The 239,002-nt window shown below is 54.3% G+C and overlaps 2 protein-coding genes across 4 annotated transcripts; one reads left to right on the forward strand and one right to left on the reverse strand.

The window, feature by feature from the left end:
* The first annotated feature begins 11,183 nt into the window (after nt 1–11,183).
* On the forward strand, nt 11,184–118,979 carry PAX7 (paired box 7). 3 transcript variants are annotated; one of them, XM_043908965.1, is made up of 9 exons: nt 11,184–11,887; nt 14,447–14,682; nt 15,293–15,422; nt 16,593–16,727; nt 67,582–67,781; nt 75,547–75,712; nt 76,892–77,094; nt 108,019–108,265; nt 115,052–118,979. In XM_043908965.1, exons 1-9 carry the CDS (start codon nt 11,803–11,805, stop codon nt 115,165–115,167), a joined length of 1,518 nt encoding a protein of 505 aa, XP_043764900.1. In that variant the 5' UTR covers nt 11,184–11,802; the 3' UTR covers nt 115,168–118,979. The 3 variants fall into 3 exon arrangements, with proteins under 3 accessions (XP_043764900.1, XP_043764902.1, XP_043764901.1); XM_043908967.1 differs by having other exon boundaries at nt 11,294–11,887; nt 16,599–16,727; XM_043908966.1 differs by having other exon boundaries at nt 11,294–11,887; nt 15,296–15,422.
* A 93,615-nt stretch (nt 118,980–212,594) lies between these two features.
* TAS1R2 (taste 1 receptor member 2) lies at nt 212,595–227,941 on the reverse strand. Its single transcript, XM_043910638.1, has 6 exons — nt 227,760–227,941; nt 225,413–225,713; nt 223,172–223,945; nt 220,550–220,759; nt 214,700–214,823; nt 212,595–213,945 (listed from the first exon to the last, which is right to left on the reverse strand). Exons 1-6 carry the CDS (start codon nt 227,939–227,941, stop codon nt 213,017–213,019), a joined length of 2,520 nt encoding a protein of 839 aa, XP_043766573.1. The 3' UTR covers nt 212,595–213,016.
* Between the last annotated feature and the right edge of the window lie 11,061 nt (nt 227,942–239,002).

The following is a 239,002-nucleotide window of genomic DNA, read 5'->3' on the forward strand; positions in this document are numbered from 1 at the left end:
ATGCCGAGAGCATTTTCTTCAGCTTGTCACTTACTTCTCAGCTTTATTTTTGGTGGGTTTTCCCCACCTTGTGTGTTACTTTTCTCTCCTCGGATCCATTTGGCAGCAAGCCAGGGGAGCCATAGCTTCCTCCTCATCCGCATCCGCATCTTCCCTGCCCAGTTCCGTCAGCCTAGGGCCCTTTTAAGTTTGTAGCCTGGGGCAGGCCCTTTGATTTACTGCCCCCTACATAATGAAAAAACCGAGATTGGAAAGTGGTCTCTCAGATCTTTCCAGAAGTCCTAGATGACCCCAAATCTCCTGGGCTCCCACCCCTGCTGGCTGCATAGGTCACAGGTCATCACGCCCCAGTGACCCCCAAAAAAGGGATAACTCAGGCCCCTTGGTGATAGCAGTTGATGCCAGCCAACTGGTTTGGCGGCTTGTGTCTCTAAATTTCCCTGATAATTTTTGGTGGAATGTAGGTTATAGCCCAGGACTGAAAGAGGGAAAGCACTATTCAATTGGGGAAAGCAATGAGAGCTGGCCCTTCCTGAGCCCTGCTGAGTGCCTTCTCTCCCCAGCAATCCCCACAAGTTAAGTGTTTCTGTGCTCATTTTTAAAATGAAGAAACAGAAGTTCAGAAAGGTTATGTCATTTGCCCCAGGAAACACAGCTCCCGAGGACCAAAACCAAGATGAAAAGGGAGCTCATCAAGATGTAAAACCTATGTCCTCTTGCACAGCCCCACTCACGGGACCTACTTGGATTCTGCAAACTGGCTTCCCTCATAGCTCAGCTGGTAAAGAATCTGCCTGCGATGCAGGAGACCCCTGTTCAATTCCTGAGTCAGGAAGATCTGCTAGAGAAGGGATAGGCTACCCATTCCAGTATTCTTGGGCTTCCCTTGTGACTCAGCTGGTAAAGAATCCACCTGTAGTGTGGGAGACCTGGGTTTGATCCCTGGGTTGGGAAGAGCCCCTGGAGAAGGGAAAGGCTACCCACTCCAGTATTCTGGCCTGGAGAATCCCACGGACTATACAGTCCACGGGGTCACAAAGAGTTGGACATGCCTGAGTGACTTTCACTTTCACTTCACTTTCACTTTGCCACCTGCTTGCTCTATGACACCAGGAAAGTTGCTTCATGCCTTCACCCTCAGCTTTCCTTCATCTCGGAAGAATAATTGCATGCCTCTATATCACGCCACATTAGGAGAGAACCAAGATTTTTTTCTTTTTTTGGGTGGCTTCCAGTGTCTTCCCATCGATGGTTGTTCAACAGCTAGCTGTGATTTTGGTACTCTGGCCGGAGAAGGTGAGCACACGTCCTTCTACTCTGCCATCTTGAACCAATCTCCTGGTTTTCTTATTCGCGGGTATTTGGCGTGGATCCCAAGCTCCTGAGAAGCCTGGGGTGGGCAGGAAGCTGCTCCATCCTACCCGGTTCACCCGCTGGCAGTGGTTCTCAGCAGAGAATCAAGTTTTTAAAACATGGTCATGAAAACTCCATAAATTGTAAAAGTGTTCAAATGAGGTGCAAATCCTAGGTGAATTTCACAGAAGCGCTTACTCACAACCTTACAATTTATACCAACGTGTATCAACCTGAATCCATCATACATACTATAAAGGTACAGGACAGATCTCCAACCGATTCCTACCCTCACAATCACACTCATTCATCTGCTCAACAAACAACCACTGTTTCCTAGGTCCTGGTAGGGTGGGGGGTGGAGGCAGACTGTATCTGTGACCTCAAGGAGCTCACACCAAGACACGCACATGCACACGTGCACACACATTCTTGTCTCCACTTGGGGGTTCCTTTTGAGAGTCTTGCTCTTCATGTCTGGGAACATTGCCTCTTCTGAGGTCTCAGAGACATGGAATCCTTAAGTTCACTTGAAATCAGGTTCCCATAGCCTCTGCCTGCTGCAACGATCCCAGCCTTCCCAACACATGGCAAATCTGTGTTCGTCTGGGTCCCCACACCTGGGGGTACAGGGAGGGCAAGTGTGGGCCTGCCCTTACAGAACACGGCAGCAGAGACATCTCAGCTTCTACCCAGCAGAACATTTCACGGAGGCGAGAATCAGGCCACTCGAGATCCAAGTGTACTTGCCCAGCATATTAGATACTTCTCTGTCTTTGAACTAACACTATTTGGAACTTCTTTGGTGGTGCAGGAGACAAGAATCCGCCTGCCAATGCAGGAGAAACAGGTTCGGTCCCTGGTCTGGGAAGATTCCACGTGCCTCGGAGCAACTAAGCACACGCATCCCAGAGCCCTCGGGTCCTAGAACCTGTGCTCGGCAACAAGAGAAGGCACCGCAGGAGACGCGCATGCACTGCAGAGAGGGGCAGACCGCTCACCGCAGCTCACCGCACGCAAAGCAATGAGGAGCCAGCACAGCCCCCCAAAAGCCAAAAAACTGACAGCTACTTACGTCAATGACGATGAATTTCAAAAACATTGTGTTGGGAAATAAAAGCAAGTTTCAAGATTAAACCTCCTGCAGCATACCATTATACAAACTGTAAAAACTACATCGTTCAATGTTAAAGGTAGTAAGCTTTTAAAAGGATGTATTTTACTTTCCTGTGATTGTGGTAACAGATTTCTACAGATTTGGTGGCGTAAGTCGACAGGAATCTATCCTCTCACGGTTCTGGGGATCACACTGTCACCAGGCCGAAACCAAGGTGTCATAAAGGACGTTCTCCCTGGGAGCTTTGTGGGAGAATCTCTCCCTTACTCCTTCTGGCTTCCGGTGGCTGCCAGCATTCCTTGGTTTACGGCCGTATCGCCCCAGCCTCTGTCCCCACAGTCACAGCAATCCATCCTCCCTGTCTGTGTCAAATCTCTTCTTTCCCCTCTCTTCGAAGGACACGTGGCATGTCATTTAGGGCCCTCCTAGATAATCCTGGATAATCTCCCCATTTCAAGATCCTTAGCTTAGTCTCATCTGCAAAGATCCTTTTTTATTTTAAGGTAACATTTACAGGTTCCAGGAATTAGGATCTGATATCCCTTGGACTGCAAGGAGATCAAACCAGTCAATCCTAAAGAAAATCAACCCTGAGTATTCATTGGAAGGGCTGATGCTGAAGCTGGAGCTCCAATGCTTTGGCTCCTGGTGAGAAGAGCCAACTCATTGGGAAAGACCCTGATGCTGGGAAAGATTGAGGGCAGGAGGAGAAGGGGATGACAGAGGGTGAGATGGTTGGATGGCATCACTGACTCAGGGGACATGAGTTTGAGCAAACTCCAGGAGATGGTGAAAGACAGGGAAGCCTGGCGTGCTGCAGTCAATGGGCAATGAAGAGTCAGAAACAACAATCTTTGGGGCTATGATTCAGCCTCCTTCAGCGTGTACAGAAATAACAGCAAATTCATGACTGTGTTTCTTCTGAAGGAAAAGAAAGGGAATAATTTGGTAGAGGAGAGCATGAGGAAGTTGTCTATAGGTGCCCCTCTATTATATCTGCGTGAAATACTTGATAATTTTTTTAAAAATTTAAAACCCTGCCACCTCCGAGCAGTGTGACCCTGGGCAATTTATTTCCCATTTCTGGACTTTCATCTCCTCCTCTGTAATATGAAGATACCAATCCCTCCTTCGTGAGAGTGGAGGAGCTTTCGAAAGTACCGTGTTTATGAAGCGCCTAGCAGGTGTCTGATTCATCGTAAGCCATCATTATTATTACTGCTGTTGTTACCTTTCTGAAACTGAGCAGCATTTTCTACTTCACACTCTCGGGCGCATGCAGACACGCACACACACACACTTATCGAGTGAGAGAAATAAGTTTTTCTGCTCCAAGCTCTGGTTTCTGAAACCCAGCATTGGTGGGGGTGGGGTGAGCAGAACAGCTGAAACCACAGTGGTAGAGGGGGGTGCGGGGGTGGGGGGGGCCCTGTGCAAAGGCCCTTTTTGATCTCCTCTAACTGCCACTATAGAGAATTAGATGGAATTCATTTCTATGATGAAGGAATTAATGGTTATGGAGAGAATTGGGTTCAGGTGGAAGACTTGAATCCAAAGAAGGGAATAAAGCCTTGAAATTCAAATGAAAAATTATTATATAAGCATAAAGGAAACCTATTTTACACCTGTAAGACTAAATGTATAAATATGAACCAACTGCTCCCTCTGGGAAATGGGGATTGTGCTTTTAATTCACCTAGACAAATATGCAGTGCTCGCTCCCTTCCATCTATACATTCCAATGAAGACCGGCATTTGCCGGGGCTGCAGAGTAACCCCCACCCCAAGACTGGCCACCTCCTCCCATGGTCTAAGCATCTTCTGGGTTCCCAAGGGCCCCCAGGAGGGGGCTGGGCTCCTGAACCTGCGAATTGCGTGGACAAGGTCATCTCAAAGACTCCCTCCCAGCTCTGGCATGCTCTGGTCTGGTCCTGCCATCCCCTCCCCACCCCTCCTCACCCCCAGGGACCCTCGCACAGGACATAATGCCCTACGGTCATTAGGCTGTTTCAATTTCACTCATTTATTCATTCAGTAGCATCTGTGAGCACCTGCCACATACCAGTCTCTGTGCTCAGTGCTGGCGATCACCCAGTTTACCAAGAGAAGAGATGGGAGCAAGAAAGAGAGCAGCCTTTAGAGTCACGGAGACTAAGGTGAAATCCTTCCCTATCCCCTGGTGGCTCCGTGACCTGGGACCAGCCTCAGTTTGACCTTTGGTGTTCAGTCGCTAAGTCATGTCCGACTGTTTGAGACCCCACGCACTGCAGCACACTAGGCCTCCCTGTCCTTCACCGTCTCCCGGAGCTTACTCAGACTCATGTCCAGTGAGTCGGTGATGCCATCCAGCCGTCTCATCCTCTGTCACCCCCTTCTCCTCCTGCCCTCAGTCTTTCCCAGCATCAGGGTCTTTTCCAATGAGTCGGCTCTTCACAGCTAGTGACCAAAGTATTGGAGCTTCAACTTCAGCATCAGTCCTTCCAGTGAATATCCAGGGTTGATTTCCTTTAGGACGGACCGGTTTGAAAAGGCAAAAAAGATATGACACCAGAGGAGCCCCTCCGGGTCGGCAGGTGTCCGATATGCCATTGGGGAAGAGAGGAAAAATAGCTCCAGAAAGAATTTGACCTTGGACCCCCCTGAAGCTCAGCTTCCCCTCTGTACAATACAGATGCTGGTATCTACCACGAGGAGTGGCTCTCAGATTAAGCAGGCTTTCCTGAGTGCCTGGCGTGGGGCTACCGTTCCAAACTACTACTCACCCCGGGGCTCAGGGTCAAAGAGTAACGTGGTCACTCGGTTTAGCCCTTTCTTGAGCGCCCTGTGTTCTAGCTCAGCCCCAGAACTGAAGGGAAAAATGCTGCCAACTGGAGGCCGCGGGAGGGAGTGGGGCCAGCACCCGCTGAGGGCCGAGTGCAGATCAAACACTAGCCTAGGTGTTTGCATCCAACTCACCGCTGCTGCTGAAGACGGCACAGAGCAGCCACGCTCGGAGCTCCATCTGAGCGTCTTTCTCTCTGCCTGTGTGTCTAATCGCCCTTCTCAGGCTCCAAGAGGCTGAGACAGTCTTGGCACACAGAAGCCACGCCAAAGGTTCAATATCCCTACAAATCACTCACCTCACAAGATTCAAGACCCCGTCTCCCAGCCTTTTCTCAAGTCCAGACATCCTGCTTGTGCCAGATTCATTCATTCACCCACCCATTTATCCAATGAGTATTTCCTGAACATCTACTAGGGAACTTAGCTGACAGCAGGAAATACACAGAGGAAGTGCTCCTGCATCCAGGAGAAGAAAGACCCCTCCCCACATGACGGAGGAGGGGCCTTCTCCAGGAGAGGACACCTTGGGGACCCGAGGAGCTCAATTCCACCAGCTTCCCCTTAGCAACAAGCCCATCTGAGGTGGGAACCCAGCAGGGTTTGACCTTTGCATCCTCAATCCGGTCCCACCCCAGCCCTCCAAAGCCTGGGGGCCCAGAGGGAAAGTTTGACCGGGCTTGCGGGCGTCCCTGGAACGTGTGCAGAGCCACAAGCTCCAGGCTGGCTGGAGCAGACCGCCGCCACCCCTTTTGGATTTGTTTAATGAAAACGCTTTGCCGTTTCCATAGATGCTCAGCTGTGATAAGGTAACCGTGTGAGCACGGTAGACAACCCGTTAGCGCTGGACTCAGGGCAAGTTGAACTTGGAGAAATGAACTTAAGGGGCCAGTGACGGCAGCCCATCTTCATCCAACACGTGGTCTTTTGTTCAGGCGGCCGGGGGCTTGGGAGGAGACAGACGCCCCTCTGCAGGTGCCTCCGTGGGTCCAGCACACAGGGCTTTCTGCGGCACACTCACTTCCACCTCCTCGGTCTGTGTGTGTGCACGCACACACAGGCACACACGCCCACATACAGACGTCCCCGCGCGCTCTCACACACTCGTCTGGGTACCCAGGCGCGCTGAGCTCACTTGTCCTCACGCACACTCTGACACGCAGTCACCTGCATCCCACTCCACGCCCCTTAGGCCACTGGGGCCCGATCGAAGGGACACTCTCGTCTTCCTGGGCAGGTCCTTTGCCCACCCCAGAAATGGCAAGGGAAGAGACAGTCACGGGCAGAGGGAAGGTGTGTACAGATGTGGGGGGGCACACTGTGAAGGCAGCCTTGACGGCATTTCTGAAAGTCACCGGAAAAGCAGTTACGAGAGAGGGAAGTCCAGGGGAGGAAGAGGAGGACGGGGGCGGTCCCAGCGGTCCAGTCACCACGGCAGTGAGAGACCCAGGCGCCTCGGCACCTCTGAGCTCCGACCTCACTGTCCCTCCTTCCAAATTTCCAGGAGGTTCTCAGGACAGGAGAAAGAAGAGCGGGAGGAGAGGGAGGAGGACAGAGCCCCAGGAAGAAGGAAGGAAGGAGGAGGCTGCCTGAAGCCTGAGGAACAGCGGGCCTGGGAGAAGCCTCGTTAGGAGTGCGCTGTTGTTGTTTACCTTGGGAACTGGAATCCAAGGCACCCCATTCTGTTTTTCTGGGGGAAATTAAAACGTCAAGCCCAGCAACACCCCCGTTTTCTTCTTCCTCCTCGGGTTTGGGCAAATATTTCAAGGTCACTCTGAGAAGAGTGTTCCTTCGTAAGAGGAAAAAAATAATAAAAGATGCTGGGGAGTGGGGGGAAAGGTGTTTTTTCTCAAGGCTGCCTCTTCGAATACAGCCCTGAGGAATTCTGGCCTCCGGAACCTGGAGAGAGCCCGAGCCGCCACTGGAGGGGCCTTTGTTCCCAGATATTCCATTTCTCTCCCCGCCCCCACCTCCCTCATTATCAAACATTTGAAGACTGAATAATTCCGTTTGTCGACGTCTTCGGCTGGAGCCTCTGAAAATGCAAAAGTCTCTGCCAAAATCAAAACCCTTGGTTTTCAAGGTGGATTTATCACCCTTTAAAGGAAGGTTTATTGGGTAATCGCCTTCAAAAGGTGCTCACTGCATAGGGATCTGAAAGAGTGTCCTCTCCCTTGGGCTGAGGGAGAGACTCCTGGCCCCCTGGGGGCCGGGAAAGGAGTGCCACTGGCGGCCATGACTGATCTCACACGTCTCATCAATCCACAGCCAGAGAAAGACCAACTTCCGCAGCTGAAGTCAACCTGCGGTCTTGCCCATAACCCTTGGGGCTTTGTCTTTCCCATTTTAACTGGGGTTGGAGGGTTCCATTTGGGAACGTGGGGGGTGGGAGATTCCTTATTTTAGCATTGTTGTGGCCCTTCAAAGAGAGGTGGAGGAGACCTTAGACCAGACAAGGTGGCGGTAGAGAACCACTGTTCAAGCCTTTAGGGCGTCTAGGAGAGAGTAGTTTCTGCAGGGAGCGGGGTGCTCAGCCACACTGGGCCGGGCCTGGACAACCTCCTTTCGAGAGTTTACGGTAGCTGCCAAACAGAGGAGGGTGTCTTCCCAAAGGTCTTGTCCAAACCCATCTAACCAAAGCCCGCCCCCGCCACCCGCACCCGGGACTCAGGCTCAGAGAGCCAAGGAGGACCGCACATACTTCCGGAAACCGTGGCGATGGGGGACGCGGTGGACAAAGTGGGCAGAGGAGGAGAGGAGATGGCCGGGGAGAAGTCAGGAAGGCCGAGAGGAAGAGAGAGGGGCCTGGGAAAAAAGACAGAGGAGCCCGTGACACAGACTGTGGGGGGCAGGGAGGGACCGAAAAGTGTGTGCGAGAGGCCGACAGCGAAAGAGGAGGGGAATAAACAGGGAAAGCAAGAGACTGGGGTGAGGGGCTGGAGGGAACGCTTCCCGGCCACCTTCTGCCCAACAGACGCCCTCTGGCCTACAGCAGCAAGTGGGGCTCTTGGGAGGAGGTTAACCCTGTGTTGGGGAGCAAAGCGGGGCCAGGGGGTCAGCACGGGAACCGAGAGGAGGGGGAGTGTTCCCTCCCCTTCCAGCGGTGGCTGCCCCAGCGCCCAGGTGAACCACCCCTCCTTTCCCCTGCTGGATGTGAAATCGCCATTTCACCCCGCCACACTTCTTAATTGTTGCAAAACTCATTTGTGAAATTGGTCTCCAACAGGCGAGAACGGCCACGCTCATTCCGACAGACACCCCCCTCTTTCTCCCCCTCCGCCCACCCCGCGGGAGCCCACGGGATCCCCCAGCCACGGAAACCCAGCGTTGGCGCCGCCAGCCTGGGTTTAGGGGCTCCGACTGGGGGGACAGGGGTGGGAATCTCCCTCGCGACTGACTGAACCCGCCCCGCTGAATCTTCTGCAGCAGCGGAGGGCAGGGACCAGGCCAATAGTTAGATGGCCCCCGAATGGGCCGCCCGAGTTCCAACGTCCTTGGCAGCCGCCGGTCGGGGGCCTGAACCGAGAGGTCTGGCTGCTTGCTCGCCCCACTGGGTCCGGAGACGAGCCCGAGCCCACGCCCACACCCGCGGCCAAGTGCGCCGGGAGACGGAGCTCAGAGCGCCCCAGAGGGCTTCTCTCACCCCGGGGACTGACCAAATCCTGACTCACACCTCCCTGGTGGGCGCTTAGAGCTACGCTAGGACAAGGAAGAGACGGCAGAGCCTAAACGCGGGCACCGACCCTCACTCAGAAGCACACACGCCCACCGCGACCTACACGCAGACGCACCTTCCCCAGTGCTCACACAGACGTGGGCACAAGCCTGTATTCACACACAGACACGCTGGCCCACTCCACCCACACACACACAGAGGCAAGGAGGCTTAAATTCTTCATCACCGTGATGGAAGTGACTGATGGACGCATGAATGCATGAACAACATGTATGTGTGTATGTGTGTGTGTGTTACATAGGTATGTGTGTGTGTTACATACAGCCACCCAAGGAGGTCAAGGCAGGCCAGACCCGCCAGTGAGATGAGATGGAAAAGGGGCTGACTCAAGGCTGACTCACCGTCCCCAGACCCACACATTGCCGTGTAAAATGCCGCCTTCTCATCTCTCTTGGGGGCAAGTGGATTCAGTGGGGTAGCATCTCCAGAAAGGAAAGGGTCACAGAAAACCTGGCAGGGCCCCTGTAACTCGGGCAGCCTGGCACCCTGGTTTCCTAAAGGCACTGGTGGGGGGGGGGCATTCCAATTTTAAAGCTCCTTGGCCTTCCCCCCTCAATTCTGGGGCCCCTAGGGGGCATGAGTGTAACAGCTTTGCAGCGGGCCCCCATTTCTAGAAGGTCTCCCCCACCCCCGCCCCACCTCCTGCGGGAGCAGCCCCCAGTACTGGAATAGAGGGGAGAGGAAGGAGATTGTCACATGCTGAGGGGGCAAAGGTCACAGGTGAGGAAAGGGGGAGGGGAGGGGGTGCCCGGGGCCAGCCTGAGGAGGCTCCCAGGCCAGGCCAGGAGGGGGCTGACCCCAGCACGGGGAGAGGGCGGGCAGGGGGCAGGCTGGGGGTGGGGGCGAGTTTGGGGGATGGGTTTATTTTATTGTATCTGGCCTCCAGCGCTGGGCCGGAGACACTCTTTCTCGGGGGAGACAAAAGACCCGCAGTCGTGGCGTCCTGCCCCGCTGGGAGGGCGTTTCGCCCCTAGGACTCGGCATCCCCCTGGCAGAAGGGTCCAGTCATTCCAGCCCTGGGGAAGGTGGCGAGAGCGCAGAAAGGCAGGACCTCCCACCCACACTCAGTGATTAACTGGGGCTCCCTCCCCCCACCAGCAGAGGACTTCTGAACTGGGGTGCTCAGGGGGTACCCCCATTCCCAATTGCCAGCCCTTTGGACCCCCAGATCCTGGGCACCAACTTGCGGGTCCACTCAAGGCAGCGAAGTACCTGCTGGAGAGGGCTTCTGGGCATGAGCTGAAGAGGGGCAGGAGTTTAATCCTGGCTGGAGATGGGTGAGGGCTGGGGCCCCGGGACGGGAGGGGAGGAGGGAGTGGGTCCCTAACACTGAGCAGAGGGCTTTCTGAGCCCCATACCCCGCCATCCTTCTGGGCTTCCCAGAGCTGCAGGAGGCCAGGCAAGAATAGGACACCAGGGCTCAGAGGCAGCTTCGCCAAGAAAGTCATACCCCCACCCCCAGGTCACCTAGGCCAATTCCAGGTGGACCCCAATGGCAGAAATGTCAGAGTGTGTGAGTGAGACCAGGGAGAAGATGTGAGATCCAGCTGGGCTCCGACTCTGGGAGGCTAGAGCTGAGGCGAGAATTCCAGGCAACCACCGACGGGAGGCAGGCATTCCCATGCAGCCGGACTGCAGAGCCAGGCTGTGGGCGACCGGGGGACTGGGGGCTCGGCCGACCCGGCCCATCAGTCAGGGGAAGACACCGGGACTGGGGGGGGGGCCTCCCCTTCTCCCTCGCCCCCCCAGCCCCCAACACGCCCCCGCCTTTTGCACCGTTTTAACGGGCGGTTCAGATGCTCCCCCCAAAGCAAGGTGAGTCGAGGCTTAAAAAACAGAGGGGGGAAAAAATAAATTCGTAGAAAATTTCTTCGTTATTGGTCCTCGGCTGCCTTCCGCCCTGGCCCCCTGCCCTCCTCATGAATAAAAGAAAAGTCCGAACCCATCACGTCTCATTCGCCGCCGCCTCCTCCCGCGCGCGCTCCAGCCAGCACTTGTGCGCAACTTACCCAGCGGATCGCTCGCCCCTCGCCTCCCCTCGTCTCCCCCCCGACCCCGCCACCCCCTCGTTGCCCCCCGACTCCGGCCCACGAAACCCGAGAGGTTCCTTCTTCCCTCCCCAGATCTTCGGGGTGGGGGGGGCGGGAGTGTGAAAGCTGGCGTGTCCGCGAGGAGCGAGTGTGGTCGGAGAAAGAAGGCGTGGAGAAGAGCCGGAGAGGAGAGGGCGGGGGAGCGAGAGGATAAATATATAAATAAATACGGAAACAGGAATCCAGTCCGCAGCCGCTCGGCTCAGAAACTTTGGCCCGCAGCGCGGGAGCGCGGCCCTCGCCAGTCCGAGGCTGGGGGCCCGGACTCCGGCCGCGATCCCCCCGCCACCCCCGCCAGCCTCGCTCGGCGTCCGGTCCACGGCCCCCGCTGCTGCCCCGCGCATCCGCCCGCACAACTTCTGGCCGAGCGGGGCGGGCAGAGGAGGCCTCGGGGTGGCTGTGTTCGTTTGTTTGAACTTCCTCGTCGCCACCTCCCCTCTCTCCCCAGCCTCCCGACCTCCGCCCCCCAACCTCACCCCCACCCCGCCCTCCCCAGCTTCTGGACGCGAGCGGCTGCTGCCGGGGGTGGGGGGTGGGGAGTGTTTGCCGAGGGGAGGGGGAGGAGGTTTAAAAAAAAAAGGAGGCGAAGAAGAAGAAGAGGAAAGAAAGAGATCGCGGCAGGGGGAAGGGGAGCTGACGGAAGCGATTTTTGCGGACTCGGGACCCGCCGCCGGCGTGCGCGAAGAATGGCGGCCCTTCCCGGCACGGTACCCAGGATGGTGCGGCCGGCTCCGGGGCAGAACTACCCGCGCACGGGGTTTCCCCTGGAAGGTAAGAGCGCCCGGGGTGGCCTCCCTCCTCCGCCAGGGCCTCCGCGTCCTCGGAGAGGTGGCAGTCTTCGCGGGGCGGCGGTGGCGCCAGCACGGGGGGAGCCGGGGGGTTCCCTTCCCTTTTGGGTCCGAGTCCCGGCGCCCGACCCAGGAAGTTTCTGGGGACCCACACTTGTCCGTTTTCGCGTGGGTTTCACCGACCGGCGGCCCCAGCGTCGCAGGTCCTAGGTTCCGGCCTTTCCCCGCCAGGCTGAACTCCGAGGCGATCTCGAGTCCTAGTCAATTTCAAGTCCTAGTGATCTCAACTCATTCCACTATTTTCTGATACTTTCCACCTAATACTCTCTCTGCTCTCCCGCGTTCTGCCAGCTACGGGGCTTTCTACTCTTGTTTTGAATTGTTCTTTTCACCCCGGGAAGGTTTAACAATCCCTTTTATTTCGAAATATCAACAGTGTGTGATGTTTTATCCGTCTTAACTAGGACCTCGCCTTCGAGGCTGGAAACAAACAAAAAAATTACTTCGAGGCTGAAGTAATGAACAGTAACGATTTCCGCCCCCCAGAAACTTTGCACTCGGGCTTCCGAACTCTAGAAATCCCTCGGGAGAGACCTCAAGACGGCGAGAGGGCACGGAAATGTCCAGACAAGGGGAAAATGTTAGTTTTCTAAGGTGTCCTCCCTAAACACCCAGCACCGGGGATGAGCCGGAGGGACTGGCGGGGTGAACCGGTTCTCGGCTCCAGCAAGGGCTGGAGCGCACCAAGACCATTTCCTGGGTTTTTGTTTTGTTTTCTTTTTAAACTAATATTAGGCCTTCGACCTGTCAACTGAGGGATCCCTTGGCTTCTGGGGGTAGGTAGCCCAGGATGTCAGACGTGGTTAGAGATAGGTGAGACTTTTTTTTTTAATTAGTCTTATAATTGTGTGAGCCACTTGTGCGCAAGGAAGGGAAACAAGGCAAGGAGGGGAAGGACGGGCAGGCAGCCTGCGATCTGTGGAGGGGGGTGTCCCTCCGGCAGCTAGACGGCGCGGGTCCCGGAATTAGACCGCGGCGAGGAGAGCGGCTCCGTGATCAAGTGCGCGCGAGCAGCCACGCAGGCGGGAGAGCGCGCCGGCCCGGGGATTTGTCGCAGCGCTCTCTTGTAGCGAATGCAAGTAAAACAGGCGGCCGTGGCCGCGCAGCGGATTAGGACAATATTTGCCCAACATGACGGAGAATACTGAAGAGAGCCGAGAGCCGGTCGCTAAAGAGGCTCTTGAATATAAAGTTGGGCGCTCGAGAGCTCTCCAGCACTAATGGCACATCCCGCCACGGAGACCGAGTCACTCTGACTTGGCGACGCACGATTTCTGATTAAATCCGAGGGTGGCTTCAGGCACCCACTTTTCCATGGTGGGGGGGACCGGCAGAGCGAGGGGAGGAGGCGGTAAGAACAGCTCAGCCACCGAGCCTCTGCTCGCCTCCTTTCTTCCAATTATACTGCCAGCTCCCTCCACTCCCGGGGGCTGTGAAATCGTTCTAATCTACCAGATCTCCGCAACCGCGAGTCCCCAAATTGGGGGGATCGAAGCTGGATTAGTGCACCGGGTGTCCCCCTCCACCCCCAACCTTCTGGGAAGAAATTGTGTGGACTCTGCATTAAAGCCTCCTCTGCGTGCTGCCCTCCCCGGCTCACACGGAGGAACCGCGTCTGTCTTCCTGGTTCCCAGAAGGGACTCTGGCCCATCTGTGCACCGGCCTCTCCAAACCTGCAGAGACAGTTCATGGGTGTCTGAGGCCAAATGAGTATTTGATTTAGGAGCTTGCTGCCAGTGGAGCAGTTCACCCCCAAATTATCCCCAAACGAAATCTGAACTGCGAGAGGGGTTGGAAGGAAGTGGAGTCCCTCGGGGGCAGCCAGGAGCCCCCGGGGACAGCAGCCAGAGGCTTTCTGTCGCAGGCCCCTCTGCCGGCCCCTCTGCTGCACCTCGGCCATCCAGTTATGGGTAGGACAGTTCTGCTGCAGAAGCCGGGGCTGTAAATACTAGTAATCCACCAGCCTTTCCGGGCCGATACCCAATGGATCAGACTTGACCACTTAGAGCATGGAACCGACCGGATGGGCCCCATTGCACCCGTTATCAGCCTCTCTAGGAAGCAAGCAGACCCTCTGTCCAAGCTGCCGGCCCAGGGAGGCATCGGTTCCAGAGTCCCCAGGCTCCGCGGTCTCTGGGCTCTCCCCTCTCCCCTCTGTGCCTCTCCCCCCCTTCTCAGACACAGACCCCCAGGTGTGTCCTCATCCCCCTCGAGCAGCAGGACTGGGGACAGGGAGCATCTCGGAGGACTCTGGCAGCCGGCCGTGACCACTATCCCCATCCCTGCCGGGCCTTCCCTTGGCTTCATGGCAGCTTCTCCCTGACATCTGAACTGCCACAGCTCCAAATGTGGGGGACAGAGATCTGCTTACAGGGGTCTCGGGGCTCAAACAAAACTGAAATCCAAAGGGCGGAACTCAGTGTCTTATCCTCATCCTCACCCTGGGTCTCTCTTTTTCCTCATCTCCCCCTTCCCTCTCCAGTGTCAACTCCGCTTGGCCAAGGCCGGGTCAATCAGCTGGGTGGGGTCTTCATCAACGGGCGACCCCTGCCAAACCACATCCGCCACAAGATTGTCGAGATGGCCCACCACGGCATCCGGCCCTGTGTCATCTCCCGCCAGCTGCGTGTCTCCCACGGCTGCGTCTCCAAGATTCTCTGCCGCTACCAGGAGACCGGGTCCATCCGGCCTGGGGCCATCGGCGGCAGCAAGCCCAGAGTGAGTGTCTTTGCCGCAGAGCTGACAGCCAGCCTTCCCGTGGCTGGGGGTCCTGGCTGGAGCCCTGCTCTCTACCCTGTGTCATCCAGTAGCAGTGGGGAGTCTACATGCTACCTATGGGCAGTACAGTGGAAGAGGGTCCTCAAGCCCAGGCCTCCACCATTATTTGAATTTCTCAGGGATGGGGATAACTGGGGTCCAGATTGCCCAACAGGCCATTGAGTCATTCCCGTGTTGTCCCTACATCTGCCCAGAACCCCGTTGCCATCCCAGATAAGGGAAATCTTCCTTCAGTCTTGCCTGGAATAGTTGGGGCGGGGGCGGGGGCGGGGGCGGGGGGGGGGGGGCGGGGGCGGGGGCGGGGGGCGGAATCCTAATTAGGTTTCTAGTTTATTACCTATCACTATCCTGTTGCACATTCCCCAGCCCCAGCTGCCTTCCTGGGAGCCAGGAACAGGTTTCTGTAAAGGATGAAACCAGTCTCAGAATGGAGGCAGGGTGACCAGAGCCATCAGCCTGGCCCCGGGGCTCCTGGGAGGTTGATATTAAAAGTGTCTCCCTCCCCCCACCCCATCTTTCCACTCCGACTCTCCCACCTCCACCTCTGAAGCAGGTGGCGACTCCGGACGTGGAGAAAAAGATCGAAGAGTACAAGAGGGAAAACCCAGGCATGTTTAGCTGGGAGATCCGAGACCGGCTGCTGAAGGACGGGCACTGTGACCGCAGCACCGTGCCCTCAGGTGAGAAGGCAGCTGAGCCAGCAGAGCTGCCCGGAGTCCTCAGCCTGCGTCTTCTGTTTCCAAGTCACCAGGGCCAGGGCTTGGGTCGTGTGGGGCTGGAGCTGGGAGCCGAGAGGAGAGGATGGATGACGAGGAACTTGGAGAAAAAGTTGGGAGAAAAAGCACCAGAGTGCAAAGGAGGCGAGGGCACAGGAGGGAATTAAAACTGTAAGGAAGATGGGAGCAGGGAGGAAGGGAGGAAAAGAAGTTAGGAAAGGAGAGAGGAGGAGAAGGAAGGAAGGGAGGGAGGAAAGAGGGAGAAAGGAAGGGAGGCCGGGAGGGAGAGACGGAGGGGGGAGGAAGGAGTTGAGCAGAAAGTTACAGAGCTGGGTGACAAGGGAAGTTCGGCCTACAGAGATGAGTCCAGCCTAGAAGGGTAGGTCACAAGCTCCCTGGACTTTGCTCCAAGTCACCATTTCTGTGCTGTTGCTGCCACCGGCCCCCAGTGGGTCCCGAACGTGGAGGCCCTGGATCTTGCTGCCGGCGGGTGGGAAAGTGCCCCCGGTGTATACGTGTGTGTACCTGAGCATTCAGGCTGTGGGGCTGGGAGTGTGGGGAGCAGCCAGCGGCTGGAGGGGCTCCGGGGAGGTTCTGGGGGTGGGGTGGGTATGAGTGCATCTAGGAGAGGGGGCAGGCCACCCACTCCGGTATTCTTGGGCTTCCCTGGTGGCTCAGCTGCTAAAGAATCTGCCCGCGAACACGTGAGACCTGGGTTCGATCCCTGGGTTGGGAAGATCCCCTGGAGAAAGCAATGGCTACCCACTCCAGTATTCTGGCCTGGAGAATTCCATGGACTGTATAGTCCACGGGGCCGCGAAGAGTCGTACACGACTGAGTGACTTTCACTGACTGATGGAGGGTATGTGATCGTGCAAAGTCCAAGTGTGCAGAGACGTGATAGGGAGGCTCTAGGTGGGAGCCTCTGCCACGGCCTTGGGGAGTCCTGCCCCCGGGGAGTCTCCGTGTGAGTGACAGTACCTGCGCCTCCCAATAAGCCTAGGTGTTTACCTGCGATAGGGGTGGGGTGGGTGTGAGTCCCCCTGAGTGTGTGTTTAGAGGGGAAACGCGCTTCCTGACTTCTCCCAGGGCCCCAACGACTTATACCCGCTCTTTTGCCTTTGCATTTCTGAGGTTTAGTGAGTTCGATTAGCCGAGTGCTCAGAATCAAGTTCGGGAAGAAGGAGGAGGAGGACGAAGCGGATAAGAAGGAGGAGGACGGCGAGAAGAAAGCCAAGCACAGCATCGACGGCATCCTGGGCGACAAAGGTAGGGGGCCGCCCCGCGCCGGGGACGCCGAGCCCGCGGGGCTGCTCGTGCGCCTGCGTGCGGGCCGGTGGCGGCTCTGTCCCACCGGACCGGCTGGCGGAACGAGAGCCTGTCGGGGTGTGTGGGGAGCGCCCCCTCGGTGCGCCCCCCGGCCGGGCTGGGAGCGGCTCCCGCGACGCCGGTGCAGCGCGTGGGGGCTCCGGGGGCCTCGAACCGCGCACCCTGGCGCGCCCGCTCCAGCCGAGGGCTCCGGGTCGTGCGTCCTCCGGGGCCGGCGTTTTGGCTGCCAGTCCCGGTGTCGATCTATTATTTATAGGAAACTTGGGCAAAGGGGCGGGGGGCGAAGAAGGAGGAGCAGGCCCGCGGCTCCCTAAATGAATTTGTTAACCAGACCCGCACACGCTCTTTAAACGGTCCCTTGAAACCCCGCCTGACAGTTGACTGACCGCTGCAATCAATAAAAATTAGCGCGGGCCGCGTGGGCCGCCGCCTCACTCTCCGACCCGCGACGCCAGGGCCGCACAGACAGCGCGGAGGCAGAAGCGTACATTTTTAAGGCGCTTTCCTCTTGGGCACGCGCCAGTGGGCCCAGGGGTGGAGGCCAAGCTCCCAGATGCCCGGGGTGGGGGTGGGGTCTCCGTGGGAAGGAGAGTTTCGGGCTCCACCACGCCCTCTCCCCGCTTTTAGCGGGCTGGAGTCTGAGCCCTGCCGTTTTAGAGAGGAGCTAGGGAAGGCATTTCTCTTTCAAGCGCCTGCACGTCCAGGAAAGGGGGGGGGGTGCTTTTGTTTACTGACGGGTTAGTTTCAGGAGAAAGGAAAGTCCTTCCCCATCACCACTGCCTCCACAGGTCTCTTTGAGACTTGGTCAGTGTGTTTGGGGGCGGGGGGGGGGGGTTGGTCGTGGAAAAAGAAATAGAAACGCAAGACCCAAAGTCACAAAGATGGACCAGGGAAAGAAGCTAAACCCCCAGACACAGCGCAGGGAGGGAGCAGGCAAACAGGAAAGGCAATGGCCATTATAACCTCCAAAAAAAAAAAAAGTGGCTTTGGAAAAAATGGGGGAGGAGTGTCTTGAACCCCGAAACTTGTTCAAGCGCACAGTTATGTTTGAGTTTCCTTCCAGGGGGTTATTGAGGTCCTCCTCTCCTCGCCTCCCTGGAACTTCTCCCCGGGTCTCCCTCCGGTTTTCAGTAGTCTCTCCCAACCTTGAAGATGAACTTCACAGACAAAGCTGCTTCCAAAGACAAGTCCCAGCGAGGCCCAGCCCCCACAGGCCTGGTCTAAGGGGGAGGGGGGGAGCAGGGGCAGCCCAGTGTGAGAGCAGGCTGGGGCTGGGGAAGGGGCGGGCTATTGACATTCAGGGCCCCTAGTAGAGCCCAGTCCCACCGGGACAAAAGGGCAGGAAAGAAAGGGAGCGGGCTGTGCCCGGCACCCCGCTGTGCAGAGCCTGCGGAGGGCTTGGGGTCTGCAGGGGGCGGGGGGACCTGCATGCCAAGGAGCCCCTGGCTGGGCAGAGGCAGTCTGGGATCCCTGCGTGGGGAGCCACTCCATGTTTCAGTTTGGACTAGAAAGGGACTTAGTTGGACTTCCTTTGTGGGGGGCTGGGAGGGGACAGAGAACTCGAATAATCTTTCCTGGTCAAATACAGCACTGCAGACGCATCTTCTGAGAGGTACCCTGGGAGGAAAGAAGAGGTTTGGTTTTGTTGGGAGAGACTTTTAAGTGTGTGTGTGTGTGTGTGTGTGTGTGGCACGGGTATGTCCAATTCAGTCTGTGAGGAAGCACAACAGATGCATTTCTCCTGAGACGGAAGAGAAAGAAAGAAAGAGGGTAGCAAGTCTGGTCTGACGATGCCTTTGGCTCAAAGGAATCCAGGGGTTTCTAGTGCTGACCTGGGCTTACAGAACCAGCAGACAAGCAGTTTCGTTGGACAGAGGTTTTCCCTGAGTGGAACCGGGAAGCTCCAGGTCCCCAAGGGTTTCAGTATGAGGCTGGCGGTTGCAGAGCACTGGCGCTTCTAGGAGTCTAGGAGCGGAGTTGCAGAAATGAAATGAAAGCGGTGGGCCGGGTGTCCAGAAAGCCGTGTGGCTTGGGGTGTGTGGAGCCCTGTGGCTAGGAGCTGGATGGCCGTGTAAGTGCATGTGTCTCTCAGTGTGGCTGTCTGCTCACCAGACTTTGGAACGGAATCGTGGGGGTCTGCCTGGATGTGTGGTGTGATCGCAGACTGGTGGAATGGATGATGTGAGAGTTGGGAAGAGAGAGGGGCTGTCTTTCCATCTGGGGACAAATGGTATCTATCAGCTCTGGATGTGAGTACCTTGGCCAGTGACTGGCATCCTGGTGAACCACCCACTTGGAAACTCTCATCTCTTTCCCAGGCCTCAGGTGTCAGTTTCATGGCCAAGTTAAAGGTGAAAAGACCTCCCAGCCTCCACCCGCCTGGGCCAGGTGGGAGAGGCAGAGATCCCCTTGGGCAGAGCAGGGGGAGGGGTGCACACCCACAAACTTTGTTTTGGCTTCTTGCTCTTGACAAATCCTTTCTCCGGGGGTTGCCCCTCTCATGGCGGGGAGTCGCCCAAGAAGGGGTTTAAGAGCTCTCCTCTTTAAGCGCTAAAGAGAGATCCCTCCCTGAGTCCGTTTTTTCCTATCGTCCGCTTGGCATTTAATAATGTTAAGACTTATTAGAGCTGGTAATGAAAACTGGGACTGCTGAATAGGAAACTGTGTTGGAGAGGGGTGTAATAGCTTCCAGGCATGGTAAGAAACTATTTATCCGCAATCAGTCCTCACTCTCAGAGTTTGAAGCACAAACGTTAAGTTGAAGGGTTTTAAAGCAGATTAAATTGAGCTTTTATTTCTGTGCACTTTCATCTCTGAACAGCTCACTCCTGCTCCCCTTGGGCTGATATTCATGAGGCTGTTCATATTTTTTTTTTTTTTTGCTCTTATCCTTGTTAAGACTGAGTTATTAGGATTGTTAGTTGTGAGAATTCTCAGACCACTGTGGATAGGAGCTCCGGCCACACTCAGCACACCTGGAAAGGTTCATTGCCCTCAGCCACTTGGCCTCTGTCCTCTTCACCCCTTCTCCGAGGAGAATCAGGGCAGACCCAGGCAGGAACCAGCCTGGGAAAGGCTTTGAGGAGGGATGGGGAAAGAAAAAGATTTTCCCAACCTGAGTCCAGGGAGATGCTTGTGGGAAATTTGATAGGGGTTTGCAGAGTCAAATTGGTCTTCTGTGAGAGCTGAGGGAGTGAGTGTGAAGAAATAATTTAGAAAAAGAGTAACAACAGTAATAATCAGTAAGAGGCCTCTTGCATTTGACAAGTTTAGGCTGAAACTGACCAGATCAGACCGCAGTTGGTCTCTAGGGTAGAAAGCCCATCTGGGTCACAATTAATATGAAATAAGGGGGAAAGTCACAAGATTAAAAAGAAAAGTGTGCATTCTCCCAGGGAGAGGGGGCGAAGTCCATCTGAGAATCTGTTGACATCTGAAGTGGGGGCCAAGGGTGTGTGTGAGAGGCAGATTTGTATTTCTTCGCGTTTTTCCTTAATTCATTTTTAAAGCAGCGAACTTACAGGTGTGGGGTGAGAAATGACGGAGAAGGCGGGAAGGAGGGGAGAGCCCGAAGTCTCGGTTTTAGACACTTGTAAAAGGAGGTGGGAAACAATTTAATTTGGCAGCAGCGATAGCTGCTAATGCGGTTTTCGGTCGTTTGCTACACCGGAGGAAGCTGTTTTGATTGTGTGTACAAGGACCTGCCAAATTTAATTAGGCTCCGGGGGAGCGAATGAATAGGGGGAGGGGGGCAGGGCTCCCCTCAGCCCACACGGTTTTTTCGGCTTCACACCTGGAAGGGGCATTGTTTACTGGATAGGCGAGAAGGGGAAAGGGGAGGGGAGGGGCCCCTAGGGAGAGGGGCCCTTGGAAGAGCGAGCGAGGGAGGGGTCGAAGAGAGTCCATTTATCAAGAAACAATCTGCATTGATTTAAACCAACAAGTTCCCTCCTCTGTAAATGTGTGTTTAGAGAAAGGTAATTGACACTCCACCAAATCAAAGGATTACCCCGGGTTGGCAATCTAATCAAACAGAGTCCAGGCGGGATTTGAGGCTGTTCAGAGTGGGATCAGCTTCGCATAATGGGGGCTCGGAGGAAGATGGGAGGGTGTCAGGCAATTCCCCGGCTTTAGGCAGCGCTCGGCGGTGGATATTCAGTGAGACCGGAGGGGGAGAGGGAGGGGGCGAGGGCTGCGCCGCGCCGGGGCGGTGGGGGGATGGCGGGAGCGGAGAGGGGGCGCGCGGGGTAAGGGGGGATCTACCCCGGCGGAGGGGGCCCTGGGCGAGGGGCGAACCCACACTGGGCTGACAAGACTCCCCCTGTCTTTCCTCTACTCCCCCCAACCGAAGACGAGAGAGGGGCGGAGGGAGCTGGGACTAACGAAGAACAACAATGAGATAACTATTACAAAGGCGAACCCTGGCGCGCGCGCGCTCGCAGCCCCAGAACCCACGGTAAATAAACAGAGTCGGCAAACTGTTTGCCAGATAAACTCGTGCCTAAATCGAGTGTGACGGGCAAAGAGAGAAGAGACAGAAGGAGATAAGGTTGGAGGGGGAATGAACGAACATAATCTAATAGAAGACATTTAGAAAACAAACTTGAAACAAGCGAGAACAGGCGAGCGGAGGGTAATTACCCGCCCCAGAGAGCGAGGGACGCCTTCGGAGGGCTGCGGGTGGGGTCTCGGAGACGCGAGGCGCCGAGAGCCGCGCGCTGCGGAGGAGGGAGGCCTCTGGGACTCCGCAGGGAACCGGGAGAGGGTCCCCGGGGCGCGCCAAGGAAGGGGCTCGGATCCCAGACTGAGGCTCCCGCGCGGCCCCCCGTCTCCGAACGCGTTTCGGAGCAGTGTGGGGTCCCCCGCTGCGAGGGCACGCGGGTTTTCTGTTCACCCCCGGGCGCGCACCGCCACGCACCGGCTGTTACCAGGCGTTTGTACCTAAAAGACTTGGTGTGCACGGCACAGCCGTTAAAGGAATTAGATATTTACCAGTTTGAAATAAGCCTGGCTAAGAAGAGAGAAGAGAGAGAGACATTGAAAAGATGAGGCTGGGGGAAGACTTCAAACGAATTCATCATTTGGAATGGTGGAGAGGAGATTTACCAGACAGTATTGGGAAGTTATTTAGATATTAATAACACATTTTCCTGAGGCGCGACCACGGCGGCCATCTGCGCTGTTCTCCGAGCTATTTGGCTGGGTGAAATATGGGCGTCTCAAATGTTGGGAAGAGATAACGCAATCAGGCTAACCCTGGTCCTAAGACGGCATCTCAGCGTTAAACCCGGATTAACCTCCCCCCTCCCACCCCCGCGGCCCCCTCCCCTTTCACAGCTTTCCAAATTTTTCAGTGGAATTTACATGGAAGGATTTAAAAGCACATATAACAGTAGCCTTAAAGCAGTAAGGTGATTATTTGGGCTTTTTTTTTTTTTTTAAAGGACGTCTTTCTGAAAATGATAGTTGTCACACAGTACATTTTATATAAATAATATTATATACATATATTTTTTATACAGAGAGAGCACTGAGCAAATGAGATTTCCTTTTAGGTTGCCTGTTTGGCGTTTCTAGTTACCATCATCAGCAAAGTTGATGAGGCTTCATTCCTAATGGGGACTAAGGACATAAACATGATATGTACAGGATCCTGGGCTCTGGCTCTGGCCCTGGGACAAGCAGAGTCCAAAGCCAGAGAGAACTCACACCACATAATAGACGGTCCCTGGTGCGGGGAAGCCTTCCTGCTATAAAGTGGGATGTACAAGAGACACCCCAAAGGGGACGTTCTCAAGGGGCTTTGGGGCCTTGAAGGCCATGACTAAGGGGGGCACATTCCGGGAATTCCATAAAAATAGTTCCTCTCTGTCTTCCACTCAAGACTAACGAGGTAATTAGGAAACCCAGTTGGGGTTGGGGGTAAGAGGGGTTGGAAGGTTGGGACAATCCCCCCCCCCCCCGCCCCCAGTTTTTGCTGTCGCGGGCCTTTCTGCTTCTCCGCTCCCCACCCTCCTTGCCCCAGCTCTGGCTGAAAGAGGAAAGGTGGAAATGGGGTCAGCGCTTTCTGACCCGCTCTGGAGCGATTGGCCCCGGCTGGGGTCGGGTAGGGGGAGGGAGGGAACGCGCCTTCCCAAATCGAATCAAGGCAGAACGGTGACCTAAGGGGGAAACTTCCCCGTTAGTAGATAGATCTCTCCAGAACTTCAAACAAAGTGGGGGGAAGGGAGAGGCTAGGCAGGGGGGGAGTCCGGAGAGCGCGCAGGGGGAACTAGGAGCTAGCCAAGGGGAGGGGCCTGCAAGAGGAAGAGATGGGGTCGAGGGCAAAGGGGAGGTGGGGGCCAAAGGAAGGGGTGTAGGGAAGGGGGTGCGGGGGGGGGGGGGAGTTGCACTTGAAACTTCAGCCCCCCCGGAGCGGTGAGGTGTCTCCGACCACAGCAGCGAGGGAGCGATGAGGGGAAGTTGCGTACACCCCAAGTCTTGCTCCCCAGAGGCCTCGAGGGCATTCCAGGGCGCCTTGGGCTGCTCTCTTGGGCAGCTGAGTGACCGTGGGTTGCCAGGGGCTGGGGATGAATTGGTTCAACTTCCCTGGGGCTGCGGGTCAGCCCTTGGACGTTTCCAAGATGCGGTCGGCCGGGGCTTCGGGGTGTGCTGGGCCCGAGCCCGGGTCGAGAGGAAAGGAGGGATGAGTAGAGACCCGGAGCCACGGAGGCGGGGGGGTGGGGGTGGTCGGGGGACGAAAGACAGCCAGGAAGAGGGTGGAGAGCGTCGGAACAGAGAGCGCGCGCGAGAAAATTAAGAGAAAGACCAGCGCGGGAGGAGAGAACCTTGCATAGAGCGTTCGCGCAGGGCGAGGGAGGCGCGCAGCAGCAGGAAGAAAGACAAAGAGGCGCAGAGGCACCGAAAGGCCGGCCTGGGCCGGGCAGATCAGGAGGGACCGCGGGGCCCGGAGACAGCCCGCGGGAGAGCGCGGGCGGAGAGGGCTAGCGCGCAGGGCCGGGCGGCGGCGGGAGGCGGGCGAGCCGCTGCCGTCCTTTTGATCCTCTGCGGCTTGCCCTTATCAGAAGAGCTTTCGGTGACACTGGCACAAAGGCAGTTCATCATATTACAGCGCGGCCCGGCGGCTCGCTGAGATCCCGCCGCTTAATTAGAGGCGAGAAAGTCGGGCCGGCGGGGCGGGCGGGAGGCCGACCCGGGTGCTGGAAAGAGGCCGGCCCGCGCGCCTGGCCCCTCTGGGACTAGCCGCGAGCGAGAGGGGGCGGAGAACCCTTTCTCGGAGCGTCGCTAAAGAAACGTCCCAGTCCGGGTTGCGCAGCGCGGAGACGGAGGCTCACCGCCTTCCGGATTTTAGCAGCCGCCCCTTCGAAATGCCCAGCTTGGGGAGGAGATGGCGCCCAGGCCATCATCCCCACTCGTAGCTTCGGACGCGGAGACTGGAGGGTGAGCAGAGTGAGTTACAGGACTGGACGAGCTGCCGGCTTCGCGCTGTTCTGGATCCAGTTCTCACCCACCCGCTCCCGGCAGCTGAGAGTTGGATTCCCGCCTCCGAGGGCCTGCTCTCCCAATCTCCGCCTGAACCCAGCAGGGCGAATCCGGGAGGGGCCAGGAGCGCTGCGGGGACCAAGGGAGTCAGGGTTCTGCCACCCCCACCCCCCAACTCACTAGCAATGAAATCCTGAATAACTGTCTTAGTCCCCTGTGGGTCTTTTTTTGTTTTCATGAAAAACCAGAAAATTGCACCAAGCCAAAGATTCTCATCCTCTGGGGGGCCCTGGACCCCTTTGAGAATCGGATAGCACCTGAGAAATTGGCTATTCACAGAGGTTCCTACAGGAGGCATTTTACAGACAGAATATAAAGGATCTCTCTCTGGGCTGCTAGAGGCCACACCCCACCAAGAACTTCACAGACACATGTTTTCTGGTGACTCCGGGATTCTTGAGGGAGCCTCGGATTCCAGGAGCAGGCGTCCAGGAGGAGGAAATGGATGGTGGATGGGGTGGGGTGGGGCAAGAGATGAGGCTGATCGCCTGCCGGCCTCTGGCCGTTGCTGCTTCCTCCTCTTTCCAAAGCCATCCCCATTTGGTGGTTGGAAGGGTCCTTTAGGAGGCTGTTACCTGCAGAAATAATCCCAGGCTGTGCTCCTCTTTTGTCCCTGGGAAAGAGAGAGAGAAGGAAAGGGAGAGAAAAAAAGAGGGGGGGAAAGACAGCTTCTGCGGGGGGGAGGGCTGGTGCAAGTCTTCATTCATTCTATTAAAAATTGTTGAGCATCTAGTATGTGCCAGGCATCGTGTTAAGTGCCCAGGGAACCTGAGACATCAGGAATGCCCCCTGCCTTGGCGGAGTTCTGAGCCAGGTGGTAGAGAGACAAAATAAAAGGTTGGTGATAAACAGACGTGCTTCAGTGCGTGTGTTTGTGTGAGTGTTTAGCTACCTGCCTGGCTACCTGGGTACGTCTGGGTGTTCGTGGATGCTGACGGAGGTGGGGATGAAGTGTGTGTGTGGGTAGCTGGAGGGGCGGGCACAACAGCAGGATGTGTTTGGGGGCCGTGGCTGAATTTGGCACGCAGCCTCCAAGCTCATCTGGGCAGCCGCAGGCAGCCGCCGGGTGCCTCCAAGCGCGCCAGTATGTTCGAGCGGGAGGAGGACCGGGCCGGCCGCGGGCCGGAGCCGCCGGCCTTCCCTGTGCTCTTTGTCTGACCGGAGATCAAAGAGGCCCCTGGGCCGGGCCGAAAAGGGGGTGGGGCGCCGGCACAGAGAAGTAGCTTGGAAACTCCCCCTGAACCCCTCTGGGGTCCTTTCCGGGGGACTCGGACCCAACAGAGCCCCAGTCGAGTGGGTGGCCATCCTTCCGCGGGGCCCTCGCCACTCAGGTCACCCGGGGTGACAGGTGGAGAGGATGTGATGGCTTTGGGGCTGGAATTCAGACCGCCGGACTCTGGGCAGCTGGGGAAAGTGGAGAGACGGCAAGAGTGGGTGTTCGTGGGTTTGGGTGCAGTGTTGTCTCTACTTGTGCGTGGAGATGGGGCCAGATCTCCTGTTGCCTGGAAACTGATCCTGGAAGCCCGCGCCGAATCTTCTGCGTCGTCTAGACAAGAACCTGGGATTCACGCTAGAGTTTTCTTTCTAGAGCGACAGTTTCGGCGTTGGGAGGGGTCGGGGGCGTCTTAACGAACCTTCTGGGAGTCTTAAGGAAGCTTCTGGAACTCTCTGGTTCCCAGTGAAAACCTATAAAAAGCCTGTATCCCCGGATCTCTCTTGTATCCATGGGTACAACTGACCCACGGCTGGTCCAGCTGCCGGACTAGAACCTGACCCCAGAATTTGCACTCCCCCTCCCTTCCCCCTCTCTCGACCCTCATCCTTATATTTTCCTCCTAGTCCGGACTTTTTGAGCGCGGGTTCACCTTTCGGAGGGTCAAAAAGTCCGGCAGAAATAAAGAAATCCCAGTGTCTGCACTTGGGAGAAGGGGACAGCTAGTCTCGTTTTCTTCTGCCGCCCCTCACCCCACCCCCATATGTACCCCTTCTCTGTTCCTCCTTCAGCTGCCGGCAAAAGTCAAAGTGCAAAATCTCTGCCACCCCTCCCATCTTCGGCGATGGAGAAAGATTCTGAATTATTGCGCCCCCATTTCTGGGGTTTATCCGAAGTGTGGAGAGTGAATCCCAAGACAGGAGGTCCTGGAACTTTCTTGATAGGTGTGACAGAACTTCCCTCCCTCGGGGCCGCCTCGTGTTTGGGTCGGGACTTTCTTTTTGGTGGCCTGTACAGGCAGGCGACAGCAAGAGATTTAGCTGGTGCTCTCGGAGCTGAGAGCCCTAGGCGTCTCCCCGCACCAAAAAACAAAACAAAAAGCCACACAAACCCCCCTTTCCGCCCCTGGTTGCTCGGTGGGTTTGAATCCCGGGAACGCATCTTCTAGCGGGAGCCTCGGTTTCCCGATCTGATTAGTGGGGCTAAGACCCCTCCCCACCTCGCGAGGCGGGCGGGAAGCAGGGCCGGGAAAGGCTCTTTAGAAACCCGTCCTCGGGTCCGAGGAAGGGGAGAGGGAGGAGGGGGAGAGGGGGGAGAGGGAGCAGGGGGAGAGGGAGCAGGGGGAGAAGGACGAGGGGGAGAGGGAGGAGGGGGAGAGGGAGGAGGGAGTTCCTCCCCGCCCCGGCCGCCCCCTCCTCCCAGCGCCCTGTCGCCCCGTCCCGCTCGCGCCTCAATGGCCACTTTAGAAATACAAACAACTTTAGAAATAAAGTAACCAAACCCCCGAAAGGGGCTTTGAAGGGGCGAATGCCTGGTGGCGCTTTACTATGGTGTGGGCCGAGGCCCCGGCCTAATCCCGCTTTCATTTTCACCGACGGCCGCGGGGGAAGCGCTCCCGGCCTCCCGGCCCCTCAGGAGGCTGATTAGGCCACAAAGAGCCCCCATTATCCCGAGAAGAAAACCGGGGGGCGGCGCGGGGCGGCGGCGCGGGGGGAGCGGCCCGCCCGCGCCCGGGCTATTGACTTAGTGGATGAAGTCAAGAACCAGCGCGCTGGGACCCCGGGAGGGGGGGCTGGGGGCCGAACAAAACAGGACGCGCAAAACCCCACCGCAAGCCCGAGCCCCGGGCCGGGTCGCGCCAGGCTCCGGTGGGCTGGAGGCTTCTGCTGGGTCAGCGGCCCCCGGGGCTGGGGCTGGGGATGTCGCACAGGAGCCTGGCGTCGCCGGCTCTCTTGGGAGGGGGCTCGGGAGAAGGGAGAAAGGTGTCTGGGGTGAAGCACTGCTGGCCAGCGACGCGGCCCTGACTCTCAGGCCTTGCCTTCCTCCTCCTGAACCGAGGGGCTTGGGTCCAGAGGCCTCGGAAAGTCAGCCCCGCGGGCCCACCTGCAGCCTGTGATGAGTGACGTCTGGTGGGCGGAGGCCACTCCTCGGAGGGGCCCTGGAGGAGGGGCCTGAGTGAGAGGTGGGGAGGGAGGAGATGAAAGGAGAAGTCCTGGACTTCTGCACGGTCTGCGTAACTTTGAGTGAGTTCCCTTGAGAGCCTCACTGTCCCCATCTGTAAAATGGACCCATGGATGACACCTGCGAAGTGCGCTGAAAAGAGTCAACAATATAATGACAAATTACAGGACCGATTGAGGGACTGAATTGATATTTTTCTCCAATCCCTTCCACCTCTCCTTCTCCAAGGCCTCTTTCAATCTACAGGTCACTGTCCTTTGGCTTCAGAAATAATGTGGGCTAGAAATCTGCAAGTGATCACCGTATTTGGACTGGGGTGTGTGGGGGTGATGGCAGGTACTCATTGCCAGGTGCCAATGAATAGAGTTCTTAACTAAAAGAAATCAGCGGTCAGTGGGCTGCTCCTCATTCAACAGAGGCCAAAGAAGGCAAAAATAGAACTCCACAGCATTGTCGGATGTGCGGACAGACTTTCCTTCCTAAGGAGCTCTGCCCTACTCCCACTCCCAGAGAAAGGCAGCTTTGGCAGGTAAGGGAGGAAGGTTGGCACCACGCGGTGACGGGGGAGATGGCGGAAGCACCCTCCAGGGGTAAGGGAAGCAGGCCCCCAAACACCTCCCCTCCTCAATCCCAGTTCCTCTCTTCCGAAATGGAGTAGGTCCAGACCCTAACCCAAATGACACGGAAGAGCTTTGAGGCTGTCTGTCCTTCATTCCACAAGTGTTTGTGAAGCCCTCCTTCCTGCAAGCTGTGCTGGGGGTAATCCCACCAGAGCCCCGACTGTAGATTCCTCGAGGCAGAGTGAAGGAGTTAGGCCTTACTCCGGGAGCAGTAGGGAGCCAGGGGCAGAGATGGACTAAGCAGAGTGTGTCCCGGAGGGTGTGCAGAGGCCAGCCAGGAGGTTAATGCGAGACAGGCACAGAGGATGAGTGGAGGGAGTTTAGGAGAGGGGAGCCCCAGCCTTGGTGGAGAGGCAGGGAGAGAAGATTCTTCCCACCTGATGCCCGTGTATGCTGAGCCCATGCCTGGCTGGGTGAATTCAAGGGACCTTGGAATTCCTCTCTAGACTGAGATCCCAAAGGGTAAGATGGTTGAGCCTGTACATCTAAAACGGCCTTCAGGTCATTTCACAGATGGGAAAGCTGAGGTCCAGAGAGGACGTAGCCAGAGAGAGCCCAAAGGAGGAAGAAATAACCCTGGTCCTCTGGCAGTTGCTTTGGTCAAGGGTCAAAATGAGCTGGTGGAAATCTCATTTCCGGGAATTGAAGGCTTCGGGGAAGGGCGTGGAAATACAGCCCTTTCCCATCCGCACAGCACATCATGCTTTCAAGTTCTATTTCAGAGGGGGAAACTGAGGCACAGAGAGATGTGCCCAAGGAAGAAGGCCGTGGGGGCTTCTTCCCTAGTAGGGTCTGCAGGACTTTGACGCCTTTTCCCCCAAGAAGCCTGAAGGGCACAACCCCCGCTGTGCTTCCTGCCCCTTCTGAACAATGCAGCCCCCAGCAGCCTCCCCTAGATCCTCAGGCATCGGAGAGACTCTGGCTTAAGCTGGTCCCTCCCGCCCCCCTGCTTCCCATGAGCACATACTGGGGTCTTGAGACTTGAGGGAGGCCACCGATTTGGCCTTCCGAGGGTCTGGGAAGAGTCCTTTTAGCAGCAAGAGAAAATAAAGCCCCAAGGGAAAGTAAGCACAGTGTCCTGGCCAGGGCTGGGATTCAGATCCTCCCATGAAGAGGCCCTGGCTTCAGCACTAACTGCATGTAACTCTGGACACAATTTCTCTGGTCCCTGCTCCTGTCTGGGCAATGGCAAGGTGCAACCAGCCTAGCGGTTCTCTAACGGTGTTCTGTGGAGCCTTGGGGTTCCATGCAGGAGCTTCAGGGGTGACGCAGTCTGTGAAGATCCTCCAAGCGCTGGTGCTCTGAGCGAGTCTGCACGGGGCGGAGGTGGGGGTCGGGGAGGAAGTCAGAATTATTGATAGAGGAAACTCTGGTGAGACGGGGCTTTGTCCTGGAGAGGAGCCGTGACTACTGTCCTGGCTGCTCTGGAGGGGAGGAGGAAGGGGCTCTGTTTACGCCTGGAATCGGAGCCCCAGGCTGTGGTCGTTGGTCTTCAGAGATAAGCTGATATTGCTTATCGGGTGACAAATGGTTCCCCCTCCTCTTCTATTGCCCTGATTAGGGAACTTTCTCTCCTGGCTGGGAGGTCTCTCTGGGAGAGCAGGCAGAGCTGGGCTGGACTCCAGACCGTGGGGTCCCTGCCCCGTCTGCTGTGACCACGGGGAGGCGGTTGCCCTCTCTGTGGGACGCTGGTGGCGGGGCTGGGTTGCAGCGCCGTCTTGGCTTGGTCCTGGAAGGAGGATTCAACACAGGGCAGGGGAGATGGAAGGGCAGAAGGCTGTGCCCGAGTCACCCAGGCGTTTTTGCTGAGCCTGCATACCTGGTGCTGTCTCGACTTGGGACTTCTGAGGGGAGTGGGGCGCAGGTCATTCTGATGGCCACCCCAGTTGAGAGCCGTTGGTCTAGTGCAACGCCCTGCTTATAGATGGAGAAACTGAGGCCACAGAGGGAAAGAGACTTGTTTCCTGTTGCACAGCAGATTGAGAAGAGAGTCAGAACAGAGACCGACCTCCAGACTGGGGGGCCAGACCCCTCGCAGGGAACATTCCTCCCAAGCCTCGGGGTGCCTCACCTTTTATTCCTGTCACCTGCCCCCATGGAAGGGGTGTTCTGCCAAGGCACCATGCCGAGAACCGTGGGGCTGAGGGCACTCCCTGCCTGCCCTGTGCCCGGCTCTGCCCACACCGCGGGAATGGCCTCCAGACACTCACCTTCATCTCAGCTCCGGGCGCCCAGCCCTCACATCCTGAGGCAGCCACTGCTGGGCCGTGAAAGGAACCAGTGAGACCCGGCCCCAGCACCCTGCCCCGTGTCCCCTGAGAGGGTCACCTCCCTGAGGCTTGGTTTTCCCATCCAGCCAGTGGACAGCAAGAATTACAACAGGAGTGAATGAGTGAAAACAGAGAAAAGAGGGCTGGCACCCAGGGAGTGTGCAATTAAAATGAGATAACAGGCCTGAAAGTAATTTGTGTGGCATAGGGGATCCGTAAAAGTGGCTGAGAAGAGAGTTTCCCGAGCCAAACACAGGGGCTGGAAAATAGGTATGCATATGTTTTTTCATATGAATTTTAAAATATATTACAAAAGCCATATAATGCTTGTAATATTTCAAAGCAGGAAAAAAGTATATGAGATAAAAATTGAGAATCCTCTACTTCCCTAGAGATAATGTTGAGACTGGGGGTAGATATAGCTGTCTCAGTGTATATATATATATCTAGATTATATCGATATTCATCGATCCATCCATCTAGATACAAATGTATATTTAAAGGAAAGTGAAGTGAAGTCGCTCAGTCATATCTGACTCTTTGTGAGTCCATGGACTGTAGCCCACCAGGCTCCTCGGTCCTTGGGATTTTCCAGGCATGAATACTGGAGTGGGTTGCCGTTTCCTTCTCCAGGGGATCTTCTCGACCCAGGGATTGAACCCGGGTCTCCCGCATGGTAGGCAGACACTTTACCGTCTGAGCCACCAGGGAAACCCAAAGGGAAATGACATCATGTCAGCTTAACCCAGGACTACAGAGGCTTCAGAGGGGACCCTGGCGCCCCTGCACTGAATCTTCACTCATGGGTACGTGTCTGTGTGTGTGCGTTTCCTCGAGGGAGAAACCCTAAGGTTTCCTGGGTCTGCTAGCGCTCAGGAGCCTCAGAAGGTTGAGCATTCCGAGGCGGGGCTTTGCAGGTGTCTGTCCTCTCTGGTGAGGGGCAGACCGAGGTGCCCCCTCCCCCCCAGGCCCCTCAGTGCTCCCCCCTCCCCTTCTTGCACCTGCCTGGGCTTCCGGCCTCCTCGGCTTCAAAGCGGCAGGCTGGGCTTTACCTGCCTCGCCTTGGAGAAAAGTGGCCTGGTTTGAAAGGGGAAGTGGCATTTCAGGCACTTAATTAGACCCAGGACAAGAATGGAGGCTGGCTCTCGGGTCAGGCCAGGGGGGATTGTTGGGGGATTAACACCCAGGTAAAGCCATCAAGGCTCACTGGGCCCCTTGGCAGCAGGCAGCGGAAAGGCTGGGCCGGCAGGCAGCCGGGAATCACATTCCCCAGTCGGGAAGGGGGGCGGCGGGGTGCAAGGGGGGCGGAGGATGGGAGGAGAAGGAAGGGCCTGCAACCTCCACCATCCTCCTTCCCCTCCCTCACCACCGGTGCCCCAGGGGGTGGAGCTAGAGCTACCACTTTATTCCCACAATGATGTGCTGAGCACCTACTGTGTGCTGGGCACCGTGCCAGGGGCCGGGACAACAGCCCGGAGCCACACAAGGCCCTGGCTTCCTGGACCTTGCACCTTGCACCTTGGGGGAAGGGAGGCAACACGCACATGCTCAGGTAAGGAGATACTTTCAGAAGGTGGACAGAGGTTTGAAGAGGATAAAGCAGAGTCCTAATAGAAAGTGACTGATGGGGTGGCGTGGTGTGGGGTGGGGTGGGAGAGTGATTATCAGGGCGGCCTGCCTGGAGGAGGTGATATTTGACCTGAGACCTGGATGACAGGAGAGAGACAGCCATTTATTGAACATCTACTTGGGAGAATAGCCCATTGGGAGCCGACTATGGGTCAAGCACTCTGGGTTAAGCCCTTTACAGGAATGAATGCATGAAATCCTCCCAAGAGCACCTTGAAGGAAGGATTATTGCGATGCTCGTTTATAGATTCAAAACGTGAGGCACAAGGAAGTATTCAGCCTTTGGGGCACAAATAGGTAGGGATGTCTCATTGGAAAACTGTGCTGTCGTCCTGTCCACCTCGCGATGCTCTACCGGGTGCCTCATCTCACTTAACCCCTCAACCCTGCCCTGTGGGTGTTTATTATCCCAACTCTGAAGACGAAAGCAGAGCTCAGAGAGGTTTGCTGGATTCCCCAGAGACACACAGCCAGCAAATGGCAGAGCCAGAAATAGAGCCCGGGCGCCATGAACGCTTCCTGCTCTGACGCACCAGCTTTTGGCGGGCATCTGACTTTGGAATGCCTTGCACTGATTCACAGGGTCCTATGTCCCTGGGGAGTGGCTTTCCCATCTCTAGAGCCAGGGGCTTGTCAGTAACAGAAGATTCAGCAAGAAGACGGCTTGATGATCTGTTTTTTAATGGGGTACCCTGCCACATTTCTGATTTGCATTTGGCATTCTGAAGGTGGCCTTGGGAGTGTGTTAGAAGGTAGATGCTGGGGTCTCTGTTAAGGGAGTGTTTTTTGTGTGTGTGCATTTTGTTGTTGGAACTGTCCTGTGTATACATGGTCGCTGATGGATCATATTTAGGAGTCAGGGTGAGGTAGAGTTGGTTCTGGTTAGATTGGGTGAGTTTTTTGTTTTTTTTCTTTTTAATCAATTTATTTTTGGCCACACTGCTCGGTATGTGGATTCTTAGTTCCCTAGCCAGGGATCAAACCCAGGCGCCTACATTGGAAGCATGGAGTCTTAGCCACTAGACCTCCAGGAAGGTCAGGGCAGGGGCTTTGTCTTGGGATGTTGGTATGTGTGAGTATGTCCTTGTGATGTGAGGTGTGAGAACGGCGTGTGAGTGTGTTCAGGGGTGTGTGGGTGTGTAGACATGGGTGTGCATCTGTTGGAGATGTCGGGGAGACGGCCCTGGGTATGTATGTACTCTTGGGGATACGTCCTTTCCGCTGTGCGTGGGAGAGGTCAGTGCGTTTCTCTGGAGTCTAAATACACCTGCCCCCATTTTACAGACAGCAGCTGAGACTCAGAGAGCTCAAGTCTGCCGGAAGCCGCCTAGCTAGTTAGTGGCTGAGCCGAGAAAGAAAACCAGGGCTGCCCTGAGTTCCAGCCTCTCTCCTCCGGTCTTCAGGAAGGGTTTAAGGAACAACAAAAGGTTCAGATGCCAGCGTGCATGGCGGCAGCCTCTGTCCCTGGGCCTGGCCGGTGGACGTGTGTGCGGTCACATGCCTGTCCCCCTCCTCACCCTGGCGTCTCAGCCTCTGCCCACTCCCTGGGCCCCCGGCCCAGCCCTGTTGCACACGGGGCCTTTCTTTCTTGGGATTGCAAATATGCCGAAGATTAACGCCCGCAGCTGGCTACAGCCCTGAACAATGGCAAGACCTAGGAAGTGAAGAAATCACCAGAGAGGCACTGCAGTCCTGTCCAGAGAGGCGGTCCGTAGGGTCTGCCCACTTGACTCGGAGTGACCCATCCCCCAGCCCTCCCCCCGCGCCCCGCCCCCTCCTCCTCCCAGCTGGAAAGGGAAAACAGCCTGTAAAGAAATTCTCACTCCAGAGAACACCGCTCACAAGTTCACCGCCTTAGACCAGAGATTAGGGGAAAGTTAAAGAAAGGGAGGGGGGCCCCCTTCCAGGGGGAAATACCCAATAAATAATCACGTGTGGGAGAGAGGAGAGAGCTGGGCGGGGGCGGGGGGGGGGCTTGGTCCCAGCTGGATGCTGTGACCCAGCCTGAGATGTATCAGCTCCGGCTCTGTTCTCCTTAGTGGATGACCAAACACAGCAGAATAAAGTGAAACCAGCTCGCCAGGATGCAGAGCCTTTCTCCTTCGTGAATCTCAGCTCACCCACTCCTTCCCTGCGAGTGGGGAGGTGGCCAGGTGCCCCCAGAGAACTTCACGGGTGGCAGGGGCTGGTGGAGAGAAAACAACAAGGTTAGGTGGGCTGGGAGGTAGCAGGACTAGATTGCGAGGCTGTGATAATCCCAGGTGGACAGTTCGGGCTCTTTTCCAGCTAAGATAAAGTAAAGGGTTAGTCGCTCAGTCATGTCTGACTCTTTGTGACCCCACAAAGAGACTGTAGCCTGTTGGGCTCTTCTGTCCTTGGGATTCTCTAGGCAAGAATACTGGGGTGGGTTGCCATTCCCTCCTCCAGGGGATCTTCCCAACCCAGGGATCAAACCCCGATGCAGCTCTGGAAAACAACCTCAGCAGGGTGGAGGACTCACCTGTATGCTGGTCAATCGCCCTCCTTAAGGCGCCCACAACCCTGGAGTGATTTAATAAAATCACAGGTTTTATTAAACCCGTTTTACAGATGAGAGAACTGAGGCCCAGAGAGGTTGAAGTCACTTGCATAAGATCAGATCTAGAAAAAGAAGCGGAAGGAGTTTGATCCCAGCCTCTCTGGCTTTCAGGTCAGCCCCCGACCACCTCCCCACAACCATGGCTCAAGAGGGGCCAGTCAAAGGGAGAACTGAGCTCGCTTTGCACATGCTTACCGTGACACAGTCACATCAGAAGCGCATGTGTATTCCTTTCTTTTTGGCATAATTATTATGATTTAATTTTAACTCTGCTCTTTCATCTGGAGCTGGTCAGGTTTGTGCAAGCTCCTTCCCAATTCATCTCAACAGCACAAAAAAGAAAGAAGGAAAGAAAAAATACTGTTTTAAAGGAGGATGACTTAAGTCCCTGCTAGCAGCCAGACGCTGGTCTCCCTGGACTCCGGTTTGCACGGTCAGAAGCAAGGGCTACCGCCCTGTCCCAGCCCTTGACTGGGAAGCTTAGAAATGCAGGTGGCGCGTCCCCTCCTCAGATGAAGCCACTTAATTACCACGCAATCAATATGCAAACAAGTGCCAAACTGGGTTTGAATCAAATTTCTCACTGGGGACTCAGTGGGGGAGGAGAGTCCTGCAGAAGGGGGGCCCTCTGGGGTGGGCTGGCAGGGAGGGTGCTGTGGAAAGGGGGGCTTTGACTGGGACCCAGGCACCCGAGGGCCGCCGAGGCCCCCCGAGCCCCCAGTGTCTGACTGGTGTGGGGCCCTGCTCCCATTGAGGGAGCCAGGGTCCGTGGCTCAAGGCTGAGGGCTGCGGGAGGGTTTCCAGGCCTGTCAGCTGAAGTCTGGCGGCCTCCGCTAATTCATTTGACTCGGAAATCTCAGTTTGACCAGGTCCCCCCTCCCCTCTTTAAAACAAACTCATTAAACTTGTCAACACTCATTAGACCTGTAAAACATTGAACTAGAGCCACTGGGGAGACTTCGAGGAGGGGTGTGTGCGTGTGTGTGTGTGTGTGTGTGTGTGTGTGTGTGTGTGTGAGCCCGCACTGCAAAACTGAACCAGGACCTAGGGGACCACTTCCAGGCTTGTCGGAGTAGAAGTCAGGTTCGTCTGTTCATCTGCTTCCATCTTTCTGCATCTGCTTTTCATCGTACTCACAGCAGCGTGGGGATCCAGGTGGAGCCCCAGAGTCAGGACAGTCTTGAGTTCAGATCTGACTTTGCCCGTTGGGCTGTCTGCCAGCTCTTTCTCCTCTGTACCTCAGTCACCATTTCTGTATTATGGGTGTTATAATAAAAGGACCCATCTCCCTGGAATCTTGGGAAGATAATGTCCATAAAGTCTTATGACACAATGCCCAGTACCTTTCAAAGTGTGACTTCTGTAACTATTATGACTATAAATAACACCTTAAAATGTAAGAGGCAGCTTTGTTTAAAACTTAAAAATGTGGATTAGAGAAGACTTGCGTTTGGACCTTGGATCAGGGATCACTTCTCTGAGCCTTGGTTTCCCCAAGTAAAATGAGAAAAAAAAAAAAGTGTTAGAAAGTAGCACAGTGGTGAGAAGTGAGTTAACACATACAGAGTCAAAATTAGTATAGCGTCCAGCACGGCAGAAATGTTGGAATAGCCTTTCTTCTCCCCAATTCAACCCACTCTCCTTACCTCACCATGCATCATGGAAATGGGGGCAGGGTGGGATTTCAAGGTCTTACTCCTTTGGGGAGGAGTAGGGAGAGCATTTTCTGGGCTTCCCAGGTGGCGCTAGTGGTAAAGAACCCGCCTGCCAATGCAGGAGACGTAAGAGACGCAGGTTTGATCCCTGGGTCGGGAAGATCCCCTGGAGGAGGGCAACCCACTCCAGTATTCTTGCCTGGAGAATTTCATGGACAGAGGAGCCTGGCAGGCAACAGTCCACGGGGTCACAAAGAGTCGGCCACCACGAAAGCGACTTAGCCGCACGCACGCATGGGGGCACTTCCTACAACCTCAGCAGAGCTTTAGAGGGAAATGGGGCTGGAGATTGAAACCGCAGAAGGAAACAGTGCTCAGAAGAGAAAAAACTGCCCCCCACCTCGTCCCATCACTCTCTTGATTAACAAAACAAACAAACAAACACACACACACACACCTCCTCCCACTTTTAAAAACCAGCTAATGGGGAGGAGACCAAGGGACCCCAGATCTCACACAGAAGCTGGGCAGAAGGCGCCTGCCTGTTGTCCTTTCTGAGCCACACGTTCCTTCTAAGAAATGTCTCCTCTCACCCCGACTCCCTGCAGCGGCGACCTCAGCCTTTCCAGCCAAGGGACCCAGCGCCAGTGGCCCAGAGACGCTCAGATGCAGGCAGGCCTGGGGCCCCTGTGAATAGCGGTTTTGTCTGGGCTCCCATCTAGGATTTGTGGCTGTAGTTGTGATGTGTTCTTTTTCCCTTTAAAGTGGGGTGTCCGCCGGCTTTCTCCTTTTCTCTCTCTTTTCCATTCCCCTTCTCGTTGAGAATGCCTCCTTAAAAAAAAAAAAAAAAAAGCCACGCCAGCCTTCTGCTATTTTTCTTCCCTCTCTGAAAATGAGAACATCAGCTATTGAGGCGGATTGATGAACTCTTCCCAAAAGTTTATTAAGGGAGGTTAGACAAAGGCCCCGAGGCCCGCGGGCAACTGAGCAGTCAGTGCGTGTACCGGCCCCTTTTGTCCCCCAGGGCCGACGCATGAATACCTCTCAATGGCCCTCTTCAGAGTGACAAGATCAAGCCAGACAACGGCTTGTTAAAAGGAGCTGTTTCTCTTCCCCCAGCCTGGAGCTCCGTCCCGCTCCTCCTGCATTAATGTGCATCTGCAGCGGGAGAAATAATCGGCTGGAATTCGCCGGTTTTGTGTGGGTTTTTCTTTTTTCCTAAGTGCAGCCTTCCTCCTCCTCCTCCCTGTCCCCACCTGCCTTCCCGCCCCTCCCCCCGCCATATGTTGCCTAGCACAGCCTCCTGGGGTCTTCCAGGGACCCCAGGGTGGGTATTTCTGGAGACAGGCGAGGGACTGGGGTCTCCTTCCATCTCGCCGCCTCCTCATAACCGCTTTTATTGAGCACTTACTGCATCCCGAGGACTGGAGGGGGTGCAGATGTGTGTTATTTTTCATATCGAGGATGGGGTTACTCACCCTGAGTCGTGGGTGGGAAGTGAGACAAGAGAGAAGGAAGACGCCGCTAGGGTATACTCCGAGCCTGGCTAATGCTTGAGGCCTCGCCCTGTTTTCCAGGGTCTGCATTCAGGATGCAGTTTGAAGCCAAAGGCGAATCTTAGTCCCAGTGATAAGCAGGCTTCTGAGCCGGCTGGCTGTGACTCAGATCAGAGAGAATCAGTGGTGTTTGGGGGGAGCAGTCGTCTGGAAGAGGCCTGAATTTTGGGGCACCGGGCTGTGGGAGAAGAGCTGGCAAGGGCGCTGGACTGGAAGTGGGACCAGCATCCCTTCCTGTCACTCAGATCAGACACCAGAAGGAGAAAAACTCCAGGTTCCCTCGAACTAGGATGGGGAGTGTGTATGTGTTTGTGTATGGGTCTGGATGTGTGTGCATAGTACACGTGGGCAATAGTGTGTGCACTTGTGTGTATGTATCTGTGATTTGTATGTGTACATGTGTGTGCATATGCGAGTACATGTGGGCAATAGTGAGTGCACTTGTGTGTATGTGTGTTATGTGTGTGTACACATGTGCATGTGTGTGCATATGCAAGTAGATGTGGGCCATAATGTGGGCAATAATGTGTGTGCACTTGTGTGTGTTGTGTATGTGTACATATGTGTGCATATGCGAGTACTCATGGGCAATAGTGTGTGTGTGTGTTGTGTATGTGTACATGTGTGGGCATGTGTGTGCATATGTGAGTACACATGGGTGATAGTGTGTGCACTTGTGTGTGCGTATGCAAGTACATGTGTGCAATTGTGTGGTATATGTGTACATGCACATGTGTGTGCATGTGTGCGTATGTGAGCACACATGGGCAATAGTGTATGCACTTGTTTGTGTTGTGTATGTGTATGTGTGTGCATATGCAAGAACACATGGGCAATAGTGTGTGTGCACTTGTGTACATGTGTGTCCATATGCAAGTATACGTGGACAATAGTGTGTGCACTTGTGTGTATGTGTGTTGTGTACGTGTACACATATGTGAATGTGTGTGCATATGCGAGTACACATGGGCAATAGTGTGTGCTCTTGTGTGTGTTGTGTATGTGTACATGTGTGCATGTGTGTGCATATGTGAGTACACATGGGCAGTAGTGTGTGTGCACTTGTGTGTGTGTTGTGTATGTGTACATGTGTGTGCATATGCGAGTACACATGGGCAATAGTGTGTGCTCTTGTGTGTTGTATATGTGTACATATGTGTGCATGTGTGTGCATATGTAAGTACACGTGGGCAATAGTGTGTGCTCTTGTGTGTTGTATATGTGTACATATGTGTGCATGTGTGTGCATATGTAAGTACATGTGGGCAATAGTGTGTGTACTGTGTATGTGTGCATGTGGATGCATGTGTGGGCACATGCAAGTACATGTGGGCAATAGTGTGTGCTGTGTATGTGTACATGTGCATGCATGTGCGTACTTATGTGAGCACACATGGGCAATAGTGTGTGCTCTTGTGTGTGTTGTGTATGTGTACGTGTGTGCATGTGTGTGCATATGTGAGTACACGTGGGCAGTAGTGTGTGTGTACTTGTGTGTGTGTGTGTTGTGTATTGTATGTGTAAATGTACATGCGTGTGTCCTGCAGATTTCACTGTCCTAGTGGGTTTAGTTCTGTGCTTCCATTTCCTGTGCCAGATTAGAACTTTTCTGGAGGGCAAGGACTAGTTAACTGCATTCTATTTTGTTTTGACGCCCTCTGCTTGGTTCAATACCATAGGCAGAGTGGGTGCTCAAGACCTGCCCCCTAAATCCGGAACTTTCCTGAGACAGGTGGGCAGTGGGGGGGGCACCAGACATATGCTGGGAGTGCGGCCCGTCCCTCCCGCCCTGCCTTCCCCTCCCCCTCCCGCTCGCTCCCTCCCACACCTGTCCTAGCCTGAGTGCTGAGGGGGCCCGAAAAGGGAGCCTCATGATCGCGGGCTAGAGAACCAGACCCGGATGCCTTGCCTCCACCTGCTGAGTAACTTCCCTCGTGGCAGCACCAGGAGGGGTGTTGGTAGTCCTCCTCCTCCGTGGTAGTGGCCCCTGGAGAAAGGGAGGGATGGGGAAGAGAGGGAAGCTGAGGCAGGTGGCAGGTGGCAGGTGGCAGGAAAACGCTGCTGCCTGGGAGCCAGGAGCCTGGCCTCTGCTTCGGGCCTCCCCTCCCTGGGGGCCCAGGCTGCCCTGGTTTGCATGGCGCTGTCCTGGGTCAGCACTGGGGCTCTCACATTCCCAGGGAAGGTTCACCCCTGGGCAGACTGGGGTGGCTGGTCACCCTCCTCCCTGGGGTGCAGGGGCAGCTCTCTGAGGCTCAGCTATGTCACTGTCGAGTAGGGTCATCTCAGCCTCGTCATGGCTTTGTGAAGGGGCAGGGTGGGTAGGGAGGAGGGCTTTTCTCTCTGGAAAAGCATGGAGGGCTCTGTTTCGAGGCAGCATCTGGGGAGGCCTCTTGGGTGTGGGTACTTGTGCTTGCTGGCTGAGGAGGCTTCTAGGTGCTCCTGGAAGTGGAGCTTGGGGCTAGGGCCTCGGGGCAGGGGAGTTTCCATCAGTGGAGGGGTCGCCAAGGTGGGCCCGATTCTGACTTGGGGGTTCGGTCCTGACTTCATTTTGCCACACTGCGTGGCTTGTGGGGCCTTAGTTCCCCGACTAGCAGTGGAAGCCATGCCCCCCTGCAGTGGAAGCGTGGAGTCTTAACCAAGCGGCCCGCCCTGGGAGTCCCGACACTTAGCTTCAGACTGAGCTCCAGTCCCCCGGCCCTGCCACTTGCCAACGGGTGATTTCCGCCGAGTCACCCGGCCTGTGAAAGGGAGGTGAGACCCCGTCAAACCCCAGTCTCCCCAGAGCAAAGCAGGCCTCCAACGAATATCCCCTCCTTCCTTCACTTCTGCTCTGCTGGTCCTCCAGACCCCATATTCCTGTCTTGCTGAAAGGCAGCATTAGAGGGAAGTAAACGGGAAATCCAGATGCTGAATCTACCCAGAGAGACCAAAGCGGGGTGGGGATGAGTGAGGCCTGCATGGGGGACAGGGGGGGTGGCGAGATGGGGAGGTGGTTGAAGCATCATCATAATTTAAGAAATCTGCCTCTCCTCCCCACAGCCCGCCCCCCGAGATAACAGTTGCTATTTCATGGATGGTTCAAGTCAAACGTCCCCCAAGGAAGGGCTGTGACCTTCTGACCCCTATAACCTGTATTTAGCATGTTCAAAAGTCCCTCCTAGCCCCAGAGAGCTGACCTGAGCTGGGACCTAGGCAACAGGGCAGGCAGGGCTATAAACAAGCCCGGCTCCTTGGACTTAGGAATCCTGAGCGAAAAAACAGAAGGGCGCTCAGAGGTGGGGCAGATCCGGGCTGGAAGCACGCGGCCGAGGAGGGGCTGGGTGAGGGTGGAGGGGCGGGAGGGTAATCAGGAGGTAGGAAGGATTAGGGGAGAAGCAGTGGTCAGCCAGCTCCCCCCAGAGAAGAAAGTGTTTCTTCCCTCTGACCCTCAGTTTTCGCACCTGTGAAATGGAGCTAAGAATTCTGTTCTCTTGGGGGGTTTTAATAAGGATTCTGTGAAATAGTGTGGGTGAAAGCAGCCCGCATGAGCGTGGGGCATATTAGGGGCTCAGGAGTGCTGCAGGGGAAAGATCAAAAGAAAAATGTGGTAAAGAATGGGGGGTGATGGAGAATGGAAATCGTCGCTGCCCTGTTGTCAGTCCATCAGTTCGTCTCTGCTGAGCTCTGACTAGATGCCAAGTGCTGGGCTGAAGCAGAGAGCCACCTGGGGGCCCTTGTTTGGTGTGGGGGACAGACAGACAGACAGGATATGCCCCTCCCCTGGTGTGAGCGGTGCCTGAGGTGGGGCACGCAGGCTGAGAGGGGAGGGCGATGCGTTTGTCTTTCTTTTCTTCGAGCTCACGTTTCCTGTGCATCTTTCCAGAATCTTTCCTGTGTGTCTTCCTAAGCCTCGGTCTTCTCATCTGTAAGACAGGATGAATGACACCCAGTGGACAGGGTTAGAAAAAGCCAACAGCCTGGGGCCGACCTGGCACACAGTGGGTCCTCAGGGCCAGGCGCAGAGGCCGGCCCGGGGCCCACGCTGCCTTCCGGCGGCACGCAGGCGCCAGGCTCCCCAGCCGGCCGGGCTTTGAAGCGGAGGGCAGCCCCTTATTACTGCAATTAATTACCCAGGACAATGGCGCGCAGCCCTGCCCTCTGCCCGCGCCTTCGAGTGGCAGGGGGCGAGCGGAGGGCGCTGGGAGGAGGGGGCTAAGCGGCTGCCTGTTTGTTTACGGGCACAGGACACGTCATTGGTTTTACACTCCAGCCCATTTTGAAGTCAAAGGATGTTTCCAGGGAGCGGGTGGAAGCCAGCTTCTCAGAGCTCAGGGTGGCGTTCTTCTGTTTCTGGTCCCTGGTCAAGCACAGCCTGATCTTGGCGAGCACCAGTGTCCCAGGGGCTGCCCTGGGGCTGGATGACAGGGAGGGGTGCTTTGCCAGGGAGGACAGGGTGGGCACTCAAGGGCCAGGGAGGCGGTCTTTCTTCATGAGCTCCCTGAGTTGGGGGCTGGGGGCGGGGTTGACCTCCCGGAGCCTGAAGTGAGCACTTCTGAAGTAGGGGGCCCTGGCCAAGCCTCTCATTCTCTCCGAGCGTTGGTGACCTTGTCCTCAAAACAGACCCAAAGATGATGGCCGCGTCCCAGCAGCCTTGTAGGATGCCCTAAGTGATGCTCCGTAATGATGCGAAAAATTTAGGTAACCGTCGTCAGGTTGTGGAGTTTGTATTCACTTCTTTGTTCTTGCTTTGGCTTGCATGTTCTCTTACCCTGTAAGAGAGGTGACGGCCGCAGGTCAGACTTTTGCTTGGAATGAGCAAAAAGAAAGCTGGTTTCTAACGTCCTATTAGTTCTTTCTTGTTTTTTTTAGCAAAGATGTATTTATTTTTTGACCGCGCTGGGTCTTTCTGCTGCTCTCGGACTTCCTCTGGTCGTGGCGAGCAGGGGCTGCTCTTCGCTGTGGGGTGCGGGCTCCTCACTGCAGTGGCTTCCCCTGCTGCAGAGCCTCGGCTCCGGGGCCCGCAGGCGTCAGGAATGGTGGCACGGGGCCTTGGTGGCTCCGTGGCATGTGGGGTCTTCCTGGAGCGGGAGTCAAACCTGTGTCCCCTGCATTGACAGGTGGATTCTCAACCTCTGGACCGCCAGGGAAGCACCTGTTAGTTCCTCATTATAAAAAATTACCTGCTTCATGTGAAAACAGAAGTCAAACATAGGAAGGATGTAGAAAGTTAAGTTGTCATCTCCTACTTTCTATCTCCCAGAGTTAAATATTGTGACTAATTTGGGAGTCTGATCTTCCAGGTACTCCTCTGCAGGGAAATGTGCACATCCATACATGTATTTATTTTCACAAAGTGGGCAGCGTGCACTGTTCTAGGCTCAAACAGTTCGTGCGTCAAGGACATCATTTTCTGGAGGCTGGTACCAGAAGCTGCTTCCTTCATGATGCCTCACAAGCCGTGGGCTTTGTCAGTTGCTCGGGCCCTGTTGATCTGACAGGTGAGAGCTGATGTGCCCAGCTCTGGGCCTGTGTCTCTCACCTGCTAACTCCAGGAGCCCCTGCTGCCCCTGTTTTACAGATGGTGAGACTGAGGACCTGAGAAGTAGAATGTTCCATCAAGCCTCTTGATAGAAAGTAGCTGAGCTGGAATTTGAATTTTCTAAGTCCTCTGGAATATTCTGGGGTATGCAGAGGAATTGACCCCATCCTAAAATACAACTGCTGAGTTCAGAGGACAGACTCCAGATGAGAATTTTCTGGCCCCATTGGAAAGATAAGCAGTGCTGACATCCTCCCGACAGGCCAGGAAGTGTTGCAAGACTTCAATGTGGCCTTGACGTTAGGGCCGGCTGCTCCCAGCCCATCCTCAGTGGCTCGTACATGGTACCACGGCCTTTCCTTCTCCCTCCACTAGAGAGAGAGCGCAGAGAGAGAGATGTCCACCTGCACCTCACCCATCGTGAAGAATGTGGGGTCCCGGGGCTCTGATTCTCTTTCCCATCCAGGATGGGGAAATGCCCAGCTTCCCCAGGTCGTTGCAATGGGATTGCGGTTTGGATCTGAAAGGAACTTGCCCAGCATCAGACCCATCTCATGTGTCAGCTCGGGAGGCGTCTAGTCTGACCCTCTCACTTTCACAGATGGAGGGGCAAAGGCCCCAGAAAGGTTAAGTGACTTGCTCAAGGTCACACAGCTAATTAGTGGCAGGGCCAGGACTGATTCCATCTTGCTGGAAAGATGATCTCGTTCCTCTGAGGCAGTGCTGACCCCTCTCCTGGCCCCCCGGACGGCCTACAGCCACATCTGGGTTTCTCCTTCCCAACTGTTGAGAGTCCTCCAAACCCGGAGGAGAGCGGGAGGCATGACAAATGGGGAGCCAGTGACCTGGAAAAGGGAAGACAAAGCTTGGTGGCGGGGGGAGGGGGAGAGGAGGTACTCCCAGGGCCAAGGGTGAGCTAGCCCTGCCCGGAGTCCATTTATGGAGTAACCACCGGCTTCCCCTTTGGCCTGCACTTCCCCTGTGGCTCAGCTGGTAAAGACTCTGCCTGCAGTGTGGGAGACCTGGGTTCGCTCCCTGGGTTGGGAAGATCCCCTGGGGAAGGGAAAAGCTACCCACTCCAGTGTTCTGACTTGGAGAACTCCATGGACTGTATAGTTCATGGCGCCGCAAAGAGTCAGACACGACTGAGCGACTTTCACCTTCACTTTACAGTTTACAAAGGTCTTCCAAGGCTGTGACCCTCACTACCCTCTGTGGGTCGGCACCCTGTTTTATGTAAGGGGAAATTGAGGCCGGAAGGGTGACATCAGTAACTCAGAGCCTCAGAGTAACTGATCGAGTGTCAGACCCGGGCTGGGGCAGGGAGCTTTGGGGTCAGCTAGCTCTCTGCCCCCATTATACAGATGAAAAGTGTAAGGCCCAGAGGAGGGCAGGCCAGGAGCTCCTATTCTGGGACCTGCTCCCCTGGACACATACTGTTCCCCTGAACATATGACAGGTGAACCCCAAATTCTGAGGACAGAGCATTGCCTTACCCAGCGACCACGCCAGGCTCTTGACCACACCCAGGCTGAGATACCACCTCTTGCTTCCAGGGACTCTAACGTGGCAGCGTAGGGTGGTATCTGAGGTCCCAGGCTCCAGAGTCAGCTGGACCTGAATTCCAGTCCTGACTGCTGTGTGTCCTTGGGAAAGTGACCTCATCTCTCTGGGCCTGCGTTCCCTCATGTCCCCTCACTCCTTCCTGTGATGGAGTTCCATCACAGACAGGGGCTGAGCAGGTTGGATGGCATGACGCGCACACAGAGCAGGCGGCCTGGATGCAGCTCTCGATAAATGTGGCGGCTGACTATTTTTACTTCCGGGGGAGGCTGAGAGCGGTTGAAATTGGAGCTCTTGGAGCCCAGTAGCCTTGACAACACACCTATGGCGCGTGTCCTTCCCAGGACTCCAGCCAACACGGAAGGCTGAGGGACCAGGTGTCTTGTGTCTGGAGCTAGACAGACGTGGGCATGGGCAGGCTCGGGGAGCGGGGCGTTTCAGCTGCAGAAATGATGGCGTTTCCTGCAGGAGAAAGCAAGCAGTGGTTATTTGCACCCGAAGTGAAAGTCGCTCAGTCGTGTCCGACTCTTTGTGACCCCATGGACTATGAAGTCCAGCCAGAATACTGGAGTGGGTAGCCTTTCCCTTCTCCAGGGGATCTTCCCAACCCAGGGATCGAACCCAGGTCTCCCCCATTGCAGGTGGATTCTTTACCAGCTGAACCACCAGAGAAGCCCAAGAATACTGGAGTGGGTAACCTATCCCTTCTCCAGCGAATCTTCCCGACCCAGGAATCGAACTGGGGTCTCCAGCATTGCAGGCTGATTCTTTACCAACAGAACTATCAGGGAAGGCCCAATAGGTGCAGAAAACTTGCACCTATTTTCTGCCAGTTCAAAATAATGATTCTGTTTTGAAATGATGCTTTAATCTGGAGGAGAAGAGCCCCCAGCTTTGCAGCTCCAAACCTCAGGCCTGTCCCCTGCCCCATCCTGTCCACACACAGGGGGTCTGGTTTCAGTCCAGGGGGACCTGAGCACTCTGGCCTGTGGGGACCACAGGGCCTGCAGAGGAGAGGCTGTTGGGTGTGGGGACGTGTACTCTCTGCCTTGAGGCCCAGGAGGGCAAACAGCACGGGTGAACACACCTGCTAATGACGCGTTCCCTCTAATAGCTGCCGGGTAGGATCCTCCAGGGTGTGAGTGGCCTCCAGCCTGCTCTGCCCATCTCGGGCCCCCAGTCGGAGTCAGCTCCACGGCAGCCAGTGACCGTGGTGAGGCTTCGGGTGGGGGAAGGGCACGGTGGGGCCCTGCGCTGACTCTGGGAGGCCCCCACCCAATCTCGGAGCTAGGATACCTCCCATTCATTCCCTGGCAAAGTCCTCCGGGTTCAACCTTTCGCCCAGGTGGTGCGTGGCAGCGTTCCACCTGAAGACAGGCTGTGAAAGTCAATTATTTGAAACCAGGGAAGCCAAGGCCTCACGGGCCTCTCAGAGCAAACAAGCTCTTGGCAAGTTCAGAGAAAAGGAAACAGGATTGAATTTCCTCTCCGGCTCACCTGGGGGGAGATTCAGACTGCTTGGTGGTGGGGGTATCTGGAAGCCTGGCTCCAGTGGTAGGCTTCGGGGGCAGGCGTGCTTTGGGTTGAAGATCATTCGGAAGAGCCCCCTGAGACATCCTACCACTCCCTCTGAACAGCTGGTTCTAGGGCTTGGGACGTCTAAGGTTGGGCAGTCCTTCTTTTGGTCTGACTCTCCCGCTGCAGATCGGAAGATGACAGTTTCCCGACTGTTTGCCCTTGAATTAGTGGCTGAGTTGAGGAGCTGGTTTCAGGTCCTGACCCTGCCACAGCTAGCCAGGTGTGAGGTGGGGCAAACCGCTGGACTTCACTGTGCCTGCTCCCCGTTGGTACAGTGGGGGGCAGCAGCAACACACCCGCCCTCAGGTGCCTGGTCAAGTGTTAAATCTTACAGAGAGGGAAGGGCTGGGGAGAAGTTTGTTCTGTGACTCATCTTCATTTCTGTCCTCTGTTAGAGACTTGGAAGGGAAGGAAAGATTCTCTGGACTAAACACGTCCTTCAATTTGCAGCAGCCCCGTAAAGGCAAACCCTTTTCCCAAGAGGCGTAGCTACATTCCCCCACCATGGTGGAGCCCAGGGAGGACAGGTTCAAGAGGTAGATTCTGGAGGGTGCAGCTGGAAGGATTGAGGTCAGATTTAAGGAAATGCCCACCCACTAGTCTCTACAAGTCATGAGGCCTGGGGGGTGGGGGGCGGGGGGAGGAAGATTAGCTAGGGACCAGGGTGGGATTTACTCTGAGAATGTGGTGCAGGCAGGAGGACGGTGTGAAGGACCTCCCCAGGCCAGTCCCAGGAGCTCTGCCCACCTGTGACCTTCGGCTGGGGCCCCTGAGCCAACCCAGCCAGCACCAGGGTTAGCTGGGGAGAGTCCGAAACTTTGCTCCTTTCTTCCCCCAGCCAAGGTCGCTGGCACACATGCTCCCACTCCTCATGCCGGCCCTCTGAACTCTCTTAACCATCCATCTCTTCCACTCCAGAGCTAACTAGGAGATGGGAAATTCTGGAGCAACGCCCAGGAGACCTAGAGCAGCACTTCTCAGCCCTGGCTGCACAGAAGAGTCACATGGGGGAGCTTTACAAACCTCAGTGTCCACCCCAGACCATTACATCAGAAGGGAGCAGTATTTTTTTTTTAAAAAAAGCTCCTCAGAGGATTCTAGTGAGTGGCCCAGGTTGAGAGCCCAGAAACAGAGCTGTGGGTGTTCCATCACACGGATGCCCGAGCCACACCCTCCCAGCTTCAGCCTCTTCACCTGCAAAGCCAGGAACCATGAGCACTCTCTCAGACGGATGGCAGCTTTGGCGGGAGAGCCCGTGAGAAGGTGCCTGGTACTGAGTAGGTGCGCGTTAAATGCTCGTGAAAGGAATCGCAGCTCCCATCATGGAGCACGTGCGTGGCGCCGGGTGGGCACGTCTTTCTCCACGGGGAGGGTGGCCTTTGTCCTGGTTTTGGAACCAGCAGGTGTGTCTGGAGGCCCTGGAGGAGGACCTTGCCTGGTTCTTGTTTGGGCACATCTTAGGTAAGCGTCCGCAAACAGTGACTCAGCCATTGTGGAGTCCCTTCCCCGGCCAGGCCCATCTTCCTCAAGTTTCTTCCTGCAGCATGTCGGGGCCCACGAGGAGGTAGCCAGCGCCTGTGTCTGTTTTCCTCGGGGACCCTCGGGATAGATGGGGGTGAGGGGCAGCGAGTGTCTCCCTTGCCTTCCTGTCCTCAGACACTTGCGTCACTTGGGCACCCCCCTGCCTCCCAGATGGTGGAGCTCAGAGAGGCCAAGGGGCCGGTGTCGGGTCGCCCAGGACTCGGACTCCCGGCTCACTGGTCTCCGAAGCCGTGTCTCGCTGGCCACCTCTGGTTCCACGTGGGGAACACAAGAAGGATGCTCCAGTCCCCGGCCTGGCTGACAACACTCAGTTCCTGGCACTTGGCCTCCCTCTCTCTTTTTTCTTCCTTCCCAGCTCCCAGGTCTGCAGCATCCTCAGCCAGGCGGTGGCAGCCAATAGTATTGCTTCCAGGTTTGCAGTGGAGGGCTGGGAGGAGCTCAGGGCATCATTAGGGCTCAGAGCATCCGTCCTGGGTCAGTGACCCCTGGGCTTAACTAAACAGCAGCCATATGGGCAGCACCCTTTGCAGAGACCTGTCCAGGAGGCCCGCTGCTGGCCACCCTCCCCCACATTGCCCACGTACCTGAACGTGTCTAGGGGTCTCTAGAGGAGGGCCAGTCCAGCTCTCCCACTGACTTGCTGTGTGACCTCAGGCAAGTCACACCCCCTCTCTGGTCTCAGGTTTTGGCAACTGTAAGTTGAATCCTAATGAGTTGGGACTCTCAGGTCTCTTAGCTTGAACTAACAGACTCTCTCGACAAAAGGATTTCAAACATCAAAGACCGAGTTCGTCTGGGAAAGCCTCCCATCCACAAACAGAAAGGTTGGTGCCTGCAACGGGACCTGGGATCAACTCAGGCGTTGCCTCTCTGAGCCTTGGGTTCTTCTTCTGTAAATGGAATAATGGTCGTTACAACATGTTGCAGTGGTTAGGGAACATTCACATTAAATGTTCACTTATTCACATTTAAACAGTGCCAGGCGCATAGGGAGGGCTTCCTGGTTACTCCCAGCAGTAACCGCTGGGAATGGTGTTTCCGCTTTCCAGAGCGCTCCTCTATACGCTGGGGGTAACAGTGCCCACCTGGTGGGGATAGTGCCAGGACTCAACGAGACCGCCATGAGTGCCTGGACCTGGCTGCCTGGCAAATGGTCCCCGTTACTGTCAGATGAATTATGTGCGCGGGTGTAGCTGAGTCGTTTTCCCATTTCCAGCCCCCACTGTGGGAGCAGGGGCGGTTGGAGCTGGGAGGTGGTGGGGGGTGTAGGAGGAGTCGCCCTGCTTATGATGCCAGAGAGGTTCTGCCCCACGAGTCCTGCGCGCCTGGCCCCAAGGTCCCGCCGCGCCCATCACCCTCGCAGCCCCCGCCGTGGTCACGCCAGCTACACCCTCGGCCCAGCCCCAGCCGGGCCTTGTTCTGCACTCAGCCTCCCCTCCACCCTCCTGCCTCCCCTTGGGCAAGAGCTCTCAAACGCTAATTTATGAAACCTGTCCACTCAGAGCCCCAGATCCGCCATTCCCCAGGGGCATCCGTCTGTCTGCCCGTCTGTCCGTCCGCCACACGTGGCCGCAGGTCTGGCTGACGACTGGGTGCCCGCCGGCCGCCGAGGTGACACCATCCACCTGGCTTCTCGTCCCATCAGGCACCACTTAAAGGGATGTACCCTTCAATGTGGAGGGCCAAGGCAGGGCTGGGATGCTTTCAGAAATGGAAATGGGACCCATTTGTTTATGATTTATTCCCTGACACTTAACGGGAACCCGATGGGACCAATAAAGGGCCTGCCTCACCCAGCTCCCACCTCAAAAGTGGCTGGAGCCGGTCCAGTTCTCCGGAGGCAAAAAGTATCTCAAAGTAGAGCGGACCGCTGCACCCCTCAGCCCCCCGCCCGCTCTCTCAGCTTTGAAAGGCTCCTCGCTGTTCCCGAGATGAGCGGGGCTGCCAGGCTTTCCAGGCTGTGGGGCAGGAAGGCAGGGGGGCCCTTGCTTTTGAGGTCGAGAAGGTTCCAAGGAGGGTTTGAGGAAGGGACGTGCATATTCTGGGCTCAAGATCGGCCAGGAGCAGGGGCCAGCGGTGGAGGAGAAATCCAGTTTTCAATTTTCCTCAAGAGAAAAACGAGTGCATGAGAGACAGAATAATTTTCCAGCGTGCAGGCCCTAAGTAAAACCTTCTTGAGACATTGCGAGTTATTAAAGAGGAGGAAAGAAAAGAAATTGTAAAATCCGTTTGCCTTCAGCAGAACGGTACAATGCAGTCTTATTTCCAGGGGAATCTAATTAGAGGGCAGGCGGCCCGGCCTGTGAGGGGCGGGGTGGGGGGCCAGCGGGCCCCGTGGCCGCGTGCGAGCAGGGCTGTGAGGGTAACAGTCAGACTCTGGGGGAGGCCTCCCCCTTCCCAGCGGCACCGGGGCTCGGCGGCTGGGATTCGAACCTTGCACCGGGCTCCGCCTTGTCTCTGAGTTATAGCCTTCGTGTGACCGTCTGTCCCCTCATTTCAATGTTCACTTATTCACATTTAAAATGGGAACGATACAGTTCCTTTCTGCTCAAGTTGTCAGGATGGGAGGAGGGAATGTATTTAATACCATCCAAGCTGGACACGGGGCCTCCCTGGTGGTTCAGTGGGTGAAGAATCTGCCTGCCATGCCCGACCCCTGGAAGGGGAACATCCCCCAAGGGCTTCCCAGGCGGCGCTGGTGATTAAGAACCTGCCTGACAACGCAGGAGATGTGAGACGTGGGTTCGATCCCTGGGTCGGGAACATCCCATGGGGGAGGGCCTGGCAACCCACTCCAGTATTCTTGCCTAGGAAATCCCGTGGACAGAGGAGCCTGGCGGGCTACAGTCCAGTCCAGTTCAGTTCAGTTCTGTGGCCCAGTCATGTCCGACTCTTTGCGACCCCACAGACTGCAGCACGCCAGGCCTCTCTGTCCATCACCATCTCCCAGAGTTTACTCAAAGTCGTCCATTGAGTCTGTGATGCCATCCAACCATCTCATCCTCTGTCGTCCCCTTCTCCTCCTGCCTTCAGTCTTGCCCAGCATCAGGGTCTTTTCCAGTGAGTCAGTTCTTCACATCAGGTGGCCAAAGTATTGGAGTTTCAGCTTCGGCATCAGTGCTTCCAAAGAACATTCAGGCTACAGTCCACACGCTGCACAGAGTCGGAAGTGACTGAAGCAGCTTAGCACACAGCTCGCGAGCTGGACACACGCTGGCCCCGGGACTGTGTATTTCTGTCCCTCACCTGCCGCCAGCGCCCATCTCCACACCGTGCTCCCTGACACCTTCCGACTCTCCAGGCACCTTGTCAAGCCCCTCACTCTCAGAATCCCTGGGCCATCTCCCTCTCTTTCACCGCTGACCCTCGGAAGGTGCCTTAGGCTCCTGGTGTTACCTGTCTAGTTCAGCCTTTGAGGTCGCCAAGCCATCCCCGCTCCTTCAGTACACCCGCCCCGACCTCTTGCAGGATACGTCAGGTTCTTTCAGTAAAAGATCAGCTCTTTTGTTCAGAAATATCTAACAGGAAGTAAAGGTCCCAGGAGTTGGAAGCACATGTGCTTACATATCCAGCGGGACCGTGGCTAGCAGTGGATGTGGGTCCTTCCACGGGACCCACGTTGCACGGGATCGAGACCTTCCCACCGTGTTCCCCGCTATGGCAAGGGCTGCGGCCCTCCCAGCGCCGCCGCAGGCCAGACGGAGAGCGCTGGTCTGTTCAGCAGCCCCGTATCAGGGCGATTTGGAGCGAGCCCAGGGTGGCGTTGCGGGGAGAGGGGGAGAAGGCCAGCGTGCAGAGAAGGAGGCCCCGGCCTGCGCTCGTTCCACGGTTTCCCGGGCCTTGTCACTGCCCTCCCCCAGTGAAAGGGAGATGGGGGCAAAGGGGTCCGACCGTGCGCTCAGGCTCCTGGTGGCCCCAGGTTCAAGTCCGGGCCAGCTGTGTGACCTTGGGTAAGTCACTGCCCCTCTCTGAGTCTTGTCCTTAGAGTCAGTTCCGGATCAGTGCCTGCCCGCTTTGAGTCTCCTGGGAGGATGTCGGTTATGTGTGCCGAGCACAGCTCTTGGCACCAGGTAAAAGCATCATGAGTTTCTGTTATCGATGCTTCACCCTCATGGAGCTTTATCCCCACTTGCTCCCCAGAGCTGGGAAGCTGGGAAGCCCAATCCCTCACCATCTCGAAGCACGGTTTTGCCCTCTGAGAACCAGTGTCTTTTCAGATTCCACTCCCTCCCTTCTGGTTTAACAGACCTGACCTATGGCTGGCCACGTTTGGGGAAAATAACATTATTTATTCTATCAAGACTCAGCAAACTGAGCCCAGAGCAATAATTGTCCCAGGGTGAGAGTAACAGATTTTATTTTTATTGATCAAAAAAATTTTTTTATCAAAAACACATCAAACTAGAAAAGGCGTAAGCAGCAGGATCAAATTGGATTTTAACTCCTTTAAAAACAGGCTCCTCCAGCCACCCATTTCCAAAGGTGTCTGATAATTCGCAGGGAGACTCGCAGTCCAGGGTGGCCGAGGGGTTCCGTGGCAGCCGCGGAGGCTGTTTTGCGAGCATCGTTCAGACAGCGCGTTAGTATCTGGGCCGCCTCTGAGTGGACCAGACATCTGGATGTGGATAAAGGGATTCAGTGGAGTACCTGTGTGTTGGTTTACGGAGCAGCGATCCTCCAGACCTCTTGGAACTGTTCAGCTGGCTAGCCGGGGCTTTCAGCGTGGTGCCAGGTGCCTGACGATGCATAAATACATTTCTAATGAGATCATTGTGCGGGATGATTCTAACCTAGTCACCAACGAGCACGTTGGCCTGAAGAACAAGCCTTCGTTGGCATCTGTCGGAGCGTTCCAAGTTATGACAGAGATCTGAGCATATTGGAGGGGGCTGTGCATTCATTCCATAAATGTGCATTTATTCACTCACTCACTCATTCATTCAACAAATCTGTGGTGAGCTTTTTGAATGGGCCAGGCCCTCTTCTGCACATTGGGATTTAAAGCAGTGAACAAAACAGAGAAAGATCCTTGTCCTTCTGGAGCAGAAATAACGACTCTCCAAATAATTCAAGCTTGGAGGCTGGAAGGCGGGCCAGGGAGGAGGCAGGTGTGGGGCAGGGTCCCTGACTTTTAAAACCTTTCAAAGTCACTGTTTGATGGGCGGCAGGTCTTTCCCCTGCTGGTAACAGTGCCCATCCGATCGCTGATGGCGAAGGGAGAGATGGTGGGAGAAGGAGGGGAGCTTAGGAAGGGAGCCAGGGTAGAGAGAAGGAGTGGGAAGAGGCTGGGGTGGAGCAGGGACGGGCAGGGCCCTGTGTAGGGTTCCAGGCATCCCCATGGTCTGTCCAGGGTCTGATGACCCAGCCACTATGGCAGGTTGCAGGACCACAGAGAAGAAAGTTCACCTGCTGATCTGACCGCCTGGCTGGTCCTCTCTGGGCTGACCGTCTTCTCCCTCATCATTCTGAGAAAGATCTAGGGATTTGGTGCCATGAGGCTCTGCAGTCTCGTTCAGCCTGCCTCCTTCCATTCTGGTAAGAGGAAGAAGACTGGTATGTTTTCCATCTCCCTGGAGCAGCGTGGTTTTTGTTTGTTAGCTGTTGCTATTTTTCTCTGAATTCCTGTGGAGGAATGGTTCTCAAAGCGTGGCTCCCAGCAGCAGAGGTGGCGTCCCCAGGGAACTTGTTGGAAATGCAGCTTCTTAGGCTCCATCTACTGAACAGAAACTTCCCTGGGTGACCCAGAAATCTCTGTTTCATATCTGAGTCCCCAATAGTTCAGTTGGTAAAGAATCTGCCTGCCATGCAGGAGACCCCAGTTCAATTCCTGGGTGGGGAAGATCCCCTGGAGAAGGGAAAGGCTACCCACTCCAGTATTCTGGTCTGGAGAATTCCATGGACTGTATAGTCCATGGGGTCGCAAAGAGTCGGACATGACTGAGCGATTTTTACTTTCCCGAGGATTCCGATGCCCTAAAGCTTGAGATGCCCTAAACCCTTGTAGGAGCTGCTTGTGAGGCAGTTTGGTTTACTTAAAATGCATTCATTGACTTTGGCATGGGACCCACCTGGGCTGAAGGGAGGCTTTGCCACTTAGTATCCAAGCAGGTCTCCGCCCTTTTCTGAGTGTTCACCAAGGAGCACCGGCTCCAAGAGATGACTGAGAATTTCGTGCAAGGCCACAACGCGTGTTGAGTTCTTGGCACAGAGCAGACCCTGAATAAACCGTAGCTCCCCTGCTCCTTCTGTTACTATGTCACGTGACAGACGCGAACCATCAAGAGAAGACGAGAGTGTTTCACAGGACAGATGCTGTTCACCTTTGAAAAAAACCAACCCCACCAACTCTAAAAATAATGGAATCACAGCATCCCAGAATCTCAGAACTGTGTGATGTTAGAGCCAAACGGAGGGAAATTCGTCCTGCCCCCTCTTTTCTCAGGGGAAGAGACAGGCTCACAGAGGTACCTGGCCCAGGCAAAGCCATCGCTCTTCCCCTCTACCGCCTTCCAGCGCCCCCGCCTGCCTCCTCCCCTCCGCTGGCCTGCCTGCTGACTCATTTTGCGGGAGGAGCCCCAGATGAGCCCTGGCCGCTTTTTGCTGATTTCTTCTGTAACTGGACATCTCGTCCGTTCCATCCTCTGCTGTATCACCCAGAGCTGGTTCAGAACCTACACGTGTTCAGCCCCTGTGTGTGGAGCGGACGCTTTACTGTCTGGGTGCAAGAGCCTGGAGAGAGAGAGGGCATCGGGTCCTGGGAAGCCCCTTGCCTTTGATGGGGGCCAGTGATGTCCTCCCACGGACCCGGCAGCATCCCAACCCCGGGACCCGGCTCCAAGCTGGTGTCTGCTTCAAGACCAAGTTTTCCCGGGCTGGGGCGTCCGCCTGACATAATACGTAACAGTAATTAAGAAATAAGCCGCCTTGCCCAGCTTCACAGCGATCATTTGGCTAAGTAACTACCATGGTCTAGTGCCTCAAAAATCACCATTAGAGTACGCTCCTTATGGCCATAAAATTTCTCGTTTTCTGCCTTTCATCAGCCTCCCCCTGCAATCTTCGCCTTGCTTTATTTATACATTCGTCCTCAAACAATGGCAATAAACTCTTTCCCAGAGTGTTGCAAATCAGAAATTTGTCCACATTTTTCCACCACCTTCCACTGTGGGCCTGCTCTGCCTGGGAACGGCCCAGCCGGGCCAGCTGGAGGGGCCGGGCTGCCATAGATTGATGGGGGTACAACAGGATGAGGTTGCCGGGGAGCAAGGCTGGGGAGGGGGCAGCGGGAGAATGAAAGGCCCGCTGCCCAGCGACCAGCCAGAGACACAGGGGATGGGGAGGGGACGAGGCAGGGAGAGGAGGGCAGGGATGGGAAGGGGGAGGCAGGGGCGAGCCGGCCCCACCCCCTCCCTTAAGAGAGGAAGAAGGGTCGGGGACCACTGGCCAGCAGGGCTGGCCCCAGGCAGACTGTGGTGTGCACCCCAGGGTCATGAAGTCCATCCTTCCCCACCCCTACAAGAATCAGATGATCTTGGGGCGTCCTGTAGCCGACCCTGCACCCCCTCCTTAGCAGCCCAGTCCCCCTGGAGCTCCTTGCTACCCTCGACCACCAGCATTCTCTCATCTCGGCACAGATGCATGTCCCGAGCCCTCCTGTATGCCAGGAATCATACTGGAGTGGGAAGTGATGCATAAAGCAGATACCGTCCAGCCCCTCTTCTCAGGTTCATTCCGAGAGACCCAGGACGACCTCTGGTTTTCAGGGATGGGCAAAAGGAGGCCCAGAGAGGGATTGGGACTTGCCAGGGTCACACAGCAAGTTGGAGGCGAAGTGAGCCACACAGGTCAGGATTCCAATCTGGAAGGCCCCCTTCTTTCCAAACAGCTCACAGGCTCCCTGGGGACCCTGCTCTCGGTAAAGTAATAACCCCCCTCCGGCCGTGGTCTCAGCTGCCTGTGGCAGGGGTGAGGGGGCACGTCTGTAGGGACCCTCTTTATTTTAATCTGGAGTTCCCAGAGGCAGCGAGACAGGGAGACGGGACTCGGGTTGGCCTTTGGTGCTGGTCCGTGGAGGGGAAGTCTGTCCTGCTGGGTGGGCTCCCCAGGTAAAGCTTTCTGTCTCCAGGGAGGGAGGCCGGCCTCCATTAAGCAACGTTAAAGGTGCAGCTTGTTTTCCCAGCGATCCTGGTTCACTTTCAGACCTGCGTCCTAGAATCAGCTCACAGCCCTGTCTGCCTCTCAGAGAGTGGTTCTCTTCCAAAGGGGCAGGATTCTCAGAAATCCGCTCGTTTCCATGGCAGTGGACTTGAATTGCCCTGGCTTTTGTCTGTGGGGGTCTGTGGGGCACCCTGTGAGTGCCCCTTAAGGTTCCACATGATGTTAGAGTTTTCTGGAAGGCCCATTCAAAGAAAGATGAGGGTGGGGTCAGATGGACATTGGCTGGCCAGAAATGACTCCCGAGGGGAAAGGGATCAGTCCAGGGTCCTGAGAGAGAACCTGTGATTCGGGGGAAACTTGAGTTGTTTCTCCTTGTTTTGCCTGCGATGGGAAGGTCCATGGTGTCTTTGTTTAACTGATGGCTGCAGTTTGTATTGGTTACTGTTATTAAGAACACTCTAGAGTGATGGGAACACAGAGGTGTGCCCAGTCACCCCGCCCTGGGGTCATGCCCAGTTATAATAGAAGAAATATGTTAATAGATTAGAACTTAAGGAAACCCCCAGTCTGATCGTGGAGGCATAACCTCTACTCTCCCCCAGCTTGATGGAGGAGACCTAGTCCCCATTCTCAAGCAGTTCAAATAAACCTCTTACAAACTGGATGATAAGGCGTATTGGGAAACAGAACACAGGCCTTAAAACTTCATTGTCTGTCCTCAGCAGGGGTCAGGGCCATGCTGACAGGGTGCCACGGGGGGCAAATGGCACAGGGGTTTCAGGAGGTGCTCAGGGCGTGGCAGTCATGGAGGGCTTCCTGGACTAGGTGGACTTTAAGTCCAGACTTGAAGGATGGGGGAAGTGAGACAGTAGGAAGTAGTGGGAGGGCAGCATCCCAAGCCACCGCAGGGTACGAAGGCCTGGCCCTAGCCTGCAGGGGAGGCATGTTTGGGCTGGGACAGGGAGGACCCTGAATGCCAGGCTCACCTTGATGGTGAAGACAGGGCCTTGGGTGCAAGCTGCCCAGGTTTCACCGTTGCTGTGCTCTAAGGCTCCCGAGCCTTCTCTCTGGAACAGGGGACGCGTGGACATGCCCATCTCAGGGTTATTCTGGGACCACGTGACTCCCACAGAGCTCAGAACGCACGAGCAGCTCTTTCATGTCTGTTCTCCTGTGGCCTTCATGCAATAACAATAATAACTAACATATATTGAGCACTTACTGTATACTCCTGCTGTAGGAGGCTTTGTGTGGTCACAGAGCCCTGTCTTTGGGGTTCCATGAAACCCTGGTTTAAGCCCTTTCTCAGGGCTGAGCCTGGAGGCAGGAGGCTTGGTGGATGGAACCAGGCTCTGAAACTGTTTTCCACCCCACTTTCTGTGATGGCTTTCTAGCGGCGGCAGCTTTGAGGAGGGGGCGAGGGGACCCGGGAGGTGGGGGAAGGAAGGCCGCAGGCTTCGCTCCGCAGGCATACGGCCCTTTCACAGCGGCTTTGTGGGGCGCGGACGGGTGGCCAGGCTGCCTTTCCCTCCTGCCACGCGGGGTGGCTGCATCTGGCTCACCGGGGCCCCAGCTGCTGCCGTTTCCCCTTGACTGGTTTTGAGGCCTCACCCCGGCCTCCCCGGGCCAGCTTCCTGGGGGCCTGCCGCCCTCCTTGGCCCCTTCGGCCCTGCCAGTGTTGGTGCCCCAGCTGGACGGCTCACCCGAGACCTTTGCACCCACTCCTTTCCGTGGGCCCCCCCACCTGCGGATGGGATGTGGGGTCTGTGGGTGTGACTGTGGTTGTGCAAAGCCCCCACCATAGGAGAATAAGGAAGAAATGACAGAGAGGCATTCATTCATTCACTTGTTCGTTCGCTCATTCATTGGTTCATTCATTCATTCATGCATTCTTTGCCTTTGTGCTTGGTTCCGGGCAAATGTGTTGCCTCCAGGGGCTACCGAGACAGATGAAGCTCTCCTTGTGTCCAGGCACCGATAGCAATAGCAATAACAATAATAACTAGCATATACCGATCACTCACTGTATGCATGGCAGTGTTGTAAGACTTGTCTTGCAGTGATTCAGCTAATTTTCGTGTGTGACGACTCTGTGAGGTCCATGCTGTGATTTCCCTCATTTTGCAGAAGAGGAAACTGTGGCCCAGAGGAGTGAAGTAACTTTGCTGAGTTAGTGGGGGAGCAGGCTGTGATCATTGCATCAAGGGTGCCCCGTGGTATTTCTCCAAGTTCCCATCTGTGCAGCTGCCTCCGCGCCCTGAGGGGCAGGTGGGTGGCAGTTCTCCCAGTGGGTGGATGGGGAGATGGAGATTCCAAGGGTGTGAGTGACATGTTCAAGGTCACACAGCACATTGAGTGCTGAGCCCAGAGGGCCGGCTGCCCACCTGCCAGGCTTCTGGCTGAATGAGAGGAGAGATGGGTCAGCTCAGCTCAGCTCAGTCACCCACACTCCCGGAGCTCAGCCTCCAGACGGCTTTCTGTCTTCCCTTCTTCCCTGACTCACATCACTGCCCCTGTTTCAGAAAGGATGAAAATGCGGCTAGAAGGTCAGTCACACATTCAGCATCGATAGTGGTGGGAGACAGATCCAGAATTCAAACCCAGGTCCATCTGACCCCACAGCTTTTGTTCTGCCCACCTCCCCTCAGGGTCTGCAGCCTCGGCCACACTCTGTGAGAAGAGGCCCCATTGGCAATCCCCCCTAGTTAGAGCAAGCTCTGTTGTCTGCCCAGCACCTGCCTTCAGCTCAACCTCTTGCCTTAAGCAGGTGAACCTGCTTTTAGACTGTGTCCCCAGGAAGTTTTCCCTGACAGAGTGACCTTGGCTCAGACAGTTCCAGCCCTTTACCAACTGTGTTCTCCTCCAAACATGATTTGTGCTTCACAATGTGTGATTCACAATTCAGGGCAGCAGGATCTCTGGATCCATCTTGAGAAAAAACATGGCTCTGAATCCTGGAACTACAACAACACAGTACTATTTCTAGCAGTACTACTTCCTTCTTCCTAGATATGCCCCTTCCTGGCAGGAACGTAGGAAGAGCGCCCTCTAGTGCCCAGGGACCGGAGTATACTGTGAGCACAGAAGCCACAATCAGAGAATACCCCAAAGGACACAACTGTTTGTAATGCAAATCATCTACCAAAGGATCGGTTTTGTTTGTTTTTGTTTGTTTTTTTAAGGTAGTCTTCTGGGGTTAGATGGACACTTCCCAAAGAAGGAAAAGTTTTGTCACGTTTTCCTCCCCTCCCTCCCCTCCTTGAGTTGGCAGAGTGACGCTGGGCGTCAGTCAGTCGCTGAGAAATAGCTTAAGATCTGGAGTCAGATAGAACCTATTTGGATCCCCACGTCACCAGCGCCTCCAGCCCCCTCGGGAGGCCTCTGGGAGAGCAGGACTGAAGTGAATCCATGTGGACGGTTTGGCTGCGCCCCAGCCACGCGGGCACAGAAGCAAGCACTCCAGACTCAGATGGAGAGGTTGTGTCTGGAAGGCTTCCTGGAGGAGTGGTCAAAAACTGATGGCAGCTCCCACATACTGAGCACTCACTTGTCCCTGGCACTGTCTCATGGCCTCAACAGACTCACTCGCTTACTCGTTCAGTCATTCAGCGAGTATTCGGGTGTCCACTTTATGCCAAGCCCTGGGGATTCAGCAGAGAAAATGCCCGCCTGCTTGGAACTTGGGCTCGAGTGGTGGCCAGGATGATGGAGGGGGTGGGGACAGGCAAGGAAAAGGAACATTTAGCACAGCTGACTGTGATGTGCGCTGTGGAAAAACCACAAAGCAAGGAAAGTGGGTCTTGGAGCAGCGGGAGGGAATTCCCATTATTGTCCATATTTACACACATGAAATCTACAGAATCCAGGCAAACTGTGTCAGGGGCCTGTGCTTTCCAATGCCCCTCTTTGGTGGCCTGCTGCAAAGGGCGGGCCAGAAGGGGGATGAGGGGGTGCTCCAGGCGGAGGGCACAGCCTGTGCAAAGCTGGCAGTTTCTGGAGCAGGAGACAGCCGTGGGATCCAGGGAGAGATGGACAGACTCTGGGCCCGGACCGGGGTGGGCTGGGGGCGGGCTTGCAGATGAGAAGGGTGCTGAATCTCCCGATTTGGGTGCTGGGCTGGCTGCCTGGGAGGCGTGATGGGAGAGCGAAGGGGTCATTAAGGACCCCGACGGTCTGCAATCTGGATGCCTGGGTGCTGCTGAGACGGGTACCCCGGAGCAGTTTGGGCCGAGGAGGCGGACAGGAGGGGTCGCTTCCAGGGAGGTGTAACTTGGGGTCCGATCCCCGCCTCTCCATCCCTCCCCGGTCCCCCGGCCCCTTGTGAGCAGTCTGGTCCGGACCCTGCAGAGGGACCCTAGGAGCCACACACACCACGTGCTGGTCACAGCTGAGCAGTTCGTACGGAGGGGCCGGGAGGACGCCCGCCGCGGCCCCTGCTCGCCGGCCCCCAGCTGAGCTGTAAATGACTTTTCCATTTTCCGAGACCTGCGCCCAGGCCTGCTTGGTATTCAGGGACACCCAGCCCGCACTCGCCGGCTCTCGGCTCTGCCCGAATTACTTGATTAAAACGCATATCAACTATTATGTGATTCATTTCTCTGCCGCGGCTCCGGGCCGGCCTATGTTAAACTGTAATAAAGGTTGGGCTGGGAGGCTGCGGGGGTGGGGGTGGGGGGCTCAGGAGTGGGATGGGAAGGCGTCTCTGAGTTGGGGGCAGCTGAGATGAGGACCCCAAGTCTCAGGGTCTCACTGCTGCCTTCTGCAGATCTGGGATGAAAAATATTTGGCTTGGAGGTGGTCAGTTCCCTCCTGCCTTCTGAGAGAGAGGTGGGTAGGTCCCAAAATTGCGACCATCCTATTTCCAGACTTTTCCTTTGGCAAATGGGGAACAGAGGAAGTTGGAGGGTCGGGGGTAGAATGGAGCAGAAGCTGCCTTAGCTTTCATGATCCAAAATGGAATTCTCCATCACCTGGGAATTATAGCAAAGTTGGCTTCCACTGGGCTGAGAGTCCTGAATCCTGGGTGGGCTTCCCAGCTTCAGTGACCTAGATTCCACCCACCATCTGTAAAGTGGGGCTAATCCCGCCTGCTTGACCCTCCGTTGGGAGAGATCGTGTTGGAACATTGGAAGGGCCTGTAAACTGTAGAGTGCGTGTACAAGGGGAGAGTGGTGACTAAAGTGTCTGAAAGGAACGCTGTGACCATTCTGCTAACCCTTATCCATTTAAGAAGGTTTACGGAGCCCCTGCTGGCTGCCAGGCCCAGGCTCTGCTGCACTCCGCCATCTCCTGGTCCAGCGGGACCAAGAGACCCAGCAACAGGCCAGCTTGCTGTCTCCGGAGGAGCTCTGAGAGCTCCAAGGATGAGAAGCGAATGAAACCAGCCTGGCCTGGATGGACCCAGAAGGACTTGCGGGGGCGGGGGGACGGGGCACCCGCCAGGTGGGTTCTGCTGGATGGGCAGGAGTGCGCCAACGAAGGCTGAGGCATTGTGAGCAGAGGGGGCTGGAATTCAAAGGCAGGGAGGCGTGAGGCAGCCTGGCTGGGTCGTTTAGGAAGCAGAGAGCTGGACAGGGAGCGGGGGGATGAATCTGGATGTGTGGGCAGGCCTGAGGGTGGTGGGGCCTCACTGGCATAACTGAGGCCTTCACGGTCAACGGCTGCGAAAGCCAGGAAGCTTCGGAGGAGGGGCAGAGGCTGGGGTCGAGAACCAGAGAGCCGCCCCCCAGGGGTTTTCTGGCCACTTCCGTCAGCCCGGCCTGGGCTGGACTCTGGCCAGAGCAGACCTGTTGAAGCCTCTCCTCTCTTTTTCTGTCCTCATGCTCTCTAAAATCACACGGAGCTGTCTCCCTGTTTTACAACAGTCTTGGCCCCAGCTCATCTGGAAGTAGTGTTCCTTCCATCAGACTGGGAAGTTCCCAGTGCAGGGGTGACGCCTCCTCCATCAGATCAGGAGTTTCCTAAGAAAAAGGCTGTTTCACCCTCCTAAGATTGGGAGGGCTCCAAGCGAGGGACTGTATTGGACTCCCCACCTCCCCAAGTGAGACAGGATCTGGGAACCCAGAGAGAGGGTCCCTCATCGTACTCCTCGCCTGGGGTCACCTCCAGACCGGTCCCAGGCTCTGTCCCGCCCGCTGTGGGGCCTTTCCATCCACAGCTGCTTCAGGGCCAGACAGGAGCCGCAGCTGCCTGGGAGACCGCTCCCCTGCGGCCCGCCCCCACGTCCAGCCTCTGTAATGGATGCAAGCCCATGCCCACGCTTCCCACGTGTCCCCTTCCCCGTGCTGGCGGCCCAGGCGGCACCCAGAGGCTCTCGGTGCGTGGAGGACTCAGCTTCGGCCAGCAGGGCCTCTCTGTGGCCAAGTCCACCTAATCTTTCTGATTAATTTAACTCAGAGGCTCAAGGGTTCCCAGGGGTGGGGATGGCGCGGGGCAGCACGGGGGAAACCAAGGCGAAGTGGCAGCATCTGAGTTCTCTGTGTCCCTCCTCTCGGGCCAGTGGGACCTGGAGCACCAGACACAGGCCAGCCTGCTGTCTCCCGAGGAGCTTTGAGGGCTCCGAGGGTGAGCGGAGAAACCAGCCTGGCCTGGATGGGCCCAGGAAGGCTCGCCAGGGTAGGACTTCACCCTGTGGGCTCTGCTGGATGAGCAGCAGAGCCCTGCGGCCCCTGATTCTCTATCATCATCGTCATGCCATCATCATCAATAATTAGCAATAATAATGGTAATCCTTCCTGTGCCCTTTACAGGTTCCAGATTCCCCTGAAAGTCATTATTTCATTCTGTTCTCAGTGCAGTCCAGTGAGGAATGCAAGGATGTATCACTATCCTCATTTTTCCCTCTGAGATAGTGGAGGTCCAGAGAGGGGAGGCAGCGTGTCCAAAGCCACGCAGCAAGGGCGGAGACAGACCTCAGAATCCAGATGTCAGGCCCCCCAGGGAAGGACTCTGGACCAGACCAGAGCTGCCCCGGGGGCCCTGCAGACCCCCTCCCGGTGTGTCCTCCCTCCCCACCCCTCTCCAGGAGTGAGCGAGGCTCACGCGTCGTGTGGCCTCTTTAGAGTTACTGAGCCTCTGGTCTCCACGTCCCTGTCTGTAAAAGAGCCAGCAGTGCCCGCTTCATAGGTCTGCATGAGGCTGGCACGCCGACGAAGGAGACAGACCTAACAGGGGAGGGGGCTTCTTCCCCTGGGATGGGCCAAGAGGGGGTGGGAGGTCCCTCCCAGGGCCTGAAGTCACAGGCCCCAGCCCCGCTCTCTAGAGCTCTCTCTGCATCTCCCGGCCTTGCTCTCCCCACTCAGCATCCGGAAGGTTGTTATGACAACCACCAGCATCCGGTGCTATCCCTCCATGCTTTCCTCATTTTTAAAGTGGCTGTGTTTTTGTTTCTTTCTTTTATTTTTATTTACTTATTTTGGCCATGTGGGATCTTAGTTCCCTGGCCAGGGATTGAACCCTCACCCCCTGCAGGGGAAGCATGGAGTCCTCGCCCCTGGACCTCCAGGGAAGCCCCCAGATCTTCTCAGTCAACAGAGGCCTGCAGGGGCCTGCTCTGCCTTTCACGGTCCAGGTCTCCACCCGGGTGTCTCTGGGCCCGTGGAGTTCCCAGATCTGTGCTGCATAAGGGGCAGGGAGGACAGGGAGATGAAGGGAAATAAACACAGAATTCCACAAGGTGCCTAGAAAGCCTGAAGTCATTTGGATGGCAAGGCTCTGAGGCTGGGCAAGGTCTGGTATCAGAAGCACTTTGAACTTATCCCCGGTCGGTCATTTGCTGATTGCAAGCATGACTTTGATTCCAGCCTGCCCTATTATTAAGGAATATTCTACTTGGTACAAAAGTATCTTTAAAAGCCGAATTCAAGGAAACTGATCTTCTTCTAAAGGGAATACACATATCACGTCCTATAAATAAGTGCACGCACGCAAAGTCGCTTCAATCCTGTCCGACTCTCTGTGACCCCATGGACTGTAGCCCACCAGGCTCCTCCGTCCATGGGATTCTCCAGGCAAGAATACTGGGGCGGGTCGCCATGCCCTCCTCCAGGGGATCTTCCCGACCCAGGGATGGAACCTGCATCTTTTGTGTCTCCTGCAGTGGCAGGCGGGTTCTTTACCACTAGTGCCCCCTGGGAAGCCCATAAACAGCTGGGACCCATACAAACAAATATCCTAAAAACAAACGAGGTCATTAAATTCTACCGGAGACTAGTGTGGGCAGAACGAGCTTGAATTCTGTCCTCTCCTTGTTAAAAAGAGAGACCGATGGAGCTAAAGACATGCTGTCGCTTTGGGTGGCCACCAGCCCCGTGTGGTGACGTAAGTTTGCAGGAAAAGGAGACAACATGAAAAACTCAGATCTCCAGTTGCGCTAGACACATTTCAAGCGCTCAGAACCACAGGTGGCCAATACAACCACATGGAACAGTGCAGACCTGGAACATTTCCATCATCACAGCGAAGTTGTGTTGGACAGCACTGCTCTAAATTGCACTGAGACTTAGTCAGGCCCGGGGTTCTCCCAGGACCGGGCTGTGCCTCCTCCATCAGGCTGGGGCCCTCATCTCCTCCCCAGTCTGACCTCGCAGCTCTGAGTTCAATCTCCGCCAGTAGGCGTTGCCCCGGGCAACCCTGCTCCTCATCTCAGCTCCAAGCCCAAGGTCCCCACTGGAGGACAGAGCTGGTTGTCCCATTCCCTGTCTGTGGGCAGGCCTCCCTTCCTGCCAGCCTCTGCTTCCTCCTTCTGAGGCCCCAAGGGCCCTCTCTCCTTGTCAATGTCAGAAAACTGAAGCTATGCAGTGAGTTTCAGGAAATGAATCCTTGGGATTAGTTGTATTTGGCTCTGAGCCCCAGCCGTGCTGGGGAAAGCACCCCAGATGCCAGCCGTGCCCGTCGTGACGCCCTCTCGGTGACGGGGAGCTGGGCCGCTGGGAGAGGGGGGCTGGACCCACCCCAGGTCCCTGCCGTTAGCGGTGAGACAGGCAGCGGTGAAGGCAGGTCCCCCTTGCCGTTGGTTCCCTGCTGTGTGGCATCATCATCGGTGGCCAGTGAAAAGCAGGGATGACTTCCCAGTGGCCATGTTAGCTAAGTCCCTTCAGACCTGTCCGACTCTTCGAGACTCCCTGGACTCTAGCCCACCAGGCTCCTCAGTCCATGGGTTCTCCAGGCAAGAATACTGGAGTGGGGAGCCATTTCCTCCTCCAGGGGATCTTCCCGACCCAGGGATCGAACCCAAGTCTCTCATGCCTCCTGCATTGGCAGGCGGGTTCTTTACCACTAGCTCCCCCTGGGAAGTTGGCCGTGTCAGCAGGATGGAGGAGAGGTGGTCTGGGGAAAAGGGGCTTTGCCCGAGACCTGCCAGCCGTGGGCGCTGCCCCACGATAGCATCGCCCACCGTGCGCTATGACGTGCCAGACCTTTGCACACACTCCTCCCCCGGCCTGGAAGGCCTGTTCCTTCACCCTCACTTGGCATCTGAGAGGCTACCTTAGGTGTGTTGTTGTTTTCAGGGTTGGGAGAAGGTTGTCCCTTGCGGGAGGGGCCTCGACCTATTCATGTCACCAACCTTTGAAGCCACTGGGCAGGGACAGGACGGGAACAGGAGAGCAGGGGCTGAGTGTGGCCGTGGACCCTCATGGAGACTGGCGCTTCAGTTACTTCTCCGTGACTCGGTTCCTCCCGTCTGTGGTGCAGGCACATAAACCCTGAGGCTCTGAGGCTTGGCTCCGGTGAGCTCCCCGCACACGGCTGGCGTGCGCAGTCCATGCGTCAGTGCTCCGCAGAGCGAAGGAGGAAACAGAACGCTTCCAGGAACACCGAAGGCGGCCGTGGAAAGGGAGGGGAGAGGAAAGTGACGCAAGGCGTGGCGAGGAGGGCGCTGGTCTCTGCCTGCCTTCTCTCTTCCCGTCCTTGGTCTCCTCTTCTCACCAGCCCCCTTCTCCCCGCTCCCTCTAGGTCCCCCAGGATCCCCGAGGGTGCGGTTTCAGAGCCCCAGCGAGCCCCTCGCTAGCATTCCTCCTGCCAGATCAGGGATGGGCAAGAGGCCCAAGCTTTGTGGGCAGAGAGTCAGTTCAGTCCCCAAGGTGTGTTCAGCCCTGCCTGTTGAGCTTGATCTAGCCCTTCCTGCAGCCTTCCTCACCCAGACGGAGAACAGGAGTAGGTGCCTGGCCTGACAGCCCATTCAGAGTCAGGAAGTGAGCTGGCCCCAGACTCCCGAGCTCTTTCTGCAAAGGACGCAAAGGCCTTCCCCCACCCCGAGGCTCCAGGGTGGAAATTACTGGGGATGATGGGGTGGGAGTCATGGTCATGGCCAAGATCATCAGGTGAGGTCGCCCCCTCCAACCTGGAAGATCACTCAGTGATTCTGGAACTTCCCAGGAAGGGCGTGGGTGTGGAAGTCACACAGTCTAAACCTTTCATAGAGAAAAGTGGGGAAACCGAGACCCAAGGTCAGAGTTCAGGGCATTTGGGAGAGAACCAAGCTGGAAACAGAGCTTCCTGACTTCCAGCCCTGGGCACAAGCGTTTGCCCCCTTTCTCAGTCCTTCCCTTTCTTCCGGCTTCTTTTTGTACTTAGTTTCTGCACTGTTTTCCCAAGATGCAATAGTGTCATTGTCTAAATGATCATCATTTTAAAAATATTAAACTGTAAACAAATTTCAAAAAGAAAACAAAAGTTCTGTCACCCTGAAGATTCGCATTTGTTTATCTGTTGAGTGTAGTGTTCCATAACGTGTGACGCATGCTTTCTCCAAAAGTGGGTTTCGTCTCTGCACACGGGTTTGTTCCTTGCCTTCTTCTTAAAGTCACGTTGATTGAGGTATGGTGAATATATGGGGAAAATTCTCCCCCTTTTGGAGAATTTGGTTCTAGGAATTTTGAGAAATGTGCTTCATCTTGAAACCACGCCCTGAGTCCTATGTCATGGGCATCCTTTCGTGTCAGTGGTAATAACCTAAATGCCCAACTACAGGGTTTTGTTTTTATGTGGCTGGACCACAAAGTGCTTACCCAGTCCCGTGGGGGGCAGGGAGGTCGCGCCCCGGCCTCCCTCTGATACACAGCGCGTGAGGGACGTCCCTCCAGTGCTCAGAGGGCTCTGACCCTCAGTGCCGTGGGGGCCCGAAGGTGGGCACGCAGCTCCCGTCCGTCTCACTGGCCCCCGCCCTCTCCTGCCCTCTCACCTGGCCGTAGGGAACCGTCTGGACGAGGGCTCCGACGTGGAGTCAGAACCCGACCTCCCTCTGAAGCGTAAGCAGCGCCGCAGTCGGACCACGTTCACGGCCGAGCAGCTGGAGGAGCTGGAGAAGGCCTTTGAGAGGACCCACTACCCAGACATCTACACCCGAGAGGAGCTGGCGCAGCGGACCAAGCTGACCGAGGCGCGCGTGCAGGTGAGCGGGCGTCCTTTGGAGGGGCCTCCCCGGCGGCTCTGTGGGAAAGAAGCCGCCTGCAGCCAGGAGCGGCAGGAGACGCGGGTTCATCCCTGGCTGGGGGAGACCCCCTGGAGGAGGCCATGGCAGCCCACTCCAGTATTCTTGCCTGGAGAGTCCCCTGGACAGAGGAGGCTTGCAGGCTACAGTCTATGAGGTCGCAAAAAGTCAGACACGACTCAAGCGACTAAGCACGCACCATGGCACACACGTCATCTGGGGAGCAGGATTGGGAGAGGGGGTGGCCAGGGTCTGGGGGGCTAGGGGGTCCCCCTGGAGTGGGAGTGGGGATTTTTCAGCAAGTGGTCCAGGGGCTGTGTAGACACGTAATGCCCCCAGGACTTGGTACAGAGTAAATGGGCAGCAAACGTGAGTTGATTGACTAACCAATCCTCGGACAGCCCCAGAGATGCCAGGAGGGGCCGTGAGGACTTGGACTGTCTCCCTCCTCCTGCCAACAAGAACTTCAGGAAGATGACGGAAGGAGGGATGGAGGGAGAGACAGAAAGGGAGAGGAGGAAAGGCAAGGGACGGAGGGAAGAAGGACAGTAGTTCAGCCACAAGAGAAGGAGCTCAGGAAATAGGAAAACTTCCCAGTCTCTGAGGAGGGGAGGAAAGATTGAGGGCAAAAACTGTCCAAAACAGACCTAGCTTCCTAGGATGGGTAATGAGTTTCCTGTTATGGGAAGCATGCAAGCTGCCTGGGCACATATTCCTGGCCGGTTAGAAGCATCCAGGGAAGGGTGAGCAGACTTTGAACACCCTCTGGACATCCACAGCCGCAAAGTGCGTGGTGCCTGATCGGTGGGCCTGGGGAAGGTGAGGCACAGAAAGAGCCGTGTCTGTCTGGGGTTCGAGGCCTGCCGTGGGGATGGGGGAAGGACCCGCCTCCTCTCCCGGAGCTGAGTTCTCAGATTGCACAATGTCTGTAGTTCTCTAAGTCAGAGTCTCTGGGGGCCTGGCTGGGTCGGGGCGGGGGGCGGGAGGGGCGGAGGAGGAAGGGGGGCTGATGAGCAGCTCCTGTGGGAGCCCGTCTTGGCCTGGCCCCTCCATGAATGGGGCGTTGAGTCTGCCGAGGGGCTGCCCGCAGCTGCTCACTGGGCGCTCTTTTATCCTGAGAGGGATCAGCTTCTTTTGGGCATCTCTGCTGGGGGGCTTCTCCCACGTGACCCCAGGCAACCTCCGACCCCCTTGTCAGGCCAGGATGGTCACTCATCACAGGCACAGAGTCTGAGAAGTGATACGGCATTGGGGATGTGTGTACAGAGCTTGATGGAGGCTGAGCTGCGCCTGGCGCTCAGCCTGTGGATGCCAAGCCCAGGTTCTTTCCATCTGGAAAGGAGAAAAGCACTCAGAGCCGAGCCTGGCATTTGAAAGCAGTAAAGTGCTAGAAGCCAACGGGCATTTGAGTGCTCCGGGGACCAGCGTACCTCCCTCTGCCCACCCCACCCCTCCTGGAGTGGGGGGCCCTGGGCTGCACGCAGGGATACCCGGGGAGGCGCGGATGGGCGGCTGCAGCCAGCTCAGCCCGTCCCAGCCCCCTCCCCTCCGGGTGACACCCGAGCTGCCCGGCCCAGGCCTCCCTCCTCCGCCTCTGATCCCCCTGCAGCTGTTCTCCTGGGCACATTCCTGGGCGCTTTCTCATTCCCACGTCTGGCGGCCACGGCTGCTTCCCACCACCTTGAGGCCTGACCGCTCCTTGTAAAACGTCCTGGCTGTCAGGGCTGTGCTTTTATTGGCCCAGGGGACTCAGAAACAGGTGTCACTCAAGGTCCAAGGGTGAGGGGGCGCTGAGAACAGGCGGGAGCAGCCAGAGCCCAGGCACATCCCCGGCGAGGGGGCCCAGGCAGCCATCCTCCCGGCGAGGGGGCCCAGGCAGCCATCCTCCCGGCGAGGGGGCCCAGGCAGCCATCCTCCCGGCGAGGGGGCCCAGGCAGCCATCCTCCCGGCGAGGGGGCCCAGGCAGCCATCCTCCCGGCGAGGGGGCCCAGGCAGCCATCCTCCCGGCGAGGGGGCCCAGGCAGCCATCCTCCCGGCGAGGGGGCCCAGGCAGCCATCCTCCACGTGCTGCTCCCCTCGCAGACCCTCAGTGCTTCCAGGGCGGGGCTAGCCCTCCCCCGACTCCTGGCCTGAGAACTTGGCCTGATCCCAGCAAAGAAGGGATCGATACATTTTGAGTTTTAAAGAATGAACAAAGGCTGACTGCCCCCACCCCCCAAATCAAGACAGGAATAATAGAGCATTTGGCCTGGAGAAGAGAAAGCTTGGAGGACACGGCTGCTCTGAGAGGCCCTGGAGCGAGGCTGGGGAGGGGGGACCAGGACCAACCGGAAAATGTCCCAAGTCCCACAGGAAGGGACAGAAACACACGACCAGGGGCCACAGGCTGGGTTCCCATTGGTTTCTGCCTCTGATCAGCTGTATCACCCTCAACAGATTCGGTTTCCTTTCCTGAGACTTAATCTCTCATCTATAAATAAAGGGACCAAACTAAATGAGCATGAAGCCTCCTTAAAGTTCTAGGATCCTGACTTACTGACAGTCAGAGCCGCCTTGGGAGGTGATGAGATCCCCGTCGGCAGAAGTGTTCGAGCCAAAGTGCGATGTCCGGGCGATGGAGAGCCCAGTGAGAGGGTCCCTGCCGTGGACGGGGCGGCAGGGGCCGTGAAGCCCCCTGAGCGCTGCGTGGATTTTAGGGCCGGATGCTGTTGAGGTCTTGGCCTCTGATTCTGAGAGCCTGTAGTTCAAGGATCTGACAATCCTGTGTCGTCTCGTCTCAGTGGCACTGGGAGGTGCCAGAGTGGTTCAGATGCCCCGGCGCGAATCCCAGCTCCACCACTTACCCCCTCAGCCCTTGGCTTCCTTCTCTGCAAAACGGAGACGATGATAACAGGGTCCACTTCGTCCCGAGGACTAAATGGCAACGTGTAAACAGACCCACACACAGACTCAGGAAGTGCCCGGAGCAGCGGCTGTGATTGCTAACGTTCACCTGTTCTCAGCGGCTCCATTTCTGGCCACCCTCGAAACCCCAGGCTTATTCATCTAGCAGTCATATTGGGCACCTCCTCTGTGCCAGGCACTGTTCTAGGCACCAGGGACTCGGCAGACAGAAATCCCTGCTGAATACAGGGCTGGCGTCCAAATCAGCTCAGAAGCCGGTAGGCACAGGTCGGGGCTCCGTCACGCGGGTGGCACCCTTCTGCCTCCCCTCCAGCCCTGCCCCCCAGCAGAGGGTCAGGAGCCTCCCTCGGAAGCCTGCGGGGCATTATGTGGGGTTGCATGGTACACCCAATGTCTGGTGGAGATGCCCATCTCCATCCGCAGGAAGCCCTGCCACCGTGAAGGGTGGGAAAGGAGCGTGAGGCAGGAGGACACGTGGCTGGGGACCAGTGTCTCCTTTCCCCGGAGGAGTCTTCATTTCTAAACAGCTGGGGGCCCGACCCCCAGCTCGCAGACATCTTCCTTGCAGGTAAACAAGTCTGTTTCTTCCTGAGCTCCAAGATCCCGAAGTCTGCGTGTTTTTTCTAGAAACAGAGGCTGAGAGCTGATAGGCCCCAAGGCCAGCCCAGGTGTCTCCCACAAGGCCTGGGAGAACATCCCGTCCTCCAGATGAATGGCATCCAGGGACCAGGGCCGCATGCAACTCATCTGGTCCCAGTTTGGAGCCCTGCTATTTGCTTGGGGACAGGCGGGAGCTCTGAATAGAATCCCATTTTGGAGGCACTAGCGGGACTCGCTAATGAATAACTTAAACTGAATCTTTTTGTTACACTGGATGACATTCATGATGCCTTTCTCGTGTGCCGGGCACACCACTCAACGCCCGACATGTGTTATCTTCATCATCCTTACCGTGATCCTAAGAGGCAGGGACAGTCAGTCTCTCCATTTTACGGATGAGAAACCTGACCTTTCCCTAGCAGAAGCAACTTCCTAAAGACAGAGGTAGTAAGTGGCTGTCCTGGGACCCAAGCCTGAGTCTGTCTGTCATGCTCTTTTCCTCGGGGCTGCATTGGAAGAAGGGCCGGATGAAACGTTCAACTCAGTCATCAGACACTTCCTATAGTGTCCTGCTCTCAGGGCAAGATGTGGAGAGAAGGACCAAAAATAAGTAATAAAACTCAGGCTCTGTTTTCAAAGGACTCAACCCTGATCAGAGATTCTGGGTGGATCTGGGTCCACCACCGTCCCTCCGGGAGCCTCCGTTTCTCCATCTGTAAATAGGAAACTTGCAGTCCGTACTGGCTAAGAGCTCTTCCAGTTCAGACGTCGGAGGCTTTCCAGCAAAATAAGCGTTGGAGATGCTGTTCTAAATAGGCACGTGGCCTGTGTTAACCCCTTTGAGGTCCAGAACCACCAAGAAGGTAGGGGCTGCCATTTGTGCATGTCCTCGGTCCTCAGTCGTGTCCGACTCTGACCCCATGGACTGTAGCCCGCCAGGCTCCTCTGTCCACAGGGATTCTCCAGGCAAGAATACTGGAGTGGGTTGTTGTGCCTTCCTCCAGGGGATCTTCCCAACCCAGGGATCAAACCCAGGTCTCCTGCGGCTCCTGCATTGGCAGGAGGATTCTTTAAAACTGAGCCTATTAGCAGCAAAGAAAGTGAGGCTCAGAGGAATAACAGAATTTGCCCATCTTAGCTAAGAGTCAGAGGTAGGATTCAAATTCAGGCAACTGATCAGACTCCAGAGCCCCTACTCTTGTGTCCTGTTACACTTTGTGAAGATGGAGATGCCTGCTGGGTTGGGGGCAACCCCGTGGAAATAGGGCAGTGAGGAAGAAGAAGAGAGAGAGAGAAAGCAAAAGGCATGTCCTCTCCTCCAGGAAGTCCTCCTAGATTCTGGGAGGAGTTGGAAGCCCCTCCTCAGACCTCATGGCACCTCGCACGCCAGCCCGCCTAAGCTGACTGTACTGAAGAGCAGCTGTCCTTTGACTTGTCTGTCACGTGGCCAGGCCAAGGGCAGCTTGAGACTAGGACCGTGTCCTGCTCACCCTCTGTCCTTGCTGTCCTGCTCACCCTCTGTCCTTGCTGTCCTGCCTGATGCAGAGCAGAGTCCTGGGAGCTGCCAGAGATGGGAAGGAGGGAAGTAAGGAAAGCAGGTGCAAGGCGGCCAAGGAGAGAAGGCGGCAGAACGTTTCCGCCTTAGCTGAGTCCTCTTTATCTGCAGATGACCCTCGCTGAACAAACGAAACCAGAGCAGTGTCCCAAACATAAATCATTCTCCACCATCTTCAGGATTTGGGCCACTTTTGCATATCCATATCTTCATTTACTTTAAAAAAAGATAAAATAAAATCAGTGTATTTTAAAACAAACATGCATATTACTCTCAGGGGCCTCCCAGGTGGCACAGTGGTAAAGAATCCACTTGCCAAGGCAGGAGATGTGGGTTCGATCCCTGGGTCAGGAAGATCCCCTGGAGAAGGGCATGGCAACCCCACTTCAGTATTCTTGCTTGGAGAATCCTGTGGACAGAGGAGCCTGGCGGGCTACAGTCCATGGGTCACAAAGAGCCAGACAGGACTGAGCAACTGAGCACGCACGCATGCACACACGCACGCATCGCTCTCATGGAAGGACGGCAGCTGGAAACACACACACACAGGGAACATGAGGCGACGTGGGAAGGGTTTTCAGGAAAGCGTCACCGGCCAGGGCGTCCTCCCTGGGCTTTAGAAAGGGAGGTTGATGAATGTTGTGTGTGCAAGTCGCTCAGTCGTGCCTGACTCTTTGCGACTCCAAGGACTATACAGTCCATGCAATTCTGCAGGCCAGAATACTGGAGTGGTAGCCTTTCCCTTCTCCAGGGGATCTTCTCAACTCAGGAATCGACCTGGGGTCTCCTGCGTTGCAGGCGGGTTCTTTACCAGCTGAGCCACCAGGAAGGCCCTGATGAGTGTTAGGAAGGCGTGAAGGACATTGAGCCCCCAGTTGAGAAGGTCTCTTCCACACACCCCAGGCCCGGAAGAGATGGGAGTGGTTCGAGGTTATCTAACGTCCATGTCACTTGCCTCCAGGGAGGTCTCTCCACCTCGGAGTGCAGGAGCCCCCGCCTTTGAAAAGTGCTGACTTAAAAGAAAACAGCTCACAGGCAGCCTTAGGCAGACACGTTCATCCACCCTGGACACTCCTGGGGAAGCCCTCGCTGCCCTGGGGAGGTGGGAGCAGCCAGTTTTATGTGGAAGCCAGTTTTTTATCTTTATTTGGCCACCGAATCTCCCTTCTCTGTGAACCCTGAACAGGTCAGAGCCAGCAGCTCTGTACATCCAGCTCGGAAAACTGAATTCCGTTTCTCCCATCAGAGAAAAGACATGTTATGAGGGGACACAAACACCCCTCCACCCCTGTTCAGACTCCCCCTCCCGCAGGTCAGCAGACATGGACCAGAGGTTTGGGGGTCTCGAGTGATCTGTGCCAGGGGAGGCCTAGGTCTTCACCCGTGAAGGGGACGACTCCCCACTGGGCCTTGGGGGGTGGGCAGCACCAGCAAAGACACACCAGAGTCACCTCTGCCTTCCATTCATTCATTCCTTCAACAAGGATTCCTACAGAGGTGTGAGCAGGGGGCCAGGATTGCTTGGCCTCTGCCTGCGGGGCTTAGGGTCAGAGGGGAGACAAAAAAACAGATACAGACAATAATTGTTTGAGTAAGGGAGCTCACAGCTGGAGGCCTCCTGAGAAAAGAGGATGGAGATTGGCCTAAAGTAATTTTGAGGCAGGCAGTCCTCGCGGGAACAGGAGGAGGCATTTCTGCAAGCCCTGCAGGCCAAGGAGCCAGCGCTGGGAAGAGTGTTTGAGTTGGAGGGAACAGCATGTGCAAAGTCCAAAAGTGGAGAAGCACCTTCTCTCAGGAGCCCTGTTTTGCACACTCATTCTCGTATTTCTCTGGCCCATTTCAGGGAACTTGCTGCAAATCCAGACAAGAGGGTTCTAGAAAGTCAGACTGACTGAACTTTGAACCTCACATCCATTACAGACTAGCCATGTGGCCATGGGCAAGTGATTTCACCTCTGTGAGCCTCAGTTTCCCCCTTGGTCAGTGGGACTAGGAGGGCAGGCCAGGCCTGTGTATGGACAGACATAGGAAGCACTAGCACAGGGTTCGGAGGAAAGGGAGACTCAGAGATGTTAGGTTATCGATCCGTCCCTGTGTTTGGGGTGGGGGTCGGGGGGTGGGCTTTCCTAAATCAGGGGGCCTGTGCAGTGTAAGCCAAGCAGGGCCTCAGACCCCAAACACAGAGCTAGCTTTCGCATCTGAGTCTGGCAGGTGGGTCTCATTCAGGTGGGTTCTGGATGTGTGGCCTCCTCCTTGGGGGCTTCCTGGAGGAGATGAGGCGTGTGCAACGTGGGTGAACAAGGATGGTCACCCCCTGACTTCCTTCTGGGCAGGAGCAGCTGCAGGGAAAGAGCACTGGGCTGAGAGTCACTCGGGGCCACCCTGTCACGCGGGCAAGCCCCCACCCTCTCTGGGGCTCAGTTTACCCATCTGTAAAATGGGGATCATAACAATGACTTCCTCCCTGGGTGGTCATGAGGATAGAATGGGATCCTGCCCATGAAAGTGTTTGCAAACTGTCCTGAGCTGCAGGAAGGTGAGGCTGTCCTCCCTCGGAGGACACTGGCTGGACCCAGGGTGATGGCGCAGGGGCTGGGTTCTAGCTGTGCCTCAGCGCCCTGCCGGAAACCAGGCTGGGGGCTCCACGCTCCGCTCTCTGTCCCCCAGGTCTGGTTCAGCAACCGCCGTGCCCGCTGGCGTAAGCAGGCAGGAGCCAACCAGCTGGCAGCGTTCAACCACCTCCTGCCAGGTGGCTTCCCGCCCACTGGCATGCCCACGCTGCCCCCCTACCAGCTGCCGGACTCCACCTACCCCACTACCACCATCTCCCAAGGTGAGTGACAGCTGCATCCCGCTTCTCGGCCCCGCCCCTGCGCCCGCCCCTCTTATCTCCCCTCTCCCCCAACCCCCACCCTCTCCCCTCCTCAACAAAGAAGGGATAAAAATCGTTTTCTTTGGCGGGAGGAGGGGAGAGAGGTTATTTGTTTTTCTTGCTTTTTAACGACCGTTTGTCTGCTTTGATGTGGACAGTCAAGATAAAAGAGCCTCTTCCTTCTGCATTCAGGTGAAGATAAGCAAGGTCACCTCCATGCACACATTTAACAGAGTTTCTCAAACTTTAAAGTCACATGAATCTCTTAGGTCTTATAAATTTCAGAAGAGACGGTGGTGGGCCCTGTAGGTAGAGAAGGGTAGCCCCCCGCCCCGCCTCCCTGGTCCCTGCCCCCGGGTCTGCCCTCCCTGCTCCCTCCGCTCCACCCCCCAGCACACAGCAGGAACCCCACTGCTTGACTTCTGTCCCATGGCTTCCTCTTAAAGGACGGGCAGGCTGGAGTTCTAGAAGCTGGGGAGAGAGGCCTCTTTGTGATTCTAGATGAGAAACGGAACCATCGCCCCCGGTGGCGGTCCCATCTGCTGGAAGACCACGTGGGAGGCTGTGACAGAGAAGAGCAGCCCAGCGGCTGGGAGCAGAGTGGCCATTCAAACCCTGGCCCCCTGCTCCCTAGCCGCATCACCTTGCTCAAGGGCAGGCCCTGACCCCGTTGAGCCTCAGTTTCTTCATCTGTAAAATGGGAATCATTCTGGCTTCATACCCTTAGCTGGGATTTGTGAAAGCACTGGTGATTTGGGTGCTCACCAGATGTTACCCAAGAGCCCCGAGCAGACTGACGGAGTCCTCGCTGAGGTCTGACTTTTAGCCCAGATAAGGTTTATCGAGCACCTACTATGTGGCAATCACTGAGAACAGGGCCGGTGCGCAGTAGGTGCCTAGAAGTTGTCTGGAATGTTGACTGGTTATCAGTCGAGGCCTGCCAGTTGCTTATGTCCTCCTGCTCAGAAGCCGGGTGTCCCATCACCAGTAGTGAGAGGAGGCAGCCCCCTGCACCCACTCTGCCGGATGGAGGTCGGGAGAAGCGGGCTGGGGCCCTGCCTTCCAGATGGGAGGTGCCTGCCCCGCTTGCCCTCTGGGGCCAGGCCACTGGCTGAGACCCTCTGCTGGCTCTCTCTGCAGACGGGGGCAGCACCGTGCACCGACCCCAGCCGCTCCCGCCGTCCACCATGCACCAGGGGGGCCTGGCCGCAGCGGCCGCAGCCGCGGACACCAGCTCTGCCTACGGAGCCCGCCACGGCTTCTCCAGCTATTCCGACAGCTTCATGAGCCCAGCGGCCGCCTCCAACCACATGAACCCTGTCAGCAACGGCCTGTCGCCTCAGGTAGGGGGCCCCGCCTCTCTGTCCACGGTCCCAGGGGCCAGAGGCTTGCCAGCCCATCCAGCGAGGGTTCTGGGGGGACACAGGTGGCTCTCCCTTGGGGAAGAAGTCTCTGGTTTCCGCCACGTCGCTCGCTGTTGGTCAACTCAAAAGGGTTTATGTGGGAGGCGGGGTGGGGGGTGCGCTCCCACCGTCACTTGCCATTGTTCTGTGAGCCTTTCACCCTGGGTTTGTCATCTGCAAGTCGCAGACATCGGTGACCCAGTGAGCAGTTGCAGAGAAAGGGTTTCCATCACAGGTTTCCATACTTCTCACCACCCAGAGCTTATTAAACTGGCCCATCACCTGCTTCATGACTGTGCAGACCATAAAAGTCAGGCATTTTCAGTGCACGGATGGAAGCCTTGCACTATTTCCTAGGGGATGTGAACTGCGGTTGGGGCTTTGTTCTAGAAGCAGTAGTCCTTCTTAGATCTCATCCTGGGCTCCATCTCCCACCTTTGGTCACCAAGAGTGACCAGAGGGTGAAAGGCAAGACCACGTCCTACTGGTGGAGAGAATCAATTGGGCGGGGATGTGGGGGGAGGGATGGTTCTAAGCCCAGGAACTCTGCTCCCATTGGGTCTTGGAACTCTGTTCCCTCACGTGTGATTGGCTGCTGATTAAGTCACTCCATGCCTGATGGAGCTGTTAGAAGTGGTGGGACCATCTTTAGATGAAGCCGGAAAGACAAGCTAGAGCTGATGCGGTTATTGGTAAGCCCAGGGGGCAGGACTCAGTGATGCTTGAAATCAGAGCGAACTGGAAGAAGTGTTGAGTTCATTTTTGTTGCCATAACAGGCTCTCAGATATCCACAGGGAAAGAATTAAATCCAAGGCTCATTTTGCCCTGCCTCCCACCTTCTGAGGCACCTGTCTCATGTCTGTGGTGAGAATACGTGTGATGCAAACTTATCTGAACAGATGTAAGGACAGGTGAGGCTTGGGGGGGGTGGACCCCAGCCCCACTGTTCAGGGAGTCGGGCTAGTGAGCATCTTTGTGCCTTGGTGTATCCCCCATTAAACAAGAGTGATTAAATAAAGAGTTGCTAACCTCCTAAGAAGGGCCTTCTCTGCCTTCAGCATGCTAAGAGGTCAAAGCACTCAGCATAGAGCTGGCAGAAAATAGGGGTCAAATAGACATTAGTTCTCTCCGTCCTTCGCCCCACATCCATCGCCAGGACAATATAGTAATATGAGAAATCGGTTACCTAAAGACAAAGAGGGACCAAAGAGAAGGCCAGCTGCATCCCCACCAGTCACTTCCATCCAGCTACCTGATTTTGTAAATAAAGTTTTATTGGAACACAGCCATGTCCACTCATTTACATATTTATGGCTGCTTTTGTGCTCTGATGATGGCAGAGTTGAGTGGTTTCCAAAGAGATCACATGACCTGGCAAAGCCTAAAACATTTACTATCTGGCCAGAATAGAAAAAACAAGCCCCGTTGGCCTAAAATATTTCCCCTGCTTAATACCCTTTAATTTTCTGCATGTTTGAGGGACGTTTCTATTTGCCTCAGCTAATGTGTGTCATTGAGGACTTACTGGGGCTTCCCAGGTGACTCAGTCGTAAAGCTTCCACCAGCCGATGTCAGAGCCGCTGGAGACATGGGTTCAGTCCCTGAGTCAGGAGGATCCCCTGCCGGAGGAAGTGGCAACTCCAGTATTCTTGCTGGGATAATCCCACGGACAGAGGAGCCTGGCGAACTACCGGCCATGAAGTCGCCAAGAGTCAGAAGCGACTGAGCATGCCTGAGGGCTGACTGTATTTCAGCTCCACCCTTTGAGTGTGGTGCGAGCTAGCGTCATCCCCATTTCATGGATGGGGAAACGGACGTGTAGAGAGCACGCACGCAAGGTCCCTTCCCCTCTCCACAGGTCAGTTTTCTCATCCACGAAATGGGGGTGTTGCTAGCTCATACATCATAGGGTTGAGAAGACTGACTGAGATGACCGACGTAAAGCTCTTAGCCCAGGTCTAGCGCAGAGTCATGAGTGCCCAGTGAATGGAAGCAGCTGAAGGCAGAGCTCCCCGTGGTGAAGCTCCAAGCCCTCTTGGGCCCCCCTTTGGTGGAGGTGATGCAGTCTGCCACCAGAATGTTTTCCCAGTGGAGCCTCAGTGGCCTCTTTGGGGTTCAAGGCCACCACCTCCATCTCATTGGTGCCGAGGGCTGACTGGCCAAGCTAACCTTCCAGAGCCAGGTTTAGACATGATGGGGTCCGGAGCCAGCTGGGTAGGGATAACTGCAGAGACCCAGGACATCTGTACCTGAGAATGGGGCCCGGGCCCAGCCTCATGATACAAGACAAATCGGAGGAAATCTGAAGAGGGTGCTGAGTCTGAGCGGGCCCTCCAGCGCCCTTCACAGAGCGGGCACGGGACATGTTGGCCGGGCCGGACCCGTGTGTCCAGGGCACCTGGCTCCCCTCTGCTGCTCTTCCCAGGGCCCCCCGCCCCCCGTCTCAGTATGGGCTGAGCTTTAGCCCCGAAAGCAGCACTTTCATCACAGGGCAGAGGAGAAACTAGCAAAGTAAGGGGCCCCTAGCTTGGGGAGCGCGGCTCAGCACTGGGATTAAAGGATAAGGAGGTTCTGGGTGCTGTCTGGGCCCAGAAACGTCGGCGGGGAGGAGGGGAGGAAGGGGAGAGCCTGAGCCGCTGCTGTGGGCAGCCAGACCAAAGCTGGCCGTGTCCCTGCCCTCCTCTGAGAGGTCCCCGGCTTCCGCCCCGTCCCTCAGGGCGGACAGTCATGTGGGGCGTGATGGATCGAGGCAACTTTGGAGACCCGTCCGGAGGTTCCCACCAAAGGTGTGAAGACAGCTGGGGGGTCTGACAGGGGCAGAGGGGACCGGGAGGTGGGCAGCTGCTGGAGGGCGGGGCAGGCTGGGTGCGCTTCCGGGTGTGGACGCCGCCGGGGTCACGCTGCAAACGCTTCCTGAAGGTGCGAGGGGCTGTCTCGGGATCTTAGGTGGACGTTCTGGCTTTTCTGAGCTCTGATTCTCTGTGCACGTCCTCTGCTGTCTGAGCGTCTTCACACTTCCAGCCCATCTGTGTGGTCCTGGGAGCGGGAGGCCGGGGGTTCTCCACCAAGACCGGCGCATCGTGCTGTCTCGTGTTCCCATCAGGAGGGGTTTCTCTGTAGCTGCCCCCAGGCGACGGGGAGAGGACGGAGCCCACCTGGGCCGTGGGGGCATGCTCCCCCATCCGGGACCACAGGTCCGCCGTCCCCCAAGAGAGCCTCGGCTCTTGTGCTTACAAAAGCCCGAAGGGATGAGGCTCGGGCTCTGCTGGGGCCCTGCTGCGCGCCTGCTCGTCACGCCAGCTGGCTGCCTGGGGAGGACCTGCCTCCTCCCCGGGGCAGGCACTGGGTGCTGGTCCCGGACCCAGCCTGGGCAGTGGGTACCTCAAGCCTCAGAGATCCCACGGAGAGTCTTCCCAGCGGAATCTCATGGCAGAAGTCATGTACCCACCTCAGCTCTATGCCTGTCCTTGGCTCTGATATAACACCTGGTCACAGAGTGCCTGCCACACGCCAGGCACTGTTCTCAGCACTTGGGGTAACTCAGTGAACGTAAGGGATGGACCTCTCTACTCTAGCGGGGCTGGCGGTGCAACCGGACAGACAGGCAAGAAGCCTCGGCAAACAGCACGGCAGGCAGCGTGTCTAATGCCAACACGTTGAATACATTCAGCGGGGACAGCTAAACTTCCTGAGGCCCTGTGGCGTTCCCTCGGTACTGATCTTCTCCAGGGACAGAGCCTGGGTTCAACCCTCACTTCTAGAGCCTGAGATCGACCCACCCACGTGCCCTCCTGCCTCGCAGAAATGCACACCCTTGCTCTCTTTTTGAAACTGATGGGCAGTGAGGGGAAACCATCTCAGTCCATCCAGCTCAGCGGAGAGAAAAGCTCCTTCAGCCCATGTCGTGGATGAGAACACTGAGGCTGGGACCTCAGGCTAGGGGCCAGCAGGCGGGGCTGAGTCATATGGGCAAGAGCCTGCTGAGAGGCGTAGATGACCCTGAGGCCTGGTTCCCTCGGGGCCCAGGCCCTCACCCACCCGCAGAGCCCAGCCTGGCGGCATTAGGGAGTCAGCGGGTTAAAGCCCTGGCTTTGCTTGGAAGCAGCTCTTAGAAACCAGCTGCGGATAGCTTAAGACCAAAGGACCCTCGGTGACACCCCTTCGGGTGACGCCATTCCTGCGGCTGGAGCGGTTTGTACCAGGCCTTGCTTCGGAGTTGTGAGCGGCACACACTTTCAAGGGTGACAGGCAGAGAGAGAGAGGCCACTCGGGTCCTTGGATCCCCCAGTGCGATGAGGGAGACACAGCCCCCGCCCTGAGGAGCAACTCGGGGGCTCTGTGCTCAGATCCCAGAGTCTGACGGAAGAGAGGCCCCTTGTCTGTAGACGCCCCAGTCTGGGGCTGGAAATACCCACAGCTGTGTCTTGGAGAGCTCCCAGTGTGATGGGGTAGACAGGCCACGGAATCATAATCAGTGCTGATCTATCCAAGCTTCTGAGCAAAGAATCAGGAGCAAGGATCTGCTAGTTTGAGGGTCACGAGGACCGGAGGCCACGGGCAGGCCGCCCTGTCCTGGGGCTTCTGCGGGGTCTGTGCTGCCATGTCCTGGGGGAGCAGACCGCAGCTGGGGCTGCCTTCTTCTCCAGGCTTTCTTAGAGGCAGCTTCTCATCTGAGTTGGAAGTGGAAACTGAGGCCCAGAGAGCGGGAGAAAATCACCCAGATCGCAGCGTTGGGGTCGCGGCCGAGCGGGGACCCCGGGCCCATGGCCCCTGCAGTGGGCGCCCTCCCGGGAAGCAGGCGCCTCCTGCTCCATCACACCGCCCCGGCGTCATCGCCTTTGGCTCCTCTCTGGAGCTTAATGTGGAGGAACCTGTAAAGGGATTTACATATTTACAATCTCCCCCCTACGGAACTAACGAAGAGTGAAAAGTAGTCTCTAAGTGTGAAGTTAATCACATGGCAGTGATCACTGCATCTCCCGTAAGAGAGACGCTGACGGCTTCCACAGAGCAAGTGCTGACCGTGGGCCAGCCGTGCGTGAGCTAAAGGTTGCACCAGCTCTCATCCAGCCAGGCTTGGTGACCTCGGTTTACAGATGAGGAAAAGGAGATATGCAGCAGCATCCGGGTGGCTCAGACAGTAAAGAATCCGCCTGCAATGCGGGAGACCTGGGTTCCATCCCTGGGTCGGGAAGATCCCCTGGAGAAGGGAACGGCAACCCACTCCAGTATTCCGGCCTGGGAGATCCCATGGACAGAGGAGACTGGCGGGCTATAGTCCATGGGGTCACAAAGAGTCAGACAGGACTGAGCAAGTACCTTTGAACTTTCATCCATCCATCCACCCATCTAACAGATACTAATTAAGCCCCTCCCACCTGCCAGGCCCCTTGGTAGGTTCTGGAAAGGTGGCTGAGCTGGGATTCAACTGGTCTGGCTCCAGAGCCCGCTATGCTGTTCTCTCGTGTCTGCCCCGGAAGGCTGGTCCTGTGATCCATATGGGGAAACTGCGTTTTGAGGCCACAGTGGCAATTAATGGCTTGGCCAGGCTCATGGTCTGCGTCTTCAAAAAGCCCAGCTTCCCCCTCCCTAGATCAGCGGGGACAGGGCTTAGAGCCTTCCAGTTCTTTATTGGTGGAGTCTCCTGAATGCCTCTCCACAGTAGAATCCCACTGCTACCCTCCTGGCATCCGTTGAGGCCTCCAGGGGACCTGATCCAGCAAAGGAAAGACACTCCATGAGCTGATCATCGACGGGTGCCATGTCCCTTATCAGCCCGTTGGCTTCTGGGAAGTGACTCCAGCCCCCTGGAACTTGGGAAGACAGGCTCAGAGAGGTTGAGTGACTTGCTGAAGGCCACAGAGGTGAGTGATGGCGATGGGAGTCTCAGGCACGTGGGCCTGACCCACGCATGTCACCGTCCCCTCACCCTTGGCGGGATAAGATCAAGGTGGTCCTTTGGCGCTGGGGAACTGAGCCCAGGCCCCTCACGCGGTGGCTACTGGAAACTCCCTTTTGCCTTTTTCTCCCCCTCACTTCCTCTCTCTGTGTGTTTTTTTTCCCCCTTTATTGGCGACGCTGCGTCTATAATAAGCATTTAAAATGAGTCTTGCTGGACCAGGGACGGGGAAGGAGGAGGGGGTAGGAGATTTGTAGGCAGGAAGACGGGGAGGGGAATCGTGGGGTGTTAAATAGCCCAGAATTTTTAAAAAACTGATGCAAATCACTGGTAGGAGAGAAAATTATGTGCAATTACGTCCTGATATTGGAAGGTTTTGCCTAGCCCAGGCAACAAGATCTCATTAACAAGCAGAAAATAAGATTGAAATGGTGTGTAAAAGAGCTGAAAAATGAATTTGAATGCTGCGTTTGTCCACAATTACCCCCTCCTTCACACATATTTTATTGCAATTTTTTTATTATTCTTAATCTCTCCATTCCTCAAAGCAGATTGGGGACATCCTGGCATTACCGGGGCGTCGGGAGGAGGTGTGAAGGATTTCCCGCTCCCCTGAAAGGAGACCCTTCTCTCGCACATTTTCCAAGGTTGGGTTTTGGAGGGATCAGAATTCATTTCTCCGGCTTAGCGGGTTGTAGGAACATGGGGCTTTAACCCCAGCCGAGTGAGCGTTCCTCTGGGCCCTGCCCCGCCCTTCCCTCCCCTCCCTTCCCAACGGCTCCTCTGCCTCCAGCTTCCTTCCCTTCGCCTTCTCAGGGTCTCTCCCAGGCTCTCCCTGTCCCTGGAGGTCTCTCCCGGGAAGCCTGGGGCAAGAGAAACTTCACGGCCTCCGCCAGGGAGCAGCCAGGTTGGAGTTCTGGTTCTGCCTCTTTCCAAGTTGCTGTGTGGGCCTGGGTCACTGGCTTAACCTCTCTGGGCCTCCTTTCATCATCTGAAAATGCGAGTGATGACGCTTACCTTTCCAGGGGTGCTGTGAAGACTAAAGGAGAATCTGAGTATAGTGCCTGGCATGTGGTGGTGGCTTAGTTGCTAAGTTGTGTCTGATTCTTGCAACACCATGGACTGTAGCCCACCAGGCTCCTCTGTCCACGGGATTTCCCAGGCAAGGATACTGGAGTGGGTTGCCTTGTAGCAGGTGCCTAATGAATTCTCCACCCACCTCCCAACTCTGTTGTCCTGGCCCCCATCTCTTCTTTCTCCCCCTCCCCCTCAGTACTGGAAAATGCCCGAGTTGGTTTCCAGTCTTGGGAAGAGAGGACGCTAGGGTGCAGGGAGTGGAAAGCACAGGAAAGGCCATCTGTCCCCTTCCGCCCCCGGGCCCCGGGGAAGGATGAGCTGGGGAGGAAGGAGTGACCAACCCCGGTTGGAAGGACACTGGTTTTTCCCAGGATTAGGGGAAAGCCATCTGAGTCACCCCACCACCTATTTCTCACGATGACCAGTGGTGATGGTGTAGGGTCAGCGGTCAGCTTGTGGAAATGACCGAGAGTCTGTGGCCAGATTTTCCTGGACCTAAAGCCAAATGCCCTTTTGCAGTATCTGCCCTCCCCAACTGGCTTTCACTGCATCAGTAACAGCCCAGCTCCCAGACCCCCCGCCCCCAACCAGTCACAGATCTGCCAACCCTGGTCACAGCCCTGTTCGGGGTACCAACTGGGGGCCGTGGGGAGTGTCCACTCCGCTAATCAGGCCTCCCCGCAGCCCAGCGCCCCTTCCGCTTGACTCCAGCCAGGCCCACTGCAGGGCAAGGATGAGCACGTGCTCAGAGCGTCAGCCTTGGGGTCCTGGGCATCCTCAGCCCTCCCAGCCCCCAGGGGGACAGACCCTGCCAAGATCCTGCTCTCACATCCAGCTTCCCTTTGTCCACGGTTAACCTACCTCAGTGGGAAAGGCTCAGTTATTTCCCCCCTGGAGGCTGCTCGCCAAACACAGCCACCTGCTCACGTCAGTCAGAGCCCAGCCCCAGCCCACAGGGAGGGGCCCTCGTCTCCTGTGAAAACAGACCCGTGTTCATGTCTCTGCTTTTCTCACCCCTTCTTCCTGGGTGGAGGGGACTGGGAGGGGAGGAGAGTCGGCGGGCGGACAGACAGGCTCGACCGGGATCGGGAACTTTCCTGAAGGCTAGTGATGGGAGCAGGTCATGCCTATGGGCAGGTCCTGCTAGGAACTGGAGGGCCTGGCTTCTGGGTCACTTTGGGGCCTTTTTATCATTGAGGGCACCCCTTGGGCTTCCCCTGTGGCTCAGCAGTAAAGAATCTGCCCGCAGTGCAGGAGCTACAGGAGACAGAGGTTCGATCCCTGGGTCAGGAAGATCCCCTGGAGGAGGGCATGCCAACCCGCCCCAGCATTCTTGCCTGGAGAATCCCATGGACAGAGGAGCCTGGCAGGCTCCAGTCCATGGGGTTGCAAAGAGTCGGACAAGACTGAAGTGATTTAGCATGCATGCACTCGGCCTTATCCATTCTTAGAGGACTGAACGGTGTTCTGGGGAGACAGGATCTTGAACCCGCCTCCCTGAGTCTGGATGAGAGCCGCAGGTTGAGGGCTGCCCTCCACAGACACCGTGGTCCTCTTTTTTTTTTGGTCCACCGTGATGCATCTGTAGCGATCAAGACCCCTCTCCTTGAGAAGGCATAGGTGGGAGCTGACCTCTGCCCCTCCCCCGGGCGTGGTGCAATCAGGCAGGGAAGGGGAGATCTAGATGTTTCCATGCACCACTGGATGGAGGGACCGAGGTCTTCATACTGTGTGCGTGTGATGATTCATCCTGGTGACACACAGAATCCGGCGTCTGGTCCGCAGTGGGCCTCCGACAAATGTTGGTGAGCCCCTAGGCGTACTGCAGGCCGTGCTACACGCAGCTTGGTCTGTACCCAAGGTTTCTAAGGCAGCTGGTGAGTTAGTCTGAATGTCATTACGTGCAATTCCCTTCAGATTCATTTGTTTACCACCTGTTATTAACACAAAGTATGCATGCATGCGCGAAGTCACTTCTGTCGTGTCTGAGTCTTTGTGCCCCTATGGACTGTATCCCACCAGGCTCCTCTGTCCACGGGATTCTCCAGGCGAGAATACTGGAGTGGGTTGCCATGCCCTCCTCCAGGGGAGCTTCCTGACCCAGGGATGGAACCCATGTCTCTTACGTCTCCTGCATTGGCAGGCAGGTTCTTCACCACTGACACCACCCGGGAAGCCCGACACGCAGTATAGGGAGGCGCAAAAAAGAAATACACACGATTGTCTCTGCTCTTCCCAAATCTGTTCTGGGCGAGACTCACCAAAGAACAAGAGAATCAGTTATTGACAGTTGAGCGGGATTTCTGGTCAGACAGGATGGCAAGAGCAGAGGAGTTCAGAAAAGGGAGGGCGTGGTCAAAGAAGGCTTCTTGGAGGAGGCTTCCCAAAGGGGTAGCTGTAGCATTTGCTCAGAGGAAAATCAGTGAAGGAGCAGAAGGCTGGTGCAGACTGGATCGTTCAGTTCAGTTGCTCAGTCGTGTCCGACTCTTTGCGGCCCCATGGACTGCAGCACGCCAGGCCTCCCTGTCCATCACCAACTCCCGGAGCTTACTCAAACTCATGTCCATTGAGTCAGTGATGCCATCCAACCATCTCATCCTCTGTCGTCCCCTTCTCCTCCTGCCTTCAATCTTTCCCAACATCACGGTCTTTTCCAATATGCAGCAACTAATATGGCAAATGCTGAAACGGTGTCTAATTCAGACACATCTTGGGCTCAGTGAAGTGATCATAAGACCAGGGTTTGGACCCCAGGTTGTCTGTACTTACTTGCTGTGTGACCACAGGCAAGTTACATGAGCTCTCTGAGTCTCAGTTTCCTCCTCCGGAAGATGGGGCCAATACCAGTCACCTTGTAGGATTATTCCGAGAAATAAACGAGATGGTTCGTGTGACACACCTCACACTGCCTGGCACAGAGGAGGAACTCACCGAGTGACATTTTTCCCTCTCTGCCTCTCCCGGCCCTAGTTAGAAATTGAGTGCGGGGTGGGGGTGGATTGGGAGTTTGGGATTAGCAAACTATTATATATAGAACAGATAAACAGCGTGGTCCCATGTAGAGCACAGGGAACTGTATTCAATATCCGGTCGTAAACCATAATGGAAAAGGAAAAAAAAAAAAGAAATTGAATTAGCCATTCTTTTCTGGGACTGGAGGCCTGGCTCAGCCCAGCCCAGGCCTGGTCACTGGCTGGAAAGTCGGCCAATCTGAGTTCCCTCCGGACTTTACTTCTGACTCACTGTGTGACCTTGATAGATGCCTCGCCCCTCTGGGCCTCAGTTTCCCCATCTGCGCGGTGAACGCGGTGGGCCACCTGCTAGTTAGGAACCATCCTTCCTGCGCAGAGTCCATGATTCCCGGGAGTTCTTTGTAAACAGAGCTACGAGTCCCGGCCTCTTGGTCTCCGGGTGGGGGCCAGCCCTTCTCTCCAGCCTGTACGCCCTCCCCGCCCTCCCCAACCTTCCGGGGCCCCAGCCTGAGCCTGGCGGGCTTCCCACCAAGCCGGGGGTTCAGCCAACCAGACCTGCCTGGCATGGTGGGAAAGAATGCGAAGAGACGGATCTGTCGTCCTTTCTGATTAGCACGGGGAGTGCGCTGAACCAGACCGTCCCAGCCGATAGCGGGAAGAAAATAAGAGAGATTAGCAATGAATACAGCAGGCAGACTCAGAGCTGCTCAGGTCCATCCCTGGGGTCCCGGTGGTAGAACTCCGAGATGGCAGGACAGCCGGACCTCGGAGGATAGGCAAGTCCCCAGAAGGGAGAGGCAGGGGTGACTTTGAGGGTCCCCAGAGGGCCAGGCTTCTCCTGCTTCCAAGCCTTTGTACCTGCTGCACCCCTGCCCAGGTCTCCTCCACAACCCTGTCATCATCTCAAACCCACTCCTACTTACTTTTTAGGACTTGGCCCCTTCCGGGAAGCCTTCCCTCAGCCCCTCATGCTGGGTTGTTTGTGCTTTCCTTGTGCATTTATCACACTTTATCAGTGTATTAAAAGTACCTGGATTACTAGACAAATATTGTTGTTGTTCAGTCGCTGCTGTGTCCAACTCTTTGCGACCCCACGGACTGTAGCACACCAGGCTTCCCTGTCCTTCACTCTCTCCCAGAGTTTGCTCAGATTCATGTCCATTGAGTTGGTGATGCCATCCAACCATCTCATCCTCTGTCGTCCCCTTCTCCTCCTGCCTTCAATCTTTCCCAGAAACAGGGTCTTTTCCAGTGAGTCAGCTCTTCACATCAGGTGGCCAAAGTACCGGAGCTTCAGCATCAGTCCTTACAATAAATATTCAGGGTTGATTTCCTTTAGGATGGACTGGTTGGAGACCCAACCAGGGACTCTCAAGAGTCTTCTCCAGCACAATTCAAAAGCATCAATTCTTCAGCATTCAGCCTTCTTTACAGTCCAACTGTCACATCTGTACATGACTAATGGAAAAAAACACAGCTTTGACTGACTATATAGACCCTTGTCAGCCAAGTGTCACTAGACAAATATTCAGTAATAATAACAATAGTTCAACTTTGGGGGCACTTACACCACAGGCTAGATACTGTCCTAAGCCCATTATACGGATTATCCCATTTAATGGTCGTAACATCTACTTTGGAAGGGGAGGATCTGGAATTATTTCTGTCTTACAGACAAGATGGGGGATAGTGGCAAACAGACAAGATGGGGGATAGTGGCACCAAGCAGTTTAGTGACTTTGTCCAAGGTCAGTTGCTGACAAGTGTTGGGGCCTGGACTTGAACCTGGCCCCAGAGACCATCCTGTTGGCCAGTACATGTCACAAAAATGGTCCGTCTTCCACTCGCTGGTGAGATCTCTGAGGTCCTGAAACCCTTTGATTTCAGCTTTTCCCAGGGCCCTAAGAGGTAGGAGGGCAGAGCCGTCAGGACAGCAGCTCCGGGATCCCTGGGCCTGGGCCCGCCCCCCCCAGCACCGTCACTTTTCTACCTGGGCGATTCCAAACAGGTTTTTCTCTGCCTCAGTTTCCCCCTCTGTGAGGTGGGACTCATAAATAGTTCCCATCTCAGAGCTAGTCCGAGGAATAAGTGTGCGGATAGACACAGCGAGTCGGCATCTGGTACCCTGTGGCCTAGCTATTTGCAGATGGGGGCTCCCGAGGCCATACAGGGGAGCTGGTGTAGGGCCCCAGACATTCTTCCTGGCACCTTTGAGTTTCCCTGCTCCTTCCTGCCTCTGGGTCTAGGCTCCTGACCTGCCCCAACCTCAGCCCCAGGGTTCCCCCTCCCTCCAGACTCTGCCTGCTGGCCCTTTCTCCCTCCCCTGGGCGTCTCCCCAGCTGGGAACCTTTCTCCAGCACCTTCGGGGGTTGGGGCAGGTGTTCTGAGCTGCTCGAGGGGTATTTTCTGTGGGGTCGGGGTTGATGGGGAGGAACGGGGAGGGGGCCCCCTCTTCTGGGGCTTCTGGGAGTATCCGAGACCTGGGCCAGGGTCCCCCAGGAGGTCCGAGTGTGGCCCCCACCTCCCGTAGGCGATTCAGCCAGAGACGGCTGCTCTGTGCTTCAGTCTCCTTGTGAGGCAGGAGGGCCAGCCTGGTCTCCGGAAGGAGGGCGGCCCGACCCCACCCTCAGCCCGTTCAGGCCGCCTCCCACTGCCTTCCTCCAGGTCCCGGCTCAGCCGAGAACTTCCCCTTGGGCCCAGGGGATGGGGATTGGCTGCTGCTTTCCTTTCTGCCTCGCTTGTCTCCCCTCCAGCCGCCAGCTCTCTGGCTCCATCGCCCATTTTGGCCCCGTCTGCGTCCCACTCTCCTTTTCCCCATCTCTCCTTCTCTCAAATCCAGACCCTGCCCGGGCTCGGTCCCCTAATCTCAGGCCTCTCCCGGTTTCCCCCGCAAACACCTCCTTTTCCTCCCTCCCCGCCCCTCCCCCCATGCTCCGTCCCCTAATCTCTCACGCCTCTCCCGGCCCCCCGCCCGCAAACACCTTTTTCCCCTCACTCCCCTCCCCTCCCCCCTCCCGCCCCCTCCCCCCTCTCCCCTCCCCCCCTTCCCTCCCCCGACGACTCCTCTCCCTCCCCTCCCCCTCTGCCTCTCCTACAGTCTCCCCCCTCCCCGCCCGCCCCCGTTTCTGTCCGCCACCCCCCATCTCTCTGTACCCAGCTCCCCGATGGCGGGCTCCAGGCAGGGGCTGCGCACACGGTTCGGGGTGCGGTCCCCGGGCCCAGCGGACCTGGGGCGCGGCGGGGGCGGGGGTGGTGTGGAGCGGGGCGCGGGCTGGGAAGGGGGGACCGGCCGGATCCGCGCGGCTGCCCCGCCCGCGCCCCGCCGTCGCCGCGGCGCCTTTGATCTATGGCCCGAGGCCGCCTGACAGTGGAAAATGCGGGGAGACAAAACCACTCAGTCAAAGTGATTCCCAACAACTGTCTCCCCGAGATAAGGACGCGCGCGGGCTCGGCGGCCCGCTTAACTCCTGCGGCCGGGGCCGGGATCGGGGAGCAGCAGCGGGCCGGGCCGCCCCCAGAACGCCCGGCCGGCGCGGGGCGGCGGCCAGTGGGGCCCGGTGCGGAGGCCGGCGGTCCGGGGGCCGGGCAGCGAGCGCTTCCCCTCGCCCCCACCCTGCTTTCTTTTGGTCCTCGGGTAGCCAGTGAGGCACTTGCTAGAACATTCTCACCTCGCCCCCCTTCACTTACCAACCCCTCTTCACTTTGTCCGAGAGAGAGAAACGTCCGTCCTCCAGGCTGAGTGACCAGCAGTCCCTCCCAGAGTAGCACTTTTGCCTCTGGATGCTAACTTTCTGGATTCTGCCCTCTCCCCCTAAAGCAAGAACCAGGATTTTCTGGGGGCCCGTGTCCTCAGCACAAAGCCTGGCACATAGTGTGGTCCGGTAAACATTGGGGAGCCTGCACTGGACACTGGGCATCCGGGTTTGCAGACCCCTGCCTTCAGAGGCTTTCCAGTTTGTTTGGCAAGAGTCAAGCGGGCAAACCAGGAGCCAGAAGCCCCCAGAGAGAAAGGGCTGCCCCAGACGAGGGGGTGTGGTGGCAGGAAAGCATCTATGCCCCCCCTCAACCCCGTACCCACCGGACAAGCATGCCTTCCTCAGGGCCAGCAGGATCGGCTGGACAGACCACCTGGAGGTCCAGCTCTGCCCTCCCACCGCCTTCCTTGGCTTGTCGGGGTCCACCGGGGAAATCCAGGAGGTGACCAGATTATGCAACCTGAGCACAAAAGGGAACCTTCACAATCCCGTCCTCAGCCCCCAGGGCTGTCTGGTCTGTTTGGGACAGGGAGAGCCCGCAGGGTCCAGGTGATGCGGGCGGGGGAGGGGGCAGAGTCGAGGGGAGGCAAACCCTCATCTTGGGGTTACAGGCAGGATCTGGTTTTGTCAAGACTGCTGGAGAGTGGGTTCTTGGAAGGTTAGTGGTTCCCAAAGCTGTGCATCAGAATGATCGGGAATGCCTGTTAAAAATAGACATTCCCAGGCTCCACCAGACAGATTAGTTGTTGCTGTTCCGTCGTAGTGTGCGACTCTCCGCGACCCCATGGATGCAGCACGCCAGGCCTCCCTGTCCTTCACCATCTCCTGGAGCCTTGCTCAAACTCATGTCCATTGAGTCGGTGATGCCATCCAACCATCTCATCCTCTGTCGTCCCCTTCTCCTCCTGCCCTCAATCTTTGCCAGTATCAGGGTCTTTTCCAGTGAGTCAGCTCTTTGCATCATGTGGTCAAAGTATTGGAGCTTCAGCTTTAGCATCAGTCCTTCCAGAGACTACTCAGGGCTGATTTCCTTTAGGATGGACTGGTTGGATCTCCTTGCAGTCCACGGGACCCTGTTGCGGGACAGGAGTCTATGTTTTAAAGAAGGCACCATCCGAGGCAGCTGTTTTGAAGTTTGGCACATCCTGAGCAGCGGATTAGGGAGCCTTCACCTTGTCAACCTCTCGTCAGCACCTTGACCCCCAAACCCCCTTCTTTAGGAAGTGACTCAGGGGCAGGGCTGTTTGAATTGAACTGAGACCCCTTTCAGCAATCTCCAGGATTGACGACTCCCTGGAAGTAGTTAATCGTCTGGTTCCTTTTACGATAGACACCTGCTATAGCGCTACACATTTCTCACTGCCTAGGAAGACTCAGGAATTAGCCGGGCTTTTCCTAGGGCATCTAGGCCATGCCCAGATCCTTTCAGAAGGTCAATGGACCGGTGTATGCAGCCAAGTTGCATGGGCAACCCCCAGTTTGACACAAAACTCTGGGAAGCCTTTTGGAGCGCACTGAACAGGGCGACCCATCGCTTCCCCAGCTCCTGTCCCTCCCCTGCTGGGCTGTTGGGGGCCAGCAGACAGCAGGAGAGCTCAGCGTGAGGCCAGCGCTCGTACTAGACCGGGGTCTGACCTGCGGCACCAGAGGATTAAGGTCCCCTGAGAACACCAGCGAGCGTCTTACACAGAGTGTGCATCTGGGCTGAAATTGAGACGTGATGCCCTGGGGCAGAAGTTCCTGAGCCTCCCCCGGGGGCTGCCTTCGCCTCCCCATCACACATAGCACCCATCCCCACCCCTAACCCCCCGGGCGTCCTTCCCTGAACGCCCTGGACGCTGACTCCACCCTCAGTCAACTCCAGGCTACCTCTCTAAGCCTCTGGGGGAAGTGGCTGTCCCAGCTGAGGTCCCACTCTGCTTTGACCCCCAAAGAAATGGGGTTATCCTCCAGCACCTTTATACTGTCCTCAGTGGTGACAAGAAATCCCCCATCTGTTCAGAACCAGAGGGGTCAATGATGTGCTTCCACCCCCATTAACTATTTGGTCCTCACTGAGTTCTGAGGGCCTGGAATCGTCATGCCCATTTTGCAGACTTGGAGAGGCAAAGCTCAAGGTCAGCAGCAAGGAACAGTGTCAGAATTCAAAAGCCCAGTCTGCCCGATGTCAGAGATTAAATTCTTCCCTCCATGCCGGGCTTTCAGAACAGAGCTCTCTCCTCTCCAGGTCTGCTCTGCACCTTGACAAGCTCCCAGGGGATTCCCACGTGCAGGAAAGTTTGAGAAGCACTGACCGAAATGACCTCATTGTTTCTTCCAAGCTCTCAGATGCCTCCTGGGCTTCTGGGGTGACTCACAATGGTCCACCCTGGGTGGCAGAGGATGGGGACAGGAAGGGGCTTTGGCGGAAAGCTGCCAAAACCCCTCAGGGGAAGAAGCAGGGGAGGCTGGCTGAGGATTCCTCCAGCCTGGGCTGACAACCAGCTGGATCAGGGTTCAAGCCTCGCCTTCTGACCTGGTGACCTTGACTCTGGCACCCGAGCTCCAGGGCTGATTCAAGGGGCACTGCCTGCTGGAGGCGTGTGGGCACAGGGGCGAGGAACTGGACAGACCCTTAGAGAGGATCAGGGTGTGAGATGCTGATGGAGGGAAGGACGGTGGGTTCGGCTAGGCAGGCAGGATAGTCAGGAAGCGGGAGGAGGGGAGGCCGAGGGAGGGAGGTGGGAAGATGGTGAGGAAATCTGAGGGAGAAGCGTACAGAGGAATAGAGACAGGAAGAGAGACGCCTGGAGACAGAGAGAGAGAAAGAAAAGGAGAAAGGACAGCACGTACAGATCTGGGCAGAGGGGCGAGGACAGGAAGCAAAGGCAGAAGCCAGGAGAGGCGGAGATGACGGGGAGCCGGGAGTGATGGCGTCAGAGACACGGCTGCAGGGAGATGAGCTCATGGAAGTGGGATGGGGCCCCAGAGCCCAGACAGGAGCGGGGACCCCAGAGTTGGAGGTGCAGAGGGCTTGCGGGAGACACAGACCCAGCCCTGCAGCCAGACTCAGGTTTGATTCCCAGTCCCGCTGCGTAGGGGACTGCTGCGTAGCTTTGGGGAGGGAAGGAGCTGCACCTTGGGTTCCCGCATCGGGGGTGTGGGAACCTGCCGGAGCCCAGCTACCGTCCAGGCTCCGTCTCCCCCTCACATGGACACCTACAGGCCAGGTGTCCATAGCAGGGACCTCACCCCAAGCCCCGGCCTGAGCCCCCGATGCCCCGCTTCCAGCCCTGGCCTCCTGGCGTGGCGGTGGTTGGTCTCCCAGCCCCCGGAACCAGGGGTGAAAAGTCTTGGCCTCTGATGAGTGTTTCTCTTTAGTTCCAGATGCCACCCTGACAGGGGCCCCCCTGTGATTGATGTCCCCCCTCCCGAGGCTGGGACCTGCTCCCGCTCCCCACCCCAGAGTTGGTGGGTGTGTGGGCAGTACAGAGCCTGAGCCTTCCAGAGTCCTCGCCTGGGCCTCCCTCCTCCTGGACCCGAGAGCAGGGAAGACCCTCCCTCAAAGCCACCCTCGGAGGAGCCACTTAAATTCAGACAAGCTGACTTTTCATCCAAGCTCGTGTTCTCCTGTCTCTGTGACATCCTTAACCCTGCAACCACGGTCAGGAGGTCATGTCAGCAAAGCACCCAGAGCCCCTTGGGGCAAAGCAGAGACCTCCGAGGGCCTGCAGGGAGGTCCCTACAGCCCCAGTGACAGAGGCGCTAAAGGTGCACCTGGGCGCGGAAGAACAAGTCTGGCTCTGGCAGTTACCCCAGGGCGTAACTGGACAGTCGTCGGACCATGTCGGGGCATACGGCCTTCAGTCACTTGAAGGCTCTTATAAGAGTGGCCGAGGAGGGGACTGTGTTCAGTTGGGGATACTGCCAGGTGGTTTGGGGACTGCTGTCAGAGTCGGGGACCATTCTTGGAGATGCAGGTGGAGCTCCGATTGGTCATGGTTGAATGGTAGTGCCTTAGATGATAACTCTACAGGTGGGAGCAGAGGTTACAGTTTGGGCAAGTGACTTGACCTCTCTGGGTCTGCGTCAGTTTCCTCATCTATTACACGTGGATGACAGCGGTCCCTGTTTCACAGGGATGTTGTGAGCAGTAGATAGGTTGACACAGGAAACGCTTAGAATGTTGCTCGGCATGGAGTCAGCATTGAAGCCGCGTTAGCTGGGATGGTTACCTTTGGAAGTGCAGTCAGTACGGAGTCGTGGAGTTGGATTGTATTGGGAGCTAGGAAACCCACTGCATTGGGGTGCATGCCTTAGAGGACGGGGTGGGCGCTCCATTCTGATTCCTTCCCCCACCCCCTTCTCAAACAACCCAGGGCATCGCCTTCCCAGCCCCAAGCGCCAGCCGAAAAGCTCCTATCTCATCCGGCATCTCTCCCAGCCTGGGGCCGGCAAAGAGACAACATCTCTCCATGGCCGTCCCCAGCCTCTTGTTTGTTTGGTACATCGGAGCCGTGGGCACATTTCTGCTAATTTTGTGGCTGCCTTTATCAAATGGGGATTCACAGGCGCTTTATCCTCGATAAGTGGATTAGTCGGTGAGCTAAACAAGATGGTGCGGGACGCGGGGGCTGCTCCGGAGAAGATATTTGTTTCGCAAAGAATGGAGCTTGCTTCCCTGCCCCATGAGGCGAGGCAGGCAGGGCGGAGGAGTAGCTGGCGGGCTGGCCCTCTGAGCTCCTTCTCCCAGGGCAGGGGAGAGCTGACTCGTGGGAACCCGCTACAGCACAAGCAGGAAGTGGGAGGGAGATTGGGTCCCCCTTTAGAAGCAGCCTCTGGGTCCTCTGGGAAGGAGAGGGTGGACCCCCGAGTTCCATCCCGCTACCTGTCATCCCAGGCCCATCGGGACTGTCACCTCCCTGGGCACCAGCTTCCTCACCATCTTCCACCTTCTGATGCCTTTCTCTTCCCTCCTCCCTTTCCTCCTAGCCTTGTACTTCCTTTTTGTTTCTTTTCTTTTCTTCCCTCAAACGCCTCTAAAGGCCTTTTGCTAAGTGTTGTGAATCTAGACATAGATGAGACATAGTCCTTGCTTTTACAGACAACAGACCAAACCAAACCCAGAGGTCCCCAAACATGGCAACAAGAAGCAACTCTGGGTGCACACTGGACGTCTGGAGGTTCACTCCAAAGTCCAAAATGTGACCCCCTCCCCGAAGGCCCTGGGAGTGGTGTGTAACATGTCACAGACTGCTCACGTATTGTCTGTAAAATGCACGCTCATTTTGCCTGCTTTGCCACTGTGGAGCCATATTTGTTGGCCATCATAATAAAGTTAATTAGCACCAGGGCAAGTCGGTGCTCCAGGAAGTTGTGCCATGCCCTCTTGTGACTTGGCATGGTACGTGATGCCACGCGACATCGTGGATGTCGAGACTGGGAGAGAGAGGCAAAGAGGACTGGATGTGTGGCGTCTGGGTGACCAAGAGGCTGACGTAATCCCAGCAGATACAGGGCGTGCAGAAGGAACACTTGGGTCCGCGTGGAGGTCAAGGCTGGGGGGTGGAGGAGGCGGGCAGTGCCCAGGAGACAGGTTGGAGCGAGATGTGGATTTCAGCGGCGTCTCTCTAGAGAGACCAGGAGACAGAATGTATGTTCAGAGGGCGAGGAGATAAAGAGGCTGGGAGGACGCTTGGCCCAGCTGTCCACCTAGGTGGATGAGAACGTGGGGGGACGCAAATGTTTTCTTTTCCCTTCCGTTTTTAGCATGGCGGTGGCCAGGATCTTGCGGTCTCTGCTCCGTGCTGCAGTGCAGTCTGGTTGGAGGGGGGCGGGGAGCAGAGACTCTTCTCGGAAGGGAAGAAAAGGATGGAGCAGAGCGACCAGGGTCCCCAGCTGGTCCTTTGCAGCGCCCGTCCTCCCCAAGCTGCCTCCAGCTGAGTGTGATTTTGCTATTTATTTACATGTAATTATTGCTATGAGGTGCAGATATTAACGCTGTCAAGAGCAATTTGCTCTGACATTTTTCACTCGCTCAGTGCCCCCGCCACTCTCGACGGAGCCCAGGGCTCTCCCCGCTCGGGCCGCTGCGCGCTCGGTGGCCCGGCCGGGAACCACCCAGCCGGCAAGGAGTGGCGGCCGTGAGCTCACCCGGCTCCTCTGCAAACTCATTAAGCTTCGAAATTGAATTTGGTCCGGGAGAGGGCTGGCTGGGCCCTGCTCCACCCAGACGTGGCTGACTCAAGGCCTCGCTGCCCTGCCCTCCTCCAAGAAAACTGGGCAGGGGCTGGTGGCAGAGGCTGGCAGAGGGCAGCTGGTGAAGCGGGTGGAGAGTCGTTGTCAGAGAGGTGGGCACACACAGCCACCGAGGGTCAGTCAGGGCCACTGACACCCTCTCCACCCCATCAGCTGCTCCCCCGACAAGAAAACCAGGCAGCTGTAACTTTGGGGGACATTGCTGCAATTGACTGCTGTACCCCTCTAACAAAGAGGCTTCCCGTGGGACCAGGCAAGCATCTTAGGCAGCCTGCAAAGGGTGGGTACCATGGGAGAGATACTGAGCTGGCCCTGCAGGAGGAAAATGCTAGAAAGAATTCCGAGTTCAAATCCCAGCCCACCGCTTCCTGACTGTACAGACTTGGATGAGATTTTTAGTTTCCACGAGCCTCAGTTTCCTGATCTGTAACATGGAAGAGCCAATAGCTACCCTTCACTGAACCTAAGATGATTTGATCGGGTGTCCTTGGTGGCTTAGTGCTAAAAAAATCTGCCTGCTAACGCAAGAGACATGTTCGGTCCCTGGGTCCAGAAGATCCCCTGGAGGAGGAAATGGCAACCCATTCCAATATTTTTGCCTGGGAAATCCCATGGACAGAGGAGCCTGGCAGGCTACACAGTCCACGGGGTCGCAAAGAGTCGAATATGACTTAGCGACTCAGCAACAACAAGACGATTTGAGGCTGGCCCTTCCTTTTTCTTCTCAGAAGGCCTCAACAAGCGCTTCGCGTGAAGCCAGCATCCTGGCTGCCTCAGGCATAGCACGGTGCCGTGGATGATGAAATGCATTCCAGTTCTGCAAAGACTAAAATCACATCATTCGGACAGCTGTGCCAAGGAGTGAATGGCGGTGCTGCCCAAACCCATAGTAGGTGCTCAGCGCATAGTAGGTGCTTAAGAGTGGAAGGGTTGGATCAGGTTTCCTTGTGAGCCTCTGGATCAGAGGGGCTGCTTTATATAGAAGAGAAAGTTGAGGTTGGCTCCTCTTTTCATTCCCTCCACGGAAGGGGCGTTGCTCCTCCGAGGGCCAGCAGGGCCTGAGCCATCAGGGCGGTGAGTCCCTAACGCATTGTGATACGTGCCGGCTTGTCCGCCCAGGTTCTAACGAGGCCTCCCTGCCACCACTCACTCCCTGCCATGGCCAATCTGCGTCCAGTCTCGGGTAATTACTGAGAGGGAGCTCCCCCACGCCGCCGGGGCGCAGAGAGCCCAAGCCACCCTGTCCCCCACCTCCTCTCCCCTCCCCCTCGGCCCTCCCGGCTGCCCCCCGCCCCCCAGCTCAGCCAATTAGGCCCCGACACCTGGAGCCGCTGACAAACTGCTTCTGTCACTTGCTCTCTGTCTTTCATTAGGGCCGCGGAGGAGGGGAGCGGGAGGGGAGGGGGAGGAGATGGCATCTTTCATGCTTAGTAAGGCCAGATACATTAATTACAAAACGGCCATTTGCCGCGTGAAAGTGTGCTAATTAAATTTATGCAATCATTATCTTTAAATAGTCATATCTTTCCCGGCGATCGGCCCCTTCCTTCTCCAGCCCTGCCGCTGCTCCGAGCGGACTTGCGCTAATCCCGGCCCCCCATTATCGCGCCATCGGAGACAGTGTCTGAACCCTCCGTACCCGCTTGCCTCCAGCACCCGCCAGGGCCCGGGAACCACAGCCCGGGGCCCGCGTACCCATCCTAGCACCGAGCGCCTTCAGGCTGGGGTCAACCCGGGGTCCACCAAAGGAGGGGGAAGCCCAAGCCGGCCCCCGCCCCACCGGTATTTCTAGATGTTTCCAGAGATACAGAGTTTGACATCTTATTGACCAGACATTGGAAATGTGTGTGTGAGAGAGAGAGTGAGTACCTTAGCTTCTTGGACAATGAGTGGGAAGGCATTCTGTGCACCCCAACCATTTTCTGTGTGCACCCCATTTTCTGTGTGCACCCCCATTTTCTATACGCACCCCATTTCTATGTGTACCCCCACTTTCAATGTGTGCCCCCATTTTCTATGTGCACCCCCATTCTCTATGCAGCCCCCATTTTCTAGACAGCCTTTAGCTAAGCCTGCAGGACCCCTGAGGTGAAAAGGGGGCTCTTACACCCACAGAGCTGAGGGGAGGGGAGGGACCTTCCCTTTCTTTTCATCCATTCAGTCTCTGCCAGGCCCTGTGCTGGGGATAAACAGATACGTCACTCACACATTCACGGGTGTGAATTCATGCTCACACACATTTGCACACATAGGACTCCCACACGGCACTCACGCGAGCTCGCAAGCACACACACAGAACTCACACGCGCACGTACTCTCGTGGGTACACGTGTGCACACACACGGCACTCACACACACTCACAGAATACCCACACTCTACGTGCCCACGGACTCACAGACACACATGCATGAGTACTGGCTGGACACCCCCTGTGTGATGGGCAGTGGGAACAGGACAGTCATTGTGCCTCTAGAAGCTCTTGGTCAGACCCAGGGCCAAGGGCGCTCTGCGGCCAGGGCAGGAAGGGGGGCCCCAGTCGGGCTGAAAGTCCTTTCTCAGAGAGGCCCTTGTTTGGCTTCCCCTGTCTGTGTGTCCCGCTCCACACACCAGGAGGCTGTTACAGGAGGTCTTGGCTGAGTCCTCCCTCTGCAGAAATTACCCTCCCTGCTTTCCTCTCCAATCAAACAGAACCTGATTCCTGAAGTCTTTTCGGGTCCCCTGTGTTGACCTGGGCTTCCCTGATAGCTCAGTTGGTAAAGAATCCACCTGCAATGCAGGACACCCCAGTTCTACCCCTGGGTCGGGAAGATCCCCTGGAGAAGGGATAGACTCCCCACTCCAGTATTTTGGCCTGGAGACGCCCATGGACAGTCCATGGGGTCGCAAAGGGTCGGACAGGACTGAGCGACTTTGAGTTATGTTGAGCTACCCCACGGAGGGGAGAGAGAAGCCGGTGGGCTTTGGGAGCGGGGCCAGAAGTGGCAGTCCATGGCCCGGAGTCCTCCTGAGCGTGCTGTGAACCTCTGAGGCCTCCAGGCCCCAGCGTGCGCCCTCGGAGAGGTCACCTACGGGGGCAGGCTGGATACATGCTCAGACATGCGGGCAGTGTCCACAGCAACACTCACACGTGAGACTCACTCATGGTGCTCACACACGTGCACGCACAGTACTCTCACACGACACTCACATGAGCTCACAAACACACACAGAACTCCTATCTGCACGGGACATGTGTGTGCATGCACAACACTCACACATGCACACTAAACACCCACACATATGTGCCCATGGACTCACAGACACACATACAAAATTCAAATACACATACACACAGTACTTTCACGTGAGCATGCGTATGTGCACTCCCACACTAGTCTCAAACATGCAGTATCCCCTTATGGGCCCGTATAATACACACACACACACACACACACACACACACACTCTCTGAGTTAAGAATGACCCAGAATCGTCTATGGGAAGTGCCAACCCACACACACACACACACACACACACCCACACACACCCACACACACACACACACACACACACACACACACACACACACACACACACACACACACACTCTCTCTCTGAGTTAAGAATGACCCAGAATCGTCTATGGGAAGTGCCAACCACAGCCGGTGCAGGGCTAGAGCACTGGACTAGAAGTCAGGGGTCAAGCGTTCTTGCCCCTGTGCGGCCACTCGTCCCCCAGGTCAGTCTGGTTGAGACCCTCCTGAGCCTCAGCTTCCTCATCTGAGAATGGGGGCTCACCGTTTCATAGAATAGTTACGAGGCTTAAAGGGAGGTGGCTTTGGGAACTGAAGCGTTCTGTGCTTGGGCAAGAGAAGGGCCTCCCTGGAGGCTGGGTGGGGACAGTGAGAGGGGAACCAGCGTCGGGGCAGGGGAGAGGCACTTGCGGGGTGCCAGCTCTCCTGGTTGGGGGGAACTGCTGGTGTGAGAGTTGTGGCTGGTGGAGGGGGGCGGGCTCAGGCCATAAAGCAGAGAGATGGAAGGAAACGAAAGGCGGGTGGGGACAGGGAGACCTGCAGGAAATCTTGTTTGGAAGCTCAAAGTCAGCACCCGAAGCCCATTACCGCTGTCCACAGGGGGCAGGGAGCGGGGAGGGGCCCGATCCTCTTAGCTGAGAACTGAGCGGGGAGAGCGGGCAGCGGCGGGGGGCGGCTGCCTGGATGGGTGATTTCTCGCTTGCACTAATCCCAGCATGGAGCTGGGGACAGGCGGCCGGACAGGCGGGCGCATCTGTGTGATGTGTGTCTGGGCGTCCGTCGGGGGTGACGGGGGCGGGGCGGGTGGCGGGGGTGGATGTAGGCACGGAAGCTCGCGTCAGTGAGCTGGCGGTTCCGGAGCTGAGAGGCTGCATCTGTGTGCCCGTGCGCATCTGTGCAGTGTGTGGACGGCGTGGGGGCCGGCAGGTGTTCACGTGTGTCCGTGTGGGTCCATCCGTGTAATGCTCTGTGTATCTCAGTGTGAGTGTCTGTGTGTGTTCTGTGTGCAAGCCCGTGATTTCACTCACGTGAGTGTGGATGTGTAGTCATATTGTGTGTGTAGCAGTAATAGTGACGATCTGAGAGCGGTGATTCTCAAACTTGGCAGCATTAGAATCACCTGGGGAATGAGCTTTTAAAAATCTTGATTCCCAGATCCTCGGGTCAACTATTCAGCATCTCTGAGGCAGGGGTCCCCAATCTCTGGGCTGCAGACCGCTACCTCCTGTCAGATCAGTGGAGGCATTGGATTAGGAATAAAGTGCACAGTAAATGTAAACGTGCTTGAATCATCCTGAAGCCACCCCCGCTTCCTGGCGTGTGGGAAAATTGTCTCCCATGGAACTGGTCCCGGGTGCCAAAGAGGTTGGGGGCCATGGCTCTAAGGGACGGGGTGCTGGCATCGTCGTTTTAGAAGACTCTGCAGGCGTTGGCACCGGGCGGCCAAGTGGAGAAGCAGCTATCTCAGCAGACAAGCCCTTGTGGGGCCACCCTGTGCCTGCTCCACGGTGTGTAGTCTGCCCCTGTGGGGTTTAGCGGGACACGGGGATGGACTTGGGGCCCTGCGGGACCAGGGCAAGTCGTGAGCTGGGCTTCACCACCTCAGCCCCAGCCTGGGTTGGTTTGGGGCCCCAAGAGACAGCCTTCATGTCATACAGACAGAAATTGCATTGCGTCCCTGGCAAGCTGTGCCCTTACCTTCTCTCCTCGACCAGAGGAAGAGGCTGCCCCCAAACACGCCCCTCCCAGCCCTTGCGGAAGTCAGAGGGATGAGTTAGTGAGAGGGTGGGCCAGGCAGAGGTGTAGTCGGCTCTGGGACTTGGAGACAAACTTGTTCAGTGCGCCAAGACAGCTGGTCATTTTGGGGCCAAACGGAGCCTGGGGTGACTGTCATGGGTCCTGGGGCCGGCTACACTGGGACCGGCTACACTGCCGCCCATTGGAGGTGACGCTCTGCCTGAGTGCAAGCCACTGAGCCTGTGTGAGCCTCAGTTTCCCCACCTCTGAAGCTGTGGTCAATTTCCAGGGTGCCACCCAGCTTTCCTGTATGTATTTGGGTGCATCTACATGCGTGTGTGTGTGTACAAGTGCATTGGTGAGTTTAAGAAAGGTGGAAGGGCGTACGTGAGGTTTATCCTGGCGGTTTACTGGGGTTTTGATGAACGGCTTTTTGGCAGTCTGGAGAAGAGGCACCTTGAGCTGCCCCGCCTTCTGGGACTCAGGTGTGTGTCCCTGTGAACTGTGTGTGTGTGTGTGCAGGTACGCGAGTTCTGACCTTGCTGGTTCTCCACCAGGACTTTGAGAATCGCTGCCACTCTCTACAAGTGAGAAGGTCCAAGGACCCTCGGGGACCAAGGCAGGCCATGAACTGCCCCTCCAGACCATCCCCCGGAGCAGGTGTGGCCTTTCCTTGTGGCCCATCTTGCTCCTTTCCAGAGTGCAAGCAGAGTGACGCTTCTTTCAGAAAGCACCCACTGTCTGCCGTGTGCCATGAGGCAGAAGAGAGGGAAAAGACAGGGTCCCTGACAGTGAGGAGTTCCTGGATCTGCCCTCTCTCAAGCCATGGCACAAGTAATCCAGTTGGAAGTTGTGGAGAGAGGGAGAGGTGGGGAACAGCTTGCATTTACCAAGAATCAGTAATGTGCCAGGCACTGACTGAAGCATCCTATGTGCGTTTACCCATTTAATCCTCCCAATAACCCGTTAGGTAGTGACAGTTATTATCATTCCCATTATACAGATGAGAAAACTGAGGTACGGAAGGTTACAGAAATTGCCCAGGGTCAGAACTAGTTAGCAGTAGAGCGTGGATGCTCATGCAGACATCCTGGCCTCCCGGTGCTGCAGGGAGACCCCTCAGAGCCCTGCATGGCCAAGTGTCCTCGATGAAACTGCTGTCTGTCGGGGCCTCGGGCCTCAGGGTCTCCTGGCGTGGACAAGGTGGGGCTCTCGACCTACCGCCTGGTTGCTGGTCCTGTGGTCCTTGGCGTCATTCCAGCCCCAGTTTCACCTCCAGGTCCGCCGTCCTCCCCACACACACCTCGGCTCCTGCCCCTCCCTGCCCGCCTGCGTCTTGCCACAGCCCCCACTGGCCCACCCCGAGCCGGGCCATGGAGCGCCCACGATGGCGATCGCCCTTCTAATTGCAGCCTCGCTCCCCAAGCCACGTTCGGTTATCACAGAGGGTGCAGATCTCACAGCTCAGCCTCCCCGGTCCCAGGCCCTCCGGGCCAGCTCAGGAACGGAGGGAATTAATTACATTTTCCCATCCCCTTCTTTTAAAGTAGGGGAGTGCCGGCAGGTCCCCGGGGAGGGGGCGGTGAGCAGAGGATGTGGAAGGGGGGCTGCTGCTGGGTTCCCGTGGCCCCCACCCCCCAAAACCTACAAGCCTCTCCCCAGCGGGCGGAAGGTGGGGGGGCGGGGAGGTGAGGCCGGCCCCTCATTGATTCAGTCCGGTGGAGGCTGGGACTGATTTAGAGCAGGGGGAGCCGAAGGGGGGGGGTCGGGGGGGTGGGAGGAAGGGACGGCTGTCACTCAGCCTGACGGACAGCCCAGAGATCTGCCTTCAGATAAAACCTTACAGATGTGGAGGTCGGTATTGATTTTGAGTTAGTAACGGTAAGGTACCAAGAAGTAATATATTAGTGAAAGCAAGGTCATTGGGAAAAAAGTAAAACCCACTGGGGGAGAGGCCTTAGCATTCTTGAGGGGGGCAATTACCGCATCAGATCAGGACTTCCTCAAGTTCAAAAGTTTGCAGGCCCCAGACCTCTGGCTGGGCCCCTAACTGTGGGCCAACGCTTCCTGCTTCCCGGGGCAAAGGGGCACCCGCGGAGGTCCATGGGCCTTCCCGAGGCTGGCGGGGGCCATGTGGGCCTGCAGGGCTGCCACGGGCCTCTCTCCCCATGCTCTCTGGCTCAGCTTGCCATGGGGAGGGATCACAGCGAGGGGTGGGGAGACACAGGTTCAAGTCCCAGCTCTGCCACTGCCTGGCGGTGCGATCTTGGGCACTCCTTTTCACATTCCCTGTGCCTTGATTTCCCCATCTGCAGAATGAGGGTAAAACAGCTCATTTGCCGGAGAAGTCATTCCATGCTCTTCCTCTCTTTGGAGGGGTCTGACCCCATCATCTTGGAAGCAGTCATGCCTTGAGACAGGAGGCTGGATGCAGGCGAAGCCCTCTGATCCCCAGACTTCCGGGCACCCTGGGAGAGAGCAAGCAGATGCTCCACACCCGCCCTTGACACCCAGCCCAGATGTGGACCTGATTTGATGTTGCAGGGCAAATCCCACTGAACAAATCCCATTACAGGGCAAGCTCGCTGGGCCTGAGCGGATTCTGAGCTGTCTGTTAATGGCTCAGGGTCCAAGCCCCCCAAGCCACTGGGCACCACACGAACCCCTTCTCACAAAGCATTCCAGGAAGGTTAGCATTGACCTTCTTGCTGTGTCTCAGACCTGCTAGGCATGTTCCAGCCTTTGCACTTGCTGGCTCTTCTGCCTGGACAACACTCTATTCTGTCTTCCCCTGCCTGATTTTTTCTGGTCTTGCTAGCGACGTCTTCCCTGACTACTCCACATTCTTTGTCTTTCTTCCTTAGCACTGATCAGTATTGGAAATTATATTGTTTGTTTTCATCTTCCTGCATTTGACTGGCAGCTCCTGGAGGTCATGGAGCTTTACTCTTCATTACTGTATTTCGATGCCTGGTGCAGCATCTTGCACATATTAGGTGCTCAATAAATATTTGTTAAGTGAACATGCATGTATTTGACAGGATTTTCTGAGCTTATAGTTTGTAGGAGGTACAGCGTAGACACGGGAGCTGCAATGACGGACGAAACACAGTTCCATTCTGCCCTCAAAGAGCTCACAGCTGAGCCCTGTGTCTAGCTTGGCATATAGTAACACTCTGTGAAGTGTCTTATGAATGAATAAGTGAATGAATGAAGGAAGGATGTCTTCAGGAAACACTCTCTGGTTTGGGACAGCCGGGACATAAAGTGCAAGGTAGGAAGGAGTGCGGGGAATTGGGACATGGAGGTGGAGGTCCAGTCACATGAAGCTTTGCCCTGTTCATCTGGGAGGTACCAAAGAGCCACGGATAATTCTTGAGCAATGTAGTCAGATTTGTTGGGGCGGTTGTCTGCAGATCTCTGCCTTGCAGGGTGAGTATGGATCTATGCACACCTCCCAGCCTGTCCTCCAAAGCATCCTTCTTCTCTCCCCAAATACCTCCCCACTTGTCTCCTCCATCCCATCCTTGCTGGGCCTGGCATCTTGGTGATATGTAAAGAGAAGGATTATACCAGAGGCTCATCAGAACTGACAAACCCTCAGAAGAGGCTTCCCACCCCACAACGATCCTTTCAAGGAAAGGGAAATGGGAACCTGTGTGTTTTCCCTGAGACTCTAAGTTTGTTCTTGGGGCCAGGGCCCCTTGAAGGAGGAGCAGTGTTTGTGCTTATACGGGGTAGGCAATGGGAGGGAGGGTGATTTTCTTAATTTAGATGGAAGCGAGATCTAGATTGGGAAACTGACAGGCAACCTGGAAGAGAATCGGGTCTCCTCACCCCAGGGCAGTGTTAGATTCCTGAGTGTGTCCCAAGACCGCCCAACACACACACCCAGCAAATTCCTCAGGCCCAGGACCCCAGTGCAACAGTCAGGAAACAACAGACCCAGATCCACCTGTGTTTTTGCATCTCATTGGGTTGATAACCTGCAAAATCCCACCCAAACCTCACCAACTGTGGTGGAGACAAAGTCCAGCCACAGAAGACCTTGTGTCCTTGACTTTGGCTCTGGGGGTGGGGTGAGGAAAGAAAGGACAGAGGAGGGGTGACCCCCAAGGCTGAGAGGCGCATGCTGGGTGCATTGCGGGGAGAGTCAGGGGAGGCTGTGCTCATGGCATTCTTGAGGAGCCAGGCCCCCCCGGGGGTCTGGGATCCCACCCCACACCTCCAGGGAGCCCACATCTGGAGTGAGAACCTCTACCGTGGTCACATGTCTAAAACCCATCCTCGAGAGTCAGACTTGACATCATCAGGCTAGAGGGGTCAGGCCCTGGCACACCCGCTGTGAGATCTGGGGAAGACGCAGCTCTGGGTGGGCCTCGGTTTCCACATCTGAGAAATGGGTGTCATGACTCCGCCCCACACGTCTCTGGGGGGCTCTACACTGGAGAGTCACACTGCGTCCGTTGCTAAGAGGAGGGAAAAATAAGGAGGATTAGAGGATCTGGGGCCGCTGATGGCTGAGCACGTCCCACGTGCAGAGCCTGTCTCGGCCTCTCAGCCACGCTCTGAGGATAGAGGTGGTCGTAGGGGCTAAAGGTTAGCACGTGGAGGAGCTCAGGATCTGGCCCTGGCCTGAGGATTCCACATCGGTGCCCTCTGTCTGGGTGATGCCTCGCCCCTGGAGCAGGTTTGAGTCAGACCTGGGAAGGTCAAAGTTTTCACCAGGTGTCCCGTCGGCCAAAAGTTCACCGTTCCAATGCGCAGAGTCCGCTTTCTCCCCAGGGGGCGGGTGGGGTCATCAGAGAGCCCACCGTGTGCCCAGCCTGGGCGGCAGCGAGGCCCTTCAGCTCAGTGCAGAGCAGGCTGTCAGCAGGGTGGGCCTTGCCTGGGCCCGGGGTCTCCCTCCCATAAAAGGTGGCATTACCAGGAGGTCACTGGGGGTGACCCAGCAGGTCAGGTCCAGAAGGACTGCTTCTCCCTCCGCTCCCCCTGCTCACCTCTGGATTGGCCAGGTCACCCCGGGCCCCTGCCCTCCCCTCCCCGGCCACCTTTACTCCCCTGTCTCCAAGAGCTGGACCCCCGAGCCACCCAAGTGCCCTCTGTCATGCCCATGTCACAGACATCTGTGAAAGCACTTGGAACCACTGGCCGTGTAGGCGCAGACGTTCAAAGCTGAGAGTGTAGTAGGCCTAGCACAGGACTGCGGGGTGATGCTGGACAGATCCAGAGTCTCTAACCTTTGTGTCGGAAGATGGGGGCATCCCAGTCTGACGGGGAGACGCAGTTCCTAGGGGAGCTCCCTGTCTGACGGAAGAGACATAATGAGCTGGTCCATTCATTCATTCATATATGCATTCATTCATTCAGCAGACAAGCGCAGGGTGCCCCTCGGGCTGGGAACAGAGAGGGGAGCGGGGCCTGCCCTGCCCCCAGAGCTCTCAATGCAGGGATGCTCCCTGGGCCGGCATTTAGCCGGACACACCCCTGACCGTCTTCCCCACAAAGGCAAGTAAGCCAGGTACACCGAGGATCTCAAGGCTGCAGGGACCTCAAGGGAGAGACTCCAGCGAAAGTCTGTGCAAGGCCAGCCCGGCACCGCCCCTGCACCCTGCTAGCCTCGCAGGGTCCGCCCTGGGGCCCGCCCGCCCTGCCCTGACGCTCTCCCCGCAGGTGATGAGCATCCTCAGCAACCCCAGCGCGGTGCCGCCGCAGCCGCAGGCCGACTTCTCCATCTCGCCGCTGCACGGCGGCCTGGACTCCGCCACCTCCATCTCGGCCAGCTGCAGCCAGCGGGCGGACTCCATCAAGCCGGGAGACAGCCTGCCCACCTCCCAGTCCTACTGCCCGCCCACCTACAGCACCACCGGCTACAGCGTGGACCCCGTGGCCGGCTACCAGTACGGCCAATACGGCCAGAGTGAGTGCCTGCCGCCCCGGGCCCCCCTCCCCTCCCTGTCCCGACCCTCCCCCCCCCGACAAGGGCCTCCCACTTTCTTGTAGAGAACTGTGAGGTGGTGTTGGGTGGGGGCGCCCATTTCACAGGTGAGGAAACTGAGGCTCAGAAAGGCAGAACTGCCATCCTGAGATGATACAGCCCCGGACCCCGGCACTCACGCTCCTCTTGGCTCGGAGCCTTGCTGTCCCGTAGGAACATCATACGAGCCTCCAGTATCATTTAAAATTTCCTCCTGGCCACCTTTTACAAGTGGAATGATTTCTACTAACATTTCTTATGTAACCCAGTATATCTAAAAGATGATCGTTTCGATACGTAATCCACATGACATGATGAGTAAGACTTTTTTACATTCTTTTCTTCAGAGACTGTTTTTGAAATCCAGACCGTTTTCCTTCAGTTACTAAGTTTTCACTGGAAAAACTCGGTCTGCCTTTGTTTCGTGAAATTTACAACTGGAGGAAGAAGGTTTACACACTCAAGTTGTTCCAAATACTTTGAAAAATTTCTCAGTCACTGTGAATGTGATCGTGATAGTCGCTCAGTCGTGTCCGAGTCTTTGAGACTCAGGGACGGTGGCCCGCCAGGCTCATCTGTCTGTGGAATTCTCCAGGCAGGAATGCTGGAGTGGGTAGCCATTGCCTCCTCCAAGGGATCGTCCCAACCACTAAATTAAAGCAAATTACAGGCTTAAATCTAAGAGAAAATCAGATCGGAAGGTGACATGCAGCTCCCCGACTGCACCGGGCACATTCCGAGTGCTGGGGAGCCAGGGCACAGACCCTGCCCCTTTCTCCTTCTCCCCCCCCCACAACAGGGCGGAGCTGTGTCTTAAGTTCTCTCCCCCACCCCCCACCCCAGCTTTGGTTTCCCCAGACTGTGAGCCGGTCTCTGGTGCCCGCCCGGAGCGCCACGCTCTTGGCCTCTGGTCTGGAGCAGAGACGGCGGGCCTCAGACTGGGCCGGCGCCCCCAGCTGCCAGGTGGACCGGGCGGCCGCCGAGCCCGTCCCGCCGGCCGGGGTGGGGATGAGGTCCCGCGGCCCCCTGCCCGGCCCCCGGCCAAGGCGTCACCTGCTGGTGTCAAGCTAATCAGAAGGGCGTGTGGCAACAGGGTGTGACCTCCCAGCCCAGGGCCCTCGCTGCCCCTCCGCAGCCCCGGCCTGGCCCCCGACCTCGGCCTGCTGACCCCACCCCTCACACAGCCGTGCCTCCACGGCTAAATGCGGGCCAGCTGTGCGGGCCTCCACCTCCCAGCGGTGTTCGTGGCCTCCTCCCTGTGGACGCGTGTGTTCACGTACGTGTATCTAGGTGAGCGCGAATGCACACGTCAGGAGTACATGGCAGTGTGTGTGTGTGATGTGTGTTTTGGCACACCCGTGTTAGTGCACACGTTTTGTGTCCCAGTGAGTACGCATATATGTGCATACGTGAATGTGTGAGTGACACAGTGTATGTGTTCCCATGATGATTAAATGTGTGAGCGTGAGTGAGCATATTGTGTGCGTGTGGTTTGTATGTGAACACATGTACACGTTTGGTCATGTGAGTATATGTGCCCATAGCATATATGCATGTGTGTGTGGAAATGTGCTTTCAGACGTGTTCATGTGGCTCAGTGTGGGGGGGGGCGCCTGTGTGTTTGACCTGCGCTGTGGAGTGTATGTGTGCCTGTGTGTAAATACAGAATGTGTGTGGCTGTGTGTACATGTGTACACGTGTGTTTGCTGTGTACGTATGCTGGAGCGAGTGTATTTGGAGTCCATGTATGTGCAGTGTACAAACAGGTATGGATATGCTTGAGTGTTTGTACTGGGATCCAGGTGTGCCTCTGGGTGTGAACTCGTGATGTGTGTATGACTGTGTCCGTGTGAGTGTGTGTGTGTGTGTGTGTGTGTGTGCCTGCATGTCTGAGAGCTGGGTGCGCACGCGGGCACGGCGGTGTCTGCAGAGGGGCCAGCATGACCCCGTGGCCCAGCCTGCGTTCCCGGGCGTGGAGCGGGGCACACATGCTCTTGATAAAGAGTTCAGCGTGGCTCCAGAGGCAGCCGCGGCCCCGGCCCGGGGCGGGCGTTAGTCACACCCGGAGCCCGTGCCCGACTCCAGGGGCGCCTGCCCAACTCGGAAATAAAATTAACCCCAAAGTCAGCATGGGGGCCATGAGGGAGGGGGGATCAAAAGCGAAAGGGCCCGGGAGGCGAGAAGGGAGCTCTGTTCCCCGTCGCTGGGGAAGAGCTGCCCGGGTTTCCTCCCTGCCTGCTCCTCACCCCCACCCCTCACCCTTCCAACCTCCAGCTCCCCCCGAATCATCCCCCTCCAGCCCCACCCTGCCTCCCTTGGCTTCGCCAGGGGCTGCTCAGAGCTCCTTCTGGGCCACCTCCTCCAGCCCTTCCCCAGGGGAACCTGACTCAGACCCCACTCTCCTCCACCCAGCCCACAGAGGCTCCACTAGGGGAGGACTGAGGGAGAGCCTGCCCCTCCACCAACCTGTTGTGGGCAAGTCACCCGTGTCTCTGAGCCTCAGTTTTGCCATCTGTGAAATGGGGGCCCAGGGATTCGGTTCCATTGTCTTGATGTTTTCCCACGGTACCATCCCCCTCAGCTGTGACACCCTGGGACAGCCCAGGGACACGTGGGATTCCCACTGCCCGCCTCCCCACGTCCACGGGCGGCTGAATTCACCAAAGTCCATGTGTGACAGCCTCATGCTCTAAGCCATGCTGTATATGCCCAGGGCCAGCTGCCATCTGCCCACACCTGTTCTGCGCGTGAGTTAGCCCACTGGGCACTGGGTGAAATGCATGTTCTTCGTTTCGTGTAATCCTCAAAACCCCCAGGTTATTTGTCCTCAGGTTACAGACGCCAAAGCTAAGGCTCAGAGGGACTGGGAACGTTCCCCGTGGTCACACAGAAAGTGAGGTCTCCTAACGTCAAACCTAGTTCTCTTTGAGTCAAACCACAAACTTGTGCAAGATGTTGAGGAGTGATGCACACTAGCCCTGGGTGTGGAGTCCTATTCACAAGTTCACATGTGTCTGTGCATGGACAGAGGTTTATTTCTGTGTGTATTCACTATTCTCTGTCTATAATGGCTTCAGGGTATGACTTTACAACATGTGCGTGTGTCAAGAACGGAGATGTGATCGTTCCTTGAGCATCTACTGTGGGTCTGGCTCTCCATCCTCACCACCACGCGGTGCAGGGTGTGGGTTATTCCCTCTGGGCAGGTGAGGAAAGGGGATCCCAGAGAGGTTGGCTGGGACCACCAAACAGTACCTCTCCCGGCGCACAGGGCCGCCCCTTTGACCGTGGAGAGCATCACTGTCAGGCGTGCCTGGGGTCAGGTGGACCAAACCCTAAAGCAGGAGAGTCCACCTCCTCTCCTTGGTCCTCTCCTCTTCCCAGGGACACTTCACACCCTCCTGCCCTGCTCCCTGCCGTCATCCGTCCATCTGTCTGTCTCTTCCTGTCCCTAAAGGGAGTGGGGGCAGGGGGGCAGGGACAGGGCGCACGGCAGATTAATATGGCCCTGGTGTTCCCAGAGGCCAGGGCCGTACTAATGATGGGGCTGATAGAACGCAGAAGTGTGAAAAGAATTTTAATAGATCTGACAAGTCTAATAAGAATTTGTGTCTAGAAGGGTCCTCCTCTGGGGCCGCCGGCTGACGAGATGCTGACGGCTGAGGCTTGTTTACTGGTTGGCATCGCCACCACCTCTCCTGCCAACTCCTGATTAATCTAATTTGAGACGTTGAGAGCCCAGACTCGGGCACGAGGCAGAGGAGGGGAGGCTCGGAGAGACAGAGGGACAGGAAGGGCCGCTGACAGGCTGTGATGGGAAGTGTCACAGCCCTGCCCTCGCGGGACCCCGGCCCCACCCTGGGCAGAGGCCGCCTCTGCGGGATGACGGGTGCCCTTGAAGCTAGCTGAGCCCTCCGTAAAGTTTGGTGTTTCTTGCTGTTTCCTTGTTTGTCTTGACAACAGGGCCTGGGGAAGTACCTGCAGCGTGCAGGGCCATGGCTGGTGAAAGGGAGAGGCCAGAGAGGAAGAGACAGAGTGGCCAGAGGAACAAGCAGAGTGAACTCAGACTCCTCCAGCTCATGTGCCTCTGGGCCAGTGGCTCTCCCTGAGCCTCAGTCTCCACATCTGTAAAATGGGAACAGCTGCAACCTAAAGCATGGAGCTGTTGAAAGAATTAGATGAGATATGCCTGGCACTTAGCAGTTCCCATCATCGTTATTCACAGCCAGACCTTTCTGCCACGCCTGCAGGAAGAGCTAGCCCTTAGACAAGTCCCTCACCTTGCCTGGAGTAGAGAACAGGGCCATTCCAGGCTTCGGGTTGTAGAGTGTTCCATACATTCTGAAGGCTGTGTGGGGACCAGGGATGATTCTGCAGGAGGTCGCTGCGTGGAGCTGGCAGGGGTGGTTTGCAGCTAGCATCAGACTGCCTGCATTTGAATTATGGCTCCACAATTTAGGAACCCTGGGATCTTTCAAGTTATGCAACCTCTCAGGGCAGGGCCTCGGTTTTGTCATCCGTGAAATGGGGATGGTAATAATCCCAGCCTCACAGAGGTATTGGGGGAATTAAGTGAGATGATGCATGTAAAGTGCTTACAGTGGGACTGGCATAGAGCCAGCTCTGGGGAAATGTTAACTCTTCCCTGCCCCCCACTTCCTGTTACCACTCTGACAACATGGCCTCCTCTTGGGCGAGACCTGGGACCCAGATAAGGCAGACCCCAAGTAGTAGAGATGGTGTGGTCATAGCTGCCGGGTTCCCGTGAGACCAGAGATGGGAGGCTTTCTCACCCTCACCCACAGTAAGGGCCAGACCCGAGGCAAGGGTGAGGTGGGCCACCACCACTCTGCCCCACCAACTAGGAGTCTGGAGGGTGAGTAAGTTTAGAGGCAACACCTGGGGGCTCAGCGTGGGAAGCTGAGGGACGTGGAAGCCAGGCCTCCAGTAAGGCCCCAGGGCATGCGTATATCCTATGGGAATCCAGGGAGCGGAGCCCGGATCCCCCTGTGCCAGGCATCTTAAAGCACGTTGTCTCATTTGGTCCTTAAAACAGCCCTTGAGGAAGCTGGAATTTGTTCTCCCCATTTTACAGACAAGGAAGCAGGGCTGGAGAGACAGTGTTTTGCCCAAAGCCAGGTGAGCCGGAGGTCGTCGGGAGCCTGAGTGGCCTGGTTCACTGTCCCTGTCCTTCCTTCTCCCATCACAGGGCATGCCCGCTCACTGCGCCCCAGCCCCAGGAACCCTCATCCATCCAGCCAGCACCAGGCGTGGTGCTGACTGACCACTGTGTACACATTTTCTCATCTAATCACAGTAACCCGCAGCCCAGGTGCTGTTATTATCCTACAAGGGAACTGAGGCTTGGGAAGGTGAGATGGCGTTTCCCCGGTCACACACCGGGCACTGACAGGTGCAGAGTTCGGATGTTGGGCATTTGAGCCCCGGGCGGTAGGGCCCCCTGGAGCTCAGTCACTGACACAGCCCATCTCAGCCCCCTGTTCACCCTCCAGCCATGCCGTCACCTGCCAGCTCCACCCACCCACCCCAGACAGGGGCCCCGCAACTTTGGGAAGGCATGGAGAGTGTTACTGGGCCCCTCAGTGGGCAGGGGACGGTGAGGGGAGCCCTCTCTCCAGCTTCCTCTCGCCGCCAGATCGGAGGGGTCCTCAAAGGTAGGATCGGCCAGAGCTGCAAATTCTGGCTTAGGAGGCAGCCTGTCTGTGCCTCAAGGGGCCTCGGTCACATGCCAGGCAAACTGTCTGGTCCAGGGTGGTTTCTGCTGCAGCCCCAGGCAGGCACGGTGAGGAGAGTCGGCGCAGAACACAAGTGGGCATGCCTGCACACGCCCGATGCGTGAACCTGGCTGAGGTGGGCTCACCTGTGCAGTTACGTGTGTTCCCACTGTTCACCTCACGCGGGTGCACACACCTCTCCCGTGTCCGTGCACACGGACAAGTGCAAGTATTGTTCGTGTCCCTCACTCCAAGGAGATGCTTGTTTCCATGGTTCACACTCGCGTGAATATACGCCCACAGACTCTCATCTCTCTCCTCTGGGTGACAGACCTGGCAAGGCTGCAGGTCTCGTTTCCCTGCATTACAGGCTCCTGGCCCTTCCTCCTGCATGGACCCCTCAGCTCCCTGGCAGAAGCTGCCTTCATTTTTGAGTAAGAGGTCTTGCTCTGCCTCAGCCGTGAGCTGGGCTTAGGGTCCAGAAAAGGCAGAAGGACCTTGCCCTCACTACTACCTGGACACCAGGGGACTCGCTGGACATGCCTCAGAACAGGGATGGGTAGAGGCGTGTTGGGGAAAGGGACAGTTCTTCACTAGACGATGGGATACCCTAGGTACTTTCCTACAGAGCCCAGAGGGGAGCTGGGCAAACAGTGTGGGAAGCACATATTTGCTGAATGATTGGAAGGGAAGTGAGAGAAAGAGTCTTATGAAGAAATTGATGGATAGGCGGGTGGGTGGGTGAACAGGTGGACAGACAGATAAAAAGTGGACGGGCAGCTTGACGAATGGATGGACAACAGATAGATGGATAAAGATATGGTTGAGGATGGATGGATGGAAGAAGAGATGGGTAGATGCAGAGAAGGACGGATGGGTGAATTGATAAATGGACGGATGGATGGATATATGGATGGATGAATAGATGTGGGACAGATTGAATTAACAGGCAAAAAGAACCTCAATTTCTAGGAGTCTCTCTTTTTTTCCCCAGCTGCTGTTGATTACCTGGCCAAAAACGTGAGCCTGTCCACACAGCGTCGCATGAAGCTCGGGGAGCACTCGGCCGTGCTGGGACTGCTGCCTGTGGAAACCGGCCAGGCTTACTAGGGCCCCTGGGGCGACTTGCCCCAGCCCAAGTCCCCAGCCTAACCCTCACTGGCCCCTGACCTCCCATCCTCAGTCCCTTCATCACCCTGGGGTCCCCGGAGGCCAGGGAAGGAAGGAGTCCATTCCCTTCCTGTGGCCAGCCCTCTGGAGACAGGCATCCTGCCCACCATTCACCTGTGGTCAGGGACCTGGAGTGACCCCCTTGGAGTCTGCCCCTTCTGTCTCCCCACTGGAGGGTCTACTGATCAACCCGCTGTCTTGCCCCAACCAAACTCTGTCATGGGCTCTGTCATCTCAGACCCAAAGATCAAAGCTCACCCTGAGCAGAGCACCTTGGGCAGCCAAAGGAGGATGCTGCCTGGGATGAGGTCCAGCAGCCCTTTGACCCCAGCGCCAGCAGGTGCCCTGGACAGAGGTGGAGCCCATGGGGCTGATCTCGGCAGAAGTGCTGGGAGCCAGCCCTCCCGGGTGGGTCTCTGGCTCAGGGCCTGAACCACAGCGCGTCCTTCTTAGCAAAGGAGGTGGGGACCTTGGCCCTGGGCTGCTCCCAGGAATTATCCGTGAATTCTGAGGACTTCAGGACCTCTCCACACACCTCTGCCAGGTTGAAGGGGGAAATCTCGCCCAAGCAAGGGGACTGGGGGGACCAGGAAGAAGCTTAGTCAGGGGGGCAGGGCCACATGGGTGGGGCTTGTTGGCAGTGGGCTGGCCCAGGGTCCCAGGACCCAGGCCAGGTATTCGGAAGCAGCTTTAGGCTCTAACACTGATGCCCTGGTTCCAACCTTGCCCACCCCGTGTGGGGTCTGGGGAGCACACAGACCCTCCAGTTTTCTCATTTGCTGAATCAGATGGCGGGGGGGAGGACATCAAGTCCTGAGGACACGTGGGTGACGAGGCAGGCTGAGGAGGGTTTCATAGCCGGGGTTCCCCTGCTTGTGGGCGGCAAACCTTGGTTGCCAAAGGCTTCAGTGGTCTGCCTTCAAGTCCACACCCCGTGGAGCTTCGAATTCTCACAAAGCCTCCTTCAGAGACCCGGGTCCATCCCCTGAATGTCCTGCCCTCTAGGAATGGCGCCGCCATCTGCTCTAGAGAAGGGTTCTTGGATCATCAGGGACTGCTTGCCCCACAGACAAGACCACAGAGTCCCCTTGGCATTTGGGGGGTAGGAGGGGCATGTCCCTGTCCCACCCAGACTGGCATCTTTCAGTGTTGACCCATTCTCAGCTGAGATGGCTCTGTCTTCTGACCCAGCACACCCGGGCATGGAGATGTGGTCAGTCTTTGAGCCACGGCCCCTGGGCAGAGAGGGGCCCCAAAGGTTCTGGAGAAGAGGGCAAGGTCATCTTCCGTGGCCACTCCAGTGGCTCTCCCCAGCTGCCTTCTCTTTACACGTTGAGACCTTCAGGGGAGTGGCTCAAGCCCCTGACTACGGCCTCCCTTGTAGCTTTTCACCACCTTCACCCTTGATCAAAATTACATTCATCTTCATCACCATCATCACGATCTACACGTGGATCACCTGATCAGGTACTGCTGGGTCAGAGGCACTTGAGACGGGAGACACGGCAGTGAGTCTGCGCAGACCGGAGCAGGTGGCTTGGCCCCTCCCGGGCACCCGGCGCCCCCTCTTTGCCCAACTCACGCCTCGCCCTCAGCTCACAGGACACTCCCAGAGGGAAAGGCTGCCGCTTTGGGAATCAACCTGCGTCCCTCACTACTGGGGAGCCGGGTTGGCAAGATACTAGGACACATTCCTGCACGGACATCACCTCTGTGACAGACCCTCTCACCTACTTCCCATCTTCAGACTCCGTAGTCTCAGGCCTGTCCTGGACCATGACCAAGGTGGCCCGTATCTCTGGTTTTCGAGGAGCCTATGATTAACTGGGGACAAACAGACTCTTTGGTAGCAGTGGACACCCAGACATGTGTGGCCCATCAAGTTCAGCCAAAGTTTCAACGGGAGCATCCAAGGCGGAGACTTTGGGCTCTTCAAGCTCTGGAGAAAAAGGAAGGATGTGTGTTGTCTGTTGGTGACCCGGTCCGTGTTTTTGTAGCTGTCATAGCCAGGAAGCAGTTCTTCCTTCAGCCTTCATCCACATTCCTTGAATGGTCAGTCTTCCCCTTTGGAAGCCGGTCTCAGCAATCCTCTGCATCTCCTTATACCCTATTTTCTGGGAGCAGCAGGGATCTCAGGCTGATGACATCAAAACCACCCAGCTCCCCCCCGCCCCCGGAAGTGACATTCCAATGCTAGGACCAATCCCAAATATTTGCCTCCGATGGCAAAATGGGTGTAAACCAAATGATTTCTTCTTACATCCATCTTCTTTGGAGTTCTCCCAAGCAACCATCTTAGTAGAAAATGGGACTTATTCTCCCAGAGGCCCCACCCTCCTCAGAAAGAGACCCTGACAGGTTTTTTTTTTTTCCTAAAACCTAAGTGTATTAATGTGTCTAACCAACTCAGTCTGTAAAATTCCGTCTGGTGTTGGCAGCTTGCAGCTTCACCGGCAAGATGATACTGGATGAGAATTATAAAGCTTCCAACTCTTGAGGGTTGACCACAGGCTGAGAAAGGTCTGAATCCCAGTGGCGAGGCTGGCCCAGAAACAATCCCGCTCCAGCCCTGTAAATAGAGTCCATAGCAAAATAAAACATACTTCCTCCAACTTCTCACAAGTAGCTATTGGTCCTACCTATGGGGCCCCTCTTCTGAACTCATTGTACATTAGTTGGAAATGTGGTGATGTGCTGTTCGTTTATAGGAAGTTGACTTTTATAAATATATATATAAATACTAAAAAAAAAAAAAAAGGAACGGAAACCCCCACGGTGCGCGTCGTGCTAGCGCCAGGGACCATCTGTAGGGATATATCTGCATATCGTGTGTTTCAAATTATACATTCCGGGCTTTGTTGGGTTCTTTCATTTTGGTTGCTTTGTTTTTCATTTGGTATTTCTCTCTTGCTATGAAAAAAAAAAAGTGATGTGTAAGAACCAAGCTATGTTTTTTTTTACTCACATGTTTTCCTTGATTTACATTTGCCGTTCTTTTGCCAGAGGAACGTGAAGGAGGAGAGAGATGGGGGGGACGAAAGAAAAGGAGAGACTAATCGAGAGAGAGGTTTGCCCAGAAGGAAAATGAGAAGGTCAGATTTTCCATCTGGTGATGGCTTGAGAACATGGCAGATTCGTGCCTCTGATCACGCCACCGAAATCCTGTGTTGTTGGACATGGGGCAGGCAGCACATTCAGAGATGTGGATCCAGGAACTTGGGAAACTCCACGATGGCCCGAAAAAGACACGATACTCTGGGGCCTCTCTCAGGCCGATACGCTCCTCAAGCCCCCAACGCGCCCTTCACTGTTGGATGCTTTTTGAGGCTGACTGACCTTCTCCTTCCCCTCCCGCAGAGGCGCCACAACCGAGGCCAAACGGGGGTCCTCCAGCCACTGTCTTCAAAAGCTCAGAGACATCTGTGTATGGATAAGGCCAATCCCAACCCGGGAACTGTCCGCATAGCACTCTAGATCATTCCTTCTTCCTAGTGACGGCAACTTGGTTGCTGCTGTGTTTGACTCACAGCCATTTTCCTCCATGTGGGAGTGAGTGTGTGTGCGTGAGAGTGTGAGTGGGGTGTCCGCGTGGGCGCAAAGCTGTGTGTTTAAGTATAATCGCACCATAATTTATTCAGCTATATGGAGTAGTAGACTAGAAAGAGAAACTGGCATTTGCTTTAACTACCTGCTTGTAAGCGCTTCCTCTGTAACTCAGGCGTAACTGTTACATATACATTAAAAAGAAATGAAAAGCATCTCCAGGGTTCCACATACTCAATTGATCTCCATGTGCATGCGGCTGCCCTTAAAAGGGACTGAGGGGCAGTCAAGAAGACCTTTGACCTAATCTAGAGAGTGTGTGTTGGGGGTAGGAATAACGTTTCTCTTGCGCCCCACCAGGTCTCCCAGTGCTAAGCAGATGCTGGGCACATAGCAAAAGCTTCATCAGTGTTTGTTCAGTGGACGCATCTTTCTGGTGAAACCTCAGTTCTCTCCACCAGAATTTTCCTGCCACTAAACATAGAACCTTCTGTGGTCTGTCCTAGTGTCAGTATACAGAATTTGCAAGGTGGGAGACAGCTCACAAGTTTACTTATTGCCTTTCAAGCAGAGCCTGATATGAGAGATTTGGGGGGCACGTGAATTATTGGAGAGCCTTCAAGAGAAATCCTTGAGGGCAGTGGTCCCCAACTGTTTTGGCACCAGAGACTGATTTCATGGAAGGCGATTTTTCCACGGGGGACTGGGGCAGGGGGAATGATTTCAGGACGATTCAAGCATATTACATTTATTGTGCACTTTATTTCTGTTATTATTATATAAGCTGCACCTCAGATCATCAGCCATTAGATCCAGGAAGTTGGGGAGCCCTGCTTAAGGGAGTGAAAGAAGAAGGATGGGAGAAGGGGAAGGAGCTGGGCAAAGGAGGTTTTGGGCTGGAGTCTAGCCCTAACCTGGTCCTGCAGAGAGCTCTGGACTGAGAATCGGAGAACAGAGTTCGCCTCACCTTGATACCAGGGGATTTTTGCTGCACAGATCAGTCATTCACTGGCTGCTGGCTGTGCCTGGGGATGGGATGGGTGGGTAAAGGGTTTATGTGGCCAAGCACCTCTGGTTAAAGTGGCCCCTGTGGGCTGAGGGCAGTTCTGCAGAGAAAGGAATGGCAGTGAGCCCTAAGCAGCAGCTCACATCGGTGAGGAGACGGGTGCGCCAGCCCAGTCAAAGGGCCTCTAGGCAAGGACCAGCCTCATCTACTCCACACGCCTTCCTCTGGCTCCAAACCAGGGCACCCGTGTCAAACCAGGGCGCCGGTTTACATGGGTCATCTGAACAGGGAGGGGGCGAGTTGGAGGAGTTTGGGGGAGATAATGTACATGAAGGATTGGTAACGTGCACGCGAAGGAAGAGCCTGAGTCCACCCATTCCAGCCAAGTTCTCTTCCCAAGGTCAGACCAGTCGGAAGGCTGCCAGGCATCCTTCTCTACATAGAATCCCTGCAGTGCGATGAGGTCTATACCAGCCCCCTAAGGAATCCGGGCAGCTTATGGCAGAATCAGGCTCTCAGCCACAATTCACCTCAGGTCTGTCTGCCTATCTACCTGCCACCCCAACTGAGCAATTGTTCAGTAAATTGGGAAGATACGGGGGAGAGTCAAGAACTAGTCAAGTTCTACCTCTGACCTCTGCATATGACTCGTGGGTCCTGAGACACTTTTCTCTCCCCATAAGACCCTATTTCCATATATTTTTTAAAAAGCAGACTTGGCGATATCTAAAGATCTTCCAGGTTACCATGACAATAAACTGAGCCACAGGCTGATCTCAAAGCAGCCTGGAGCGTGCCCAGGTGGCTAGGAGTTGTCCATCAGCAGTGCTCGGGAAGCAGCACAAACTGCTAAACGCTCGGTTTATGATGCCAAGTTGCCTCAGACCCAGATCTGCCCTTGGAGCCCCCCAGAAAGCTCTCTGACCCCCTCTTAGGGAGCTTTCTGGGATCCCACTCAACAACCTTTGTTGGTATCCCAAAGAAAGCTGAGAGACATAGCCCTGTACCCAGGCACATACTTAATATCCAAAATAAAATCAGGTTTCTGTACCTAAGGGAAAAGGGAAGAATGGATATTTATTACTAACAGACAAGTGAGTACCGGTCAGCTTCTGCTACAGCAGTGCTGCGTAATATAGCCGTCTCTATGCCTGTCTCATTTGTGATGCACACATTATGGTGAGTTTCACAGCCTTTCCTTGAGAAAATTTATTAGTGAAGGAAAGAGTTTCCTGAGGCAGGAGGTAAATGGATCCTTGAGATGGGAGGAAACCCAGAACAGAGACTAGGATTTCTGAGTATAATCCTGTCTGTTGCCAAGTTAAGTCTAGAATGTCTCGTCCTCCCAAGAATGCAGCTCCCACAACTCCGTCCCATCCACTCCCCAGGCTGGCACTGGCTGACTCTGCACAGAGAATCCCTCCTGCTCCTGATCGTGTAAATGTCCGGGGCAGGGAGCAGGGACTCACCTGCAAGGGGCATCAGGAGAGTGCACTCAGGCCTCCGGACACCTCCACTCCCCCCCCCGGAATGAATCAAATGTGCTGTCCCAGGTGAAGCTCCATCCTTGGTTCAAGGCGCCCTCTGTGTGAACTGTAGACAAGCTACTCCCCGTCTTCCTTCAGGTGGAGCTAAAATCTGTCACACGATAACAGGCTGGAAGGCAGTAGCAATGACCCAAAACTCGGTGGCTTAAAACACCAAAGGTGTACATATTTCCTTGTTCATATTCATGTTCAAGACTCACCATAGCCAGCCTGATAGAGAATGGACATTACCTTGAATGTTACTGGTCACTGGTATCAGAAGGAGAGAGGTGGTGAATTGTGTGCTATCTCCTAAAGCTTCCACCCAAGGGACTTAGGTCACTTCTCCTCACCCCTCATAGACCAAAGCAAGTGTGATGGCCCCAATGAACTTGAAAGGGAGCAGGGAAGTGTAATCCATCCTGTGTCTGGGAGGTGAGAGGCTGAACTGTTGGGAACAACCTTCCTGACCACATCTGCTGCAGGGGGCTTACATGAGGATTAAATAAGGCTAAAGATGAGAAGGTGAAAGCAAACATTTCCTTAAGCACCACCTCTGTGCTCTTCTCTCAGATGTCGGGAAGGGCAGGGAGTAGCAATAAAAAGACAGACATAGACAGTCTCTTCTCTACGGGAATGGGAACTCCATCTGCAGAGCTCGGGTGATGGGCCCAGGCACACAAATTTTGTCATATCATCATCATAACAGCCTTGTAAGGTTGGAATCTCACCCTCAGTGTCTGAGGAAGAAACTAAGGGTCAGAGAGTTGAAGTCACTTCCCCAAGCTCACACTGCTGGTCAGCGGAAAAGACTGAACTCTCCAAAAGAAGGCTTCCATGTCACACTTTTAAATTAACTTAAAATTTTAATGTGCTGGAGAGATGAAGGTGGGGTCTTGTCTGAGGGTGGATATCCAGGGTCTCTACCCCATAGAAACCAAGGAGGGCTGCCTTCCACAATCTGGCTCAAACAGAGAGTTCATTCAAGGTCAGAGAGCCCTGCAGATCAGCTCCTTGGCTGGTGATGAGACACCATCCAAGTAACCCACAGGGGTCAGCAGTGCAGTGGTCCCTCCCAGAGTGCATATCATATCCACCCTCTGAAGCTGAGGAAATGTTGGCTAGAAAAGTGAGCTTTAGAGAGAGAAAACACTAACATTTATGGGGCCTACTATGTGCCAGGTGGTCCTCATCCATTGTTTTAGTTAACCTTCCCAATATCCCAATGAGGTAGGCATTGCAGATCCCACTATTTGGATTAGGAAATGGGCCCCCAGCCAGGAGAGAGAGGAGCAGAGATTCAAACCCAGACCTCACTGGTCCAAGTACCCTGCCCATCATAGCAAACTGCCTCCCCCAAATGGGAGTAGGACACTGTGTGAACTAGGAGGGCAATGCTTCTTGAAAAGAAGTGTATCATCCAGCCATTGCCACAATAATCATACAGCCAGTGGAACGGGCTGTCTCAAAATCCAGTGGCTTACCACAAGCGTTCATTCTCACCTTCACAGTTTGGTGGGTTAATGGTGACTTGACTAAGTTAGGCATGGATGGTGTGGTAGGCAGAACTCTCTGAAGTTCACTAAGACTCCTACCTCTTGGCATATATGCCCTGTATAGTCCCCTGCCATTGAAGGTGGGCAGGATCTGTGAAGATGTGGAGATGGTCACTATTTTGATATGGTTATGTCATCTGGCACAGATGATGGGATGGTCACTTATGTGATTACATTACATTACAGAAGACTTCATCACAGCAGCATTCGGTGAGGTCTCCTGCTGCATTTAAAGAAGTGTGCTCTCAATGTTGTGGCAGCCTGGATGGGAGGGGAGTTCGGGGGAGAATGGGTGTATGTATATATATGGCTGTTCACCTGAAACTATCACATTATTAAACAGCTATGTCTCAATGCACAGTAAAAAGTTGCTTAAAAAAAAAAGAAGTGAGCTGCTATATTACAAGAGGGCCATTGCTAGGATGTGAGGTCACCCTCTAGGAGCTGTGAGTGACTCTTGACTGACAGGCAACAAGAAAGAGGAGACTTCAGCCCTATGGAAGGAACTGAATTCTGCCAATACCCTGAACAGACTCTTCCCCATCAAGCCTTCTGATGAGATCACAGCCCCTGCAAATACCTCAAATTAAGCCTGGTGAGATCCTCAGCAGAGGAGACCCAGCTATGCTGGCCCAGACTTCTCATCTACAGAAACTGTCAGATAATTAATGAGTTGTCTTAAGTCACTAAATTTGTGGTAATTTTTTATGCAGCAATAGAAAAGTAAAACAGATGGGCAGCTGGACTTCAGGCTGCAAGTCTGACAATAATTGTTCTGGGCGGACCATGAAGAAAAGAGATTCTGGGTCTTAGTTACAGATCACCAGAGTTCTAAGGGCATTTGGAGGGGGAATCCCATTTCAAGCTTCTTTCCTATCAGATCTACTAACAACCTATTGGCCACAGCAAGTTTCATGAGTAAGCCCAAAATTAAGAGTTAGGAAAGTCCATTCTGCCCATCTCAGGGCAGGGAAAGGATATGGATGCAAAAATTTTTTACAGGGAGTATACAAAAGATTTAGCACAAAAATTATCTGTCTGATTCTACCTCCTCCACTTCTACGGGCACACAAGTGACCAATAAGCAGTTACCTCCACGGTGTATTCGAAGTCCGTGAGGCCCTCTTCCCCAGTCCTGAAATTTACCTCTCGAAGAAAGCCTCCAAGAGAGGGAGGTGGGATCCAGGAGAAATCAGGGTGAGGATTAGGAGATCAGTACACAGTTTGTGGGTCACCAGGAGCAGCTTTGGATAAAACTGGTTTTGGTAGGAGCATTCCCAAGTAGAAGGACTTAGGTAAGAGTTGGAGTAGGGATGGCAGATGCCTTGGTTTGGACTGGGACCACACTCCCTCCTTTTGTGAAGCCAGGCTTGAAAGAAGCCCTTGAGTTGCCCATGCCATAAGGATGAGCATTTCCTTTGCGCCAGGGCTTCATATACATAATTTTTCTGTTTAAGAGGGCAGATTCTGAAATCAGACATTATGTTCCAGTCCTAACCTTGGGGAAGTAGTCTAAACTCCTCTAAAGACTCAGTTTTCTTGTCATTTATAAAACTGGCATAATGATGGTACTGATTCCCAAGGTAGTTATAAAGATTAAATGACACAGAATAAAGAAATTTATTAATTTTCTTTAGCCCTGTGTTTCACAAACTTATGTGACCACAAGATCTTTTACCATAGGAATGCTTATTAATATGGAGAGGTTCCTGTAGCTTCCTAGAAGCCAGTGGAAAATGGGAAACCTGATAAGTAACCCAAGTACCAGTGTGAATGAGAACTAGAAAACTTGCTAAAAGAACATTCTCCCTGATATCTTGCTAAATAGGACAATGTGAGAAAATAAATAAAAACTAAAGAATAAGCTCCTGAATACACTATACAGTCCATGGGATTCTCCAGGCCAGAATACTGGAGTGGGTAGCCCTTCCCTTCTCCAGGGGACCTTCCCAACCCAGGGATTGAACTCAAGTCTCCCACATTGCAGGCAGATTCTTTACCAGCTGAGCCATAAATAAATATAACAGACCATTTTTCTCCTTTTAGGTTCTTTAAACTATATGATTCTTTTTTAAAAGTATTATATTATTTGGGAAACTTCAATATATGTACACATAATACACACAAGTTGGATTTAGGTCTATCATTCATTATTTTCTGTTTATAACTCCAATTTAAATTTCCCTGTTCCTTTCTTCCTGCCTTATTTTGGATTTTAAAATATATTTTATTGTTTAATTTATCTCTTGACTCTCTTTATGTTATTTTTTAGTTGTTGGTCTAGAAATTAAGCGGCTTCTCTGGCAGCTCAGATGGTAAAGAATCCACCTGCAACGCAGGAAATCCAGGCTCGATCCCTGGGTTGGGAAAAGCCCCTGGAAAAGGAAATGGCTACCCACTCCAGTATTTTTGCATGGAGAACTCCATGGACAGAGGAGCCTGGTGGGCTCCAATCCATGAGGTCACAAAGAGTTGGACATGACTGAGCAACTAACATTTTCACTTCCACTCTTTCTAGGAATTATTATAATATATATATATTATATAATTTCTTCACAGTATTCTTAGCTGTAGGAAATTTCTATAATTTCTATATTAGCTTCTGTAAACTAATATTTTACAACTTCACATAAAACATAACCTTACAACCCTTGATGTTATAGCTGTGTGTGTTACATGTATATACATTGAACCTTCCCAAATAATATAATGCTTTTTTTAAAAAACAAGCATGTATTTTAAAGAACTTATGAGGAGAAAAATGGTCTGTTATATTTACCCAAATATCTACCATGTCTGCTGCTCTTCCTCTACTCCTGAAGTTCAAGTTTCTCTCTAGTATCAGTTTCCTTCAGCCAGGACGTCCTTTAGTCTTTCTTCTAGAGCATATCTGCTGGTTAAGACTTCTCTGAGTTTTCCTCCATTTAAGAACATCTTTAGTTCATCTTCATTTCTGAAGGATATTTTTGCTAGGTATAGAATTCCAGTTTGGTGGTTATTTTCATTCTGAAAAGACGTTGTTGTGATGTCTTCTGGCCTCTGTGGTTTCTAAGGAATTCACAGTTCCTTACATTTCTGTTGCCATTTGTGTAACATGTAGTCTTACTATGACTGCTTTGATGACTTTTCTTTATCTTTTATTTGCAGAAGGTTGATTAAATTTGTATTTGGACCTGGTTTTCTTTTTTTTTTTTTTTTTAATATTATAGTGTAGTTCAGAGAAGGCAGTGGCACTGCACTCCAGTCCTCTTGCCTGGAAAATCCCATGGATGGAGGAGCCTGGTGGGCTGCAGTCCACGGGGTTGCAAAGAGTTGGACACGACTGAGTGACCTCCCTTTCACTTTTCACTTTCATGCATTGGAGAAGGAACTGGCAACCCACTCCAGTGTTCTTGCCTGGAGAATCCCATGGACGGGGAGCCTGGTGGGCTGCCGTCTATGGGGTCGTGCAGAGTCGGACACGACTGAGCGACTTGGCGGCAGCAGCAGCAGCAGCGTAGTGTGGTTGCTTTAGTGTTGGGTTAGCTTCTCCGGTGCAGCAGTGTCAATCAGCTACATGTTTACACACACTCCTTACTTTTTAAATTTCCTTCCCATTTTGGTCACCACAGGGCCCTGAGTAGAGTTTCCTATGCTATACAGTAGGTTCTCATTACTTATGTATTTTATAAATAGGAGTGTATACGTATTAATTCCAGTCTCCTGATTCACCCCTCCTCCTTTCTTTCCTCTTTGGCGTCCATATGCTTGTTCTGTACGTCTGTGTCTCTATTTCTGCTTTGCAAATAGGTTCATCTGTGCCTGTGTCTGATTTCCTTTGGGCTTATCCTCTGTGGGGCTTACTAACCTCTTGAACCTGTAAATGTATACTTTTTTCACTTAAGTTTGGGAATTTTTCAGGCATTATATTTTACTTAGTATTTATCCTATTATCTCTTTCTCCTCTTATTCAGGGATTCCCATGATAGAAATATTCCATCTTTTCTTATTGTCCCACAGGTCATTGAGGTTCTGTTAATTTAAAAAAATTTTTTTCCTCTGCTCTTTGGATTAGGTAATTTCTATTGATCTGTTCTCACTTCACTGACTGTTTTCTCTATTATGTTTATTCTGCTATTAAACTCACCTAGTGACTTTAAAATTTTTTTCTGATATTGAATGTTTCAGTTATAAAATTTCCATTTGGTTGTCTCTTGTAGTTTCTATTTCTCTGCTAAGAATTTCTACCTTCCCTTTTATTTGAAGAATGATCACTTCACCTCATGGGGTATGATTATAAATATAAATAAAGTCTCTAATAATTCCAATATCTGGATCACCTCAGAGTTAGCATCTGTTGATTATCTTTTCCCTTAAGAATTGGTTTATCTTGTTCCATTGGTCTATATTTCTGTTTTTGTGCCAGTACCATACTGTCTTGATGAATGTAGCTTTGTAGTATAATCTGAAGTCAGGAAGGTTGATTCTTCAAGCTCCACTCTTGTTTCTCAAGACTGCTTTGGCTATTCAGGGCCTTTTGTGTTTCCATATGAATTGTGAATTTTTTTTTGTTCTAGTTCTGTGAAAAATGTCATTGGTAATTTGATGAGGATCACGTTGAATCTGTAGATTGTGTTTGGTAGTACAGTCATTTTCACAATATTTATTCTTCTTACCAAGGAACATGGAATCTCTCTCCATCTGTTTATGTCATCTTTGATTTGTTTCATTAGTGTCTTATAAATTTCTGCGTACAGTTCTTTTGTCTCCTTAGGTAAAGTATTCCTATATATTTAATTCTTTTTGTTGCAACGGTGAATGGGATTAATTCGTTAACTTCTCTCTCTGATTTTTTATTGCTAGTATATAGAAATGCAAGTCATTTCTGTGTATTGATTTTGTATCCTGCAACTTTGCTAAATTCACTGATTCATTTCAGTTTGGTTCAGGTCAGTTGCTCAGTCATGCCCGACTCTTTGTGACCCCATGGACTGCAGCACGCCATGCCTCTCTGTCTATCATCAACTCCTGGAGTTTGCTCAGACTCATGTCTATTGAGTCAGTGATGCCATCCAACCATCTCATCTTCTGTTGTCCCTTTCTCCTCCCACCTTCAATCTTTCCCAGCATGAGGGTCTTTTCCAAGGAGTCAGTTCTTTGCATCAGGTGGCCAAAGTATTGGAGTTTCAGCTTCAACATCAGTCGTTCCTATGAATGTTCAGAACTGATTTCCTTTAGGATTGACTGGTTGGATCTCCTTGCAGTCCAAGGGACTCTCAAGAGTCTTCTCCAACACCACAGTTCAAAAGCATCAATTCTTCGGCACTCAGCTTTCTTTATAGTCCAACTCTCACATCCATACATGACTACTGGAAATACCATAGCTTTGACTAGATGTACCTTTGTTGGCAAAGTAATGTCTCTGCTTTTTAATATGCTGTCTAGGTCAGTCATAGTTTTCCTTCCAAGGAGCAAGTGTCTTTTAATTTCACGGCCTCAGTCGCCGTCTGCAGTGATTTTGGAGCCCAAAAAAGGAAAGTCTGTTACTGTTTCCACGTCTATTTGCCATGAAGTGATGGGACCAGATGCCATGGTCTTAGTTTTCTGAATGTTGAGTTTTAAGCCAACTTTTCACTCTCCTCTTTCACTTTCATCAAGAGGCTCTTTGGTTCTTCACTTTCTGCCCTAAGTGTAGTGTCATCTGTGTATCTGAGGTTATTGATATTTCTCCCAGCAATCTTAATTCCAGCTTGTGCTTCATCCAGTCCAGCATTTCTCATGGTATACTCTGCATATAAGTTAAATAGGCAGGGTGACAATATACAGCCTTGAAGTACTCCTTTCCCAATTTGGGACCAGTCTGTTGTTCCATGTCCAGTTCTAACTGTTGCTTCTTGACCTGCATACAGATTTCTCAGGAGGCAGGACAGTGGTCTGGTATTCCCATCTCTTGATTTTCCACAGTTTATTGTGATCCACAGAGTCAAAGGCTTTGGCATAGTCTATAAAGCAGAAGTCGATGGTTTTCTGGAACTCTCTTGCATTTTCTATGATCCAACATATGTTGGCAATTTGATCTCTGGTTCCTCTGCCTTTCCTAAACCCAGCTTGAACATCTGGAAGTTCATGGTTCTTTCAGATTAGAATGAAAACTGACCTTTTCCAGTCCTGTGGCCACTGCTGAGTTTTCCAAATTTGCTGGCATACTGAGTGCAGCGCTTTCATAGCATCATCTGTTAGGATTCGAAATAGTTCAACTGGAATTCCATCACCTCCACTAGCTTTGCTTGTAGTGATGCTTCTTAAGGCCCACTTGACTTCACTTTCCAGGATGTCTGGCTCTAGGTGAGTGATCACACCATTGTTATTATCTAGGTCATGAAGATCTTTTTTGTACAGTTCTTCTGTGTATTCTTGGCACCTCTTCTTAATATCTTCTGCTTCCGTTAGATCCATACCATTTCTGTCCTTCATTGGGCCCATCTTTGCATGAAATATTTCTTTGGTATCTCTAATTTTCTTAAATAAATCTCTAGTCTTTCCCATTCTATTGTTTTCCTCTATTTCTTTGCACTGATCACGAGGAAGGCTTTCTTATCTCTCCTTGCTATTCTTTGGAACTCTGCATGCAAATGGGTATATCTTTCCTTTTCTCCTTTGTCTTCCACTTGTATTCTTTTCACAGTTATTTGTAAGGCCTCCTCAGACAACCATTTTGCCTTTTTACATTTCTTTTTCTTGGGGATGGTCTTGGTCACTGCCTCCTGTACAGTGTCACAAACCTCTGTCCATAGTTCTTCAGGCACTCTGTCTATCAGATCTAATCCCTTGAATCTATCTGTCACTTCCACTGTATAATTGTAAGGGTTTCAATTTAGGTCATACCTGTCTAGTGGTTTTCCCTACTTTCTTTAAGTCTGAATTTGGCAATAAGGAGTTCATGATCTGAGCCACAGTCAGCTTCCAGTCTTGTTTTTGCTGACTGTATAGAGTTGCTCCATCTTTGACTGCAAAGAATATAATCAATCTGATTTCGGTATTGACCGTCTGGTGATGTGCCTGTATAGAGTCTTCTCTTGTGTTGTTAGAAGAGGGTGTTTGCTATGACCAGTGTTCTCTTGGCAAAACTCTATTAGCCTTTGCCCTGCTTCATTCTGTACTCCAAGGCCAAATTTGCCTTTTACACCAGGTGTTTCTTGACTTCCTACTTTTGCATTCCAGTCCCCTATAAAGAAAAAGATATCTTTTTTGGATGTTAGTTCTAGAAGGTCTTGTAGGTCTTCTTAGAACCGTTCAACTTTAGCTTCTTCAGCATTACTGGTCGGGGCGTAGACTTGGATTACTGTGATATTGAATGGTTTGCATTGGAAATGAACAGAGATCATTCTGTCGTTTTTGAGATATACTGCATTTCAGACTCTTTTGTTTACTATGATGGCTACTCCATTTCTTCTAAGGGATTCCTGCCCACAGTAGTAGATATAATAGTCATCTGAATTACATTCCCCCATTTCAGTCCATCTTAGTTCACTGATTCCTAGAATGTTGATGTTCACTCTTGCCATCTCTTGTTTGACAACTTCCAATTTGCCTTATCACTGCAGGTGGTGATTGCAGCCATGAAATTAAAAGATGCTTACTCCTTGGAAGGAAAGTTATGACCAACCTAGACAACATATTAAAGAGCAGAGACATCACTTTGTCAACAAAGGTCCGTCTAGTCAAAGCTATGGTTTTTCCAGTGGTCATGTATGGATGTGAGAGTTGGACTATAAAGAAAGCTGAGTGCCAAAGAATTGATGCTCTTGAACTGTGGTGTTGGAGAAGACTCTTGAGAGCCCCTTGGACTGCAAGGAGATCCAACCAGTCAATCCTAAAGGAAATCAGTTCTGAACATTCATAGGAACGACTGATGTTGAAGCTGAAACTCCAATACTTTGGCCACCTGATGCAAAAAGCTGACTAATTGGAAAAGACTCTGATGCTGGTAAAGATAGAGGGCAGGAGGAGAAGGAGACGACAGAAGATGAGATGGTTGGATGGCCTCACCAACTCAATGGACATGGGTTTGGATGGACTCCGGGAGTTGATGATGGACAGGGAGGCCTGGCGTGCTGCAGTTCATGGGGTCACAAAAAGTCGGACATGACTGAGCGACTGAACTGAACTGATGGACCTAACATTCTAGGTTTCTATGCAATATTGCCCTTTACAACATTGGACTTTACTTCCATCACCAGTCATATCCGCAACTGGGCATCATTTTTGCTTTGGCTCCATCCCTTCATTCTTTCTGGAGTTATTTCTCCACTGATCTCTAGTAGCATATTGGGCACCTACCGACCTGGGGAGTTCATCTTTCAGTGTCTTATCTTTTTGCCTTTTCATACTGTTCATGGGGTTCTCAAGGCAAGAATACTGAAGTTATTTGCCATTCCCTTCTCCAGTTAATCAGATAATTCACTGATTAGCTCTAGTAATTTTCTGATACTATCTTTAGGGTTTTCTATATACAGTATCATGTCATCTTCAAACAGAGCTTTACTTCTTCCTTTCAGATCTGGATGCTTTTTATTTCTTTTTCTTCTCTGATTGCTGTAGCTAGGACTTCCAGAGCTATGTTGAATAATAGTGGTGAAAGTGGACACCCTTGTCTTATTCCTGATCTTAGGGGGAAGCTTTCAGTTTTTCACCATTGAGAATGATGTTTATTGTAGGCTTATCATATATGGCCTTTACTATGTTGAGGTAGGTTCCTTCTATGTCCATTTTCTGAAGAGTTTTAATCATAAATGGATGCTGAATTTTGTCAAAGGCTTTTTCTGCATCTATTGAGATTACCATATGGCTTTTATCTTTTAACTTGTTAATATGGTGTATCACATTGATTGATTTGCATATATTGAAGAATCCTTGCGTCCCTGGAATATACCCAACTTGATCATGGTGCATGAGCTTTTTGACATGTTCCTGAATTCTGTTTGCTAAAATTTTGTTGAAGGTTTTTGCATCTATGTTCATCAGTGATATTGGCCTGTAGTTTTCTTTTTTGTATGTTGTCTCTGTCTGGTTTTGGTATCAGGGTGATGCACAGTAAAGGAAACTATAAGAAAGTTGAAAAGACAACCCTCAGAATGGGAGAAAATAATAGCAAATGAAACACTAACAAAGGATTAATTTCCAAAATATAAAGCAGCTCATACAACTCAATACCAGAAAAACAAACAACCCAATCAAAAAGTTGGAAAAAGACCTAAACAGACATTTTTCCAAAGAAGACATACAGATGGCTAAAAAACATATGAGAAGATACCCAATATCACTCATTATTACAGAAGTATAAATAAAAACTATAATGAGATATCACCTCACACCAGTCAGAATGGCCATCATCAAAAAGTCTATAAACAGCTAACACTAGAGAGGGTGTGGAGAAAAGGGAACCCTCTTGCACTGTTGGTGGGAATGTAAGTTGATACAGCCACTGTGGAAGACAGTATGGATCAGTTCAGTTCAGTTCAGTCGCTCAGTCATGTCTGACTCTTTGCGACCCCATGAATCGCAGCACGTCAGGCCTCCCTGTCCATCACCAACTCCCGGAGTTCACCCAAACTCATGTCCATTGAGTCAGTGATGCTATCCAACCATCTCATCCTCTGTCATCCCCTTCAATCTTTCCCAGCATCAGGGTCTTTTCAAATGAGTCAGCTCTTCACATCAGGTGGCCAAGGAATTGGAGTTTCAGCTTCCGCATCAGTCCTTCCAATGAACACCCAGGACTGATCTCCTTTAGGATGGACTGGTTGGATCTCCTTGCAGTCCAAGGAACTCTCAAGAGTCTCTCCAACACCACAGTTCAAAAGCATCAATTCTTCTGTGCTCAGCTTTCTTTATTGTCCAATTCTCACATCTATACACGACTCCTGGAAAAACCATAGCAGAAGACACAGGTTCATTCTCTGGTCCAGGAAGATCCCATATGCAGTGGAGCAACTAAGCCCAGGCCCCAGAACTCCAGAGCCCGTGAACCACAACTATCGAGCCTGCATGCCTAGAGCCCGTGACCGGCAACAAGAGCAAGCCCTTCAGCCAGAAGCCCACACACCACAGTCACAGTAACCTCTGCTCACTGCACTTGAGAAAAGCCCGTGCAGCATGAAGGCACAGCACGGCTGAAATAAACAAATAAAATTATTAAAAAAAAAAAAAAAGAAAGAAAATGGAGATTTCTCTCACACTAACTGGCTCACAGGAACTTTTTTATCTGAACCTATGGCTGGAAAGACAAGGTTTGGGGTCTTTCTACTTGCAGGTAAACGGGGTCCAGGTGGCCACTGATCCATCAACTTTCTCCCCATGGACCCCAGGCTTCTGTGCCTTCTTGGCCCCCAAGTTCTGCAGACAGTTTTAATGCTTGGAAGTGTCTAACATCACCAAAAGAAGGTGCTAAAAATAGTGGGTTTTTAATGATACCCTTTGGGGGGGTTGGGGGAATCACATAGCTTTTTAAAATTGACATATTGGAGAAGACTCTTGAGAGTCCCTTGGACTACAAGGAGATACAACCAGTCCATCCTAAAGGAGATCAGTCCTGGGTGTTCATTGGAAGGACTGATGCGGAAGCTGAAATTCCAATACTTTGGCCACCTCATGCGAACAGCTGACTCATTGGAAAAGACCCTGATGCTGGGAGGGACTGGGGGCAGGAGGAGAAGGGAACAACAGAGGGTGAGATGATTGGATGGCATCATCAACTTGATGGACATGGGTTTGGGTAAACTCCAGGGGTTGGTGATGGACAGGGAGGCCTGGTGTGCTGCGATTCATGGGGTCGCAAAGAGTCAGACACGACTGAGTGACTGAACTGAACTGAACTGATTGATAGTTGAGTTAAACTATTATATTAATTCCGGGTGTACATGCATAGGCACTCAGTATTCTTGTGGATGATGCTAATAGCACATTTTATAGGTGCTAGATAGTGTACTGAACATCCTACATGTACTGTCACTCTTTATTCTCGAGACGGCCCATTTTATGACGAGGAGTCGGGGGTCCTGCTCTGAGTCTCGTCTCTCGGGAGGGGTGGGGCTAAGTCAAGCCTTCTGAGCATGAGACGACCCCCAGCCCTTCCCGTCAACCCAGGGGAGGAGGACGGGGGCTGAGTGGAGAGCGGTTCACATGGGGAGCCCATCTGTGCCCCGTCCCCAGCCAGAATACCTGGAGGGCTCCCAACATCTCCTGCCAACTCCCCACAGAGCCTGAGAACATGGAAATAATTCAACCAGCACAGACAGCTGATGAAGGAAAGGGGCCGTCCCCACTGCGGGAGAGTGGAGGGAGAGCGGGGAGAGGGCCCAGGGGGCAGGAAGGGCCTTTCATCTGTAGCTTCTGCGAGGATCTTGCTGACAGTTTGGCTACCAGAAATTCCAGATGAGGCCTCGTCACAGCTGGGGCCGAAGGGGGACTTGCTCGAACTTAGAGTCCTTCATGGGGATTAGGAGTTTTGTCTTCGCCTTGTTCTGTGGGTAACTCAGGGTGAGAGTCCCTCCAGAGCCATCACGGGGCAGACAACAGGCTTGGTGACCAGGGCAGGAGGTGGGCCAAGGATACCTTTAGGAGGAGTTCTGCAATGACGATGGGTCTCCCTGTGCCCTTGAAGACACTGAGATCTTTGCAGTAAAGAAAGACAGGGCTGCGATGACCCCCAGGGAGCCCTGCTCTTGGCCAGGTCCTTCCTCTGCTCAGAAACTACCACGTATAATCTGTACTATCTTATTTAATCCTCACAGCAACCTGCAAGCTACAAATCATCATCCTCTCACTTTGCAGATGTCTAGAGAGATAAGAAAATTACCCAAGATGATATGGAAGGAAGTGAAGCTGGGATTTAAGTCCAAACAAGGAATCAGTATCCACACCTTCCAAACATGTGGTATGATGGGAAATTCCACAGCAGTAAAGATGGAGCCATCACCTGGCTTCAAGAATTATCAACCCATCACTAAGCTCGTTTCATCTATACCCTTGGCCACTTCCCCTCCACATCCATACTTAGGAACTAATCCCAGATCCCAACCCATCTTATCCTTAGATACTTCAGCAAGTTTCTCTAAAAGATGAGGAAGAGCCCAGATCCTTCACCACACGTGCTTAGTTCAGTTCAGTTGCCCAGTCGTGTCTGACCCCATGGTCTTTGCAACCCCATGGTCTGTAGCACACTAGGCTTCCCTGTCCATCACCAACTCTCGGAGCTTGCTCTAACTCATGTCCATCAAGTCAGTGATGCCATCCAGCCATCTCATTCTCTGTCATCCCTTTCTCCTCCTGCCTTCAATCTTTCCCAGCATGGGGTCTATTCCAGCATGGAATAGGCATCAATAAATACTTGTTGAGTATTAAAAGATCTTAAAGGTCCTGTCAAGCTGACAGTATTTCTACAAGTCTTTAGAAGGCAGTTGGGAGAAGTGGGAAGATAATGGGCTTCACCATAAAGTTTGGGTTCAAACCCAGGCTCTAACCATTACAGCGGCTATAGGATACTGGGTGATCTCATGGAAACCGCATGAAGCTCAGTTTCCTCATGGGAATCTGAGCGTCATGACCTGTGACTTGCAAAGTCACTAAGAGCGAATGAATGTGGTCACATGGTCAGCAGACAGCCTGGCTGTGGCACGTGGTCTGCAGGAACAGAGGTCAAGGGACTCACATAAATTTCTCTGTGCCTATCTCGTCATTTGTAAAACAGGATAATGATAACATCCATCCCAGAGGGCTGTTGTGAGGATTGCATTAGTCTATGCCTGGCACTTACTAGGTGCTCAACACGAACTACCAAGAACTGGAAGCTTGATGCCTGGAAAATAACCATCGAGGATAATGGTTATCATCCTGTAAGGACAGATAAGGATCAAGCTATGCTTTGGGCTGCCCTGTGGCTCAGCTGGTAAAGAATCCGCCTGCAATGCGGGAGACCTGAGCTCAATCCCTGGGTTGGGAGGATCCCCTGGAGAAGCGAAAGGCTACTCACTCCAATATTCTGGCCTGGAGAATTCCATGGACTGTATAGTCCATGGGGTTGCAAAGAGTCGGACATGACTGACCGACTTTCACTTCACTTCACTTCTAGGATTAGTGACTCTCATGTGTGCGCACATGCATGCTAAGTTACTCAGTTCCCAACTCGTTGCCTGCCAGGCTCCTCTGTCCATGGGATTCTCCAACTCCAGGGGATCTTCCCGACTTAGCGATTGAACCCAGTCTCTTATGTCTCCTGCATTGGCAGGCTGGTTCTTTACCACTAGCGCCACCTGGGAAGCCCTGTACTCTGAACCAGGGGCACTTGGCAGCCTGGAGATCATTTTGGTTGTTACACCAGGATGAATGGCCTGCTGCGTGGTAAGTGGAGACCAGCGAGACCACTCAACCCCCTACAGCACACAGAACAGCCCCCGCAACAAAGAATTATCTGACTCAAATGTCAGTTGTGCCGAAGTTGTGAAATTTGGGATTAGGAGAGGATCAGAAGAGGGTTAGCTCCATCACACAGAGGCTGGGAGCCTGAGGCTTCAGTCATCCCACACTGTGTCCAGACTCATTAAATTAACGGAATTTTTCCATCTTTACCAGAGTAGCAGTTGATCTGGTTCTTTCCGGAAGACAGCTGGATGGGGCTACGTGCATGTTTTCAGCTGGGTACGCTGTGGCTTAGAAAGTGTCTTCTCCAAGCTTTCGCAGCTGGTCTGGGAGTGGCCGGGTCCCGGGGGATGGATGATTCTGCAGAATGAGGGGCCCCGGCTCCCAGCTGCGAGGAAGGGGAGGGGGAGGCTCCGGCAGCTGCTGGATGTACCTCTGGTCCCAACCTGAAGGCCAGCAGAGGGGCCGGCCAGGATGGGGGCACATTCAGAGCAGAAGTGCAGTGAAAACTGGGCATGGGCTTTGTAACCAGAGAGACCTGTGTTCAGACCCTAGCCCTCTCAGCTACCACTGGGTGACCTTGGTCGGGGAGTTAACCTCCCCAAGACAATTTTTTTTCCATCTATAAAATGGGTATGTATGTTTCCATGCTACTCTCTCTGTTCATCCCACCCTCTCCTTCCCTTTCCCCCCATCCTGTGTCCATAATATGTAAAGTAGAAGCCAGTGGAAATTTGCTGTCTGACTCAGCGAACTCAAACCGGGACAGCCTAGAGGTGGGGTGGGATGGGAGGTGGGAGGGAGGCTCCAGAGGGAGGCACGTGTGTATACCTAGAGCTGATTCATGTTCCTGTGTGGCAGAAAGCAATACAGTATTGTAAAGCAATTATCCTTCAATGAAAAACAGATTTTAAAAATGGGTGTAACACTACCTACGTCATAGGAAAATGCAGTCCAACAAATATTGAAAGCAAAGTCCCAGAGAGGACAAGGAGGGTGGTCGTCTAAACTTTCAGAGTCATTGGAGATTGCATCCATGTATGAACTCTCAATCCAGGCCCTTCCCAGAAAGTTCATTCACTCATTTGTTCATTCAGTCAGCCGGCTGGTCACACGCTTGCAGTAGGAGATTGGAAGGGTGAAGTGGGCTGGGGCCAAATAATGGGAGCCTTATAGACTGGCAAAGAGTTTGGATTTTATTTTAGTAAAGTGAGGAGCAGAGATTCAACAGGCCTGTTCAGCCACCCTACAGCTGAGAATTCCCAGGTAGAGACAGCACCACCTGAGGCTCCTATATCTGGAGAAGAGGGTGATGCTTCACGGGAGACTTTGGAAGTTTGGTTGGTATTTAAAGTTTGGCTGGTACCATTGAGGGAGTGAGTGAGATAGAAAAATAGAAGGAAAGAAGAACCAATGATTGGGCTGTGTGCACTCCAGCCTTTAGAGGAATTTGGGGAAAGAATCAGTGAAGGAGTAGCTGGGCACCCAGAGGACAGTAGGGAAGGATGGTGCTGGAAGCCAAGAGGAGACGTGGGTGATGAGGTAACACTGGCACCTAGTAGATCCTCAGTGAGATGATGTAAGCAAAGCCTCTGGAAGACAGTAGGCCCCTGGTTAATTGGTAAATATTGTCATTAACAATTAAACATGTTGAGAATACTGTCAAGAAAGCAGCCATCTGCAGACTCCTCACCAGTGCCCATCCGTCCACCACTAGCTCCTCTTCAATGATGTGACTGCTCCCTGGCCAGGCGTGCAGGCTCAGGGCCCCAGCTCTCAAGCCCCCGGATCCACTCTGGTTGAATCATTTCAACATTCTCAGACTCTCAGGAGTTGGCACGCAGTGTTGGGAGCCCTCCAGGAATTCTGGTTGGGTATGAGGCATGGAAGGATTTGCCATGTGAACTCCCCCCCGCCCCATTCCAGCACCTGTTCATGTCCCCTGGGGTGATGGGAAAGGATGAGGATAATCTCACGTCCAGATGCTGCTGCTTGGGGAAGGGCCTCCACCCAGCAACTACCCTGTGTGATCACAGAAGGACGGTTGGGCAGGGCAGGGGAGGAATGATAAAACACCACGGGCCAGGTCCTTCCTGGACCCAGTAAATCAGAACCTCTGGGAATGAAGCTCAGGCATCATTACTGATACTATCATTATAGCTCCCCAACTGATTCTGTCACACAGCCAGTATTGACGAGCAGGGGAGAAACTGAGGCCCTGGAACTCTAACCCTAACTCTTTCCTACCCCAGATTTCTCCAGGCTGCAAACAGAAGGCTGGCATTCTCTTCCCTTCATAGAATATATCCGGGGGACTTCCCTGGCGGTCCAGTGGTTAAGAGTCCTCCTACCAATGCAGGGGACGTGGGTTCGATCCCTGGTCTGGGAGGATTCCACTTGCTGTGGAGCAACAGAGCCCGTGGACCACAACCACTGAAGCCCATGTGCCTAGAGCCCTGCAGCGCCATGACAAGAGAAGCCACCACAATAAGAAGCCCACGCAACACAAGCAGAGAGTAGCCTCCGCTCGCCACAAAAGAAAGCCCCCTTGCAGCAATGAAGACCCAGCGCAACCAAAAATAAATAAAACTTTTAAATAAATTAATTAAATAATTAAATTAAATACGTCCAGGGAGGAAGTGTGTTAGACGGTGAAGAGCCCAGATGTCTTTGTCTACTTGGGCTGCTATAACAAATTATAATAGCCTGGGGCTTTAGCTATAGGCATTTTTTTTGCACATGGTTCCAGAAGCTGGGAGTCTGAGGCCGGGGCAGCAGGATGGTCAGGCTCTGTGGGGGGCTCTCTTCCTGGTTTGCGGACAGCTGCCTCCTCACTGTGTGCTCACGTGGCCTCTCCTCAGTGCGCATGGAGCTCCGATGGCCCTTCCTCTTCCTAAAAGGGCACTAATCCCATCATGGGGCCCCACCCTCATGACTTCAGTTTGGTTCAGTCACTCAGTTGTGTCTGACTCTTTGTGACCCCATGGACTGCAGCACGCCAGACCTCCCCATCCATCACCAACTCCTGGAGTTTACTCAAACTCATGTCCATCAAGTCAGTGATGCGATCCAACCACCTCATCCTCTGTTGTCCCCTTCTCCTCCTGCTTCAATCTTTCCCAGCATCAGGGTCTTTTCAAATAAGTCAGTTCTCCACAACAAGTGGCCAAAGTATTGGAGTTTTAGCTTCAGCATCAGTCCTTCCAATGAATATTCAGGACTGATTTCCTTTAGGATGGACTGGTTGGATCTCCTTGAAATCCAAGGGACTTTCAAGAGTCTTCTTCTCTAACCTTAATTATTCAAAGACCTCATCTCCAAACACCATCACTTTGAGAGGACACAAAAACCTGCAGTCCACAAATCAGGCATTAGTGTTAAACTCATTTGGTTACTTTTTAGCTGTGTGGTCTTGGGCAAGTCTTCTGCAGCCTGAGTCCTGAAAAAGATAAATTTTTAAATAACAATTGTGTGACTCTTTACAGTTGACAAGGCATTTTGACACATATCATCTCTTTGAATCCTCCCCCATAATCCTATGACAGACAGGAAAATTATTAGTTTCATTTTCTCATTGGGGAAATAAGACTCAGAGACTCAGTCACTCACCAAAGACATTTAGCTTGTGTTTGAGTGTAAGAGTCTTTCTCCTTAGCTGAAGGGAGCTTGGAATTAAGAGGGACCACATAGAGCCTCCTTCAAGACAGTGTCTGGGACAACAAGATGCTTGGAAATTGTTTGATGAAGGAGGCAAGGAAAGAAGGAAGTGAAGAAGAGAGGGGAAAAGGGAAGGTGGGAGGGAAAGAGTGAGGGGAAAAAGGAACGAGCTGGACTAAAAGATGGGACGGCGTGCATGGTAAGTAAGGTGCTTTAGTCGTGTCTGACTCTTCGTGTTCCCAAGGACGGTAGCCCACCAGGCTCCTCTGTCCATGGGATTCTCCAGGCAAGGATACTGGAGTGGGTTGCCATGCCCTTCTCCAGGGGATCTTCCCAACCCAGGGATTGAACCCAAGTCTCTTAGGTCTCCTGCATTAGCAGACAGGTTCTTTATCACAAGGGCCACCTGGGAAGCCGAGTGGGCTTTTTCTGCATGCGAGCGAAGTTGCTTCAGTCGTGTCCGACTCTTTGCGACCCCATGGACTGTAGCCTGCCAGGTTCTTCTGTGCATGGGATTCTCCAGGTAAGGATACTGGAGTGGGTCGCTGTGCCCTTTTCCAGGGGATCTTCCCAAACCTGTGTCTCTTGTGTCTCCTGACTGGTAGGCAGGTTCTCTACCACGAGGACCACCTGGGCTTCCATGGTTGGGAAGCCAAAGATGGAAGTAAGTGCTTCTGAACAGGATCCTCTAATGGCCAAGGAAACTATCGCAGTGAAAGGAGAGCAAGAAATCTACCATCTGGGCAGCAGCTATCTGCCCAGGAGCATGCTGACCCTTTACACATGCACGTGGTATGGGGGACTTGGAGTTGTACCTTTTGCTGGAAGGGATCCATTTTACATGGAAAATTAAGGCCCAGAGTAGGTGGATGGAAAAGACCATCTTAATTCTGCTCCAGGATCCCTTCTGGCACTTCTTGATTTTTAAAAATGCAATGGAATTTTTCTAAACTCTGGGTAAAATTCCCCTGGGAAAATGAGGTCCCCCCAATTCTGGTTTTGTCCCAAAGAGAAATTCTGTATCTATGAGCAGATGGTAACTATTGTATAAATTCTGGTTGACTGATTGTCTTCCTGACACTCAAACTTCCTTAAATCTCCCAGCCTATACTAACTGCTAACAAGGATTGATGCTTCTGACATCCCAGATGCTGGGCTGAGCACTTTATTAAGTTATTTTGAAGGTTGGCGAACTCTTCCTATAAAGGCCCATAGTGGACATTTTAGGCTTTGCAGGCGATATGGGCTTTGTTACAACCACTCAGTCTGATACAGGGTGACAGCAGCCATAGCTAAACCCTTGAGCCTGTCTGTGTTCCAGCAAAACTTTATCTACAGAACTTAAATTTGAATCTATCTAATCTTATGTCACAATATGTTGTTCTGCTTCCAATTTCTTTTTCAACATTTAAAAAAACGTAGAAACCCCTAGAAGCTGGCAGGCTGTATAGACAAGTGACAGGTGGATTTGGTCTACTGGCCCTCCTTTGCTGACAACAACCAGATGAAGCAGATTTTGTCATTGCCCCATTTTAAAGATGAGAAAACTGAGTCTCAGAGAGGTTAAGGAATTTGTGTCGGGTCACACAGCCCGCAAGGGCAAAGACAACCCGACTGTTCAGCTCTTAGCTGCGGCAGCGAGATCTTTGTTGGGTCCTGCAGGATCCTGCGTAGCAGCGCAGGGACTCTAGCTGCGGAACAGCGGCTTAGTTGCTCCGAGGCCTGTGGCCTCTTATTTCCCGAATCGGAGATCGAACCCACATCCCTGCACTGGAAGGCGGATTCTTAACCACCGGACCACCAAGGAAATCCCAACAACCAGACTCTTAATTACCCTGTTGCCGAATAAGCACAGACCCTTCACTCAGGGGAAGTCAAACGTCTGCCTTTACAGACAGGAAACTGAGGCTCAGAGCAGAATCAAAGCTGCAACGCCCCCCCCTCCCCCCAGGGTAGAACGTAAGGAGGAGAGAGCCTGCCCTGCGCCCTGACTCAGTCCCCGGCTCCTTCCTCCCCACTGTGCAGCTTCCTCATTTATTCCAACTAATTATCATTTGTTAAGCCGATCTGGAAATGCTGACTTGAGAGTCGGAGGTGGAGGCGGCATGCGGGAGGGGACCGGAGTGCGATGGGCAAGGGCAGCCGCCGCATCCACACGCACCCGCACGCACGCACGCACGACGGCTTCCATTTCCTGAGATGTCCACCTGCTTTTATGAATATAAGTGGATTTGTAACAAGCATTGCAGCTGCATATAAGGCATTCAGACATGGAGACAATTTTACTAGATAATAGACTATCATGCAGGATACAATTTAAATTAAAAAATGCAATTTTCACCTTGAAATGAACAAATGATTACAATTTCTATACAAATTAAGGCATTCAGCCTCTCTTTCAGTAGTGGCACCAGCCCATGAAATATGACATAATTACCATGAAATACATTTTCAAATATTTTGATTTTTGTCCGCCGCTTTTTAAAAAACATAGGCCGCCTTCTAGGTCTCCGAGTGTGTGTTGGCATTTCCCACCTTCTGGGAAAAACACATTAAAAAGAAAAGCCAAAGTCCCTGAAGATGAAGTTGGCCCCCCCTCGCTGCCCTCCCGCCTCCCTTCTCCTCACCCCTCTGAGTTCCCTCCCCTCCCCTCCCCCTCCCTTGGCTCAGAGATAAAATTGAAAAAAGGCAGACGGAGGAGAGGGGACGCAGGCGACCAGCGCCAAAGCCTGAGATTTATCTAAATTGCTACGCTTATCTGAAGAATCGCATCTGTTGGTTATCTCAGCGCCAGCCTCGCCAACCCTCCATCCCTCTCTGCTCTGGAAATCGCTTCCCCAGCCCTCCGCTCTCCCCCCTACCAAGGCACCGCCCCCCCTTCCCCAGCCTCCACTCTTATTCTTTAATTATTTTTCCATTCTGTTGTCTCCTTATGGCCGGAGACGAAAGGGTGAGCAGCCGCTGCCTGGGGCTTGCTCCAGCCCTGGGGCTCAGGTAGAGAACTTTGGGGTTCGGCAGACGTGGCTGCAGGAGGCGCCAGCGGGTCCTAGTTCCTGGGTGGGGTTCTCTGTTTGTTGCCCAAGCTGGGTGACCTTGATGAAGGTCATTCCCGCAGGAATCCATCTTCGCCCTGTGTCTGTGAACCCTGCCATCTTGAACAACCCATCCCTTTGGCCTGCGCTTTGGGCGACCTCTTGGGCCATTAGACCCGCATGCACACCACCTAAGCGCGGACCTCCGACCTCACACTCGGTTCTCCGTCTCGGTTCTGAGCCTCCTGCGGGGATCCACTCTCTTCGTTGGGGCTTTAGCCCTCCCAGGCCCCCAGCTGCTGTCCTCAAGCCGTGGTTCTTACCTGCTGTGACTTCCGACTTCATTCTCACTTCGTGTCTCCTCCAGCCGCGTCCTGCCTTTCCCTCCTCGCGGGTAACTCAGGCTTGTGCCCAGTCCATCCTGGGCTAGTCAAGAGCCTGGCCTAGCCCTCCTCCCTGCAGCGTGGCCGTCCTCCTACCTTCTCCCTGAGAGGTACCAGGGCCTGAGGAGAAACGGGGATGCCAAGATGCAGGGCTTAGAGGCCCTGGCTTTTTCTCAGTACATTTACCTTTGTTTTCCAAGCACTTTCACTTGCTTCAACTAGGTCCCATCTTGTAAGTGCTCTGTGTGGAGGACCTCACACACTCAGCATGTCACAGAGGAAGTAACCAGGTATTCTAGACCAACGCAGGAAATTGCCAAAGCAATTCCAGACCCATTGCCCTGCCATCCAGCTATTTGTTGGGAAAATACCTCCTGGGACTTGGTGAGCTTGGACCACATCCTCTCCCTCTGACCCGTCCTGCCTTATCATCCACCCTCTCACCTGCCTCTTGACCCCAGGGCCAGATGAAAACCAGGTCATGTTCCAGCTCAGAAAGCAAAATGGGCTGTTCCAGTGGAAAGAATATAGGTTTCAGGGTCAAGCACTCAGAGTTTCAGACCCTAACTGCCATCTCTTTCTTGATCTCTGATCTTCACCAAATTAATTGGCTTCTGTGCCTCTGTTTTCTCACCTGGAGGTTGGAGGTAATGACATGTCTCCTGCATAGAGGCTATGAGAACTGACTTTGAGAGCGCGTGGCAAGACTTCAGCAGGTGTGACTTTCCGCCTTCTCCTGCAGAGGCTCCCAACTTGCAAAGGGATTTTAAGATATTGAAAGAAAAATTCTTCCAGTTCATCAAGAAACCCCAAGCCCTTTAATGTCTATCACTGAGAAACATGTTGGTATTTGGGGCTGAGTTAAGTCACTCTGCCTGAAGCAGACACGAGGGTATTGAAAGATGAATGTGTGAACATTCAGGGAGGGGGTGGTAGGAGCTGAGGGGAAGCAGGAAGGAAAGTTTATATATTATTATAAATTATCACAAACTATCACTATATATAGAATAGTGTTTATTAAGTATCTACTCTCTGTTACAGGCACTATGCAAGGGTCATTATCTCATTTAATCTTCACAACAATATTATAAGGCTACTATTAACTCTGCTTAACTGATGGAAAACCTGCATAACAGAGAGGTTAGGTTTTTTGCCCAAGATCACACAGTTGGGAAGTGGCAGAGCTGAAAACTCTGGCTCTGAAGCTGGTGCTCTGTGACGACCTGGGGGGATGGGGTGCAGGAGGGCGAGGACAATGTGTGTCTATGGCTGATTCACACTGATGTATGGGGAAACATCACAATGTTGTCATAATCCTCCAATTAAAATAATTTTAAAAAATTTGAAAACTGCCATAGTGTTCTAGGTAGACCAGATGATCATCTTTTCCATACTGCTTACTTCTTCTAGCAAAAAGGTATTGCCAAATAAGATACACCCCAGGAACCAACGGCATGTCAACAGCTAGTGGGTTGCAAATGACATACACAACTAGCTTTATTCCAAGGCAGAATTCACTGATGCCCAGTAGAGGAGACAGACTTACCCAGCACTCTGCTCAGACCATGCCCCAGGGAGCAGTGAAGCAGTGGGGGTGGGGATACAGGGAGAAGGGCACAGTCTGGAGCTCGGCCTCCACCTGTGATTCTGCAGTGCCCACCCCCTCACCCCACCCCCACTCATCACCCCCACCCGCCGCCATGTGGTTTGACCAGATCACTGTTGTCTCTGAACCTCCTCATCTTCACCTGTAGAGTGAAGGTTTGGGCTGAAATCAATGGTCTGCCCATATTTCCACAAGCCTCCCAAGAAAAGGAAGAGGGACCATGAATGCTGTGCCCAGGGCTCGCAGGACAGACAAATAACCCCAAACAGCCCACCCCAAACCAACGTTCTTTTAAATGGTCAAATTTTTTAAATCTTAAAAACATTCTAATTTTGAATTCTGTTCCCACATGCACACCATAGCATGCTTATAAATATGATGCCAGTTCAGTTCTGAATTTTCCTTCTCACAGTTCTAAAAGCACAACCACCAATCTGCCAAAAGTTATACTGCCTTTTTTTTCCTGTGGCTTTGTCCACCTACAGATTCAGTGAAAGACCAGATCCTCTTTAACAAGCCCTTCCAGAACCAAAGTTCTTCTAGTGTAATGCTCTATCGGTTATTATAATATCCACACATTCTAACATTGAGTCATTTTAACATCCTAACATTATAAGATTGTCACCCTTGATTATGACGTTATTCTAACATGCAGGCGTTGCCTCGCTCCAACATGCAGTCTGTCTGGTCTCCACTGAAGCCCTGTAATCTTCAACTCCCCTGTATCCGATTCTCTCATGTACAGGAGGGTGACCAGACTCTGGGGATGAGGGAGGCAGGCAAACAAGTCCCATGAACAAGCCCTGGAGAACCTTCTGGTAGGTACCCAGGTAATATCAGCCTCTCCCTTCCCTGTACAGTCACGCAACTGGGACAGAGTTAAGGCAATTGGTCAACCTGAACATGGAGCCAGAGGACTGTCTTACCAGTTGTTTGAGACCCTCATATGCAATGTGATAACAGTCTAATGATCACTATTACAGCTAACATTCCATGGATGCTTACTAAGTACACGTGTCATATATTTTAGGGGGTTCCAAAATCACTGCAGATGGTGATTGCAGCCATGAAATTGCTTGCTCCTTGGAAGAAAAGCTATGACCAATCTAGATAGCGTATTAAAAAGCAGAGACATTACCTTGGCAACAAAGGTCCATCTAGTCAAAGCTATGGTTTTTCCAGTGGTCATGTATGAATGTGAGAGTTGGACTATAAGGAAAGCTGAGCACCAAAGAATTGATGCTTTTGAACTGTGGTGTTGGAGAAGACTCTTGAGAGTCCCTTGGACTGCAAGGAGATCCAACCAGTCCATCCTAAAGGAGATCAGTCCTGGGTGTTCATTGGAAGGGCTGATGCTGAAGCTGAAAATCCAATTCTTTGGCCACCTGATGGGAAGAACTGACTCACTGGAAAAGACCCTGATGCTGGGAAAGATTGAAGGCGTGAGGAGAAGGGGATGACAGAGGGTGAGATGGTTGGATGGCATCACTGACTCAACGGACATGAGTTTGAGTAAGCTACAGGAGTTGGTGATGGACAGCGAGGCCCGGTATGCTACAGTCCATGAGGTCGCAAAGAGTTGGACACGACTGAGTGACTGAACTGAACTGAACTGAAGTACATGTGATATATTTATCATTTAATCCTTATAACACCTTATAGCTACCATTATAGTTCCCAATTTATAGATGAGAAAACAAAAACTCAGAAAAGTTCAGTGACTTGCCCAAGTACCACACCCATGACTGTCTCACCCCAGCTCATGCCTCTGTTGAACCAATGAACGTAAATGGAACTGTGGGGATGGGGAACCAAATCTAGAACCTGACTCAGCATCAATTAAATATGTATCAAGTAAATGAATGACTGAAAGCAAAGTCCTCTTAGAACTTTAGCAACCTTAGGAAATCACCAGCTGGCATTCTGATGAAGTGGAGGATTAACTCTATTTTAAAATAATGGATGATCAGTTTGGCTAAGCTCTTTTGCAAGATCAGTTCAATTCAGTTCAGTCGCTCAGTCATGTCCGACACTTTTGGAACCCCATGGACTGCAGCACGCTAGGCCTCCCTGTGCATCACCAACTCCTGTAGTTTACCCAAACTCATGTCCATTGAGTCAGTGATGCCATCCAACCATCTTATCCTCTGTTGTCCCCTTCTCCTCCCACCCTCAATCTTTCCCAGCACCAGGGTCTTTTCTAAGAAATTAGTTCTTTGCATCAGGTGGCCAAAGTATTGGAGTTTCAGCTTCAGCATCCGTCCTTCCAATGAATATTCAGGACTGATCTCCTTTAGGATGGACTGGTTGGATCTCCAAGGAACTCTCAAGAGTCTTCTCCAACACCACAGTTCAAAAGCATCAACTCTTCAGTGCTCAGCTACAAAACGACGGGGATGGGGTTGGTGTTGGGAATGGGTGGGGACAAGTCTGCTGCACATGACGGAGTTCTCTATCCTTCACTGAGCTGCCTTGACGGTGGGGAAGGGCCATCCTGGGTGCCTTGGAAAGTCATCTAAACTAAGTACTAATGGTCCTGGCTTCAGGGACTTCAGGGACGCTTTAGGGAAAGCAAATGTGAAATTTATGCCTCTCGGGTCAGAGCCCTATCTGTTATGGAGGAAGGATTGGCTAAGCCACACATTAAAATAAAACTGATTGGAGGAGGAAGAAATGGGAAGAATCAAGATCCTTGAACGTCTTCATAATCACTGGCCAAGGGATTCCACCCCTGGAAATCCAAGCCTCAGGGGGAGAAAAAAACCTATGATGGGGTCAAAGTTCTCTCTAAGTGAACACCCAGAAAACTGAAATAAAGTGAGAAGAACCCTGAAGTGCAACAATAGGGAGATAGTTATGGGAAATATGGTATTTCCACTCAATTAGCTATCCTGCAGCCTTTAAAATGGACATTTACGACATTTTTAACAACACAGGGAAGTGGATGTTCCAACGATGAACCAAACGTTTTAGAACAGAAAACTTCTCTTTCTGATATGATCTCCAATGTGTTGAAGTGCAGAGAAGGCAGACAGGGAGGGCTAGTATAAAAGTGTTCGACACTGCTGTATTTAAAATGGATGTGTGGACAGCACAGGCAGCTCTGCTCAGCGTTATGTGGAAGCCTGGATGGGAGCGGAGTTTGGGGGAGAATGGATACAGGCACACACATGGCTGAATCCCTTTGCTGTCCCCCTGAAACTCTCACGACATTGTTAATTGGCTACACGCGAATATAAAAAACTTTTTAAAAAATGTGTTAAAGTGTTCATAAAAATGTCCACTGAGAATGGAATTACAGATTCAATTTTTACTCTCCAAACAGATGCTCTCTTACTCTGATAACTAGAAACTCATAAAGCAAAACGCAGAGAAGGAATAAATGTGAGGAGAAAGACTGGCCGGGGATGCCCTGTTCGTCATTTACACCTCTTACTAATGACAGTTCCCCAAGGAAAGCAGAAGTTACCCCCACGAGGAGAAGGAAAAAGGAGAAAAAGAATTTAACAAAATTCAAAGAACTTCAAGCCTAAATGTGTCCAGTGACTAAGAACTGAAAAACAGCTGTGAGGCTGCCCAGGAAAGCTCTCACCCCATTGTCTCCTGACACTCAAAGAGGATGCCTGGGCTCATTCGCTGGTCCCTGCTCCTCCCCCATTATCTGTGAAGCGGTGGTAGGGGGTGGTGGATGGTCTCCCAGGGTCCTACCTGCCCAGATGCATGAAGGCCACCTTCGACGAGCCATCAGCACAGCTTCTTCTAAGTAGAGGATTCCATACTACTCAGTCGCAAGAAAGAATGGCAAATAATGCCATTTGCATCACCATGGATGCTCCTAGAGACTGTGATCCTAAGTAAGGTCAAACAGAGATAAATATTATATATTTATATGCTGTTCATATGCAGAATCCAAAATATGATACAAATAAACCTATTTACCAAACAGACTCACAAACTTAGAAAACAAATTGATGGTTATCAAAGGGGAATGGGGGTACAGGAGGGATAAATTAAGAGTGTGGGATTAACAGATACAAACCCCTGTATTCAAATTAGATGAACAACAAGGTCCTGCCGTATAACTCAGAGAACCATATTCAATATCTTGTAATAAATCACAATGGAAAAGAACATGAAAAAATATATATGTGTGCATAACTGAATCAGTGTGCTATGCACCAGAAATTAACACAACATTGTAGATCAACAATACTTCAGTTAAGAAGATGAGAGTAAACAGAAGGTCCTAGTTTCAACAGGACACCCAAGTCACAGTGTCCACAACCCTCGTCTCCGGGCTGAGCAAACGGGACTGAACGATAATACTTATTTTTATAATTAATAATATTTGCCAAAGCAGCCACCATTTATTGAACACCATATGCGTAAGAACTAGGACCCTGACACTCATGACCTTACTTGGTCCTGGCCACCTCTCAGCAGGCAGATGCTGGGATTGTCCCCTTTGTAGATGGGCACGTGGGCTCCACTTAGGCAGCTCGCTCAAGGGCCAGTGGCAAAGCTGGGACTCAAACCATGGTCCCCTGACCTTAATGGCCTCTAGGCTCAGTCACTAAGCAGGAGCCTGGTAAACACCAACGGGATCACTGCATATAAGAAAGCATTCTCTCCTCTCTGCTGCCACAGGGAAATACGTGGATGCCCTTTAGTTATTCACCATGGAAAGATCTCCAAGTTCTTCTGTTAGGTTAAAAAAATGCAGAACGATGCATTTGTGTATGATAGATCACCATTTGTATGTGTATGATAGATCACCATTTGTATGTGTATGGAAGAGGAAAACTAGAACATATATGTCCGCACTTGCTAGAACATATAGGAAAAAATCTCGGGCAGCCACATGAGAAGCTGTTTACACAGGTTGCCACATAGAAAGGGCAACAGGGAGAGATGTCTTTGTTCTTTTGAAATTTGAATTAGGTGGATGTCTGAGTCAATAGCAAATTTCTGACACTTAAGGAAAACAAAGAACATATGGGTCTTGAAAGCACAGGTACGCTGTCACTACCAGCCACGAGCTGAACAGAACAGGCCCTGAACCATCTCTTCTGAGAAGTTTTGGGGTTTCACAGGATTAGGTTTGCATTTCATTGCTGTGGTTGCCTGAAAACCTTATATGGACCATTGGGCAGTTCTTTAAAGGAGCCTGAGTTAGTGAGACCCTCGGAGCTCCAAGGGCAGGTTAGTATCTGATGGTCAAGGTTTGAACTAGAGAAGATAAAAGGAGAGAGAGAAACTCCAAAAGCTCAAGAACCCTGGATCAAAAAATAATAATAATAATAATAATTAAAGTGGATCTTATTAATTCATCAGCTTCTACATGAGCTCTCACAATATCCCAGAGTTGCAGCAGGGACAATGCAGTCACAGTTCCTGACCCCAGAGGGCTCATGCTGTAGTAAGCAGAGACAGAGAGTAAGTCACTGGGCAAATAGAGATGAACAGGAAGAACTGCAGGCGTGCTCAACATGGTAAAAAAGCAGAGGGCTCAGGGAAGGGATGACAGGGCTGCACTGGGAGCCTCTGAGGAGGCTGAATTTACAGATACCTGATCGATGCAGAGAAGACAGCCACCTAGAAGCTGGGGAAAGGCATTCTGGGCAGAAAGAATGGGACGTGCAAAGGCCCCATGGTAGAAAAGGCTTGGCATGGCACATCCAGCTTGAGTCTGGAGCAGAGTGAGGCCAGGGTTCCACATCAGCCTTTTTACAGGAGGAGGAGAACTGTTTTGTCTTTAATACACAAACTAACAATTCACTTTTCCATAATAATTCAAACAAGACAAGGCGACAGAGATCCCTTCATTCGCTATTGAAATTAGTCTCCTTGCCCAAGTCCGTGCCTGTTATGACTTTGGTGTTCACTCTTCCAGATTCCTTTCTAAGCATTCCACATAAATTTTTAATAACTTAAAAAACCTATTTACTTATTTTTGGCCGCACCGGGTCTTCACTGAGGCACGTGGGGTTTCTCCAGTTGCGGCAAGCGGTGGCTGCTCTTTGTTTTGGCGCATAGGCTTCTCATTGTGGAGGTTTCTCCGTTGCAGAGCGCTGGCTCTAGAGCGCCGGCTTCAGTAGTTGCGGCGTGTGGAATCTTCCTGGACCAGGGATTAAACCCAGATCCCCTGCATTGTCGCACAGATTCCTAACCCTGGACCACCAGGGAAGTCCGGCATTCAACATGTATACACAGAAATGCAGTTTGGGGAGGGTGATTACGTGGGATCTCATCGTCCGTATTTTCCTGCCTGTTTCACTACCTATATTTGGAAGATCTTCATTTCTTAGTCCCTGTAACTCTAATGCATCTTTTAAAATTCACTCCTAATCTTTACTCCACAAGCATTTATTAAACACCCACTAAAAGCTGGCCACAGTATGGAGATAAATAAGACCCAGACTCTGCTTTCAAGAAACTTACGTCTTAGGAGAGAAGCCAGAAATCAAGGGCATTTAAGAGCCCAGGAACTGAGCGCTTGGAGGGAAGAATCAGAGTATGTGTTGGTGGATGGGTGAGGAGGGCAGCTAAGACGACCAGGCTGTGAGTGGAGAACCATCATTCATGGGAGCGGGAAGGGTGGGCAAGCAGGGGCAATTCTAGGTAAAGAGCGAAAAACACCCCAGAAATTACAGCTTGTGCAAAGGAATGGAGACACGGGAAAGAACAACAGGTTCAGGGAGTCATAGTAACCCAGTCTGCCTGCTGGGCCTGGTACCATGGAGGGAAGGAGAAGCAGGGAAGACTGGGGGCGTGGACAGGACACAGGGGGCGGGGACAAGATGCAGGGGGCGGGGACAGGACACAGGGGGCGTGGACAGGATACAGGGGGCGTGGTCAGGACGCAGGGGGCGGGGACAGGACTCACGGGGGCAGGGACAGGACACAGGGGGCGTGGTCAGGACACAGTGGGCGTAGACAGGACGCAGGGGGCGGGGACAGGGCGCAGGGGGCAGGGACAGGACACAGGGGGCGGGGACAGGGCGCAGGGGGCGGGGACAGGACACAGGGGGCGGGGACAGGACACAGTGGGCGGGGACAGGACACAGAGGGCGGGGACAGGACACAGGGGGCGGGGACAGGACACAGAGGGCGGGGACAGGACACAGGGGGCGGGGACAGGACACAGAGGGCGGGGACAGGACACGGGGGCGGGGACAGGATACAGGGGGCGTGGACAGGACACAGAGCCGCAATTTCTAGCACATATACAGTACACGCTACATGGCAGATGTTGTTCTAAGCTTTACTCATATTATCTTTAATTCTTGCAATCATCTTAAAGAAACGGGTATTGTTATCTCTGTCTTAAATATGAGAAAATGAGACCCAGAGAGGTTAAGAAACTCAGACTACGGGTGCTTTAAATCGCTTCATTTCTCCAGGCCACGCATGATGGGCCAGGGTTGGTATGTTGATGGCTGCCAGGCATTTGTCCACGTATAAAAGACAGGCTGGTGGCAGACCAGCCTCAAAGAGCAGAGTATGCTCTCTGCAGCTGGGGATGCACTGAGGGATACATCTGGACAGGGCATCTCTCTGCAGGGACCCTGTGTGGCCAAAAGCTGCTGACTCCAGACCAGAGAAGAGCACAGTCAGTAACACCGGAGAGCCTGGGGAGCAGAGGTCTTGAGGAGAGGGCTGTCGTTGTTCGGTCGCTCAGCTGTGTCTGACTCTTTGTGACCCCATGGACCGCAGCACGCCAGGCTTCCCTGTCCTTCACCATCTCCCAGAGCCTTGCTCAGACTCATGTCCACTGAGTCGGAGATGCCATCCAACCATCTCACCCTCTGTAGTTCCCTAGAGGAAGGGGCTTGTTAAAGGATGCCTCTGAGGAACTGTGGACAAGAGGGCCTGGGGCCAGAAAGAGGAGGAGGCGTATGTGGATCTGTGGTTCTGCTTGAGTTCCCAGCAAGCATCACCAGGAGGGCTTCTCAAAATGCAGACAGCTGGGCCCCACCTCCAGACCTGGAGATTCAGTGGGTCAAGCGGAGCTGGGCAATGTGCATTTCTTTCCCGTTCCCAGCTGCTGCCAACCTCTCTGAGCATCCCTGATCTAGATAAGAGGAGAGCAGACTCGTAAAGGCCCTGGTGTGCTGCCAGGCCCCTGAGAGGGCTCGGGTCATGGGAACTACTCTAATTCTACTTCCAGGGAGCAATTTGTGGCACAGAGAGGCTGAGGGACCCAAAGTTCAGTCTCCCACTCTGTCCCCCCGGCATCTCCTGCAGGGAGTCTGGGAAGGCCAGGAGGTCACTCCAGGGCTGTCCTCCTGACCTGTCAGCTGACCCCCGCCCCTCCTCTGTTGAGTGGGGGTGCCCATGAGAGTCTGGGGAAAGTGGCTCAGATCCAGGGGGGTGGTGGGCTCAGAAAGGAGGAAGAGGGAAAATGACGGAAGGCATCCTGATGGTCATTCAGCAGATATCCATGGAGCATCAACTATGTTTCCAAGATGCTTAGAAGAGGTCATGTTTCAGATAGGAAACGGAGGCCCTCAGGGGAAGGGACTCGACTGGAGGTAGACCTCGGACTGGAAGCCAGGTCCTTCTGATCCGAATGATCCATTGGATGAGGGACCACTAACACAGACTCCAGGGGATGGCCGGCCCCTCCTCTGCCTCGTCAGGGCTGGCCAAGGAGCCTGGAAGGCGAGAGGCGAGCCTCTGCCATTGGCTGGACCCCTGTTCTGAGCTTGCCCTCCCAGAACCCCTGAAAGGCAGACACTGTCATCTCCATTTTGTAGGTGAGGAAGTAAGCTCTAAGTGATGCTGTGACTTCCCCGAGACTGTTTCGTGAGTACCTACTATGTGCCAGTCTCCTGTGCCAGAACAGCCCTTCCCCCATGCAGAGCAATTCGGTGAGATCGGAGCTGGTCCAGCAGGCAATGAAGCAGGTGAGGCTCAGAGAGGCCCACAACCCACCTAAGGTCACACAGCACTTGGATCCTCCCCTGGGGAGATGAGGACGCTTTCCGGGGGAGGGCAGAGCTGCTTGGACCAGGGCTGCCTGGGCTGGGGTATATGTTCCTCCACAGACCCTGGGCCCTGGGCTGCATACCCCACATCCGTCCTCTCTCCCAGCAGCTGCACCAGCCCCTGCTGGCCCCTCGACTGTCACGGATTATCACAGGGACCCTGGGGACAGGGGCGGGCACATCTGGATCCTGTTACAAGGCCTGGCTGGGGGTCTGGGGGCGGGGGTGCTAAATGAGTTTCAGAACCCCAGCGGGGCCCTCGAGTGGGCTGCTGAGGGGCTGAGGGGCCGCGGGCCCAGGCTGAGCAGGAAGGTGGGATCAGAGCCGGCCAGAGAAGCCTTCCTGAGCCGCCGGGGCCAGGCAGGAGGTAGGATTATGGAATTAGTTCAGGAGGGAGCGCTGGGCAGGGCTTGGTGAAGGTGACCCCAGGCGGTGGCCCAGCCAGGCTCCATCCCCAACTCCCCGGGGATCCCTGGGCACGGGGGCCTCAGCAGGAATATGGTTTGGTTTAGGGGCCAGCCCCGCGGAACAGGTCAAATCAAATTCAGCTTGAAATTCCAGGCCAGTCACGGCAGCCCAGGTGAGGGCCACGTGCCAAAGTCAACAACGAGGCTGGGAGAGGTTGTGCAGGGCGCAGGCGGGGGTCCTTACCAGACGGCATCCGAGGAGCTTCCCTCCTGTTCAAGGCTGTTCTTCAGCGGGCGCTGCTGTGTGCTGGGCGACCGGAGAGGGGATCAGGAGAGGATGCCCCGTAGTGACGGTTTTCAAAGTCCTTTGGTTCTTGGAGAACATCCAGTTGTCATGGAAACCCCCAAAGCGGGCACACTGGACCGATGAGAAAGCAGAGGCTCGGGTAGGTCAGGTTAAGGGACCACTTCCTGGAGGAGGTGACCCTCAAGCTGGAAGGGGGAGAAGGCATTCCTGGCAGGGGAGTCAGCAAGAGCCATGCCGCCAAGGCAGGACAGGCCACGCATGGGGTAGGTGCCTGCGGGGAGTGGAGGGCTTGCCTGGGGCCGTGTGAGGGTCCCATTGGACGGGGAGGCTGACGACTGTTTGTGAAGGGTGTGACAGCCGGGGTAACTGGTTAGGTCTCCGTCTTGGTGATGATAGGGAGCCACTGAAGGTTCCTGGAGACGGCACTGACAGGATCAGAGATGCGATCTCAGAAGACTTATCCGGGCAACTCTCGTGAAACAGGCTAACGAGTGAATACGGCAAGGCAGGCAAGCAAGCAAGATGTAGGCAGGGCCCTGACTGCATGGGCCTCAGGGCAGAGATGCCTGAAGAGAAGGAAATAAAATAATGCTTACTATCATTTTAGCTTGATGTTTACTGAGATCTTCCAAGTACAGACCGCAGTTCTGAGCCCGCGCGGTACCTGCACAGGAAGTGGTATTATTGTGCCCATTTTATAAATGAGGAAACTGAGTCACAAGGGGCCATTGGCCAGAAGGTCCATGTGAGCTAAAAGTGGCCGAGCTAGAGCCCAGACTGAGGACTTCTCCCTCCTCTCAGGGTGACCCCCTCGATCACACTGCCTCCCCACAAGTGCGTGGCGGAGATGGCAAAGCCAGAGGTGAGGCTCAGGTAAAGGGCTCTGGCACCTTAGGGGTCAGGGCTGGACGTCAAGGCTCTGACATTCATCTCCTGGCCTTCCTTAGCCTGCATGGACTGTGCCTGCCCTCCAGACGCTCAGCTCTCAGTCACGGCCCTGAAAGGGAAGGCTCAGAGTCTGTGCAAGACACACCTCGGACAGTGGGCAAGTGTCAGGTGATGGCAAGGGGGTGGGGCATTCATTCCCCCTCTGTTCTTTAATCTGGGAAGGCTTCTTAGCCCGGGAGACGTTCAGGGGCAGGAGTCAGAGATGGGGAGGTGGAAGGGAGGCCGTGCTAGACTGGTTAAGATCATGGGTTTTGGAGTGAGACCTCAGTTTTGAATTCAGGCTCTTCCTTGTACCCGCTGTGTGGCCTTGGGCAAATTGCTTAACCTCTCTGAGCCCCAGTTTCCTTGTCTATCAAATAGGAATAGTGATGCCTTCCCCTCAGGGTTTTGCAAGCCTTGCATGAGGTAATACACACAGGAGTCAGTCCCAGGACTTGGCACACAGTAGGTAGTTAACGAATACTCATCTGGTCAGGGCCTGATGAGGGTGGTCACCGTGAAGGTGGTGGAACTGAGGGCAGTGGAAGTGGTGAGGGAAGAGGTCATGATGGATGATCCCTGTGACAAGGCCGCGGTGGAACCCTAACCAGAGGGCCTCCCCCACCCCTCCTCACGCTTCTTCTAGAAAAACCTAATATTCATTGCACACCACGGTCACATGTTGGCACATTGATCCTCCCCAGAGCCCTATGAGGTAGAACTGTATCATCCCCATTTTATAGCTGAGGCAGCCAAGGCACAGAGAAGCCAAGTGGCTTGCTCAAGATCACGCAGCTCTAAGTAGCAGATCCAAGATTCCAGCCCAGGTCTGCCTGCCCACACAGCTCACGCTGCCTCCCAGCCCCTGGTCCATCCAAGACGTCACACCAGCACGGCTCAGATTCAGGAGTGGAGTCATAGGGAATGTCTCAGTGTTCATGGATCCAGAAAGATGGTTGGCTGGCTTTGCAGAGAGGGTCCTCAAGATGCTGTATGCCTTTTTATGAAGTCATATCAGAATGGCAGAAGAGTCTTATAGTTAAGACACTTCATACAGAAGCCAGACAGTGGATTCAAACCCCACCTCTGCCATTTGCTCCTGGGTAAGTTGCCTAAGCTCTCTGCGCCTCTGTTTCCTTCCATGAGGGAATGGGGTATATGATAATAGCTAACTGACTCTCTGAGAGACTTCATTGTTAAGTATGTTTTAATGTTTTCAGTATATTTGCAACATTGCTTGGCAGATGGCAAGCCTTCAATAGATGGATGTCCTGGCCTGGGTCCCAGCATGATATTAGGGTTCTGTGGCTCTGGGTTGGGGGGCAGTTGCCTCTTGCCCGAGGAGGAACCGTTAGGGAGCTGAGACCCGGCCATCACAAAGGCACTGTCATCTCAGCATCTGCACTTTCCCTCCACACCCCTGCTCCATCCTACACAGCGTCCAGGAGGCCGCTCAGGCCTGACCACACCCGAGGTTCCCAGAGAGCCCCAGACACAAGGCCACACGCTGACCTGGAGGCCTGCCACCCTGAAGGTCTTTCTTCCTGGGGCCCGTGGAGACCAGGGCCCAGCCTTGAGTGACCATGACTGGGGCAGAACCTGGTTCGTTGCTCTGCATGTGTAGGCTGATCCCCTACTGTGTGCCGGGCACTGTCCTTGGTACTGAAGATCCAGCTGAGCCCAAAGTCCCTGCTCCCACAGAGCTCTCATCCCGGGGGAACTGTAAACAAACACAACGTGGGGTGAGAGAAAGCATGTGAGGGCCTGACAGGTGTAATGAGGAAAGCAGGGTGGGCCAAAGAGGGGGAGAGTGAGGAGGGAGCTTTTTGGAAAAGAAGATTGATTGCAGGCATCTGGGAAAACCATTTTAAAAGCTAGCTCCTTGTGTTTCCACTAAACACTTGCTCAGGAAAGTGATAAAACGACACAGATTCACAATGAACACAGAAGCTGAATTCTTGGTAGGCAACATTTTATAAAGTCAAGAATCACTTAATAAAACGTCCTGGCCCGGGAACCTGCCTAAAGGATGTCCAGCTGGGCTCCGCCTCGGCCCGCCTTGCTAAGCCCACGATGAACCCCTCACGCTGCTAGCCCCCAGTTTCTCCAGCTGTAAAATGGGGTCATAACCTCCAAGGCCACCTGCTCAAGCGGCCCGCTGTACATGAGGGGGTCCGTGGAAAGCCTTCGGATGGCTCGCCCCCGCCGGGCAGTGACTGCAGGAAGCAGCGTTGTTGAGCACCTGCTGGATACACCGCGTGATGCTCACCACTGAGTCGGGGTCCGGGTGCCCCTTCCTCACCCGACTCTGCCACCCTCCTCCAGGTCCCGGGTTGCAGGGGCGCTAGACTCTCAGCCAGGGCTCAGCCCCGCAGCTGCCCGGCTGGGTGTCCCCAGGCAGGAACGGGCAGGCGGCTCCTTTAAGGCAGGCCCCAGCTGGGCTGCCTGGATATTGGAGCCGATGAGATTAGGCTGCAGAGGCTCGGGCCGGCCAGATGCGCCTGAGCAGGGCCTCGTTATGTATTCATGAGCTGTGAGGAAAAGAAATAAAAGGATTCATTATCGCCCAAACTGTTACTAATGACATGTACCTGGAGTCCCAGCACCTCTGGAAATCTAATGCGACACACTCAGAGAGAAAATATATTCCCGGGCCCTGTGCGCGGCCGATGGAAAATGTCCCCTCCCCGCCCTCCCTCATTGCCATTCACTGGGGCGACATTTACAATTCTTCTGCCATTATGTCTGACCAGGGCCTCTGAGCCTCTGTCATGACCCGCACATTAGCTGAAAATTGGAAATTCCACAGCGTGGCCGTGGCCGTGGTCGTGGTGGGCTAGGACACAGCGGGGCGCATCCTAGGGACCAGGGGCACCCCGGACTGGGAGAGAGGGTACCAAGGCGCAGGGGCTCGGGGGACAAGGACAGCAGTGCTGCCGGCCTCCGGGGTCCTACTGGCCCCGATCTGTCCCCAGCCGGCTCAACACCCACAGCACCAAGCCCAGCCCTGGGCTGCCGGAGCCCTTTGGGTGGCCAGGAGGATGATCCCTGCCCCTTTGACATGTACGCTCTCACCCCCATCCTGCTGAAGCCTCCTGCATAAGCATCCCAATCCTTTGTTCCCTCAAAGGCTCAGCAAAAGTAGTTAGGAGCAGCAGACAAGCAATGCTAGTCCAGATCTTAGTCTGCAAGACGAATGTGCACCAGGAGCATCACGTGGTCACCGTCTCACGCGCCCTTCACCAGCATGCTCTGAGGTGGGCTCTTTCTTGAGCCCCATCTTACAAGTAAGAAAACCCAGGCTTGGAGAGGTAAAGTGGTTTGCCCAAGGTCACACAGCTAGGTAGGAGCACACCTGGGATTTGAACCAGGGCTAGGGCGCTTCTGGGAAATTCCATGGACAGAGGAGCCTGGGGGGCTACAGTTCATGGGGTCGCAAGAGTCAGACAGGACTGGGGGACGAAACCACCAGGATTCCTCTAAGGAACTGGACCTTGATCCAGCACCACACGAAAACCCCAAGTTCAAGGCTAAGAGGTTTTCTCAGGCAGACCTCAGCTCGCTGTGATGAGACGTCTGGGATGGGCGCCTCTAGGCTGCCTGCACCAGCTGTCCCATGTGACAAACCACAGGCTTCTGTTTAATGCACATTCACGGAAAGAGACAGCTGCCTGTCTTGACGGCTATGCCCCGAGAAGCAGGTGCCCCATCGTCTGGGTTTTCTGCATCCTTTGCAGTGCTTAGCACCCCTGGGTGACTCAACTGTCCCTGGGCTTCGGACGTAGAACGAGAATGGACTGAGACCCAGAGAAGACAGGTATGGGCCCTACCCACGGAAGAGTTTTGAATAGGAATTACAGATCAAACATAGTATTTCAAATAAACCAGGAATGACTTTTAGTATAAGTATGTCCCAAATGTTGTTTACCTGTAATTCAAATTGACAGAATGTTCTGTATTTTTATTTGCTAAATCTCACAGTTCTTGCTTTGAAATACCACAAACTACCCCATGAGGAGCCTGGTTTACCTGGGGATATGGAGTTCGTGCCCCAAACCACTAGTTCCCAAGTTCTTAGAAATGTCAGCTAGAGGTTGTTTCCCAGACCTCCTTGTGGTGAGGTCTTGTCACACAAGTTAGTTCTGGCCAATGGGACGTGAATAAAAATGACATTGAACCCTTCTGGATCATGCTTTAAAAGGAAAGAACAGACACTACTCTTGCCCTTTCCCATTTCCTGTTTGGTGGGCTGCAGATGAGATGGCAGAAGCTGCAGCAGCCATTATGGACCCAGAGGTAAATGTCACATGCTAAGGATGGCAGAGTTGCCCTAGCAGGGCTGAATCACTCATTTCTGGAGTATTACTCAAGGTTAAAAAAATTTTTTTTTTAATTAAAAGAAAAAGATACAATAAACTAAGTTATTTAAGCAACTGTATTGCTGGGTTTATTTTTTCCTAGTAGCTTAGCCTGTACCTCAACTAGTACACTCTCCCACCAGAATGCCAGGCTCCACGAAGGAGGGACTTAGACTTATTCATTGTTAAACACCAACGTGTGTCACCAGGCAAGTTGTTAATAAATATTTGTTGCACAAGTAAATGAATGAATAACCTGGATGACCTCTAAGGGTATGTTAGCAAATAGTTGATTAATCTATTAACTACAATCATTAACATTTAATGAAAGCTTACTAAATCACTTTACATATGCATCAACTCCTACGATCCTACCCTAAGAGTAAGATCTCTACCTTTTGAGGTAGAACCATTTACATTTCCCAGTTCACAAATGAAGAAAATGAGGCAACTTCTCCAGTTCAGAGAGCAGATGGGCAGTGGAGCCAGGGTGCACTCTGACTCTGGGGCTCCCTCACCTACCTTCATCCTGACTCCAGCTAGAGAAAAAATGAGCAAATGGGTCAGTGAAAGGGCTACCGCATAACTTTATTTATACATTTGCTCATTTATTCAACAAATTTGTCACTATGTATGTGCTAGCACTATTCTAGAAGCAAGGGATTCAGCAATGAGCAAGACGAACAAAAAAATCACTCCTACAGTTTCAGTCAGGGAGACAGACAATAAACAAGATAAATAAGTAAAAAAACAGTGCTGCTGTAGGATTCCATTTGTGTGAAGCTGAAGAACAGGCAAAACTAATCTATGGTGATAGGAATCAGAACAATGGTTGCCTCTGGAGGGAGGGTTGACTGGAAGGGGCGTGAGGGAGCTTTCTGGGGTGATGAAAATGTGGTATATCTTGATTGGGGAGGCGATAACGTGGTTGTATACATATGCCCAAACTTCTCAAACCTTGTGTGTACGATCTGCACATTTTACTGCATATAAATAAAGTCTCAGTGAAGAATGAGTAAAAACATACTTGAATGGATGGGCTCCCTTGTGGCTCAGTGGTAAAGAGTCTGCCTGCTAGTGCAGGAGATGTGGGATTGATCCCTGAGTCGGGAGGATCCCCTGGAGGAAGAAATGGCGACCCACTCCAGTATTCTGGCCTGGGAAATCCCATGGACAGAGGAACCTGGCAGGCTACAGTCCATGGAGTCACAAAGGAGTTGGACATGACTTAGTGACTGAACAACACCAATATGTATGGAAGGTATACATGATAGAAGGTGGTTTTAAACACTAAGGAGAGACTAGAGAAGGAAATCGGGGTTAGGGGATTGGGATTTTACATAAAGGTGTCCGTGGAGTGAAGGAAAATAGAAAAAAAAGCGGGAGGGAGGAAGGAAGGAAGTGAAGTAAGGGAGATGAAAGTGAAAAGAGAAGGATGGGGGGCGGGGATGGGTGGATAAACCAATGAAGAAGTGGGTGGATAAACCAATGAAGAAGTGGGTGGATAAATCAATGAAGAAGTGGGTGGATAAACCAATGAAGAAGTGGGTGGATAAACCAGTGAAGTGGGTGGATAAACCAATGAAGAAGTGGGTGGATAAACCAATGAAGAAGTGGGTGGATAAATCAATGAAGAAGTGAGTGAATAAAAGCCGTGTGTCATCCAAAAAGGGGCATTCACAGTGGACATTCACCACCTAGCTCTTCAGAGCTTTGGGCAATCAGGCTCCAACATGGGAGGGGCAGGGGCAGCTTCTATTAACACTCGGGAACAGTCACTTGCATGGGCTTCTGACAAGGAGTAGCGTGAGGACAACCCCTAAGGCCTGGGGTCTAGGAGAAAGACATCATGGTACAGAGGCCCCAAGACAAGTGCTCTGCTAATTAGGGGGAAAGACGCCCCCACCTGCTCACCCTGCTCCCCTAACCCGATGTTTCTGCAAACACACCCCCCACCCACCCCACCCTCCCCAACAATAAATAGCTCTGGTACCACTGGAAATCCATACAGAAGAAAAGTGATTCTTGGGCTTCCCTGGTAGCTCAGTGGTGAGGAATCCACCTGCCAATGCAGGCGATGTGGGTTCAACCCCTGATCCAGGAAGATCCCACATGCCGTGCAGCACCAAGCCCATGAACCACAAGTACTGCGCCTGAGCTCCAGGGCCCGGGAGCCCCAATTGCCGGAGCCTGAGTGCCCCAGAGCCTGTGCTCTGAAACAAGAGGGGCCACCACAGTGAGAAGCCCGTGCTCCACAGCTAGAGAAGAGTCTGTGCAGCGAGAAAGACCCAGGAGAGCCAAAAATAAAAAGAAATAAAACTGTATTTTTTAAAAAGTGATTTTTAAACCCTTCCTCACACTATATACTGTCATCTGCACGGACTGCAGCTCTAAGGGTGAAAGATAAAATAATAAAACTTTTACAGGAAAGGGGAAGACCAACTCTGTGACCGAGACGTAGGCATAATTTCTTCAACCTGTCACAAAAAGTACTAACCATAAAATAAACAATTATAAACCAGACTATATTAAAATCAAGAACTTCTATTCATCAAATGACACCATTAAGAAGGTGAAAAGCAACTCACAGAAAGGGAGAAGGTATTTGCATATATTAATATTTGACAAAGGACCCATGTCCGGAATGTTAAATTTTCTCTACCAGTAAATAAGAAACTGAGAAACTCATAGAAAAATGGTCAAGAGACTTGAGCAGACAGTTCACCAAAGAAGATGTCCACGTGTCCTCAGCATATTAGTTGCTTTTTTCCCAGAAAGACTAAATTAAAATGGTCTATTTTTCACTACTAAAGCCTTTTTAAAGATTCTCATTTATTTCTGATTCAAAGACAATTAGAATTAGCTTGCTAAGTGGAAATGATTAAGAAGTAGATCGTTTTTTTCAAAACCAAACGTGTGGTTACCAAAGGGCAAAGGCGGTGGGGAAGGGGTAAATTAGGGGTTTGGAGCTAACATACACACACTAGTGGGTATAAAATACATAATGAGCGAGGACCTGCTGGATAGCACAGGGAACGCTATTCAGTATTCTGTAATAAGCTGTACGGGAAAAGAAACTGAAAAAGCAGGGACACATGTGTATGTACAGTTAATCACTTTGCCGTTCACCTGAAACTAACACAATGCTGTAAGTCAGCTGTTTGTTATTGCTGTTCATTCACTAAGTCGTGTCCAGCTCTTTGTGGCCCCATGGACTGTAGCCTACCAAGCTCCTCTGTCCAGGGGATTTCCCAAGCAAGAATACTGGAATGGGTTGCATTTCCTTCTCCAGGGGATCTTCTCAACCCAGGGACTGAACCCACGTCTCCTGAACTGACAGGCAGATTCTTCACCACTAAGTCACCAAGGAAACCCTACGATACTCCAATGTGTATATTATCTATAGTGAAACAGATCACCAGCCCAGGTTGGATGCATGAGACAAGTGCTCGGGCCTGGTGCACTGGGAAGACCCAGAGGGATTGGGTGGAGAGGGAGGTGGGAGGGGGGATTGGGATGGGGAATACGTGTAAATCTATGGCTGATTCATGTCAATGTATGACAAAACCCACTACAATATTGTAAAGTAATTAGCCTCCAACTAATAAAAATAAATGAAAAAAAAAAGAAATAATAATTAAATCTAAAAAATATGAAAAGTGCTCAATGTCATTAATCCCACAGCCAGTCCCTCCCATCGGGAAGCTCTTATCCTCATCCATCGGAGGGCAGACAGAAGAAGCAAGAACTACAATCCCACAGCCTCCAGAACAAAAACCACAGTCACAGAAAGCTAACCAAAAGGATCACAGTGGTTAGGGAAACACAAGTTAAAAGCAGAGCAGCTCGTGAATGGGGAAGAGACACAGCGTGTTGTCGAGGCTGTAGAGCAGCTGGAACGCTTGGGCTCCGCTGTCTGGGGTGGAAACCGGCGCAACCACTTTGGAAACTGTCAGGCATTCTCCTTGGAGCCAACCACATGTCTTCCCTCGGACCCAGCAATTCCTCTCCTCAGTACCCACTCAACAAGAGTGTTTGCATTCACCAAAAGCATTGGCCAGCATGTCTGGGCAAAATACTACTCCTCGGAGCCCCACACTGGAAGCTGTCCGAATGCCCACTAACTACGGAGCAGATGGACAAGTGGGTGTCTATCCATGCCACAGAACGGGACACGTTCTCACAGCCATGAGAATGAAGGTCCGTGAATAGCCGCCCACATCAGTGGGTCAACTAGGGCGTCGAGAAGCCAGACAGAGTGGGGGTGCACTGTGCCATCCCGTTTCTATGACAGTGGTTCCCCCACAGACGGGAGGGGTGGCTGGCAGGGACGTGAGGGGGGCTTCTGGGCAACGTTCTGTTCCTTGGTCTGAGCGCTGGCTACACAGGTGTGCTCACCTGGGGAAAATCCTTCCAGCTGTACACTTATGATTTGCACTCTTTTCTGGGTTTAGGTCCTGTATCAATAAAAAGGTGTTTTCTTAAACTTTAAATTACGATTTGGCTACTCACTGCCAGACTCAGCCTGCCAGCCCCTTGCCACCTTGAGGTGGCACCTACTTTTCCAAACATGCTGAGGTTTTAATGAGAACTGGCTTTCTTTGTAGCTGATCAGTCGTGTCCAGCTCTTTGCAACCCCGTGAACTGCAGCCCGCCAGGCTCCTCTGTCCATAGCATTCTCCAGGCAAGAATACTGCAGGGTGTTGCCTTTCCCTTTTCCAGAGGATCTTCCCAACCTAGGGATCGAACCTGGGTCTCCTGGAGGGCAGGCAGCCTCTTTACCATCTGAGCCACAGAGAAGTCATTCTTCTTTGTAGTTAGGGGTATATTTTTCCAAGAACGGGTTTCTCCTTATTTTGTGTGGTTTTTGAGAGCGAAGCGATGGCGGGCTCCATCAGAAATGTCTGGTGACATGGGGTCAGCGGGAGGCCGTGGACACTTCTGGCCAAGGAAGGGCGTGTGGGGCTCCCAATCCTCACTCCAGCACTCTGGGACTCGCCAGTCTGCTGTTATCCTGTCTGTCCTGGGAGCCCGTCCCAGCACCTAGTGTATAGAGGTGCTCAATAAGTGATCAAATGCGTGTAAACATAAGTGAATGAATTAAACAAAGACTCCGTTCGTAGGGCCTCTGATGCTGGTACACACCCTCAGTGACGAGGCACTCCCTCCCTGTGGAGGGAGCGATCACTGCAGAGCTCCAGGTACTGAAGGCTGCCCTGGGGTGAAGCCCCCACCCCCACCCCATCCTCCTCCCATTTCTTCGAGCCCTCCCCCAGGATAAACCTCCCCCGGGTGCGTGAGTCCCAGCCATGTCCCGCACACACTGCCTGTCAGAACCAAGGAGGAGGAGAGCTTGCTCAGGCCGGTGGGTGGGAGGAGGGTGGCGGGCGGGGTTCAGAGATCACCATGGGCATTCACTCACTCTCTCACGTCATCACCCATTCATCAGACCTCCTCTGGGCCCCATTTCTGGCTAGACCCTGAACCAGGCATTAAGAACAGAGATGAATAAAAATCGATTGGCCCTCAAGGTGCTCACAGTTCGGTAGAGATGAGGCCAGCAGGTCAAGTTGCCTGTGCAGAGCCTGGGAGCCTGATGGGTGGTTGAAGGGGAGGGGGTACCTGGAAATGCCAGTCTAAGGGGAAGAGAGATTTATAAGCAAGCGATCCCATCCACCCTGAGGCTTGCAGTCAGCCCTCCCCCTCCCCCACAGGGAGCCACTTTCATATTACTACTTACTTCTCCCACCAACAGCCATGCCCTAAACACTGTGTGCTGACCATCCCAACTCATCGTCCTGACAGTTCTATCATTACCCTCCATCTCACAGATGAGGAAGCTGAGACAGTAAGTCACCTTTCTCAGGACAGACACAGGTCCCGAGTGGGGAAAATGGGATTCAAACCCTTAATTGTCTGAACCAAGAGCCTAGACACCTCCATGCGAGTGGAAGACTCTGGGAGCATGGAGGAAGGACGTCTGCTCTGATCTTGGTGGAGTCTATAGAAGCCTTCCTGGAGGAGGTGGCCCTTGATCTTGTTCTTGAAGGATGTTGAGAGACTGACTGCACAAATGCACCAATGCCAGACCAAACATAAAGACAGCCCGTTGACCCGCAGCAACAACCTGCTGTGGACCTGCCCAGGAAACCAACTCTGTATGTACAACAAGCAGCCCAGGAAGTCAGCCTGCCCGCAGTCAGCCTTGCGGGAACCCAGCCTGCCGTAACTTGAAAGCAGTCAGCCCCGAACGGCCAGGACTCGATGGATAACCGGCTGCTTCCCTCATATTGGTCCTCACTTCCAACTTAGGAACAACCGTGCATGTTACGCCTCTTCAGTTGTGTCCGACTCTGCGACCCCGTGGACTGTAGCCCGCCAGGCTCCTCTGTCCGTGGGATTCTCCAGGCAAGAATACTGGAGTGGGTTGCCATGCCCTCCCCCAGGGGATCGTCCCGACCCAGGGATCGAACCTGAGTCTCCTATGTCTCCTGCCTCGGCAGGCAAGTTCTTCATCACTAGCGCCACCTGGGAAGCCCCCAGCAGCAACCAGAGGAAGCCAAACATGCACCACGATCCTGGCGTAGGATGCCCTGCTTCTGGTCAGTTCATCTGCAGACTCCCTGTGCCAACAGCCTCCAGCCTGGACACACCTAAAGCTTCCCCTTTTCTCCCCATTATAAAGCTCCCCCGCTTCTCTGCCTGCCTGTGAGTCTCTGCCAAAACACAGGTGACGGTGGCTGCTTCCTTGCTATCGCAAGCGAAGAATAAATAGCCTTGGTTTTTCTCCTTGGTTGGACTTGCTTATTTCCATGAGCAGGAGTTTGCCAGGTGGCACAGACGTATGTGCAGAGGCACAGAGACATGCATGAACCAGCCACGGGGGATGGGGAGGCCGGAGACAAGGGATGAGGGTGGTGGGAAGAAGCCAAGAAAACTCCTACTCAGCTGATAGCACCCAGTGCAAGAGGCCCCCTCTGCCCACACGAATGAGGAACACCCCTGGGGTCTGCAGAGCCCAAGCGGGCCTGCTCGGCGCAAACTCACCTGGGAGACCCAGGGGCAGCTTCCCTCCCAAGGGGGCGGCCCTGTCGGCCAGACCGGGAGCCGAGGCCCAGAGTCCTCCCTGCTTCCGCCCGGCCCTGCGCCCCAACCCTCGGCGTCCCTCCCCCCTCACGTGTCAGTCACATCTTCTCTGCGCTCGCTGCCCTTCCTGGCTGTGCTAACAGGCACCGGCTGGCAGAGCGCTCTGATTTAATCAAGGCTGGAGACAGATCCCCCCGCTGCCACTGCTTGTACTGCCCGAGGCCCAGGACGCTCAGATTAATTCACAGGATGTCACAGACGCTGTTCTGCTGTGTTTGTCATCTTCCCCAGCCAGGTGTGAGCTTTCCCAAGGCCCTGGACATGAGGTGTCAGCGTCTGGGCTCAGAGGCCCCCCCCCACCACTGCAGCCTTCACGTCAACCCCCCCAGTTCAGGTAGACAGGCTGCAAGTGAGATTCATAGACTAGAGGAGGGGCCTTTGGCAGGACTCGGAACCAAATGTCTGCATCTGGGATGGGCAGTGGGGCTGAGAGAGACAGATGGGGCCTGGGAGACGAAAGGTCTGCATTGGTGTCCCAGCTCTGCCCAGGGCGGTCTTCAGCTCCAATCTCTGCCCCCAACAAGTGTCACCTGATCGTGCACTGCAGGCCAAGGACAGGGAGGACGCTTCAGTGAATGAAACGTGGCTGGTTCCTGCCTTTAGGTCGGCAAAGTTCTCTGTGCCTCGTTTCCCTCATCTGCAGAACGGGGTACCGTATCTCCCTGGACCACTTCACAGGCTGTTGTGAAGATCCTGGGAACTTGTGAATATGGCCGTGTTGGGGGATCAGTGGAGAGAAGACCTAACACGCAATCGTGAGGTCTGGGTTCAAGTCCCAGGCAGCCACAGCTAACTGAGGAACTTTGGAAAAATCTCTGCCCTTCCCCAAGCCTGTTTGACCAGCTGCAAAATGGGGAGAGTACAGATCATCAAAACAAGAGCTATTTACTACTACATGCCTGGTCTAAGCACTTTACAGGTATTCAGTTCGGTTCAGTCACTCAGCCATGATCGACTCTCTGTGACCCCATGTACTGCAGCACACCAGGCCTCCCTGTCCATCACCAACACCCAGAGATTACTCAAACTCATGTCCATTGAGTTGGTGATGCCATCCAACCATCTCATCCTCTGTCGTCCCCTTCTCCTCCTGCCCTCAATCTTTCCCAGTATCAGGGTCTTTTCCAGCGAGTCAGCTCTTTGCCTCAGGTGGCCAAAGTCTTGCAGTTTCAGCTTCAGCGTCCATCCTTGCAGTGAGGTACACTTCGCAGGCGTGAGTTTTTCAATGTGTATTTATTTGGCTGTGCCAGGTCTTAGTTGCAGCCCACGGGATCTTTTAGTTCCCTTGTGAACTCTTCATTGCAATGTATGGGATCTAGTTCCCGGACCAGGGATCGAACCCAGGCCCCCCTGCTTGGGGAGTGTGGAATCTCAGCCACTAGACCATTAGGGAAGTCCCTACAGATGTAAATTATTGCAAGCCCCACCACCTCCTATTTTACAGATGAAAGAAGCTGAGATGCAAGAGGCCAGATAAAATGTTCAAGGCCATGCCCTGGCAGCTGCTGGCACTAGGTACAAAGCCAGGCGGTCTGGCCCTGAAGCCCACTCTCTTTGTCTCTCATGTCCCACCACCTCTCACCTGCAGCCACATTCCAGGTCCGTGAGCAACTGGCCCCGAGGACCCGCCATCCCTACGCCTGCCGCAAAGTTCATGTGAAACAAAGCCACCTGCAGGGCTCCATTGGGCTCCTCAGCAACCAGGCCTGATTTCTTTCATAAGTTTCTTGGTAAGCGTCTTCTCCATTTGTTGGTTTGCTTTTTTTTTTTTAGATTAGACTAAGAACTCTTCCAGAGTCTGGGCTCTGTCTCCACCATCAGACAGCTTTCTCAGCGCAGGTCTCTCCCATCAGACAGGGAATGCCTCAGAACAGGGGCTGTTCTCCCCGTTGTTCTGGGAGTTCCTGGGGTGAGGAGAACATTGGCTCTCACCCCAGCTTTGCACCTGCCCATTCTTAATTATTCCAACTTCCCATTGAAGGGGGCAGCCATTCCTGGAGACATCTGGTCTACCTCCTCAGGGGTCCCCACCTGCTGAGTGACCTTCTCCAGCCACCTCGGAGAAATGAAATACCCTTTCCTAAATTACTGCCAGAGTTGGCCAAATCTATGAAACCTGGAGCCGGGGGCATTGGCTGCGAAAGTGCTAAGAGTTAATTCAATTAGTTAGAGTGTGTGAAACTGGGGTCTCCGGCTTGCCGGCAGCCACAGCCCCGCAGGATTCCGCTGGACTTTCCACACCTCTTCCAGAGCTGCCTAGCTCCTGGATGAAATTCTAGCTTCTCTTCCACCTCTCCCCACCCACTGTGGCCCCCGCAGTTTACACTTACACAGAAGCTAAGGTTTGGAAGGACAAGCAAGCCCAGTCCTATCAGGAGAGCCACGGCCTGGCCCAAGGCCATCCAGCAAGTCATGGATTTCTGGCTCCTGGTTCCAAGTCTGCCTTTGAGTGTGCTGTTCCCCCTACCCGGAATGCTCTTCCCCCAGATCTCTGCTTGCTTCCCTCCTCTTCATCCTTCAAGTCCCTGTTCAGATGTCATCTTCCCTGATCACAGCATCTCAAGCACAGCCCCACCCCATTCCCAGAAGTTTCCACCCACTTCCCTGCTTCATTTTCCAAGTGCGCTTGTCACCAATGACATAGTCTTATCTCCCCACTTCCCAGATGATTCTGCTTTTGGACTGTCAGCTCCAGGAAGCCAGGGCATGGCTGCCTCGTCCCTCTTGGTGGCCACCATATCACATCACCTGGCATGTAGTTGCCCCAGTAAGTCTTTGTGGAGTGAATGAAGGGGGTCCATGAAGACCCCACCGCCTGGGACTTGGGCCTCTTCTTCTGTGGGTGTGGCAGGAGGGGTACCAGGGGGCTGGCACCACAGGCTTCACCACCCAGCTGTGGCTGCAGCAGCCTCTGATTAGGCCCCAATTAGCAGAGAAACCTTTCAGCCATCCACTTCCATTAGTTGCTGAGATTTTAGCTGTGAAGTCTGGCTGATGGCCAAGAAGGTGGTCTCCAGAGAGGCTGGTCGGGTAGGAAGCCTGGGAGGTCTCAGAGATATGACTGTCAGAGCTCTGGCAGAAAGGCTGGGCACAGTGTGGGGAAGGGCTGCAGTAGCTAGGGGTGAGGGGGCTCCACAGCCTGGGATGTCGCCGGGTCCTCTGCCACAGGACCAGCCGTTCATTCATCCCCCACCCCCGCTTCTTGCTCTAACTCTCTCTGCCACCACCACGCTGTGTTACCTGGGGCTGGTCACTTGGCTTATCAGGTCCTCACCTGCATGATTGCAAAGTGAGAGGAATGCACACTTAGGGGCTCCTCCAGCTGAGGGATCCCGAGGTTGCATCTGGCTGTGAGTCACACCTGCTTTGGACATGCAGGGACGTCCACCAACCCCCTGCCTCCTCTCCCTCTCTCTGACCCAGCCTCCACCCTGCAGCCAGACTCAAAAGTCTGTCTCCTATGCTGTCTCATCTCTCGCCACCAATCCACCTGTGTCTCCTCCTCCCTCGGCTGGGAACGCCCACCTCCTCCCACCCGGGGGGTGTCCCCACACCCTCCATCCTTAGTTTGTCTTCAGGGCTTTCCCCAGCTCCCCCCAGCTTTCCCCCTGCTCCCCAGAGGCAGACAAAGAGAGGCGCTCCCTCCCCTGGGTTCCCAGAGCACTTTGTTTCACCATCCCCACAACCTGATCATGTTGCTCTTAACTGTTATCTTGAGCACATCACAGTCTTGATATCATTTGCCTCTGTGTCCCCGGTGCTCAGCAAAGGGCCTGACAAACGATAATGATGGTAATAACTGTGCGCATTGATTTGCTGAGCATCTACTCAGTGCCAAGCGCTATGCTATGCTCTTTATGTGAATATATCACTCAGCCCTCACAATAACCCTATAAAAGAAGGTTCTTTAATTACCCTCATTGTAAAAGGAGGCAAGTGGGACTCAGAGAAGTTAAGTAACTTACCCAAGGTCACACAGCAGATGGATGGCACGGCCGGGATTTAACCTCTAAAAGCCTGGCCACAGGAGATGACCACTTTTTGAGGATGTTATGTGCTTCCCTGTGCTCTGAAACATTGTAGCCATTGCCAAATATGGATGTATGCTCTTTGTTTAACTACTCCCCTTTTGAAGGACATTTTGGTTGTTTTAAACTTTTGGCTATTACACATGAACACTCATGTACAAGTTCTTGTGTGGACATCAGCTTTTATATCTCTGGGCTAAAGACCCAGGATGGTAACTGCTGGGTTGTATGGTAAGTTTATGCTTAGTTTTTTGGGAGACTGCCAAATTCTTCTTCAGAGTGGCTGTACCACTTACACATTCCTGCATGAAAGCGCCTCAACGTTCAAAAACCTGGGATCATGGCATCCAGTCCCATCACTTCTTGGCAAATAGATGGGGAAACAATGACAGATTTTATTTTCTTGGGCTCCAAAATCAGTGCAGATGGTGACTGCAGCCATGAAATTAAAAGACACTTGCTCCTCGGCAGAAAAGCTATGACCAACCTAGATAGCATATTGAAAAGCAGAGACATTACTTTGCCAACAAAGATCTGTACAGTCAAAGCTATGGTTTTTCCAGCGGTCATGTATGGATGTGAGAATTGGACTATAAAGAAAGCTGAGCTCCGAAGAATTGATGCTTTTGAACTGTGGTGTTGGGGAAGACTCTTGAGAGTCCCTTGGACTGCAAGGAGATCCAACCAGTCCATCCTAAAGGAGATCAGTCCTGGGTGTTCATTGGAAGGACTGATGCTGAAGCTGAAACCCTAATACTTTGGCTACCTCATGCAAAGAGTTGACTCATTGGAAAAGACCCTGATGCTGGGAGGGATTGGGGGCAGGAGGAGAAGGGGACGACAGAGGATGAGATGGTTGGATGGCATCACCGACTCAATGGACATGACTTTGACTAAACTCTGGAAGATGATGGACAGGGAAACCTGGCGTGCTGCAGTCCATGGGGCTGCAGAATCAGACACAAATAAGCGACTCAACAACAACAACAAAGAAGTTATGGGAAACCTGGGGAGGGCAGTATGATGAAGCCTCCCTGAGAACAGTTCAGAGACATGCAGCAAAGCCTCAAAAATAGTCCACACTCTTTGATCCAGGAATTCTGCTCCTAGGAATCTGTTCCAGAGAAGTGGTGTGTTAAGTGGGCCATGATTTATGCACAATGATGTTCATCACAACCTTATTTATAATAGGGAGAACAGGAGAATGGTGAAATTAATTATGGTAAGCGGTTATGCAGTCATCACGAACAATATTTATAGAGAGTTTGCAATAACACAGGAAGCAAGGGCTAATGTTTAGTGCTCGGTGAAAATATCAGGATTCAGGATAGCACAGAAGCACATGAATAGATGCCCAGCATCACTAGGTATTCAGTTCAGGTCAGTCTCTCAGTCGTGTCCGACTCTTTTCAACCCCATGGACTACAGCACACCAGGCCTCCCTGTCCATCACCAACTCCCGGACTTTACTCAAACTCATGTTCATTGAGTTGGTGATGCCATCCGACCATCTCATCCTCTGTCGTCCCCTTCTCCTCCTGCCTTCAATCTTTCCCAGCATCAGGGTCTTTTCCAATGAGTCAGTTCTTCCTATCAGGTGGCCAAAGTATTGGAGTTTCAGCTTCAGCATCATTCCTTCCAGTGAATATTCAGGACTGATTTCCCTTAGGATGGACTGGTTGGATCTCCTTGCAGTCCAAGGGACTAGGTATTAGAGACATGCAAATTAGGACCACGATGAGATATCATGATTAGAGCAGCTAAAATAAAAACAGTGACATGAAATGCTGGTGAAAATGAGAAGAAGCTGGAGCTCTCATGTGGGAACATAAAATGGCACAGCCTCTCTGGAAAATCGTTTGTCAGTCGCTCAAAAGACTAAGCGCATGCTCGCCACGCTGCGCGCTGTTGGTCGCTTTGGTCGCGTCTGACACTGCGCAACCCCAGGACTGTAGCTCGCCAGGATCCGCTGTCCATGGGGTTCTCCAGGCAAGAACACTGGAGGCGGCGGCGCCTCCTCATGCTTACCATACAACCCAGCAATCGCTACCCTGGGTCTTTACCCCAGAAATACAAAAGCTGATGTCCACACAGGAACCCGCACGTGAGTGTTCATGTGTAATGGCCAAAACAACCCAAATGCCCTTCAGTAGGTGACTATTCAATCAAACAGTGGTACATCCATACTATGGAATACTGGTTAGAGAGAAAAAGGAATGAACTCTTGATACAGTCAACTGCTGGGTGAACGTCTAGAGAATTTTGCTGAGTTAAAAAAAAAAGAGACCTCAAAAGGTCTCATACTGTATGATTCCATTTATATGCCATTCTTGAAATAATGAAATCATAGAGATGGAAAACAGATTCGTGGTTGTCGGCTTAGGGCTGTGGGTGAGAAGAAAGTGGGTACAGAGAAAGGGAGCCCCTTGTGTCCTGTATCTTGATTGTGGTGGTGATTAGGCGATCAAGTGATGAGATGGCAGACAACTAGGCAAGTCCACGTCAACTTCAAGGTCAATGTCAATACGTCAGTTCATGGGTTTTGACATTCCACTGAAGCTATGGGAGGTGTAACCACAGGGTGAAGGGTAAATATTTCAATTTAGAAAGGTTTTTAAAAAGCAGGGTTGAAAGCTTACATGGCATGATCCTTGTGATGGAATAATAGTTGTATGGAAGGGGGAGTCACCCTTCCATAAGCTGGTCAGCTTGATGAGCTGTGACCGCTGCTCAAACGTTATCTTACTCCCATCATCGTCTCATGACCGTGAAAGGAATTTTTATCCCCATCCTACAGAAGGGGAAACTGAGAATTCTCAGAAAATTTGAGTGCCCATCCCGGGACAGAACAGAGATATGAACCCAGAATATCTGACTTTCGACATCTCCCCACTGACTCCACCTCAGGTGTGGTTTATTTTCTTCTTTATATGTCTCTGTATTTTCTCTAATAAGCATGTCTGACTGTGATAATCAGAAGAAAAAATAAGCAAACACTAGAAAGTGTTCCTTGGTGGGTTGCCTGTTTGTTCTGGAGCCCATAGCACCACAAGTCTACAGTTTCTGTCTGAAAGACACTCTATTCCGGCTGCTGGCGCGATGAGACCCACCTCAGGGCACTCTGGCCTGAATCCCACCCACTTCCCCATTGGAGACTGTGGGGGTCTGCAGACAGAACCCTAGGTCTGCTCCATACCAGCTAGGAGCCCTTGGGCACAACTACAACCTGGGAACCTCAGCCTTCTCATCCGCGAGATGGGAATCAACAACAGTTACCAACTCACAGCATTGTTACAAAGCCACAGTGGAATAAGATCAGACATGGTGTACCTACTACGCAAGAGCATTCAGTTGTTGGAAAAGTGGAGCCTGGATTTACTGAATTGCTCAAATGCGGCCTGCAGCACGTTGGGACAGGGCGAGCTAGGCAAACCTCAGGGATTGCTGCTGCTATCATCCCTGTCTAGCTGGCCGCAGCCCTGTGTATCCAGATGGGTGCGGTACCTTGGAAACTGGGTGGATCCCAGTGGGTTGGAGCCTCCCTGGGAATGGCAGGCCCCAGAGGACCCAGGGGAGCAGGCCACAGCCCACAAGTTCAAAAAGACCCCAGAAGACCCTGCTTCACCCATTGGTTTTCCACACCGAGAATCAATTTGCAAGGGTGTTTCCCAGAAGTGGTCTGGCCTCACTGGTGTTGTTATTCATCTTCCCAGGCCGCCAGCCGCCCGCTGGCCGAATCCTCTCCCCCCTGCCCCCTTACCACTTCTTGCATTTGAGGCCTGAAGGTGGGGAGGGCAGCTGGGCCGGAGGCTTGTTCCCGTAAATGCCCCTGCCACCCCCATGGATCTGGAGGCCGGCACCCCACCCTCCCGCCCCGTATCCTGGCCCTCACAGGCTGAAGCCCTTGGCAAGGCTGGGGCAGGAATGCCACACTGGGGCCAGGAGCGCCTTTCCCAGGCTGGGGCTTAGAGCAGAGCGGTCTGGGCCAAGCAGCCAGAGCTGGCGGGGAGAGAGACTTCCTGCCCCTGCGGGGGAGGGGAGGAGACCCCTGCCAGCTTCCCATGCCCATCCCAGTTTACAGATGTTCCAGGGGGCATTCAGGGGAAGCACACGGATTAAGGCAGAGTGGGGGGGGGGGGGGTGGAGATGCGGCCAAGGATGATACAGGGAGAGCCCTAGAGAGGACACAGTTACGGAGGACCAAGGCAGCCCCAAGCAGCCCTCTGTGGGCCTCACCCCACCATCGGCCCCCCAAGAGTGGTGCAAAAGGTGGCTGACTTCACAGTATTTGCTGAGCATCTGCTGTGTTCTGGACCCGCCCTGCGCTCTGGGGGCTGATGGTCTGCAGAGAAGGCAGGCATCAGTGAAGGGTGTGGGACCAGCAATGAAAAAAGCATGATTGACAGGAGGCAGGACCACCCCGGGGGAACAGGGAAGGCTCCTCCAAGGAGTAAGACTCGGCCTGGTGTCCCGGGGGAGGGAGCAGCTTGGGTGGGGCAGAGCCTGCCGCCCTCTGGGACAGCCTCAGCCAGGGCTGCTGGTGGGTGTGTTACTGTTGCTGCTCACTCGCTAAGTCATGTCCGACTCTTTGTGACCCCTTGGACTGCAGCACGCCAGGCTTCTCTGTCGTCCACCATTATGGTCAGACTCATGCCCATTGAGTCAGTGATGCCATCCAACCATCTCATTCTTACACACTCACAGCTGGTGTCTGGGGAGGGTCAAAGGCTGCCAGGGGCTGGACATACCCACCGTCTATAGGTCAAGGTGAGGATTTTCATCTTTAAAAACAAGCAGTAGCTACGGAAGGTGGAGGCGGGATGCAGTCTGAATCTTGCAGTTTCTACCCGGAACCCGAGTGGGCAGATCAGAAGGAAGAGGGGCTGCTGTGCCTCTGGTTCCCAGGGCTGCCTCGGGGGAACACTGGGGTTCTGAGGAAGCTAATTTGGGAACCACGGGGCTGACCACCCTCTGAGGGTCCTTCCTGCACTAACATTCCAGGCTCTGTGAGGAGTTTTTAAAAATCCCCAAGTGGCACTCTAGACCATGACAACACCCACAAGTAAGACTTTGACTAAGCTCCCACCAGACCCCCCTCCATCCCAGGGGACAACTCCCCAGCCCGTGGGTGTGAGAGCTCCTTCAAGTCTTGGAAGATGGAACTGGAGAAGTGAGCATGGGCGGCCCCCAGTAAAGGCAGCTCCTTCAACTCCGGGCATGCCTCCCTCCCCTCCTGCTGTTGACTTTGTTGGTCCTTTAATACCCAGATCAACTGTCACCTCTTAGTAAAGCGTCCCCAGCCCCTCAGGCAAAATAATCCCTCTCTTCTTCCCTCGGGCTCCCAGAACCCCGAGTGCCATTCCCACCGCACCTGCTGGTCATCTGCCCATCAGTGAGCCCCCGAGAAGTGGGCGTTTGTCTGTGCGTTCATTCACTCGCTCATCCAACAGGAGCTGCGAACACTGTGAGGAGCAAGTTAGGTGAGCTCCGTGCTCTCAGCGGACTCAGTTTTAAAGGTGTTTTGCTCATGAGGGTAAGACAGGATCCCACCCAGGGCCTGACACGAGGGTCCCCAGTGAGCTTTTGGTGAATAGGTGAAGTCAAGAATGAAGGATGGCGAATAGAAAGAGGGAAGGAAAAGAGGGTCTGAGGGCTAAAGGGAAGGGGCAGAATAGGAAAGCCCTGATAGGGAAGGTTTCACGAGCCCCACCTCCCCCAGTCTCACCCGCCCCACATTGTGCTCCCTTTTTCTTTCAGACTCATGCCAGATACCCCGATCCCCTTCCTAACCCAACTGACCTGTGGGCAATGCCCTTTCAGTCCAGGCTGGAGTTTTCAAAAGGGAAACAAGGACAGGCACAGGCAAAACTCACAGATGTGTCTGCAGGGCACAGACTTCTTAAGGACAGCCTGGCTGGAGGAGCTGAAGAGTCATCAGCTGTGCCATCATTTTAGTCCAGCTGGGTAAGTGCTGGGCCCAGGGAACACGATCATCCCCCAAACAGCACCACCACCAACACCAGTGACAGTGTTAGCACAACACCAACACCACTCATCATCACGTCAGCATACCACCATCCCACCAACCAACACCACTCATCCTCACGTCAGCACTATCACCATCTCATCACCAGCACCACCAGCAGCATGTCAGCAGTATCACCATCTCATCACCAACACCACTCAGCCTCACGTCAGCACTATCACCATCTCATCACCAGCACCACCAGCAGCATGTCAGCAGTATCACCATCTCATCACCAACACCACTCATCCTCACGTCAGCACTATCACCATCTCATCACCAGCACCACCAGCAGCATGTCAGCAGTATCACCATCTCATCACCAGCACCACTCATCCTCACGTCAGCACTATCACCATCTCATCACTATCACCATCTCATCACCAGCACCACCAGCAGCATGTCAGCAGTATCACCATCTCATCACCAACACCACTCATCCTCACGTCGGCACTATCACCATCCCACCACCAACACCACCATCAGCATGTCAGCACTACCGTCATAAACACCCACACCAGAAGGACACATATACCCCAGTGCTCGTCACAGCACTATTTACAATAGCTAGGACGTGGAAGCAATCTAGATGTCCATAGACATATGAATGGGTAAAGAAGTTGTGGTACATATATACAATGGAATATTACTCAACCATAGAAAGGAACACTTGAGTCAGTTCTAATGAGGCGGATGAATCTAGAGTCTATTATACAGAGTGCAGTAAGTCAGAAAGAGGAAAACAGAAAGTGTATATTAACACTTATACATGGAATCTAGAGAGGTGGTACTGGTGAGCCTTGTTGCAGGGCAACCGTGGAGATGCAGACAGAGAGAACAGACCTGTGGACGCAGGGGGAAAGGACAGAGTGGGGCGATCTGAGAGAGCAGCGTTAAAACACACACATTACCACATGCAAAACAGAGAGCCGGTGGGAATTTGCCATATGCCCCAGGGAGCTCAAACCCGGTGCTCTGTGAAAACTAGAAGGGTGGGATGAAGTGGGAGGTGGGAAGGAGGTTCAAGAGGGTTCCTATGTGTACCTGTGGCTGATTCACGTTGTTGTATGGCAGAAACCAACACGGTGTTGTAAAGCAGTTATCCTCCAATTAAAAATAAATAAACTTAATTTTAAAAAACACCCACACCAATACCAAGAACAATGCTGGTGCCAACAAAGCACCAGAAATCATTCTAGCACCACCGCCACCAATGCTGACACCAATGATATTCATGAAAGGACCAGTAATCGTGTCAGGACTAACACCTGCACCGAGATCACCAGTACTACTGTCAGCATCACTATCATCAACACCGACACCGCACCAATAACAATGTTGACACCACTGCTGCCAACATGAGCCGTCATGTCCGCACCACCGGCATCAACACCACCAACACCAGTGACCACATCAGTACCGAGGCTGTCGTCATCGAGACTGATACCATCAGCAGCAGTGTTTACGCCAACACCACGGAGACAGCCGGTTCTTAGAGAGGTCGATAAGGAGTACTGGACCGTCAAGGAGGAAGAGGTCCTGGAGGAGAGAGAGGGGTCTAGGGCTCTCAAGAAGGAGAAAAAGACAAATATTATTTCTACTTTGCTTTGTCCCAATCACAGAAAACATTTTTCTTAAACTCTTGAGTTGTTATGACAACAATCTTTAAGCCCAGAGCTAAAGGCTCTGTTGAGTTGCTCAGTCCTGTCCGTGACCCCAAGGGTATGTTTTTCCTTAAGCTTTGCACTAATGATTATATAACAACAATGCCCCTTGCTTGAGGGCTTGCTTCTCCTTCTCAACAGGAATCTTCTGACTAATCTTGTTATCTTAAGAGGTCTGTTGTGGAGGTGGGTCTGGTAAGACCTTTCTATTGTCAGTTCCAATCTTGTTAATTTAAGAAGCATGTTGTGGGTGTGGGTCTGATAAAAGTATCTAGGGCCTTGATAAGACTAGGGAGGGGGCACTCTCTTTCCCCCTTCCGATGTCTGTGTCAGAGGCTTTCTCTCTCCCTTTTTATATGTTAAAAAACCTCTGCTATACAAAAGCTCTTGAGTGATCAAGCCTGGTCCCTGGCCCCACAGTTAATCTTTTCCCTAAGAGATCACATCTTTCACTGGAAGCTCTCACCACCACCCTTAACACCAGTGTCACTAATAATATCTTGAGCACCAACACCATTAGCACCACCAGTGACCATGTGAGCATCACCACTGTCAACACCAACACTGCCAGAAATGCTGTTGGCACCAATACCACCACCATGAACATGACCACTGTCAATAACAAGGAAAAGAACAACCTCAACACCAACAACTTCAGTGACACCAGTAACAGCAACGCCACTTCTAAGTACAGTAAGAGCCCCCAGCCCAACCCCAACATCACCAGTCAAACCATTAATACCACCACCAGTGACAACCTCAACACCAACTCCAGCTCCACGTTCCAGACACCAACAAAGCTATTCCTCTGACATCCACCAATGACAGCATGAACACTGATACCATTGGTGTTAACCATCCCTGCCAACAACATCGACAACAGGGGCGTCACCATTATCAACAGTACCACCAGTTACAGCACCACCAGCCTCTCCAACACCACGTCACCAACACCGCCAGCAGCAACAACAACCACAACAGCCACACCTGCTACATCAGCGCGCTGACAATGTCAACACTCATGGAAAAGCCAACCATGCCGTAAATACCAACAATACGAACTCCCTGCCTGCAGGCCGCCGCTGACAGCACGCACGGTGCCCGGTCCTCGCACACGATCTCAGCCTGCGCTCATCCCAACTCCACCAGTGCCTGCTATTTCCACCTGTTCTTTGACTGTGAGACTGAGGAGGTTAAGTGTGTTCAAAAAAGAGTGTTGCAAGGAAACTGAAGGTTAGAGAGGTGAAGTAACTTACCCAAGGTCAAGAACAACTAGCAAGTAGTGGAGCTGAGATTTCAAGCCCATGAGTCTTGGCTCCGGAGTTTGTTCTCTTAAACGTTATGTTTTTCTTTAATTAATTTATTTTAGTTGGAGGATGATTACTTTACAATAGCGTGGTGGTCTCTGCTGTTCATCAGCACGCATCAGCCACAGGTGCACTCGTGTCCCCCATCCAGAACCCCCCCCTCCATCCCACAGGTGCACACGTGTCCCCCATCCAGAACCCCCCACCCTCTCCACCCCACAGGTGCACATGTGTCCCCCATCCAGAATCCCCCCCTCTCCATCCCACAGGTGCACATGTGTCCCCCATCCAGAACCCCCCACCCTCTCCACCCCACAGGTGCACACGTGTCCCCCATCCAGAACCCCCCACCCTCTCCATCCCACAGGTGCACACGTGTCCCCCATCCAGAATCCCCCCCTCTCCACCCCACAGGTGCACACGTGTCCCCCATCCAGAACCCCCCACCCTCTCCACCCCACAGGTGCACACGTGTCCCCCATCCAGAACCCCCCACCCTCTCCATCCCACCCCTCTCGGTGGCCCCAGAGCACCGGCCTCAGGCACCCCACTTTAATTCTGCTGCTTTCTCTGTCAATTGCCATTTTTGCTCACTTTCTGGGCTGACCACTTTTTTACCTTTTTTTAAAGGTTGACAAAAAATTTTCTCAACACTCTAATCTTGCAGTTAAGGTTATTGTCTATTTTATGTAAATTATCAAGTAAAATAATCTCTATTCTATAGAAACACCAAGATTCAGGTGGATCCTCCATATGAAGGGCTGACAAAATAGGTGAATGTGAAATTTCTCTGAATTCCTATGTAGTTTGTGGCATTGTGAATTTGTTGATTATTTGAGCATCAAAGGTTTTTTTGTGTGTGTATGTTTTAAGTAACAGGGATGACTTAAATAATAAAACATAACTTGGCATGAAAAGAACAAAAAAAGAATGTTGGTTCCTGACTCCCAGCCTCAGTCCTCCCACTGTCTTCACGCCTGTTTCCTCTGCCTGGAAATCCTCCCCGAGCCCGCTCCGTGAGGTTGGCCTGAAATCTCCTCCCTGGCACTTCCTGGCTATGAGACCTAGGTGAGTCTGTACAGACCTAAGATCTTCCTTTTCTCGCCTGTCCAAATGCAACAGTAAACCAGCATATCCGGGTGTGATGGGCAGACTCCCAAGATAACGTATGTAAGTCGTCAGGCCAGGCCCCCGACACCCAGAAGGGAAGGTGTGAGTAGCAGCTGTTATTCTTACTGGAGTTGGCAAGAGAAAAAAAAATGTTCTCACTCTGTAGATCTGGGCCCAAAGCACTCACAGGGTGCAGGTAGCAACGATCACAATAATAAGAGCTAGTGCTTGCGGAGGGCTCCCTGCCCCACCAGCGTCTCCAGTGCAGCCCTTGAGGACACTGAGGTTCAGGAATGATCACTGATGAGCAGACCCGGGAAGCGGCAGGGATGAGATCTGAACCCAGGAAGTCAGCCTCAGCCTGTGCTCTTAATCACTAGTCTATATCCCCTTCGGTAACATAATTCGCATCTATTGAGCAAATACTACGCTTTGGTGTTTCCCCGTGTTTTATCTCTAATCTTCACAACAGCCTTGCAGAGTAAACAACACTGACCCTGAGATGACCTTGAACTTGGGCTCCCCACCTTGGCCGGTTCCAAAGGAGGGCTCTCACCTCCACTGTCTCCCACCTCCCCATCTCCAGGCTCGAGGCACCCTGGCTACCCAGGAGTAACCTCAGCGCCCCGGGGGCAATGCGCGTGGGCCCCTACCCCACACAGGTCAACGCCGGAGGTGGTTCAGACTCAGAAGACGGCGGATTCTAGGTCTGCTCCTCCAGCCCCCGGGGCTGCCAGGGTTCCACACGGCCCCCTTAACCCGGTCACAGCCCCAGGGGAAGCCCAGGAGCCTGCCGTTGGGCTTTTGGCTTCCCCACCAGCAGCTGCCCAGGCAGAAGGGTTTCATCTTTCCAGGCTGGGTGGAAGAATCCTGCCCCCACCCCTGTGTTCTTGTTCCCAGCGAAAGACCTTGGCAGGACCCCTGATCCTTCTCCTTCCCTGGGACGGATGGCTTCCAGCTGCCTGCCGCCTGGCCTGGGAAAATTCCTCGGAGCTCTGCAGGTCCCGGGATCTCTGAAACCTGAGTGGCCCCTCCGGAGCCCCAGCCTTCTTACTCCACCCCACCCAGGCTCCCTCGGGCACCATTTTCCTTCGACGCCCCTGCCTTTTTTCCCCCAGCAAACCCCCGATGAGCACTGTCCCAGAGACAGAGCAAGTTCAACCTGGGAGGGGCTTAAAGCAGAAGAAATTCTCCACCCTGCACCATCGGGTATGTTGCCAGGCCCGGTGCTGGGCATCTTACAAACTGTGAGCGGGTGCTTCTAACTCCCTCGTGAGCTTGAGGCTTTACAAACAGGGAAAGTGAGGCTCGGGGAGGTGAGCGCCGATCATCGGCACATCTGGGGAGCAGCTTGGCTTGGTCCAAGGTCCTCCACCCCTCCCCTGTCCAGGCCCCTCACCACAGGGGGAACAGGAGAGGTGGCTTGCCGAGGGGACAACAGTCAGGGGTGTCCAGGCTGGGCGTGAGCCCAGGGGCATCTGATGGAGGCCCCTCAGTTCTGTTCCAGTTCTCAGCTCTGTCTACTCCCTGCCAGCAAATCAAAATGCATCTCTGGCCTCACGCCCCTCGCCCTGGGCTCCATTCCATCTCTGCCTTGATGTCTACCTCCAGGCCTTCCTCCACCCTGGAAGCAGAGAGATTCTTTGTGGAATGCAGACCTGAGCTTGTCTCTCTCCTGCTCTAGAAACCTTCAGTTAACTCCCATCGTTTTCAGGATGAGTCCAGGTGCGTGGTCCTCGGTGGTCGAGGTCATCTTCCACGCCCGGCAGAAACCACATCCCTATGAGCCCCTTCCCCTGTGCAAAGCTCCCCAAACACACCCCGCCTGCCGGGGCTCCAGGCCTTCAGCCTGGTTTGCCTTTCTCCCGCTGTGTGCGGTCCACATTTCACCCTCACTGCTTGTCCTGGTCCCCTCCCCAGCTGGGGCGGCTCCCTTCCCCTCTGCGGACGCTCCAGAACCCACCCACCACCTTTCCCGGGAGGAACACAGTGGAACACCGCCCCCGAAGAGCCCAGGCCTTGGACAGAGCCCGACCCTCACGGCAGCCTCGTCGGCCGGGCAAAGTCGGTGATGCTCAGAGTCTGCTCGGGGACAGAGGTCCACCCCGGGCCCTCCCCCAGCGCGGCCTCCGCGGAGGACGGAGAGTGAGGGCAACAGGTGGCAGCCCCGCCAGCAGGGCCGTTCCCACACGCAGCCGCCAGCTGGGGAAGACGGATGGGCCCTCCCCGGCCAGGGCCGTGGAGCAAGGGGGCTCATGTCACTGGGAGCTTCACAACCCCGGGCTGGAAAGGGCCATAAAATGCTCTGGAGCCAGACACGGGATCCGAGCCATTTTCCCAAGTCGTGGGAGATCCAGGACTTTTTTTTTGGGAGGGGGGGGAGGTGGAAGGGAAGAAAAAAGAGAGAAAAAGGAGAAAAGAACTTCCACAGTGCTGGCTCCTCTCCCTTCCGTTTTCTGGTCCCCAGGCACGGCCAGGAGACACCCAGGGCTCCCCGAGGTGGCTTCCTGCCCCGCATACATCGTGACCTGCTCTGTCTCTCCCGGGCTCTGTCCGCCCTTGGCCAGGCAGAGCCCCCTCTCTGGGCCTTTGCCTGCTTATCTGCCAAATGGATCCATAGGTCCCAGACCTCTACGAGAGGCCCCTTCCAGCTCTGTCTTCTACAAGCCTGGATTTATCAAGGGCAGGGACGGGGTTCCAGTGGAGTCGCTGAAAAACTGAGTCCAAAACCAAAGAAGAGAAGTGGGTTCTCCCCACGCAGGTGCCACGGGGTTGGGCAGTCAGCTAAACATGGGGTAAATGCAGGACCTCTTCCTGGGACTCACTTTTCCCTGCTGAGATACGGGTATGAATGTGCTTCTGATCCTTGAGAGCTGGGTTGCTGAGCGCTAAGTGCTAGACGCAGTGCCTGCTGAGGGTTCACACGTGGATCTCTGCACCTCTGTTCATAACCCCCGGCAAGGTCACAGATTGGGTGTGAAATGGACGTTAACAGCTTGCCCCAGGGTCACCCACAGGGAAAGGGGTTGACACTCTCAGGCCAGACGCTGTGGCCCATCCTGTGGCATCCCAAAAGAAGGAACTCAGGTAAAAAATGCCAAAGGCTCTGAGCAAAACCAAAGCGGGGTGCGGGGGGACTTGGGTCCAGCAGAAGGAACCGGTGACCCCCGGCCCTGCAACCAGGGCTGAACTTCTACTTGGCCGTTGCAATGCCCACACTTATTTAAAGCCCTGGGGGCCGAAAGGCAGAGGCCCCCACCCCATCAGCTCTTGCTCATCCCCTCACCCCTCACTCCACCCTGCGTCCCAGGCCACCTCCCTCCTTCCATCCTTTCTGTGGCCTCTTCACGGCTTCAGAATCAAAGTACTTTGGGAACACACTCCCACCCCCCTCTTAGTTCCTCGAAGATAAAGACTTGTCATTGCTTTCTTGGGCCTCCAGAGTCCCTGCCTTCAACCATCGTTAATTGAGTACCTACTATGTGCCAGGCCCTGGAGGCACAACAGCGTCTCCTTCAGCCCAGCTCCTTCCCTAATGGAGCTCACATCCTCCTGGGAGGGACGGGCATGGATAAAGCCCCTGGGACTGTGCTGAAAGCCAGGGAAGAGTGACCAGGATGCTAAGGATGTTTGCCTTAGGGTGCTTGGAGGGGAGGGGCCGTCTCTATAAAGAGATGATGTTTCTGAAACTTCCTGGAACTCCAGTGGCTAAGACGTTTTGCTTCCACTGTAGGCGGCCACAAGTTCAATCCCTGCTCGGGGGGACTAAGATCCCTGCACGCCATGCAGTGTGGCCAAAACTAAAACTAAAGAGATGATGTTTAAGCTGAGACCGGAAGTATAAAGAAGAGCTGGCTTATCAGTCCCCGGGAAGCAGGGCCCATGAGCAGTGAAGCTGACTCTAGGTTGGAATGGCTCGACCCTCCCACCAGGACTTGGTTTCTTTTCCTCCCCAGGAGCCCAGAAAGGGTCCAGGGCAGGGTCTCGTAGCCTGAGGCCCAGCCCAGGGGAGAGGCAGGACAGGTGACCCCGGGAGGACCTCTGCAGCTGGGGGAGGGGCGCTGCCCCCTACCTGCTGGGCACAGAGCCCCTCTCTGTGCCAGCCCGAGGCTCCCCAGGGCCTGCCTGCCCACCCCACCAACTGGGCTTCAGAAAATCGATTTTCTGACAGCCATCCATCAACCCAGCACGTCCAGCTGTTGGTGTGACACCTGCGTCCCCAGAACCTCGTCCACCTGAGGAAAGTGCTCCAGAGGCCCCCACCCCACCCCACACAGCCCCCTGAAATGACCTCTGCGATTCCAGGAGCTGGTCACTGCACACCAGAGAAAGCCCCTCCCCTGCCCTCCGCCCCCACCCCGCCCTCCGTTAGCACTGAAAAGGGCTTCCGGGGTCACCTAGTTCTTCCTCCCCACCTCGTGACCATAGCCTGCTTGAATGCTCCTCAGTGACGGGGCACTCAGCCCCGCCGGTGCAGCCACGGTGATAACAAGCGGGGAGCCGCTGGGGGCGGTCATCATTGTAAGCTTCAGGGTAACTAGGCAAGGAGACATTCTTCTTCTCATTCAAGGGACGATAAAGCGGGCTCCAAGGTCACCCAGGCAAGATTCCGCCCAAGGACCAGCTCACGGGGGCGGTGGCGGGGCGGTGGGTGGGTGGGGGGGGTCACCAAGCCTCTTTCGTAATGCTAACAAGACTCTTCACCCTGGGTTTCTCCCACCAGCCTCGGTTCTCTGGGAGCCCACGTGGTCTCCTTCCCAGGTCATTCTCAAGGCTCCAAGTCAGAGCAGCGCCTTCAGGCCACCTCCGAGCCTCTCCACTTCCTCCGCCCAAGTCCACCAGCTCCACACTGCCTGTGACCCGGGATGAAGAGAACTCCTATCTGGGCCTTAGCTTCCCTGTCTGTAAAAAGGAAGTTGAAAGAGCTCCATCTTTGAAAGAGCTAAGAGTCTCTTACTATGTATGGATAAACTATTCCACGGGTCTAGGAAGGACCTTGCTATAAAGATGGGGGGGCCCAGGGCCAAGAATCAAATTTCACCCCTGTTAAAGACACAAGGGTAACCCTAATAAGGGAAGCAGGAGGCTGTTGAGATTCCCAGCTTCGAGCTGATGAGTAAACCCAGAGAGGGGAGGCAACGTGCCTGAGGTCACACAGCCATGACTGCACAGACCTAGAGCCAGAACCATCTTCTAATCCACAGGCATTCCTGCAAGTTCCTGGGGGTAGTCAGGACCCCGGTACACCCTCCCCCCTTTCCATCAAGTCCCTCCATTACCCCACAAGGGATCTAGTCTGGCAGGGTTTGCGGGAGAGCTGTGCCCACCACTGGCAGGAACAGGCTCACAAAGGGTTAAGGCTCTGCCTGGGTCCGCCTTGATCCTCCTAAGCAGGCAGGACCCCAGGCTGAGCGGGGGCTTGGGTTTCATGCCAGCCCCCTCCCTGGCCTGGCTATAAAATATGATCATGTCTTGCTGCTGATTGATGGTCTGGGGGATACCTTGGGGAGGTGGGCTGGGGTGAGATCAGATTTTCAAGGGCTCAGCCACTGACATTCTATCCGAGGACTTCTGGAACCTGCTGCGGGCCCATAGCCACAAGCCCTGTGAGTCCTGGGGGAGGCTGGGGAGTGGAGAGGCCAGACAGAGCATCCTCCATGGCCAAGCTGCAAGGCAGAGGGTCCCTGGGCCTGGTGCCGGACCAAGAATGGCCCACAGGGTCCCCTCCAGAGTTCCTAGGAGTCCTGACCCAGACAGACATTCATCCCTTTGTTCATTCACCTATTCGTTTCTCAAATACCTACTGAGCCTGGTGAGGAGGCCCGAGAGGTGAGCAGAATCAGACAGAGTCCCTGGCCTCATGAAGTGTTCCTTCTCAAGGCCCTGAAAAACCAGCTCTGAGATTTCATTCCTAGGCACGGCGTGCAGGATGGAGAATCAGCTCAAGGGTGGAGTATGGACTAGGGCTTGGGCTCTGCTTCCAGGCTGACCTAGGCTCAAACCCCAGCTCTGCCACTTAGGAACTAGCCTTTTCATGCCCCATCTGTAGAATGGGCATGCTGACAGCATACTGGAGTTCTGGTGGGAAGCAAATGAGGTAATGAACATGGGTGCTAAGTCACTTCCGTCCTGTCTGACTCTTTGTGACCCTATGGACTGTAGCCTGCCAGGCTCCTCTGTCTGTGGGGATTCTCCAGGCAAAAACACTGGAGTGGGTTGCCATGCCCTCCTCCAGGGGATCTTCCAGACCCAGGGATCAAACCTGAGTCTTACATTTCCTGCATCGGCAGGCAGGTTCTTGACCACCAGCACCACCCGGGAAGCCCTGGAAATGAATACAGCGCTCAACATCAGGCTGGGCACTTCCCTGGTGGTCCAGTGGTTAAGGATCCACGTTCTGACGCAGGTGATGCAGGCTCGATCCCTGGTTGGGGAACTAAGGCCCCTTAATTGTGGGACAATTAAGCCCAGCACCACGCCTACTAAGCCTGAGCACTCTGGAGCCTGTGTGCCGCAACTCAAGAAGCCCACAAGCCACGACAAAGACCCAGCACAGTAAAAAAAATAGGAGCACAAGTACACACAAAAAACGCATATCAGGCCCGGCATCCCTGAGTAAAGAGTGTTGCCCATGATGCTCTCGGATCCTGGAAGAGTATCCAGCCCGCTATGTGAATGAGTGAATGAATGCATGCATGCATGAAGCCGATGTGCCAGGCTGCACAGGGTGCGTTCTACAGGATTTCTCTTTTCACCCCCACCATGAAGACGTGATGCAGAGAAACGGAGTCTCGGACAGCAACGTGCTGATGAAGGGAAAGGAAGAGAGAGGAAGAGAGAGAAGAGGAGGGCTCTGCAGCCCAAGGGACGCTCCGGGCACAGTGAGCCCTCTTTTCACACTATGATGTCAGCACCCATGGGTGCCTAGAAGCCAGCGTGGAAACACCTAGGTCAGCGCCTGAAACACAAGGCTTGGTCTTCAGAACAGCCCCGCTCAGGTCTGCCTCCAAGGAATCACGCTGGAGAGAGCTGTTCAAAGCCCAAACCAGGCCCCACTGAAGGCTCCCCAGTGCCCCCCGGTCCTCACTGACGCTCGCCAGGACACCAGTGCCAGCTTTCCTGGGGAGCCCCTCAGGGCTACGTCAACCACCCCACCCACGCTTCCCCGGAGCCCAGGCCACACCCCTCCGTGACCTCCATCGCTCTGGGTTCCCCTGCCACACTAGTCCACGTGCTGTTCTTCATGCTCAGCCGTGTCCGACTCTTCGCAGCCCCACAAACTGCAGCACACCAGGCCTCCCTGTCTCTCACTATCTAGCGGAGTTTGCTCAAACTCATGTCCATTGAGTCGGTGATGCCATCCAACCATCTCATCCTCTTTCGTCCCCTTCTCCTGCCCTCAATCTTTCCCATATCAGGGTCTTTTCAAATGAGTCAGTTCTTTGCATCAGGTGGCCAAAGTATTGGAGTTTCAGCTTCAGCATCAGTCCTTCCAATGAACACCCAGGACTGATCTCCTTTAGGATGGACTGGCTGGATCTCCTTGCAGTCGAAGGGGCTCTCAAGAGTCTTCTCCAACATCACAGTTCAAAAGCATCAATTCTTCAGCACTCAGCCTTCTTTATGGTCCAACTGCCACATCCATACATGACTACTGGAAAAACCACAGCTTTGACTAGACGGACCTTTGTCAGCAAAGTGACGTCTCTGCTTTTTAATCCATTGTCTTAGGTTTGTCATAGCTTTTCTTTCAAGGAGCAAGCATCTTTTAGTTACATGGCTGCAGTCACCATCTGCAGTGATTTGAAAGTGCAGGTTTGAGAGTCTGGCTGCCCGGGTTCAAATCCCATCATCTCACCTAACAAACTTGGTGAGTCACCTCCCCACTCTGTTAAATGAGGATAATGGTGAAACAGTGCAGAGTGTTGGTTTCATAGTTACCCTGGCACATAGTAGGTGCTCAGTTAGCATCTGTTGATTGTATGAGTGATTGTCACCTCCAAGACCCAGTCTAGCTATCTGAGCACATTCCCCACAAACTAAGAAGAAGAAGGGCCCCAGCCAGCAGCTGCCCCTCAGCCCCACCCCCAGTTCCTCTCTTCGGAGCACCCCCCAGTCCCCTGGCCCCTGGGTCCCTAATCCATCCCGGAGTGACACGGAGCAAGTGCTCCACCCCAGCGTCTGCCTGCTGCAGGGGGCTGGAGGATCACACAGGCCCGGAGAAACCCAAGCCCCTAGACCTAGCGGAATGTCAACAGCAGATTAGACCTCCTGCTGTTCCCAGGGTCCAGGGGAGGAGGCGGGGCTCTCTCCCCCAAGTTCTCCCCCCACCAATTGCTCAGGGGAGGGACAGGTGCCCATCCCACCAAAGCCTAGAAAGCCAGAAGTGTTGATAGAGCCGCTTCACTCATGTCACAGAGGCTCAGAGAGGGCAAGGGGCTTGCCCAAGGTCACACAGCAATCTCGCTCAGAGCCAAGGCCAGATCTCAGCTTTCTGCTCCCAGGGCTCATCATCTTTCAGTCGCAACCTCTCTCCGTGACATGCTCTGACTGTGACCTTGAAGAGGTCGGTGAAGCTTTTCGTCCTCCTTAACTCATCAGTTAGCGTCCTCTGTGCCTCAGATACCCTAGACTGATCCAACCCCCAGCCCCACACTCCCCACCCCAGTCTCAGAGGGTCCCCCCAAGTCTCTTCAGCCAGGTGTTCAGAAAGGGTTTGAAGACTGGCAGCCTCAGGGACTGTGGGTGTTTTACTTGGGGAGGTGAAGGGATTCTTGTCCCTTAGCTGTGGGAGGTTTCATATTAAAATCCGTATTTCTAGCCTCTCTTTTAAAAATGCTCAGGCTGAATAGTTCCCCAGGACCCCACCCAACCGCTTTGCCCATTTATTGGAGCATCACAGTCTCCCCAGGCAAGTCAGTCTGTGGGCAGACTGTTAAGGTCAGGGCTTCCTGGGGGGCAGGGAAGGGCTGGACTAACAAGCTAACCTTTCAGTTCAGTCCAGTGGCTCAGTCGTGTCCGACTCTTTGCGACCCCGTGGACTGCAGCACGCCAGGCCTCCCTGTCCATCACCAAATCCTGGAGTCCACTCAAACCCATGTCCATTGAGTCAGTGATGCCATCCAACCATCTCATCCTCTGTCGTCCCCTTCTCCTCCTGCCCTCAATCTTTCCCAGCATCAGGGTCTTTTCCAATGAGTCAGCTCTTCGCATCAGGTGGCCAAAGTATTGGAGTTTCAGCTTCTACATCAGTCCTTCCAATGAACACCCAGGACTGATCTCCTTTAGGATGGACTGGTTGGATCCCTTTGCAGTCCAAGGGGCTCTCAGGAGTCTTCCCTAGCCCCAAAGTTGGAAAGCGTCCATTCTCCAGCGGTCAGCTTCCTTTACAGTCCAACTCTCACATCCGTACATGACTTCTGGAAAAACCACAGTTTTCCCCTCCTAGTCTCCGCTCAGGTGCATCCTTCCCATTCCAATCAGACTTGACCTCCCAGTCTCTCACAGACATGGATTTCGGAGTAGACAGACCTCAGTTGGAGTCCAGCTCTGCCACTCACCTGCCGCGTCCCTTCATCCTCAGCACGCCTCCCGCCCCGCCCCCCCCCCCCCCTCCCGCCGTCACCCGAAGGCGAGTCCCGATGGTGCTGGGATTTTGTGAGGATTCCTCCCAGCCTCCCGCGGCGAACAGTGCCTCATTCCATGAGGATTCAATGTAACAAAATTTGCAACATGCCCACCACATAGTAGGTGCTCACTAAAAACTGCCCAGCTTGTTAACCTTTGTCCACCTCTCTTACCTTACGCATTGCATTTGAAGCACCCTGAAGGCAGGGTCTTATTTTTGTTGCATTTTTTGCTTCTGGGCCTGGCAGGCCACCTGATGCTTAGCAAGGAGTCCATGCTGTGAATATTCATAGAGGAGCATCAGTCCCAGGGCCCCAGGGTCTGGACCCGAGGTGTCCTTTGCGGTCTGACAGCAGCAGTGAGTCAGGGAAAGGGGTCCTGGTCTGGGCGCCAGTGTCAGAAAGCTGGGTAGGCTGACAGAGGAAATACTCTACATTCTGGCTCCCAACAACTTGCTCACGTGTGCGGGCTAAGTCGTTTCGGTCGTGTCTGACTCTTTGCCACGCTATAGGCTGCAGCCCGCCAGGCTCCTCCATCCATGGGATTCTCCAGGCAAGCATACTGGAGTGGGTTGCCATGTCCTCCTCCGGGGGATCTTCCCGACCCAGGGACCGAGTCTCCGTCTCTCCTGTCTCCTGCACTGGCAGGCAGGATCTTTACCACTAGAGCCACCTTGTCAGTAATTTATCAAGCACCTGCTACGTGCTGGCTTTGTGCTAGGAGTTAGGGCTACAGTAAACAGAACACATGAAGTCCCTGACCTCAGAATATTTACATTTTAAGTCAAGGAAACAGATCATTAATTCAGAAGAAATAAGCCAGATGGTTTCAGTTGCTAGAAAGTGCTATGTAGAAAGACCAGCCCAGTGAGGCGATCAAAGAACAGCGTTAGCCAGGGTGGGGAGCCAAGGCTGACTGAACTGACCAGGAGACAGCCATGTGTGGGTGTAGGCAAAATATCTCCGTGCAAAGGCCCTGTGGCAGGAATAACCTTGGCAGGTTCAACACAGAGGAAGAAGGACCCTGTGTCTGAAGCAAGAGAGGCAAACAACAGTGAGGGGACAACCCGGGGGATGAGATCAGGCCCGCCCGGGGGACAGTGTTCAGGAGCGGAGTTTCGTCTGAGAGGATGAAGGCTGCGGGGAGCGGGGTGGGCGATGGATCAGATTCCCGCTCCAGAAAGCTGCCCCTGGCCGCGGGGCAAGCGCAGAGGCAGAGGCCAGCAAGGGGGCCGCAGGTGTTATGGGGGAAGGACGGGGGTGCCAGCCCCGGCATGGCGCCAAGAGATGGGGTCGAGACCTGGGAAGCGTGCAGGAGACACCACCCGCTGGCCCCCGGGTGGGATGTGGGGGGCAGGGGATGGAGGAACGAATGGGCTTCCCCCACAGCCAGGGGCGGGAGCCTCGGGGTCTGTGGACCAGTTCAGGCCGGAGCCTGGGTTCAACCCGTATCTGGAGAGGTTTGATGCTGTTTTCAGTCACCGAGTGACTAAGTCCAGCACTTCCACCCTGAGGCTCAGCTTCCACATCTGTAAAATGGGAGAGAGAACACCTACGCGCAGGGAGGCTGGTGAGGGTCATATGAGATCTGGTCAAGCATAAAATACCATAAAATACAAAGTAGAAGAACTAGGAACTGTCCATAAAACCAAAAAGCGGCAAAGTGTTCTCAGTGCCGTCATGACCACGCTTCCCTGCCCGCTTGCCCCAGCTCGCTGCGCCTCCTGCTGAAAACCCCCCACCCCCGACCCCCAGCCCACACGCTCCCCGCCTCCCAGACGCAGGTCAACTGTGGTGGACACGTGACCCTGCAGGAGGCACCCTCGGTGTAGCTAAGATGAATCCTAGGACCCTGCACCCACCGTCCAGGTAAACTCCTGCCTGGAGGCAGGACGGAAGGGGTGGGGGGCACCGCTGGGGCAGTGGGGAACGTCTCAGCTTTGTAGCCAGGATGCCTCGCGCCTATTCCCAGCTCAGGTTCACCAACTCCTGTGTGACCTTGGGCCAGTCTCTGCCCTTCTCCAGGCCCCGGTTTCCCCTTCCGTAAAGCAAAGGGCCTGGGTTAGAGGACGCCCAGCAGCCCTTTCAGCTGCGACCCCACCAGATGCCCGTTCCCCTGCTCCTCCATCCCGCTCAGAAACTGGGTCTCCTAGCCTCCCCGGGAGGGCCAGCTGGCCACACCTGGGGCCGGGCTGCCAGGGTGGGCCTGCCACAGCCCCCTCAGACCTGGCCGGCTCCCCCACCACCTCCAGCCTGCCCTGCCCCGCTTCCTCTCCCACCTCCCAGCGCCCCCGCTCCGCCGAATTCATTGGTCCCCAGCCCCTACCCTTGCAGGAAAAGCAGAGAAGGGGGCCCAGGGTCCTGGAGCCTCCTCTGTCCCACCCCCACCCTACCCAGCACAGCTGTCTGCCTGCACCCCACCGCCCCGGGATTACCAGGCTCCCAGGGGCCCTGGAGGAAGCGGATCACATTCCTGAGGGCCTATGTCAGGCTCACCGCTTCCCGCTCCCCTCTCCAGACCCCCCACTCACCAGCAGCTCTCTAGACCCAGCCCTGCACATCCTTCTGTCCAGGAACCTCAGACGGCATGGAACCAGCCAGGCCTGGGCGCAAGTCCCACCTGCGCGTCTCCCACCTGCCTTCTCTAAACCTCAGTTTCCTCACCTGGAGAGACGGGGCTTCCCTGGTGGCTCAGCCAGTAAAGAATCCACCTGCAAGGCAGGAGACCCTGGTTCAATTCCTGGGTCGGGCAGATCCCCTGGAGAAGGGATAGGCTACCCACTCCAGTATTCTTGCTTGGAGAATCCCATGGACAGAGGAGCGTGGCGGGCTACAGTCCATGCGGTCACAAAGAGTCAGACTGAAATGACTTCACATGAAAATCAGGGGTTCTATTACTTTTTCCCCAAAGTGTGCTGACACTGTTTCTTTAACTGATAGGCTGAGTTAATAAACTGCAATCCCCTCTGTCGCCATCATCCCCATCACTTCTCCACCATCAACTACACCTGCAGCAGGAGAGGCACCAGCGTTACCATCTTCATCACCTTCGTTAACAAATGCTACCGTTGTCATCCTCAGCAATGGCAACAGCCCAGAGGCTGTCACCACGAGGCTGTTGTCTCCATGACTTCCCTCCACACGTTTGCCCAAAACCTCACATGGGCCAAGCTCTGTGCCAGGAGTTTTCCCTGCACGCCCTCATTCAATCATCATGACAACCCTAGTCCCAGCTCTGCACCCGGGGGTAGATACTCTTGTACTCATTCTGTTGTTGCGGTTATTCAGTTGCTCAGTTGTGTCCAGCTCTTTGCGACTTCATGGACTGCAGCACGCCAGGCTTCCCTGTCCTTCATTATCTCCCAGAGCTTGCTCAAACTAATGTCCATTGAGTCGGTGATGCCATCCAATCATCTCATCCTCTGTCGTCCCCTTCTCCTCCTGCCCTCAATCTTTCCCAGCATCAGGGTCTTTTCCAATGAGTCAGCTCTTCACCTCAGGTAGCCAAAATATTGAAGCTTCAGCTTCACCATCTGTCCTTCCAATGAATATTCAGGGTTGATTTCCTTTAGGATTGACTGGTTTGATCTCCTTGCTGTCAAGGGACTCTCAAGAGTCCTCTCCAACACCATAATTCAAAAGCATCGATTCTTTGGTGCTCTGCCTTCCTTGTGGTCCAGCTCTCAACATCTTTACATGACTACTGGTAAAACCATGGCTTTGACTATATGGACATTTGCCAGCAAGCTGAAGTCTCAGCTTTTAAATATGCTGTCAAGTTTGTACCCATTTTACAGATGAGGAAACTGAAACTCTGAAGAGTTTCTTGAATCTCTGAAGTAATAGAAACAGGAGGAAACCAGGCTTGTCTGACTCCAAAGTCTATCTTCTTAAACATGCTTTATACCATCACCCCCAGATCACAGCAAAGCTGCCCTTGTTTTTCACAACCTAGAGAAGTAACCAGCATCAGAGTCAGTCTAAACCTTACCGCCAGGCCAGCACCATCACTGCCGAGACCTATTGCCATTCACCTCCGTCACCGCCCCAATCGTCCTCACCACCCCCATCATCACTTTCAGATTCAGCTCAATGGACATCAGCCTAAGACAGAGGAGCACGCCTGGACCCTGGCCTCAAGGAACCACATCCACTCCCATCATCAGGATCTCTTCTTCCTGCCCCAACCTTGCCACCTCTTCATACGAAGGATGACCTGGGGAGGAGCATTTTTTCCACGATCACGGAAGAAAATTTTTCATGACCAGAAATTCAGGCCTTTGTTTCACTGCATTCCATCAGCATTCGTTCAGCCATTCACACAATTCAATCCGCATCTACTGAGCACCATCACGTGAGCCAGAGGGATACAGAGGCAAACAAAGCCGAGGCGAGGCCCCCTCAAGTGGAGCTTGGAGGACAGATGTCAATAAATCATCACAGGAGGGACGGGGCACCAAAGACGTGGGCTGAGTGTAAAAATGGGTTGGGGAAAAAATAAATAAAAAGGAGTGGAATGGAATAACGTAACCTAGGCCGGGAAATCCAAGAGGGATTCCTGAAGGAAGCAACAGTTAAGCTGAGACCTGAAGGCCAAGTTGGAGTGAACTGGGTAAAAAGGACAGCTTGTGGGGGAGCCGCTGGGAAGGCGTTCTGGTGAAGGACGCAGCGTGTGCAAAGGCCCGGAGGTGGGACGGCACCTTCTCCTGGAGGAATTGAAGGGAACCCAGTGTGGATGGTGCAGGATGACCCAGAGGGACGTGGAGGCGACCGGAAATTGAGGCAGCCTTCTTGCCTCCTGGGGACTAGGAGGAAGGTGGGGTAAGGAGCAGGGAGTGGTTCTTTCTAGAATTTGGAAAGAGCATACCCAGTCCCAGAAGAGAGGGCGTGGGCAACCCAGTGTGAGGCCCAGAGGACACAGCCCAAAGGGCTGATGGGAGCTGATGAAGTCCTGTGGACGGTGCTTGGCGATTGTCAGGGAGAATCAATTGCTCGGGCCGGTGCCTGCCTGGCGCAGAGACACAGACACCCAAGGGTCAGGCCTGTGACTTGAAAGCTTCACCCGGCCACCAGTGAGTGAGAAGAGCCCGCGGGTGCAAAGCCGGGATGCCCCAATCAGAGCAGGATACCTCAGAAGCTGCTGGCATGAGGAAAGGAGTGGCTGTGATTACCTGGGCTCCTCTGCACGTAGAGAGCCCGGCTCCCAGAGATGCAGCGGGCAGGTGGGGAGGGAGGCTGGGCCTTAGGTGTAAGATGCTCTGCAGACACATTTTAAACTTGCAAATCAGAAAAGGAAGGACTCCGGAGACTGCCTAAGACCCGCTCCCAGGCACAGGGGGGTGGCGGAGGAGGCTGGCGCGGGAGGGTGGCAGAGAACGAGCCTGAGGGGCAGGGGAGCCAGGGGCCTTGTGCCGACCTGACACCCTCCTGGCCATTCCCCTGCCCCAGGGGCCACCTCTCTGCAGAGCTAGCCGGGTGCCTGGCCCCCCCACCCCCCAGAGCAGTGTGGGCCAACTGGGGCACCTCAAAACCACAGTTTCCAAGCAAGTATCTACTCTGTCATGAGCCTTCCCACATCTCATCTGGATTTCTGGCTGTCCCTTCAAGGTGGGTCTGAAGCTACAGGTGGAGAAACCGCAGTTCAGAGAGTTAAGGGCCCCGGCCGGGCGTTTGGGTGACTAAGTAATCAGCACCGTGGCAACAGCAAATGCCAACGCACCTCTGACGGCCACCTGCCTGACCCTGGGCCGAGCCCTGGGCGCGCTCCCTCTTTTCTAATCCTCAGTCCTGTCTGATGCTCTAAGAAGCTTCATCGGCCCCATTTGTAGACAGGGAAACTGAGGCTCTCAGAGAAGTAACTTGGCCAAAGTCATCCTGCCAACAAGAAACAAGCTGAGATCTGAACCCTGTGTCTGTACCCGGAGACCTTACTCTCAAGAGTGGTGAAGAAAACATTTCTCCCTTCACTTCTATCAGGTTTTTTTTTCCCTCCATGCAATTTTCAGTTGTCTTACTAGGCACATTGTTATGTCTTTCTAATAGAGTTCCCTGTTTATCATTATAAATGTCCTTTAACCCTAGTAACAGTTTTTAATGAAAATCATTTTGAGTTGATGTTAGTACAGTACAGCCAATTCTCTCTTTGGTTGATGTTGCCATGATATATATTTTTCAGTCATTTCACTTAAAATCTATTTTCTGACACAGTGGTGTCAGAACATTCCCAGCTCAGGGCAAGAGCTGCAAGTCACAGGACACAGGGAACTGATGAGAAGGGTGAGAGCCGGAGGAAGCCTTCCTCCGGGATCCAAATTCAGGCCACAACTTCCCAGAACCCTGTGCTCCCAACCTCCGGGCCCAGGGAGGGGTCCAGGGAGCCTCCACCGCAGGTAGGCAAGTCCCGTTCTGCAGAACCATCAGCTCCCAGGCAGCATTCTCTGCGTTGTGCCTGGGCCAGCTTTTGAAAAAACGTTTCTTTACCTTAATTTCATTTGATTATTTTTGTCTGTGCCGGGTCTTGGTCGCTGTGCCGGCTTTCTCTAGCGGCGGTGTGTGGCCTTCCCCCTGCAGGAGCTCCTCTAGTTGTGAAACCCGGGCTCCAGAGCGCAGGCTCAGTAGTCGCGGCTCCCAGGCTCGGTTGCCCTGCAGCACGTGGAATCCGCCTGCATAGGCAGGCGGATCGTTAACCACTGGACTACCAGGGAAGACCTGGGCCAGGCTTAAAGGGCAAATGAGCTCGGGGCCGGCCTGCTTAACCCTCTCTGTGGCTTCCCGGTGGTTCTGAGAATAAAACCCCGAGTGCTCGCTGTGGCCTGCCGGTCCCTGCTCTGACCTCCGGCCACCACCCCGACAGCCCCAGCTCGGTCCCAGGACCGGCCCCTGGAGACACCCTCCCTGCCCGTCACGTTGCTGGTCCCACTCTTCCTGGCACGCCCCTCAGTCTGAACGGGTCTCACTCAGGCTGCTTTTCCTTTCCTGGCTCTCATGGAGCTCGGCTCTCATGAGCGCAGGGACCATGTCTACCCCGCTGCGTCTCCGGCATCTAGAACCACATGAGGCACGTAGCAGGGGCTCAAGAAACATCTGCGGAACGAATGGGGGTGGGTGGCGCCAGCAAGGCTTCTTGCACCAAGGCAGGGCCAGCACGCAGGGAAACCGAGGATCCCAGCGGCTGACTCCTCACTGCAGGCAGAGGCCGCACTTGCCCCAGAGGCAGGAATTTCCCGCTGCCCTGAGCTGCCTCCTTTGACGACAGGAGTCCATGACCCCTTTCCCTTATCCCATCCTCAACCTCGAATTTGCCACCTGGTCCCATCCCAGGCTCAGTGCCTGACACTCACCAGCATCGCAGCCCACCCGCCAGGCCTGCCTGGAGCAGAGGAGGCTTAGTGACGAGTCTTAGGACTGGACTTTGGCTCAAGACTCAGCTCTACCAGCCCTCTCTGTTTGACGGCAGTCAACTTTCTCTACCTCCCTGATCCTCAGTTTCCTGTAAAAGGGGAACATTAGGAGGATGTTGACGGGTGGATGGCATCACCGACTCAGTGGACGGGAGCCTGAGCAAACTCCAAGAGACAGTGAAGGACAGGGAAGCCTGGCGTGCTGCAGTCCATGGGGTCGCAAAGAGCCCGACATGACTGAGCGACCAAACAGCAAGGAGGATGTTAGGTGAGAGAGCATCGTGTGAAGGGCCCTGAGTCAGCGTGTATGAACGTGGCCCATTCATACCTGTAATTCCATGCACATAACAGAATTATGTGACATTATTATGGTGACAGCCCCACCTCCTCCTATCTCGAGAACCCGTGGGTCACTCCTTGCCAGGCCAGGGTCTCTGGCACCAACAAAGAGGTTAACTCGTCTTTGCAGCCTGTCTGTCCATAGCCTTGCTATTCCTCAGACCACTTATTTCCTTCTGCTCCTCATCCATCAGCCCAGCCCAGAGGTTGCCTGGAGTTCATGATTCCCCACCAAGCGGACACACACCACCAAATACGTGTGCAGAGACCCCTGTGTGGGCAGCCACGCACACACACATCTCCCCACACACAGCTAAATAGTCGTGCCCGGAAGCTCAGGGTGACAAGTGCTCACGCACACACAACACACACGCACACGTGTGCACCTGTCCCACATGCTATCCCTCTCACATGTGCACACACAGATACACGAGCCACAGACATACGCGCTTGCACTCACGCTGACCACAGGAACCCACCCAAGCACCCCCTTCCGTAAGCCTCTGCCTCTTCTCACACCCCCGCCTGGCTGGACCCCCACAACCTGTGCTCTGCAAAAGCGCCCACACAATCGGTGGAAACAGCCCAGGGATTTGGCACCAGGCAGGCAGAGGTGATCACACCAGTCCATCCTAAAGGAAATCAACCCTGAATATTCACAGGAAGGACTGATGCTGAAGATGAAGCTCCAATACTTTGGCCACCTGATGCGAAGAGCTGACTCTTTGGAAAAGACCCTGATGCTGGGAAAGATTGCAGGCGGGAGGAGAAGGGGACGACAGAGGATGAGATGGTTGGATGACATCACTGACTCAACAGACGTGAGTTTGAGTAAACTCTGGGAGTTGGTGATGGACATTGAGGCCTGGCGTGCTGTAGTCCACGGGGTCACAAAGAGTCAGACACGATTGAGCGACTGAACAACGACAGACAGAGGGGAACAACCTCTGTGTGTTCTGTGTGTGAGTCTGCCCTTCCCCAGGGCAAGTGATGGGCGACTGAGAGTCTGGTCTCCCCGGAGAGGGGACCCCAGGCCCCCGCTGCCCTGCAGGCGCTGGAGCCGGGAACCCAGGAGACGCCCGGCTCTCTGCTTGCCCAGGAACGGGGTCAACAGCACCATCTGCTGCCGGCTTCTGGAACTGCCCTTCAGAGAGCGAGCCTGGCCCTCAGCAGACTTTCTGGAGAGAACGAGCTGAGGCTGCGGGGACTCCTCCGTCCCACAGCCTAGAATGGGGCCCCCTGTTCAGAACCTTCTGGGAAGCTCGGTACCCAAGCTGGGGCCCCGAGACAGAGAATGACGAGATCCACCAGTCGCCCCGGGAAGACGGGCACGGCCATCTCTCAAAGGGAGTGTTCTTCTCAGTTATGGGAGACATGCTGAGTCCTGCCTGGGACGGGCAAGCCCATTGTACAGATCACATCGTCTCCCGCATGGACGGACACACCCAACACCCCGAGAAAGGGGCTGCAGGGGTGGGAGAGGGGCTCCAGGCAAGAAGCCGCAAAGGGATGAGAGCTGGAGGGAGGCCGCAGGCGGACGGGGAGGGGGCCTGGCTGGCTCTGGCACTAAGCTCCGCTCCCGCTGTGTGGCTCCTGCTGAATGTGGGGGAGAAGCAGGCTGAGAGTGGAGATAGGAGGTCCACCATTGTACAGACAGGAAGACTGAGGCCCCAGGGAGAAGGGACCCCCAAGGTCTCAGGAACCAGCGGCCAGCTAGGAATTGGTCTTCTGTGCCCCACCCAGCACTCTTGCCTTCCCTATGGTGGGCCCCTTCCTTCTCTTGGGCCCAGGATTACCCTTTCTAAGGTGGAGGCTCTCTTCACGTCTCTGGAGAATATAGCTGAGTTAGGCCCTGGAAGGGTCTGCAGCCCGCCTTCCTGGGATTCTCTGATGGCTCAAAGGGAAAAGAATCCACCTGCAAAGCAGGAGACACAGGAGATGGGGTTCAATCCCTGGGTCAGAAAGATCCCCTGGAGGAGGAAATGGCAACCCACTCCAGTATCCTTGCCTGGGAAATCCCGTGAACAGAGGAGCCTGGTGGGCTACGGTCCACGGGGGTCGCAAAGAGTCGAACATGCCTGAGCATGCAAACTCACATACACACACAGGCCTCCCTCCTAGAGTGGAAGCTGATGAAAGAGGTGTGGGAGGCCTGGGCCAAGGCAGCTTCTGCCAGGTTCCTGAGCCCGGTCCTAGGCCAACCCCTGCCCCTGCCTCCCTCCTTTCAAGTCATGGATGTCATAGCTCTTAAGGGGCTGAGGGATCTGTAAGAGCAGTGATCAGATCCTAGGAGCCACTGTTTATTAACAGTTTGGGGGGTGTTGCTTTTTGGCCACGCCACCTGGCATGTGAGATCTTAGCTCCCCGACTAGGGAGCAAACCTGCACCCCCTGCAGTGGAAGCACGGAGACTTAACCACTGGACCACCAGGGAAGCCCCTGTGACGATGAACCAGTCCGTTCTCCCTTGGCTCCTGGATCTTCATGTTGACTGAGCCTAGAGAAAGTGAAAGTGTTAGTCGCTCAGTCTTGTCCAACTCTCAGCGACCCCATGGTCTGTAGCCCATCAGGCTCCTCTGTCCCTGGAATTCTCCAGGCCAGAATACCGGAGTGGGTTGCCATTCCCTTCTCTGGGGGATCTTCCCAACCCAGGGATCAAACCCAGGTCTCCTGAATTGCAGGTGGATTCTTTATCTTCTGAGCCACCAGGGAAGACACCCATTACCAGTTTATTAAGGAATTTGGGGCCATCCTCCTGCAGAAGGGATCCTTCTCATCCCATCCACAGCTGAGGGAAGCAGGCTCAGCTTTGGGTGCACTGACCGGCCCAACTTCACATCAGGCCCAAGTGACTGCCCCAGGTCTCATCCCCGAGCCAGCAGCCCCCAGCCCAAGCCCCTCTCCTCCGTCCCCACTGCTGGATACAGGTCAGAGAAGCGTTTGCATCTCGAAGCCATTCAGCAGTGTTGGTGCCCCACTGCCACACGGGTGTGAAAACACCCAGAATCTCATCAGCAAGTGTTTATCGAGCACTTAATATATGCCAAGCACCATCCCAAGTACTGAAGGCATAGCAGAGACTGAAACAAGTAAAAAAAACTCCCTTCTGCTGGGAAGACAGATAAATAAGGTAAGTCAGCAAAGACACATCCTGCCAGATTTCGATACAGGCTGCGGGGCAGAAACAGCACAGAGGCAAGACGAGGAGCCCGGGTGGTCCGGGCGGAGGGTGTGACTAGGAACGGAAGGAGGCTCCAGGGGTGTGACTGAGGCGGGAGTGTTTGAGCAGACACCTGAAGGAGGTGAGGGGACTAGCCCGTGGACGTGTCTTCCAGGCCAAGCGAGAAGCCCGTGCAAATGCACTGAGGTGGGCCGTGCCGTTGCTGTGTTGGAGAAGCGACAAGGCGGCCGGCGTGACCGGGGCAGGACCAGCAGAGGGGAGCCGGAGGAATGAGTCCGGGAGGTCGGGCCGGGCCTTGTGGGCCCCGCAGGACTCGGCTTCCCTCTGCTGGGATGGGAGCTGTTTCGAGCAAGGAAGTGGCAAGACCTGAGGCAGGCTTGGAAGGGCACTTTGGACACTGTGTAATTAATCAACTATAGAAGCGGCACGGGCAGAAGGTGGGAGACCCGAGAGGGGCGTCCCCGGAGCCCAGGGGCAGGTCAGGCTGGACGAGCTCTTCTTCGTGGCCTGTTTTGAAGATGAACACACCCACGCGGCTGTGAGTGAACCCGCCCTCAGCCGTAAAGGAGCCGGCTCCACCAGATCATTCACTCTCGCTCCTCTGGCCCAAGTGATGGAACTCCGCACAGGGTGGACGGTCAACCAGGCCTGCCCGGGCCAGGTCACTGAGGCAGCCCCATGCAGAAGGCCTGCTTCCCCATGGCCCCAGAGGCAGTCCTGGTGCCTCAGAAGAGACAGTTGAGACCCTCAGCTCCTGCTCAACCCCCCGTTATACAGGAGGGGAAACTGAGGCTCAGAGCAGCAAAGGGGCTTGTTGCTGTGACAGCTGAAGAGACAGCTGAGACCCTCAGCTCCTGCCCAGCCCCCCGTTATACAGGAGGGGTAACTGAGGCTCAGAGCAGCAAAGGGGCTTGTTGCAGTGGCTTGGGAGTCGGAACTGGGACCCGGTTTTCTGACCCCCTGTCCAGGGCTGTCTCTGCTCTGTGCCACCCGCCCAAGGCCCGGCCCCTAAGGACTGCGGTGACAGAGGGCCCGGGGCCTGGTCAGACCCGCCCACCCTTCTCTGGAGAAGGGGGTGGAGGACGCGGGACTGACGAGAAACACAGCTTCGTCTGCCGGACTCCATCCCCGCCTGATTCCCTCCTGGGCTGCTGCAGTCTAATCAGAATCTGAAAGGACCCCCAGTGACCCGGATCTGACGGAGAGAGGTCTACACACTGCTGGTGTAAGGAAGGACACGTGACCTTGGCTTTTGGCCTCTAAATCAGAGACTTAATGAAGACATTCCCCCTCGGAAGGGAAGGGCGAGCATCAACATCCTCATCACCATCACCACCACCACCACCACCAACAATAACAACAACAACAACATCACCACGACAACCAATGCCATCAGCACCAGCTTCACCAGTTCGATCAATACCATCACCATCATCACCCTCACCAACAACAGCAACATGACCATCACCACCGCCAACACCACCAACACCACCAATGCAATCACCATCACCACCACCAACATCACCACCAACATCACCAATGCAATCACCATCACCACCACCACCATCATCACCAACACCACCAATGCAACCAGCACCATCAGTACCACCATCACCGCATTGACGCATCATCCCCAGGAGGACCACTACCAACAGAATCACCGCCACCACCGGTGCTACCATCACCATCACCACCATCACTGCTGTTCACACCTTGCCAACCTTTCCTCTGTCACCACTGAGCCGGATCTAGGTCGGTTACCCTGGAGAGCAAACGGGACCCCCTGCAACTGACCCTGAACTCAGAAATCTAGCTGGAGAGAGTGAGGCTGAGTCTCGGGCCCCAGGGAGGGCCAAAAGGCTTGGTTAGTCATCAGGGAAGTAGAGTTGGGAGGACTGGAGGGACTTCGAGTTGGGATGAGTGATCAGAAGCAATAGATGAGACCCCACGCAGAGCAGGGTGATTCTTGAGGCCGACTAGACGAAAGAGGGACCGGGGGTCTGAGGAGCATGGAGACGGACTAACCCTCGACCACATGGGACATCAGGGAAGGGAAGAGAGGAGCCCTTAGAGGAACCCCCTCGGGAGATGAAGGCCAGGAGGGAGTGTCTTCTTCTTCTTCTCAGACTTGGGGTCCAGCAGGCAGGAAGCCTATCCTAGGTAAAAAATAACAACATTCTAACATCATGGCTTCCTACTCTCTATCATAGCCGAGACCACCATCACCATGGCAACTAGTCTCATGAATGACACCTTCATCACAGCTGTGGACACTCTCACAGCCCCGCACTTAGCCATGATCCCAGTGTTCCTGCTGCCCATCAGTAGGCCTTCTCCCCTACTTCCCTTGCAACAGAGCCCCCAAGTGTATTTGATGGATGCAGGCTGGGTTTGCCCAGAAGCAGACCCAGAGATAACTGGGCAGGTTTACTGGGGCGAGCCCTCAGCATTGACGCCTGTGGGAAGGAAGCAAAAGAAGTAGGATTGGGCAGAGGAAGATGCTGGATGCAGAGGGCATGTTTCTCTACAGCTGTCCTGCACCATACCGAAGGAGACCTGCCGTGACTTTCCTTGAGATTCCCACTCCCCACTGGAAGAGGGTGTAACCTTAGGCAAGACAGCTTTCTTTAGCCAGGAGCCATTTCTAGGGAGGACTGAGGACTATTGGAAAGACTGAAGGGGGATCTGGGTGATGCCTTCCATGTCCACAATAGATGCCACTAAATACCACATTCCCACCCTCCCTTGTAGCAAGATGTAGCCAGATGGCTAAATTCTGCCCAACGTCATGTAAGAGAAAATTACGTCTGCCACCTTCAGGTTGTTCCTGAAAAGGGATGAGCATGTAGTCGTCTTCCCACTTACCTTTTCACTGCTGGGCTGCAGATGTGATGATGGGAGCTGGAGCAGCCACATTGGGCCCTGAGTTGGATCCACATGTAGAGTGTGGCAGAGTAGCCCACTAGTTCTCAACCGCACGCTTCCAGATTGTTACATGGCAAAGAAACAACTTCTGCTGCGTGTAAGCCTGTGGGGGTCTCTGTTGCCACCACCTACTCTCCTTGACTGTGAGAGGATCAGTCACTTACATCACTACCCCGGCAGCAGGATGACCGCTGTGTTCATCATCATCACCAAGCTCAACTCCAGGTTCAGCCCTGGCTCTGCTGCCCCCTTGCTCTAAGACCTTGGACCAGTCACTACACCTTCCTGAAAATACGTAGTTTCCTCTTCAGAAAATACATAGTTTGTAATATGTAATTTGGTATACGTTGCAAGGGTGTCATAAGGATGAAACAAAATGATGTATGTGACAGGAGCCACGTGTGTTAATACGGAAGGTTTGCCCTCTTCCGGGTCTCCCCACCAGCTCTGAATCTAGAGCTGATTCCTCGGCGGCAACTATTGTTTGTATTGCTAGATACTTGTTAACACAGCATCAGTACAAAGGTCACTGCAATGTTATCCCCACCCTGACCACCAGAAGCATCACTTCCACTTTTATTTTAGAGTCAGAAGACCTGGATTTGAATATCAACTCCGTCTATTACCAAATGAATGACTGAAGACTCCCCTGAGCCTCACTTCTCCCATCTGTAAAGTGGGGATAATAACAGCCCCCATGTAGTGACTGTGAGAATGAAACAGGATGACGGGCGTGAAACGCTACACGCAGCAGCCGGGTCTCAGCAAACGCGCGTAAGTAGCCCCTGGTGTCTCTGTCACGGCTGCTGTTCGCCTCCATCAAACACCCCAGCTCACCAACACGAGAGAGCCATGAACAGATCCTCCTGGGGTCTGGAAATGTGCTGGGTGGGATGGGAGACACCTCCCCTCGTGGGGGCTCATGATTCGTGTTCAAGGAAACAGCCCTGGCACGACAGCGGGCAACAGCTCCAGGGCTGGGAGCAGGGACCAGGCAGGACTCGCACAATCCAGAGTCCACAGGTGTGCAAGGCCGCCCTCCCCTGAGACTGCAGGTCACAAGCAGAGGAGCGCATTTCAGGGACCCCCCCAACCCAAGGGAGGTCTTCCAGGTCTCTGGCCAAGACAGTCCGGGTCATGGTTCAAAGCAAAATCATGGGGGTGAGCCTCCCCTCAGGCCTCACCCTCGTTGACGGCTCAGCTCTGGGCTAAGGTTCCAGGCGTAACCAGGCCCCACTGACCCTCTGCAGACCTGGGGGCTTCCCCGGCAGTCAAGTGGCTAAGACTCCAAGCTCCCAATGCAGGGGGCCTGGGTTCAATCCCTGATCAGGGAACTAGATTCTGTGTGTTCCAACTGGTGTTCACATGCTGCAACTAAAATCCTGCACACCACAAGTGAAAAAGACCAAAATCCCACGAGCCACAGGGAAGATCCCTTGTGCCACAGAGGAGACCCCGTCTAGCCAAACAAATAAGTAAATATTTTTAAGAAATCAATCCTCTTCAGGAAGTACAGGCCTGTACTTCCACCCAGGTGCTAGGAAAGCCTGCTTGGCAAAACCGCCTTCTGGCCGGCACCTAATTCTACCACCTGGGTGCAATGTGCCACCCATCACCCTCAGCATTCCTTTAAGACAAATAGTGACTTTCACCTCTTGTGAATTTATTCTGTGAGGTTTTCCCTACAGCAGGATGGGTCAGGAGGGATCCGACAGACTGGGTGAGGATACCAAAAGGGGAAGGGAGGCAGGCTAAAGACAGAGTGTGAAAAGCTCACCATTTTGCCACAATCTGAAACCAAACTGAGATAAAGCATCTGGGTAACGGCCAACCTAGACAGCATATTAAAAAGCAGAGACATTACTTTGCCAACAAAGGTCCGTCTAGTCAAGGCTATGGTTTTTCCAGTAGTCATGTATGGATATGAGAGTTGGACTATGAAGAAAGCTGAGTGCCAAAGAATTGATGATTTTGAACTGTGGTGTTGGAGAAGACTCTTGAGAGTCCCTTGGACTGCAAGGGGATCCAACCAGTCCATCCTGAAGAAGATCAGTCCTGTGTGTTCACTGGAAGGACTGATGCTGAAGCTGAAACTCCAATACTTGGGCCACCTGATGTGAAGAGCTGACTCATTAGAAAAGACCCTGATGCTGGGAAAGATTGAGGGCAGGAGGAGAAGGGGACGACAGAGGATGAGACGATTGGATGGCATCACCGACTCAATGGACATGAGTTTGGGTGGACTCTGGGAGTTGGTGTTGGACAGGGAGGCCTGGCGTGCTGCAGTCCACGGGTCGCAGAGCCGGACACGACTGAGTGACTGAACTGAATGACAGTTTCCGCCTCCACATCTCCATGGCCCGTGCATCGACCATAATCACAACCTTTACATGGTCCATCAGTGTCAGGCCGGGCCATGTGACTTGCTTTGGCCACTGCAATGTGGGCACGAGTAACACACGCCCCGGCGAGCAGAGGCACACGGCTTTTTGCCACAGCTCTTCACTCTGCCGTGAGAGTTGCCTTTTTCAAAGCAGGCTCCTCCAGCCTGGATCCCGGAAATGAGATACAGGGAGAAGAGCTGAGACCAGCCCACAGCTCCCTCATAATGCGAAAAAGAAAGAAATCTTTGCTTTTGTAAACCAAAGAGCCCCTGGGAATGTTTGTCACGCAGCATAACCCAGCAAACACTGACTGATACAACAGCTAGCCTTCACACAGCAGTTACCACGGGCCGGGCACAGCCTGCGCCCTTCACCTGTGTTATCTCATCTGACCCCCAGAGCAATCTTGATAAGATGGTTCCTATTATCGGGTTGGCCAAAAAGTTCATTCATGTGGCTTGTCCCATAATATCTTCCAGAAAACCCAAATGAATGTTTTGGCCAACCCAATATTAACCCTGTTTCACAGATGAGGGTAGTAAAGCTCTGACACATTAAGTGTCACGTCCAAGGTAGCAACAGGCAAAGCTGGGATCTGAATGGAATCCATCCACCTTGAATGAGACAGGACGGTTGTTCTCCCATTTTACAGATGGTGAAGCTGAGGCTCTGAGGGGGAACCACACCTGCCCAAAGTCACACGGCTAGAGCCCGTCCCTTTATGTTCTGTGGCCCACTGCAGCTCAGGCAGAGGGTGAGAACCGAGGTCTCCCCTCTTGCAGCCCGTAGCCTTCCACCGTGTGCCGTCCCAGGGCAGGACCACTTGCTCTCGGACACCCCCAGCCACAGCGGTGCTGGGATGCCACCCTCCGCGAGCCCTTCCCTCCCCATTTACAGGGAAACGAGCCCACGCTTACGTTTCAGGAGCCGAGGCACCCCTCCTGCACACAGGGGCAGCGAACGGTGCATCTGCCCAGGCTCTTCAAAGCCTTTTGACACTTGCTAATATCCTGCCGCTTCTGTGCACCGCGGGTCTGGTTTACATTAGCACCCCGGGCCCCACAGTGGTCAACACAGGCCCTGGGCTCCGTCCAAAAAGTGTCAGAGTCTGCTGGGGCTCTCCTGACTACTTATCTGACGTGGAACATCGAATGGTTTGATCTGCCAATTAGGCGCCCCCGGAGCTGCTAACTGGAAGCAGATGGGCCCGTGCATTACCGTGCGGAAAACTCCGCGCGCCTGTCTTCCTGGCAGAAGGGGCGTGGGGGGCCCAGCCCTCCTCCCTGGCCCACAGCACAGTCCTCAACGGGGGCAGGTTGCGGGGCCTCCTGGGGGGGGGTCTCGGGGTGTGTCAGGGGGTGTGAGACCCAGGGAAAGTCAGTCTCATCCCCCGCTCCCAGAGAACCGGAGAGAATCCGCTTCTGGTTACTTGCGGAGCTGAGGGGCGACCCACCCCAGTGCTCCCAACCCCCAGGACATCACAAGCCTCTGACAGTTCCCTCCAGCAGTGCCCAGGAGGCCTGCACGCAGTGGGTCAGTGCCGGGCACCGGGCTGAGGCTTGGGCCTGCCCCGAACAAGCAGGGATGTGAATGCCTTCTGGGCCCCTTCTGAGTCTTAGGTGGGACGGACCCACCCACCCACAGCTTCCCCAGCCAGTGGTCCCCCGAACCAGGAGCCCCTCGTCCCCCAGGTCCAGGCCGGCCCCCAGGAGCCCTGGGCGGCACCACGTCCCTGGCCACTATGGGCTTGGCCGTGTCCTCACTCACCAGGACGTGCTCCTGAAGGGGCCTCCCCGCCTCCTCTCTCAGAGCACGGGGCCCGCCCCCTCCCTTCAGAAGCCCTGCAAGCCCCATCTTCGGTCCAAGCCCAGGCTCCCTCCACCCACTGGGCTCTGCCAGGCATCCCGCTGGGAGCTCCACAGGACAGCGCATGCCATCCTCATGCGGCCCTGGGACCGGCCCCCAAGTCACAGGACAGGACTTACCCTGGGAGGCCGCTCGCCCAGAGCCACGCGGCGGGGCAGGCTCCCTGCTCTGCCTCTCTAGGCCTGGTCTCTCTCTGTCTCTCTGTCTCTCTCTGTCTCTCTCTGTCTCTCTCTCCCCCCTCCTCCTCCTCCCTCCTGTCTTCTGTCCTCTCTCTCTCTCTCCTCTCTCTCTGCCCTCACCCCCTTCCCCCCAACCCCACAGCTCACCTCCCACTCTCAAGCCCGGCTCATCTCCCCTATCCCCATTTCGGGCCCACCCGCCTTCCAAGCCCGCCTCGCCTGGCTGGCCGCAGAGGCAATGGCCCCTGGAGATGAAATTGGAGACGTGCGCGGGGTCCGGGCTTTGAAGGGTCCGATTGGCACACAAAGGGATTGAAGCGTGATCGTACAGGCGCTGGGGAGTCACAGAAGGTTTCTGAGCTGGGAAGGCCCGTGACTGTGATTGGCTTAAGGAGACGTCACTCAGTTGGCCAGAGTGTGGATTTAGGGAAGGACTACAGGGGCCTCGGAGAGGGAAGGTGAAGAGGTCCTCACGGAGAGAGGGTTACGGGTCAGAGATGAAGGGGAGGACCACCGGAGAGGTCCACTCGGTGGTCACGAGCAGGTCCTACGAGCAATCGGGAACCTTTGTTTATTTATCTGTTTCTCTTCATTCATTCTTTCATTCATCCTTGGCTGTGACGGTCTGTTGCCGCGTGCGGGCTCTCTAGCTGCGGGGAGCAGGGCCCCCTCCCCTCTGAGGTGTGCGGGCTTCTCTTGTCGGTGAGCACAGGCTCTAGGGTACTTGGGCTTCAGCGGTCACGGTGCATGGACTTAGCTACCCTGTGGCGTGTGAGATCTTCCCGGACCAGGGATTGAACCCATGTTCCCAGCATCGGCAGGCAGATTCTTAACCACTGGATCACCAGGGAAGTTCCAGTTAAGAAATTTCAGACCCCCCCCAAAAAAAGGAAAAGAAACGATCCAGGGAGGACACAAGAGATGTACCCCTCAATTACTCCTTGAACCCAAACCCTAGCTCCTTCACTGACAAGTTGGTGACCCTGGGCAAGTTAAAAATCAACATCTCTGAGCTTCAGTTTCCTCTCTGGGAGGGTAAGGATGCTTTGGGTTACAAGGAACAGAAACCCAACTCAGACTATCTTGAACGATAATGGACTTTAATGGACTCGTGAAATGGGAGATCTCAGAGGTGGGGCTGCCTGTAGGCAAGATCCACCGTCTCGACAGTTTCCAAGGACCCACTTTTTCCATCCTTCCACTTGGCCTCTAAGACTGACTTGCCTTGCAGCCCTCCAAGAAATGCCCCCGGCTCCTGGGTCGACAGCCTTGCTGGCTCCTAAAGAAAGACTCTGTCCCAGCAAATGTCCTGAGAGTCATTCTGATTGGACCAACCCAGGTCACATGTCCACCCCAGAGCCAATCCCTGCAGCCAAGGGAAAGGTGTGTGTGGATTGGTTGGCCTGGGTCACCCGCTCCGTCCTCCAGAGCCAGGACACAGAGTCGGCTTCCCTAGAACCACATAGAGCTCCCTTGGGAGTCTGGGGGCTGCCAGGGAGGGAGGGAGGGAGGGAGGAAGGAAAGGATGCTGGGAGGTATCAGCACGTGGCCAGTGAGGGTCACTGGTACCAATCAGGCAGGGTCATCATGGGGATTACAGATAACACGTATGAAGCGCCTAACACCCAGCAGGTGCTCCTTCAAAGGCAATTCTTTTTGCTATTACATACAAAAGACCTCCCTGAGAACAAAGAATGAGTCTAATGTGTGGTCCCAAAGGATAAAACTAGCAACCATCGATGTTTTGAAATCCCAGAGAGCTGGGTTTTCATTCACTCTAAGAAGAATTTTCTAACAACTAGCATTGTCCTCAATGAGCCTCCCATCACTGGAGGGGAACAAGCAGGGATTAAGATCTCAGCTTGGGGTAGCTACAGGAGGAGGTGAGGAGCAGATACCTCTGAGGTCGGGGTGATTCCAGGATTCTGTCTCTAATGGTGGTCTAGAAGGCAGAACCAGGAAAATGAGGTCATTATCTCTTAGAAGAAGTGTTTAAACCAAAGCGTCAGAAGCTTGCGAGAAAAGAGAATTAAGAGCTTAAAACTCCCTGAGCCCCTGACAAGCTGGTCCCCAGGGCGAGGAGGCCAAGACAGAGACACGTCCCGGAACAGACAGTGCAGAGCTGCTCCTTGGAAGCTCAGGGCCCTACGTGGGCTCACCCAAGACGCTGGGCTCCCAGCGGAGGCAAGTGGAGGGGACAGAGAAGGCGTGGTCACGCCGACGGTCCATCCCTGCGTCTTCTTGCTGCAGTCTCCAGCCCACAAGCTGACCCCAGGGATGCAGGGAGAGAAGGCTGGTCACAGAGGTGAAGGGCAACCCCAGGCAGCCTGAGGAGAGGAGCAGGCCAGCCCACACAGGGGACACAGCAGTGGCCAGCAGGGAAGACAAGGTCAGGGTCCCCCACACCTAGCCCCTTCCGCTCCTGGTCCTTTCAACCAGCCACTTGTTCCCTTTGCCCAGGCTTCGCTCTGCAGCCTGCCTGCCCGCCCCTCGATTCCTCCCCACCCCAACTCAAACTTCCTGCCTTCCCAAGCTTTTTCTGTCCTTTAAGGCTCTTTTCAAATGTCAGCTTCCCCCAAGGTCTTCCCTGGTCACTACACTCACCAGCCGTCTCCCTAAACTCTGAAGCCCCCCCGCCCCAGCACACCACACTGCCCCCCGACCCCAGCCTACATGAAAAGGTTCCCCTCCACCAGCTTTGCAGGCAGGGCGTTCTGGGTCTCACTGCACAGAAGGTCAGGTTCCAGGGGTAAGCTGTGCGGGGCTGGGGACACTTCATAGCCTCTTTGAGTCGCCTTTATTCCCATCTGGGACCCATCCCAACCGCGGATCAAACTCCAGTCTCTTACGTCTCCTGCATTGGCAGGTGGGTCTTTACCACTAGCGCTACCTGGGAAGCCCATATACCATGGACACTGGGGTATAAGAAGGAAACACAGCCTTATTTTGTCCCTGACGGTTCTGGTGACGCGGATTTGCAATGGTTGGCATTTATTGTGTACCTACTGTATGCACTTTGGGCTTCCCAGGTGGCTTAGTGGTTAAGAATCCACCTGCCAATCAATGCAGGAGCCACAGGAGACGCGGGTTCAATCTCTGGGTTGGGAAGATTCCCTGGAGGAGGGCATGGCAACCCACTCCAGTATTCTTGCCTGGAGAATCCCCATGGACAGAGGGGCCCGGCGGGCTAGAGTCCGTGGGGTCGCAAAGAGTCAAACGAGACTGAAACGAATTAGCACGCACGCACACACCCACAGTAGCAACGCTGGGATTGAAACCAAGATCTCCGAATCCACATCTCTGTCCTCAGGGGACCTCTGGAAAACAAGGAGGAAACTCATTTGTTTCACCCAAGTAAGGTTTATTCACAAGCATTTATGTGCCTGGCTGTACTCAGAGATAACAGAGAGGCCGGGGACTCAAGCTCTGGGAGAATCTGGGGGATGAGACGCGGACACACGGACAGCGAGTGAGCGAGGTCCGGCAGCAGTTTCTGAGCTCCCATCCACCCCTCGCTAACCCCAGCCCACCAGCAGGCATCCCGTCACTGGGAGTCAGCAGCTGGAACCTACAGGAACCCACCGTGACCACCAGATGGCGCTGCTGGCTGCCAAGCTGGACTCCGTCCTTGGAAGCCAGTAGGTCACCTTGGGTGGTTTTCTAGGACGGGGCACAGCACCCGGCAAGCTAAACAGCGCGAGGGAAAGGAACAAAGGCGTCCATCACCAGGTGGGTAAGGACGGCCGGGACGCAGAGAACCTTGGACGGACAGCCAATCAGAGACCGGGGCCAGGTGGTAACAGGCGAGGGCAGCTTCCGGCAACCACCTGGGGTCCCTCTGGAGTTGAACGAGCAAGCCCCCTGGCCTCCGCCTCCCGACGCTGAGGCCCACGTCCCAGAGGGCAGACGATGGAGCACTAGTCCTTCCGCATGGTGTAGCCCTGAATCACGCTGTTGAAGTAGGCCGGCGTGTTGCGCTCCGGGTGGAAGAGAATCATGTAACACTTGGGGCCGAAGTAGCCCAGGCTGATGCCCAGGAGGTTGAGCACAGTGACCAAGAGGTCCAGGATGGTGACCAGCACCCCGCTGTAGACAGCCATGAAGGTGCAGAGGAAGACGGAGGAGGAGAAGTAGAAGATCATGCAGAAGGTGATGAACTTGGCCTCGTTGTAGTTGGTGGGCAGCTCCTTGCCCGTGTAGGCGAAGCCGAAGCCCAGCACGGACAGGAGCAGGTCCAGGCTGGTGTTGATCAGCAGCCCCCGGTGGTAGTTGGGGTTGCAGGACAAGATCAAGATCCTGGGGTCATCGGGGTCCACGCGGGTGGTGGGCATGGTGGTCGTGGCCAGCATGTTGCCGGCCACGATGACCATCTTCAGCATCATGACAGACGCCACGAAGACGTAGGGCCCGTGGTAGCGGCCCCAGCAGCTGTAGACACGTGGGAGGCGTCGGGCCATCTTGAAGACACAGACAATCTGGAAGGAGCGCACGGTGATGCAGGAGATGCAGACGGTGAAGCAGAGTGTGAAGAAGGCCTGGCGGAAGAGGCAGGAGGACACCGTGGGTGGCCCCACGTACACGGGGACCGCCATGTACGCCATCAGCAGCGGCGCCAGCATCAGGAAGCACATGGGCCCTCCCGCCGAGCGGACCACGGGCGTCTGAACGTGCCTCCAGAAGATGATCACGATGGCCAGGGTGCTGAGGAAGCCCAGGGCGGCCAGCATGACCACGGCGATGGTGGGGGCCTCGTCCCACTCAAGGAAAGCCAGCTGCCGCTTGAAGCAGGAGGTGTCCTTCCTGTGGGACCACTCGGAGCTTGGGCAGGGCTGGCAGTCAAATTCATCTGCAAGAGCCCAGGGCAGCTCCCGTCAGCTAAACCCGCCTTCTCAGTGTCCACCTTCTCCAGGGCTGCACCCGGCCAGGTCCCCACCAAAGGGAGACAGAGCTACGGGCCACCAGCGCTCACTGAGTTCCTCACACCCCCCCGGCTCATCAACCCCTCACAGCAACCCCATTTCACAGATGAGGAAACTGAGGGCCAGCCAGTTAAAGTCACAAAGCCAGAAGTTACAGAGGCAGGATTAGAACCAAGGTCTCCTTGATTCGCTCAGTTGGTAAAGAATCCGCCTGCAGTGCAGGAGACCCCGGTTCAATTCCTGGGTCGGGAAGATCCCCTGGAGAAGGGATAGGCTACCCACCCCAGTATTCTTGGCCTTCCCTGTTGGCTCAGCTGGTAAAGAATCCACCTGCAATGCGGGAGACCTGGGTTCGATCCCTGGGTTGGGAAGATCCCCTGGAGGAGGGAAACGCTACCCCCTCCAGTATTCTGGCCTGGAGAATTCCGTGGACTGTCTAGTCCATGGGGTCGCAAAGAGTCGGACATGACTGAGCGACTCTCACTGACTACTTGACTCAGAGCCTAACAACTGTAATTCTTTCTTTCCAAGATCTCATCCTCTGGTGGGAAATACATAGTCCCCGTCCTTGGACACGTGTCCCCGGGGAGACCGCCAAGACCCCCGCAAGGGCGAGAGGCCTGAGGGAGACCCCTGAGGGCAGGGCAGGCGCAGGGCGCGCGTGTGGGCCTGGAGTCACACCTGAGGTCTGGTTGAGGAAGGTGCCCGGGAGGCAGTCAATGCACTCAAAGCAGCAGGGGTGGAGGCCCACCGGCTTCTTCTTCTGCCCAGGCTGGCAGTTCTTGGAGCACATGGACACAGGGACCTGGGGGGGGAGGACAGAAGACCCTGAGTGCTCCTTCCCGCTCCCCGGGCCCCTCGTCTCCCCGTCTCACCCCCAGCAGGATGCTCCGGGGAGGGAAACTGGCCCTGTTGGGGAGGGGCAGGTGCCAGGACTGTCGTTGGCACTGGACCATCATAGAGATGCTCTTAGCTTTGCCCAGCAAAGACCTAATCTACCTTCTTCAGGAGACAGCACTCAGCTGCTGAGATGGAGACCTCCCGAGGTTACTGAGTGAACAGGGTGTGACTCTGGAGCTCCCAGCAGGCCTCTCATTTCCGGGGGGTTGGGGGGTGGGTGGAGATGTGACTCTGGAGCTCCCAGAAGGTCTCTCATTTCTGGGGGGTTGGAGGGTGGGTGGGGATGTGGAGAACATGTCTGAGGAAGGATCTGGGAGATGGGGAGAATGAGCCCCTGGATCCTGCCTTGCCTGAAGCCTCACGGTCAACCCTGGAGTCTTCCATGATGCAAGGCAATAAGTTAACTTTTTATTTATATCACTTTCTGTCACTTGCCACCAGGAGTCCTACTTAACGTGGTCTTTATGGAGGGGCAGGGTTGCCGGGTGACAAGAGCCGGCAGGCAGTGGCCACGCCTATAGGTTTTACTGCTGTATTCCTTAGAACAGAGGAGGCCTCCAATGACTGTTTATTAAGTGAATGACCTACAAGTAGAGGAAACAGTAAGAGCAAGGGGGTGGAGGAGAGGCTGGGGTTGGCATTTTCAGAAAGAGGGCATGTCTAAGCCTGCTTGAAGCCAGGATGCTCTGGGAGAGGCTGGGGAGGGTGGGAGGTTGGACTAAGACACTAAAAATGTAGGGTCAGGGGCCTCAGCCATGCACGCTTCTTGATTGGGAGTGGCCCGATTAGATTCAGGTTGTATAAAAATTATCCTGGCTGCACAGTGCTGGAGCGGCGAGCGGCCAAGAGGAGCTACCCCACGTCCAAGGTCAGGAGCAGCGGCTGCGCTTTGCTGGGGCAGCCGTGAAGAGAGACCCCACGTCCAAGGTAAGAGAAACCCCAGTAAGACGGTAGGCGCTGAGAGAGGGCATCAGAGCACAGACAGACTGAAACCACAATCACAGAAAACTAGCCAATCTGATCACACGGACCACAGCCTTGTCTGACTCAATGAAACTAAGCCATGCCGTGTGGGGCCCCCCAAGACGGCCGGGTCATGGTGGAGAGGTCTGACAGAATGTGGTCCACTGGAGAAGGGAATGGCAAACCACTTAAGTACTCTTGCCTTGAGAACCCCATAAACAGTATGAAAAGGCAAAATGATAGGATACTGAAAGAGGAAGTCCCCAGGTCGGTAGGTGCCCAATATGCTACTGGAGATCAGTGGAGAAATAACTCCAGAAAGAATGAAGGGATGAAGCCAAAGCAAAAACGATACCCAGCTGTGGATGTGACTGGTGATAGAAGCAAGGTCCAATGCTGTAAAGAGCAATATTGCACAGGAACCTGGAATGTCAGGTCCATGAATCAAGGCAAATTGGAAGTGGTCAAACAGGAGATGGCAAGAGTGAACGTTGACATTCTAGGAATCAGTGAACAAAGATGGACTGGAATGGGTTAATTTAACTCAGATGACCATTATGTCTACGACTGTGGGCCGGAATCCCTTAGAAGAAATGGATAGCCATCATGGTCAACAAAAGAATCTGAAATGCAGTACTTAGATGCAATCTCAAAAACGACAGAATGATCTCTGTTTGTTTCCAAGGCAAACCATTCAATATCACGGTAATCCAAGCCTATGCCCCAACCAGTAACGCTGAAGAAGGGGAAGTTGAACGGTTCTATGAAGACCTATAAGACCTTTTAGAACTAGCACCCAAAAAAGATGTCCTTTTCACTATAGGGGACTGAAATGCAAAAGTAGGAAGTCAAGAAACACCTGGAGTAACAGGCAAATTTGGTCTTGGAGTACGGAATGAAGCAGGGCAAAGGCTAACAGAGTTCTGCCAAGAGAACACACTGGTCATAGCAAACACTCTCTTCTAACAACACAAGAGAAGACTCTACACATGGACATCACCAGATGGCCAACACCAAAATCAGATTGATTATATTCTTTGCAGCCAAAGATGGAGAAGCTCTATACAGTCAGCAAAAACAAGACTGGGAGCTGAAGGTAGCTCAGATCATGAACCCCTTATTGCCAAATTCATACTTAAATTGAAGAAAGTAGGGAAAATCACTACGCCATTCAGGTATGACCTAAATCAAATCCCTTATGATTATACAGTAGAAGTGAGAAATAGATTTAAGGGACTAGATCTGATAAACAGAGTGCCTGATGAACTATGGACAAAAGTTTGTGATATTGTACAGGATACAGGGAGCAAGACCATCCCCAAGAAAAAGAAATGCAAAAAGGCAAAATGGCTGTTTGAGGAGGCCTTACAAATAGCTATGAAAAGAAGGGAAGTGAAAACCAAAGGAGAAAAAGAAAGATATACCCACTTGAATGCACAGTTCCAAAGAACAGCAAGGAGAGATAAGAAAGCCTTCCTTAGTGATCAGTTCAAAGAAATAGAGGAAAATAATAGAATGGAAAAGACTAGAGATCTCTTCAAAAAAATCAGAGATACCAAGGGAGCATTTCATGCAAAAATAGGCTCAATAAAGGACAGAAATGGTATGGACCTAACAGAAGCTGAAGATATTAAGAAGAGGTGGCAAGAATACACAGAAGAACTGTACAAAAAAGATCTTCATGACCCAGATAATCACAATGGTGTGATCACTCACCTAGAGCCAGACATCCTGGAATGTGAAGTCAAGTGGGCCTTAGAAAGCATCACTACAAACAAAGCTAGTGGAGGTGATGGAATTCCAGTTGAGCTATTTCAAATCCTAAAAGATGAGGCTGTGAAAGTGCTGCACTCAATAGGTCAGCAAATTTGGAAAACTCAGCAGTGGCCCCAGGATTGGAAAAGGCCAGTTTTCATTCCAATCCCAAAGAAAGGCAATGCCAAAGAATGTTCAAACTACTGCAAAATTGCACTCATCTCACACGCTATTAAAGTAATGCTCAAAATTCTCCAAGCCAGGCTTCAGCAATACGTGAACTGTGAACTTCCAGATGTTCAAGCTGGTTTTAGAAAAGGCAGAGGAACCAGAGATCAAACTGCCAACATCCACTAGATCATCGAAAAAGCAAGAGAGTTCCAGAAAAACATCTATTTCTGCTTTATTGACTATGCCAAAGCCTTTGACTGTGTGGATCACAATAAACTCTGGAAAATTCTTCAAGAGATGGGAATACCAGACCACCTGATCTGCCTCTTGAGAAACCTGTATGCAGGTCAGGAAGAAACAGTTAGAACTGTACATGGAACAACAGACTGGTTCCAAATAGGAAAAGGAGTGCGTCAAGGCTGTATATTGTCACCCTGCTTATTTAACTTATATGCAGGGTACATCATGAGAAATGCTGGGCTGGAAGAAGCACAAGCTGGAATCAAGATTGCCGGGAGAAATATCAGTAACCTCAGATATGCAGATGACACCACCCTTATGGCAGAAAAGGAAGAAGAACTAAAGAGCCTCTTGATGAAAGTGAAAGAGGAGAGTGAAAACGTTGGCTTAAAGCTCAACATTCAGAAAACTAAGACCATGGCATCTGGTCCCATCACTCCATGGGAAATAGATGGGGAAACAGTGGAAACAGTGGCTGACTTTATTTTTTGGGGCTCCAAAATCACTGCAGATGGTGACTGCAGCCATGAAATTAAAAGACGCTTACTCCATGGAAGAAAAGTTATAACCAACCTAGACAGCATATTAAAAAGCAGAGACATTACTTTGTCAACAAAGGTCCATCTAGTCAAGGCTATGGTTTTTCCAGTAGTCATGTGTCGATGTGAGAGTTGGACTAATAAAGAAAGCTGAGCACAAGAAGAGCTGAGCATCAAGAAGAATTGATGCTTTTGAACTGTGGTGTTGGAGAAGATTCTTGAGAGACCCTTGGACTGCAAGGAGATCCAACCAGTCCATCCTAAAGGAGATCAGTCCTGGGTGTTCACTGGAGGGACTGATGCTGAAGCTGAAACTCCAGTACTTTGGCCACCTATGCGAAGACCTGACTCATTTGAAAAGACCCTGATGCTGGGAGAGATTGAGGGCAGGAGGAGAAGGGGACGACAGAGGATGACATGGTTGGATGGAGTCATGACTCAATGGACATGAGTTTGAGTAAGCTCTGGGAGTTGGTGATGGACAAGGAGGCCTGGCGTGCTGCAATCCATGGGGTCTCAGAGGGTCCGACACAACTGATGACTGAACTGAACTGAACTGAAGCAACTTAGCACACACGCACGCACACATGCAATAGCCAAGCTGCTACATATATTCAAACTACTACAAATATTCAAATTAAAACAAGATAAAATCTCAAAGGAAGCTGGGGGCGAGGGGTGGAGAATACAAACAAAAATGTTTACTAAGGGACAGAAGGATATTTATATTTATAAGAGAGTCAATCCATCAAGAAGATATAATAATTACAAACCTATATGCACCTAACAAGAGAGCTGCAAACTCCAGGGGAAATAGGACCATTGCAGATGTAACTGGCTGAGATGACGTCATCCTGGAAGAGGGTGGGGATCAACTCCAGCATGACTGATGTCTTTATAAAAAGGGGAGACTTGGAGACAGACCCGCCCACGGGGAGAACGCCACCTGAAGATAGAGGCAGAGATGGAGTGATGTGGCAGGAGCCCAGGAAAGCCAGCAGGGGCCAGCGGTCACCAGCAGCCAGACGAGAGGCCTGGGATAGGAGGCTTCAACCCTCTAGCACCTTGACCTGGGGCTTCCGGCCTCCGGAACTGGGAGACAATACATTTCTGCAGGTTAAGCCCCGAGTTTGTGGTCCTTTGTGATGGCAGTCCCAGCAAACGAATAAAGACATCAACCCAACGTACTCCGTGAAAATCCCCGAGAAGCTCAGGAACTAGCCCCACCCAAAGCTTCTGGAAAGGGGGTGGGGTGGGGTGGGGAGAGTGAAGAGGCCTCTGCGGGGCTTTTAGACGCCCTCCCTCACCCCACAGGGCTCGGCCTCTACCCCCTCCACCCCTGCAGCGTTCTGACAGCTGCTTACAGAAAGAGGGTAAAACCAAAGAGTTTAGACTGACAGACGTCAGCCACGGCGGACAGCAGAGCTATCATCACCAGAAGGTGAGTACTCCTCGACAGGGTGTAGAGAGAGACACGGGCAAGCTGTGTGGCCTTAGGCGGGTCACCAACCACTCTGCCTTCAGTTTTCTAACGCATAAAACGGAAGAGGCGGAGAAGGGGATGACAGAGGATGAGATGGCTGGATGGCATCACTGACCCAGGGGCTGTGAGTTTGAGCGAGCTCCAGGAGATAGTGATGGACCGGGAAGCCTGGCAAGCTGCAGTCCATGGGGCTACAAAGAGTCGGGCACGACTGGGCAACTGAACAACAGCAGCATTTATTTTCCAGGGGTGCCGTGAGAGTTGCAGTCTTTAATACACACATGTCCTGAGCCCCTTGGCCCTGAGGAGCCAGAAAGCCCTGACGCTGGGCAGTTCTCCGTCAGGGGAAGAAGGCCAGGACCCCAGACGATACACCCACACATAGAGACGCCCCCACTTATCAATAATGAACGCAGGTCAAAGGGCCCCCCCACCCCAGTTCCAGCCCTGGTGCCCCGCCCCAGGCCCCCTGAGGCTGACCGTGTTGTTGGGGGTGTTCCAGGAGATGTCATGGATGTGCTTCAGCCGCCGCTTGGATGGCTGGTAGGAGGCGACGCTCCGGAAAGGGTTCTGGCTCAGGTCCCATTGCCACTGGATGATCTCCAGGTGCAGAGACAGGTCCCCTTGCTCGTTGAAGAAGATTTGGTGGCCCAGGAGGGTGAAGTTGACCTTCCAGATCTCCGGAAGCAGCTAGAGGGGCCCGAGGGAAGGGAAGTGGAGCCGGCATCAGAGGTCAGGCCAGACCCGGGAAAAATTCTACCAGCCCATAGGCCTTGATTTCCGTATCTGTGAAATGGGGCTGATAAAACTGCGAAAATGTGGCAGTTTGGAGGCAGTGGCTGAGAGATCTGACTTTAGAGTCAGATACATCTGGGTTTTCACAGCCCATCTACCTCCTGCTGTGAGACCTTGGACCTGTCACTTAACCTCTATAAACCCCAGATTCCCCTTCGGCAAAGCAGGAGTCAGAAAAGCCTGATCTTCTGGGCTCTGAAGCAATTGGTGAGTGAATCTGCATTAGAGGCTCAGAACAGTGCCTGGAAAATAGTCAGTACTCACCTCCTGTGAGACATCAATAAGATTCCTTTTCCCTGGAAGTCACTTTGGCCATCCCTCTGTGACCTGGGGTTCAGAGTCCACTGCCTCTCCCACCTGCCAGCATCTTCCCTGCCCCCTTGGGTCCTGCCCACCACCCCACACTTCGGAGCTAACTCTCATTTCAGTCTCTCCCCACCCCAACCGCCTTCATTCTCACCGAGCAGAAGCTGGTCCAAACTAAATACGCTTTGCAGCGGGCATCCTTTGGCCTGAATTCCAGTCCTAACTCTGTCCTCAATTTGCTATGTGACTTCAAGTTAGTCACTGAACCTCTCTGGGCTGATCCCTAATCAGCCCCAGCTGATCTCTGGGGCTTCCAGCTCAGATATCCCATCCATCTGGCTCCTAGATCTTTCTTCCATAAACAAGGGAGTCTGCTGGACTACATCTCGGAGTCCACCCCACCTCGGGAATTGTCAGACACATAGCCCAAGGAGTTGGTCCCTAGCCTTCTCCCTGCCCTTCCAGGACAGTGAGGTCCTGGCTCTGAAAGTTTCAACTATGCACTGGTTTATGGGCCCAAGAGCAATGGCCCCGGGAACTGAGCAGGGAGGCCTGAGGGTGGTAGTCAGGATGGCAGCGGCCCTGGGGAGCCAGCGCTGGGGTCCGTGTCCCACCCCACCTGGCAGCGCTGGGCTGGGCAACCTGCATTCCAGGGGTCCAAGGCGTGGGGTCAGAAAACACCTCCCTGCAATCCTCCTGAGTGGGTGGGACTTATTACCAGCAGGGGCCTGGGCCTCTCCCCACTCCCCTTTTGGGTCTGGGACCTGCATGCCCTGGGGTTTCCCCCATGGCTCAGCTGTAAAGAATCTGCCTGCAATGCAGGAAAGTGAGTTTAATCCCTGGGTCGGGAAGATCCCCTGGAGGACGAAATGGCAACCCATTCTGCTCCAGTGTTCTTGCCTGGGAAAAATCCCATGGACAGAGGAGCCTGGCGAGCGACAATCCATGGGGGTCGCAAAGAGTCAGACAGGACTGAGCCTAAGCACTTGTTTCCCCTTTCTCATCTAGCCCCACCCCCAGCCCCATCAGTGGGGCTGCCCCAGGCCCCACGCCCTCTCCTGAGGCCGGACCCTAGTGTTAGAAAGGCGGAGACACCTGGCTTCTACTCTGCACCAAGTAAGGTACAAACATGACTGTTAATCCTCCACGTAACTCAGCAGCGTACATACTACTCCTTCTGTTTAAGAAATGAGAAAACCGGGGCTCAGAGATACCAAATAACTTGCCCAAAGCTGCACAGCCAGCGGTGGTAGGACTGGGACCCTGCCTGATGCCGAAGCTCTGCCCAGTTCATCACCATCCGCCTCCCCCCAGGTGGGCTGTCTGAGAAGTGCCTGAGGGCTGTCGGAGAGGATAAAGATGGGGGTGGGAGGTGGCTGAGCCACAGAGTGGGCAGATTCCAAACTGTGAAAAAGCCAGTGAACTGTTTAAGCAGAGATGTCTGACAGCGGGCAGAAAGCGTACATCTCTGGTCTATATCTCCTCTGCTCGTCTAGGTCCTCAGGGAAACCTTCTCTGCCTTCCGAAGGTGCATGGTAGGATGTGCCTATGCGCATGCGTAAACCAGGCACGCACAACTTTCAGTTCCGGGTCTGAATCAAGGCGGACAGAACTGGAACAAGAAGATCGATAAACCTGAGAGCTGATGGGACCCAGCCCAGCCTCAGCGCCTCCACCCGGGCGAGGCTGTGTGGGGACCGGGGGCTCCCGCTGCCTGCAGGGATTTCTACTAGAGAATTTCACCCAAATCTTGCTCCCAGGACAGATTCTCGTGGATGGGGATGATTAAATTAATTCTTAACAAAGGTACTCTGTTTTGTCACCACGAAGGACTCCTACGTGCCTGGAGGCAGGGCGTGCGCCATGGTCTCTTCCACTCACTCGTCCAGAACCCACCAAGGGAAGGTGAGGCCGGAGCTGAGCGCTTGGCGGTCTCCATGGCAACCACGGACTCTGCGCCTGCTCCCTGAGGCCCTTGGTACCCCGCGGGCCCGATCTCACCTGCCAAGGGTACACCACATCCTTGCGGCAGCCGCCCTGGTTGCAGCCCAGGAGACTGTGCAGCGCGTGCGCCACGGCGTAGACTGCGGAGTACACGCTGTAGACCACGCGCTCGCCGGAGAGCGTGAGGATGCTGTTGAAGGACTCGGTGGTGTTCAGACAGGTGTCACACTCCTGGTTGCAGTTGGCCCCTCCGCTGCTCCTGTTGAGCGCGGGCCGGCCAAGCTGGGAGCGGCGCACACGGAACTCGCTGAAGCCCGGGATGGGCACGCTCTGGGTGGTGATGCCCAGGAAGGTGCCAGCGTGCTGCAGCTCAGTGAGGTTGTGCAGGACCGGGTCGATGGCCCAGGACTCGGAGGCGATCCACACGGCACCCGTGAAGTTCTGGCGCAGCACTTCGTGGAAGAAGTTGTGCAGGGCCAGCTCCGGGGAAAACACCACCACGACACGCGCAGTGCTCTGCTGCAGCTTGCCCACGATGGCCTCCAGACGCTCCTGGTCCTGCGGCGTCATCGTCTGGTTGGGCTGCGGCGTGGGCAGCGTCTCCTGGAAGGCGATGCAGATGTCACGGTGCGCCAGGCGCTGGCTGAGCAGGTGGCTGTTCTCGCGGCCGTAGTCGTCGCCACTGGCCAGCACGACGATCCAGTTCCAGCGGAAGTGCTGCAGCACCTGCACCATGGCCTCCATCTGGTGATCCGCGCCCGGCACGGTGCGCAGCACCGCGGGGAACCTGCCCTTGTTGCCCAGCTCGTCGTCGATGGCGCTGTAGGTGATCTGCCGGAGTGGAGGGTCCTTGGGCATTAGCGGGGGAGGGGGGGCATGGGGGGGCTTGGGGGGGAGGGGGGGAGATCTCACGCAGCAAAGCTCCCTTCCTCCTTCATCTCCCTTAAGCCTCCATCCAGTCTCACCCTCCCCCACATCACCTGCCACCCCCACCGCCCCACGTGGCCCACCTCCCTTAACTTTGACTTGACTTTCCCTGACTTCCCTGATGGCGCAGGTGGTAAAGTATTTGCCTACAATGCTGGAGACCCAGGTTCGACCCCTGGTTCGGGAAGGTCTCCTGGATGAAGGAAACGGCAACCCACTCCTGTGTGCTTGCCTGGAAAATCCCATGGATGGATGGAGAAGCCTGGTAGGCTACAGTCCATGGGGTTGCAAAGAGCCAGACACAACTGAGCGACTTCCCTTTCCTTTTCCCCCTTTCCTCCAGCGCACTTCTCACTTCCTGTCATCCTGTATCACCTCCTGATTTACACTGGTCCCTCCGTCTCTCCCCCCACCCCAGGAAGATCAGCTCTTTGAGGGCAGATGTCTGTGCCTCCACAGCTGCATTGCCAACACCTGCAGTGGTACCTAGCTCAGCGCATGCTCAATACATATTCGGTAAATAAGTGAAAGAATGAGTTCAGTCCTGGACTAGATGCTTCAGTTAAGACTATTAATGTTTACTGAGCACCTACTATGAGTCAGAACCTTGGTGCTCAATGTAATAAAAACAACAGCAAAAATCACAGCATTCGTAACTAACTGCCCACTGTCTGCCCGAGTCTTGCGCTAGCTGCTCTTTAACGAGCAGACATTTTATGCCAGTTATGCCTTTTGGATCATGATGAGGAAAACAGAACAGCAGCGTAATTCTGGCAACCCACTCCACTCCTCTTGCTTGGAAAATCTCATGGACAGAGGAGCCTGGCGAGCTACAGTCCATGGGATCGTAAAGAGTTGGACACAACTGAGCAACTAACACACACACACACAGTAATTCTATAGCACTTTTTTGAGGACCTGCCATGGGGCGGACTCCACGCTAGGAAACTATGCAGAGTGGTATGGAGCATTTTCTGAACTTTCATTCTCATGCAAGATTCCTGACCCCACAACGGCAACATTATTGACTACCTACTGTGTGCTAGAAATTCTTACCTAGGTTGAATGCTTTAATCTTCAGACAGTCCAAAGATAGGACTCTTATCTTTCCACTTTAAAGATGCGGAAACTGAGGCTTGGGAGACTTAAGAGATTGGCTCCAGGTCTCACAATGGTCAAGACTCAGCGGCAAGGTGCACACCCAGGTCTCTCTGCCTTCAAAGCCTGAACTCTTAACCAATAGGCTGGCTGCCTGCCAGGGCTGGGGTGGATGTCTTGACCTTGCTTCCGCTCCCCCAGGCATCCCCTGTAGATACTGGTCGGGCGGTGAGCCCTCTGGACAAGCCCTCCTCCCCAGCCCCGGGGCCTCACCTGTGGAAGGAGGAAGAGGGAGAGGAAGTTGGCCACGGTCTTGACGGACTCAGAGTTGTCAGGACCTATGATGGCCACCACCCGGGGCACATAGTGGCTGTAGTCCTCCTGGATGGGCAGGAAGTAGTCATCCTGTGACAAGAAGTAGAGCGCCGGCTGGACGTTGTTGGACATGTAGCAGGAGTCCACCATCTCGTAGCCCAGCAGCACGTCGGGCAGCAGGCTGCTGTCATTGTTGATCTCCTCCACCGCGAAGCGCATAGCCTGCATGAGGTTGTAGCCCAGCACCTTCATCTCGTACCTGGAGGGGCCGCCGTGGGAGGGTGGGCAACAGGTCCAGAGCAGAAGGGGAGGAGAGGAGAGGGGTGGGCGAGCCAGCCTGTCCCTCCTGCCCACAGTAGGAAAACCAAGGCATCGCCCACGAAGCAACCACTCCAAAGGGTTCTGGCATTTTTACATCGTTTTCACCACCCCGCAGCTCTGGGATCACCATCATCCCTATGACCACCACTGACACTAGGATCTCTGTGGCCACCATCAGTCACTTACCACTGCCACGAATACCACCATCCCTGTGGCCTATGTCATCACCCTATCAGTGTCCATCAATGGGACCATCATCACCTACCAGGGCCTCCATCACCACCACCATCACCAGCACCACCATCACCATCACCACCATCACCACCATCACCACCATCACCATCACCATCACCACCAGCACCACCAGCACCACCATCACCACCATCACCATCACCATGACCACCACCACCATCACCATCACCACCACCACCACCACCATCACCACCACCACCATCACCATCACCACCACCATCACCACCATCACCATCACCACCACCACCATCACCACCACCATCACCACCATCACCATCACCACCATCACCACCAGCACCATCACCATCACCACCAGCACCACCATCACCACCATCACCACCACCATCACCACCATGACCACCATCACCATCACCACCATCACCACCACCACCACCACCACCATCAACATCACCACCATCACCATCACCACCACCATCACCACCACCATCACCACCACCATCAACATCACCACAATCACCACCACCATCACCACCATCACCACCATCACCACCATCACCACCATCACCACCACCACCATCACCACCACCACCATCACCACCATCACCATCACCACCATCACCACCATCACCATCACCACCATCACCACCATCACCACCATCACCACCATCACCACCACCACCATCACCACCATCACCATCACCACCACCACCATCACCACCACCATCACCATCACCACCATCACCACCACCACCATCACCACCATCACCATCACCACCATCATCACCATCACCACCATCACCATCACCACCACCATCACCATCACCACCACCACCACCACCACCATCACCACCACCACCATCACCATCACCACCACCACCACCACCACCACCATCATCACCACCATCACCATCACCACCATCACCACCACCACCATCACCACCACCACCATCACCACCACCATCACCACCATCACCACCACCACCATCACCATCACCACCATCACCACCACCACCACCACCACCACCACCACCACCACCACCATCACCATCACCACCATCACCACCACCACCATCACCACCATCACCATCACCATCACCACCACCACCACCACCACCACCATCACCATCACCACCATCACCATCACCACCATCACCACCATCACCATCACCACCACCACCATCACCACCATCACCACCATCACCACCATCACCACCACCACCATCACCACCACCACCATCACCGCCATCACCACCATCAGCACCACCACCATCACCACCATCACCATCACCACCACCACCACCATCACCACCACCATCACCACCATCACCACCATCACCATCACCACCATCACCATCACCACCACCACCATCACCACCATCACCACCATCACCACCATCACCATCATCACCATCACCACCATCACCACCACCACCATCACCATCACCGCCATCACCACCATCAGCACCACCACCATCACCACCATCACCATCACCACCACCACCACCATCACCACCACCATCACCACCATCACCACCATCACCATCACTACCATCACCACCATCACCATCACCACCATCACCATCACCACCACCACCATCACCACCACCATCACCACCATCACCATCACCACCACCACCACCATCACCACCATCACCATCACCACCATCACCACCATCACCACCACCATCACCACCACCATCACCACCATCACCATCACCTCCATCACCACCCTGCCACTGCCACCGCTTCCAGCCTTATGCTGGAGACTCACTCCTTGCACTTGGGCACCTTCAGGTAGTTGAGGTGGACTATGCCCTTCACGTTGGCATGGAGGGTGAAGAGGCCACCCAGGAGGTAATCACCAGGCAGGAAGAACTCCGAGTTCTCCACCGGCTCAGCCAGGGCTTGCAGAAGGAAGAGCAAGGAGCAGGCTGCCCTGCCCTTGGGTCCCATGGCTGGGAAATGGAGGTCTCAGAGGTGGCTCTGCCTCCCAGGAGAGCTGAAAACCTGACCCAGGGGATTTGCACAGACATTTACATACTGGTCCTGTTGCTGTTCATGGGGCAGGGAAGCACCTGGGACAGGTAGAGAGGTCTGTGGGCTCTGGGGAAAGAGGAGGCTGGAATTAGGATGAGCCTCCTGTCACCTGGATGAGGTCACATCTTCCTATGGTTTCAGACATTTGGGAGTGAAGGACATTCAGTTCAGTTCAGTCACTCAGATGTGTCTGACTCTCTGTGACCCCATGAACTGCAGCACACCAGGCCTCCCTGTCCATCACCAACTCCCAGAGCCTACTCAGACTCATGTCCATCGAGTCAGCGATGCCATCCAACCATCTCATCCTCTGTTGTCCCCTTCTCCTCCTGCCTTCAGTCTTTCCCAGCATCAGGGTATTTTCTAATGAGCCAGCTCTTTGTATAAGGTGACCAAAGTATTGGAGACTCAGTTTCAGCTTCAGCATCAGTCCTTCCAATGAATATTCAAGACTGATTTCCTTTAGGATTGACTGGTTTGATCTTGCAGTCCAAGGGACTCTCAAGAGTCTTCTCCAGCACCACAGTTCAAAAGCTGTGAAGGACATAGATTCTCCCATTAGGAGCAGAGTAGAGGGGGGCAAATTGAGCCCACACTTGAGCCTGACCAAGCTGGGGCTGTCACGTGGTCCAGTATCCCACACCCGACCCATTGTAGTTGTTCTAAAACAGCAGGCCCGATACTAAGAGTCAGGCATCACACTGAGAGCTCGTCATTCGCCGTCTCATTTACTGCTCACCGTAACTGGGGCTGTTACCAACCCCATTTCAGAGATGAGGAAACTGAGGCACAGAGAAGTTAAGAAACTCACTGGCAGTTGCACAACCAAGAGAGCTGGGGTTCAAAACCTCAAGGCCTGGATCTTAACCTCCATGCCGTGTTACATCAAAAGGGCCTTGTTCAGAATATATATATATATATATATATTTACTTATTTGGTTGTGTTGGGTCTTGGTTGCAGCAGGCGGGACCGTCACTGAGCCAAGTGGGATCTTTGGATCGCTCCTCACAGCACCAGACTCTCTGGTTGCGTTGCGGGGGCTCAGCTGTGGCACTCCGGCTCAGCTGCTCTGTGGCAGATGGGCTCTCAGACCCCCGACCAGGGATCAAACCCAGGTCCCCTGCACTAAGGTGGATTCTTAACCACTGGACCATCTGGGACGTCCTGAGGGCCTGGCTTTTGATAAAAGCAGCACAACAGCAGGCAGAGATTGGGAGGTTGGGGGCGGGGGACGAGGGGGCAGGTGTCTGTCAGCCGACAGTCCATCGGTCAGCTCTGCAGAGGGACCCTCCTGGGTGTGCCCCTGTCGATCCAGCGCCCAGGGGCAGGCGTTGTGGCAGAAAGGAAAGTTAAAAATTCCTAACGTTGAAGGTGACTCCCCCCAAGGAATAAGATAAAGGAAGAGAGCTCCAGCAAACCAGGAGCCTGCTTGGATCAGATATCCTCGTCCACTGAGGGCTGTTTTGGTCCTTGCTAGTCCCAACAATGCACACGTCCCTTAAGGGCCTGCTCCATAATGCCCAGACAGGATGGGTCTGTCACAGGCCCCAACCCTGCCCCTGGGGCCCAGGGTCATGGGGGAAAGAGGCTCCAAGGGACAGAGGGGATTGGAAACCCAGCACTGTCCCCCTGCCCACCCCTGCCAACTCCTGCTCCTCCTTCCACAGTCAGTTGGAGCCGCGCCTCCTCCTGGAAGCCTTCCTGGCCCCATTCGCAGACACCGCTTCTGCTCTGCGCTGCAGTGCTGACCCGTCTGGATCAGCACTGGGCCCCCGGGAGCAGACCCACGTCTTTGACCGGCTCCTGCTGGTGCACGCGTCTGCACTCCAGGAGCCTTGAGGCAACATGAGTCCAGCTGGCCTGGATGGGACGTCCGCTCTCTGTGCTGTGTGACTGTGGGCAGGTGACTTGACCTCTCTGAGTCTCTGTTTCCTACCGAAACAGGACTGATAATTCCAGCCTCATGAGATCAGTGTGGGAATTAAGGAAAACGGCGCGTGCGACCTGCAGGGCACACAGCCAGCCCTGGGGAAGGGTGAAGAGAGTGCGAGATTGTCCTTTCTGGTGATGAAGGGAGCGGCCACCGAGCCCAATTGAAAAAGCCCGACGTTTCCCGAAGGCGCCCTGAGAGGTGCCGGCTGTGCCTGTGGCAGTTCCGGAGGGACCACCCCTCCCGCACCCCTGGCCTCCCCGGGCTAAGGTCAGCCACACACATTGAAAACATTGAAAACAACAGGAAGAGGCCCCCTGCTGCCGCCGAAAGACGCGGGATTTTCTGTGTGACTTGGGGGCTGCCTGTCACCCTCTCTGGCAAACCAGTGGGCGGAGGGGGAGACCTGACCCATAGAATGAAAGAAGAGGCGGGCGGGGGGGCTCTGGGCCTGGCTCTGCCCTCCTCTGGCCTCAGTGTCCTCGTCTGCAGGATGGGGAGGTCCGCTTTGGACTGCCACATCCACGCTCCGAGTCAGCAAAGCCCCAGCTCTCATGCACCCCGTGTCACGCTGGCTCTCTCCAGGCCCCTGCCCATTGCCTCACCCCAAGCTCACACCCTCACCACCTCCTGTCCGGACCTCTCCGTCTGCCTCACCCTGACAGTTTCAGCCCCTTTAGGACAGCTCCGAGCCTCTCCTTCCTCGGCTCCAGCACCCCTGGGACCATACTGCGGCAGCGGCACGGCTGAGCCCCCGGCCTTGGGGTTCGCAGCCTCCACAGCCTGGCCCCAGCCCACCTGCTCTTCCCCTGCTCTCCTCTGCGCCATGTGCCTCAGGCTACAGCCACACCGGCCTCCTTGGAACAGGGTCCGCGGTGGCCTTCTGGGAGCCACTGAGACCATGGCCCCTTGCCCTGCCAGGCTCTCAGGAAATCATGAGGATTATAAGTAAATGGCATCCTTTCCGGGGTATATATGCCAGGCATGGTGCAAGCACTTTATATGTACAGTATCATTTAGTTTGTGCAACTACCCTGCCAAGCAGTCATTTTTACTCCCATTTTTAAAATGAGGAAACTGAGACTGAACAGTTAAGCAACTTGCCCAAAATCACACATCTAATAAGTGGTGATGCTAGAATTTATCTGCTGTGCTGCACAACTTGCGGGATCTTAGCTCCCTGACCAGGGACTGAACCCAGATCCACAGCAGTGAAAGCTGAGTCCTAGCCACCGGTCACTAGAAGTCGGTCCCAGGCTGCCACGCCATCAGCCCTCCTGCTGTCTGCTTCTTGTGTGTGCTGCCCCACAGGCGCTGTCCCTGCCACGCCCACCATGGGGCTGGGGGAGCCGGTGCCAGCCTCCCCCAGTGCAGGCCCCATCTCAAGGCCAAGGTGTTGGGAAGGACCACTTCCAGGCACATCGAGTGTGTGCATCAGTTTGACGAGCGGAAATAAACGTGCTGGTTGCCCGGTGGCCCTGGAATGTTCTGGAGACTCCCAGCCAAGTCGGGTTATTTAGCAAAGCTTGGGGGTAAGGGGATGGTGGAGTAGGAGAGTATCTAAGTTAACTGGAGCCTTCCGGGTGTGATATCGTGGCAGACAAGAGTGGCTGAGAAAGCCTTTCATCCAGAGGCCACTAGCCAAGCCCACTGTACATGGCAGGGCTGAGTCGGGTATGAGGGCCATAGTGGGGACACACAGAGGACGTGACTCACAGTCTGGAGACAGAAATCATGCCCCTCGTGAGGGCAGCACACATTGGAAGGTGCCCCGGGCACCAGTGCCATCCATAGCATGGCGTATTGTGTCAGAGCTAAGAGGGCCTGCAGAGCTCCAAAACCTACCCATTATACAGATGGAGAAACTGAGGCCTGGAGCGGGCCAGTTGCCAAAGGCCAGAAAAGCAAGTTGATTTCCCCTGGACTCCAATCAAGTCCAAAGCACATCGGGACAGCTCTGCAATGCCCTACGCTGTGCCGGCCGCCAAGATGGGGTAAGGAGAAGGGGACGTGTGGGCCAGCCAAGCGCTCTATGGGGGCAGCAGCCAGGGAGCACGGGAGGAGGATGGTGAAAATGAACCCAGGTTATTTCTGTGGTTAACACATTTGGAGGGCTCACCCCACACCAGGGATGGGGTGGGCACCCGCCACACTGCCGTTCTGTTTTATTCTCTCCACCTTTCGAGGTACTCCTGTGAGCACTCCAGTTTTCAGAGGAGGAGTCTGAGGTTCAGAGAGGGACCATGACTGATTCAAAGCCACATGGCGAATACATGGATTGGAGGAAGCCAGGACCCTAACAGGGGCTCATGGTAGTGGTGGTGACCTAGCGGTTCCAGGGAGGAAGGAACGATGGGGTCCCCTTGCTTAGTGTGGGCTGTCAGTCTGGATGGACCATCCTCTCTGAAGAGCAAAACCTGCAGAAGGAGCTCTGGACGGAGAGTCAGAAGTCCAGGCTTCCGAGTTAGCTCTGCCCCCATTGGAAGGCTACGCTTGGACCAGTGGCTTCCATTCTCTGGGCCTCAGCCTCCCCATCTGTAAAATGGACTCAGTGCATCTTAAAATTTCAGAGGCAAGGATCCTTTTGAGATCCTGATGAAAGTCCTGGCTGGACACTAAGGCATATACCAACAAATGCAGCTGTGCACCCAGATCCAGAGTGTCATGTGGCTCAGGCCATGATTCCTGAGACGCCGGGGCTAGGTGATCTCCAAGGTCCCCTCTTACCATGACCACACCTAAGAGGGGCGAGTGGGTGAGGCTTGGGCGCTGGCTGTCCGGAGGACAAATGCCAGGGGAACCCCAAGGCTACGGCTCTCCTTCAGGACTGCACACACCGCCCATGCATGCCGCATGGTGGCCCAGGCCACCCTCATGGGCCGGTCCGAGGCCCACATGCTCACACCTGTGTGGGCGCTGGTTGCCAAAGCGATGGAGAACCATGACCGACTTATGCAAAGTCCACGGGGCAGGGGCTGGCTGTGGAAATGGGGGCCCGGAGAGGATGCCGATTTGCTTTGCATCCGCTTCTCAGGGTGCCTGCGGAGGCACTGGCTGTGCACGCTCTGGGCTGGAGGGGGCTGCCCTGAATTTCCTTCCTCCCCCATCATGGGGGGTGGAGAGGGGCTGGAGCACAGGGGGCCCCTCGAGGGGCCTGACCCAGGGACTGGGGGGCCGCACCGGCTGCTCTCCCCGACCCCACCCTTGCGTACCCTCTGCTTGCCTCTCTGCCCACCTCCCCTCCTTTTCCCTCTGTCTCTCTCCTATCCGTTCTACCTCCTCCAGGACCCAGTGGGGCAGCTGGTAACCCGGCCCCAGTTCGGCTGAGGGTAGGCAGGCGTTGGCAGGCACGGATTCCCCGAGGAGTCCCTGAGCATCTGCTTGGTTCAGAGACACCTTGGAACAGGGTGCAGGGGGGCCTCAGAGCTGGTTCTCAAAGTGGCCAGCCCCACCAGTCACGCCTCCGAGAGTTCAGATGTCCAAAGTGGAGTGGGCAGGAGGATCCCGAGAAGCTGGGGACTAAGGAGTCAGCAAAGGCCTGAAGGAGGAGCTCTGCTGTGGTGGACAGAGGACAGAGATCCACTCAAGCCCCTTTTCTGAACTTTGCTGGGTGACCTCAAGCAAGCTCGGTCTCATCCAGAAAACGATCTGAAGATCCCAAATGACCACAAGCCCACTGAGAGCCAGAAAAGTGATGGTCACTAAGGGAGCGTGAAGGGCTGGGGTGGGGAAGAGGGCTGGTCTTGCTCTGTGGGGCTCCGGAGTGCCCAGCCTGCAGGGAGCCACCCAGCAGGCTCTGGTTCCACTCAGCTTCCTCACCTGTGAAATGGGCACAGCTGCCCTCCACGGAGGGTGATTAAATGAGATGCGTACGTGAAGCACCTGCTTGATAAATGATAGTGAGTGTTACACTGCAGTGTCGATGGCTTTGGTCCAGGCACGGAGCTGGCATTCTAGGCATTCTCGATTCTAGGCCCAATGAAGGCCCGGGGACTGTGACTCTGTAGGACTCTCCTTCCTAAGACTCAGATCTGACCAACCCGGCTTCTGGTCCTGGCTCTGCCACTTGCTGGCTGTCTAACCTCTTCCAGGCATTTCTGTCCCCACGACTCTCCTTCTGACGCCGTCTGCCCGGGTGCCCGTGTACCCTGGCAGAACATCAGCTCCCTGCTCCACCCCAGCCTCTGTGCCCCAGTGCTTGCGAGGCTGAGGGGTGCCTGCCAGCCACCTGGGGCCTGGAGAGAGGGCATGGCAGAGCTCCGGGGGAGAAGGCTGAGGGGCCCCGGGCACCTGAGGGTCGTATGGCACCTGCCCCACCATCCAGGGTGGCTGTCATCAACCCCGGGGAAGGGGCACAAGGCTGGCTGCCTGTCTCTGGAGCCAGCGTCAGCCATGCCTCCTCCCACCCCCTGGCTGGATGGCTCCCGCCCAGAAGCCACAGGATTCCTGTGAGGGGCCAGGACAAGCGGGTGCTGGTATAGCCATTGAGAGCAAGTTCTGCTCTAGCCCCTGCCCCTTACTGAGCAGGTCTCTCTGATCCTCAGTTTCCTCATCTGTGAAATGGGGCCAAAATAACACCACCTCCCTCCCAGGCTGGTGTGGTCCAAGATAATTAGCAGGAGCACCGGCCCATGGATAGGGAAGCCCAGCTTCAACTCCTTTCTGACCGCAGGCATCCAGGCCAGTGGTGCTGAGAGAGAGGGTGAGGGTATGTTCTCCTTCACTGAGCGGCTCACCCTGGGCAGGTCATGGGACCTGCTGTGCCTGCGTGATCAGTCGCTTCAGTCTTGTCTGACTCTTTGCGACCCTATCGACTATAGCCTTCCCCCCACCCCAGGCCCCTTAGTCTATGGAATTCTCCAGGCAAGAATACTGGAGGGGGCTGCCACGCCTGCCTCCAGGGGATCTTCCCGACCCAGGGGTTGATCCCTCATCTCCTGCGTTTTCTGCATTGCAGGCAGATTCTTTCTTTACCTGCTGGGCCATCAGGGAAGCCCATGGGACCTGGCACTTGGTTCTAAAACTCGTTGTTTGATCCTCAGCTCCTGGAGAAGCGTCAGATCTGAGGTTGGAGAAGCCCCGGCATGTTAGCACTGTGCCCAGTGGCCAGGCAGGCGGCGGCGGGGAACGGGGACCCAGGCGGCCACCTAGCTCCAGGTGTGAGTTATCTCACCCATCCGCTCCTCAGCCCCCCATCTGTAAAACACAACCAACGGAACACACCTTCCGGGGTTACAGTGAGAATCTCAGGGTCTGACGTCTAGAGCCTTGAGCACAATGCGTGTGTTCAGTAATGACGGCTCTTGCTATTTCCTGTGCTGCCTCTAGACAGAGAACATACAGGAACCATGATGATGGATGCGAGGGTGGCTGAGTTAATAAAAACGAAGATGTGGCTCTGTTGAGAGGGTGGGTCTGCAGCCTGCCGCTTCCCCAGAGAGCCTCCCTCCCCGCAGGAGCTCCAGGTCTGCCTGGCAACTGGGGCACAGGTGGCTCCTAATTTCCTTAGCGTGCACGCTCCACTGGCAGCCCATGGGCAGCGGTGGCAGGGACATCCGGCCTCAGTCAAATGGTTCACGCTCCTGCCCAGACCTGCGGCGGGGCTCCAGCCGCAGCAGGGAAATGAAGAGGCTCCTTGAGCCACTGTGGACATGGGGACTTAACTGTGGTGAGCATGCAAAGAGGCCTCGGGCACGCGGGTGGGCATCGAGCCCTTGGCAGCCACCGGCCCCAAGCCTGGGAGATGAGGAAGGCGGAGAAAGTGGAGTGAGCAACAGCCACCCCCTTCCCTCATCCGGTGGAGTCAGCTCTGGGCCGGGAGGAGACAGGACAAAACATCCTTAAAGGCACAGCTGGGAGTCAGGGGCCTGACAGAGCAGGTGGCAGGGGATGGCTGAGGCCTCCATGGCCCAGGTTCAAACTCAGCCCTTTACCAACCGGCTGTGTCACCCTGAGATCCCATTCTGCGCGACTTCCGTAGGCCTCCACAGCATGTGCTTAACAGGTACCTGGGAAGGCCAACCGCAACGTCAGGGCTCTGCTGAGGCTGATAGGCAACCACTTGGCCAGTGAGCAGCCAGCTGTCTCAGTGCGCCCTTGATAAGTCACTCCATTCCTTCAGAAACGATAACAGGGCCTCTGTATCCCCTTCTACAAAATGTAGCTGCGTCCCTTCCCTGAGCTCCCACTCTCCCGACTCCATCCCCCTCTCTCTCCTGAGTCCATCCCCCACTCTCTCCTGACTCCATCCCCCACTCTCCTGAGTCCATCCCCCCCACTCTCTCCCGACTCCATCCCCCTCTCTCTCCTGACCCCATCCCCCACTCTCTCCTGACTCCATCCCTCTCTCCTGACTCCATCCCCCACTCTCTCCTGAGTCCATCCCCCACTCTCTCCTGAGTCCATCCCCCACTCTCTCCTGACTCCATCCCCCACTCTCTCCTGAGTCCATCCCCCACTCTCTCCTGACCCCATCCCCCACTCTCTCCTGACTCCATCCCTCTCTCCTGACTCCATCCCCCACTCTCTCCTGAGTCCATCCCCCTCTCTCTCCTGAGTCCATCCCCCACTCTCTCCTGAGTCCATCCCCCACTCTCTCCTGAGTCCATCCCCCACTCTCTCCTGACTCCATCCCCCTCTCTCTCCTGACTCCATCCCCCTCTCTCTCCTGACTCCATCCCCCTCTCTCTCCTGAGTCCATCCCCCACTCTCTCCTGACTCCATCCCCCTCTCTCTCCTGAGTCCATCCCCCTCTCTCTCCTGAGTCCATCCCCCACTCTCTCCTGACTCCATCCCCCTCTCTCTCCTGACTCCATCCCCCACTCTCTCCTGACTCCATCCCCCACTCTCTCCTGACTCCATCCCCCACTCTCTCCTGACTCCATCCCCCTCTCTCTCCTGACTCCATCCCCCACTCTCTCCTGACTCCATCCCCCACTCTCTCCTGACTCCATCCCCCTCTCTCTCCTGACTCCATCCCCCACTCTCTCCTGACTCCATCCCCCTCTCTCTCCTGAGTCCATCCCCCACTCTCTCCTGACTCCATCCCCCTCTCTCTCCTGAGTCCATCCCCCTCTCTCTCCTGAGTCCATCCCCCACTCTCTCCTGACTCCATCCCCCTCTCTCTCCTGACTCCATCCCCCACTCTCTCCTGACTCCATCCCCCACTCTCTCCTGACTCCATCCCCCTCTCTCTCCTGAGTCCATCCCCCTCTCTCTCCTGAGTCCATCCCCCACTCTCTCCTGACTCCATCCCCCTCTCTCTCCTGAGTCCATCCCCCTCTCTCTCCTGAGTCCATCCCCCACTCTCTCCTGAGTCCATCCCCCACTCTCTCCTGAGTCCATCCCCCTCTCTCTCCTGACTCCATCCCCCACTCTCCCCTGACTCCATCCCCCTCTCTCTCCTGACTCCATCCCCCACTCTCTCCTGACCCCATCCCCCACTCTCTCCTGACTCCATCCCCCTCCTCCTGACCCCATCCCCCACTCTCTCCTGACTCCATCCCCCACTCTCTCCTGACTCCATCCCCCACTCTCTCCTGACCCCATCCCCCTCCTCCTGACCCCATCCCCCACTCTCTCCTGACCCCATCCCCCACTCTCTCCTGACTCCATCCCCCAACTCCATCCCTGACTCCATCTCCCCTGGCACACACCAATAGCAGCCCTGAGTGAGCCAGGGTTGGGGCTCTGCCCAGGGTTGTGTCCCTTCCCCTCCCTCCAGTTCTAAGATCCTCAGACCAACAGTGCTAAGCAACAGCGCCTGGGACGGGGGTGGCAGATGTCTGTGAGGTTCAGGAACACCTCTGTTTACATTATCTAGGGGTGAAGACAAGCTGGGGATGCACCAGTTTTCCCCTCTAAGTCAGCTGACTCAGGTGGAATTTGGGCTCAAAATAACTGACCACAGTTGCGCCCTGTCACGTCACCTGGCCAGCAGGCGGATTCTTTCTTCACCTGCTGAGCCATTGGGGAAGCCCGTGGGACCTGGCACTTGGTATTAAAACTTGTCATTTGATCCTCAGCTCCTGGGGAAGTGTCACATCTGAGGTTGGAGAAGCCCCGGCACAGGTAGGGGGCGTCGAGGTGGGACGTTAGGACTGTGCTCGGGGCGTCTGCAGCCGTGTGGACATCCGGGTGGAAGAGAAAGGGTGGGCTTTGGAAGCACACAGACCTGGGTTTCCTGCCTGGGGATGTCAGAGCTTGCCAAGTCCCGTCACTTTTCCGCACCTGTGTCCTCACCTGCAAAATGGGGGCAAGGCAGCACTTCTTCATAAGACGGTTGTGCGTGAAGAAAACAGAGGCAAAGTCTTTGGCACAAGTATTGAGTCAGGGTTCTGAAGAAAAGCAGAACCTCTAGGAAGATGCGCAGAGACACAGGGCAAGCTTTAGTGTAAAGAGCAAGCCCACATGATCACGGAGGCTGGAAAGTCCTAAGAGTACAGCGCTGGCTGGGAAGCCAGAAATGCAGGGAGTAGCAGCTGAGTCCAAAGGCAGCCGCTGGCAGAGCTCCTTCCTGCTCACGGGCACATACGCAGGGGGTCAGTCTTCGTTCTGTTCAGGCCTTCAACTAATTGGATATGGCCCACTCACGTTATGGACAGTAATCTGCTTTCCTCAAAGCCCACAGATTTAAATGTTGTACGTGTGTGCTAAGTCACTTCTGTCGTGTTTGACTGTGTGACCCCATGGACTGTAGCCCGCCAGGCTCCTCTATCCATGCTATTCTCCAGGCAAGAACACTGGAGTGGGTTACCATGGTCTCCTCCAGGGCATCTTCCTGACCCAGGGATCAAACCCATGCCTCTTACGTCTCCTATTAATCTCATCCAAACAACACCTCCATGGAAACATCCAGAATAATGCTGAAGTAGACACCTGGGCATCATAAGCCAGCCAAGCTGACCCATGACCTTAACTATCCCAGCACTTAGTGGTGGTTGTTACAACAACAGGTAAACAGGTTAACATTGTTGAATCATTAATTCTATATCTAGCATTGCTCTGAGCACTTATGTGAATTAACTCATTGAATTCTCAAGACTGT

The sequence above is a fragment of the Cervus elaphus genome, chromosome 8, assembly GCF_910594005.1.
Source record: "Cervus elaphus chromosome 8, mCerEla1.1, whole genome shotgun sequence".
Classification (NCBI taxonomy): Eukaryota; Metazoa; Chordata; class Mammalia; order Artiodactyla; family Cervidae; genus Cervus; species Cervus elaphus.

Excerpts from the sequence above, each read along its gene's own strand:
- TAS1R2 (XM_043910638.1), bottom strand. The coding sequence starts at position 227,941 with ATGGGACCCAAGGGCAGGGCAGCCTGCTCCTTGCTCTTCCTTCTGCAA. Across the intron at positions 223,946-225,412 it reads CCCTCTTCCTCCTTCCACAG|ATCACCTACAGCGCCATCGA; the intron begins GTGAGGCCCCGG and ends CCACTCCGGCAG. Across the intron at positions 213,946-214,699 it reads CTTCCTCAACCAGACCTCAG|ATGAATTTGACTGCCAGCCC; the intron begins GTGTGACTCCAG and ends GGGCTCTTGCAG.
- PAX7 (XM_043908965.1), top strand. The coding sequence starts at position 11,803 with ATGGCGGCCCTTCCCGGCACGGTACCCAGGATGGTGCGGCCGGCTCCG. Across the intron at positions 15,423-16,592 it reads CCGCAGCACCGTGCCCTCAG|GTTTAGTGAGTTCGATTAGC; the intron begins GTGAGAAGGCAG and ends TGCATTTCTGAG. Across the intron at positions 67,782-75,546 it reads TGACCGAGGCGCGCGTGCAG|GTCTGGTTCAGCAACCGCCG; the intron begins GTGAGCGGGCGT and ends TCTGTCCCCCAG.